Source organism: Vulpes lagopus, chromosome 6 (assembly GCF_018345385.1).
Source record: "Vulpes lagopus strain Blue_001 chromosome 6, ASM1834538v1, whole genome shotgun sequence".
Lineage (NCBI taxonomy): Eukaryota > Metazoa > Chordata > Mammalia > Carnivora > Canidae > Vulpes > Vulpes lagopus.
The window spans coordinates 18,549,800-18,838,157 of record NC_054829.1 but is presented as its reverse complement, the minus strand read 5'-3'; the positions used below and the strand labels follow the sequence as shown (position 1 = coordinate 18,838,157).

General features: G+C 35.4%; 1 pseudogene; it reads right to left on the bottom strand.

The window, feature by feature from the left end:
• Positions 1-217,667: 217,667 nt before the first annotated feature.
• On the bottom strand, positions 217,668-218,419 carry LOC121492445 (annotated as a pseudogene).
• Positions 218,420-288,358: the final 69,939 nt, after the last annotated feature.

Sequence of the window (288,358 nt, the reverse complement as noted above, 5' to 3'; positions counted from 1 at the left end):
CCCCATAGCCAGAAAACAAATCTGCAAATGAGAAATCTGCAATTTTAAGGAAGAGCCCAAACTGGGAACTACTTAGATATCTACCTACTAGCAGAATAGAGAAATAAGTTCTAAAAAAAATAATAAAAATAAAGAGAAATGTTTTATGGTACATTCTTAGAATACTATACAGCAATGAAAATAAATACTAAAACAATGTCTCATAATATATGTGGATTCTCACAGACATAATGTTGAATAGAAGCAGCTAGATCCAAAAGATATGTTAGATTACATTTGTGTAAAGCACAATAAGTAAACTGCTTTTGGAAGCTAGCATAGTGGTCATTCTAGAGGAGCAGCTTATAACTTGAAAGGGGAAGAATACAGTGAGGTTCTGTGGTACTGGTAATGCTCTGTTTCTTAATCTGAGTGTGTATTGCTCAGGTGTATGCAGTGTGTGTGACAATGTGTCAAGCTTTGTATTTATGTGATCTACCTTTTTTTTTCCTATAGAGTATAGTAGATTAAGAAATGGACACATGCTTTGTTACTTTGATTGAAGGTCAGTGTCTATTTCTACTCTTCTTGAGTGTGGGGTAGTGTTAGTCTATATTCTGTCATTAAATAAATCACTATGTGACATTCTGAGATTTAAGTCTGGTCATACAAAGCCTTAGCTTTCCCCAGGCCTGTTGGAAAACCATCTGTTGGAATCCTGAGCTGATCTATCCATCTGATGGCCACAAGGCATCCATGCTGTGAGCAAACCCAAACCACTAGAAGACAAGGGCAGGTAGTCTGGTTGATGGCTTTCCAGTCATCACCAGTAAGGTGGAAGACATATAGCTGAAGCTGTTTTTGGACACTTCAGAGCACTCTCTGTCAGCTGATTATTACCAAGTGACTGAGTTGATGTCACATAAAAAAAGAACCACTCAACTGATTCTTATGGAAAATCTTATCCTTCAAAATCATGATAGGTGATAAAACAGCTGCTGGTTTAAGCCAAGTTTTGGAGCATGAGGTGGTTTGATACACAGTAGTAGATAACTAAAATAGATACTTTTAATGAAAAGCTTTTTTCATCTCAAAGTATTTTATGATATTTTAAATACATAAGTTGTTCGTTGACAGAAGGCTGCTAGTTTAAAGGCATCTGAAAAGGCTTCCAACTGAAAGTACATGCAATTCACTGAAATGATTTGGAGCTATAGCTAGGTCTAAAGATTGGTCCCCCCCCACACACACACACACAATGTCACATTGTTGCTAATTGCAGAAACATGTTATGTGAAAATTATATTTGACAGCAATTATAACAAAAGCCTAAATTCAACGTAAGTCCGATCACATATGGCAAATATCACCAATCATTAAATTACCTTTTAACAATGGAATTTTTATACCATAATTTCAAGGCCACAGACTTTGGATGATTTAGCAACACTTGATACGATTTTCCTATTTGACATTGATATTTTTGTTACCTTAACAAAGGTAGGCATTACTTTATTTAGTCAAAATGATTCTATCAATTTGAAAATGTTGATTATAATCAGCCTTTTTTGTTTCTTAAACTTTTATTTTAAAATAGCAAATGTTAGAATTATTTTTTATAGTAAAGCTTTGTATTTTTTCCTATATGTAAGTGGAACAAATATTTTTGTCTTATCAATCAGGTAAATCTCAACAAATTTTATTTTAAAAGTGACTGGCTAAGAACAGAAAACCTCAAATTTAGCATGTTGTGAAGAGAATAAAAAGAGGAGTAGATTTATTATGAACTTTCAGTGCAAGTAATAATAGAGTATAAATGACTTTGAAGGGTTATACTAACTCTTTTATGGACTTGGAGGTAGAACGGAAAGTGACCTTAAGGGAAAAAATTAACTGCTGGCTGTTACACTGCTATTCGGTCTACATGTCCTATCCTTTTGGGTGAGTTGGAATTGGTACACTTGCTTCAACATTGCAACAGAATGAAACTCCAGATGCTCACAGATGGTAAGCCTACAAACTTAATTAAAACTCATGCTTTATTATCCCAAAACAGGAAAATTGAGAAAGCCTTGCCCAAAGAAAATGTTTGTTTTCCCCATCTCATCTCCAACCATCCAGAAAACTTTAGGGGTCATGGAAGTAGGAAAAAAAAAAAAAAACTTCCTTTTGCCAGGCAAGGGAGAAAATAATAGTTACAGGCTGCTAAACTAAATACTGCTTCAAATTCAAGGTTAGCAAACAATTATGAATTGTGTACTATGTATCTAGCACTATATTATTGATCATGGTATAAAGAGAATATTATTTAAAAGTACAATCATCCATCAACAAATATGTACCGAACAATTATATTCTGGACATGATGTATGCTTGATTATAAATTTTTCTTGTAATTGTTGCGGGCACAATTTTTTTGTTTTTAAATTGGACTTCAATTTGCCAACATATAGCATAACACTCAGTGCTCATCCTGTCAAGTGCCCTCCAAGGTAGGTACTGTACTCTCTTCAGGTACTGTAATGAGATTAATTGACTACCCTGTATGTATTTATATATACATTAGGCTCTTAGAGAGTTTTTCTCTTCTTATTGCAAACCCTTATTCTGTTTTTACAAAGACTGATACATAGATAAATAGTATTGAGGGTTAAAGATTGTATTCACTAGTAGATGTAGTTACTTGTTTCTCTGGATGTTCAGTATTGGCTTGATAGTATTGTAGCTAGAAGAATAGAAATATAGAAAGAATGGTCTCTCATAGGTCCACTTCTTTGAAGGGTTTTATAGCCTGCTAGATCTTTAAGAAACTGTTAGGATGAAAGGGGTAGGTCAATTAAAAATAATATTACCTTTTTTGAAAATAAATCACTACCCTCCCTATTAGCTCCACTAACTTTCCTTATAGAAATATGAAAATATCTAAATAATTTTCTGGTTGAAAAGTTACATTTCATGTACTATCTATAGAAAAAGGATTTTCCTAAAAACTAATACTTGTATTTGCATCAAGATAAGGGCAGGATTCATAATATTTTTTGCCAATTACTCAACACCTTAACCTTAACCTGAACAAATAGTTATTTATCTGAATATTTAGATTTTATGCTACCTATTAAATTATTTTAGCATATTTAAATGTATTGATTTTTTTAAAGATTAATTTTGAAGATAATCACTTATTTGAATCATCTGTTTTGATCATTCCTCTTGGTTAGCCTTTGGAAACTTTTTCTACTTTATAGTCTGTTATAGTTTTTCTACCTAGGATTGTTATTGTAATTTCTAAGCAGAATATTTTAGTGTTCCTTCATGTTTCCTTTTGTTTCATGTGGGGAATCTTAATAGTAATAATCATGATTTTTTTCTTCACTTTACCAATATTTCTATATTAATTTGTTTTCTTGTCTTATTATAGTGGCTAGCACTTCCAGAAAAATAGTAAATAGTGGTTCTTCTATAAATATTTTTTGTCTTTCCCATATTCATTGAGAATAAATACACTTGCACAATTAAAAATGCTCATTGGCAGACATATCATAAATATATCTGTATGAGACTGTGTATGGTGTATTCATAAATTTCTAACTGGAAATAATCAAAATGGCCATCAAGGATAAAATGGATTAAAAATTGTGGGATATTCATATGATAAACATGGGTAAAAATTATAACAAACTGCTGATATATGTAATTGCATGTTTAGATCTAAGAAAAATTCTATTAAGGAAGACCTAAAAGAGAGAAATTGCAGGATTCCATTTACATGAGATTCAAGGACAGTAAAATTGATTGATAAAACATAACTGTTAGTATAGTGATTTTCTGTTGTAGAGTGTAGGATATTATTAGAAACCAAAAGGTCCCTTGAGACCTTCTGGGATATAAGAAATATTCAATATTTTGATATTTTGATCTGGGAATAGTTACATAAGTATGTAATTACATAAAATTGTGTTTTTGCTGTGTAATGACAATTTATGCATTTTATTTTATTTATTTTACATTGAAAATGAGTAAACCCAATGAAAAAAGGAAAAGAATGAGGCAAAAGGACTTTTATTTTTAGCTAAAATGTAGTGGCTGTGGCACATAAATGAGCCTCTTAGAAACAAACAAACAAAACCAAAAATAAAAACTAGATAGGATATATAAAATCAAGAAAAAAAATTACTTGAAGGCTTCTAAGGCAACTAGAGCTTGAGTCAACATCCTATGAGTCTGTTTTCTTTTAGTGGCAGTTGCAAATACATGGAATATAAAAGGTTAAGAAATTCAGGCAGAGGGCCATGGCTAAGAGGTAGAGAGAAATTAGCAGAACTTTGAGAGGTGACATAAGTCAGAGGAAATCAAAATCAAAATTCACTGTAGTCAAGGCAGCTAGAACTTAAAGGACCAAGATCGTGGTCCATCTTAAAAAAAAAAAAAAAAAAAGATAAAATTGGCTTTTTTTTTTTTTTTTTTTTCCTTTTTCTGGTATTTGCAGATTAGTTGTTTCAAGGCAGGGAACTGAAGAGCTAAGCAGAAAGCCATTGAAAATAGAGCAATATTACCTGCAATCCTACACAGCTAAACAGAGGGGAAGAATGGAATACACAGACAACCAAATAAGAGTAGGCCTTGTTATCACTGGAGATTTGCAAATAGAATCTTTGGAGAGCTACTCCTGAGTAATGAAAATTGTTGGCAAAATTTGGCCTCTAAATCAGTACATCACTGGTTTATATTTTTCTCCAAGCCATCTATCAGAAGATAGAATGAACCTTTTCTGGATTTAAAAAAATAATAATTATATATATATATATATATATATATATATATATATATATATATATATATATATATAGCTTCTGGAACTTCCATAATTTTTCATACCTGGTGCCTGACATAAAAAAAAAAAATAACACCAAATACACCAAGAAAAATAACAAAAATTAAAAAAAAAAAAAGTAAAGAAATGGACTCACAGATGACTCCATTATTGAAGTTATTGGACATAGGTATTAAAACAACTATGATTAGTAGGTTGAGGAAAATAGATTATTAGTTGGATTACACCAGAGTCCTAGAAAATATAAAAGAAAACAATGAAATTCAAGAATTAGATGGAGTAATTTATCAATAATGGTTCATTAGTTGTGGTAAATGGATCATACTAAGGTAAGAAGTTAATAGTAGGGGTAACTGGTTGTGGGGTATATGGGAATTCTCTATTATTTTTGCAACTTTTCTGGAAATCTAACCATTCTAAAATTAAGTATTACAAGGAATATCTTCGGGATAATGAACAAGAATTTTTCAAAATTGAAGAAAGACATCAAGCCAAAGATTCAAAAAACCCTATGAAACAATCAGGATAAATATATAGAAAATCATATCTAGGTGCATTGACATATCACTCTTGAAAATAAAACACAAAGAAAATCTTAAAAGCATTCAGAAAATCAATAAAACTGATAGCAACTTCTCACAAAAATGAAGAAGAGTAGACAATAAAATAACACCTTTTAAAATGCTTTAAAGGATGCCTGGGGTCTTAGCGGTTGAGTCTGCCTTCCACTCAGGGTGTGGTCCCAGAGTCCCGGGATTGAGTCCCACATCGGGCTTCCTGCGTGGAGCCTGCTTCTCCCTCAGTCTATGTCTCTGCCTCTCTCCCTGTGCCTCTCATGAATAAATTAAAAATCTTTTAAAAAATGCTTTTAAAATCCTAGAATTCTCTACTCCATGAAAGGATTCTTCAAAAGTGAAGGCAAAAGAAGGACATTTGCAAACAAACCATGAGAGATCTTCACCAATAAATTTTCCCAACAAGTTTAAATAGGATTCTTTAGGCAGAAGAAAAATCATACTAGATGGAAAATTGGAAATAAAGAATGCTGGAAAAAGTTAATATGTAAATATTGATGATATAAAATACGAGTATTGATGGTATAAAGTAAGTTTAATATAGTGTTTAAATACAAACACATTTTATATATTTATATATATATTATGACAGCAATAATATAAACCCTGAAATATGTTTTTTTATGATTTTATTTTATTTTTATTTTTTATTTTTTAAATATTTTATTTATTTATTCATGAGAGACACAGACTGAGAGAGAGAGAGAGAGGCAGAGACACAGGCAGAGGGAGAAGCAGGCTCCATCCAGGGAGCCCAACGTGGGACTCGATCCCGAGATTCCAGGATTAGGCCCTGGGCCAAAGGCAGGCGCTAAACCACTGAGCCACCCAGGTGTCCCAAAAGCTGAAATTTGGATTGAGATTAAATGGAGTTAAAATATTCTAAAATCCGTGCCTGTGCACTAAATGGGAAAGAAACTAATTTGAAATATAATAAATAAAAGATAAAAAGAATAGGCTGGCCTCTTCTCATGCACAGGTGTGGAATCAAGCAGTATGGGGGTGAATTAGGACTAAGACAAGTCATTTGCCTGTTGTAAAGGTATAGAGAAAAACTCATGATACACAGTTCAGCAAACAAGTGCAGTATGATGCAGTGGTGCCAACACGATGATGCACAGGTTGCTAATGAGAGCATGAGAGTAAGTAGGATTGTCACTCAGTTCAAACTTGAAAGATCAAGATAAATGTCCTATAAGAGCAAGTCTGAAGAATGGATATGAGTTATGTAGAGGAAAATATGGATGAATATAGGGAAAGTGTAGGCAAGGAGAACATGTAAAAAGACCCAGAAATCCTAGTATTTTCAAGGGACTAAATATTATTCAGGATGGCTAAAGCACCATTGGAAAGAAAAGTTTTTCATCCATTTTAAATATTTAAAGTACGTGATATAATGTGATATACGTGTATGTTTAAGTTCTGATCTTTGAGTTAGTGGCAGGAGGGTAGTTAACATTTGAAGTAGCCTAATCAGGAACACATTTGAAAAATTTTAATCAGAAACAGCACTCCAAAGGCATGGAGTATTACATGTATTTCAATTAGCTTTATTTCTGATCAGTACTAAAAGGTTTGTTAATTAGCATAACTCATGACAGAAATAATTTTTCATTGGTGAAATTAGTGATGCTTCTGGTACTCCACCGCTATTACCTGCTTCTGCTTGAGTTCAGTGTAAGAATCTATCAAAAACAACAGCCTATGGGACCTCCAGAAGGACCAAGAGCTTCCATGAGGTCTGCTGAGGAAGGATTCACTCTGCTGAATACCCTAGAAGGTTATCTGAAGCTTGCTACTTGTTACATCTACCTCAATTAAATTTATCACACAAGCTTTTTAGAAAGCAGAGAATTTATCTTAGCTGTCAGAATGGCTGAATGATTTTTTTTGTACCTGTTTATTAATAAATGTTGATTTGATGGAGTTTGCTCTGAGACTTGCTTTCATTATACTATAGAGCCTGACTATGGGGTTACTGGGGAATTGACCTAAATAGACTTTGTTTACCTCTAACTATTGGAACCGGTCACTATCTGCCCCTCCTCCCCTGTGGTAACTGTGAATGATCAAGTTAGGTAGGTTAGGTGAGCTACCAACAGACAAGCATGCTGCATAAAACTTAGAGCACCTTGAAAGCCCGAACGATGGCTCATCCAGGGCACAGAGGTGCAAAGGGAGCACTGAAAAATGTTGTTCAGGATGGTAACATGACCAAATTGATGTTTTGGGGAGATTAATGCTCAGAATGGATGCAGTGTTTTAAAAAAAGTTTATAGAGAGGAAAAGATGAAACAAGTCAGGGTAGACACTGATGCCTCGGTGGGTTGTACCTGATTAAACTCTCAGGAGCTTAGGAGAGTTAGGAAAACTGCTACGAGAAGCACCTGTGCATCAAGTCTGAAATCATTGCTGAAAATATTCAGTTTATGGCCTATGGATGCCATAAACCGATTGATGATTGTCCTTGATTCCCATCATTGATTCAATTGTTGGAAATCTGATTGTTTCTTTTAAACTGAGACGTTTACTTTAAAAATCCTTCAGGGCATCTGAAGTATTTCTGTTCGCAAACCCAGCCTGGATATATCTCTTATTCTCAACAATCAGGTCTAGAACATAGACTTACCTGTGGGTTAGCACTAACCATACTAGACTTGCTGGTTTTATAGTATGACAAGGAACTTTGTCCTCATGTGCTCTGCTTAGCAATGTAGATGTATTCATTTCCCTGAAGTTAGAGCTCTTAAGAAAGTTAACGGAAAAGAGGGATATAAACTTGGTCAACATGAATTGACTGTCCAAAGAAAACTTCATTCAGGAATAACTAACTATATTACTTAAACCTCAAATTCCATTTAAGAAACATTTAATCCTTTCTTTTCATTGGGAAATGTCAATATTTTGAGGCCCAACAGAATCACTTCATGGGGAAGAGTGTGTCAATTGATGTCATTTGTTTTAATGAACATGGAGGAATAGGATTTCTTTTTTAATACATATAGTTCCAAGACGTTACTGCTTATTAGTATGATGTAAGATATACAGTCTCTATCCCTCTCCTTATTTGCAAAAATCTTTTCTCTTTGAGATTTATTCACGGATCTGATATTAGGTTTCAAATGGATTATAGATAAATCAACTGGAACATTTGTGAAGGATTCTGCTCAGTTCATAGTAGGGACCCTTAGTCAATAAACCCTCGGGTGATATGATATACCTTCCTTTGCTACTGATGCTGTATGTAATGTATGACCTAACTAAAGAATTCCAGTCTGTGGTGATCATTTGGCACCTTTCAAATGCACTGTATTCACTTGAAAGGACAAACATGGACCAATACAAGAAAGCTATATAGAAAAAAGTGATAACTCTAACTAGAAACAAAATAATATGTCAAACAGGTTTTTTGTCCCTCAATTTATGACATGAATTCCCACTCATATTTAGATATTTTTGCTAATTGGTGTATTTAAAGGTGGCAGTAGAATTGTAGTAATATGAAATCTGTAAGGATGTATAAAATAAAAGTAACAAGGTGGCAGTGACAGGGCAAAGAAATATCACAATTCTGAGAAGTCAGGATGATACATTATCTGCCGGGATGGTTCTGGATGGCCCAATTCTTAGAGTTACTGGTTTCCCCTCTAGCACAGAGCTCTCATTGCCTTACAGGGAATCTCTGATCTTGAAGAGAACATTGTAGTCAGGAGAATTGAGTCCATTCTTATGCTCTGTCTTTGCAATACTTTTAAAGGACATATGTCTTTCAATAATACTATTAGATTTGATGGTGGCAACAAGAGGTCAGTAAATATATTTATGATAGAAGGAAAATATAGAAATATATTAGGGGGAAAATCCCAAATCACAGCAATAAATTCTTCTTGCAGAGCTGAACATAAAAAGGAATACCTTCAGAGGAACTTAAATCAGCAACCCTTGGAAATGTGTAAAGTTTCAGTTTGCATAGTTTCTGTTTTATTTTGTATCTAACAAAAGAATCTTTTAAAGCTTGTCAGCAAACATCAGTTAACAAGGTTTCAGTTATAATCTGGTTCAATTCAAGGAGAGGTTTGGAGAGGCATGTATATCTGGGGGTTTTGGCATCCCTTATAGTTAGGGTCATCAATGACCCGTGAGAATCAATGAATCTTTATTGAGTTTGGTTACCCCTTGCTACCTCCAATGGCTCTCCCAGCACCTCATGGATACTTGGACCATGGAACTGACAATGCTTGATTCTACGGCCTTGTGAGCTCCTGAACAGCAGGGGTTCTTATTCAGCTCTGTATCTCTAGCATCTAGTAGAGTACTGGCTCTAAGTGGAGCTCAATAAAGGTTCTCTAAATAAAGAATTAAGGAGTCCTGGAATTTTAAGTTGAGGGTAGAATGTAGTATGATGTCTCATCTCTTCTAATGAGTCAAGAGTACCTGATTTCAATGTAGATTTCAGAAACTCATTTGCTTGGTGGATAAGATCAAGAAAAGTGAGGAGATGAGGTTGGGAGTGAGACACAGAGGCAGTGTTAGGAGATAAGCAGTCATTTGGAGATTAGACATTTATTCTTGATTAATATATATCACCAAATATTCTGGCTTTGGAAATTGGGATAGTAAAGGATGTTGACATAATAGGGTTAGGGTATTGAAGGCAATCAGTAAAGAACATACCTTCTAGAGGAGGAAGATAAACCGTGAACCTTTTGTCAATACATAAGGAAAGAAAATTAGATGCTGGTAAATGCTCTGAAAAGGCCAAAAAAGTGTGAGGTGGTGAAGAGACATCACAGCTAGTGTGGTCTGAGAAGTGCTCTCGGAGGAGGTGACATTTGATTGGAGGCCTGAATGATGAGAAGGAAGCACCCATATGAAGACATAGTGAAATATATTTTGAAACGGTCTGATACCAGAAGATTTTAAAATTTTCAAGAGAGAGGAAAAAATGTAATTTGATGAGTTTGTTGCACAAGAGTGGGTAGAAACCAAGTTGAAGAGGGAGATATAATGTGATAGGTTTTCAGAATTTTCACACATGGCGCTACTATTGACCTTGGGGTACCAGATCAAAACACTGAAATATTTCTGTACCACTTGATAAATAGGTCACTGTTTATGCTCAAAGTGCCTACTTTGGTACCTCAGCCTATGCCAGGGATTCCATGGTCCCCTGCATGATCCAACAGCTAGAGGGTAAATGAGATCACAATAGCAGCCTCCAGAGCCTTGCTCCATCACTTTCACTTGTGCACAGTCTGCTGGTTAGTGTTTCTGCTATGCTCGATGATAAATACCTTGGGTATCGCTTCTGATTTTCACTAGGGGAAAGATGTTAGAAAGATGTTTTTTATTCAAAGAGCAAGGACAACTATTAGAGGTTTTCAAATAAAAGAGAACAACGATCCAACTTAAACTTTACAAAAGATTACTCTGGCTACTATATGGAGGATATATCAATAAGGAGAACTATAAATGGGAGCCCCAGCAAGAATAGATTATTCATAGGTGAGAAGTGATGGCATCTTAGATTGGAGCTCAATCAATAGGGATACTAAACAGACTCAGGATAGAATTTAGAGATAGAGCTGTTTAGTTTTTAAATTAACATTTTAGATATGGGATTGGAAAGACAAGGAATCAAGAATAAGAGCAAGTGAGTAGTGTAGTGATGCATTGTACTGAGACTGGGGAGTCAGGAGAAGGTTTTTACAGGGGTGGGAATCCATAGTTAAATTTTCACCAAGTTACGTTTGAAATATTTTAGATATTCAGTTGGAGATGTTGAATTGGTGTTTGGTCATTTAGAGATAGGTCTGAGCAGTAGAGAAAGTACATAAAACTTATTTTTAAGAGAATACATATAGGGAAATTATGCATCAGAGACTAAGAAGCAAAATGGTGTTTGAAGCTGTGGAAATTCTTTTTCATCATAAAGTATATGTTGATATGAAGAAAGGAGGGCCAAAGACCTGTTCTTGGGAGAGTATGACATTTGAATGTAGAGGAAAATGTAGTAAAGAGAATTATGAGGAAAGACATACTTATTAGGCAGGTGCAGAATGAGATTAAGTGATGTCTTGAAAAATAAAAAGTAAATATCTAACATCTGAAAATACTGGGAGAACCTGAGTGGCCCTGTTGGTTGATCATCCAATGCTTAGTTTCGGCTCAGGTCATGATTTCAGGGTCCTGGGATTGAGCACCCATAGGGCTCATGCTCTGCGGGAAGTCTGCTTGAGGATTTTCTCCCTCTGCTCCCTCTGCCCTTGCTCCCACCACTTGCACTGGCGGATGTGCACTCTCTCTCTCTAAAATCTTTATGGATGCCTGGATGGCTCAGTGGCTGAATGTCTGCCTTTGGCTCAAGGCATGATCCCAGGTCTGGGGATCAAATCCTACAACGGGCTCCCTGCAGTTATAATCTGGTTCAATTTAAGGAGAGGTTTGGAGACGCATGTATATCTGGTATTTTTGGCATCCCTTATACTCTTTTCTCTCTCTCTCTCTCTCTCTCTCTTCTTCCTCTTTCATGAATAAATACAATCTTTAAAAATATAAATAAATAAACAAATCTTTAAAAAAAATCTTAAAATATGAGAATACCTTGACCTTCAGAGTTTAGTATTTTCCCCAGCGTTTATCCTTCTCAATTTCAGTTAATACACCATCTCCATGTAGCACTGGTGGGGAGTATAATACTTAGCTAGAAACCACATTACCCAGCCCCCTTCTATCTAAGTAAAGCCATAGAACTAAGTCGTGGCCAGTCACATGTGACCAGCATGAGATTGTGATGTATGCAGCGTCTGGGTCAAATACTTGGGGAAGGAAGTGCTTGTTCTGTTTCTCTCCCTCCCTTGACTTGCTAGGAGATAGAATTGGTATGTTGTACTCAGAAATGGAATCTTCATATTGAGGAGGGCTGTATTATACCACTGGCCCGGGACTGCCAACCTAGGGACTATTCTATAGAAGAAAAACAATTTCTGCTTTGTTTAAGTCTTTGTCCTTTTGACTCTCTTTAAAACAGCAGTTAACCTATGCACTAATACAGTAGGTAAGGTCGTTTTTAACAGTATCATGTAGGACTATTGCTAGGTAAGGCCTTACCTAGAAGGAGATCTTTGTTGTACAAATACTTAATGACCTACACCTGAGCTTGCAGCAATTGTTTTAATTACTTGGGATACAACAAGGAATAAACAGCCACAAACTTCAGCCCTTGTTGTGCCTACATTGTAAGCAGCGTTTTATTTCTTTTGTCTTTTTTTTTTAAGATTTTATTTATTTATTCATGAGAGACACACAGAGAGAGGCAGAGACATAGGCAGAGGGAGAAGCAGGCTCCCTGTGGGGAGCCTGATATGGCTCAGTGGTTGAGCTCCTGCCTTTGGCTTGAGTCCTGTGGTCCCAGGGTCCTGGGATCCTGTCCCATCAGACTCCCCACAGGGTTTTATTTCTGAGGGTTAACTCCTTTAGCCTAGTTTCTTTTTTTGAATTTTTCTAAATTTATTTTATTTTTTGTTTTTATTGAAGTTAGATTTGCCAACATATAGTATAACACCCCGTGCTCATCCCATCAAGTGCCCTCCTCCGTGGCTATGACCCAGTTACCCCAACCCCCCGCCCACCTTCCCTTACACAATCCTTTGTTTGCCTAGCTTCATTTTTTCCATTCTCCATTTGTGTTGGCTATTGCTGTTTGCTGACAATAGATGTCCAAGCTACTTTTTTAAAAAATTCCTTACAGACACTAATTAAATCTTTGTGAAGCAAACCTCTCCTGCATTCTATTAAGCCAGATAAGTCCTCCTCCAACCTTTGAGAATTAATAATACTTTCCACTTACAGCACATCTTTTCCACTCATTTCCACACTATAATTTTGTTTTGTCTTCCTGTACCGGTGTAAACTACTAGATTGTGCATATACTGAGAGTAGGGACTTGTCATTACTTCTTATATTCCATATGCACATGTAACAAGCTGAGTAAACATTGGTTGACTAAGTGATCCAAATTCTATTCACCATCTTTTATTTATTTAAGATTTTATTTATTTATTCATGAGAGATACAGAGAGACAGAAGGGCAGAGATAAAGGCAGAGGGAGAAGCAGGCTCCATGCAGGGAGCCTGACGCGGGACTCAAACCCCGGTCTCCAGGATCACACCCTGGGCCAAAGGTGGTGCTAAAATGCTGAGCCACCCGGGCTGCCCTCACCATCTTTTATTATTTATCATTAATTTATTCATCAAACAATTATTGTGACTGCTGTGAATATGTATAGGGTCTGGTATATCAGATTCACTCATCTAGAGGTCATACGGAGAAGCAAAGACAAGAAAAAGTTGAGTTCAAAACCTCATTAACTATTTAGTTCCTTTTATTGTTTTTAATATTTTAAATAACATAGTAGAGAATACTGCCACTGATGAATTTTCAACCTGCCAGCAACAGAGACCAATGTTGAGCCCCCACTATGACACCATTGCTTGAGAAGTACTGGTCACTGAATGGCACATTGATTGCATATGCAAAATTCTGGAAACAAAGGTCTCAGCCAGCACCACATCCAAGGAGTTATGATATATCTGATCGGTTGGTATGGGATCCTACATAACATCACACCAAAGAACTGAGAGTTCATGGCAAAAATGGTACACAAAAGGGCCCATACCCATCGTATCAATGGGGCATACCACATACTGCACTCCCAAGAAGCTACCTATCAAATAGTGTATGGAAACAGCCTACAGAAGGCAGAGCCAAAATGCCAGATTAGAGGACATACTTTTCAGGAAAATAATGTCATCCACCAGGATACAATGTGTACCTGGAATCAAAGAGCTTTACATATTGCTTTTTCCCCTCAGTAGGAGGAATACATGGGTTCAAGAAGCTCAAGTGTTTCCACTTACCATCACTGAAGCATAACCTTGAGCTCTAGCAGAGCATTTTGGGGGATCCCTGGGTGGCTCAGTGGTTTGGTGCCTGCCTTCATCCCAGGGCATGATCCTGGAGTCCTGGGATCGAGTCCCAGGATCGAGTCCTACATCGGGATCCCTGCATGGAGCCTGCTTCTCCCTCTGCCTGTGTCTCTGCCTCTCTCTCTCTGTCTCTCATGAATAAATAAATAAATTTTAAAAAATTGTCTAGCAGAGCATTTTGGGCTCCTTGTGTTTAAGGACTACCAGGCAAGAAGAGACATCACTGTCTTGGGAAGATTATCAAATATTGATCATTAAAAAAAAAGTAAAACTGTTGTTATATAGTGAAGAGAAGGAGAAATATGTTCATTATTCAATCGCTGCATGTGGGTGACTCTTTTCACTGCCTTGCCTGATTGTCATGGTAAAGAATCTTATTCAGTAATCCCAGCCTGCTATGGGAGAAATTGTGGCTCCTCCCAAGTTGATATGATGAAGCACTAACCCCATGTATGACTTTATTTATAGATAAGATCCTGTGAGGAGGTGATTTAAAAGTTAAATCAGTAAGAGTGAGGCCTTAATGGGACAGGAACAGATACCATGTATCTCTTTTACACTTTCTCCACATTCACACACAAACAAGAGGCCAGAGAAGGACAGAGAAAGTGGCTGTCTACAAGCCAGGAAGAGAGGCTCATCAGACAGTGATTGGCACCTTGATCTTGGACCTCCAGCCTCCAGATCTGCGAGACAATACATTTCTGTTGTTTAAATTGCTCACCCTATGGTATTCTGCTACAGTAGAGAGAGAAGATAAGTCTATAGCCTTCAAGGGGCATGATGACCAGAACCTCAGAGGGTCTGGGTAATATCACCTAACGCACTGCAGCAAGCAGAATAGGTCCCTGAGCTATGAACAATCTGTAATGGATAATGGAGGGAAATGATGAGTATTGTGATCATATCAGTTGAAACATTGGGAGCTGTAGCTTGTCTCACTAAGACTTCTCCAAGTTTTCTCTACTCATTGAGACCCACCAGAAAACTGGAAGAACTGCTTCCTAGACATATATGAGAAAATGAACATAAACAGCACAAGAGAGGGGTCATGCAAACATGGAGAGGCACTGTTCAGGTCTTGTGCTTCAGCTGCTGAGAGAGTGGTCAGCAGTCTTCAATGTTCAGCTCATTAGGGATGGCCAGGGCTACAGAGAATTGCCAAGGGCTACGCTGCACGTTTGTGGTAGAAGCCCATAGTTTATATCTGTTAGAGACAGAACTAAAAGGATTTGGCCAATTTGGCTCAATGCAAGACACTGGTGAAGGACAGTGTCCACTCCTAATCCTCCCTTAGGGTTGAGTGAGCCACTGGGTCTCAATCAAGTCTCCACTTCTCTCTTTACCCAATCTTACTTTTCCCCTTCTCTTTTTTCTCAGTGATTTCAGGTCACTTCCTAATAAGCTTCCTGAGCAGTAAACTGTCTGAGTTGGCTTCCTGGAGAACCCAGACTGTAACGTGCTATGAATGGCATCAGTGTTACAAATTGTCAGTTAGTCCAGAGACTTCAAAGTGATTTTTTTTTTTAAGATTCCATGGTAATGCTTCATATAAAATAGCCAGATTAAGCATTTTTTCTTAAAAAAATCAAAAGAAGCACTTTTTAAAAATATTTCTAATGTTATTACTAGAATTTATAATAAAGTTTACCTCTAATAATAAATTTTGTATCAAAAGAAGTACCTGTTAGATTGAGAAAAAAAAAACACAGAAATCCACTTAAGGGGAAAACATTCTAAAACAAATTCATTTTTGGAAAGAATTTAATTTTGAAATTTTGAGCAATCCCATATGAAATGTATAGGACTTCTATGTTTCACTTTTGAAACAGTCTTAATATTTAAAATGAAAGGTAACATTATATTAAAAATAGAAAAAGTAAGCCAATTTTCATATAAATTCAAATAAGACTCGATTTATGTTTTGGGCCAAAAATCATATTCATTCCTTCATCTCAAATCTTTACTTAATTGCATCTCAATAGTTGTAGCAAACAGCCCGTGTGGTGTTAACTACATAATGTGTTTATGAAGTGGAGATTTTCTGCATATGAGAAGTGTCAGTTTTCTAAGAACAGAGAAATTTCTTAATTACTATGGTTACTCCTAACTCTTATTTGCCACTTTAGAAACTTCCTTCTCAATTCAAAATCTGGTGAGGCAGTTTTGCCAGCAAGGCAACAGCTCTAAGTTTCTACACATATTTGCATATGCAAAGTGGAACTCATGTTTGTAGGCAATATTTTTTACAGTTAGTTTAGTATTCTCCTGCAAATCCAATCATAAAGCAAGTTTTCATGTACATTTGTGGAAATCACAGGTACATGGTAAGAGTCTCTTTTTCTTCAAAATATCTGTAAAGATTTGTAAGATCCTTGGCAAAAGTTACTATACAGAATGGGTCCATACAGAGTAAAGCATATGATTATGCTTCGATGTGTAAATAGAATAGTCCTTCTTGGGATTTCTCGTGTATTTTTTCTTTAACTAGGAAATACATTCTCAGCGAGTTTGAACTTGCTCAAATGGATCATGTAGACCTAGTAGGTTCTGAACTCAATTCTCTGGTTTCATACTTGGAAAGGAAAAAGATCAAGATATTAACAATCTGAATACAGATAGAAATAATAGCCATGGGATATTTGAGCTACAGTAAGGGCACAGAGTTTAGGTCTCTACAAGCTATATGCCTCCGAACTGCAGATAGACAGCAGTATCCAGGTGTTGGAAAACAAGATGTGATGGGCATTGTAGCAAATTGGAGAGAGTCTGTTTTTCTTCTAAAGGCATTCCAATATAATGAAAAACAAAAACACCCTAAGACTTATGCAAGTTTTAATCTCATTACTGATGAGATTCCTGAACACAGTGAGTGTGAGACTGTAATATTAAAAATGAATATTTTCACAGGGAATTTGAAGGGAATGTTCTTGAGATGGAATTTGAGTCTTCTGACACCAAATGTGAGGCTGTTTCTCTCCGAGACTGATGTCTTTGTGATTGAATAAAATTTTCTGTCTTCAACCAGACATTACAAAATTCCATTCAAGATTGTACAATCTTTTTCAAATGCAACAATAATACATTAGATTCACTACTATCTGAGCACTTAGAGCTACAAGAACCTAGATATTCTCTTCTGGGGTATCCAGATTGTGGGGCACACATGATACATGATGTCAAAAAATTATGTTTGCATATTTTATCAGTGAAAAATAATTTGTTTGAGCAATTCTTTAATTTTCCCATGTGGTGGTATTTTTCGTTTCTAAGTCAGGCATGTCGATGCACAAGAAAAAAAAAGCAATTTACAACTCTGCAAAGAAATACAGCCTCTTCCACTTCATTTGTGTTTCATCTTGATTATCAACACATTTGTCATCCCCCTGTAATTTATTCATTATTTTTACCAGAGGAATATGAAGGGAAAAAAGAAGATAAGTGCACTTGTCAAAATGTGAAACAGATGCTCTAACAATGATTGGAGACAATTAATGTTCTCAGGACGAAGCAACAGGCTGGATTTGTGTTTAGCTTCAGATTTTTAGAGCAAACAGACTAGGGGAAAATGCAAATGTGAAATAAAGGCTTTATTTTCCAAGCAAAGAAAAACAGTATTCTCTGACTACATTGTTGCGCATTTCTGTTATGATCTGACAGTTTAGAGCTTTTCAGTGAAATCATTAAGAACAATGGGACCAAAATGCAAATTGAGCATCTTTGAAGAGTGTGATTCAATGACTCTTTCCTCTGAATCACCAAATTGAAAGTGCCACGGAAATGGCTATGGGATGGTGGACTGACAAGCAGAATGGAGATAAATGTTTGTGTCTGATCACACTTTAGTTCCAATTGGGCACAAGGAAGTAAGAGTGCCTCCATTTACCTTTACAGTATATCCTTTGCAATATATTCTTTTACTGAAGCAAAGAGCTTTCAGTGCCATCACCTTCTGGTCTCCAACGGTATTTTCCTCCATTCCATCTAGCTGCCTACTCCTATGATCCCCCTATAGATCTTGTTATCAATATAATCTCATTCCTTGACCATCACCTCTATCCTAATAGTCCAGTTACTTAATCTATCCACTCACTCCAGTATTCCCCCATCTAACACTTTTCCAGCCCCATGGAATTCATTATTTCAGTAGTCAATATCCAGGTATCCTCTGCTTTAAGATTTGTGGGAAGATCATATACTCTATAGCCAGGTTTGGACTCATTTCAAAGTTATAGCCTCTCAAATATCAAATGTGCCTTCAGCACTGACAACCAATCCAACATGTTAGGGTTGGCTGTGGGAACATAGGTGCCAAACGTACAATGGCTCAACAGAAGTTTGCCTCTTATTGACATAGCAGTCCAAGGTAGCTCCTCTGATTGGGTCATGAGATGATTCTCCTCTACTAGTGGTCTAGAGGCAGAGATTTCCTCCATCTTCTGGCTTTATCATTGCCAGAGACTTAGCCATTGCCAGCATCCAGCTGGCAGAAAATAGTGGTGCATAGAGAGGACTTTTCTGTGTCTTGTTTGAAAATAACGTATGTCCCTTCTCACAGGCCATTAGATAGAGCATAGTTGTGGCTGTCAACTATGGGATTTTTAAAGTCCATCTGAAAACTGTAGTTCTGTGACCAAGAAGAAGTAAAAATTAGCACCTTTCTGAGTGAACTGAATGAAACCTCAAGTGAGAAAATGCATAGATGAACACAATCAACTCACAGGATCAAGAGAGAAATCATGTAATTGAGCCATTAGGTTTTTGGATGGTTTATTATGAAGTGATAGATAACCAGAAGGTTAGCCTAAGCACTAAGTATTACTTATGTATATTTTCTACACCTTAGAAGCCACAGTCTGGTCAAGGACTTTAATGAATTAAAATGGGAATATAAAGATATTATGGTGAGTGACATGAGAGGTAGGAATACATGCAGAAAGAGAAGAGGAAAAACCTGTTTAGAAAGAGTATCATTGGAGTTTTGAAATGGCTGTAGAAATTCTCTCATTTCTGTTTGATAAGGTGGATATGGTTAGGGAGTTCTATAAAGAGAAAACAGCTTGAGAAAAAATCTATGATGGCCAAAGCTAAATTGCTGCTAAGGTTTGGGATCTCTCTCTCTCTCTCTCTCTCTATATATATATATATATATGTGTGTGTGTGAGTGTGTGTGTGTGTGTGTGTGCGCACATGCGCATATATATACATGTAAAATATGGGTGTATATATAAATAAATCATTTATTTATAGGCATATATAAATATAAAATATTAAAAATATATATGCATATAAACTTCGTCAAAACCATCTAGCAAGGGAGGAGTTAATTAAATCAGGATTCAAATGTAGAACTGGAAACCTGGACTCTTTTCAGCATAGCACTATGCCTCAAGAAAAGGATAGGAAGAAGTGGGAAGCATCCTTTAGGAGATTGGGGGCACTTCAATAGAGAAAGATGAAGGCCCTGCAAGAGCTTGTGTTTAATCAGAATAGCAAAATGGACCCACTAAGTAGTTCTCGGCAGGGAAACCCATGTTCTTACTGCTACTGAAAATATTCACATGATTTCCTTTTTTAAACTGTTTTCTGATTTGACTGTAAATTTGCAATGTAGAGTCTTTTCCAATATTCATTTTACTATTGTAAATATTAAAACAAGCAACATTAAATTATGGAGAACAAGTAATTCAATGAGTTTTCTGGGTAGCAGGTTTAAATCTTTATACACCATCTTGACTTTAGAGCATTAAAAAGTTTGAGATTTTCTCTTTTATACTTTTTCAGCTTTTAGATAGAATAGTTAAGCTCAAAATCACTAGCGTTCACACAAATCAGTAGTAACAACGGTGATGGGGGGTGGGGGTGGGTGGGAAGACATTAACTAGCCAGGAAACAAAAGTATGATCCAGATATTTGACTTCCAAGTGAGTGTCCTGCTATGTTAAACTCACTTATTTTTAAAGAATTCATTTTTTAAAAATATTTTATTTATTCACGAGAGACACAGAGGCAGAGACATAGGTAGAGGGAGGAGAAGCAGCCTCCATGCAGGGAGCTGGATGTAGGAATAGATCCCGCCCTGAGCCGAAGGCAGCCCCTCAACCACTGAGCCACTCAGGCATCCCTAAAGACTTCTTTTGAAGATGTCATCTGTTTGTCTCTCCCTCAATAAATATAATGTTAGAAACATAAGTACCGTCTTTATTTGATTTTCAGAATAAATTTTAGAGGACTGGCAAAATGCTCTGTAATGATTATTTAAGATTGCAGATATATAAAAAACCTTTTGTAAATCTATATTGGCTTGAGGCCACATCTTGGAAGTAATTTTAGGTGTTTATTTAAAAGATTCCCTCGTATAATCTTTTTTCTCTCTCCTGTTCTTTAGTGCAGTAGTTTAATTTTATGGAAACCTATTTGCATTTTTTTTGTAAGAAAAAACATTTACTATATTACTGACTATAAAAGTAAGGCATGACTATAATAGAAAACATGGAAAATACAAAAGAGTATTTTAAAAATCACATTTAGCCTCTCTGCCTGGGCATAACAGTTTCAGTTTTCTTTATTCCCTACTATTATCAACAGAAATCTTATTCCTTGTGGATCCAGAATTTTATTATGTCTCCAAACACTACCTACAGCTTTATGAATATAGTAAGAGCTCAAAAAATATTTTTTTGGGGGGGGGTAGAAAATAATGTATTTCATTCCCTTGTTTCTTTCCTTATCTTTTACATGGTTGAGATTGTTCTATATTAATGAATCTATGCCTACCCTACAACTTTTGCTCAATATACTGATATTATGTCATAACGTATTTATAAATATTATACTTACTATCCACATACGATTCCTTCAGATGTATACTTTAAATATCCAATTATGCCCCTAGTTTTAATCATTCAGATGGGTGCAAAGTTTGCTAGTACAAATAATTTGCTTTCCAAACACCTTAGATGGAGACTATTTTTTATCTGCCTAAAACTGTTACCTATCTCCCACCACCCTCTATTTCCTTTGTAATGGAGTTGTAATAGTTGGTTGATGACTCAGGCACTGTGATTCCCAGCCCCTCCTAGCAGCGACTTGTTCCCATGTGATTTAGTTCTTACCAACAACATATAAGGGAATGTATGCTGTGCTTCTTTCGGGACAAGCCCTTATCCTGTAACTTATAAGAAACCTGTGTATCTAAATCTCTGTAATAGAGAACACTCACCCCTGATGAATACAAAAAAAAGTTGTTTTTTCTTTTTAAGACTTTATGAGAGAGAGAGAGAGAGAGAGAGAGAGAGAGAGACAGGTAGAGACATAGGGAGAGGGAGAAGCAGACTCCCTGTAGGGATCCCAAAGCAGGACCTTATCCCAGGACCCAGGATCACACCCTGAGCTGAAAGCAGATGCTCAACCACTGAGCCACCCAGGCATCTCATAAAAAAAGTTTTTGTTCTTGAACCAACATTGTTGCGTCTCTTGTAAGAGCAGTTAAGATATATTTGTAGTAATTAATGCAGTCACACACCCCATCACTAAATATGGTTCAGCTTGCACTAGGGTCTAGCTCATCTGTTGTGCTTTTGACTCACAAGGGTTCCTGTCTAAAGTAGGAAATGAGGTTTTCAAGAATCACTTTTCCTGTGCTTTAGTTCTGAGTTAGAGTTTATCAATAAATAGATTATGGATTGGAGGTTGATTTCCACCTGGAAATCTGTAGGGTGAAAGTAGACCTGCACACCTGCTTTGGTGGGTCAGTTGTACTCTTTAACAATAGTTCTAAGTTTCAGTGTGTTCTGGAATCACCTGGAGGGAGGTTGAATCACAGATTTCTCAACCCCGCCCCATCCCTGCCCCAGTCTCAGGTTCAGTAGATGTGGGGTAGGTTCTGAAAACATGTATCTCTAACATGTTTCCAGGTAATGCTAACGTTGCTGGTCCAGAAATCACAATTTAAGAACCACTGTTGTTAAAGAATGAGAGCTCAGTTCTTCCAGAATGACAAAGAAGTGGGGCAGTAAAGAAAATAATACTTTTTGAATTGATTTCTCTGACTAGGTTTTAAAGGGACTTTATAGAAGTTGGCATTTTCTCCATGCGGCAACAATTATTCAAGCCATTCCAATTGTCTTTATATCTCTAAATAGTTGGCAATTACTTTGAACCCATAATCTGATGGCTGCCTTTTTTTTTTTTTTTCTTCCCTGGGGCAGCTCTAGTGAATATGTGGAAAAGCTAACAGTGCTGAAACCAAATAATCTGCATATCTATTGGATCACTGGTCTGCAACAGAGAATATCTGCCCCCACTTGTTCCAGTCATCAGATGGTTTACCTTATCACTGATGCTTAACACTGTAAATGATCTACTTGTCATGTAGGACTATTAATCTTCATGGTTTATCAGAGGATTCTAGATGTCAGGTAAAAAAAAAAAAAAAAAAAAAAAGATGCCTGACCACTGAAACTCACCATACCATTCTTGTCATTCCTGCATTATGGCCACATCACTGGCTTATAAAACAGCACTAGTTTAGAGTGTGGGGAGGTAACATGTAAAGAGACTCATCTCAGGCCTGCAAGACAGTCATTTGCAAGAGCAGGTGTCTTTGAGGTAAGATGCTTCATAGGCTTTTTGATGTTTTTATTGCAAGACTCCTTATAAACCCTTTTGAATCCTGTCACTTTCCTGTTAAGGAGCCTACAATGTGACCCCTACTGTCCCTTGGAAGGCAAAACTTTTCTGTCATTCTATCAAATCAGGCATGATGACAGAGGGGAATATCTCAATCATTAATACCAGCTACCTCTACAATGACTCATGATACTTTTTAATGATATAAAACAGATCTTGGTACATATTTGTCATCCAATCTTTATTTTTTACAGGAGATAGGCCATAAATAAGACAAATGATCATTGTTATGTGAGACCACGTGCTCCAAAGATAGTTACTTATAAAAATGAACCAACAGTCTTTGTACTTTCTGATTAAACCCCACCTGTTTTAAGTTGTGACTCTGCCAAGAAAGTTATGTGCCCTTTTCAATATTATTTATAATTATGCGCTCCATGCTGTAGGAAGGCCAGTATACGGAAAGGCAAAGAATATTGGCAACTGTGAAACTTTGGCTGGACAAATATCGAAGGGGATAATGGTTTCTAATGCAGGTCTTTTAATTGCATAAATCTTACTTTCTGAATCTTCATGCTCTTTATTTTTAATTTAATACCACATCATGTATCTGCCCTGAAAATGAGACAAAGTCACAGCCATCCTGTATTTCCAGGTCTTAAGAGAATTACCACAGGTCACCATTATGACTAGGATTGAAAATCTTCACAGCTTTGCTTTTAAAAAATTTAAGCAGGTCACCGTAGCAGTGACAGTTACGGGCATTTGACACCTTCCCTGGAGGCACCGAAAGATTGTGTATAAATGGCTTGAGACACAGCTCCCAAATCAGAAATCTCTAAGACCAGCCTTAATGATACAGTAATCCTGTGTTTAGATTGTTGTGTAATGACAAGTCTCTTTGGGAGAGGGCACCATGCCTATTATCATACTATTGTTAAATATATGTACCAACTAAAACTAAAACGTTTATTTCAAGGGGAAGGAATGATAATTGAATCATACATTTGGTGCCAGGTATGTGAGCATAGTGAGGGCTTGGATCTGCTGACATGTAGATCATGTCCTTCTTCAAACTGGGGTTGGTTCATTCTTAGAATGTGTTAAGATTCCATCTGATGATTAAGAATGACCTATCTACTTCATCAGGCCAGCACTGCATGTGTCATCACAAGCCAGCCACAGCTGTAGAGCCAGATTTCTGGGGGTTGAGATCTCTGCTTGTCACTTACCAGCTCTCTGGCCTTGGACAAATGACTTAAAATCATGTAATAATGTCTTAAGTACACACTTTTTAGTGGACCAGATGAGATAATGAAGGAACCATACATAGCATAGTGATTAATGCAGATTAAATGCTGCATAAATTTAGCCATTGTTAATAGAACATGGCTAGTCTTTTTACTTTTTAAATGTGTGTATGGCTATCTGACAAAGAGTACAGAAAATGCCACTGATGAATATCTTTTCATGGAATATTTGTTTAGGCAACAAATTTTCTTTGCTTAGAGGGAGTATCGGATTAATTTGTAGATGCAACTGGGGTTAAGAAACTTTAGTTGATATCAGTTATTTATCTTTTTAAGATAAATTCCTTTATCATATAATTTCTGATAGAGTGAGGTTTGAACCAGTGATATTAAAAGGAGAGAAGTATTTTAAACTCTGTCTGTATGATCCTTTGCACATAGTTAAGTTAGCCCTTCTTGTTTAGTTATTTATTCAAAGTAACTGTTGAGTGACTGTTCTGTGCTAGCCAAATCGGCAACACAACTAGGATAAAACAATACACATTACCTTGCAATGTCTGTCCTCATGGAGTTTATATTCTATTTCAAGGTTTTTCCAAAGTACTGTCCCCAGTTGAACATTGTACACTAATTTCCACTAAAGCTGTAAATTTTTTGTTGTAGTGGTCAGAGAGTCTCTCTACCTGGGGCTTTTAAATTTTTTTTAAAGATTTATTTATTTTTAGAGATTTGGGGGAAGGGCAAAGGGAGAGGGGCAAAGGGAGACGGAGAGGGAGAGACTCAAGCAGATTCCCTGATAAACTTGAAGCCCAATGCAGGGCTCCATCCCAGGTCCCTGAGATCCTGAGCTGAAATCAAGAGTTGGCAGCTTAATCAATATAGCCACCCAGGCTCCCCAAAAGGAAATTGAATTAATACTCTCATTTATTTGATAAATGTTCATTATTACTTTCTCTCTGCTACTTACTGGTAATAGTTTTCTGTTTTATAAATGTATTATATGTTCATAGCAAACATATTAGATGTTATTATTTTCCCCATTTTATAGGCTTGATCCTAAAATACAGGTATTAAGTACCTTGCCAAAGTCACAAAGCTGGTAAATGGAAGGCCAAGATTCAAATAAATCCAAACAATCTGATTCCAGAGTTTGGGAGCTAAATCACTGAACATTTTCAGGCAATGTTATTCTGACTCCAGTGTGAACTAAAAATGTTGGTCTAAGAAGGGTGAAAATTTGTTGAATGTCATTAAGAATCCCACCTTCATTTCTAGGCTTTTCTCTTGTGTTGATTGAAATATATTCATTAATCTATGATAGCACAGGGTGCCACTGATGAGAACCATTCTTGTATCTGCCTTTCCTTTAATTCATTCTAAAACCAATTTCTTTAGGAAAAGATGAGATATGCTTGTGTGTTAATATTGCCTTCGATATTATTTTTGACCTCTGCCTCTTTATAATGTGTTGTAAACTTTCCATGGTTTTTCTCTCCTGCAGCCCAAATACAGCTATTTTTCACTTGTGTTAAATGAAAAGATAGCCTCATCTGTGTCACAAATACACATGAGCATTTTGTTTGTTTTAGCTTGTACTGGCACTGGAATAAGAGCTTGATGTAAATTATTTAATTCCCACAGCAATCCACTAAGTCTGGTACTGCTTTTATCTCCATTTAATAGGTTATAAAACAAACATTTATTTAATGATTCATTCATTCATTCATTCATGAGAAACATACAGAGAGAGGCAGAGACATAGGCAGAGGGAGAATCAGACTCCTTGTGGGGAGCCCGATGTGGGATTCAATCTCAGGATTCTGAGATCATTACCTGAGTTGAAGGCAGAGTACTTGAGCCACTCAGATACCCCTAAAATAGACCTTTAAACTCAAATAAGTAGGTCAAATCATTTTGTGAAGTTATTGGCATATAGGATGGGAAATGGACATGTCAGTATTTGAGTACTGGTCCATGAGGATGCCTAATCCCAAACTCCTAAACACTGGTGGTACTTGAAACCCAAGGACCTGATTTTATGTTTGCATCCTAGTGAGGCAGTATATTCTTGAATGAGTTACTCAGAGTCTCTATTTTTCAGTTTAGCTATTTAAGGCATTCCATCATTGATTGTACATTTATGCATGGTACCACTATCTGTCAAAACCTGTGCTATAAATAGAGGATACAGGGATGAATAAAATACCTTTTATTAAAGACCTTAGAGGTAATAACAGTATAGTATTTATATTACAGTTATGCGAATATTGAATCAACAGACAACCTCTACAGAATAAAATCCCCATTTTAGTGAAGCACGTACATAAGCACACACATTACTACCATATTGGTAAAGACTAAGAGTGATGAAAAGTCTGTGGAGGGGGGGCCTCATGTAGAGAAGAGCGTCTCTGTATCTGCCTTCCAAGTATGTGGCAGAAACCCGTGGCAAAAATAACATTTTGAATGATATAAAAGGTCAATTTTGAAAATTCTTTATTCCATGGACTCTGCCATAAAGTCGCACATCTACAAAGAAATGATACTTAGCATTTCCCAACTAAATTTCAGGGAGGGTATAGTAAGATAGGCAGAGATGCATGCCAGACTGCATGCATTTTATCATTAGTGTGCTAGTCACATATTATAGCTTACACAGGTAACTAGGATTCTTAATTAAGAGCCTTTTAAATATTTTTATAATTTCTACAATATTAAGGATTGATGAATGATTAACTATGCATTAATATAGCTATGATATGTTTGAGATGTTAACAGCTGAGGACCACTTACAAATATTATAGCATCATTAACAAAGAATACAAAACATTTGAGAAAGATATCTGTATTATTTCTTCAGAGGCTTGAAATGATTATCTTAAGTCTAGTACAGAAATCTAAGTAATTTCCATGAATGACTAATGAAATTACAGGCATTCTATGCAGACAGATATGAATATAAACATCATTTTCCTGTAGAAACACTTCACATAATTACATCACTTATAGTTAAATTTAGATAATTTTTGACCTGTACTTAATAGTTCTAAACTGACATTTCAAGACCGTTCTTAAAATGAATACTTCCTTATATTATGATGAGGCAGTGACATGTGAGAACTGGAAAAAAAAGGTATTTAAAAATTTCCATTACTTTGATTTTAAAAAAAGCAAAAATAGAGTGACATTTTCCTCTGTGGTCTGGCTTGTTTCATTTTGTTTGGTAGCTGATTCTGCTTCCTATCATGTACTTGGTTTTAACCTTTGGACTTCATTCCCTTTGAGTTCATCCTTTAATTACAGGGCAAGGAATCCTCTGGGCCTCATCCCCAGCTTCTGCAGGTCCTTCTTATTTGACCTCACCAGCAGACTGGGAGCTCCACTCTCTTATCTTAACCTTAAATTGGAGGGATTAGAGATAGAAACCCAACTCCCTTGGGCTCAGCATTTCTTCAATTATTCTATTGGTCCCCTCTTGCCTGCTGTCACCTCTTTTCTGATCTTTGTGATTCTGGTCCTGTCCAGTTGAGTCAGCCTCTTTATTATTTTCTCTGCACCTGGGTCCCTTGTTTTAAGTGATCTTAAGTCAGGCAATGCTTCTCAAACTTTATTTTGATGACACTCTAATGATTTTTGCTATTTGAGTTCTGTTTATATTGTTACTTACATAGTGCATTATATTTTAATTAAACTCACGTGATTTATGTTTTTAAATTCACATTGTGGGGTGATTGGGCAGCTCAGTCCTTTAAGTATCTGCCTTTGGTTCAGGTCATGATCCCAGGTCCCTGCTTAGCAGGGAATCTACTTCTCCCTCTCCTTCTGCTGCTCCCCTTGCTTGTGTTAGGCGCTCTCTCTCTCTCTCTCTCTCTCTCAATTTGTCAAATAAAATCTTTAGAAAAAAAAAATCTAAACTCACCTTGGTTTGAAAAGCAAAGCTAGTATTCCTCTGCTATATGGAAAAGGAGCATCATGTTTTACCTTAAAGTAACTACAGAATGAAATTTAGTATGAAAAATGTATGTGATCAAAGTCTCTTCAGATATTGTTGTGGACCTGAGGACTGTTCTCTGATGATAATGGAGGTTTGTGATGTTACTGAACATAGTTACAATAGGCTGAGGTTTTCTTCTTTCTACAATCAGAATGGCTAAAAAATAACCAAGACCTTAGGTGACAAATTGGGGCAGCAATGCAGAATTTCTGCACTTTCAAATTCTTAACAATTTTTAAAATCAGCAACAAATAGTAAATATAAAACCCACTAGCAACTAAATAAGGAAAGGAACATGACAATGCAATCAACTTGCCAAACCAGTGATGGGGTGGGTAGGCACAGAAGATTCTGCAAAAGAGTGAAAGGGTGCAAAAGCTCCTTACCTCCTAACCCTGCTTCCCAGGATCCTTAGTGATGAGATGATACTACTACTTCCTTGCATGAGTAGAAATGAAGAAATAGACATTTTAAAAATTGTTCCATTTTAAGAGAGAAGAGATTCCTAGTTTAACTATGTATAATTTTTATATAGGGTCTTCCGATTAGCTTTCAGCCTTTTATTTTTTTTGCAATGATACTTCATAAAACACGAATATAAAAATTATTAAGGCAGGTCCTGGTCATAAGTAAGGTTATATACTGACCATTTCTGTGATTAATGGAAAAGTCTTTATACTACAAAATGCTTGCCTCTGAAGTTCATTTTAATTTATATACCCTAAACTATGCTCAGTTTCAGTTACAAAATCCTTTAATAAAAAGAGTTGCCAAAACTTTACACGATTCAAAAGGAAGTCCTTCCAAGCTGAAATTTTACAAAGCACATCTTATAGGTGATGATATATTAAATAAAAGGTTACTTTAATAATTTTTTTTGCCAGCACAGCTTCAATGCCATATAAATGTTTCCTATTCAATTACCTGCTCACATTTTTCATCTTCACTGATTTTGCAATGATCAGAATATTTCTCTTAAACCTCACTACATTAATCCATCAAAGTGCTTTTTTCATTAGGTGATGAAGTTTTCCACCCAGAATATTGCCAGGGAGGATGATGACATTTCCTATTGTTCCACCACTAGACTGTTACTTGTTGGGGATATATTTTTTTTATTCCCCTAACATCCCATTATTCAAAAAACATAAGGGGTTCACTGTTCAGAAGGAAAATTGGAAACCAACCAGAATCAGAGTCCTCAGATCCTTCAAAGAATCCTCCTCTGCCATCCTCAGCCCTTTTCAGATTTACTTAATTAATCAACCTTTCATTGATTAATTACTCAATGCATTTTGTCACTGGAATGTTCATTTAATAGAGTTAATCTCAAACACAAACAGTCCACATTGTAGCAGGCATCAGAACATCAAGCAAGAGAGAGATCAAAGACTCCTCTTAGGAGGCTGATAAAGCTAAAAAGGATAAGCAAAATCCCTTGAAAGACAAAATTGAGCAAGATTCCACCTTAGAGCAAAATGTGGGCAGAGAATATTCATTCCTCTGATTCAACTTGCATGTTGTTGATTTCTTCTTTTGTTTATTAGGTTACCTTAATATTTTGATGACATAGAGCTAACCAATTTGCCAAGGGTATTCTACAAGGTTCCATCCATCAAAAGAGGAAGTCAAAGAATTGCAGCAAAATGTTACTCTGTGTTGGTAGAGACCAGTAGCCTCTGCAATGAATTAAAGGGATATAAAAAATATCTGTCTTTAAAAATCTTTTCTTTTTGCCTCATAAAATTCCTGTATTTTCATCATTGAAATATCTTTACTACCTCATGGAAGGTTTACATACCTTGACAAAGTGTGAGAATACCTGATGGGGGAGCTAGATCAGGTTTGTCTGATCCGTTATTTTGAGATAGCAAGTAGTGTGGAAAGAGTGGGGTTATAGGACCTGAAGTATTGCATCTTCTATTACACAATGTAGCTTAGACTAGTTCTGCTGATCAAACAATCCCTCAAGTACCAGGTGTTTACTGAGCCCTGCATTGAGAGGTAGATCACTATACACAAGAATTTTGTTTTTCTCTAGAGATACATGTTGGCTAAGAAAATGCATTAACAAATTGGGATGTGCCTCCTAGTGAGAGAGGGACTGTGGTGCAGAGGAGGTTTTGTAAAGGTCAGGTTTAACATGAGCTCAAATAGGCAGAGACATTTCCTTGGGAAATTAACAATTAATCAGGTTGCAAAAGTTTTTTAGGCAGGGATAGTGTTTGGGATGTTTTGGGGTCTGGGGAAGAGAATAGGATCACAAAGCAAAAGAGTCAGGGCATCCATTGTTTACAACTGGGCAGAGGAATTCTGGCTTTCTCAACTCTGGTTTCAACTCCTAAAGCCCTTCCTGAAGTATAGAGGGAATGGAACAAAATTTGGGCTTTAGACAGTTAACGAAAATGGCCATAGATATTGTCAATTTTACTTATTAGATACACATTCATTTAGTGAATGAAATAGAGGTAGGTATTCATGACTTGATGAATGAAAAGAGCTCAGGAAGGTCCCCAAACTGTATTCTTGAGACATAGTGAGCGGGTGGTCCACTGGGATGTGATACGTTTGTTGCTCTGAACCTCAAACTCTCCTATGACCTGGTAGATTTTCTGACAAATTCTACAAATTCTTTATTTCTATCTTCTGGGTTTCATTTTTTCCTTTTGGGGCTGCTTTCAATATCAGAAGCCGTTGTGTTGAGTCCTGGCTCAAGAAATTGATAAGGAACTGGATAAAAATGCAAGTATCTGATATCAGAGATTAAACAAACCCAAATCAAATATAAGACTAGATATACGTGCACCAAGAGGAGAACAATCAGGTCTCATAAAGCATATGAAAAGTGCTGAGTTTGTTATACAATATACATAAGTATGAGTGCTTTTGTGTTTAATATTGTAGATTATTAAAAGTGTAAAGTTAGGGAATAGTTCCTCCTTTCCAAATTTAACTTTGTTTAGGGATTTAGGAAGCTTCCTCTGATCCCTAATATGAAGTGTTAACCCTTAACCCCCCTCTAAACTCCCTCTACCTTCCTCCCTAGCACATTTCTCTGAGACCATTTTATGTGGCAATACCACTATGCAATAGTTTCACTTATTGTTTTTCTTTCACAGTAGAATAAAACATCAGGAAGGTAGAAACTTCAATTACCTTGGTTATTGTGTTTAGAGTAGTTCTGACACATCGTAGGTGTTCAATAAATATTTGTTGAATTAATGATCCTATGTATTTTCTAGTTCCCCTTTTTTTAGAAATAATTGGCAGAAAAAATTGACTTAGTAGAAACATCTTCTTGATAGTTCTTTGCCATGAAAACAACATGGAAAATAAGCACGGGAGAATTCAATCTCTGTTTATAAAAAAGGAAGCTGAATGATGATAGACACAAAGGGATTGGGCAGTATCATAAAAGCGAAGCTGAAAACTAGAACTGACTCAAAGTAAGAGCTCATTAAATGCATAAGGACTTTACCATCTCTAATTTTAAGTGTTGCAGAGTACCTTACAATTATTAATTGGTAGTACAACTTATTTGACTGTTCTGACCTTAAAAAAAAAAAGCCCTTAAAATGTGAGAATATAGTCCAATGCTTCCCCTAATCTAGAGAATTTATACCATCTTATCTGGATCCCAATTATTTTTAAATAAGATTTATTCATCAGAGACACAGAGAGAGAGGCAGAGACATAGGCAGAGGGAGAAGCAGGCTCTCCGCAGGGAGCCGGATGTGGGACTCCATCCCGGGATTTAAGGATCACACCCTGGATCCCAATTCTTCTGTGAAGGAACTTGACCAGTCTCCTTTGCTACTGTTTCACGAGTGCTTAGAAGATTATTCCACATATTGGAGGATATTGGTCAATTTAATAAAAATGTTAGTCTGTATACTTTGATAAATCTGATCTTGGGAAGAAACTTTCTGGTAGTTTAGAAGAGGCCCAATGAATGAATCATATAATATTCTGTACATACAAAAGCTATGTGATTTTTGGGCTTTTAAAACAACATTATTATAATTATGAAGACCTTGAGAGCATGATGTAGTTAAGGTGGAAATAAGTTTAGCTAGGTCTGACCAGACTTTTAATCACTGACCTTGAGACAGATTATTTCCAGGTAAAAAAAAAAAAAAAAAAAAAAACGAAAACAAAACAAAACAAAAAAAACTGTTTGCTTGAACAACTTTTGGGTGACTGAATATTTTAGACTATTGTTGTTTTCCTCACATTTAACGGCCAATTTTAGGCTCTGGGCAAAATCTCAAAATTTACAACTGTAATTTTACAGGAAGACCTAATATTACAAGGTTTATCGTTCAGTTTGTGAGATTTAAGAGTTGTGGACAGTTTGAATTAGGTTTTGCTAGAAAAGCATCAGTGAAAAAAAATAAAATGAAATGATTTTTTTAAAAGAAAAAGTGACTTTCCTTCTTCCAATAAAACTTCTAAAAGTCAATACATATGACTTTGTTTTCAAAAACACACATTAAAAATGGCAGATATAGGGCTGTTCAGACAAAGACAGAAAACAGAAGATAAAGGAAATTGGCTGAAATAGGAACACTACTCCTGTAGAATTGGCAATGAAAGTGTCGTAGGTCAGGTTCAGGGAAAAATCCAAGCATCTAAGATTTGTACTGGCTGGGGGGGGGGGGGGGGGGGAGAGAGAGTTATTGGGAGGTTCTTAGGAAACCAAGGGCTAAGTAAAGCAGAATTTGGCAGGGGGATTGAAGGGCAAAACTGTAGAAAGAAAGGCCTCCAAAAATGCCATGGGGAGTTTGGGATCTGGCCCAGCCTTTCAGAAGTGACCCCAGTTTGAGGCCAAGGGGCCAGGCTCTTATGCTGCTGCATGGAGTCAAGAGGTTAGGATTGGCCTCTGGCAGGGTTTGGCTAGATAAAACAGGAGGCGGGACTCAGCTGACAGGCATCAGCCCAAGCTGCCACAACCTAAGGGAAGAGACAACTCAGTCTGGGCAGAGAATCTGGGCTGCACATCACAGACCCACAGCAGAGAATTTTATGTTACTGGAAAATGATAATATTCACAAAATCCTTTTGATTTTATTCAGGAAGCTCTAGTACACAAAAAGCATATGATAAGAAAGGGGCAATGTTGCCTCCTTTAAAAAAAAAAAAAAGATAAGGAAAGAGAAGAAAAAGCACAGCATAGTGAAAAGGAATCGCCACAAATGTAAGCTCCTTGAGATAAAGTCCTCTGCCTGTCTAGCCTGACGCACGCAACTGCTCAAGACATATTGGTTGACACAATGAACGTGTTAGTTATTCCCTGACTCTTTTAAAATCAACAGAAGCCATTTTATATTAAAACAATAGGCCCATATTCTCCTTTGATCATTTGCTTGAAGCTTTTCTAGTCTCCTTTCTGTAATGAACTACTTTTTTTTCTTCCCCCATTACAAGCAGCTCCTTGCCAATGTTGGACGTCGGCAGCCTTCTCAGAAGGGAAAGGAAAAAAAAATCACGTAAAGGGATAATTGTGAGTTTTCTTTAGGCTCATAATAAAACATCCCCAGTGCTCTGAGTCAGAGTTTGCTTTCAAACTGGGACTCAGTAACTTAATAGTTCTGGGACCAAAAAAGCAAGTTTCTCAACCTTTCTCTGTATCTTGACTGCAAAAGTGGAATGTTAACGCAAACCTTACAGGCTTGTTGTGAGTCTTTAATTAAACTCCTCTGCAGAACTAAAAAAGAAACACTTCAAAATTTCACTAATAATTATTTTGAAGTGGGAAATTCCGTTTTACACAAAGCACAGAAACCTAGAAATCATGAAGGGACAGTTTGTGGTATTTTTTTAAACTTTGCAGAGAGTTTTAATTTATAAAACAAACAAATAAATACTTGCAGCATTTAAAAGAAGGCTAATTTTAAATCTACCAAAGCATTTTGTGAAATACTGAGGATAAGGCCAAAAACCCAATTTAAAAATGAGAAAAAAAAAACCATGCAAAATAAAAATAAACCAAAAAACAAAATACAAATGATATATGACCACATGGAAACATGTGCATAATTAGAAATTAAAAATTGAAATAACAATATGAAACAACTTTCTGAATTTCAAAAAGCAAAACCTAAAAAAAGGAAAAAGAAGTTATAGAATATACTGTCAGTGAAGGTCCAGAGGTTCTGGTTCATGGTTATCGTTAAGTGTGAATTAGTGTGATCTCCTTGGAGAATAATTTGGAAATTGGTCTTAAATTAAAAATAAACATACCTTTTGACCCAGCAATTTAATTTCTAGGAATGTGTATTACTGATTAATTTATGCCTGCATAAATATTTGGTGCAGCACTATTGTTGTAGTAGGAAATGATCAAAACAACCCATCTTTACCTAGTAATGGATTAGCTCAATCATAAATTAATAATCATTTAATAGATTAATTTATGTTTTAAGAACAATAAGAGAGATAATGTATGTGCTGCTGTGGAGAGCCCAAGATAAACTGTTAAATGAAAATTAAAAGCAAGAAATGGAAGACTGTAAAATATACTCCCAGTTATGTAAACAACTTTATAAGACTACATGATTATATTTATATACAAACTGTATAGGGAAAAAAATGGAAGATTATCCACAAATATTTGCCTCAGGAAGTGGAGACTAGAGATTTGGAATGAGAAAGAGATCAACTTTTTCATTGCATATAGTTGATACAGCTTGATTTGTAAACTATATGGATTGGTTTTAAATTTAAAATACTGTTAAAATGAAAATTTTACAGCAGGCACTTAGTCTAGTTACCTCATTTAATGTTGTATCAGTATTACCTGGAGCTCTAATTGGCACATAGAAGGCATTAGGTATTATTGAATGAATCTAATGTAAATATCACACAGGGAATTTAGGATTTCTGCTGTATATCTCCAGCCCAGGTTCTTCTCCGGAGTTCTCAAAAAGCATTTGTTTCTGGAGCCTCTACCCAAGTGTATGATAGATGCTTCCTACTCAGCACATTCAAAACTTGGGTCCATAGTCACTACTTTCTAATATCTCCTGAATTCTCTTAACGGTATTACTGTCCATTGAAAACACAATCCAAGATTTGATCCTTTTCACTTTACCACTGATGTTATTGACATCAATCTAGTTCACTTGACCTACTGTAATAGAACCTTGCCCCTCTGCTTTGTAATATTGATTTATACAGCTAGAGGAAGATTTCTGAACTGTGATGATCAACATAACACCTGAGTTTAAAACTCTTTACTCTTCTCCCTCTACCTGGAAGATAAACTCCCAACTGTTGCATAGGGCCTGTCATGGTGCTCCACGTTTGATGATCTCCCTTACTGTGCAGCCTTATCTGTAGGTTCTCTTGGAACTGAACTACTTTTATTCCATTGGTGACATGTTATTTCATGCCTCTATGCTTTCAGATGCTCTTCCCTCTGATTAAATTGCCCTCTCCTCCCTTTTCTCCCCAGAAAACACCCTTTTATCTCTTTGGGTAAAGCATAGGAATCATGTCCTTTGAGAAGCCATTAGACCAGAAATTCTCATATCCCCAAATGGTCTTCTATTACCACACATACAAAACAATGAGATAACTCTCTTGCAATTAGACTCCCTGCACTAGATTACCATTCAGAGTTTTGACTAACAAAACAGCACCAAGCTGAAAGAAAATAAGGAGATGGCTCTAGGTGAACATCAGGTGAGCAAAATTAGAACTGATAGCTTAAGAAACATGATTTCATTTAAGGAAAGGAAACAAAATTTATTTATTTATTTATTTATTTATTTATTTATTTATTTATTTATTTTAAGATTTTATTTATTTATTCATAGAGATGCAGAGAGAGAGAGAGAGAGGCAGAGACACAGGCAGAGGGAGAAGCAGGCTCCACGCAGAGAGCCGGACGTGGGACTCGATCCATGGTCTCCAGATCATGCCCTGGGCTGCAGGCAGCGCCAAACCGCTGCGCCACCGGGGCTACCCTGAAACAAAATTTATTACCTGATCTATGCAAGTCATGATTTTCCTAAACCTTTCCCAAATTTTTAATAGTTTCTTTTATTAAACTCTCCTGAAATTACCCATTAGATAGAGCTATCTGTTTTCTGCCAGGACCCTGACTGATGTGCAGTCTCATTCCAAATTACTGATTGAGTTCATATTCCTAGTAACTGCTAAACTATGTTAAGTTACTAGTGTGTCTTTACCAACAATTCTTTGTTCAGAATTGTGTACCCTCAATTATTTTGTGTGAGAGACTTTGTAAGAACTATTTTATAAGATAATCCACACTTTTCTGAAGACAATTTTGTGAAATGTTGTTGCTCTCAAATTCTGGCATTTAGGGTAAATCTTATAGAGAAAACACCACCTTTTTCCTCCTGTTTTGTGGTCCCTGCCTTTTGTTCTTATCCTTTTCTCTGCTCCCTCAAGAAACTCTCATTTTTATGTGTCTATAAACATACAATTAGTTATCCATCTATTTATTTATTTAAAAGCCATTTTTCCTGGGTGCACCTGGGTGGCTCAGTGGTTGAGCTTCTGCCTTTGGCTCTAGTCTTGATCCCGGGGTCCTCGGATCAAGTCCTGAATCAGGCTCTTCCAGTGGAGCCTGCTGCTCCCACTGCCTATGTCTCTGCCTCTCTCTGTGTGTCTCTGATGAATGAATAAATAAAATCTTAAAAAAAAAAAAAAGCCATTTTCCCTAACTTACATTATGTGCTATACAGATTGAAATCCCTTCTTTATCAGAATTCTGAATTGCAGTTGTATAAGACTAATATCAAGAAACTTCTGAAAAGAATTCATTCAAGTATAACATTTCTGTTAATGATCAAAAACTGCTAATATTTGATGAGAATTATTGACATAGAAGAGGAGAAGGAAATTTTTCACTAGTCAGACTATAATTACACAACCAACTTTAACCTTTAAAGAGCTTTCTTTGGTTCTGGCAGTTGTAGGTAAGAATAACTGTGATTTTGTGATTTATTTGGTTGATAATGTGGAAATGTGCAAAAATGCTGAAATAACATTTTAAGTTAGCAAAAATAGAATTAAGAAAGAGGAAGAATTCTATGAAATAAAAAACTAATTAGATTGTTTCTTTAATAGTAGGAAATATCAATTGAGCACCTTTATACCAGATATTGTTCAGTATTTTCAAGCAGTATTTCACTTCATAACATTTTTAAAAAATGTTACTATTTTTCTTGTTGAAGAAATTATGGCTGTGAGAGATTTTCAGCAGGTCAGCACTCAAATCTCAGACTCTAAGTGTATTCATTATAACCACATTATCAGCAGCTCTAACAATATGAAATCCTAATGGTCTTTGTTTCTTTTTTAAAGAATGGTATATTTCTTTTAAGCTTTCTATCTATTTAAACTAGCTAGTTATCCTTATACTTGTAGATACATATAGAATCGTGTCTGAAATGATGTTTACTTATTTGTTAATCATGGATAGTTCAGATAGTGGGATTCAATTGACTTTTAAAATACTGTATTTTAGTCAGTGTTGATTCTTAAAGAAATGAGTATGTGTTATTTTTTGCAGTTGCTATTCCAAAATAATTAAAGAACATACTGCCTCCGTAAGTGTTTAGGAGATCCCATGACTCCTTTAATGTCACACCATAGATTTATCTATTCTTTTGTTTTGTTTTATTGAGATATAATTTGACATATAAGATTGTATTTTCCAAGGTGTACATCATAGTAATTTATGACATGTATATATTACAAACTAATTACCACATTATATCCAAGCCTCACAGAGAGGTGAGAACTTTCAAAATTTACTTTCCTAGCTACTTGAGAATATACAAGACAATATTGTTAAATCACCATGCTGTACATTGCATCACCAGAGCATATTTATCTTAGAACTACAAGTTCTTACCCTTGATCATCTCTACCCATTTCCCCTATTTGACCCCCTACCCCTGGCAACCATCAGTCTGTTTTCTGTGAATTTGTTTGTTTAGACTTTACATATAAATGAGATCATATAGTATTTGTCTTTATCTGATTTTTTTCACTTGTGTAATATCCTCAAGGTCCATTCATGTTGTCACAAATGACCAGATTTTCTTTTTTTATGATTGAATAACATTCAAGAGAGAGAGTTTGTCTGTATCTACCACATTTTCTTTATCTATTCATCCACTGATGGACACTTACACGTTTCCATATCTTGGCTACCATAAATAATGTTGCACTGAACATGGAGATGCCAATATCTTTATGAGAGTGTTTTTTCCCCTTTGGCTATATACTCAGAAGATAAATTGCTGGATCATATGGTATTTCTATTTTTAATATTTTGAGGAACTTTACTGTTTTCCATAGTGGGTGCACCAGTTTTCATCTTCACCATTGGTACATAAGAGTTTACTTCACTCCATATTTTTGCCAACAATTGTTATATCTTATATTTTTTATAATAGTCATTCAGATAGTTGTAAGATGTTATCTTGTTTTGATTTGCACTTCCATGATTAATGATGTCGAGCACCTTTTCATGTACCTTTTGACCATTTATGTGTTGTCTTTAGAAAAATGTGTATTCAGTTTCTCTACCCATTTTGTAATCAAGTTTTTTGTTGTTTTCATTGTTATTGAGTTATATGAGTTCTTTCTATATCGTGGGTATTAACCCCTTATCAGATAAATGATTTACAAATAGTTTCTCCCTTTCAGTAGCTTTCCGTTTATTGATGGTTTCTTTGGCAGGTTTTTAGTTTGATGCAGTCTTATTGTTAATTTGTTGCCTTTGTTCTTGGCATCAAATAAAAAAAAAAAAAAGTCCGATGTCAAGGAGTTTTTTTCCTGTTTTCTTCCTCTAGTTTTATGGTTTTAGGACTTACATTCAAGTCTTTAATCTGTCTTGAGTTGATTTTTGTGTTGGTGTAATATGGTAATCTAGTTTCCTTCTTTTGCATGTGGCTGTCAAATCCTGATAGTGTGACACTAATATATAACATAATATATATATATATATATATATATATATATATATATATATATTTCTTACTCATACTGTAAGTGCAGTTGGGGTGGGTTGAGAAAAGAGAACCACCATCCCGTTTCATGCATTCCTACAAGATTCTAGAATGGGGCCTATTCTGTATCAAATACATGACAACAAGGTCACCCAGGATATTAACATTAGCTTGCAAAAGGACGCAAGAGAGAAAGAAGGATCACATGAGAAATTTTATGGCCCAGTCCTGAAGGTGTTGCATGTCAAACACAAACACATTCTCATGGCCTGAATTCAGTCATATTTCACATCTAAATAAAAGAAGGCCTAATCCATGAGTCTAAGTGTGTGCCCAATAGAAAAGGGAAATGAACAGCTAACTAGCCCTAGTCATAAAGTGGGAGCCCTTTACTAAAATTAAATCATAATAGCCTCTCATCAATCACGAAGTTTCCCAGTAAACCATCAATTACATTAATGTGTAATCCTAATACTTCATAGCACTGGACTAAATTCGTAGAACTATACCTGAATTTAAATCTTTGAGATTCTCCACTGCTGCTTTGTTTTTTTAGGGGACAGCCTAATTTATGAGTCTGATGCTTATCATGTTAACTTCTTGTAAAGACGCAGTGATTACTAGCATCGTCGTCAGGTTTGTCTATTACTTTCCAATTAAATTTATGAGAAAATCTAGCTAGGAAAACTTGACCTATTTCTACCCCTTGACCTTAAGCCCAAGAATATAATTCTGGTTAAGTATTAGGAATCTGATCATTCCCCTCACCTAATTCGGCAACTTACTAGAATGAATATATTGGATAAAAACATCTTAATTGCTGCCTTTTTTCTATAGATCAGTGTCCATCATGAAAATAGGATTACTATTTTTTTAAAAAACATACTTGGGGAAAAAAAACATACTTGAGAAACATCTGTTTCAGTGAAAACAACAATAACCCAGCTTCATTAAATACACTTTTCATTGCATTTGTAACATATACTTTTTTTTTATCACATAGGGAAACTATAAGATATGAAAATAATTTATTTATTGCAATTCTTGATCCTAATAGATTTAATATTTTTTAGAATTGTTTGTTTTCCATATAAAGTGCAAAATTATGATTTAGGTTTTTTGACAAATTAAATTTTCAAATATGCCCAGAAAAGGAAATGACTAATTAACAAATATCTTAGCATTCAGATTCATGATTTGGGCTTAGGATCTTAAAATGGATCAAGAATTAAAGAGGATTTAAGGAATCTGATCCAAAATTCCTGAGATAAGCTTCTACAGCATCTGCGGTCTTGATTTTTTTCCAGCGTGTAATAACTGGTCTGGGTAGATAAGGTTTGACCAAACATCTTGGTTAACCCCAGAATTAAATGAGTTTCCTTTTACAGTCATATTTTTTCCAGTAGAAGATAATAATGAATCCACAATGAGAAAGCTACCCATTGTGTTTAATTCTCTAATCCTCAGAGAAAGCAAATTCATAATTATTTTCATGCTTCTCTTAAATGAATTTATGGTAAGAGAATTTATGGTAAGAGTTACGCTGTGGTCTATGTAAGTAGAAATATTTATTTCAAAGTACATTTCAGGGAAAGTAAAATATAAAAAAGACAATGTTCAGATCTTTAACCTCTGAAAATCTGCTTTCAAAAATAAAAAATACAATAGGCAAGTTACAACAACTACAGGAATATCAGTTATCACACGTCAAATATATGTGCAAATTTTACATGGTTTATTTCATCCTAGAGGAGCAGAAAATGCTTCATTATGGACAGAAATTATTTCATAATAGAACATTCATCACTTATATAATACAAGTCCTTTCAAAGCAGACCAAGAACACTGTTACTGACAACTCAAAGGCAACTTTTGAAAGGACAAACACTGAAGGTTACTTTTGCCTTTCTCATTTTCTAAGATTTTGCAAAAGCAAAGAAAAGTTCTAGTCATTATTTTTCCCTATTGTGTATAGAAATTGAGTAAGAAAGCTAATGATTTCATCTGTCATACGAATTTAACATTCTTTAAATAATGTTAATAATATGGCATCTTATTGTGCTTTTTGCAGTGACCAAGAAGTAGTAGAAGACTTGGCTCATCTTGAATGGACCTAAAAGATAATTGAACAGTTTTAATAACTATCTGAAATAGAGGTCAGCCCATAGAGGTCTATGGGCCTAATTTTGTATATATCTACCTATTTTTTTAAAAACTTATTTATTCATAAGAGACACAGAGAAAGGCAGAGACATAGGCAGAGGGAGAAGCAGGCTTCCTGCAAGGAGCCTGATGGGGACTTGATTCCAGACCCTGGGATCACATCCTGAACCAAAGATTGATGCTCAACTGTTGAGCCACCCAGGTGTCCCTATATCTACCTATTTTTGTGTGTACCACAAACTAATACTATTTTTTTTACATTTTTATCTTTTTTAAAAAATAAGACTATTTCATGATATATAAGAAGTATATGAAATTCAAATTCTGGTGGCCATAAATAAAACTTTATCAAAATATAGCTATACCCATTCATTTACATATTGTCCATGACTGCTTTTGCCCATGAATGGCAGAGTTGAGTAGTTCTGTAAGAGATTATTTTGCCCACAAAGTCTAAAATATTTACTATTTGATCCTTCCTAAAAGAAGTTCGCTGATTTCTCATCTAAAGCAAAATGGAAGTTAGAGCATTTCTCACTCAGAAAAATAGGGTTCAGTAGGGTAATGGAAATCCATGCTCTAGGACCAGTATAATGTGTATGGCACTGTGTTCCCCAGGTGAGATGATTGAGTCTGCATTTTACATCAACCTTCCTGTCTGAGTAACAACAACATTAACCTGATAATTAATTCCTCACATCAACTTCTGAATGCCCAAGGAAGAGTAAAGGGAATGTGGAAGGAAATAAAATCATGTAGATTCAATCTGAAATGATTTATAGAAAAAAATCAAACATATTATCTAATAATATAAAAAAGTCAACACATTTCAGGGGGCTGTCTTTTGCTTTAGTTTATAAAAAATGCTGATTTGGCACAAAAAAATATCTTCTGACAACAATTTGAAACCCTTTCTTAGGGGAATGTGCAGCACATTGCGTATGAGAAATGTATATAGATTTTACAACTTTGTGTCTATGGTTAAGCAAATTAAATGAGATAACACAAATATATAGGTATCTGAACAAACTACAAATAACATTATTTCTGTGGTTCTATGACATGGCTTAAGTATCTTCATCCATCATTGAAACCTATAGAGTTCCAGTATTAATTTAGACTCGCTGTCAGTTGTGTGGGAGGAATGGTGTCAAAAATACAGCCATACACTTTGCACCCCTTAGTTAAATGTCAGTCACAGTTTCCAACACGAGCTTTTTATTGACTGGGATTTCACCTCCGAGGTGAAGATTGGCAGCTCAGAATGCCTGGCTGTTCTTGATTGGTTATTTGTTTGATGCAGAGTCAAATAAATGCTTAAGTCAATCAAGAGATTTCCAAATGCTTTTGAATTTGCAGGGTGCAAATAAAGCTTTGTGTTTGAAAGGACGGCAGATTTAACTTTGTATTACAGGACCCACATCTATGTCATTAGAAGCACCATTTTCCAAATAGTTCCTATGTAAATTTAAAAAAACAGAAAGAAAGAAAGTGAGTGAGTCCTGGCTGACATTCTGACATTCTTCTCCCCACTCGTCAGGGATTTAGAACAAAATTGTTGCCATTAGTTCATAATATGAATTGATGCCTCAGGATGTTTATAGGGAAGAAAAAATTTAAAACAAGTAAAATATTATATCTATCCAAAAAAACCTACAGGCGAAAGGTGTTATACTTTGTGACAAACTGGGATGTGACTTTTAAATAAGTGACTTTGAATTTTCAGTTCTAACACTTTTCACTTTTTATCACATATTGTTGGAATTATAGGTAAGTTGTCTCTAAGGACATTGTTTATCACATGAATACCTATGGTGACTGCAAACAAATGACTCATCCTTACATTTTAAACATAAACTATTTAAAAAATGTACATGTTAAAGTCCAAAAATAAGGTTCTGAAAAAAATGGGTAATATTTTTTATCTTGTCACCATCAAATGGTGATATGGAAACAGTGGGGACCTACTATAAAAATATCTTTTGAATAATGCATTCAGAACTGATATGTTCAGAAATATAACATTATTTAATAACAATTTATTATTTTACTGAATTATGAACTGCTCCATAGACTTTTTTTTTAACACTTGGTAAATGATCCCAGCCAAAGTGTGAAAACCCAGATTTAACTTCTCTGTTACTTAACCAGGCAGGCAGAGCTATGTTGAGATGGTTGATGAGAACTATGAGAAAGAAGCTACTGGGATTAATAAAAGCATCAGCTAACTCATTACCAAGGGCTTGCTTTGTGCTTCATCCTATTCTACAGAAATGCTGTTAACATCACTAACATAAGTACTATGAATAACCTCATTTTATAGAAGCAGACACAGATATTTAGAAAAGCTAAGGAATATTGTCAAAATTACACACTTGTAAATGGCGTGAAAACGAAGAATGATGTGATCTGGCTACTCCAACATCTTAAATAAAATAGTTTTAATAACACAAACATCATAGATTTTAATATTCAAATATTTGGATTTATCATAAAAGCACTCAACATGCTAAAATTAGATTTATAGTAATACATTTACTGACAGAAGATCTATAAGAAAAAACAAGTCTCTGAATTGTTATATTAGTCATTAACATTTTGAATTTCCACATTGTGACTAGGTTAGGATGTTGGAACCAGAGGGGATGGAGGTGTTAACAGACGGGATGAGAGTCCCTGCTCTACCTCTTACTAGCTTTGGGATGTTAATTTCTCTGAATCAGTTTCTCCTCTATCAAGCGTCATGAAAACATGCACATCACATTTTTATGAGAATTAAAGAAGAAATGTAATTAAAATGATCTTTATAAGATATAAAGTGCATATAGTTACAAGTTACTGTTACAAAAATATCACACACATAATGCTATATAATAGGGAAACATTAAACTATGAACAAAAGCATGGTTTTATTTATGTACATATCCATTTTTACTTTATTTTGCTATCAGTATTTCTTTTTATAGAATCAGGTCCTAGAAACTGAAAGGGGAAAAAATGTTTTAGTTTCACTAGTATAGGTGTTGAAAACCACTTAATTAGTATTACTTGGCAGCATTCTGTGTTTGTTCTTTTCAAGTTCTATCACAAACTCCTTGTATTGTTGAGAATTCCAGAGGCCATTTCTGTGGGTGATGGTTTCAACTGGAGTTTTAAATACACAAGATGATTTATTTAAATGCATGTTCTGTGAACAACCAGAGCATTTGGAAGTATCAGTTGTTTACACAGTGAGAAAGGAAAATACTATTTAGTCCACAAATGGAAGCTAGGTGTTTTGTTTTGTTTTGTTTTGTTTTGTTTTAGTCAGATGCTATAATTGATAGAAGACTTGGGTGGAATCCTTGCTAGTGGTTGGTGCTATTCTTTTTACTTTCTCCACAATTATGAAGACTTTGTTATAAGCTATAATTTGGCAATCCATAACATGTTTACTGAAGGCAAAATAAGTTCGAATGGCTCCTCACTGCTAGTTTAGCTAATGGTACAAACAAATACAGAAACAATAATTAGCATCATTCGTTCACAGCTAAAATATCTGCTTTTGTACAAAAGTTCTAAATCACTTAGGGAATAGGTTGAGGAAGATGAAGAGTGATAAAAGGAGGATAAAATAATGATTCATTTTCACATATACTTGGTCATCTGGATACATATGCCTTCCTTAGCTCTCCATTTAGTCCTCTAAGTGTGGACCTATGTGTTCTCTTATAAACAATATATCTTGCTGGTAAGTTTTTGTTTATTTTTATTTTTTCTCAAATATTTTATTTATTTATTCATGAGAAACTCAGAGAGAGAGAGGCAGAGACACAGGCAGAGGGAGAAGCAGGCTCCATGCAGGGAACCTGATGTGGGGACTCCAGTATCACACCTGGGCTAAAGGTGGCACTAAACCGCTGAGGCACCTGGGCTGCCCATGTTTATTTTTATTTTTAAAAAGATTTTATTTATTTATTCCTGAGAGACAGAGGGAGGGGAAGCAGGAGAAGCAGGCTCCTCGCCAGCAGGGAGCCCAACGCAGGACTTCATCGCAGGATCTTGGAATCATGACTTGAGCTTAAGATAGATGTTTAACCAACTGAGCCACCCAACCACGTGCTAGTAAGTTTTTAAAATCAACCTTGGTGAAATAGAAGAAGTGAGGGAAGGCACAAACTTATGAAGGTTTTTTTTTTTAAGTGATCTCTACACCCAAAGAGGGGCTTAAACTTACAACTCTGAAATCAAGAGTTGTATGCTTCATGAACTGAGCCAGTCAGGCACCCTACGATAGGGCATATTTAAAAAAAAATTAAAAATGTGTCCTTGGAAAGAGTCAAGGCAGCTGACAATGGTCTGTGGGGAGGGGACTGATGGGTACCTGCTGCTTGGGGTGAGGAATGCAAAGTACATTTCCGGGAAGAGCTGTTAAGTTCTTCTCTTACTTACCTGTCTTTCATATTGCCTTGGATAATCATTTCTTGGCCTCAAGTACTCAGTATGCCTTTTATCTTAAGAGAAACTTTAAATGCAGAAGATTAGTATCTACCTAATTTTGATTATTGGATAGGAACAAAAGATGAACATATAATGTTATAGCCAAATTGTCATTTAAATAAGGGAGCATGAACTCATAGAAATAGCATTATGGTAGTTTCCAAGGGCTGAGAGTAAGTAGGGGAAATGGGCAGAGGTTAATCAAATGGTACAGACTCCCAGCTATAATGAATAAGTTGTAGACAGCTAGTATACATCATCTAATATACTATAATTAATGATACTGTATTATTTACTTGAAAACTGTTGAGAGAGTAAATCTTAAATGTCATTGCCACACACAAACAAAAGGTAATTATGTGAGGAGATGGAGGTATTAATTAATTTACCGTACTAATCATTTTGCAACATGTATACATCACCATACTGTATATCTTAAACTTATATGTCAATAATATCAATAAAGTAACAAAAATAAAAGGTAAAATAAACATGAGAGAAATAACCTGATGGAAATATCCTAGGTCACATGCCCACTCATGAGAGGCAAGGATGACAGTATACTGCAAAATGAAAAATATGGCATGAGTATATAATCTTCCAGACCATATGTAAACCGCAAATATAGCATTACATGGATAGCAGCCAGAATTCAACAGAAATACTCAATAATTGGGGGCCAGAAACTTTAGATCCTTCCCCTCTAAGGAAGTAATGGATTAAGCAGAAAAATAGAGTTAAACAAAATCTGATAAAAGTATTAACCTGATAAAGATTATACCTTTATGAAGATATTTAAAGCAATGCAAATAAAATTCATTGTATGGAATCCTTTGTGTTTGGTTAGGGGTGCATATTCAGCTTCCTCTGGTTGCCCGTAAGGTAGAAGTGGGGACAAAAATCTGCTGTTATTAATCCAGTCCTTGCTGTTTGGGGCTGATTGTTAGAGGAGTTATTGTTTGGTTTCTTTGATTGTTTACTAGTGATAGAGGTCTGACTGCCCACAAGTCTAGCCCGTACATAATAGGCTGACTTTTTGAGTCAATTGGTATAGATGATGAGTTGGTTTCCTGAGCTGCATACTGCAAATTGTGGGTCAGATTTTATTTTTATGTATATTGTGTATTCAGTCTTTCATAGTCAAAATCAATGACTGATGAGTTTTAGGAAGGTCTTAACAAAATTATTTAAAAATCTGTATTGAAGAAAAACAAAGATAACCTAACTTCAAAAATGATTTTAAAAATGAATAAAGAGGAAAGATTTATGGTAAGATACAAACTTAAAGTTATGTTAATAAAAATATTTTAAAAATAAAAAAATAAAAATATTAATGGCATAGTATGACTTAAAATTACATATGGAATAGAATAGTTATTTCAAAAAGATTTCCATGTTTGGGAAATACTCCATGATTAAAATGGTACCCTAAAGAATTGGTAAAGGACAAACTATTTACCAGATGGCATCAGGAAAATACCTTCACTAAAGAGAAGATAAAACTGAAGCCTAACCATGAGCATAGAAGTGTCAAAGATAAAAATCTACAAATTTAACAGATAACTAAAGAGAAAATATCCCTTTAACTAAAACTGTAAGAGGAGAAACTATAAAGATAATCCCCAAATTAATTCTTCTTAGTGAAGGAAAAAAAGAACAACTTAAATATTAAATATAAGAGAAGGTACTTGCATTCCTTAAAAAAAAAAAAAGAACATTAATGGATAAAATCTAAAAATTTCCCGGTTGTCAAAAAAGATGACCAAGACTCCAATTAGAAAATGAGCAAGGAATGTGCAGAGGCAATTTATTGATGAGAAAAGCCCAAAGACAAGGAAGCATGTTAATAGATGCTCAGTTTCTTCAAACAAATACAAAAATAACAAGATATTCCTCTCACCTAGCAAGTTGGCAAAGATTAGAGTCTGTCTGGTAGGGTATGTTGGCACCTGCAAATACTACTGATATGAGTGTAGACTGGTGCAGCCATTCTGAAGAGCCATCTGGCAGTGCTTAGTCAAAAGGTGGATAGGTAAATACTCCTTGATGCACCAATCTCCAATGTGGGAATGTACCCCAAAGAAATAGTTGCATAACAACATAGTCAAATGAGGATGTTGCTCACAGTCTTGTCTACATAGCCAGGAACTGGAGACAATTTAGATCAGTCAGGGAATGACAAAACATAGTAGATTTTCACTCTGGAATACGACATAGCAGTAGAAAGAACACAATAAATACATACACAGCAATGTGGAAAAAGTGTAATGCTAAGTTAAATAAAAACAGAATGAATTTATAGAAAACACATAATTATAAAATGCATTTTATAAGAACATAGATACGTCAAGCACACTGACCACATAAGAACAGTTGGATATGGGAGAGGATAAGAGTAGGGATGAGTTAGAAAGAAATGAATCAGTGGAATAAGAGGAACCTAGTGCAAGCCAATGATTAGTGTTTTATTTATAAGAATCTGTAGTAACTCAGATTTATATACTTGAAGACCATAAGTAAGTGCATATAAACTAAAAGGAGTTATTCTGTCTTGTCCTAGCAAATAGCAAATTACCCATAGTCTGCTTCTCCCTCTCCCTCTGCCCTTGTCGCCCTGTTCATGCTCTCACTCTCTCTCTCTTTCTCTCTCTCTCCCTGTCTCAAAATCTTTAGAAAAAAGAGAAAGAACAGTAGGGACTTATTAACATACATAATGCTGTAGGGATGTGATGGGAAGGCACATCTTTTTCTGAAAGCAAAGGTAAAGACAAATCAGTAAAAAGGAGCCACAGATCATTTTACATGATCATCCTCAGCCATCATCCAAACTGATAATCTATGGATGGATGAGCACCGGGGTCCCAACGTATTCAAATGTTCCCTCTGATATCCTTCCAGGTTGTGAATCGTCTTGGTTAATCTCGTGACACTCAGCAGTATTGTCAGTAACAGCCCATAGATTTAGACCTTTGAAGAAAGTGACATATTTTTATACAGGGTAAATTATTAAGTTTTCTGAAAACTTAGGAAATATAACATTCACTTCTAAGAATTTTAAAAATGAAATGTAGATTTTGCACAATTGCACCTGCTTCATTTTAGTATTGTCTGTCAACAAATGCATGCATCATTTACTCTCCAATTCCATCAGCATCTATTAATTCTTTGGGCCTGACACTTTGCTGGGTGCTAAGAATAGGACTTTGAAAAATGTGTGGTTGCTTTCCTTGAGGAACTCACAGTTGTAAATATTTTAAGCACAAAAATTAGAGCCAAAATTGTAAATAGAAAAAAAAAAGAGATCTCAGTAGCAGGTGAGATGAGGACTAGGCAGATAGAATAGCATGTGTAAAAACAGAAGTTTGAAGGAGTTTGACTTGTTTATGGAATGTTGAGAAAATTTTTTAGCAAGAGGGATTTGTACTTATGATGGAGTCTGAAAAGGGTTATAGTTAGTGCAGTTAAGATGGTTATAAATGGTTTTTGTTTGATGGATGCCATCATCATGGATCTAAACCTCACTAGAAGAAAATAGAAGAAATATCTTGGGTTTTAAGCTGAGAGTGACACAATCTGCTTTATATTTTGAGCAGTAATTCTGGCAATGAACTCTTTCTAGGCTAAGAATTAAGGCATAGTATAAATATGGGCAGAGAGCCAAATAATAAGTGCATTTCATCTCTAGAGAAAAAGAATATGCTCTTATTCCCCTGCTTCCTCCTAGTACTCATTAACACAATCCTTTAAAAATGTGTATTTTGAAGTCAACTCAAATCTCATGGATATATTCCAAATCCTAAGTGTTTACTAAACCACTCTAGCTCCATAGGAGGTTTTTTTCTGTGCTCATCTATTGTATCTATTTTAGGGCTTGTTTCTGCTACAACTCACTTATTTTATATTTTTGTATTGGTTTTTAAAAAGGTTTAATCAATAATTAGGTTCCTGTGTTTGTTGTACAGAACCATTTTACCCTGAGTATGGCAAGGAGAGGCTTGGAGAGGCAAGTTAGAGGCTTATGTCAGTCTGGCAAATGGTTTTATTCTTTCTTTAATTTCTGTACTTTTGCATGAAAACTAAACAGACCCAAAAGATAAAAAATAAACAGATCCAGGAAGAGGAAGAGGGTACTCAAAGAGAATAATGGCTCATCTTGGACCTGTGAAATCAAAGTGCACTGAAGTAGAAAAATTGAGATAATGTTATTTACTATGCAGGTTAATACTGTGGTATGCTTGAAAGTCCTGAAAGCTTTTCTTTGTTATACAGAAGTTCACCAAGACTTTAGGTTTTTTTTTTCTCTTTTTAAGAAGAATGAAAATTGTTTTTACTTCTGTGTCCACAAACTCACCCAGTTCTAGCTAGCTAGCTTATTATTTAGATGTAGACTTCGATTTTTTTTTTCCACAAGTCTGCCACATTTTTTTAAGAATAATTTGAAAGGTGAAAAAACGTCACCAATAAGAAAAAAATATATACTTTATAGGCCCTGTTCCAAGAACCTCTGGTGCTATTTATTTGGCTGTTTAATGTGTCAGTATCATTAGATGATAATGACACAATAGAATAGATTATGTTACAAAATATTGTTTATGCCACATTATTTTTAATCAAGTAAATTTATTTTAGAAATGTTGGAAAATTAGGGTGCCTGGGTGGCTCAGTTGGTTAAGCATCTAACTCTTGATTTCAACTTATGTCATGATCTCTGGGTCCTAAAGTGGAACCTGGTGTTGGGCTCTGCATTCAGTGGGGAGCATGTTTTTTTTTTTTCTCTCTCTCAAATAAATAAATCTTAAAAAAAGGAAATGTTTGGAAATTCATAATATAAAAACCTTATCAATCTATTCATTCCTTCTTCTTTGGCAACATTTTTTGTATAAATCATGCCTGTCTGGTTTTATGTATTCATGTATCTTGCAAAGTAGAATTTTATTTCACTCACCAATATTGTAGTCATTTTCTCCTATTGTAAAAAAAATATCTTGAAAGGATATTTTTGGGGATAAAAATTATTCTATAATAATGGATGCTCTCATTTGAAAAAAATTATGCCATAGAGGTTATGAAACTGAGCTCCAGACAGAGACCTGAGCTTTCATCACCACTTCACCACTATTGACATGTGAACTTGAACCTCTCTCACTGTCTCAGTTTCCACATATGAAAACTACAGATAAAAACAATACCTACTCCATAGACTTGTTCTTATAATTATATGGTTTTACAAATGTAGAGCAATTTAAGCATTGCCTAGAGACGATACATACCATATAAATACAACACATCATTATTTTTTAAATCCTATATTAGCCATTTGGATTATTTCCAACTTTATGGACTTTTGAATAACAATATGCTTAACAAATTTGAATATAAATCTCTCAAAGAATATCACAGCCAAATGATACGTCATTCTGATATATACTGCAAATATCCTTGCAGAATAGTTACAAAATTTACACTGCCATCTGTCAGCTTGGAGTAGACTTCTTGCTAAGCATTAAGAGGCCTCATAGTTACGTAGAATATGCTTTTTGGTCAAAAAATTATTTGTTTTATTCACAATCTGTATTTTCATTTTAAAAATTGTCTAGTTATATCTTTCCTTTTTGAATTTTTCTTTTAGACATAGTTTAATAGAGAAAGGGAATATAAGGGAAGGGAGGAGAAATGTGTGGGAAATATCAGAAAGGGAGACAGAACATAAAGACTCCTAACTCTGGAAAACGAACTAGGGGTCGTGGAAGGGGAGGAGAGGGGGGAGATGGGAGTGAGAGGGTGATGGGCACTGAGGGGGACACTTGACGGGATGAGCACTGGTTGTTATTCTGTATGTTGGTAAATTGAACACCAATAAAAAATTAATTTATTAAAAAAATAAAAATAAATAAAAATCATCCAGGTTTTATGGTTGTTTATATTTGAATGTCATGAGTGGAAATTATCTGCCTCATTTATGCTTTTAGCTTATGAACACTTTATTTATTTATTTATTTATTTATTTATTTATTTTTAATAAATTTATTTTTTATTGGTGTTCAATTTGCCAACATACAGAATAACACCGAGTGCTCATCCCGTCAAGTGTCCCCCTCAGTGCCCATCACCCATTCCCCTCCAACACCCGCCCTCCTCCCCTTCCACCACCCCTAGTTCGTTTCCCAGAGTTAGGAGTCTTTATGTTCTGTCTCCCTTCCTGATATTTCCCACACATTTTTTCTCCTTTCCCCTCTATTCCCTTTCACTATTGTTTATATTCCCCAAATGAATGAGGACATACACTATTTGTCCTTCTCCGATTGACTTACTTCACTCAGCATAATACCCTCCAGTTCCATCCACGTTGAAGCAAATGGTAGGGTATTTGTCGTTTCTAATGGCTGAGTAATATTCCATTGTATACATAAACCACATCTTCTTTATCCATTCATCTTTCGACGGACACCGAGGCTCCTTCCACAGTTTGGCTATTGTGGCCATTGCTGCTAGAAACATTGGGGTGCAGGTGTCCCGGCGTTTCATTGCATCTGTATCTTTGGGGTAAATCCCCAACAGTGCAATTGCTGGGTCATAGGGCACGTCTATTTTTAACTCTTTGAGGAACCTCCACACAGTTTTCCAGAGTGGCTGCACCAGTTCACATTTCCACCAACAGTGCAAGAGGGTTCCCCTTTCTCCACATCCTCTCCAACATTTGTGGTTTCCTGCCTTGTTAATTTTCCCCATTCTCACTGGTGTGAGGTGGTATCTCATTGTGGTTTTGATTTGTATTTCCATGATGGCAAGTGATGCAGAGCATTTTCTCATGTGCTTGTTGGTCCTGTCTATGTCTTCCTCTGTGAGATGTGAACACTTTTTAATATTGTCTTACTGATTTTATATGTTTTCCTGACATGTCTGTGATCATCATCGTATTTTCCTATCTTCATGCCTTTTTAGACCATGTCTTGAAAGTACCATACATTTGGATTTTATATACCGACCTTCCCTCCTTCTTCTCTGTAAGAAAATATACTCATTAGTATAATGGTTATTATTAGTTATATCTATTTTTATCTCATTTCAAAGTCTATAATAAAACCTTATCAAGTCTTCAGGTTCAAAATAGTTTTTGGCTAAAGCCTTTAGTGGAATTTCTTTAATTTCTCACTAAAATATGGATAAAAACCAGAAACAGTCCTTGCCAGACAAAAGGATTCTAGAATATTTAAAGAGTGTCCACATAAGGATCCCTGGGTGGCGCAGTGGTTTGGCGCCTGCCTTTGGCCCAGGGCGCGATCCTGGAGACCCGGGATCGAATCTCACGTCAGGCTCCCGGTGCATGGAGCCTGCTTCTCCCTCTGCCTATGTCTCTGCCTCTCTCTCTCTCTCTATCTCTGTGTGACTATCATAAATTAAAAAAAAAAAAAAGAGTGTCCACTACCTGTAGGTATGATCTTCTTGCCACAGGTGTAAGTGAGAAATCAGATTCCTAAAGAGGAGAGGAGCTAGAAAGTTTTGAATCTCCTTCTGTGTCTGACTGACACAAAAACTCAGACCCTGGGCCACTGGGAAAATTAGATACAACTGCCCATAGAAAATGGAGGAAAAAAAAATTAAAAAAAAAAAAGAAAATGGAGGAAAATATTATAGACTTATGTAGCTAATCCCCAGGGTTTTTCCTTAATGATAATCATCTTTAAATCTTCCCACATTGTTTCACTAAAATATGAATCTTGTAAGGAAAAATGGACAATGGTGACTATGATGAGGGTGGTAATAAAGCCCACCATTTAATGAGATATGTATGTACCCAGTGTTATGATAACTTATATATACTGCCAATTAAGCCTCACAACAATACTATGAATATTTCCATTTCATAGGTAAAGAAAATGCTTGTGAGAGACTGTAATTCCCAATGACATGGTTATAAAGAAGTATAATTAGGAGTAAACATAACTACTTGATACCAAACATCAGGATCTCTACCTTTTAGCTATAATGACCTTTGGTACTATGCATATCATGTAGTCAGTTGGTGCCACCTGTTTCCTCTCTGTAAGGTTTGATTATATTCCTAGAGAGAAGAGTGATTGCTAGTGGAAGTGCACCACCTCCAATCCTCCAGGAAGATATTTTAATTAAGTTATATCTCTAGTCTATTGTTATTATGAGTTGGGTCTTTCACAAAAAAATGTAGAGTTCCTTCCATTGTGTTTTCAGATACAAAGTATAATTGTATTTCACTTTTATGTCACTGAATCATAGCCCATGCTTTTTTAAATCCTTTAAGGAAGATTGGAATGTTTCTAATGACAAGTTAATAGGAAAAATTAGTTTCTATCAATGAGATCTCATTTGAATATAAATACTAGGAATCAGATCAATTACCACAGTGTGAATCTGATTTGCCAATTTTTTCCCCTCCCCATCTTCTTTATTATATTAGTGTGGTCTTAACACTAATATCAATGACACTGCCCTCCTTGTATATTTTACTTTTTAATGAAACATGATGACTGGAACACATGAGTTAAAAATAAAACTATTTAGGGGCACCTGTGTGGCTCCATCCAACTCTTAGTTTTGGCTCAGGTCACAATCTCATGGGTTGTGAGAGAGAGCCCCAGGTGGGTCTTCATGCCCAGTGGGGAGAGTCTGCTTGAGATTCTCTCTCTCTGCTCCTCCCCCACTTGCAAGTGCTTATTGCTCCTCTCTCTTTCACTCTCTCAAATCTTTAACAAAATAAAAAAAAAATAAAACTAGACTGAATTATTTGTATTTTAGTAGGAAGCCTGAAAAATTGTTCTGTAATTCAAGAAACTATAGCTAAAGTATTTTGTGCCCAAAGAGAGTCAGCAAAAGGGGCAATTTGAAGCAAAAAAAAAAAAAATCTCTATTTACATGTGTGTCTTAAATTCTACCACCTTATAAGATTTATAACTCCATATGCTTTTTATCTATTTAAAGATTAGTAGAGAAATGTCAAAAATAAGTCTGTGCACAAACGACCTTTTGTTCAATTTTGGCCATTAGAAACAATATCATGATCCCTTCTGGTTTTTCTGAAAACATCTCTGGCAAAGACTTACAGGATATTGCCTCTTATGGTAATCATACTAAGGTCTAGGGCTTTAATTGTGCTGTGGTATCTTAAATTGATTAGTATCTTTGAGTTGAGCCAAGCTAACCAAACTCATAAGAGATTACAAAGTAAACTAGAATTCCATTATATTAATAGATCTGTCAAAAAGTGCTGTAATATTTTACTGGCTGACCAATACATTTTATTTCCTCTGAGAAAACTACTTAATTAACTAGTACATAATTAAATCATTGTTTATTGAGCATGATTTCAGATAAGAGAGTTAGTTAAATAATCTTGATGACTAAAATCCTGAAAAGCTGATGCATCTATCTCTACCATTAAGTACGATATTCTTTTCCTAGGATTGTTATGAAAATATTACCACAAAGTGAATAGCTTAAATAATACAAATGCATTCCCTAATAGCTCTGGAGGCCAGAAGTCTGAAATCAAGGTGTTCGCAGGGCCAGGAGCCCTTTCTTGTCTCTTCCAGCTTCTGAAGGCTGTAGGCATTGAATGGCTTCCTTGGCTTGTGGCCACATCACTCCCATCTTTGCTTCTGTATTCACATCACAATCTCCCATGTTTCTGACTTCTCCTCTTCTATGTCTTATAAGGACACTTGCTATTGAATTTAGGTCCTAGTGAGTAATTGAGGATAATCTCAAGATTCTTTATTAAATCTGCAAAGACCTTTTATTCCAAAGTCATATTCACAGTTTTCAGGGTCATGAGTATTTTTTTTTAAATACAGAATACTTCATGCATTTTCATGTCATCTTTGCCCCAGAGGCCAACAAATCTATCATTCCAGTTTTAATATATGTGCTATCAAAGTGAGCACCATAAACATTATGTTTTGAGGTCACTATTCATCCCACTACAGGCATCATCTACTTGAAAACTAGAGTACTAAAGGCCATTCAGCAAGATGCTCTCTGCCTCTGCAGTTCACAGCATTGGGGGTACATAGACCATGGGCATCTTATTTTTCTTTGATTTCTTTATTTCTTGATTTTAAGTAGAACCTCCCTCTTTTATTAACTCACTTGATATATTTTAGAAATTGACAGAGACATAGTACGAAATAAAGTAGTTGTTGTGAGGTAATTTTTTAGAGATAAGTAGAGACTAGGCAATGTAGGATCTTGGAGGCCATAGGAGGGAAAAATGTGAATTTTTTCAAAGTGCCATGGTGTACTTATAATTAGTGAAAGCTATCTATATTTTTACCCACATTGAATTATGGGTGTCTTCATACATATCTCCATACATATAAATGTCCAGGTTCAAGAACACTATTTCTTGTTTAGAGGCAATACTGGAACTTTTAATAATACTAGACAAGTTGAAAATACTTTCCGTGTGGGGCCAATGCAGATGAAAATAAGATACATTTATATTGTTATTCCCATGTCTTAGAATTCAGTTTTTCTATTCATCTCACTCAGGTGCTAACTGAGGTTACTTAAAGGATGAATAAATTGTCCCTTTCACAGAGACAGAGTGAGGAAACTGTGTTAGCATTTCCAGTTTTGATACCATTCTTTTTACTTCTGAACCTCACATAGTCTGCATTTTACGTTGTGGCCCCCAGAAGGTGCTAAAATACCTTTTCCCTTCCTCCTCCTAATTCCTACTCATTTATACACATATTTGTTGTTGTTTTGTTAAACCATCATTTTTCCTCCTTTGTTAAGTCTTCTCCCAAACCGTACTTCTCCCCCTCTACTTAAGCAGCTTCTAGAATTCTATTCCATCCCCCCACTAGTCAATGATAAATTAAAATAGAACAATGTCCTACATATGTAACAGCCCTTTTTATCTCTGCCTAAATACCTAGATATTCATATTATTGAACTTCTCTTTCACTCACCACTTCGCAAAATATACTGACTTCAGTGTTCATATATAATGTTGAGTTTATTTTATGTTACTGTTAAATGTTTGCACAGTTGTCTGAATTGAGCCCTCCATCTGTCCACACAAATGAACAGACATTCCACATTATGTCAATGGGTTGTTTCTAATGACATATGCATTTGGATGGAATGTGAAAATGAGGCTGCAGAAAGTTTGACCCATATGTGCAAAGAGAAAGAACATTTATGTTAATACTCATGATCTTACCATTAGAAGCATATATTGATCAATCCACTGTAAGGTGTCAGGAACTTTATAGGAGAAGATGCAACCTCTGACATTTGGGAATTTACAGAATAAATAAACGCACAGCAACAGAAATAAGAAACCATACAGAAGAAATTGGAGAATTCTGAACATTTGTTGAGATCAAGATGCATGAATCATCCACTGCAAGAGGGATCTGAAGAGTCCTGGGATGTCCCTAAGTGTGTGTGATGATGGTTGGGGGGAGAACCCAACCATTTTGCTTGCAGAAACTTGGCTTCAATGCTAACAACTGTCTATCCCTTAGTTTCCTATTTTTTAACTGTTAAATGGAGGTACTGATGGCTTCTCTTTCCAGTACTACTATTAATGTTAAATGAATTTGTATATGCAAAATATCTGGCATATGGTTGCTTATATGTTAATTCTGTGCCATCTGCCCACCCTCAAACAGGAAGTAGACTTGGTGTCCATATTACAAATTCAGCATCATAAGGTACTTATCTTGAAGATGACTATACTGAGGTGGCTATAGAAGCCATAGTTAAAAGAATGAAAGACATCTAACAATGTAGGGAGATGTCCATGCATATAGAAATTTCATTAGTTCATTTTTTTAATTTATTGAAATAAATAGAACAATACACCCAAGTAAATTTATTTGAATTTAACTTTGTAATATCCTCAGAAATAAACTTTTTGGAAATATTTCAGTTTTTATTGTTTTTAGGGGATGGTGCCATTAAAGTGGTTCTTTCTTTTGTTAATATTTCTTTAGCAAAATTTAAACCACTGACATTTTTTGCATATAATAATTATCAAGTTAAACACAGATATCAGGAAAATATATGGCATGCTGGTGACTAGATATTGTTTGATGAAATTTATATCCTTTGTGGATATGTGGTTATATAAAAATATGATTTCATGCATTTATATCAGATTTATTAAGCTTGCTGATCACCTAATAATACTGAAATTATAAGGCCATGATACCTGAGGCATATTATATCTTTTCCTAAGTTAAAGAATACAATATTCTGGGAAATAAGGATATGAGATTGTATGGAGGGAACGAGAGGTATAAAAGAGCATTGTGTGAGTAAAGACAAAAAAAAATGGTGATTTTCTTTATGAGATAACAAAAGGAAATAGAAATGCATTTGTATTGCATTTAGTTGTGATGAAGGTAAACTGTGCTATTACAATGCATACCAACCCATTAGTAGCCTATACTGAGATGTCAGAAAATTTTGTTGTTCTAAAAAATGAAATCCTACTCTATCATCATATTCTCAGTTATTGTTACAGTCTCTAAACCAAACCCTGAAAGAGTGAAGCCATAGCCTTTGTGATCAGCAAGGCATCTGCCATAAAATGGCTAGTAAAGTGAGTTTCAGAGTCAGAAGGCATGAATCCAGATTTCTGGTCTATCATGTAACTACTACCATCTCAAGCAATCATTTGTCTATTTTAAGCCACAGATTCTTCAACTTAAAATCAGGGTGATATATTAGAATTGTATCTCAAAGCATGAGGATCAAATGGCATCATAGTTTGGTATTAAACCTAGCTATTCATTTATTCAAAACAAATAACTTTTCTCCTCCCTGTATCAAATCTAATCTGAACTCGACAAAAATGAGCTCAGGCTCAAACACTTATGCATATAGTAAGTGATGTATTCTTACATAGATGGCCCATATGGCACCTTCGATATGAAATAAACCATGGAAATACTCCAAATATATCATACTGGAATTTCACCAATACCACTGCCCATGCTTGGAATGATATTTATCTCGATCATTGCCTACCTGTATTGTGATAAACTGTGCAGAAATCTCATAATTTTGAATTTCTCCAATAGAGGAAATTATTTCATGTATTTTAGATTAACATAAAGGAATTGATTAGAACAAAGGCAGGGGCTAATAATATTTACCTGGCAGTGATTCAGAGGAACAACTGATGCGGAGAACACTTTTCCAAATTTGAAATGTCTTGCATGTGTCTCACAGCATTAGAAGTCACTTTCCAAGGCATCATGGGCCCAAATGCATCTCTTTCCTTAGAATTAGTACACTATGAATGATGATAGTGTGTTATACCCCTTTGCTGTGTTGGGGTAGAAAATACTTAAACAACCATCGATTTAAAAAGCATTATTTTTTTTTTCATAAAACATAGATTATCACTTATTCCGTAGCTTCCTTTAGCATGGCTTCTCCATTCCTTGATTTTTATTTTATATCAGTGATATCACCCACTCACAAGGATTCTATTCTAAGTTGCACCAGACCTGCAACGCCTACAAAAATCTGTTTCACTCTTTTGGTATTTTCTCTTACTCCTCCAGCTCACTTACTGCCTACTTGGATGCTAACTTCATCAAGACTTCAATCCATTAACTCTAAGACTTTTCTCTATCATGTATTTTCTCCCCAAGATTCCATATCCTTACTCAGACTCAAATATATTTTAATATTAGATAAACTTGAATGTACTCACTTTGAATACAAATAAATAAATTAAAATTTTATTTAACCTTTTCTCTCTCCTCTTCCAAGAAGTTCTTGCTTGACAAATTTATGTTGCAACCACATAAAGTGCAGAACTTTGCTGGAGAGTTGTTTTCCACCCTCTAGAATTCCTATTTTGTATCTGTACTGCATGGTGCTAGCATTGTGTGTCATGACTCCTTTGTGATTTCTTTTAAGGCTCCCTGTGAAGTAAATATCTCTAGTTTTTTCATGATTGAATATAACTTTCTTTTGCTTGTTTTTAAAATATCTTAGCAAAATTCATTCACCTTTTTCTATTATTTTTGGGAAGGATGCATAAATATCTCTGTTATTGAAGATCAGTAGCTTAATTAGTATAAATTTGATATTGGTGTTGAAGACTTTTGCCTCATTTTTTTTTCAAGATTTTATTTATTTATTCATGAGAGACACAGAGAGGGGAGGCAGAGACACAGACAGAGGGAGAAGCGGACTCCCCACAGGGAGCCTGATGCAGAACTCAATCCCAGATCCCAGGATCATGCCCTGAGCTGAAGGCAGACTCTCAACCACTAAGCCACCCAGGCATCCTTGCATCAAATATTTTTAAAACATGAGATGTTCTTTGATATGATGATTAAAATGTTCCTTCAAGAAAATCCCATATCTTATCTATTCCAATTCAGTTTTCTATTTCATGACCCCAATTATTCTTATATTGGATCACTTTGGATATTTTTCTATTTCTACTAGGCTGAATTCACATACTTGAATCTACTTATAAGTGTAATCTGCTTTCACTGCTTTTAAGAGTTATTAATAAACTGATTTTTAGACCCATTTATTCTGTTTCTTAATATTTCTACTTACATATGAGAATTATGTCTTTTTTTTCAAATCTCTCTTTTAATCTCATTGTTTTCTTAACTACAGTTTAAGCTCTTGTTTTATGAAATGTATATTCTTGTTAGTTATAAAGCATGAAATGATCAAGGGGATTTACCTTCTGTTCCTTGTGTTATCTTTTTTTCTAGGATGATTGTTTTTGTTTTTTCGTTCTTCAATCCAATATATCAGGATCTCATGCTACAGTTCACAGAGAAGAAGAGAACTGGCCTCTCACCAGTGGAAATAGTCATAATTAGTCAATCAATGGAACTATGTCAGAAAAGGGAGGTTTGAACAAAGATGTAAAATGAGAGTCTGCTATTTTTTGTGTTATGGCCGCTCTGTGACCAGGGAAAGGGAGGATTCAGCAGGAAAATTAAAAACAATAGTCTCCTGAAAGCTTTTTTTTTTTTTTTTCTTAATTTCTCTCTACCTGAAAGGTGATAATATATTATTTTTCTGGGAAGATTGGTGAGGCTAAGGATCATTTCTCCAATTCCATGTTTAACTGTTTGGCTTTCATTTAGTCTTGTTAGCAAGGCATATTATGAGAATTGTCAGAATTTTGTCAAATCTTAAGTAAGACTTCTGTGAAATTACTCTTTGTTGTATTTGTATGTATTGTTATCTTTCTGGTCATAATCTTTATATTGCAGGAGACTGAGCCCCTTTTCTCAGTTTATTACTGATATTGCTTTTTTTTTCCCCATTCACAGGCATCAGGGTAGGACATGATCTGTGGAATTTTCTATCTTCCAATTCAATGGTGAAACCCGTCTGAATGATGTTTATTTCCCCAATATAAGTGAGTATTCATATTCTATGTCACTTTGTAGGTTGGCTGGCTCCATATGTTAAGAAGGATTGCTTATTTATCTATTTCCCCAGCCCTGACCTCTTACCTCATTAAATCAGTCCCAGCAGGTTTTGAGCACAAAGTGCTGAAAGGAAGAATGTGCCCTGAAACTACCTTTCTTGACTTTATAGTTTAATACTATTTCCAGCATAGGCCCAGGGGCATTGCAAGAATGTGAAAGCCTAGAAACCTCATTTGATTTAAAAATCCCCTTGAATTAAAGCCTCCACCACTGCTTGACATTGTTAAATACTTTTCCCTAGATCTATGTAGAGATTTAATGGATAATAATGAAACATGAGAGCATAATTTAAGGTTTTCTATTGTCCATAGTTTGGTTTGTACAGGAAATTTTATAGACAGAGGTTTGTTATCACAGGACACCTTTACATACCTTGACTTAATGAACAAATTCAATTTTTCTCTAAAAATCCTGGGCATGGTAGGCAATATGATGTATGGCTTGCATGATAAATGGAAGTCAAATATGGAAATGCTAGCAGCTTCAGTTACTATATACATTTACACACTTCTTTAATAGATAATCAGATTATGTGTATCATGATCTATCTGTAAATTGATAAATACTAAATCAGATTCAAGCCATTGAACATATTCTTCTGAAAGGACCATTTTATGACCTACCGTCGAAAATTCCTTAAAATATGGATATTTGAGAAAACAGTTCTTGACTGCCTTGTGGAGTTTTTAGAGTAAAAAAAAATCACAATATTTACTATTAATATCTATAGGTTCTAACTAATTTATTGAGCACTTAGTATACAAAGACAATAGAGGTATATTTGATGAGATATAATGAAACTTTGTTCTGCTCATAATTATATACACTATTGAGAAAATATCGTACCAATCATGACCTTCAAAAATGTAAGAGAACCTCATAAGGAGTACTATATAAAAATGTTATTCCTCTTGAAGTAATTACACCATATTTTTTTCTGAGGTCATTGAAAATCTGACTCTTTTCTCTGCCTCCATCTTGCCCTAACTTCTGGAAACTATCTTTTATCATACCCTTTATATTTATTAAAAACTACATAAGTGTTTGCCTTTTAATATTAAGACAACATAAATTCAAAGTATAGTTTTCTCCTCTCACTACATGCCCAATTAGGCTCTCTCCCTTGCTCTCTTTCCCTCCCTTCCTGTTAATTAAGATTTAAGGCCAACTGACAGAACAAATAAAGAACCCCTTTGATATCAATCAGCACTTTTTTTAAAATTTTGGCAAATTTTAAATAATTTTAGTAGCAAAATTATTATTCAATGGGGAGTAAAGACTATAAATGCTTCAAATTTTATAGACCTGCTCCAGGTTTAAAATTGATTGCTCTTTGTTGAAAAATATTTACAAAATTAAAATGGACTGAAAGGCTTAAAAATCCATTTAGCTTTCCTTACCTACTCTTACAAGATACCAATGCAACTGAATTGATGTTGGTTACAAAACAATAATTACATACTTTTTTTTTTTTTTTTTTTTTTGTGAGAAGTCATTGCACTTGTAGAGTTTGAAAGCCCATGGAATAATATAATTACAGGGAGCTTTTTGGATTAGGTTTCTAGAAAGAAGTTAGGTAAAAGAATAGGACAAGGCTTTCCTAAATTGATGGAATGTTACATCTAAATTCAGAATTTGCTATAGTAATGTAATGGAAATAATTTTTTTTAAGTAAGAGTTCAGAAAATATATTTAGGACTGTCACCATTTAGTAATATCTAAGAATTATGTACTTTGGCTATTCTGATGAATAAACCTCCTTTAATTGGACTTATGGAAATTTCTGATGTATATTTTTAAAATATTTTATTTATTTATTCATGAGAGACACACAGAGAGAGAGAGAGAGAGAGAGAGAGAGAGAGGCAGAGACACAGGTAGAGGGAGAGGCAGGCTCCATGCAGGAAGCCTGATGTGGGACTCCATCCTGGGTCTCCAGGATCATGCCCTGGGCCAAAGGTGGCGCTAAGCCACTAAGCCACCTGGGCTGCCCATGATGTTATATTTTATTCTCAGGGGACACTGGTTTGGTAAAACTCCATCTTACTGATTATTAATTGATCTGTAGCGTTCTGGGCCTGCTCCTCCCTCTTTCTTCTGATCCCTTGGAAAGGCAATGCATGCATTTCAGCCCTATCTCTAACCACATGGACAGCAACTAAAATAAGCTCTATGTGTTTGGTTTTTTGTGCTTTTCATGTTCACAGTCAAATGTTTTTTGATAATAAAGAAGGTACTTTACTTCATAGTTTACTGAAGGTCTTTATATAGGCTTAATCTCTTTGTCCTATTTTTCTAATATCATAAAAATTAATATGCATACAAATCCTCCATATTTCACTTATTCTCTGTGTATTTTGGAGAAGTGCTTTTGGAAGATCAATTGCAATAAACTAAAATGGTATCACAAAAGTTCCAGGCCCTGAAAGGTGGTCTGATTTAATTTAATTAGTTGAATTATTTAAGAAAAACATCATTTGATGTACTAATATTAGCTGCTTCTGGAAATTCCTGTGCTAAATCTGGCAGCAGAAATATCTTTATAACTTCTAAATTAAAAAAAAAAAAAAAAACCAAGAGAGAAAGAAAAGAAACTTACACAATATCAAACATCATAACATTCCTTGGAGTAAATATTAAATCTATGCGTTTGCATAATTAGATTGACTAAAAGAAGACAAAATATACAGTTGCTCTGGCTTCAACAAAAAATAATTATTATAATAACAATGACACGTTTATTTTATTCTTTATGTTTTGCCAAATCTTTTTTTTTAATATTTTATTTATCCATTCATGAGAGACATAGAGAGAGAGAGAGAGGCAGAGGCACAGGCAGAGGGAGAAGCAGACTCCATGCAGGGAACCTGACATGGGACTCGATCCCGGGTCTCCAGGATCACACCCTGGGCTGAAGGCAGGGGTAAACAGCTGAGCCAGCGGGGCTACCCACAAAATCTTTTTTTTTTTCTTTGTTTTTTTATTTATTTATGATAGTCACACAGAGAGGGGGGGTGGTGGCAGAGACATAGGCAGAGGGAGAAGCAGGCTCCATGCACCGGGAGCCCGATGTGGGATTCAATCCCGGGTCTTCAGGATCGCGCCCTGGGCCAAATGCAGGCGCCAAACCGCTGCGCCACCCAGGGATCCCCCCACAAAATCTTTTAAAGAAGATCTTGTGTTTGATGTTGGGAAAACTCTGTGAGATTGACATTATTAAATCCCAAATTGACAAATGAGGGTACCGAGCCTAAGGAAGAGCAAGCAATGGAAGTTCATAGAGAGAAGCCTGATAAGCTGGTCTAAATGGCAATAGTCAGTGTTTCCAGAAACTAAACGTTGCTACTTAATTTATTGATGCTTTCCATAAATACAAGGTATTAATTCTAGCAAGTGATGCCACTTTTGAAAATATTATTATATCTTCATTTAACCATTCCTTTTATTATCCTGATCATTATAATAGGAAGAATGCTTAGATGTTCCCCATGATTTTGCCTCCCCTGGTGTGTGCAGCCTGGGAACCTTCTTCAGTGAGGGCAGAATCTGTAAAGAGAGAGCACTTTTATGTGATGTTATATGGTAGAGGGAAGATCATCCTGGCTCAGCCTAACCTAATCAAGTGAATCCTTTAAGTAGAGAGCTTTCTCTGGCTGGTTGGCAGAGGAAGAAGTCAGAAATACACTCCTGCTTGCCTGATAGAAAGTAAACATCCACATTGTGAACTGTCCATGGAACCCATATGTAAGGAATCGTGGGCAGCCTGTAGGAGATGAGAGTGGTCTCTGACTATAGCTAGCAAGAAAACCGTGACCTCAGTCATACAGGGGCAAGACGATGAATTCCACCAGCTAACCCATACCCAGACTCCTGATGCAGAAAAAAATGAATTAATTTGTGTTGATTTAAGTTTCTCAATCTGTGGCAATTTATTAGGCAGCTATAGAAAACGAATACAGTCATCTTTCTTGATGACATTTGTATGTACATCAAGAGTGGTCTTGTTTCCACGTGACTACAAGGTTCAATAGAGAGCTAAAAAGTCAGAATCAAGAAAATATTAAACTGAACAGAGATTGAATTTATTCTTTTTTTCAGTTTTACTGCCATGGGCCACTTTTTTAAGGACAAATTTCCTGAAACTAAACAAATATTTCTAAAGTAGCTTAGTCTAACAATGACTTCAACATTGATATAGAGCATCACCTACACTTACTGTTACAAATTCCTTAAAGTATTTCCTTCCTCTTAATTTTTTTGTCTCTATATATTCCTGTCATGCTTCTCTCTTAATGATGATTGGACAGCTTTACCTTCTATATTAGGTGGAATGATCCCCTCCTCCTTCTGGCATACACATTACTTTGGTTTTCTTGTTATGTGTAGTAATCATTCAGCATTTCCATAATGTGCAAACAAATGGAAACATAAATGGTATCAGCCTGCAGCACCTCTGAGAACAAGAGTCACAGGATCAACGCTTTCTCAAAGTCATGTTGTGAATTTCAATACTGAGGTTATTCAGGATGTTGAACTCATGGGAAACATCCTGAGCCTCAGAGCATTGGAACTCAGGAGAGCTGCAAGGCTTTTGTAGAGATTTTATTCATATAGAAGAATTCTAGCTTCTGCTATCTTCTCCTAGACTTGATAAATTATAGAATGGATTGGTAGTTTGGTTTCACCAACGGAGCCAACTTTACTTAAGTGGTAATGGTAGCTAATTGCTGTCTGATGGGAAGAATTCTGAGGCTAAAATCTGCTTCTGTGTGAATGAATGCAGTGATTGACTAATAATGTCTGCAATGGTTATGACATAGAAAAATGTTCTCACCCACATGAATTACACACATAATAACCCTGAAATAACTATTCATCCATAAAATTAATTGAAAATATGAATCATATTAAAGATTTTAAGAGGCAAAAACATGTAATTGAGGGAAAAATTCTCATGCTTCAAGTTTATGTTCTTTATTATCTAAATATATCTGAGTCATTGGATACTTATTCTTCCTTAGGCAAGTATAAACAGCCATGCAGTTTCCTCATTATATGTCATCCTAAGATTTATTCAGACATTTGAGAAAATTATAAATTCTAAAATAGCTTCCCACCTTAAAATTGATATTTTATTTTTCCCAGTTTGGTAACCCTTTGTATCTTGTAATGTCTTAGTCAGATACTGTATAAACTCTTCATTTATCTTTAAATACTTTATTTATATGACAATGTCTGGGAGTCTACATCTGAAGATTGGTGTCTAGGGAATCAAAACATAATTGTTTTCCATCATCATGTGCAGCTCTTCACTTCTCTGTGTGGTTAGAAATTGTATAGAAACTTCTAAATGACAGCATTTACTTTACTTTTCTACATTACAGAATAAGACTAATTTCAAAGCTATTTACTTTTCTTCTATTCATAGAATGGGAGTGGGAGTTTGGTGCTAATTTAATAGGTATCTGGGCTGTGAAATTCTTCTAACATCCTCATGTTTCCTGAAGAAAGTTAAAAAAAAAAAAAAAAAAGGAAGTTAATTATGCTACTTTCACAAAAGGCAGTCGATAAAACCTGTAGGCAGTTGATAGTCTACCTGGGGCTAGGAAACAACCACCTCTTAGCCCGCCCTGCCCAGCATCATTAGCATCAGAATAGCACTGGGGAGGCAGAGTCTGGGATTTCAGTGAGGGATTTTCCTTTTACCCATTATAGTTTTGACCAAGAACAACAAATTTAACAGAGAGCCTAGTAGCAGGAAATACTTAATCTGACACCTACACTTTGGGACTTCATGTCCTCTTCTTCTGGTCTCAATGGCATGTCATGAAAGTAAAAAGAAAAAAAAATAGCCATGGTTCTAAACTACAGTATGAGGTTCTGCTATAAGATTTCAGCCCAAATACATCTATGGTTCTCAGAAGCAGAGATAAGATCATTATACCACAGAGACAGACACAGAGAGCCTCAAGTATTAACAGAGAGAAACAGCTACTTATATTCTATGATTTGGCAGAGCACAGGAAGATCCTCTTCTAGAAGATACCCAACTTTACTGATTACCAATCCATCATTACAGTGTTTGGAGCAAAAAAACAATCTAAAATTCAATGTATTTTTGTGCTTAGTTTTATATCTAAACAGAATTCTATCCATTGTAATTTTATAAATACCTCTATAATTAATCTGGCCCCATTCTCTAAGCACTCAGCATCTCTGGAATGGATTGTTTTCACAAATTTCCTAACTGATCTATTCATATTAATAATAATAGCATTTATTCAGTATTTATTACTTGCCAGCCTCCAGGCTAAGTCATTTACATGCACTATGCCATTTAATTCTGAGAGCAACCCCATGAAGTAGGTAATATTTTTATCCCCATCTAGAAATGGGAAAACTGAAGGTCTCACAGCCAGTCAAGTAGAGAAGCTGAGATAGATACTAATCTCCACCCACTCTAGTTCACTTTCTGTTAAGAGTCACAACTCAGAAGTAGGTAGGGGCCAGCAAGAAATAGAAGTGCCTGATAGAAGCAGCTCAAAGATGTCTGTGTTATACTTCTCTATATTTACTGCCTAGTTATATTATCTTTTAAAATATAGCATTGACCAAACAATACCCTCAGGGATAAAGGTCACTACTTATCATTTTCTGGCATTTTCTCTAGGTAATAATCTAGCATTGACCAAACACTACCCTCAGGGATAAAGGCCACTACTTATCAATTCCTGGCAATTTCTCTAGGTAATCAAATTTAGCCATTTATTTCTTCTGAAACCCTCACTGGGCTTTGCACCATGTTTGAAATTAACTATGTAGGCAGTTTCCCTTCACAAAAGTCCCTCCCAGTGTGATCTTGAATTATTTCATACCTCCTACCCACTCAGCAAGACAGCCTGTCATCCAACCACAATAAGCATCTTGAATTTTGTCTCTCCAGTTTCTGTTCCCTCTACCTAAAATATACTTCCTTTATCCCCACCTGGATGATGCCTCTTCAACCTTTAAAATGCAAGTCACGCATCACCTGAACTTTATAACTATTTTCAACTCATATTAAAAAAAAAAAAACTGTGCACAGTTAATGCTATCCCATTATGATGAGCGTCATTCTAGCAGTATAGACAATATTGTTAGGTTAAGTATGGACCCTCTGTCTGTCTTGAGAGGGAGCATTGTTTTTAGCAGTTATATCTAAGGAATTTTATCTGAAGAAGTATTTGAAAAATAAATAATTGTGACTCACAATCAACCCATCTTAGTTTATCTATTTGAAAAAAAGAGCCTTTGGTTTCCCTGGAAATTCAGTAGATTAATCTATCAGTAGTAAAATGAACATCTTCATTTATGCATCTCTACAAAATGGCTTTTGCGGCTTTGAGAACTACTATGTATATTTTTTCTTTAACTTATATATAAGTTGAGTTGAAAATGAAACTGTCTAAAAATGTGAAAAAACAGTATGATCTCTCTTTTGTGCTCTATTTTCTCATCAGTTTGTTGAAAAAAATGACATACTACATTTTTTCCCTTATAGTTAGAATAAAGTAGTGACCTTTTGTATATGGCTTAGAAGAATCCTGCTGTACAAATGCAAATAGCCATTGGTCTAATGTAAATCACAGTATATGGCATACATTAGAAAATCAATTATTTTTGGAAAAACTCAGGAATCCTGATTATATTAAGACATACCTACCAACTTAGAGAAAATTCATCTACTAGTCATGCATACATATTAAAATGGATTTGTAACAATAGGGATTTGAAGCTAAACTTATACATCAGTCAATATTTACTGTGACGATTTGTTTCATTCTTGTGTGCATTTCTGCCCCACTGGGAGAAGAAGGCATAGGGATGAAGGGATAAACAGAGAGAGGAAAAAGATAAGGTGATAGATATTAGTATATTGTCTGTCATTTGTCTGTATGAGCTATCTTGTTGAACAAACATATTTCAAGAGATTTAATCATAGACCCATCATATTTTTTTCTCTCATGATCCTTAAATCTACTTGGAGTGAGATTTTTTTCCTCTGCCCCATGAGTAAAAATACAGATGGTCATATAACTTTCCTTTTTACTTTCTTATTTATTATTTTCTAATTTTCCATTTTGTAGTTTGTAAAATCTTGTCAATACTTTATAAAACGTGAATATTTCTCAGGTCATTTTAGAGGAGTTTGGGTTTAGTAACCTTTAAATGGGTTTAGTAACCTTTAAAATGACCAATTTGGGGGGCACCAGGATAGCTCAGTCAGTTAAGCATCTGCCTTCAGCTCAGGTCATGATCCCAGAGTTCTGGGATCAAGCACCGAGTCGGGCTCCCTGCTCAGCCGGAAGTCTGGTTCTCCCTTTCCACCACTTGTTCTCTCTCTCTCTCTCTCTCTCTGTGTCTCTCTCTGTTAAGTAAATAAATAAAAGTATTTTTTAAAAAATTAATGATCAATTTTGTAATTATGAAAACATGAACTTTGATTTAGGTTAAAATGATCCTCCTAAGCTCAGACACAGTATAATTGGAAGTCTGTAGGTTCAAAGAGGACTCTTCTCTTCCTCCACCTCCATTAAGTATCTCTAATCCTCTGGCCCTATCTTATTTTTTTAAATATTTTTTATTATTATTATTTTTATTTATTAGACACATAGAGAGAGACAGACAGACAGACAGAGACAGAGACACAGGCAGAGGGAGAAGCAGACTCCATGCAGGGAGCCTGATGTGGGACTCGATCCCGGATCTCCAGGATGATGCCCGGGGCTGAAGGTGGCACTAAACTGCTAAGCCACGAGGGCTGCCCTAGCCCTATCTTATTAACTATGGTTTCTGATTCTTCAGTCTTGGATTATAGGAGAGGAAGGTTCTTATTTGTCTGGCTGACCCATGAAGGTTCGATTTTGGTGCTCTCTGATCTTGACAGGTGTCTCAGATTTAAAGTTTACCTTGCTCTAAGCATCTTCATGGATTTTCCAGAGAGCCAATTATTTCTCTCCAATATTATTGTAAGCCCTGGCCTTATAGATGCTTGCTTGATAAGGGAGGTCAGTTCTCAGGAAATTTTACCCATGGGTCAGTCAGTCCATAGACATCCAACAATGTTTTCAGTGTCATTCTATCAAATCTGTTCAACCCTCTCAGAGCCCTTTTGGACAGGCTCTAGAACCACCTCTCACAAATGACTCTCCTTTTGTCCAAGTAGGACTCACATAGAAAATACAGGATAATCTGTTAAATTTGAACTTCAGAAAAGCAATACATACTTTTATGAGTAGGTCCCAAATGTCATATGTGACATATTAAACATAAAGATTCTTTATATGAAATGCAAATTATACTTGCCACTATAAATTTGTTTGCTAAGTCTGACAACCCTTAGTCTAAGATACACATTCACACAATCTTTGCCCTAACAAGCTTGCAGCATAGGCCTGAGACAAATACCTTTCTATTTGTTTCAACATCAGCATATAACTCACCTATTTTTCAACATTAGATTTCCTAGACAGAAGTCAGACACCGTGGGGGAAAATTCACATAAAAATCTCCAAGGGAACTCTCAAAAACTTCTCTCTTTGACTTGAGGTCAAAATAGAGGGAAAGGAAAGAAAAAGAGCTGTCTCAGCACTCAGAGCATACCAGGAGCTCTCTCTAATGATCTGTAATACAGAGAACAAACTGGTGGTTGCCAGAGGGGAGGTGGGTTGGGAGATGTGTGTAAGAGATAAAGGGGATTAAGAGGTACAAACTTCCAGTTATAAAATAAATAATGGAGATGACAAGTACAGCATAGGGAATACAGTCAATAATATTGTAATAATGTTGTTTGGTGACAGATGGTGACTACATTTATCATCATGAGCACTGAGTAATGTATGGAATTGTTGAATCAATATGTTGTACACCTGAAACTAATGTAACACTGTAGGTTGATTATATGTCATTACAATATGTAATCTCAACAATCTAATAATGCTAATCTTCAGCCTCTGCACCTTATTTACTTTTGATGTTAGTGAAGGTTAAGAAACACATAACTGGATTTTGAACATCTCCTTTGCAAATCCAGCATCACAATCCTTCACTTCACTGAGGAATGTTGCCTCGTATCTCGGCCCTTCAGATGAAACTTACATTTTAATATCCCATCTCACATACACACACATTATTAACAGTTTTACTTACTGGTATAAAAATATATATGTGTTATTTTCTGCTATATTTGAATGACTTTCACAGTGATTGCATATTACTTTATTTTTAAAATAGTATAAGATAAAATAAATTCTAAAAATGATTAATTTATGATAAAGTAAAGGAAAAAAGATTCAAACTTTGAAAAAGTTCTATTACAACATTTAACAATGTAATGTTAAGTAACAGTAGTCTTCATAACCATATAATCCTTGAATATATGTATATATATATATATATATATATATAATTCTTAAATCTTTCAAATGGTTATGTATTAGTGGGATAGTGAATTCATTTTGTTTTTCTTACATTTGTTTTATTTTGTAATCTTAAAAATAAGTATACATTGTTTTTATATTTGGAAAAAAAGTCTAAATGTTTAATTTAGACATATATATATATATATATTTATTATATAGAGTGAATTAAACCTAAAAATAACCAAGAATCTACTATAAATTATAGCTACATATGACTGACAATGGTGATTTGCTTTACTTAACATTCAATACACATTACTCTTCTAAAGGGAAGAATCTTGCATCCCTTCTTCACAAAGTTTCTTTGGAAAAAAATGTGGAAAAGTCTCAATCCTAGAACAAATCTATATTTTGGGTTTCATTTTTCTTAATTTCATTTTCTTTCCCATAGTCCGTGAGCTTTTTCTTTTATATAATACAAAAGTTAATCTTTTTTCATTGCAATCTGTAATACCTTTACTTTTTCACAAATCAAACCCATACATCCTGCTTTTGAATTGGAGAAACATTACTATAGGCAGTGCAGTTAGCTGCCTTTAATGACTCTGCAGTCATGGCAGTGATTAAAATGAGTTAAAATAGCCACAGAAAGAAGCCATTGGCCTATAATAGCTCCATATGCACAAAATAGCCTCATTATACCTTGTAAAACAAGTGGTTCCATTCTAGCCATTCAAATAAGAAATGAAGATATGTACATCTATTAGTGATACTCTCTAAAAATGAAGCATACTGTCACTGACAATAAAACATTGACCCAAGTTCTGGGCACAGAAAGTAAGATTTTAAAAATATCCTAAATTCCACATCATAAATAATTATTTATCCTATTATCAAAGATAGCAAAATGACCCTGGGACCTTGTTTACTTTGTATACAACCCTTTTATGAAATGTGGAAAAGATATAGTTTTGTTTAAAATTTAACTCTTGAATCTCCCAAGATTTTTAGTCTGGAATTTTACATATACACCAAGCTAAATTATTTAACTTTGACTCAATCCCCCTGACATTGGTCATTCAATAGTTCAGATGTAATAATTTTGAATGCATTTTACAATGATCTCTTTGCCATCTTAGGTAGAAATTAAATCAGAACAAATCCTTATAACCATGAAAGAACGTGAATGTGCTGATGGTTTCAGAGCATCAAAAGCAAAAGAAACAAGGGCAATATTTTCTTCATTTTTAATTTTAGTTGTAGGGAAAAGATGGGTAGCATTAAGAAGTGTCCTAGTCAGAAAGAACCAGAAATGGAATAATAAGATCTGGCTGTATTGCTCACCACATGCACACCTGGGCCTGTTCCTTTACCATCGTAATTTTGGTTGTTTGTTTGCTTATTTTCTCTAAAAAATGAAGAAAAAATAAGAACACCAACCTGACTATTGTGTTACAAATCTTAAAATGTCTTGAAAAGACTTGGTAAATTATAAAACACTACATAAAACATCATATTTTTCCCAAAAAAGAAACCTCCTGTCTCATGTAGGCAAAATCACACTGATATTCTTCAATAATTGAAATTGCTTGTTCAATATATGTTGAGGAGTCATCAGCAATACCTTTTCACAAATTGGAATAACCTCTTTGAAGGCATATTACTAAAATCATAAGTTCTACTAAAAGCTATTTCTCTAGTATCTATTTGGGCCAACTATTAAAACCTCCTTTTCCTATAAGGGCACGTATGATTAGTTGGCAGCTGTTTACCACTCACTGAAATAAAGCCTAACAGAACTTTAATCCAGATAATTTTTAAAAATAGGGAATCATGGGAATAGCATGAGGACCCTAGATGTCTGGTATTAGTAGGACAAAGGAAGACTATAAAAAAGGGACAAGAAAGCAACATGATGTCCAAAAAGGACACTGATTTGGCATCACTAATTGGATGTATAAATTGGAGTAAGTCATCAAATCTCTTTGAATTTTAAATTTCCCATTTTTACAATAGAGATATGAATGTATGTTTTCAAATAAAAGGGGGGGAAACTACTAAATAAAGTTTCTAGAAAGTGCTTACAAAATTTTTTTTATTATTTTTTTTTTTTTTTATGATAGGCACACAGTGAGAGAGAGAGAGAGAGGCAGAGACATAGGCAGAGGGAGAAGCAGGCCCCATGCACCGGGAGCCCAACGTGGGACTCGATCCCGGGTCCCCAGGACAGCGCCCTGGGTCAAAGGCAGGCGCTAAACCGCTGCGCCACCCAGGGATCCCCAAAAATTGTTTTCTGTAACATGGAACACAATGCATACTTAATAAAGTTTGATTCTCCTTTCTTCAATAAAAAAGTGTGGGTATGATTATTTAAGATTGACCTCTTTTTCTTGATTTTACTTGGAAACCATCCAGAAGTTTCAATTATATGAAAGCAACTTTTTTCTTGCCATGGGTTTTCATAGCTAAAGTTTCCTATAACTAAGTTTCTTCTATTTTAATCTATCATAAATGTATGTATGTATGATAAATTATATTGACATCATATGGATATTATTTGGAAAATGTAATTAGCATTTACAACATGGTCAAAGATGAGGGTTGATGTCTTATAGACTTTGAAAGGTATTGTATCATGTAAACCCCAAATAATATTTATCATCTATGCAATGTAAAGTGATATCCATAGCAAAAAAAAAAAAAAAAGTAGAGTTATAAAGGCCTGGACTCATTGTGTCTCTTGGAAGACAGAAGCTTTCTTTCCCTTACATTACTGGACATTGTTATTATGGGTCGTATATACTTGTCAAGTCTTGAAAAGTTTGGGTAATTATCTATGGCTCTTAATAGGTGCCATTTTTTTTTTCATTTTATTCTAAGTGGAGGTCATTTCATTAATTTTTTAGTGACTTTCCTAACTCCATTGGCAGCTTTTTCACTACATATTTTTGGAATAAGTTCTGAAGAAGAGTATTTGAATTAAGTCTGCGGTTTTCTCATTTGATGGAACTACCTCAATCTCCTAGACCTTTTTTCACCTGTGTATTTCTTTATTGTGCCCATACTTGATTAGCCCAAGAGGATTTTTGATCATTTATTTTCCCCAGCTAAATACTTCGTACATACAATGACCCCTGTTTGTGGGAGAATTTGTAATAACTGAAAAAACCATATGGATGAAGTGCTACTTCCAGCTTGAAATTGGCAGTTATGAGAAGACTCCTAGATAACTTTCCAGATCAGGCAATTGTGCAAGGATACACTCAATGTTCTATATTTTCCTGGGCTTTAAAAAGAGCTGGAATAATTCAGTTAACCTAAGGGGGAAAAAGAAACTCAACCCCATTTTCAAATCACACACACACACACAGAAAACACACACAATGCACTAAAAAATTTCAATAGCATAAAACCCACAGTCCAAACTTTTAGCTTCTGGGATTTCAGACCCAGATTTCCTTGTAATGTTGGCACTCTCTTGTTCTCCTAACAGCAGCTGCATCCTGCCCTGACAAATTTGCTTGCTCACTGTTCTTTCACTTGTGAGCGATAAATGAGGTAATGCCTAAGTAAAATGCTTTCAAACCAATAACACATTATATAGCTTATGAGTTATTATTATTATTTATTGCTCATTTTTTTATGATCTGGGTCAAGTCTGATTTCCTCCACAAAGCCTTTCCTCACTAGCTGAGGTCACCACGATCAATCTTTTTTCTAATATCCCATAGGAGATATGGTACTTCTTTTTTGAATCTTAGTATGACTCATGGCCCAAAGCAGAGTGCAGGTTCAGCAAGAGGAGAGGCCAAATGTCATTTGTCTCTAAGTCCCGCACAAAATCTGGCATAAGGTCTCACATAGAGAAAGATGAATGTTATTTGTTGATAACTGTGTACAATACCCAGATGCCAATTAAAGCCTTTCAATAAACAAGTTACTCATCTGCACAGTTTATTGTTCTAACTCAAAACGGCCCCCCTACCCCCCCTTTTTTTTTAACTTTCAGGAAGTTTCTCATGGAAAACCAATACACAAATACCAAGAATAATATGCACCTGCTATCTGTGTGATGTGCTAGACATGAACGCAATTTTAAAGTTCTCTTGCACCATTGTTTCAACATCTGTCCTTGTTCTAGTTACAAATTCTACCAAATATCATGCAGTTTGTAACCTCATGTTTTTCTGCTCAACCCATGCTTTCCAGTGCCCGTGTGTGGATTAAATTGATCAGATAACAAACTAGCTCGAATGGAGTTTCTTAACTTCATTTTATTTCAAAAAACTTTCTAACTTTTATGAGTGAGCACTATTTTCAAAAAAAAAAGAAAGAAAATCAATCCAGTCTATTTCATTCTTGCTGTTATGTTTTTCTTTTAATGAGGAACTTATGAAACCAGAAATTGTATTTCATGTTCAAGCATCCCAGAAGCATTCTACTCTATATTATATCCCCTCTCCTATAGGCTTTCCAATCCATTTCATGCTGTCACCCCCTCCCATTGCCAAACCAATAACCATTCCTCTTAAAATGCAAATATTGATATTTAAAATAATGAAATATCTTTTGTAAACAGAATTGTGAGATTTATAGGCAAGTGAAAAAAGCTAGTCTTTGGAAACTGCTCCAATAACTGATCTTTTTGAAACAGGGTCACAGGAGTAGGAGGGATAGTCCTATTCTTACATGAACACAGCAGGTGGCTTTTTCACTTCTCTCTCCAGATAATATTCCATCCTAGTGTGGACAAGTACAGGCTATACTTTTCTAAGCAGAATAGTTACAGGAATATCACCAGATTAAAAACAAAGCCTTCAAACCATCTTCAAATTTGCCAAGTAATTGGAGATCTTTTGTTATGAATAATCTAAAAATTAATACCATAAGTTCTTGACGAGTTTTTAAATAAAAAATTCCAATATCTAATTAAAATTGCCTTTAAAGCTTCAGGAGTGATATTAAATCAGCTATGTGTAACTCCCTTTCATGTTCTTCATCTACCCTTTATTTTTTTTTAAGATTTTATTTATTTATTCATAAGAGACGCACACAGAAAGAAGCAGAGAGAAAAGCAAGCTCCATGCAGGGAGCCCGACTTGGGACTCGATCCGCTGAGCCACCCAGGCTGCCCAATTCATCTACCCTGTTAAAAAAAAAAAAAAAAAAAAAAAGAACTATTGGAAAAGTAGAGATTGGGAAGTCTCTCCTGATACTACTATAGCTTTAAGACAAGACATTTCTATGACATCAATGCAGAAAAGATTTTAGGACAATTAAATTTTACCAGACTAGTTTCTGAACAGGGAACAGTCTTACCTCTTTTGCCAACAATGGATTTCTTGAGGTTAATTTTGTTTTTGTGACGTTGTCACCAGAAGTAGCACCGGGACTGTAAATTTAATTTCATGTTATTATGTTGGATGGATTACAAAGACATTGTAAAGGATGTAAACATCTCAGCATTAAGAAATCAAACTCAGATGTTTATTGCAGAAGATGTGTGGTATGTCTAGACAAAACAAACCAATAAAAAGATGCAGAGAATAAAAATTAACCCTACTCAAAATCTAATTGCAAAAATTATGCATTAAATTGGAACAATTATACTTAAAACTGAATTAAAGTGACAGCTAAATCTTGAAGCTATTTGCTTATCATACATTTGAAATTGTTAAGATAGATGTAAAGAGTAAGTGGATAAAAAAATTAGCTACTTAAATCATCCCCCCAACCCCAGTGCATTGCAATATTACTCATACTACCAAAAATTTGTCTGGTGTGTGGTTTGGTCTAGAATTTCCTTTGAATAAGAGTGATAATTTCACTTTTGTTTCTGATTTTGGTGAGGCAGAGTTGTTCAAAATAAATCTCTGTGGGGCTTATTTAAGTAGCTAATAATTCTTAGAAAACGATCCTTTGCTTTAAACATTAGATTCCTCTGTATAGATACACCTCCTGATTTGTTTCTATCCAAACCATAGGAGTTAGCCTTGCCATCATACCGACCTCAGTATAAAAAGTAGTATTGCTTATCAACTATACTTCCTAAAGCAAGTTTTAAATCTCCTGTCATTTAAACTCAATTGAAATTTAAATAAATATAACAATAAACTACCATTACAGTAAAATCCCTTTCCCATATACCAACACTGGGAAGATAAAATCTTTGTGAAAGTAAAAAGTAATTCAAAACCTCAATGAAATGCTGGCTTGCTTTAAGTCATATTCAGTGAAGGATGAGTTCAGTCAAATAACAGGCAGCCACTTGGAAAACATTGCAATGGTACTGTGTTCTCAGGATACCCCACAAGAGGTACCAGGCTTATCTCGTTTTGCAAATGTAATCAACACAGATAGAACTGTTAGCTTGAAGTTAAACAGGAATTCCTTGGGAAATACAGTCTTGATCAAATCCAACTGCAGACAATTACATAAGGCAAATCAATCTCTGGCGATTTTAGGTGTGTGCAGGTGTCATTAGTATGGTGGTTAAAAGCCAGACTTCTGGGTTTAAGGTCTGGCCCTGCCGCTTACTAGTTCTGTTCCCTTAAATAAATAGTATCACCTGTTTGTGCTTCAAATTTCCTTATGCACCTTCACCATTACAATATGACCTTTGCCATCTGTAACACTTTTTCTTTATGCATCCTACTCTTGGGATCAAACTGTTGTCACTTCTTTCAACCACAGAACAAAGAAAATGATTTTTTATCTACTACCCCATATAGTTACAATTTTTTTCTTGTTATGAGAAATTTTAAGAACTAATCTCAGCAACTTTTAAATGTATAATACAGTACTGTCACCATACTGTACATTACATCCCCAGGACTTATTTCTTTTATAATTAGAAGTTTGTACCTTTTTTTTTTTTTTAAGAGATTGAGTGCACACAAGCTGGGGCAGAGGAGGAGAGGCAGAGGGAGAAGAAGAGAATCTCAAGCAAGCTCAATCTCATGGCCTTGAGATCATGACCTGAACCCAAATCAAGAGTCTGACACTTAACCAACTGAGCCACTCATGCTCCTCAGCAGTTTGTGTGTGTGTGTGTGTGTGTGTATTTGTTTATTTATTTATTTATTTATTTGTGAGAGTGTGTATATTTGTTTGTTTGTTTATTTGTTTATTTATTTATTTATTTATTTATTTATTTATTTATGAGAGAGAGATAGCAAGAGAGAGCATGAGCAGGAGGGAGAGAGAGAAGCAGGCTCTCTGCTGAGCAGGGATCCTGATATGGGGCTTGGTCCCTGGACCCTGGGATCATGACTTGAGCCAAAGGCAGATGCTTAACTGACTGAGCCATCCAGGTGCCTCAAGTTTGTACCTTGTGACCACCTTTAGTCATGATTTGAATGTCTGTGTTCTTAATGCTCCCAGGGAAGGTAAAAACTAGGGCTATTCCAGATGCCTAGAATTATGATTAATTTGTTACATACAATGGATGTTGTAGTAGGTTAAAAAATTCTCCACACACCCCCCCAAAAAATCTACATTCTTGTTATGGGCTAAATTGTACCCCACCCCCATTCATAGGTTGAATACTTCTGAGTGTGACCTATTTGGAAATGGGATCCTTGAAAAGATAATTAATGTAAAATGAGGTCATTAAGATGAGTCCTCATCCAATGTGCCTGGTACCTTTTTAAGAGATTAGGACATCCACACAGGAAAGACCATGCAAAATCACAGGGAGAAGACAGCATGGCAGGCCAAGGAGAAAGACCTCAGAAGAAATCAACCCTGCTGGCATCTCAGTCTTTGGCTTCCTTCCTCCATAATGTGTGAAAATTAATTTATGATGTCTAAGCCATCTGCTCTATGGTCTTGGTTATGGCAATCCTAGAAAACTAGATTTGATTTAATGAATGCATTACAATTTATGATTCATTCTACTCTTGATGGATATTTGAGTACTTTCAAATGTTGCTGCTGTCAGCCTTTTTATAAATGACCTTACATGAGCATACATAAATATTTTTGTTGAGCATCTACCTAGAAATAGAAGTTTGAGGGTATGGGGTATGCATGTGTTTAGGCTGAGCAAATAGTATGACATATTTCCCAAGTATCAATTTACACTCCTGCCAGTAGTTTGAGAGTGCTATTTTTCATACATCTAACCTTTCTGATTGCTTGGTAATAAAATATTAGCATAAAATAAGTTGTATCTATTTTAAGTACAGTATTTGATTAATTTTTAAATTATTTTTTTAATTTAAATTCAATTTGCCAACATACAGTATAACACCCAGTGCTCATACCATCAAGTGCCTCCTTAGTGCTCATCACCCAGTTACCCCATCCCCTGCCCACCTCCTCTTCCGCAACCCTTCATTTGTTTCCCAGAGTTAGGGGTCTCTCATAGTTTGTCTCCCTGATTTTTTCCACTCAGCTCCCCTCCTTTTCCTTATAATCCCTTTCACTATTTCTTATATTCCACGTATGAGTGAAACCATATGATGATTGTCCTTCTCCAATCAACTTATTTCCCTCAGCATAGAAACATGTCCCCCTGTAACTACAACCATAATCAAGACATAGAACATCTCCATAATTTCTCAAATTCCCCCATGCCCTTTGTCGTCACCTCTTCCTTAGCGCAGATCACTACACCATTTTCCATAATTATAGATGAGCTTTGTCTTTACTAAAGTTTTATATAAAATAAAATTATGAAGTATGTAATTTTGCATTCCTTTTCTTCATCAAATTTCTGATATCCATCCCTTGTGTATGTATAAATAGTTTATTTGTATTCCTGAGTGGTATTCCATTGTAAAGATATGCTACATATTATGCTTAGTTCTTCAATTGTCAATGAATATTTGGGTTGTATGATAAAAATTTATGCATCCTTTAACACAATGCCAAAAGTGCCAAATTCTTTTCCAAGGTTAGTTGTATTATTTTACATTACCAACAACGGTGTACAGTAAGTATTTGAAACTTAATGGTTGAATAGATTTGATATAATTTTGACTTAATTGGTTTAATATTTAAATATTCTCATCATAGTCCCTCATGATGAAAACTATTGACCATCTTATCATTTGCATATTTTCTTGTATTAAGTGAATTTTTAAATTATTTTATGAAATGATCTTTTATTATATTATTAATTATATTAATCATTTGTTATATGTAATATTAATAAATATCTATATATTCTTTACTATTTTATGAAGTAACTTATTATTAAATATTCTTTAAAAAATATTTTATTTATTTATTCATGAGAGGCAGAGAGAGGCAGAGGGAGAAGCAGGCTCCATGCAAGGAGCCTGATGCGGGACTTGATCCTGGGACTGCAGGATCACTCCCTGAGTGAAAAGCAGATGCTCAACCACTAAGCCACCCAGGCATCCCATTAAATATTTATTTATTTAACGAAATTTCTATATTTTCTTTTATGAAGTAACTTTTCAAACGTTTGCCTATTTTCTATGGGCAACAGCCTTTCTAATTCCTCTAATACCGTTCTAAATACTGAACAGTAAGATTTCTTTATACATTCTGGACATAACATCCTTAGTCAGATAAATGAATTGAAAATCCTTAGGTCTGTGCCTTTGCTCTTCATTGACTTAGCAGTATTTTTCAAAGAGAACTTTTTAATTTTGATGAATTTTAATTTTTTTTCCTCTGATGAAATATGTATTTTGTGTCTGTTTAAGAAATCTTCACCTACCTACAAATTGTGAGGATGTCTATTCTATATTTTCTTCTAGAAATTTTATAGTTTTAGCCCTTTTAAAACTGTGATGCATTTCAATGTATTTTATTGTTTTGTTTTGTTTGTTTTGTTTTAATATTGAATGGTTTTAGCACCATTTTGTGTGGAACTCTCATTCCTTTCCCTAATCAATTGCTTTGGCACCTTGATCAAGAATTAAATGAACAGAGCACCTGGGTGGCTCAGTGGTTAAGTGTCTGTTTTCAGCTTAGGTCATGATCGTGCCCACATTGGGGTTCCCAGCTCAGCAGGGAGTCTGCTTCTCTTTCTCTTTCTATCCTGCCCTCTCCCACTCATGATCATTCCCTCTCTCTCTCTCAAATAAATAAAATCTTTAAAAAAACAAAAGAAAAAAGCATAACAATTAAATGAACATAATGAAGATAATAAAAGTTTAAATTTGGAAAAAATACCCAGACAATGCAATCTCATATTTCCAAAATAAAACACATTTCTAGTTTTTAAATAAATAAACAGATGTGTAGATTGTATGAATCTATTTCTGGGCTCCCTTTTCTTTTGTACTGATACATGTATCTTTACATCCATACTACACCACATTGGTTACTGCATTGGTCAGATATTGCAAGTCCTTTAATTTTCTTTTAAATTTTGTCCATTATAAATGCTTTGCAATTCCATAAAATTAAGATTCACCTTACAACTAAAAAAAGTAAAAATAAAAATAAAAACCTTATAATTTGAATCAGAATTATGCAGGATAAATGGAATGGTTTGGAGAAAAATTGTCATCTTAATAGGATTGAATTTTTCAGCCTTATAAATAAGTTATATTATTCTATTTGTTTAGTCTTTTAAAATTTATCTTTAAATTTGTGCTTTTATGATATAGGTCTTGTAGAAATGTTATTAAATTTTGCCCTGTTTCATATTTTTCATGCTATTGTAAATGGAACTTTTATACATTTTTTGTTTCACTATATTTTGTTGATAGTATAAAGAAATATATTTATTCAGTATCTAGATATGTTCATTTTGGATATTGATCTTATATTCCAAGACCATGCTATATTAAATAATTAGTTCTAATATCTCTTATCTAAATATATTAGAAGATCCACCTACTTGACCATGGTATTTACAAATAAACATATATTTTTTAATATTTTATTTATTAGAGCTAGAGTTTGAATGAGCACAAGAGAGCATGAATGGAGGAGGGGGCAGAGGCAGAGGGAGAAGCAGACTCCATGCTGAGCAGGGAGCCCTACATGGGGTTAGATCCCAGGACCCTGGGATCATGACCTGAGCTGAAGGCAGACTCTTAACCAACTGAGCTACCCAGGCACTCCTCCAGTCTATTTTTCACTTATTACTTTTCCTTACCATATTGCATTACCTAAGGCTTTCAGAATAATATTAGATAGATGTAGTGAGTGTGGACAATCTTGCCATATTTCCTACCTTATGGGGTAAACACTGATTTTTTTCTTTTCATTTTTAACTGTTAAGTTAGCTATAGGGTTTGTAGAATTTTTTTTATCCATTCATACTCTTTATCATGAATGGGTATTGAATTTTATAAAATGTTTTCTCTATATTTATTAAAATGGTCATATGATTTTTTTCTCCCCTGTTTATACTGTGATATTCATGGATTGTCTTATTGTGGTAAATTCTAGTGGGCTATTCTGTATCAACATTTTACAGATTAAAGTATTTGCTTTGTTAATTTTTTTAAAGGATTGTTGCCTATAAGTACATGAGGAAAATTGGTCAGGAGTCATTTTTTTTTTTTTTCTGATGATGTCCTTATCCAATTTACTATCACATGTTCTCTCTCTCTCCTGTTGTATAAAAGCACTTATCAGGATTGACTTTTTTTTTCTTAAATGCTCAATAGAATGCTCCAGAAATAGACATTCTGGGACTGGTACTTTCTTTGTGAGAAAGTTTTACTTAATAGATAAAGGACTATTAAGTTTTTCCATTTCTTCTTGATTCAGTTTTGGTATTTTGTGCCTATTAAGGATTTTTCCATTTGTCTTAGTTGTCAAACTTTTTTAGAAAAAGCCATTCATAATATTTTCCTTCTATCCTTTTCATGTCCATTGGCGTATAATGATATCTCTTCTTTTATTACTGATATTGTTAAACAATATCTCTCTTTTATCCCTTTCTTCCTCTCTTTCTGTCTTTCATTGGCCTGGACTAAATATTTTAGATGGAACTTCAGATTTAGTGTGAGATTTTTTTCTCTTTTTATAAAGTTATCAACTTATCCCTGAGCACTGCCATAGCTGATATTGTGGTTTAATTTTAATTGTGTCACAATATCTCATATACTTTATAAAGTAATATGTAGAAATGTTTCATCTCCATGTATTTACAAATATATTTATATTACTGATTTAATATAATTCCATTGTAGTTCAGAATAACTACTTTAAAGGGTACAATATATGTACTGTGTATATTAATACTCTGCATTGAGAAGTATTTTCTTTGGACTAGCATGCAGAGTTTATTGATGAATGTTTCATATGGTTTGAAAAACCAGGGGATCCCTGGGTGGCGCAGTGGTTTGGCGCTTGCCTTTGGCCCAGGGTGCGATCCTGGAGACCCGGGATCGAATCCCACATCAGGCTCCCGCTGCATGGAGCCTGTTTCTCCCTCTGCCTGTGTCTCTGCCTCTCTCTCTGTCTCTCTGTGACTATCATAAATAAATTAAAAAAAAAAAATTAAAAAAAAATAAAAAAAAAATAAAAAAAACCCAAAGTGTTGGGATTTCTGGGTGGCGCAGTGGTTTGGCGCCTGCCTTTGGCCCAGGGCGTGGTCCTGGAGACCGGGGATCGAGTCCCACGTCGGGCTCCCGGTGCATGGAGCCTGCTTCTCCCTCTGCCTGTGTCTCTGCCTCTCTCTCTCTCTGTGTGACTATCATAAATAAATATATATATATATATATATATATATATATATATATATATTAAAAAAAAAAAAAAAAGAAAAACCAAAGTGTTGAAAAATAATTTCTGCAAATTTTGGAATCAAGGTTTGGAAGGTTTTCATTTTTTAATTTTGACAGTTTTGTACAGGTTTTATATATCCCAGTGATATTTTCTTTTTACTTTGTCAGTTACTGAGATAGCAGTTTGAAATTTCTACCTATAACTAGATTTGTCCATTTCTTCTTTCAGTTCTGTCAGTTTCTGATTTATGTAAGTAGAAACTTTTTTAATAAGCTAGACACAAAATTACAAATATTGTGGATTTTACTTATATGAAGTACCTGGTCAGATTCACAGAGACAGGGGTACCTAGGTGGCTCAGTCAGTGGGTGCCTGCCTTTGGCTCAGGTCCTGAACACTGGGGTCTTGGGATCAAGCCCTTCATGGGCCTCCCTGTTCAATGGGGAGCCTGCTTCTCCCTCTCCTTGCTGCTCTTGTTTTCTCTTGCTATCTCTGTATCTCTAAAATAAATTAATAAAATCCCTAAAAAAAAAAAATAAAAGATTCACAGAGACAGAAAGAAGGATGGTGGTTGACAAGGGCTGGGAGTATGATGGGTTGGGTAGTTAATGTTTATGGCACAGTTTCAGTTCGGGAGGATGAAAAAGTTCTGGAGATGGATGGAGGTGATGACTGTAGTGCAATCTGCATATTCTAAATGCCTCTAAACTGAATACCTAAAAATCATTAGAATGCTAGTTTTCATGTTATATGTAGTTTACCACTATTTTTAAAGTTATAATAGTTGATTTCTTAAAGGTAACTATGATTTTTGGCTTTGTTTCTGTTGACTCCTGTTTCCTCTGGCAACTGGTCAACATTTCTTGCTTCTTCACATTTTTAGTAATTCTGGACAGAATGCTAGATCCTATGAATGTTACATTGTCACTTGACATATGTTATTTTTTTAATTTTGTTTTAATGGCAAGTAGTTTCTGGTAGTTGAGCTTGATCTTTTTGGGTCATGGCATAAAATTTTATTTTTTAGGTCTAAGGTAACCTTTACTCTAGGACAGCAGTTCTCAACCAGTCGTGATTCTGCTTTTATAAAGTACATTTGAAAACGTCCAGAGACATTCCTGGTTGTGAAAACTGAGGAATATTACTGCTGTAACAGTGGTAGAAGACAGTGGTAGAAGACAGTGATGATACTAAGCACCGTACAATACACTGGAAGTCCCCAATAACAAAGGAATTCTCTGGGCCAATATGTTAATAGTGACAAGGCTGAAGAATTACTCCAAGGCTAGATTAGCTATGACATTTCTATAACCTGTACTGAAGACCCCAGGTATTCAATGAGGTCTCTCCAGTTTGGCTACTTAGGATCTTTCCCAAGCTTGTGTCAGGTCTTGGGATAGTTCAGCTTTCTGTTTAGCCTCATTCAGTTTTACACTAAACACACAAAATTTAGTGTTCAGCTACAGAGACAAGGGAAGCTTATGGAGATTTTCGGAGTTCTTTCTCTGTGGAGTTTCTTTCTGGTACTCTGCCCACAAATTACAGATACTTCACCTCCTCTCAGGTGTCTTTTTTTTTTTAAAGCTTTTTTAAAAAATTTTTTTTATTTATGATAGTCACAGAGAGAGAGAGGCAGAGAACAGGCAGAGGGAGAAGCAGGCTCCATGCACCAGGAGAACGATGTGGCACTCGATCCCGGGTCTCCAGGATCACGCCCTGGGCCAAAGGCAGGTGCTAAACCGCTGCGCCACCCAGGGATCCCCTCTCAGGTGTCTTTATGTCGTCTTGTTTGAGTATCCCCTGCCTTGTGCTGTGGACTAGAAATTGCCTTCCAACAGAAAGCAAAGATCATAGTGTGTACTTTTAATGTTCTCAGCCTTTCAGGAATCACATCCCTGTGCTGTGTGTTGTACAACAGTTGAAAATAATCACTTCATATATTTTTTCAGATTTCTGGTCATTTCTAGTAGGAAGGCAAAGCTACTTCAATGACTTCATCCTAGCTGGAATTTAAAGTAACTTCTTTTGGTTTGAATTTCCTTTTGATGATTATTTTAGGAACTTCTTTTTTTAATGTGCCCATTGGCTATTTATATATCCTATTTTTTATGAATTACCTATTAAGTTGTTCCTGTTTTATCCATTGGTTAGTCTGCTTTTTAAATACTGATTCTCAGGATTTCTTTTTATATTCTAAACACAAGTTTTCTCTCAACTGTGTGATGTACTAATATATTCCTCCAATTTATGATTTACTTTCTATTTTTTTTAATGTTGTCTTTTGATGTTGTTAGTTTTAATAAGCTTCCATTGATCTTTTGTTGTTTTTTCCTCTGTTAGCATTCATGTTCTTTGCAAGGAGTCTTTGATAACCTGAGGTCATAGAAATATTTTCTTATGTTTTAGCCTAAAAGCTTTATTGTTTAACCTTGCACATTTATGTTTATAATCCACCTGAAATAGACTTTTATGTAAGATGTGCAGTCGAGGTAGAAATTCAATTTTCCCAGCATCATTTTATAAAAAGGCCATTCATTCTTTCCTGTACCTCAGTTTATTATATACATGTGGAACAGTGTCTATTAAATGTTCACTTTGCTGTATTTCTACTGCTTTAATTTACATCATTTAAAATAAAGACTATATCTAATATGTAGTTATTTGACATTTATTCTCCTTCAAGATTTTTTGGATATCTGGACCTTGCCTATTTTCATACAAGTTTTACAATTGTCTAATTTTCACATGCGAAAAAGAGAAAAATAAAAGCTGTGACTTTTTAGAAGCTTTTATTTATTTATTTGACAGAGAGAAAGAGTGCACACAAGTAGGCGGTGCGGCAGGCAGAGGGAGGGGGAGAAACAGGCTCCCCACTGAATAGAGAGCACCATGCATGGCTTGATCCCAAGACCCTGGGACCATGATCCAAGCCTAAGACAGACATTTAACCAGCTGAGCCACCCAGGCTCCCCAAAGCTGTGATTTTTTTTTTTTTAAATGGGAGTAGATTGGCTCCATCACTCATGAGTGGAGATTTGATTTCTTAGCAAAACTGAGTATTCCATTACCTGATCATGCTGTATTTCTTTAATTACTTAGATATTTAAAATCTGTAATAGAGAGCTGATCGTTTATATAGAGGATTTATAATCTTTTATTGGATTCATTGGCAAATATTTGACATCCTTTGATGATGTTATAAATTATATATATTTCTTAAAATTTTAAATTCCCTTTGTGAGTAATATATAAAAACAAAGCTGAGCTGTCCATATTTACACTGTAATTTTAAATCTTTATAAATTACTTATTTAAAAAATTACTTATTAAAGGGATGCCTGGATGGCTCAGTGTTTGAGTGTCTGTCTTTGTCTCTGGGCCTGATCCCAGGGTCCTGGGATCAGTCCCACATCAGGCTCCTTGCAGGCAGCCTGCTTCTTCCTCTGCCTGTCTCTGCCTCTCTCTGTGTGTCTATCAGACAATAAATAAAATCTTTTTAAAAAATTACTTATTAAATGTCATCTTTTCTTTAAAATTTTCCTTGTACACATTATATTAAGTGAAAATTGTGACAGATTTATTTCTACTTTTCTAGTAATTGAACTCTTTATTTCTTTCTCATTGATTACAGTAGCTCACCATTAAGTCATATGTTTATTAAAAGTCAATGTAGATGCTTTTTATAAATTAAGAAAGTTCATTTCTAATTATAGTATGTTAAGAAGTTTGTTAATTTTTATTCTTTCATGGATATTGAATTCTTTCAAATACTCTTATTGTCTCTTTTTCTACAAAATGGTGAAATACAGTGGTTTGATTTATTTTATAAATTAAGATACCATTTACATACAATAGATTCCATCCTGTTTCATGCACACTCATTACCCATATCTCCTAATAAATAATAAAATCTCTATAAATATCCACATACTTGTTTTTGTATGAACATACAATTTCTATTTACTTAAGTAACTACCTAGTAGTGGGATTGCTAGGTGTGATAAGAATAGGTTTAACTTTTTTTTTTTTTTTTAAGATTTCTTTATTGTAGAGAGAGAGGGCTTATGAGCGGCAGGAGAGGAAGAAAGGGAGGGGGAGAATCTCAAGCAGACTTCCCAATGTGCTTGAAGCTCTACACAGGCTGGATCTCACTACCCCAGATTATGACCTAAGTAGAAATCAAGAGTCAGACGTTTAACCAACATAGCCACCCAGGTACCTCTAGGTTTTACTTTATTAAGATATTACCAAATGTTTACCCAAAGTAGTTTTACCTACTTTGCATTCATTCCAGAAATATAAGAGTGTTCCATTTGTTTTGCAAATTTGCCAACAATTGGTGTAGTCAGCATGTGTTGTTTTTCTTCTTGGTTTTAGCCGTTCTAATAGGTATGTATTGGTATCATGTTGGATTTAATTTGCATTTCCCTAATGGCTAATAATATTGAGAAACTTTTTTGTAATTGTTCACTGTATACAGTGAACAATTGTATATATATATACACTGTTCTTAAATTGTAAACCAATTGTTTTAGTGGATTATTTATTTTCTAATTATTGAGTTTTAGAACTTCTTTATATATTCTGTATACCATCATTTATCAGATATGTGATTTGCAAATATTTTCTCTTTGGATTGTTTTAATTTTCTTAATGGTGTCTTTCAACCAACAGAAGTTCTTATTTTTTTTTTTTTTTAATTTTTATTCATTCATGATAGTCACACAGAGAGAGAGAGAGAGAGAGAGGCAGAGACACAGGCAGAGGGAGAAGCAGGCTCCATGCACCGGGAGCCCGACGTGGGACCCGATCCCGGGTCTCCAGGATCGCGCCCTGGGCCAAAGGCAGGCGCCAAACCGCTGCGCCACCCAGGGATCCCTAGAAGTTCTTATTTTTGATGAATTTTAATTTAACATTTTTTATTGTGTATATGCCAAGATTTTGGTATTCTTTTTTTTAATAAATTAATTTTTATTGGTGTTCAATTTACCAACATACAGAATAACACCCAGTGCTCATCCCGTCAAGTGTCCCCCTCAGTGCCTGTCACCCATTCACCCCCACCCCCCGCCCTGTTCCCCTTCCACCACCCCTAGTTCATTTCCCAGAGTTAGGAGTCTTTATGTTCTGTCTCCCTTTCTGATATTTCCCACACATTTCTTCTCCCTTCCTTTATATTCCCTTTCACTATTATTTATATTCCCCAAATGAATGAGGACATACACTGTTTGTCCTTCTCCGATTGACTTACTGCACTCAGTATAATACCCCCCAGTTCCATCCACGTTGAACAAATGGTGGGTATTTGTCGTTTCTAATGGCTGAGTAATATTCCATTGTATACCCAATCTTCTTTATCCATTCCTCTTTCGATGGACACCGAGGCTCCTTCCACAGTTTGGCTATTGTGGACATTGTTGCTAGAAACATCGGGGTGCAGGTCTCCCGGCGTTTTATTGCATCTGAATCTTTGGGGTAAATCCCCAGCAGTGCAATTGCTGGTCGTAGGGCAGGTCTATTTTTAACTCTTTGAGGAACCTCCACACAGTTTTCCACAGTGGCTACACCAGTTCACATTCCCACCAACAGTGTAAGAGGGTTCCCTTTTCTCCGCATCCTCTCCAACATTTGTTGTTTCCTGCCTTGTTAATTTTCCCCATTCTCACTGGTGTGAGGTGGTATCTCATTGTGGCTTTGATTTGTATTTCCCTGATGGCAAGTGATGCAGAGCATTTTCTCATGCGCATGTTGGCCATGTCCATGCCTTCCTCTGTGAGATTTCTCTTCATGTCTTTTGCCCATTTCATGATTGGATTGTTTGTTTCTTTAGTATTGAGTTTAATAAGTTCTTTATAGATTTTGGAAACTAGCCCTTTATCTGATATGTCATTTGCAAATATCTTCTCCCATTCTGTAGGTTTTTAGTTTTGTTGACTGTATCCTTTGCTGTGCAAAAGCTTCTTATCTTGATGAAGTCCCAATAGTTCATTTTTGCTTTTGTTTCTTTTGCCTTCGTGGATGTATCTTGCAAGAAGTTACTGTGGCCAAGTTCAAAAAGGGTGTTGCCTGTGTTCTCTTCTATGATTTCGATGGACTCTTGTCTCACATTTAGATCTCTCATCCATTTTGAGTTTATCTTTGTGTATGGTGAAAGAGAGTGGTCCAGTTTCATTCTTCTGCATGTGGATGTCCAATTTTCCCAACACCATTTATTGAAGAGACTGTCTTTCTTCCAATGGATAGTCTTTCCTCCTTTACCGAATATTAGTTGACCATAAAGTTCAGGGTCCACTTCTGGGTTCTCTATTCTGTTCCATTGATCTATGTGTCTGTTTTTGTGCCAGTACCACACTGTCTTGATGACCACAGCTTTGTAGTACAACCTGAAATCTGGCATTGGGATGCCCCCAGCTATGGTTTTCTTTTTTAAAATTCCCCTGGCTATTCGGGGTCTTTTCTGATTCCACACAAATCTTAAAATAATTTGTTCTAACTCTCTGAAGAAAGTCCATGGTATTTTGATAGGGATTGCATTAAACGTGTAAATTGCCCTGGGTAACATTGACATTTTCACAATATTAATTCTGCCAATCCATGAGAATGGAATATTTTTCCATCTCTTTGTGTCTTCCTCAATTTCTTTCAGAAGTGATCTATAGTTTTTAGGGTATAGATCCTTTACCTCTTTGGTTAAGTTTATTCCTAGGTATCTTATGCTTTTGGGTGCAATTGTAAATGGGATTGACTCCTTAATTTCTCTTTCTTCAGTCTCATTGTTAGTGTATAGAAATGCCATTGATTTCTGGGCATTGATTTTGTATCCTGCCACGCTACCAAATTACTGTATGAGTTCTGGCAATCTTGGGGTGGAGGCTTTTGGGTTTTCTATGTAGAGTATCATGTCATCGGCGAAGAGGGAGAGTTTGACTTCTTCTTTGCCAATTTGAATGCCTTTAATGTCTTTTTGTTGTCTGATTGCTGAGGCTAGGACTTCCACTACTATGTTGAATAGCAGTGGTGAGAGTGGGCATCCCTGTCTTGTTCCTGATCTTAGGGGAAAGGCTCCCAGTGCTTCCCCATTGAGAATGATATTTGCTGTGAGCTTTTCATAGATGGCTTCTAAGATGTCAAGGAAAGTTCCCTCTATCCCAACACTCTAAAGTGTTTTGATCAGGAATGGATGCTGTATTTTGTCAAATGCTTTCTCTGCATCTAATGAGAGGATCATATGGTTCTTGGGTTTTCTCTTGCTGATATGATGAATCACATTGATTGTTTACGAGTGTTGAACCAGCCTTGTGCCCCGGGGATAAATCCTACTTGGTCATGGTGAATAATTTTCTTAATGTGTTGTTGGATCCTATTGGCTAGTATCTTGTTGAGAATTTTGCATCCATGTTCATCAGGGATATTGGTCTGTAATTCTCCTTTCTGGTGGGGTCTTTGGTTTCGGAATTAAGGTGATGCTGGCCTCATAGAACGAATTTTAAAGTACTCCATCTCTGTCTATCTTTCCAAACAGCTTTAGTAGAATAGGTATGATTTCTTCTTTAAACGTTTGATAGAATTACCCTGGGAAGCCATCTGGCCCTGGACTCTTGTGTCTTGGGAGGTTTTTGATGACTGCTTCAATTTCCTCCCTGGTTATTGGTCTGTTCAGGTTTTCTATTTCTTCCTGCTCCAGTTTTGGTAGTTTGTGGCTTTCCAGGAATGTGTCCATTTCTTCTAGATTGCCTAATTTATTGGCATAGAGCTGGTCATAATATGTTTTTAAAATCATTTGTATTTCCTTGGTGTTGGTAGTGATCTCTCCTTTCTCATTCATGATTTTATTAATTTGAGTCTTCTCTCTCTTCTTTTTAATAAGGCTGGCTAATGGTTTATCTATCTTATTAATTCTTTCAAAGAACCAACTCCTGGTTCTGTTGATCTGTCCCACAGTTCTTTTGGTCTCGATTTCATTGAGTTCTGCTCGAATTTTTATTAACTCTCTTCTTCTGCTGGGCGTGGGGTCCATTTGCTGTTTTTTCTCTAGCTCCTTTATGGGTAAGGTTAGCTTTTGTATTTGAGTTCTTTCCAGTTTTTGAATGGATGCTTGTATTGCGATGCATTTCCCCCTCAGGACTGCTTTTGCTGCATCTCAAAGATTTTGAACGGTTGTATCTTCATTCTCATTAGTTTCCATGAATCTTTTTAATTCTTCCTTAATTTCCTGGTTGACCCTTTCATCTTTTAGCAGGATGGTCCTTAACCTCCACGTATTTGAAGTCCCTCTAAACTTCTTGTTGTGATTTAGTTCTAATTTCAAGGCATTATGGACTGAGAATATGCAGGGGACGATCCCAATCTTTTGGTATTGGTTCAGACCCGATTTGTGACCCAGTATGTGGTCTATTCTGGAGAAAGTTTCATGTGCACTTGAGAAGAATGTGTATTCAGTTGAGTTTGGATGTAAAGTTCTGTAGATATCTGTGAAATCCATCTGGTCCAGTGTATCATTTAAAGCTCTCGTTTCTTTGGAGATGTTGTGCTTAGAAGACCTATCGAGGGTAGAAAGAGCTAGATTGAAGTCACCAAGTACAAGTGTATTATTATCAAAGTATTTCTTCAGTTTGGTTATTAATTGGTTTAAATATTTGGCAGCTCCCACATTCGGGGCATATATATTGAGGATTGTTAAGTCCTCTTGTTGGATAGATCCTTTGAGTATGATATAGTGTCCCTCTTCATCTCTCACTATAGTCTTCGGGGTAAATTTTAGTTTATCTGATATAAGGATGGCTACCCCTGCTTTCTTTTGAGAACCATTTGAATGGTAAATGGCTCTCCAACCTTTTATTTTCAGGCTGTAGGTGTCCTTCTGTCTAAAATGAGTCTCTTGTAGACAGCAAATAGATGGGTCCTGCTTTTTTATCCAGTCTGAAACCCTGCGCCTTTTGATGGGGTCATTAAGCCCGTTCACGTTCAGAGTTACTATTGACAGATATGAGTTTAATGTCATCATGATATCTATTCAGTCCTTGTTTTTGTGGATTGTTCCACTGAACTTCTTCTTAAAGGGGAATTTTAAGAGTCCCCCTTAAAATTCTTGCAGAGCTGGTTTGGAGGTCACATATTCTTTAGTTCCTGCCTGTCTTGGAAGCTCTTTATCTCTCCTTCCATTTTGAATGAGAGCCTTGCTGGATAAAGTATTCTTGGTTGCATGTTCTTCTCATTTAGGACCCTGAATATATCCTGCCAGCCCTTTCTGGCCTGCCAGGTCTCTGTGGAGAGGTCTGCTGTTACCCTAATACTCCTCCCCATAAAAGTCAGGGACTTTTTGTCTCTTGCTGCTTTAAGGATCTTCTCTTTATCCTTGGAATCTGCAAGCTTAACTATTAAATATCCAGGTGTTGAATGGTTTTTATTGATTTTAGGGGGGGGGGATCTCTCTATTTCCTGGATCTGAATGCCTGTTTCCCTTCCCAGATTAGGAAAGTTTTCAGCTAGGATTTGTTCAAATACATATTCTGGCCCTCTGTCCCTTCCGGCGCCCTCGGGAACCCCAATTAAACATAGGTTTTTCTTCCTCAAGCTGTTGTTTATTTCCCTTAATCTGTCTTCATGGTCTCTTAATTGTCTGTCTCTTTTTTCCTCAGTTTCCCTCTTTGCCATCAACTTGTCTTCTATGTCACTCACTCGTTCTTCCACGTCGTTAACCCTTGTCGTTAGGACTTCTAGTTTGGATTGCATCTCATTCAATTGATTTTTAATGTCTGCCTGATTGGATCTAAATTCTGCAGTCATGAAGTCTCTTGAGTCCTTTATGCTTTTTTCTAGAGCCACCAGTAGCTGGATAATAGTGCTTCTGAATTGGATTTCTGACATTGAATTGTAATCCAGATTTTGTAACTCTGTGGGAGAGAGGACTGTTTCTGATTCTTTCTTTTGAGGTGAGGTTTTCCTTCTAGTCATTTTGCTCAGTGCAGAGTGGCCAAAAACAAGTTGTATTGGGAAAAGGAGAAAAAGAGAGAGAGAGAAAGAAGGAAAGAAAATAGAAAAAAAAAAAAGAAAAAAAGAAAAAAGAAGAAGAAGAGAAAGAAAAAGAAAGAAAGGGAAAAAAAGGGGTGGGGGAAGCAATCAGAAATCAAAAATAAAGAAAAAAAAAAACCAAAAAAACAAAAACCACGGGAGAGTATCTTCTGATTCTGTATACTTTAAGTCCCTTGACTTCCCCTGGAACTGGTCCGTCTCGCTGGTCTTCTGGGGGAGGGGCCTGCTGTGCTGATTTTCACGTGTCAGCACTTGGGGGAGCTGCTCTGCCCCTGCCTGGTGCAGGGCTCAGTGGGGGTGTTTACCCCGTGAGGCCCCAGGAGGAACAGCCACAGTGGCGGGCCAGCTCTGCAGCCCTGGAGTCAGCCCCCGCAGTAACTCCGGGGCTCTCTGTCGGCAGGGCCTGGAGGCTCGGGTTGGGGCCGTTGATCTGCTCAGCTCAGGGCAGGAGCGTCCTCGCTGTCCTGGGCCCTCCCGGCCTCTGCCTGTCCCAGGGGAGGCCGGATCCCGGGCTGTGTCCCGGCGCCCTGTGCTCCGGGGCCTGCGCTGTTGGATTCGCGCTCCCGCCCCGCAGCCCCCTCCGCGGAGCCGCCGCCCGAGCCTCTCCGAGCTGTTCCCGGAGCCGCGCAGCCCCCTCCGCGGAGCTTCTTCCTCCGCCCGAGCCCCTCCGAGCTGCTCCAGGTCCCGTCGTGCGCGCTGCAGCCCTTAGGGAGCTCGGTGCACTCCCCCGAGGCGCAGGTGCCTGTTAGTGTCCCCGGGAGCCCGAGGGCATCCCCGCCCTCCTGGTTCCTGCTACAACTTCCTGCGAGCCCCTTCCCGCTCGGGAAGGTTGGTGCAGCTCCTGCTTCTCCGGGACGGGGCTCTCCTGCCCTGGGGACACAAGCCCCGGCCTCAGCCCGGCTCCAGATTACGGTATTCTAAGAAATATACACACATCTGATCTAATATTATTTCTAGCAGTTAAACTTTTTGTACCTTCTTTTATTGATTAAAATATTTCACCATTCTCTTAAGTTATCTTTACACAGTTTTATAAATTTTTGGTCTTATATATTAATTAGTCTTATATATTAATATAGTGTAATACAATATATGGTCTTACAGTCACTTTATACTGAGTCTTAAATTAGGTATAGTGAGTCCTTCAAGTTTCATATTTTTTTTCAAGACTGTTCTTGGTATTTCAGCTTATTGCCTTCTCATATAAAACTCAGTATTAACTATTTTTAATATAAAAATTTTGGGTGAGCTTTCATCGAGATTGCATTAAATCTATAGGTTAAGTTGGAAAAAAATAACATTCTAATAATCTTGAGCCTCTCTATGAGAAACAAGATATATCTCTCTTTTACATAGATCTTTAATTTTATCAAAGATGTTTATCACAAATGTTTTGTAGTTATATAATAGAAATCCCACACGCATTGTGTTAGATCTCCTGTATGTATTTTATGGTCTTTTTTGGAGCTATTGTAAATGCTACTTTTAATAATTCTCCATTTGGTCATTACTAATATATATACATATATACTATGTATACATAAATACATATTATACATATATACATATATATTCATGAACAAATAGAGAATTATAGGTATATATATATATATATATATATATATATATATAATTGATTTTTGGATAAATAATTTATAGCCTATGACCAAGCAAAATCATTTGTTCTAGTACCTTTTGTGTAGATTCTCTAGAATTTTTTATATAGGTATGGAATGGAGAAACTTTTGTTGTTTTCCTAATCTGTCTACATGTTTTATTTTTCATGGCTTATAACATTGCACAAGACTTTTGTATAATGTTTTATAGAAGTGTTGAGAGGATCTATCATTATCCAATTACATTCATATATGATGTTAGCTGTAAGTTCTTATAGATTCCCTTGTTCAAGTTTATTCTTATTTTTCTGAGAATTTTTATCAATAGATACTGAATAATAATGCCAAATGCTTTTTCTGCATATTTTTTTGAAACAGAGAGATAGCAAAAAAATGTATGAGCAGGGGGAGTGTGTAGGGAGAGGGAGGGAAAAAATCTTAAGCAGACTCTGTGCTGAGTGTGGAGCCCAATGCAGGGCTCAATCAAAACCCTGAGGTCATGACCTGAGCTGAATTCAAGAGTCGAACATTTAACTAAGCTACCCAGGTGCCCCTTTTTCTGCATCTTTGGGGGTGATCTCTATTCTTTTTAGTGTGTTGATATGCTGAATTATATTAATTTTAAAATATTGGAATATTTCCATTCTAAAATTCCCATTTGATTATTTCAAAGATTGCAATTACCTAGTTAAATTCTCTTTTCATCTTTTTCTTCAAGCTTTTTTTCCCCATATTCTTTAACATCTTAATCATAATTATACTATCTTTCATGATTAAATGTAATATCTGGAGTTTTGTGAATCTGCTTCTATTGTCTGATATTTATCTTAGAGTTTAGACATGTTGCCTGTGTTGTGACAAGTGAGGTAATTTCTAATTAAATCTGAAATCATTTATTAAAAAAAAAACATGTAGGCAAGGTGATCTTCTAGAGAGGAGATAGCCTTCCATTTACATACTCATACATTGGTGACTGCTTCCATTAATCCAGCCAAAGACTGTGTCACATAGTGACTAACTTGTTCTATTGATAAGGCTTAGTACCCTTGTTATCACTCAGACATCCGGATTTTCCATAGTCTGTTTTCCTTAGGGTTTTTAAAGCTCAATAAGTATGAAATTATAGTCTTTATCTCAGAAAACCATTGAAATCTCCATTCATCTTTTTAGTCTTTCTTTTAAGAATTTTAGCCTTCCAACCCATGCTACTTCAGAGTATGACCAGTGGACCAATAGGGCAACAACCTGCTATGTTCTTGAGCTCACCCTTCCAAGTCTCTGTCCAAAGTTTTGCTCTTTTATTTGAAATAACAGCAGCAACTCTCAGTGGATACATTTTCAGCTTTCTATCTGTTCTCATAATCAGAAAATGCCTGAAGGACAAAAGGTCATCATTTTTGAGGTTCTTCCCTTTCTGGAATCTCAGGCCAACCTATTCCTTGTTCTGGTTATATCTGTAGCCTTCTGCTCTTCAAACAGTTATTTTTGTATTCCATGTAGTATTTTGTTTTATTTTATTTGGGTTTTTTATTGTGGTTGCTCTCAATAGGAACATTGGTCTGTCACTAGGTACTACATATCATCCACAGGAAGTTTTCCCTCAATATATATTTTTTTCATATAAGATCAAGGATTTTATTGGTTGTCTTAACACTTTCTCTGATTCTCAGCTTATAAACAGTGGTTCACACATAGTGGACCCTCACTGACTATTTGCTAAGTGAATGAATAGCCAATATATTTCCATCAAAACAGACAGGTCCATTAAAATATGTCATCTTTATTTTGAATGTGTCAACTTAACTCTAGATAACTATATATTATGTCACTAGTATGTCCTAACGTTTTTTGGTAATATGGGTTTAGTTTCTTTACAATGCTGACTTTTTTGTTATGATAAGGAGATATTCCATCACTATCCTATCTCAACCTATTACTAATATTAAAAAAAAAGCTGCTATGGAGTTAGATGATTTTCTGAAATTACCAGAGATTTTCTGAAATTATAAATTTCTCTGTATGTGTGTGTGTGTATGCATATAATACAGAATGACTGGTGATATTCTTACCAAATCTGAGTTTGAGTAAATTATAGATGAGAAGATAAAATTAAAATACCAGTAAATACATTCTGTCAGATAACACATATATAATACAGAAGTAGTTTAGTTTCTGATTTCTATTAAAATATCTTGATAGATTTTTACCTTGCATAAACTGCAGCAGAAAACAGAAGAGAAAATTACCTCCTGAAATGCTTTTATTTGAAAAGTATCAGTTAAATTGATTCCCCTTGAGGTGACTGAAATCAAGGATAGAGATCGACTAGGAACATTATTCACTAAAAGAATAAAAAAATCTAATGCCATGTTTATTACCAGGTCCTGACACAAATCCAAAGAACTTGAGCTTCATTTTGAGTCTCTGGGGGTAAGCACGTGCTTTAGTATTGCTTATATTACCTTTTATTTGAGAATATAGGTCAAAAATTAATAATTATCATAAAACAGTGAATTTCCACTATCAGACAGGGGATAGGAATCATATTACAGTGAGCCCTAAACTTTTACTATAGTGTTAGGATTTGATAATTTCACATATTCTGAGTTCCTGGAAGGCAAATGCTCACAAGTGAGTGAGTGGTATCTATTTTTTCTTTTTTACATAAATCTTTACATAACATCTGGCAGAGATTACCAATCATTGCTTTTATTTTCCTATAATGTGTCTATTCTCACCTTACTCTCACCATTGATGTCATTGGCTTATTACTAAATCTAAGAGAAAAAAAATAAAAATAAGGGACCTTTTCCTTGGCTTAGCGAGTCATAAAAATCCATCAGAAATGAGCTCTCAAAAAGTAGCCTGCAAATTTTGCATTACATTTCACAGCATGAGATAAGTGATTTAATCTCTCAATCTGAAATATCCAAATGGCCCTGGTGCACTCAGTTTAGAAGAAAACACTTAGGGTAACATTGTCTATTGCAGCACAGCTCTGTTCTTCACTTTGGTGAACCACCAGCCTTAAAGGGACCAGTGATCTTTTTTTTTTTTTTTTTTTTAAGGGCATTTCAAAAAGAAAGCTGACACTACCAAATAAACACATTTAATGAAGTGAGATTACTAGTCAGTAGGCGCTAATGAACTATAAGATAGCTGCAGCAAACAAAATTTCTCCTGCATCCCCTCCTGCCAATATCCAGGTCTCCAGCTGGAGAGATAAGATGTAGAATTCATCCAATGTTCGATACTCAGACAGCAGAGACAGATTCTTTCCCTGCAGCCCTCTGCTGTCAAATGGCAGCTGAAACCTGGATCAAAATGAATATGAAGTAAGAGATATGCAAACTTGATTTTTTTTGTTGTTGCACTTTTACCAAGGAGAGCTCTTCCTTAGAGTCTTTGAAATATATAATTTATGTTTCTGTATTACTAAAACATTCATTTTGCCGAATGTCTTTGCTAACAGGATTCTGCATAAAGATGTAATTGTATTGATCTACATAGAAGAAGTACTGCAAAATTGTCCAGGCCCACGTTGGGCAAAATATAATTCAGCCAGTGACTTGGAATTTGCCAAAAAAAAAAAAAAAAAAACAAATTTACAGACTACATCTTCCCTTAACATGATCCCCCACAACTTTGTACACACACTGCCAGCCCCAAGACTGCCTAAGGAAACATTCCCCTTTGTCCCAGTGCGCTTGAAGCAAATGATTTGTCTGTCTTGTTGGTGCATTGTTTGCCAACTGCCTGTCTCACAGCATGATATTAAACCAACAAATGTAGCACTTAGAAGTGTTGAATGTGTGCATGCATCCATGCACAGGGGAATGTAAGGAATGAGAAAAAAAGGAAAACCTGAGTAACTAAGCAAGTGCAAGGGAGGCAAAGAGATGCAAAGAGGAAGGAAAACAATACACAGGACTGCAAGCGATTTACCAAAGATATCAGCATGGTGTACTGATCAATTTAACATATTAAGTGGCCATTATGCATATATTTGAAAAAAAAAATACACCTTGTAGTCTGTTAAGTTTGGTTGTCTACAGAACTATTGCATAATACAATTTGGCTGCAGTAGGCAGTTTATTGGTCAGAAAACAGATTGGCTGTACGGGGACCAGGTTTATTTGCTCACTATAAGCGGTACCTGTTTAAAACTGAAAGAAGTACCAGTTTAAACCTGGAAGTGTTTTTAGTCCATTAAAACAAAAACAAAGTAGCTTATACAGTTCCATGAACTACTCTGCACCAAATTGATATTATCAGAGAGTTCCAATGATAAATATACTGTTGAGTGATACAAGATAACTCACCAATGTTATGAATGAGATGCATGTCCTCTACTTGCTTCCTCTTAACCTCACCATTCACGCCTGCTCCACTGGAGCTACTCTAGGGGAGCATCACTATGCACCTGCCTAAAATCACAATGTCAATACATTCTGGTGAAGGAGGTTCAGAGAGAACAAACTCAACTTACTCTCCCTGTGGGATCAGATAGGCTTTGCAAGATTTTAGTGGTTCCGTTATTTTCAGCCTCCTGAAGGAAATTGAAAGTCAAAAGCACTTTTTAAAAAAATTTTCTTGGGATATAGTTTGCTTGCTTCCCACTCTTTGTTCTGCAAGCCTCCTGTCTTAGTACTTTCTGCATCTGCTTTTATTTCATCTCTAACTGGTCATGGATTCCAGCTTCTTGTTCCAAAGGGAAAAAAAAAAAAGTAAAAGTTCCCTCTGTGAATCCTTCCTACATCACATCCAGAAGGGAATGGCAAATAAAGCGCTTCTGGAGTTGGAACTAAAGAGGCAAAATATGCAGCAAAGGAGAGCTACAGATTTGTGCCTGGTATCAAGGAATCCTTGTGTTTTTTTCTTGGTGGCATAAGCAACAATAACAAGCATTTGTCTTTTTTTTTTTTTTTTACTTTTTGTCTTGTACTATATGTATTTCATAAATAATCTCATACCACGGATCCTTTCTAGGAAAAGGCAGAGTATAAATATATAACGAGAACGCTCTGAGAGTTTGTGCTTTGACAAAAGACCTTTATGTTTAATTCTGCCAACTGCCTCCACTTGGAAACCAAGTTAGTGAAATCAGAGACTACGGAACTTGCCCAGTATCCTATTGGGCAGTGTAGATACTCAAAATCTTCTAGAAATTAAAGTCTTTTGGAGAAACCTTCATGGTGTCAATTGTCCGGCTATGTTCATTCTCTGTGGAAAAGCCCAACAGCTTTGGAGTGATGGGGAAGGCTCCTCCATCATCAGTACCGTCTCTTCTGATTCCCAGCAGCCCTCACTCTTCTGCATGTGCTCCAGGCACAACAAATTAACATTAGTTCTTACACCTGCCAGATGGCTCATAGGCCATTACTTGTTTCTTTCTGTCTCTTCCCTGATCTACTAGGACTCCCCTCTTGGCCTAGACCAGGAGGTTTCTTTAAGTCATGGTGACCATATGACCTGGGGTTGCTGGTGGAGGTAAAAACTTTGCTACTTTCAACTGCTAAGTTTCTTAAACTTACTGTGTTTCAGTGCCCTCATAACGCAAGGATGGTGGTAGTGCTTTCTTCACAGAGTTGCTTGTGGGTAAAAAGATTCAATCCATAGAAAACACTAAGACAGCTGCTAGTTAATCAGAGCCCAGAGTAACCTAGTTTTGTACTACACGTATCTTGTACTGTATATAAGTGGGGTGGTGGTGGTGATGGGGGGTGTCCTGTGATGTTTTCTCCACTTTGCAGACTTTGTAACTTATTTTTCTCCTAAATTTCCTCTGCCAATACTCTGATCCAGGCCCCGACCACTCACTGGTGGAAATTCTGTCATTTTCTCTTACATGATCTTCCTAACCATGGTTTCTCCCCATCAAAGGTATCCCCCACAGTTTTGCCAGTGTAGTCTTCTTTCTAAACTACAAATCTGATTGATTCCCTCACTTGCTTAGAACTCTTCAATAGCATCCTACAGCTTTTAGCTCCCATAAAACCTCCATGCTTCAATCTCTGCTTTACCCTTTCCTCCTATCGTGCAGAAAGTGCTAAATAATAGTGAATGAATGAAAAAATATTTAGCTGCACGTCGAGTCACGCTATGAGCATATCCACTGGGTGCTGTATAATTACGTCCTTTCTAGCTCTGGTGTCTGGGACAAAGACTAACCCATATCCTAGGCAGGATTGAAGGAGGAAGCTGTATCATGGAAATGTACTGGCTGCAAAATAATCAAATGCTTTTATCACCTTTTAAGGATCAGGGATCGCAAGGATCATTGGACAGGGATTCTATAGACCCTGAACGCTGTTTCATTTGCTTGTAGACATGCTGCTTTGGGGAGTTTCATTTGCTTGTAGACGTGCAGCTTTGGGGAGGTATAGACCTCTATGTCATTCCTTCTGAATATAAGCATTCTCATAGGTTTTCCTACTTTTAAAAATTGAAATTTCTGCAAAAAGTACAAAAAATGAACTCAAATGTACACTTGGTGAGTTTCTTTATTATTATTATTTTTAAAAGATTTTATTCATTCATTCATGAGAGACACATACAGAGAGAGGCATAGACACAGGCAGAGGGAGAAGCAGACTCCCTGCAGGGAGCCCGATGTGGGACTCGATCCCGGGACCCTGAGATCATGACCTGAGCTGAAGACAGATGCTCAACCACTGAGCCACCCATGTGCCCCTTGGTGGGTTTCTTGTTTGTCTGCACCCACGTATAATCACCATCAAGATTAAGGGAAGCATTTTGAGCACTCACAACTATCCCCTCAGGCTCCTAACTTCCCAGTCAATACCCAGCCACAGGCCGAGGTAACCTTGTTACTCTGACTCCTAACATTAGTTAATTTTTACTTCTTCCAGTATTTATTCTTTGTGCCTGGCTTCTTTGATGCCACAAAGTACATATGAGACATATCCAAGATGTTTTGTGTGTTGGTAGCTTTTCCTTTATATGCCTGCAACCTATCCCATTGTATAAATATACCACAATTTGTTTTCTTGAGTCTCCTGTTGATAGACATTTGGGGTGTTCCTAGTCTGAGGCTACAATGTATAAACATTCTTGTAGGTATCTTTGGGTGGACATATCTATTCATTTATCACAAGAGAAATGTCTATGTATATACCTAGAGTGGTATTGTTGAGTAATGGGATCCTACAGCTTTTGACATTTTGATTTTTTCATAGTTTCTATTTACTCTCTTCCTGCCTCGGTTAGCCCTTGAAAAGACTTGTTGGCTCTTATGTCCATATCACCACATTATATTATTTTTCATGATTCTTCTTATGTCCACTCTCCATTTTCTTTAACTAGACACCTAATCTTGAACAATTAAAAATGTAAGAATATAGAAAGAGATGCACTTTTCCTTGGTCAATAGTTAGATTTTCTTTTTCTACTTTATAAGAATGTTTTGAAGTATTATAAATCACTGACATATGCCACTAAAAAATTCAATATTTCTTCAGAATTTTATTTATTTATTTATTTGAGAGAGAGAGAACATGAGCAGGAGGGAAGAGAGAGAAGCCGACTCCCCATAGAACTGTGAGCTCGACCTGGGACATGACCTGAGCTGATGGCAGACACTTAACTGACTGAGCCACCCAGGTGCCTCCCCAAAATTCAATAATTGTTTGGAAATTTCTTATTTTGAAATTTTACCTATGGACACTTTCACTGTTTATTTTTGACCTCTTTACCGAAGTACCTATGAGTATAACTTATCTGAGTGTTTTAGGTTGATTAGCTTGACCCTTTAATAGTTACATGCTCCTTATAAACATTGTATGCCTGACAGTCTTTTCAAGTATTCATCTTATTTTCGGTATTTATTCCCCCGGAGGTAGGGGGAATTAATCAAAATTAATGCTTGCTATTATATCCTAAAGCACATCTCTTTGATTTTAGCCCCAATCCTTTGAGTCTAATTCCAAGCAGATAGGCAAAATATTCAGACTTCTCAGTGACCTTTGCTTCCTTCATGGTTTCAAAATAACAGGATTTATGTCTTTGCAGTGTTCTGATTTGCTGTAGAAACTGCTTTAGTGACTTCTGCAATGAAGTCTCATGTTTCACTTTAACTGTAACATTTTTGGAAAGAAAACATGAGAACTGAAGAATGTTTCAGCAAGATTTGAAAGAAAAAAAGCTGGGCTTTTAGCACTAAGATGCCAGATAATGGTGTTTCTTTGTTCTTTCTGGGAAATGCAAGTGATAAATATCAGAGACAGAATGAAGCATATGATAAACACGAACAAAGTCTGAAGCAGGAAAGTAATCTTTGATGCTGCTGATAGTGGCAATAAAATCCCACCATCTTACATATAAAATGAGAACTCCTTACTAAAATATATGGAATATTAGAAATCACTCAGGATTTAAGCTTTATTCGGATATAATGAAACTTTTCACACTGAACCAGAGATTATCTCATAAAAATAATTCATTCCTTCTGATTTGCCCAAGACAAGATAAGATCATACTTTCCTAGTTATCAGTCTAGTGAGAGCTTTGTCCAATCTCTAATTTCCATAAGGGACAAAGTAGTACTTCATGCAAATATTTACAATGCTAAGGTTCTCAAAAGAGCTTCTAAATGTCCTTCCTTTTTTCAGTCTGTCTCCAACCCATAACTTCACTACCCTTTGGGAAATTCTGAACCCACTCAGCACAAAATTCTTCTCATTTCAAAGAAGCTTAGAGTTTAACACAGATCTGACAACTTCTTATTTTAGCAATGGTACTTAGTTTTTCTCTGTTATAGCAATTCACTCCAGACAGTGCAAATACTATTAGAAGTGTACCTAATGGACAGGATGTCATCATTCCTGTATGTTTTGTAGATTCCTTATCTCCTTGTGAAGCAGCATGAGCCTGGAAGTCAGGCAGATCAACAATTCTCTTCTGAGTTCACTCTGGTGGGTATGTGACCTTGGTTAGAATAAATACAGTATACAATCTTTGGTTTCCCCTATGACACAGAAAAAAGTATGTCCCTCTTCTTACAGAATTTTAGTGAGAATTAATAATGAATATGGAAACCCCGACATCCTATCAGCTCCCTTACAAAAGTACTTTTCCCTTTTAACTTGACTTCATACATTTAAAATTCTTCTAGTAGATGCAGGGACGTATTGTAACTTTGGAGGGCAGTGTGCAATAGCTAAAAGGATAAAAAAAAAAAAAAATGCAGATTGGAGTCACACAAATTCAGATTGTGACCGAAGCTCCACACTGACTTTTGAAAGTTGACTAACTTCTTTGAATCTTAGTTCTTTCAACTATAAAATAGAGATAGTAGCTATTTGGTAGGGTGGTTTCAAGGATCAAAGAAAATGCACAAGAATGTTTCAGATACAATGCATATTATAATGGCTTAAAAATAATATAAATCTGAGCATCTGGGTGGCTCAGTCAGTTAAGCATCTGACTTTGGCTCAGGTCATGAGGCTCAGGTCATGATCTTGGAGTCCTGGGATTGAGTCTGGCAGCAGGTTCCTTGCTCAATGGGGAGTCTGCTTATCCCTCTCCCTCTCCCTCTCCTTCTGCTCCTCCCCTCACCATGCTCTCTCTTCCAAATAAATATGTTAAATCTCTGGGAAAAATGATATAAATCTCTTCTATAATAGGATTTTTAGAAAATCTTGGGATATATACATGCATATTCCAGTCAAAAGTTTTTCCCATCACACTTAGAATGATGTTATACTCCTCTCCCTTGACTAGCTCTACCTCTGAGTCTTCCTCTTCCAGTGTCTTTCAAGTTTATTTGCTTCAACCACCATGGCCATCCTGTTAGTCTTCAAATAAGCCAAACTCATTTCCTGAGAATTTCTGCAGTTCCCCTTTCTTTGTTGGAATGTTCTCCTCCTAGCATTTCAAGCAATTTTATTCTTCATGAATGCTTCTCCCAAATATCTACTCCAGCCTAATTAGAATAGCACCTCACTTCCCAAAACACTCTCTAGTATTTTACCATGTCTTGTGTGTTTTGATATACACATTGAAATTTGAAATTATAGCACGTATCCATTTGTTTACTTATTATCTCTCTTAGACCAGAGCAGAGTCCTTACTGTTTTATGCCTTGATATCTGGAGCTGTAAAACAGAGTTTGATATCATAATCAATCAAAACACACATGCAGAATGATGGAATCCATCCATTGATCAAAGCATACCTAAGTATATGTAGCATTCTTTTCTGCCTGTTGTGTCTCTGAACACATGTACAAAGAAACAATGACCATTTAATATAGCGACTTATCTTATAAGACAAATGTCTGTAATGTTCACATCAGTTACAGAGTTCCAATTATGTTTCTTTTGTGTTTTTTTTTTAAGATTTTATTTATTCATGAGAGACACACAGAGAGAGAGAGAGACACAGGCAGAAGAGAAGCCAGTTCCATGCCGGGAACCTGAGGTGGGACTCGATCCCGGGACTGCAGGATCATGCCCTGGGTGGAAGGCAGGCACCAAACCGCTGAGCCACCCAGGGATTCCCTTTTTTGTGTTTACACTAGTGTTAATAGTGAACTAGAAAGAATTAATTGTCCTGGTAAATAAATTTTGACAACATAAATGCATTTTAGTTAAATACCACCATGTTTTCCTAATACTAGTGATGATGTTGATCACACCCTTGCCATGTGATGGTTTCTATGAATTATCATAGTTTTTTAAAAATTTTCAACAAGCAGGAAAAAATAATTTCTTTCTTTAAATATAATGCCTGCTTTTTTCTTTAGTTTTGTCTATTATAATCAATTTATTCAACGAAATGACTCGTTTCCTAATCAAATGTCTCAGCTTTTAAACTTTCACCATTTAATCATCCACAAAAGTAATTGATTGCCTTCTCTGCTCCTCTGTCATAAATGCTAAACTTTAATTAGTTTGGCAATTCCTTACACTTGAAGCCAGGATTTCTGCACAAATATTCTTTTATGTATATTCCAGTGAGTGAGTGAACACTATCCTAATTAATTTGGGAAATTGGCAGGGGGAAAAAAATCTTTGTGGAACAAGGACAGCAAAAATGCAGTCAAGTACAAATTGAATGCTTATAAAAAAAAAAACAACAACAGTATTTTGGCAGACTATAATGTATATATTAAAGAGTAGTAGTAGACATGTGGCTGCTTTCAGGAAAAACTGCAGAAGTAGATCACATTCATGTGATACTGATGACTGGCCATGTGAAAGCTTGTTTGTGCAAATTATTACACATTTACTGAACATGTGCCACATGTGCTATTCTAGGTACTTTGCCTATATTTGTATCCAATCCCCCCTCAAAATTTGACATTCTATTATCTCTATTTTATGCAAAAAGAAAACTGAGACTCAAATAAGAATAAAGGTATTAAGTTGTAGATCCTAGATCTGAACCCACCACTCACCAAAATCGAAGATGCAAACCTGCTGTAAAGGAACTTAAAATCTAGACTGGGAAACATGACCAAAAAAAAACTCAACCATATTTGTCTAAGAAGACAGTGAGTGAATGTGGGATGATTTCATGAAGGAAATGAGACTCATGCCAGGCCTTGAAGGATGGGGTAAATTTGTTTAATAATACCAGGTAATGGTTCTGAAACTAAAATTATATGTAAATTAATTGAATTTAAATTAGAAAATTAAAAAAAAGTTTTTTTTAATACTAGGTAATAGCTACTGAATGCTTACCCTCTATCAGGTACTTTGCATTCATCTTTATCTACTTATTAACTTAACCCCATAAAATTAAACTATTATATTCCCCATTTTGCATTTGAGGAAATTAGGCACACTCACAGTTGATTCTACTCCTGACAAATTATCTAATGACAATAAAATATTACTTATTTCTAATTGACCATCACTGCCCTACGGTTGTACTTCAGAATATCTTAAATTCTAAATATATCAGCTAGAAATGTCTATTAAGTTCAATCTGTAGGACTGAGAAGATCTAAGGCATTATCAGGAATATTTCTGTTTGAAATACTTGGCTAAGACATTAATTCATTCCACAAATAGGTAGCAAGTAAATTGTATATGCTAGGTTTTTTGCTTAGGAGAAACATTGTTGTGCATGAATTTTTTCATTTGATGGAATTTGCCTTAAAAAGTATTATTTTTGCTTGGTGCTTGCCAATAGAGAGATTTCAAGCTTTTTCTTTCCTTTTTAGTTTTTTTTCCCTTTCTTCTTTTTCTTTGACACTATAGAGAACAACAAAGAATTACTTTATGGCTGAAATGCATTAACCTTGGAAAAAGCTGTGATAGCTCTTTTATATGATTATTTTAATGGTGTGACTTCCATTAGCAAGAAGAAAATTCTATTGCCCTTAACATTTTTAGAAAAGCAATGACAGAGTAAAATGAAATCTACTTTCCACTTGTGAAATAATTTTTATATATGGGATTCTGAGGGGTGTTTACAACTGGTTCTATAGAACATAGGGATTAGACAAAATGTTTGCATAATTTAGCCAAAGACAGTAGAATCCTGCAACTAGGACCAAAAGTTCTTAGAGAAAATATTTCAACAAATTCACTACTTGGTAATTCTTAAGTGAATTTGGTGTTAATTTAATGATATGCAAATGGTAAGTGCATTATGGATTTTCAAGAAACTTTCAACTTATCAGGAATGCAGGAATACAAACTGTATAGACTTCATAATAGTTTCTGAATGGAACAACAACAACAGAAAAAAAAAAAACAACTCTCAGAACAGTGCTGTCCAATAGAAATATAACAGAAGCTGTATATGTAATTTAAAATTTTCTTATAAGACACATTAAAAATAAAACAAAAGAGTGAATTTAATTTTAATAATTTATTTAACACAAACTATTTGACATACTGTTTTAACATGTAGTAAGTATAAAATTATAGATTACATTTTTTTATCCAGTCTTTTAAATTTGATATTCCTTTTATAATTATAGCACATTTCCAATTCAGATGCTAAATTTTTATTGAAAATACTTTATCTTTATTTAGATTTCTTAAAATTATGATTGGAAAAATTAGATTCACCTATTTAGGCTGTTCTAAACACTTCTATAAGTATTCCAGGAACTGAAATTTGCTCAAAAAATAATTTTCCTGGGGCACCTGGGTGGGTGGTTCAGTGGTTGACATCTGCCTTTGGCTCAAGTTGTGATCCTGGGGTGCTGGGATCAAGTCCTTCTTCTGGGCTCTCCCTTCTCCCCACTGTCACGCCTGTTACACACAAACTGTTACATATAAACTGAAAATCTTTAAAATAATAATAAAATTTTACTTTATTGCTTCTTTTTTTTTTAAGATTTTATGTATTTATTTATGAGAGACACAGAGAGAGAGAGGCAGAGACATAGGCAGAGAGAGAAGCAGGCTCCCTGCAGGGAGCCTGATGTGGAACTGTATCCTGGGACTCCAGGGTCACTCCCTGGGCAGAAGGCAGGCACTCAACCACTGAGCCCACCCAGATGTCTCTACGCTATTGCTTCTATCCACATTGACAAAACCGGTTCACCTTTTTTCCTTGATTTAGTTTTGAATCAACAACCTATTATTTTCAAACTTTCATCTGTCTATAATACATAAATGTACTAACTCTTGTGTCAGTTCAATAACACTAATACTGATAGACTATTATTGCACAAATTAGAAAATAAGTCTAAAACTATTAATATCAATGAATTTTTTATAGTTCTTCAGACAATTTGCATAACAATGTTGATTAAAATGAAAATCTGCATATTGATTCTTATTAGAAAATATGTAAATTAATTCACTTACCTGTTCAGCTGACTCATAAGGAAGATTTTCCTTTTCTTGGAGCTTCAAGTTTAGTTCACTTAATATGTCACCTAAAATCAATGAGAAAATATAACTCACACTGCCATTTTGTGCAATATTATTGAATATTGAGAAAATATTTTTGTTTCAAGAAAGATTTGAAATTTAGTTAACAGTAATTTTGTAAAACACTTCTATGATTCACTGAATAAGCATTCTCTCAGAGCACAAAATCCTTAATTCATTTTATTTCTATCAATAATTCCACAGCATTCATAGCATTTTCACCTATATTATTAACAGCTTAACAATTATCTCCATTACAGTTTTCTTAGAATTTGTTGCAGAAAACTGAAAAGAAAAATATTTTCAGTATGCATGATGCAGTGAAATAGGCAATAAGACAGACTTCAGTCTATTGTGATAAAACTATTTTTATTTTTGAGAGATGTAAAAGATTCAGAAATATCTAGAAATTTGAGAACTTTGGTTTTAAAAATTTTTGTGAAATTTTAAGATTTTGTACATATAATCTGTAAACAGAAGTAATTTTTTTTCTCTGTTTCCAATTTGGATGCATTTTATTTCTTTTTCTTGACTAATTGTCCTGGCTAGAACTTCTATATTGAATAGAAATGACACAAGTTGGCATCCTTGCCTTGTTCCTGGTCTCAGAGGGAAAGTTTTCAATCTTGCACGTTGAGTAGAATGTTTGCTCTCTGCTTTCCATATGGTTTTTATTATGTTGAAATAATTTACTGCTATTTCTAATTCATTATGTTTTTATCATGAAAGGGTGTTGAATTTTTTGAAAATACTTTTCCTGCATCAATTGAGGTGATTATGTTTGTTTTTATTTTGTGCATTTGTTCTTATTTTTACTTCATTTTCCTAATGTAGTGTGATGCATTGATTGATTTTTGTATGTTGAACCATTCTTATATTCTGAGATTAAACTCTACTTGGCCATAGTGTATAACTCTTTTTAATATGCTACTGAATTTTGTTTGCCAGTAATTTGTTTAGATTTTTGCATCAGTGTTGTCCAGGGATATTGGTCTGTAGTTTTCTTGATTTGGCTTTAGTATTAGAGTAATATTGGCCTCAATGAATGAGTTAGGAATTGTTCCCTCATCTTTAATATTTTGGAAAAGTTTGAGAAGGACTGGTATTAGTTCTTTTTAAAAATGTTTGTTGGAATTCATTAGTGGAGCCATTAGGTCCAAAGCTTTTCCTTGTTGGGATATATTTAATTACTGATTCAGTCTCCTCATTAATTCACGTTTCCTATTTCTTTTTGCCTATTCTTGGTAAGTTTTGTTTTCTAGGAATATGTCCATTTCATTTAAGTTACAAATTTGTTGGCAAACAATTATTCTTAAAATTCTCTGATAGTACTTCTGAATCTGTACGATTGGTAGAAATGTTCATTCCTGATTTTAGCAGTTGCAGTCATTTTTTTTTCTTAGTTCATCTAGCTAGAGTGGTCAATTTTACTGATCTTTTCAAAGAATCAACTTTTAACTTCATTGACCTTTTCGATTATTTTTCTATTCTCTATTCTACTTATCTCCACTGTGATATTTATTATTTCCTCCCTTTTAGCTTTGGCTTTAGCTTGTCCTTTCTTTAGTGCCTTAAGTTATAAAGTTAAATTGTTGATTTGAGATCTTTCTAGTTTTGTACTATAAGCAACTTATAGCTACAAATCTCCCCTTTAACACTGCATTTGCTGTGTCCCATAAGTTTTGATATGTTTTATTTTTGTTTTCATTCCTATTCAAGTGTTTTCCAATTTCCCTTGTTACTTCTTCTTGGATCCATTAGTTGTTTAGGAGTGTGTTTTTAATTTCCACAATTCTGTGATATATTCCAGTTTTCCTCTGTTATCAATTTCTAATCAATTTCTAACTTCATCTCAATGTGGTCAGAGAAGATATTTTGTATGATATCCATCTTTTTAAAGATATTGAGACTTAATTTGTAGCCTAATATATGTTTTTTTTTCCTGAAAAATGGACTATGTATGCTTGAGAAGGATGTGTATCCTGTTGTTACACAGAGCACTCTGTATATGTCTGTTGATTGGTTTAATGTGTTATTTAAGTCCTGTTCTGTTTTGTTTTGTTTTGTTTTATCTTCTGTCTGGTTCTTTTAACCATTATTAAGAGTAGAGTATTAATATTTCCAATTATTATTGTAGAACTGCCTATTTCTCCCTTCAATCTGTCAGTTTTGCTTCATATATTTTGATGGTCTATTACTAAACACATTCTATAGTTGTTTTTTAAATTAGAAAAATAATTATAATTAAAAACTAATGTTATAACTTAAATGTGAATTAAAAATTACATAACTTAATTACAACTCAAAATCTCTGTATAAATTATACAAATAAATAGTTTACAGTACTATATCAGTATACAGGAAAATTTATTTGATGGAATCAACCCGGAAACACTGGCTCGATCAATGATGTGTTTTTTTGCAAACTATATATGATGCAAGTGCCTAACTTACACAGCAGTACCACATGATGTCCTTGGTGATGTCATGGTTAAAGTGAAATGTATACCTACCAAAACAATAAAATTGTATTTAATATAAAATGCATTTTCCAATGTTTTAAGTTTTAAAGTAAAATTTATGATTTGAAATAAAATAAATTAAAAATTTAGTTGCTTGATTACACAAGCTAATTTTTGTTCTCAAGAGACATACTTCTAGTGGCTGCCATACTGGGCCATATAGTTTAGATCATTTAAAATTAAAGGGCACTTAAAATTTTAGACAGTGGAGTTGAGGTGGGGAAAACTTCTCAATTGAAAGTTTAGTCACTAGATCATAAAGAGGTTCACAGAGAAGGGACATAATTACATCTGTGATGATCCTTGATGGCCATTCTAGAAATCTTCATGATTGCATTTGTATTGGAGGTTAAGATTAAAGGTTCTGAAGGCTCTTGGTGTGGCTCTGAATCACAAGCATTACAGTATCTCAGGGCAGGGATTAAGTATATCTATCTTTTGGTAAGGACTCAATGAAAGATAAACATTGTCACAAATATTATTGTCAATACTACTTAAAAGACATCTTGGTGAGGGGTGCCTTGCTGGCCCATTCAGTAGAGCATGTGACTCTTGATCTCGGGCATGAGTTCGAGCCCCCTATTGGGAGTAGAGTTTACTTAAAAGAGAAAGAGACATCTTGGGGAAACACCTATAAGGGTCATTTTAATGGAAATTTTAATATCTCGGGTTAAAGGCAAAGCATCATAAAGATGCATTAATTTTATCTCTGTTTCACCACAAACCTGTATTTCTAACTTTTCTTATTTTTGTTAAACTTAAATTGTTATGATTTTTGCTGTTAAAAACTTTTAAGGTGCTTAAATAAATACAAGTGTATTCATTCTGATTCCTTCATGAATAATTGTTTTTGAAATGTTTAACTTGGGAAAACTAAGCAAATGAAACTTTGGATTGATAAACATAAACTGAGATTTAAAAAAAGGTTTAAATTGCTCTTTGGAAAAACAATGCTCTTTGGGAACGTTTTACTGGAAGAGACAAATTCTGGAGCTTGCATGATTAATAGATATAATTAGTTTACAAAGGCTGAAAATCAAGGTTATCTAATGGCCAATTCACTCTGTAGTGCAACCCTGGCCAGAATCAATATGATAATGATCATGCTTTCTTCAGTTGCGGGAGGTGTGAAATATAGTGTATGGGTGTATGTGTGTGATGGTGAGAGCAGTGGTGAGCTGGGATGGGTCCCCAGTAGAACACAAACATCACTTCTCAGCTGCCATCTGTTACATTTCTAAGGCAATACTGGATGGAAGATATTGGGTTTATCTACTTTGAGTCTAATTGCAGCAGAGCCTAGTTAAAGATTAACAAAAGATACTGGGGTGCCTGGGTGGCTCAGTCACCTAAGGGTCTGACTCTTGATTTCAGCTCACATCGTGATCTTAGGGTGGTGAGATGAACCTTATGCTGGACTCCATGCTGGGTGTGGAGCCTGCTTAAGATTTTCTCCATCTCTCTCTTCCCCTGTCTCTCCCCTGTCTAAAAAAAAAAAAAAAAAGGTAATGAAAGCACATATCCATTGGGAAATAGCATATGTATTGCCAAACCAAGCATAGCCCCTTGGGAAACAGGAGGAAAAAATGAACATTGACTTTTTAATTGTCAGGCACACAAATATAACCTCTATAAATTTAAGAAAGGAGATCTATTAAGTAAAATAATTCGTCTTTACTATCTCTAGCAAAACTTCAAACCAAAAGGGAACATTTAGTATAATTGCTACAAAAAGATAGAAATTATATAAAATATGCTTTCATAAAATGTGAAGTGTTTTTAGAACCAGGGAATAAATATGTTATATCCTTTCTTACTGTCCTGGTGACCTTAGACAAATGACTTAAACTCTCGGTCCTTAGCATCCTATGTGTTGAACAGTACTTCATGGGATTTATTAGAAATGTTACATAAGTCATATAGCAAAGAAACTGACAGATAATAAAGAACTAAAGTATTTATTTCTGTAGTCCTTATCATTATTTTTAAGATATTTTAGTTAACTCAGGGATTCTAGGTGGCTCAGTTGGTTGAGCATCTGGCTCTTGATTTTAGCTGAGGTCATGATCTCAAGGTCCTGAGATGGAGCCTATGTTGGGCTCCAAGCTAAGCAGAGAGTCTGCTAGAGATTCTCTCTCTCTCTTTCTCTCTCCTTCTGCCCCTCCCAACTTCAAATAAATAGTTAAATCTTTAAAAGAAAAAAAGCGTATTCTAGTTAACTCAAATATAGAATGATAGTAAATCAGTGTAGAACACTATATATAAATATGTAGAGATAGATGTGGTATATGGTATACTCTAGTATATTTATTAGAGAGATATCATTAAAGTACAGTTAAGGAAAAAAATAATATCTCCAGAGAGTAGAATATGGTGGCTGGATTACTACTCATTCATCTGAAGTCTTGATTTGCACTTTAGTTTTGTTGTTGATTTTTTATATGTAGGTAAGTGACTCGCCTTTGGTAAACCTGAGTTTCTTTTTTAGAAATATACAAAAATAATACTCTTTCTGGTCTTTCAAAAAGGATAGTTTAAATATTCAAATAAAGATACAGGTAAGGGGGGCACCTAGGTGGCTGAGTTGGTTGAGTGTCAGACTCTTGGCTTCTGCTCAGATCACAGTCTCAGGGTGGTGAGATAGAGCCACACATGGGACTCCATGCTCAGTGTGAAATCTACTTGGGATTATTTCCTTCTTCTTCTCCCTCCCCCTTTATTCCTCAGCTTGCTAGTGCAAATGCTCTCTCTCTCTCTCTCTCTCTCTCTCTCCTCTCTCTCTCTCTCTCTCAAATAAATAAATAAATAAATAACATCTTACATAGGTGGGAAAGTATTTTATATTTATGTAAAACTTTCTAATTTTCAAATATTGTTATTAAAAATATCCTTTAGGTATGAGAGAAGAGGCAAAATAAGTGACTAAGACAAGAGAATTAATGTAGAACTTAAAGAAGTTTAAAAGAAAGTATCTAGCTTGCAAGAATGGAGGTATTATCAGGATTAATTTTAAAAATTAAAAAAAGTGTTTTTTAAGGCAGTTAATATAGTAGCTGGCACATGGCTCTCAATAATTGTAACTAGTAAAAATTAATTATGGAGTAATACCCCATATACATTAAAAAATAAATCTAAGAATTTACCATGCTTTGGTCAATAAAAAGGCAGAGTTTCAGATATGCGGATCATATGGCAATATCTGTCCCAATGATTCAGTATGGCAATACAGTCAATGTTACTATAATAAATTAAAACCAGATTCATCGTACCTATAAAAGCAAATACAACAACCAGCAATAATGACAAATATGAATCACACTTTTAGAGTCTGCCTCTGAGTTGAAATTGCTTGGCCAGGTATCACCTCATTAATTCTCTTACCCTCAAGATAAATGAACCAATTTTATAATCTTAAGAACACTGAATTATATTTCAGAGAATAATCAGAATTACTGATAGAAAAGAACATACTTGAAATCTCCCTGATTCTATAAGGCTTTACATTTCAAGGCAAAGCCAAGGCTTTTTAGAGGTTGAATTTTATTTATGGCGAATTTTTTTTTTAATTTCTCGATTAAAGGAGAAGGATTGAAATGCCTCATAAAAGGGCACTTGGACATCAAATAGCTCTCACTTGACTGTATTTTGATGACTTTAGTATGAATTAATCACAGACATAGAGGTAAAACTTCCCTTGAAATACATATTTGGTTTTTAAATTAATAGGATAATGTACTTGGGACAGATTGCCTTTGCAGAAGGCAACTATAAAATTCAAAGTATTTTCAAATAGTTCTTTCACCAAATATAACGAAAAAATAGAACACATTCTCCAGCAGCAAACCCCAATACTATTGAGATTTGTCTCTTACTAATGTTCTTTTGGATTGGTTCCTGGAATTTAATGATTAAAATTGGCCTGTGAAGAAGAGATAGCAGGGTTATAGGAAACCTGGATTAAATGTGAAGATGTACAAATTTTAGATAGAGTTCCAGGATCTCTGAGGAGGTAGGCAATGGGAGATCTGGGACAGCTGAGGAAAACTAGGAAGAGAGCCCTACACCCATGCAACATGGCAGCATCACACATCCCCCTGATAAGTAGTGACTGTTGTGGGAGATTCATGCATGAAATCCATGCTTGACTTAAAAAAACAAACAAGATGAATGATTTTTCCCTTAAGTTTCCTGGAAATAATGAGCATGAGGATGAGGAGGAGGTTGCAGGAGGAGGGGAAGGAGGATGGAGAAGACTCTGGTGGTAGTAGTGGTTGTGGCAGTCGCAGTGGCTCTGGTGGTGGCAGCTATGGCAGTGTTGTTGATGATGATGATGATAACAAGAGTCCTGTTCTTGTACGGCTAGCCCATAGTAAGTCTTTTCACCTCAATACTTTAAAAAAGATTCACAGCTTTTCTTCCACAGATAAATTGTCTTTGTTGCCTAATTACTTGTTAGGTGTTTTGCGAATGCTCCAACTGCAGAATGATCATTGAAAGCTCCCTGTGTCTTCTCTCAAATATATTTTTATTTAGGTTCAACTACTGTTTAATATCTCATTCACTGAGAAGAATGTGTCATCCCTTTCCCCACCCAAACTATAATTTTATTTCCATAGCACAAATAATTTGTATTTGTTGGTCAACATTAGGTTCAGTGCAACAGTTATATCTGTATTTTGAGAAACAATTGCTGGTTAGTCACACAAAGAATTTGGATAGTATGGACCATGGAACATGTGGAAAATAAGGCATTAAGAAGATTCAGGACACATTGGGTTTCTCTGTCTGTAGGAATCCTACTCTACTGAAAGCATAGGATGGGATTTTCCTAGACTTATTACCAATACATATCTTTTCCATGCCCTCCTATCAAAATCTGTTGTTTACTTCTTCTTCTCCTCCATAGTCCCCCTTAGGAAAGAATAGCTAAGAGTTTAAAAGATCATCATTTTCAGTGATAACTTTATTTCAGCGTTTCATCAGGGAATGAAGCCTGTATTAAAATGATCAAGGAAATATCAGCAGTGGGGTATGATGTTTGGTGGGGAAGGGCAAGAGCTAAGATGTCCTCAGGGTCAGAATTTATGCAGATCTGGCTTCGATCCCTGCCTCCTAAGTTAATATTCATACAAATATAGGAAGTTACTTAACTCAACGACGCAGGGGGGCTTGCTGTAATGAATATGCAATGCATGTGAAAATGCCTACCCAAGTTCTGGAAGATCCTGGAAGATGGTAGGTGCTCAGTAACTAGAATGATCAATTCTTCCTAATTCATTTTATCTGAGAGGCAGTTATAAGCACCTGATTGTTGTTCAGTTGAATAGGCAGAGTGACCTCAAACATTTCTTTTTGTCCTGACAGATAGATAATATGTTGGTTGGAAAGAGCCTAGTGAGAGATTATTTTGACATAAATAATTTGTAGATATAAATTCTGTCTTCTTATTTCCAATATTGTAATCTAATTCATTTCTCCGCTTGAAACTGTTTCTTTTTCTCCTTAGAGTTAAAAAAGTTGCCAGGACTCCGGAGCTTTCTAAACCTTTTTTTAAAAAAGATTTTATTTATTTATTCAGGAGAGACACACAGAGAGAGGCAGAGGCATAGGCAGAAGCAGGCTCCCTGAGGAGAGCATGATGCAGGCTCGATCCCAGGACTCCAGGGTCATGACCTGAGCCAAAGGCAGATGCTCAACCTCTGAGCCATCCAGGTGTCCCACTTCCTAAATCCTTTTAATGCCTATTAGAGATGCTAGGCATATCCAAGATACCTTACTTTCTTCATGATGTTTATCTCTTTGTGTTCAGGTTAACCATATTCCTTTCTAACCATCCAATAAAATGCTCTAAAAATGAATAAGGTTTTAAACTCTATCTAGAAAAGGTATTTTTACAGAGGACAAGGGGAAGCTATATTTATGATACATTAATATAGATATAATTAATATAAATATTACATATTTATAAAACAAAATATATAATCATCTTATCAGTGTTCCTTCTTTCCTTGCCATGGAGTGTAGCACATAGAACGCACATAATTTTAAACCACTAAATTAATGTTAGCTTATATATCCAAATTGTAATTAATACAAGAGTAATATATAGAATCATTATCCCAGAAGCCTCCACTGAGTAACTTTATCTAATTTTTAAAATTTCCTATAAATAGAAGAGTAGAGTGAGTACTTCTTTTTCTGTCTGGCTTTTAGTATTATGTTTGCAGGATTTGTCCATGTTGTTCTTCATTGCAATAATTTATCACTTCTGTATATTATTCTATTGCATTAATAAAACATACATCAATAAAACATTTACTTATTTTAATATTTATGGACACACATGTTGCTTCAAGTTTTGGGCTATTATGAGTAAAGATGAAAATTTTGTATATATTTTGTGGAACACATATGTGCTATTGGAATTCTCAAGTAAAATTGCCAGACCATTGAGGATGGGCACTTTTACTTTCAGAAGATATCACCAAACAGTTTTCTAAAGTGGTTTACCAATTTTCATTCCTACCAGTGTATATAAAAATGATACTACTAAATATTCTTATTAGTTTTAATTCAATTTTAATTCCTGTTCTTTTTTTTTAAGATTTTACTTATTCATGAGAGACACAGAGAGAGAGAGAGAAAGAGAGGCAGAAACATAGGCAGAGGGAGAAGCAGGCTCCACACAGGGAGCCCAATGTGGGACTCGATTCTGGGTCTCCAGGATCTCACCCTGAGCTGAAAGCAGATGCTTAACCGCTGATCCACTCAGGCATCCCTATTCTCATTCCTTCTCAACGTCCTTGCGAATCTGATGTATTTTTTGCCATTTCTGACTAATTTTTTCTCTTGCTGTTGAGGCTCTTTAATGGATTGTTATTATTTTTGGTCCACGTAGTAGGACTCAGGCATTAATTTGAAGTTTTCTCAGTGGCCACATTGTAAGAGGAAGTAGAAAAGGAAGTGTTCTTTTGAACTGTCCACAAGTGACTGTCACACACTGCTCATCCCACTTAGCTCTTATAAAACATTTATTTCTCTTAGGGTATTATGTCATTCCATGTTTCAGGAAGCCAGTTACCTGGCCAACCTTTTCCCTCTCTCTAACACAATTTTTGTTCTGTATTTCTTTCAAATGGCCTGAAGATTTCATTGTTCTCTTCTCATGCGATGCTGAGGGGAAAACATAGCATTTCATATGTTTGTTAATTCATTCCAGTTCCCATTTGAATAGGTTGCTCTTTTCAGAGGCAAATAATGAACTGGTGAGTTATTGAAAGAAGAGATATTCTAAGCTATGCCTTGTACCTGTTTAACTTCCCATACAATGGCAAATAGAAATATTTATAAGATCAAGTATATTTGAACAGCCAGAGAAAGATGTCAGTTAAGTGCAAATGGTAATATTTGCTTCATCTCAGCCTAGGCTGTCTTACTAGTGGCTGACTTTTTACTACTGTATTGTAAACAAAATATAGTCAAATGTTGATCTCTGGAGCCACTTGAGGTTTTTACAGCTTTCTGAAACCTATCATAAAATGTAGACTTGCATATTTCCCTTGATATATTTTTGTAGCTCAGTTTATGGATGGTTTACAAATCATCATATATATGAGTAGAAATATGGATGAATTATAAGCACATATATTCCTTTTTCCACTGTATAATTCTAAAAATAATTTAACCTAGACTCTTTACATGAGTTTGAGATTATTTTTACTTGCAATCATCTTTGGTCTAGAATATTAATTCAAGATGTTCTCTATTCTAGCCTTCTGCCAAGAGTAAGAAGTTCTAAATCATAAGCACATAAACCTGAAGCTATTCCAAACAATAATTTATTGATCCATGCTTGAAAAAATCTCTCTATTGCAGAGCTTTGGAAGTAGGAAATAAATATGTAGAACAATAGATTCTCAAGATAGACTAAAACTCTGGAGGTCACCTAAAATAAACCACCATTTCATTGCTTAAATGTCCTCTATAATTTTCAGTTGAGTTTGAACACTTCCAGAGTGCTCAGTAAAAGTATAACTATGTAGAAGTAAAACCCTATGCTAAATGGTTGTCCTAATGCTAGATGTGGCTTTATGTCCAAAGGGTACAGATTTAAACTTTCTTTTAGTGACAACTCCATCAGCATTTATGGGCTACCCTGTAGTTTCCCTGTAACTTACCCTTCTGGTTTAAAGCTCTGGTTCCTCCACCTATTCCTCATACATTGGGTTTTGATTTCCTTCTCAACTGTCATCACTTTATTCTGTGTGCATTATAGGTTGTGGCAAAGAGAAATGTCTGTTCATGGAGACAGAATGCCTTCATTCTTTGAAGTAGTCTGTTTGCATTAACAATTTTAGTATATAAATGTAAATTATTTAAATGTATCTTGTTTATATATTTCATATAATTGTATATATAAATATATAAATATTTAAAATACATACAAATATCTAATTTTCACTCATGTGAAGCCATTTATAAGTCTTTTTCACATAGTTCTAAGCCATAGTTCTACCATATTGAATTGGAAATTTGATTGTGGAATGTCAAAGGCAGCACTACCAGATGATAGTGAAGGGTGGATCAGGGATGGGCTAAAAAATATTCTCATTAATGCTATTTATCTTTAAAGTTTAACTCATAATTTTACTTGATAAAGGTCTTATTGGACTCTGGTAAGTCCTTCTACCTTTATATCATTCAAAAATTTGGTCAGTATTTTAGCAGTTCTTACCTAAATCTATAATTTAAAATTATTTCAAGAGATCATAGTTTTATATGAAATCATATACAATTTAATCCACAATTTATATTCTTTGGATAAAACCCTTTATTCAGATATAAATCCATCCAGATGGCACCAGTTCTTCATCTTATCAGCATTGAGAACAGGACATTCTTAAAATGTTCCACCACTCTAAAGAACTCTCATGTCAATATGGCATGTCACTGTTCATTGGTATGTGTTTGATGGAACTGGCTACTTAGGAGAAAGCTTCTCTTATAGCTTTCCATCTGTTCCTTCTAGTGCTTTGTATTTTGCTGAATAAAACTTCCCATGTAAAAGTGGACCACCAATGCCAAGTTTTCCATAGAGAACATTCAAAAAATTATAAAATCTAATTCAATAACATGTATATTTTATATTAGTTATCAGGAAAAAAATAAGTGGTATTAATTTGATATGACCCAATCTTATTTCTAAGTGTTTGCAACTCCTGGAATGTAAATCCCATGCCAATCAGAAATTGAGATTATCTTTAATTTAATAATAGATAACTTCTTTATTACCTAGCCTATGCTGTAGTTAGAAATTTATTACTTTAAAACACAGGATACTACCTCTGTCCTCAAGAAATTTACCGTCTTGCATAAGAAATTAGAAGTCATAAGTGACTAATTAAATACATGTTTTTGAAGGTACTATGAAAGTTAGTGGCTCTGATCAAGGAGTTTGGAGAAGTGAGTTGATTTTGATTTTTAAAGGGTATCATATAAGTCAACTTCCTTGAGGTACAGAATTTGGGAAAGAAAAGTATATATCCAAAAAAGAATTTTAAAACTTTTCTTTTAAAAAAAAATTGCTCTAACTGCTGTAACTCCTTTAGGTCGGTATTCACTAAAGAATTACATTACTTTTAAATGACTTTTTGTTTTTTGGTATGGATTTTTTGATGTCTCGGTGTGCAGAAATTACTCTCAAATGAATAGCTTGATCTATTTAAATGGAAATCTTATCTTGATCATATTCAGAATAAATTCTCTTTTATTTTGGGCTATCTGTGCATGCCTGTATCTATATTGCTTCCCAAATACCAATAATCCGATAAAGGAAGTACATCAGTCCAGGTTCCCAGTTTAGATTTCATAGTTTATAAAGACAACTTGAGCTCTGGGAAGTGGCAACACAAAGCTTAATGGCAGTAAAGTTGTTTAGGCAGGGTCTTTGTGATGTTCTGGCCATAGTATCCAAAAAGGTATCCTCTCTTTCTTTTTAAATTTACTTTTATTTTATTTTGTTTAATCTTAGTAATCTTTACCTCCAACATGGGGCTCACATTCACAACCCTGAGATCAAGAGTCACCAAATGCCAGCCAAATGCCCCAAGGCATTCTCTTTTGAGTTAGCCATGTCAGGTCTAGCTTCATAAATCTTTGCAGTAGACTAACCACTAGTGTGGCTCACATCTTTTCATGTTGGTATCTTCTAATAATTAAATAATCTTAGTTACTCCATTGAACATGGAGAAGACATGTTGTACTAAAATATGTCAGTGCCTATATATTATTATATATTATTATATAATATATTATGTATTATATATATATATATATATATATATATATATTTCCTTTGATCAAGGAAATTTCTCATCTTTTCTGTGTTACTTAAAGTACGTTTGAATGGGTCATTGCCTATAAAAATGAGAGAAAGGTGTGTCCCATTGGTTGGATGGCTACTATTCATAAATGCTTATAGCCTTCTCATTGTTTCATACCTCTCCTGGTCTTTGGTTAATGCTATTCTCAGGGACTGATCAATTGGTATAGTTAGTTTCTCCCTCTCAAAGGAAAACAGAAATCTTCTTCTCCTCAAAACTCCTCAACTATAAGGTTGGAGTGGGTTGGAACTGGAAAATCAAAGGTTGGGAGTGAAACCTACAGATCTAATAGGGGAGAGCTGTAGGTTATACTCATTTTTCTCCATACTATTCTCAGAGAGAAAGTAGACAGCAGGAAAATGTGGGCAGCTGGTGTATCACTCAGAGATTGCTTCTCTTATATAATGGGTTGGTTGGTGTTACCTATGCTGTTTATTATTCATAGTACTGTTATTATTTTTTAATGTTATTAGATTGGTTCTAAAGTAAGTTATCACATTTTAGTCAGATGCTGACACAAAGCAAAAATCTTATTATTTTTTTCTCTCTCTCTTTCCCTTATAGGAATTTGGAATCATATGTAAAAAGATTTAGGAAATGTGCAGACTGCTCATCTCTGCTAGTTCTGTTCACTTTCTGTATTTTAAATATCAGTATAAATAGAAAAATTATTTATGTATATATAACAAATGTTTCATCAGCATTATCATTTATCTCTTGTGATACACATGCACAAATACTGGTTTTTCACAAGCGATTTCTTTTTGTCCTTAGATTCTGTTATACAGATTTTACCCTTACCAGCTATCTTAATCTAGTTTCTTCAGAAAGCAGAGTCTTGTTTGTGTCTCTCTCTTATTTTTTTCCCCTTTGCCTGTTTCTTAAGTTCCACATATGAGTGAAATCATATGGTATTTGTCTTTCTCTGACTTATTTCACTTAGCATTATACTCTAACTCTATCCATGCTGTTGCAATTGGCAAGATTTCATTCATTTTATGGCTGAATAATATTCATATATATATGAATATATATATATATCTTCTTTATCCATTCACCAATCTATGAATGCTTGGGCTGCTTACATAGTTTAGCTATTGTAAATAGTGCTGGTATAAATATGGGGGAGGTATATTTTCCTGTGAATTATTGTTCTTGTATTTTTGGGGTCAATACCCAGTAGTGTGATTGCTGGATCATAAGGTAGTTCTATTTTTAACTTTTTGAGGAATTTATGTACTTTTTTTCACAGTGTCTGTGCCAGTTTCCATTCTCACCCAACAATGCATGAGAGTTCTTCTTTCTCTAAATCCTTGCCAACACCTGTTGTTTCTTGGGTTTTGGATTTTAGCCATTCAGAGGGTATAAGGTGATATCCCATTGCAGTTTTGAGTTGCATTTCCCTAATGGTAAATGATGATGAGTGTTTTACATGTGTCAGTTGACTGTCAGTATGTCTTCTTTGGAGAAATGTCTGTTCATGTCTTCTGTCCATTTTTAAATTTGATTATTTGTTTTTGGGGTATTGAGTCATATCGATTCTTTATATATTTTGGATACTAACACTTTATCAGGTGTTATTTGCATATCTCCGCCCATTCTGTAGTTTGCCTTTTAGTTTTGTTGATTGCTTTCTTAGTTGTGTAGAAGGGGAGAGATTATTTTAAAACACATTTCTATTTGGAGAGAAAGTTCATCAATGTGGTGGCATATTTTAAGACTGATTATCTGATGATTTGTACTTAGGTTAAGCTAAAGTAGATAAGTCAAATACACCCAAGTGTACAAATTCCTGGCAAACCATAAGATGTCATTAATATTTAATAAGCACCCTGGCTTCCAAGCATTTTTGAATATAATTATTAATACCATGGTGATATTTACATGTTATTCAAAGTCCCCGTTAAAGGAATATAAGAAACTAGACAGACATGTTATTATGAGGTTCCAGACATGGGCAAATATGTTATTATGTAAAAAGAAATTACGATACCTACCCTCCTATATAACATCATTGTTTACTAAGAAGAGATTGTTTTTAATGCATCTAGTTGACTATTAAACAGCTTTTATCTTCTGAAGACTATTTAAAGAATATCTATAAAATAAGTCATTGAGACATTAAAAATTGTCTCTGAGCTATTTACGTGATATATGCAGATATAGCTATTAAAAATAGTAGTTAAAAAACCCACATATATACAAAGTAGCGTTAAGTGAATGAAGATAAAAAGACGGAAAGAAAAGTACCTGGTGACAAATGAAGGAAATGGATAGTGTTTTACAACAAGGATAGAAGGAGTACAGATGAAACAAATGATTTCTAAATCAAAAAGGTAAAGTTTTCCAAGATTCTTATACTAAATTCAGATTCTTAAAAAATGGAATCTGGAGACAAAGAGCTTCTTGAATATACAAAAGAAAAAGTAGAGGTGTTTTGATAAACCTTAAAATAAAACTAGTTGTTTTGAAGGAATATTCATTAGGGTAGAGAAAATTCATAGCAATTAGAGTGGTGTTATCTTAAAAAGACTTGGTTGTCACAACACTTATCTGGAGATGAATACTGTGGAAAGGCTATGAGGATCGCTTTTATGACATGTCCATCATTTTACATGGAAGATGATCAGACATTTTGATTAGGAACATCTATTAAAAACTGGAAATCTAAAACACAATTTCCAGGGTGCCTGTGTGGCTTGATCAGTTAAGTGTCCAATTCTTGATTTTGACTCAGATCATGAATTCAGGGTTGTGAGATGGAGTCCCATATTGGCCTCTGTGTTCAACAAGGAGTCTGGTTGAGAGTCTCTCTCTCTCTCTTCCTCTCCCCCACTCGTGTTTTCTTTCTTTCTTTCTGTCTGTCTAAATAAATAAATCTTTTAAAAAATAAAAATAAAATTAAAAAACAATTTCCATTTCCTTTTATTTAATTTTGCCCTATTCATTTTCTTTAAACCATATATGCCATTAAGTTATTTTACCTTCATTATTAAAAGTAGAGTTCTGTTGTTACAGGTCCACTTTAAAATCCCCCAAACTATCCCTTGAAATTTATTTTTACATTTTTATTCTATTTTATGCCTCTTCATGTACCACAGATAAATGAAATGACAAATGTATTTATATAAATTATAGCCCCACTTCCATGGCCATCATTAAAGTCAAAATTTCTAAAACCACCTTATTGATGATTCTTGATAGAATAAACTTAGAGGTGGGTGGTAATTAACTTCTCTAGAGAGAAATTCAAACTGACTATTGACTTAATTATATATAGTTGAATTATCATTCATAACCAGATCATATATGATTAACATTTTATGATTCTTCATGAAATGAACTCTTCTTCATAGCATTACACAATATTTTAAATATTTCCTTATTCTTTTGAAAACTTTATTATTTTCTAATCACCTGAAATTATGCAAAATGGTATAGAAGAAAATATTCATTGTATATTATATTTGGAAGCTTTATGTTCATTATCTCATTTTATTCTCATTTAATAACTATTAACAGCCCCATTTTCCAGATGCAGAAACCAGGCTAAGTAGCTTGTTAGTATAGCCTTACAATATATTATGTTGAAAAAGATAACCTTTATGCATGTTTAATTGTGTCTCTTGGTTTTATTTCTGCTACCACTGAAGTGTATTTATTAATAGATATTTTATGTTAATCTGGCTTCAAACAAATAAGGAAGATAGATGATAGATAGATAGATAGATAGATAGATAATGTCTGTCCCTAATTTACCTCAAGAAGTTTATTGCACAAACTATCCAGTATCAGTTGTTCTAAAGCCTAGGATTAAATGTAGAATTTCAAGGCGCCACATTAGCCAAATCAATGTTCCTCCTTTAGTTACATATATTTCTTAGATCTGTCTGTTTAGATCTAATTTAAAGAATATACCCCAAGAGATAAAAAAAATGACAAAAGAAAATGGGTAGGTTTTAAACATTGTGCTCTACACTCAGCAATAAACAACAAAAACGAACATTTACAATCCCATGAGAAAAATCAATGGCTTCTCTCTTTTTCCCAAAATGCTTATTCACTAATTGGCACAACAGACTCCCACCAGGGGACTTCATCAGGAAGTGTGTAAATATAAACTCAACAGGGTTAAGTTGAGGAGTAAAAAGAAATATAATTTGAGATAAAAATACATTTTCTTCAAGACACTTTATAAATCTTTGAGAATTCCCTGAGTGCCTATTTATCAATCCCACTTGGCCAGATAAATATGGAATTCCTTAATTGTTCTCTGTAAACTTGAGATCAAAATCAATGTTTCCCCAGATTAGGGGCTTCAGGTTCATCCTTCCACTATATATGGTTTTTAGTAACTGCATATTCAGATAATGAAATTAGGTTTTAGCTTATGACCTATTAACAATAGGGAGAGAAGAAAAGAGGAAAGGGGCAAGTGACTTTATCATTAAATGTAAAGAAATGAATTCATAGTGTCCAAAATTTGAAATCAAATACTGTAGAAGTTCAAGGATGGGGATTTTTAAAAATTTTACACAGCTTGGATCACAGAAACTGAAGGCTGGAGTTTTCTTAAGTAGAATTAACACCTGGAATCAAGCCCTGCTCGACTCCCTGCTCAATGAGGGTCTGCTTCTCTCTCTGCCCCTCCCCTGGCTCATACTCACTCTCAAGCTGTTTTTCTCTCAACTAAATAAATAAAATCTTAAAAAAAAAAAAACAGAATTAACACCTTTATCCATAACACATTCTCTTCATTAAGCCTTTTTGAATGCTTGCTTGCATCATCATAATGGCTATAAAAACTTGAGGCAACTCAAGATGTATTTCTAATTCCAAAAATCCCCCATCCAACTGTTAGATTTTTGAAGGCAAAGATTGCACTTTATTCATTTCAGAACTACTGTGCCTTTAATTGAGATGCCTGAGTGGCTCAGTGGTTGGGTGTCTGCCTTTGGTTCAGGACGTGATCCCAGAGTCCCAGGATCGAGTGCCACATCGGGGTCCCTGCGAGGAGTCTGCTTCTTCCTCTGCCTATCTCTGCCTCTCTGTGTCTCTCACGAATAAATAAATAAAATCTTAAAAAAAAAAAAAACTACTGTGCCTTTAATGGATGGTAACTTATAAAGCAGGACAGCAGCAAATGCTTGTTAAATTTCAACCTTGCTTTGCATAATTCAGAGATGCAGTACCTAAAGCAGAGGGTAAGTTTTTTTATTAAGACAAATTTTTAAGAGATTTAGGTTCACATAAAAATTCAAAGGGCAAGTACAGAGGTATCCTCTATCTTCCTGCCCCCAAACATGCATAGCCTCCCCTATTATCAACATCCCCCAGAATGGTATTTGTTACAACTGATGAACTACATTGACCTATCACAATCACCCAAAGTCAATAGTCTGTGTTAGGGTTCATCTTGGTTTTGTATATCCTATGGGTTTGGATAAATGTGAAATGATATATACCTATTATTATAATATCGTGCAGAGTATTTTCCTACAAATATTTTTGTGTTCCTCCTCTTTGTCTCCCCTCTTCCCATTAACCCCTAACAACCACTGATTTTTTAAAATTGTCTCCATAGTTTTGCCTTTTCTAAAATGTCATATAGTTGAAATCACACAGTATGGTACCCTTTTCAAATTAGCTTCTTTCTCTTAGTAAGATGCATTTAAGTATTTTTCAGGTCTTTTCATCGTTTGATATAGCTCATTTCTTTTTAATGCTGAATAATATTTCATCATCTGGGTGTACCACAGTTATTCATCTACCAAAGGACATCTTGGTTGCTTCCAAGTTTGGGCAATAATGAAAAAAGTCACTATAAATATCACGTGCAGGTTTCCAGGTTTCTTTGTGGACATGTTTTCAGTTCTTTTAGGTAAATACCAAGGAGTGTGGTTGCTGTATCACATGGGAAGAGCATATTTAGTTTTGTAAAAACCACCAAACTATCTTTCAAAATGGCTGTACCATGTTGCATTCCCACTAGCAGTGAATGAGTGTTGCTGCTTGTTGCTTCACATCCTCATCAGCATTTGGTATTGTCAATGTTCTGGATTTGGGGCATTCTACTGGGTGTGTAGTAGTATCTTATTGTTTTTTTTTTTTTCAATTTGCATTTCCCCGATGGCATAGTATGTGGAATGCCTTTCCATATACTTCTTTGTCACCTGTATTACCTGGATAATTTTTTGGTGAGGTGTCTATTAAAATCTCTGGCCCATGTTCTAATCAGGTTGTTAAATGATGTAGTTTTTACAACACTGTTAACCCATTATTATCCCCATTTGAATCACAAACACAAAGACTTGGGAAAGTTACATATCTTGCTTGAGGTCCCACGTTACTGACTTGATGGAAGTAATACAAATTCAGTTCCATCTGATCCCAAAGCCCGTGCTACAGTTTCTCTGCTTAAATTACTTCTGTTAGAGTGTAATCCAGAAATGACACAGGTATCTAAGTCTGACTAAACCTAACATATGTAGGCATATTTTCTAAAATTAAAATATAAACATTCCTTTGAATTAAGAAACATAAGCTTCAGAGCTGACTAGTACATTTTTGTTTCATATGGTTATGTAGCCAGTCTGAACCTAACTGAAAGCTAATCAGTGGTTTTCTAAGGATAGGACTGGAGTGCAGTGCAGTGTGGAAGGCCAGGAGAGAGAGGATAACATCTGAACATGAGGAAAATTTTGGGGATGATGAATGGTTCATTATCTTAAGAGTAGTTATGGTTTCACAGATGTATATATATGCCAAAACTTATCAAATTGTCTGAATATGTACAGTTTACTGTGTAAAAATTATAATTCAGTAAATCTAGTATTAAAAAAAAAGATACTGCTAAAAGAATGAAAAAACATTCCATTGACTGGAAGAAAATATTGGTAAAGTGTCTGAAAAAGAGTTTGCATTCAAATAAGATTTTTTTAAATTTTTAAATCATTAGAAATGATCTAAATACTTGAATAGACGCTTCACTGGAAAAGAAATATGATGGCAAATAAACACAATAAGATGCCCAACATCAGTAGTGATTAGATAAATGCAACTTAGTGTGATGGCTGAGATTCTTGTATCCTAATTGTGTATAACAAATTTTAAATTGATCAGGGATGTGAACAAGAAAGCTAGGCTCAGCATCCAGATGAAGCAGCTGGGGCACATTTGGCAAAAGATAAAATCTTCTATGCAGAAATTGCAAGAATATTTCAAATAATGCTAGTCCTTTTCATGAAAATATCAGAGGGCCATTTTATATTTGGTCAGAATTCCTGTGTAGCTTTTGTCTAGAAGCAATAACTCCAGTAGTGCTGGTTCAAATGGTTTCATCTGCCAATTTCCCAAAATCCCATCTGGTTCTAGTACTTGGCCAAATCCATACAAGAAAAATAATTATGGTTACATAACCCATCCCTGAGTTAGACAGATAAACTTACCTTTTGATAAGAATATCAACATTTCCTTTTATTCACCAAATAGTCACACATTCATTTTGCCTAACAATTTTGCCCTAATTCTTGACCTTTCCCCAATAGCATGAAGTAGAAGTGATAGTGAATTCCAAGCTTAGGTTTCAAACAGTTACGTGCTTCCCTTCTTTGTCTCCTGGAATCCAGCCTAAATAAATTGGGGCGAGCCTGATGTACAAAGAGAAACATACTGCCTATTTACCCCATCATTTTCATTGACAAGCACTTCCCAGATATGTTAGTAAGGCCATCCTTGTCCAGCAGATGCCTGCCAAGCTGACCCTGAGAATATGAATAAGTTCAGCCAAGAACACCCAAGCCTGGCCCAGATCAGCAGAACTGTCCTACTTACCCAAAGAACATGTAAGCAAAAACGAATGTGTTAAGGCACAGTAATTACAGTGATTTGTTGGTAGTGATTCATATTGATACAATTGGTTTAAGAAATATCTATAAGAATATAGAAGAATATTTGATGAATTCCTGCTAGGTCAATGTTAATATGCATCCATATTTTATTTTAATAGAAGAGATATACTGGGGGTCATTAACATTTAATTAATCAAATCAAAATTTTCATAATTAATTATTTTCTAACCTGGTATACCCAGTAATCAGGCATTTGCTTTTTCATTGTATGCCTGTCATTTGATTTTTATTAAATTGAGATTCTGGAAAGTATTTAAGTTAAAAACATAGTATTATTTTTGTTTTCTACTTTATTGTGCATTTTCTTTTACTGTTCAAAATATGACCACACAGAAAAGACTGAGTGTTCACTCTGACAATATCTACCTGAAACATGCAATGAAGGCCATCAAAATATTTCATTCAGTTTATGGAATGAAAAGGTTGTCATGAGTGATAAAGCCTACTATATTTCATTAAATCAGTTGTGTCTCTGATTTTCTTTTCTCTCTAATCATCTAAAGTGTTTGGCTAATTCTCTTTGCCTTTCAATCTCCATCTGTAATCTCTCTAGTCAAAGAATCTTATTGTGGTTGTACTTATTTTCAAGCAATTTGTTTGCACCTTCAAGTTCATGTCAAAATTGTAACATCTAAATTGTTTTCTATGAACCTTAATTCTAAAGGATTTTTTTTTGCCACAAATTATGCCTTCCACCTACTTTCCTGAACAAAGCAGAACACAAAATTCACCAGTAGTTTGAAGAAAAAATCATACATTTCGTTGCAATTGTTAAGTCATTTCATGGTAATGATTCTGGGAATAAAGTATAACCACTCTAGGCCAGCATGTGAAATTCTTTCCCCTGGGGATCTGACCTTCTTTGCAGAATGGCATTTCATGATTATTATTTATTAACAGAGTCTTTTCACATATAAAATAAAGATTCACAACAATGACAGATTGCTGATAGAGATACTATGGAGTCATACTAGGTGTTTTTTTTAATGCAGGAAATATGGAGGTTTCTGAGAAAATGAGATTGACATTGATATTCGAAGCCTTCACCCTGTGTTAGTAGTTCAAATCAAAGCCGCACAATGCTTAAAGGTCAATTGCTGTTTGGCAATTATGGCTTGACAAATAAACTGACTTGTTCTGATTCCAGAAGTCCATGTATCTCTCTACTATTTGACATTAATTGGCCCTTCGGTGGCTTTACAGAGGCCAGTAGTTGAATAAAGTTTGGAGAATGAGCTTCTGCTCTACCGCAGATATTGCACTTTGTTTTATGAGTAGACACAACTCAAACATGTGGTCCCTTATTACTGTCGGGAAAGCATAAAAAGAATGAAACCTTCTGAGGTAAAGTAATGAAAATGGAGGACAACAACAATAAGAAAACCTCATTTTCAATCATGATCCTTCTAAGGTTATATCTGTCACCTGCCTCAATTCTCCATAAAATTTATGGGAATACTTTTGAACTCTATTCATTCTTCCCAAGATTGAGATCTTCTATTACAGGTTCAGTGTAAATTCCGACACCTTTATTCCAATCTTTTACAAAAAATTAAATAATCCAAGTATATCCTCTATCCATTTTAATTTTTGTGTGTGTGTTTCTGTGAGAGACAGAAAAAAAGCTTTCTGTGGAAAGCTAATATCTCTAGTGATTTTAATTCTGCCATTATAGTCCAGAATATGACCCCAGAAATACACATTCATTTAAGAGACTGGAAATGGATATGTGGGACAAAATTCATCCTTTATGGATAGTAGTTCTAGGAAGGGAACTTAAAATATCCTCAAGGGTCGGTCTCAGTCCAGTTTTCCTACCCACAAGGTGTGTCACCTTTGCTTGATCCGATATGCTTGGTGTCGGAGTGTAATAGGTTGTGGTAAGGCCCACTTACAAAGCTACATTATCCTAATTACATGTTTCAGGCTACTGCCCTTTAGAAAAGAAATGATACCTACAACTTGGGATATCTTTGGTCATTTCCCTTTCTTTCTCTAAAATCTACCTGGTTATTTCTTGTCATGCACTTATTTTCCTTTTTCCCCTTCTGACTATTGTGTGTTTGCTTTTTTTTCCTTCAGCATCATGCCCTTATAAAAAGAATGTTTTGTTTTTTTTTTTTAATTAATTTTTATTGGTGTTCAATTTACCAACATACAGAAAAACACCCAGTGCTCATCCCGTCAAGTGTCCACCTCAGTGCCCGTCACCCCTTCCCCTCCAACACCCGCCCTCCTCCCCTTCCACCACCCCTAGTTCGTTTCCCCGAGTTAGGAGTCTTTATGTTCTGTCTCCCTTCCTGATATTTCCCAACATTTCTTCTCCCTTCCTTTATATTCCCTTTCACCATTATTCATATTCCCCAAATGAATGAGAACATACACTGTTTGTCCCTCTCCGATTGACTTATTTCACTCAGCATAATACCCTCCAGTTCCATCCACGTTGAAGCAAATGGTGGGTATTTGTCGTTTCTAATTGCTGAGTAATATTCCATTGTATACATAAACCACATCTTCTTGATCCATTCATCTTTCGATGGACACCGAGGCTCCTTCCACAGTTTGGCTATTGTGGCCATTGCTGATAGAAACATCGGGGTGCAGGTGTCCCGACGTTTCATTGCATCTGAATCTTTGGGGTAAATCCCCAACAGTGCAATTGCTGGGTCGTAGGGCAGGTCTATTTTTAACTCTTTGAGGAACCTCCACACAGTTTTCCAGAGTGGCTGCACCAGACAATGCAATCATGAAATGGGCAAAAGACATGAAGAGAAATCTCACAGAGGAAGACATGGACATGGCCAACATGCACATGAGAAAATGCTCCGCATCACTGGCCATCAGGGAAATACAAATCAAAACCACAATGAGATACCACCTCACACCAGTGAGAATGGGGAAAATTAACAAGGCAGGAAACCACAAATGTTGGAGAGGATGCGGAGAAAAGGGAACCCTCCTACACTGTTGGTGGGAATGTGAACTGGTGCAGCCACTCTGGAAAAAGAATGTTTTTTAAAGCTTTGTATCTTAAATGATTTTTCCTGAAAGTATTCTCTTTTAATTTTGAGTGTTTATCTTATATAGGATGCTATAAACATTCAAGAAACAAAAAAACAAATGAAATGATAATTTAGGATGTTACTCTAAGGTGGAACAGTTAATGAAGAAGAGAGTGAAATTTAGACTGTTTGAGAAAGCGGCAGGATAAATTTAATGATTAACAATCCTGGGTTATGATCAGGTGAAGTTCTAGTAATTAAGTACAGATGGAACAGAATATGCTTACAATAACAGGATATATGAAGTTCAGGATATAGTTCCTGAGAGTTACTCAGCAAGCCTGATGGCAAATGGGGAATTCAGCAAGCCGAGAAATAGAGGAATATAAAAGCTAATGTTTTCATTACATCTGATCCATGTCAGTCTTTATTGAGAAGATCTCCAACAGAAAGGGTAGAATTGGCTAATATTCAACAGAAAACTAGGAATAAAAATAGGGGAGTAAACTAGAAGTAAAGATACAGCTGTTAATTCCCAGATCAATCACTTATTCTTTGTCCTGAAAAACTTTCATGTAAAAAAAAATGCTGAAAAGATGATGGCTCTGGGTCTCTGTTGAATATCATTGTAATGTTTGAATGAAAGTCTCCCAGAATATGAACATATCAATCAAAGGAAGTCAGAGACATACTATATAAATTCACACACATACATTTATGTACATTTTATGTAAAAATATATAACATATATAAATATATTTAAATATATATATTTAGAGGGAGTAGGAGAGAGGAAGTAAAGGGGATAATAAATTCCTGTTGTCCTTTTTTTAAACAAATATGTGCAATGATACAAACATTTGTGACATTAGAACCCATTAGAGATATGCCACTTGAGGGAGCATAAATTACTCGTGTGCTTTAGCATGTGTTTTGGAACTATAGACACAAAATGTTTTCTCTAAATTGCACACTTGTTACACAAAATAGTAATTCATTTAAAAGTAGTATCTTAGCTTTCTTGATTCTACCTGCTACTCTTAAAAAGGCAGCCATGTAAACCTAAGGTGCACCTAAAAGTGGAGATTTAGGTCTTAGCTGAAAGGTATTCCTCTTTGTGTAACTCAATTAACAACTTAGAGCCAAATCCATGAAAGATTATAGCAAAACTGTACAAATTCACCTTGTGGAGCTGGGTCAGAAGTCCCAAATTTAATATGATTCCTGTTTGTACTGCAGTTTGTGGTAAGGTGTATCATAAATCAGGTCAATCTTTAGTTCAAGTGAGTTACGAATCTTAATTCTGCATCTTTCACCTATAATCTGTAAGCACTTTGCAGAAAGGCAGTTTATAGGCCACTCAACGCAATCAAAGGAAACTGTATTTTGATACACAAATTAAAATTCATCTAATTTCACATAAAACAATGATATTAAGCTTTTCAAATTCTCTCAAATGGAATGTATCAGGTAATTTGTTTTTATTTTTTATTATTTTAGCACAGAAAAAATTTTAAAAGTAAGGTCTTTCAGTTACTGGTGCTGCTATGGGTAGGAACTTACCCAAAGACCAATGCTAGCTTTGTATTCAAGAATTCACAATGTTTTTCAAATATTTACATTAGTAGACATGAAAAATACTCTTACTTAGTTGCCACTTTAAAGGTGTCATCAGAGGAACAGGATTGTTTCAATATACTGGTAGAATGTAGAGCCTTAACCTAACCCACTTAGCCAGTCATATTTAGTAAGTGTTTAAATAGTACTGTATCAAAAACACAGAATTGGATTCTGAGGGTACTCAGAGAAGATGAAGACACCATGTGTCTTTTATCCTTGCTTACATAAAGCAACACAAGTTAATATGTAAAAGCACAATTTAACAATACCTATTTGTGATGGAAAAAATCACACCCCTTCCAATATCAGCACAGCTACTAGTTAGCTGTAAAGCTTGAACAAGAAACTTATTTTCTTTGTTTCTTCAATTACAATTCATTTGTCTTATAAACATTTCTTCAATATATAAAGCTTACAGTACAATCAGAAAGTTTCTCAATTCCATTAAATTGAAACACTTGAAGAGATTCTATAGACCTTAACAAAAAATAATATATGTATATTTACATCAGTTCCTAAAAGGGATGTAATTAGAGTCCAATGGTGTCACTCCTGGGTGAACACTTCTCTCTTGCCTGGATTCCTTTTTGTCTGATCCTCCCCATATGTAACTTAGAGTATGTCTACTTTGCTATGAGAGCACTATGTTCATTTTTATGTGAATACCCTCAACAAAAGAGAGGCTATATTCTTGAATAGAGAATTGCTACTGTGCACTACATAGTGATGGAAATAGTTAATATAAAATTTATAATTGAGTTAATTTTGTTTTCCTTTCTAAATAAAACAAACTTTTCATTGCCTAATTTACAAATCATGAGATGAATTCAATCATAACTAAAATATGAAGGAAATGAGAATTATGGAAAATAAATGAATTCTAGTAGACTATTTGAAATTAAACAGAAATTAAGAGTATCAAGAAACAAAGTCTACCATCAAAAATCATTGCAAATGCCATCAGTTGAAACCCAGAGACAAACCAATAGCTCTTCTCAGATAACAGCACAAATGGCTTTATGTCATTAAACTGTCCAGATATAACCCCAAACATCAACTTAATAAAATATGTTGGAAGAGAATCAAGCTATTCAAGTAACTTTTCCAAGTACAGCTGTACTTCAGGGGATAATCAATCACATCCAGCTGTGGTATTCTTCATTCTGACAAAAGTCTGTGACAGAGAAGCATGATGGACAAATTAGCCTCTCATTTTATGGAAGAACGGACCGGATATGGAATAGGTGACAAGTGCATGGGCTGTGTGTGCATGTGCACGTGTGCATGTCTGTAGGTGTGATGTGTTTGAATTTTCCCTACAAACTTCTATTAACAAGCTAGCCTTCTGCTGATATCTTCAATGTATTTTTTTCTTCTTAGTCATAAAAAACATAGCTTTATCATAAATCCATTGAGCTTTACATCCAATTTCAACCGAGTACAAACCTTAAAAAAGACAAACATTAACATCACGTATGTTTTTTTTTTTTAACATCACGTATGTTAAAGCCAAATCTTGTCAGGAGGTGAGGGGTCCTCCAAGAGACAGAATAAAACCTGGTAATTCTCATCCAGAGATAGAACTGCTCAGTGACCTTAATACTAAAAGAGGTCTCCGGGTGGAGGAAAGAATTAGAACTCATCTTTGCAATTTCACTTGACTGACACATCTGTCAGTGTCTTTTATGATCCAGCTAACCCACCTTGACAGAAGCCCAGCTGTACTTCCAGAATCTAATGAATGGCTGTTATGCTGTACTTCTAAAGTTAGCAGCTCTCTTATCTTTAATATTGTGGGTTAAACAGGACAGAAGCAAGTGTTGGATGAGGCTGTGGTTTTTGTTTTGTCACCAACGGTGATCTTATTACTTGCCTTTCAGCTGCTGGAAGAAAAACTTAAAAATGATTTTAAACTTTTCATAGTTTGCCTGTAACTTTGACCCTGCAAGATGAGAAAAGGCTGCAATATTGTTCAAGATTATTGTCATTTGACAATTTCTGCCAAAAGAGCAAAGATTCCAAATGCTTCTGTCTGCCCTTGATGTGGATAAATCTGCAGGCTTTTATTCCCACAGGAAACAATTCCAACGAAATTTGGTCATATTTAATATTCTAAGACTAATTAATTACAGTAGGATTTAGGTTACAGCTGGTAGTTAGAATGATTGATACTAAAGTTCATTTTCTACCAAGGGGTGGATAAGTTTTTTGCTGTGCAAACGGAAGATAGGATAAAATAATTCTACTGCATGTACATTTTTATTTCTCTTGAGATAGCTATTGTAACAGATGAAGCTCACATCGTGACCAACCCTTTGGCTAAAGATAAAACTCTTTTTAGTAGACATGCTACGTGGGTATTATTTAGCTCTTTTTTTCCCCTCTTCTATCACTTTCCATTTCAAAGATTGTCCTTAACTCCCAGAAAACTGGATATCACTGTCTTCTCTACTACAGTGGTTCTCCAACTGAGCTGTGGGGAAGTCATTTGATTCTTTTCTCTTGAAACGAACTTGAAAAATCAGCTCAAATGGACTGAGATAAACTAGTCACTTGGATTAGGAGAGGATATAGAAGGTGTTGAGGAGATTTTTACCCTAGAGTCAACACACTAGGAATATTCAGAAAAGGACAATTACATTGAACTTTCCTAAATTTCCCCTGCAGAATCTCTATCCAATATTTGATCTCCATGAGCTATTGCCTTAAGTTGGTTACTACACTTCCAGGTTATTTTTGAAGGGGATTTACCTTATTAGGGGCCCTTGGAGGTTCCAGTGTACTTGGGTAAAGTTCTCTGATGACAGAGGCAAATAATTGGACTTTCTTAGTACTTAGGGTCTGATTCTCTCGGTGGTCAAAAGTACTCCTTTTAAATAAGATGCTACTCTAAGACACACATCTTTACTCAACTTAGTGAAATGTATGGAAAACAAATTGTGCTGAAATTCTAGATTTATTTTAAAACCATTTCCTCTCAGAATAAATGTAGAACCAGTTTCATATCTTTCTGGAAATCATGAGAAATGAAGAGGGTAAAGGGGATTAGTTTATATTTTATCCATAATTATGTTGTTTAATAAATCACAAGGTTGGTCTCTGCAAAATAAATATCATAGGTGACTTAAAAATATAACTACTATCTTGAAGAGGAGATCATAGCAAAACAAATCTGTTGCATTCATGCCATTTGGAGAGTGGCTTACTTTTCAGATAAGCATGAAATTAAACAAATACATTCTTTTTATGTTTGCATTTATTTAGGATAGTAATGATAATAATAATGCCAAACATCTTAATTGCCAAGCGTTATATTTGAAATTTCTAAGCATCAACATGTAGTACCTGCCAATTTCATTATTAAGTAAATGATCCTTATATTAAGGTTGATAAAATTGAGACCTCTACTGTTTGGGGTAAGAAATCTGCAGTCACTAAAATTTTTGTTCCCCTGCATGTAAGATACTAGTTTTCTGTAGTTGTCCAAGGATTTTTCTTTATCTTTGATTTTGGGCATATTGACTATAGTATAAATGGATGAAGGTTTTTCGGGCTCCTTCACCATGTCCACTTATGTTTTCACCATATTTGCAAGTTATTATTATTTTTTAAAGATTTTATGTATTCATTCATGAGAGAGAGAGAGAGGCAGAAACACAGGCAGAGGGAGAAGCGGGTTCCCTGCAGGGAGCCTGATGTGGGACTCAATCGCAGGACCCTGGGATCATGACCTGAGCCAAAGGCAGATGCTCAACCGCTGAGCCACCCAGGTGCCCTGCAAGTTCATTATTTACCCCAAAGTTTTTCTGCATCAATTTTTCTTTTTTCTTTTTGGAGACTCCACTGACATGACTAGTACACTATTTGAAGTTGTTTCACAAGTCTCTAAGGTTCTGTTCTTTTTATTTTAAATCATATTTTTTGTCATTCCTGTCTTCTCTATTCTACTGTTGAGACCATTCTTGTGGGGTTTTGTTGTCATTATTGTTTTATCTCAAATATAATTATTCTTTCTAATACATCCAATGGTTACTTTTTAATAGCTTCCATTTCTCTGCCAAGAAACTCTTTCTGTTCATTTGTTTCAAGAACATTTATCTTTACCTCATGTAGCATGGTTATCTTAGCTATGAGAGTCTTTGACTAATAATTTCAATATCTGCATCATCTCAGGGTTGGCTTAGCACCCGATCATTATCTTTCTCCTCGAGAATTTGTCATGGTTTCCTTTTTCTTTGTATATTTAGCAACTTTATATTGTGCCCTAGATGTGTTTAATTTTGTGTTTGAATCTCTAGATCCTTTCAGAGTGTTGACTTTATCTTTATTCCAGAAGCCTATCATGCCCATTGGATTTAGACAGTTTTGCCTCCTGTGAGTGGCCATTTCAAGGTCAGTTCAATTTTCCAAGCCTTTGTTCTGCTGCATTAGGCCTTCCCCCCATATCTGAAGCTCAGTCAGAAACCCAGGACTTAGACTCAGTATCAGGGAACCCCATTTCCAGGTCTCTTTGCTTCAGTATTCTTTCCAAAATCTCTGCCTTCAGGGCTAACTTTTCCTAGGCCTCTGCTTCTAATGGCAGGGGGTTTTATTTGTGTGGTTTTTGTTTGTTTCTTTCCCTCAGAGTTTTATCCCTAAGCACTGTCTCACAGTTTTTGTGACTGTCATTTGGACAATGCAGTGTAACGGACAAGGAACAAAATAATAGACATCCCGCACTCTTTTGGTCACGTGTTTTTTTTTTGTTTGTTTGTTTGTTTGTTTGTTTTTGTGTTTGTTTTAGTTCTCTGTACAGGAAGATGTTTTGTTTTGTTTTGCTTCATCTTCTGGGTTTTATACCACAGCTTACTGCCCCTGCAAAAGCAGCTCTGCAACTAAGGACACCAGGGTAGGCCTGAAAGAAAAAGCAGAAATAATAAATTGAATTACACTGAAAATAAAACAAAATGGAATGGAATTGAAAGGAAACAAAAAAGGAAAGGGAAAGTCCTCTACTCCTTGCTTACAGAATCCTTTTCCAGGTTCTCTAGCCAGAATACATGGATATGGTTGCTGTCCAAATTCACTGTAGAGTACTACAGAAGAACTACTTTTAGGTAAAATCTGGGCAAGAAGAGCAAGTAATTTCATCTGTTAAGGCCATCAAGTTTAGCATCTATGTCCATTCTGACTACTATTATTTACTCTTCAGATTCCAAGATAATTGCTTTTTGTTCAGAGATTTTAGATCAGTGACACTGAGAGGCTGTAGTGGGACTTTCCCAGCTTGGGTGGCACCAAAAGTCTTATCTAGAAATTTTTGATATAAATACTTCTTTTATGGATGTGTGGCAATAATAAACACATTGATCTTTGTAAAGTTTATATCTTTCCTATTCTTGGACACTCAGATTGTATAATTTTCTTCATTATAAAAAATGATTTTATGAATATTTTTTGCAAATATATGTGATAGGCAGTCTCCATATTTGTTCACCTTCTTGATTACTTGCTTAAGAGAAATTTTGAAACTGAAGCTATTAAAGCAAGGTTTCAATTGCATTGTTTTGTTTTGTTTTGTTTCAATTTTGATGCTTGCTGCTATCTTTCCCTCTAAAATAACATTTCTGGCCCCAATATGGAGAGCATTCCTCCATGACCTACTCCCAAAAACACAGACATGATCACTTTTAAAAATAATTTCTAGTCTGATCAGTGGAAAAGAATTTCATTTTAAATTTGTGTTTCTTGGTACTGATAAGCTATATTTGAAAATTACAGCTTTTGGCTTTTCTTTTTTTTTGTGATTTTCCTATTCTGTTGATATCATTCTGCTTGATTTATAAAAATTCTTTATGTTGTGTTATCTTAACATTTTGTCATTTTCCACTTACCTGTGATTGTTTGCCTTTTAATTTTATTCACAGACCTTTTTTTGTCAAATAATCCTTTTGTAAAATACAATCTATTAATGATTTTTCACTGTTTCTACCTTTGGTGTCACCTTTATTTTTTAATATCTTTTAAAGACTTTATTTATTTAATCATGAGAGCCACAGAGATATAGAGAGATGCAGAGACACAGGCAGAGGGAGAAGCAGGCTCCATGCAGGGAGCCTGACGTGGGAATCCATCCTGGGTCTCCAGGACCAGGCCCTAGCCTGAAGGCAGCACTAAACCACTGAGCCACCCTGGCTGCCTTGGTGTCACCTTTAGAAAATTTTTTACATCCTCATGTTTCTATAAGACTCACATATAGATTCCTCTAGTATTTATAGTACCTAAATTGATTTTAGTGTACTGTGTAAAGTAAAGATGTAATTTTTGTTTCTGTTTACTGAAATGTTTTGGAAAGCTTTCTTTCCTTATGAGCAACAGCCATTTGTTAGGATAGCCACTTTAGTCAAAGCATATACATAAATAGTTATTAGGTAGTAGCTATTTGACTTGATGGTATATGAGCTTAAAGTTAAGAATTTTTTATAGGCAATCTTATGTTGGGTTCTATTCTTGATGTTTTGTAAAACTTTTTGGAATATTGAAAATACTACTCAAGCTCTGATTTGTACATTACAGAGTTCTTAAGAGTCCTGTTTTGTTTCTTTAGCTATAGGAATTTGGAAAATATTGACAGAAAATAGTATCCCTCATTTTTGGAAACAATAATTGGCTTTCTAAGAAGAGAAATTAAAAGGCAGAGAATATATTGAGGTTTTTTTGTTTTTATTTTTTAAGATTTTATTTATTCATAAAAGACACACAGAGAGAGAGAGAGAGAGAGAGGCAGAAACATAGGCAAAGGGAGAAGCAGGCTCCATGCGGGGAGCCTGATGCTGGACTCCATCCCAGGACCCCGGGATTGAGACCTGATCCAAAGACAGACTCTGAACCACTGAGCCACCCAGGTGCCCCAAGGATATTTTGTTTTAAAAGAGAAATATATATATATATATATAAATTATTAATGACCAGGATATTATAATATTTGAAGACCACATTCATTTGAGAACATTTTTTTTCTTTTTTTTTTTTTTAAATTTTTTTTTTTTTAATTTATTTATGAGAGTCATACAGAGAGAGAGAGAGAGAGAGGCAGAGCATTTTTTTTCGAGGCTTACTTTTTGGTTTTTAATTGCAAACCATAAAATGAAAAAGGCCAACAGCAATTTTATGAGCATTTAATGGAAGACAAAATTCATACTACGGAATCATGATCACAGTTTTCTAACTTAAAAAACTCAATGAAAAATATTGAACTCCCTTTCTCCTTAAATATTAACCAGTTGTGCTAAAGCATTCTTTCATCTGATTATTGACTTCTCTGAGCAACAGGCCCATGATATATTGTATCCAAACTTTACTTGGAAAGGCAGTTTGTCAGACAATAAGCAAGGAATCTCTTCTGAGCTTGGAGGGGCAAAACAGTGTTAGTATTCAACAGGATGAGCTCTAGTATATTGCCTTTTGTTTTCTAGTACAATCTAGGCTTCCAGTTCCTATCCGTGGCAGTGGCTCTGGGCACTTGGTCAGGCCTTGGCAGGTGAGGATAACAAAGCAAAAGGGAGGCGGGTGAAGTGAATTGAGCCACAGGTGGAAATTAACATCGAGTTCTGGCAGACATAATGCAATGGGGGATGTAGCTGCTGAGCGCTGAAACATCCCATTAAAAGTTACTGTTTGGATGATCTCATTCCATTATTGTAATGGGACAGATTATTAGATGGATGGTTTTCTTTTTATTGCTGGTCTGGTTTCACATGATGCTCGAGATTTTAATATTGTATTCACATTGCAGTAGATTCAGAGTGGGAAGAAAATGAGGAAATAACTAGCTCAGAGGATAACTGACCTAATCCTGGGTTATACTCATATATATCTTTACCTGGAATTCCACTGAGCAACGTGCCAAAGAATGACTTATATACGGGAAGGAGAACAATTGAACAAATGCTGCAGTGTAGCCTGAGGTTTAAATTAAATCTGGACGGAGGCAAGATTGACGGAGGCAATTGAAGCTGCATAAAGTGCCTATGTGCAGTGGGTCAGGAGAGCTGGGAATTAGAGAATTCTCAAGTGGTCTGTGAAAGACAAGTGCAGGAAGCCCAAATCAGAAAAATAAAGTTTCTGCCCTTGCTTGGCAGGTCAGAAAGCTGCTTTAGGGTAGCCAAGTTTAGCAAATTAAATTATGGCACCTTGTATGTAAATCTCAGATAAATGGTAATGTTTTGGTATAAGTATGTTCTATATATTGCATGGGACATACTTACATACTTACATACTTACTTGTGGTCAATGGGTATTAAGAAGGACACTTGTGAATACCCGGGGTGTTATATCTAAGTGATGAATCACTAAATTCTACTTCTGAAACTAATATTATACTATATGTTAACTAACTAGAATTCAAGTAAAAACTTGAAACATAAAAAAGAAGTTTCTCTTAAAAAAATATTTCATTTATTTATTCATGAGGGACACACAGAAAGAGGCAAAGACATAGACAAAAGGAGAAGCAGGCTCCCTGCAGGGAGCGGGATACTGGACTCAATCCCAGGACCTTGGGATTGCGACCTGAACCAAAGGCAGCTGCTCAACCACTGAGCCACCCAGGTGCCCAAAGAAGTTGCTCTTTATCTGAAATTCAAAATTAACTATGAGTCCTATGTTATATTTGTTGGCAACTCTACTTTCAACCAATCCCTTCCTTCCTGTTAATTCATGATTACAGGGGTTAGTAATCTGGGATTTAATCTGCATTAAATCTCTTGAGATTTTCTTACTGCCTAGAGAAGTAAACCTGGTGATGCTGGCTAGAATTAGTCAAATAAAATATTCAGCAGAGTTATAGAACTTAATACAGACTTCTCTCTGGAAACAAATTTGTCTGAATCCTCTGATTATGGAAAAAGTTCCTTACCAATATATCAACGAACCTGAATTACCTACCTCTGTTTTATAAAATAATTTCTTAATAATGATGGTAGAAAATGCTGTGTTGACATGTGTTTCCTCCCTAGATATCTCTTCAATATGTTCAGCTACATAACACAATAGAAAGGTCATCTACAAATATATGTATATTACATAATTGAAAATATTTGATATGGTCTCCTTTTATCCTATAATTAGAATCATTTGAGATCTCAAAGAAATAACATGTCTAGATCATAGTGATCTTGACTTCACACAACCTATATGAACCTTTCTTCAGTTATTGCTGATCTTACTTTTATCCTTTGATGCACAGAAAGACATGCATAGTCACGTGTGAAATAATTTTGTGTGTCTTGACAATGAGATATTGTCATCATCATTCACTGATAGGTTAATGATTTCTGACAAGTCCATGTAAGTTATAATAGATTGCAAAGGGATTGCATTTTAACCCAGCTTGTGCTCTTGGGTAAAAACTTCTTAAAAAATAATTAATCTTGAGCAAATAAAATTATCATTGCTTTGGCAGTACACTAGAGAGAGTGACATGACATGATGCTACACCCACAGGCAACACTTCTTCCTCCCAGCCCTCATTGCAGCATGGAGTCGAGAAATCCTTGGTTCAAAGTATATGTTCTATTCTCCTTTCTCTGAACAAGCATTGTCCACAGAGCATAGGGAAAGAGTTTACACACCCTTCCTAGGATGAGACACAGAGCTGCATCTGCCACCCATTCTGACTTTCCTGATTGAAGGGACATGAATTCTCCCAGGTGGCTCAATCTCTACTTATTGACGATGATATCACTTATCAGGTTTGGCTGTAATAAGCTGCCTTATTGACTTCTTCCTTGTCACTCCTCCAGCTAGCTCCTTGTCACAGGCACCACTGCTTTGCATCAGTCTGCCTTTGCTTTATTGGCTTATTGATAGTTCCATCCATCTTCTTCAAGGAGGTTGACAGGCTGGCATTTGACTCTTCTGTCTTCCTGTGATTTTACAGCCAGCAGGATGGCTGCCTGAAGTCCCTGGAGTTTTGCCCAAATGGCTGGTGTGCAAACCACTCCTCCTCCCTACACCAGAGGATGCTACAGATTCTGTATTGCAAAATATGGAATTGTTGATAAATTCTTGTCTATGTGTGTTTTGGTACAAGAGGGAGCTAATATTTGACCTAGTGACAATGACAAAACAGCTTCAGACTGTTTTTCCAGGTGCTCCCTATGAGAGCTCTCTAATTGTTGCACTAACAGAGCCATGATTTTCCCCAGGTATCCAAGCAGAGCCAAATAGCCGCAGGGGTGTGAACTGATTCCCTTCTGCTTTGTACAACATCAAAACCATGTTAGAAGAGCTCTGACAAGATTCTTTGGTACTGGTGGTAAGGAAAAACTAATTCCTAATACTAAACTCATTGATTTTCAAAGACAGAATAATAACAACTTGATTTTTTGTTTTAATTTAAGGTCAGTGTTTATGCCTCTGGCATGTGAGGAAATTATTTGACTTGTAAACTGAGTATGTTTGATTTGGAACGACTCAAAGAATGAGACAGCATGATGTAATGAGAGCCTTTCATGGGAAAAGAAAACAGGGATTATATAATGGAAAAGCTTTCAGGGGTCCACACGGCTAGATATCATTATACATGCATTTTCATCCCATCCTTACTAGATTTTATGCACAAAAAATAATCTAGGCTGTATCTATAGAAAATGAATTAAGGAGTTATATCAGGTGCAACCAAAGTTCTAGTATGAAAGTATTTCTTTAACTTTAATCAGTCTCTTTAGGAATTTGCAATACCCTATGGATGAGCTTCACACCAAAGTTTTAAACTTTTTTTTTTTTTTTGGTTTTGTTTTGGAGAAATATAAGTGCCTCTTAGGGGAAAAAAAAAAGAATAGAAAATGAAAAAAAAAGAGCTATCACGAATTATGTGATAATAAGTATTATTACATGATTATTACATGATTTAATTATTATCAGTAAAATCTGGAAGAATAAACATGGAAGTGAAATGACATTGACATTTGATAATGATAAGGAAACAAGGCCCATAAAAAGTAATTATGAGAAACTGGTTAAATATTAATTTAAAAACATAAAGGTAAATCTTTATGTTTTAATAAAAAAGATGGAAACATTAATTTACATTAATTCACTTCCAAGCCCTTGCTTTATATTTTTACACAAACAACTAGAGGATCCTTACTGCCACCCTGACATCTTTTGGAATTCTCTCCATTAAATCTTTTGGGGAGATGAAATTCAATATTCCACACTCGTATTGACTTATGAAACAAGTGTTTATAACTTATTTGACATTTTGTTTTGCATTTCTTCTAATGTGGCAGATTAGGAAATTCTAATGACTGAATGACAGGACACAGTGGCTGAACGTCCACAGCAACATAAACACAGTATTCTATATTCAAGCTGCCTCTTGAAGTCAAGAATAGTATCTTGATATCAGAAACCAAATACAGTTACCTAATAGCACACCGATGCTTCTACAAAGCATTGGGAAATTGTACCAAAGGGAGACAAATCCTTGTTCTACAAAGCTCATAATAGAGATCACTGAGAAACAACTGGAAAGCCATGAGCTGGAGAGAAAGATGTGTGCAGCTACTTAAAAAATATCTACTTCAGCCTTGAGAGCTTTGTGGATCCCAGTATCTAAGAGTATCCTCATTTCTCTCATCCACTCATATGGTGTAAAGAGAGCATTAAATTAGAGCGTAGTATTCTTTCCTACTTTGCTGGGGCTGCCATGACTTAAACAATACCTGCATGACTTGAAACAACAGAAATTTATTCTCTCATGGTTCTGGAAGTAGAAATCCAAAACCAGGGCAGCCCGGGTGGCTCACCGGTTTAGCACAGCCTTCGACCCAGGGATCAAGTCCCATGTCAGGCTCCCTGCATGGAGCCTCTCTCTCTCTCTCTCTCTCTCATGAATAAATAAATAAGATATTAAAAAAAGAAAATCAAAAAATCTAAAACCATTGGGCCAGCACATACATAATCCCTCTGCAACTCTGAGTAGACTCCTGCCTTGCCTCTTGCTCCCATATGATGACAACCATAAGTCCTTGGCATTTCTTGACTTGCAGCTGCCTCATTCCAATTCCTGCCTCTGTCATCACAGGCTGTCAACATTGTCTCCCCTCTGTGTGTCTGTCTCTGTGTCCACTTTGATCCTTTCATGACAACACTAGAGTTATTGAATTAGGATCCACCTTCATGACCTCACTTTGATTGCCTCTGTAGAGACCCTATTTATATATTATGTGATATTGGGAATTAAGTCTTCAACACATCTTTTTTTTTGGGGGGGGGGTCAAAATTCAACCCATAATAGGGCAGAGCAAATACACTATGCCACCATAAGAGTTATTAAATTATATTTTGGTCAGAGAAGGAGGTAGAGGAGGATGGGACATCAGAGTAGGCCTACTTTTTCTATTTTTGCTAGTCTTAGAAACTCCTTGTCAAGCACCTGGGTGGCTCAGGGATTGAGCATCTGCTTTTGGTTCAGGTTGTGGTCCTGAAGTCCTGGGATTGAGTCCTGTATCAGGCTCCCCATGGAGAGCCTGCTTTTCCCTCTACCTATGTCTCTACCTCTCTGTGTGTGTCTCTCATGAATAAATAAATAAAATCTTTAAAAAAACACCTCTTTTTCATCAATGATCATGATGCCTCTTTCTTACATACTCTCTACTCTTCCAGCTGGTCAGAGATGTCCCTCAATATATGTTTGAAAAAGAGTTCCTACCTTCATATATCAAATATCTGCCACATTGTCCGTCTTCCTTTGATAAGAAATTCAACAGTCTTTGTTTCTGCCTGGAGCACAGGAATTTAGGGATGGATGGTGGAGTGATACTTTAGAAAACCACCAGCTGCTAATACTCAATTGCTTCTTAGCCAAGTTAGGGTAACAGTTCTCATTTGTATTACTGAGAAATAATCAGTCCTTGAAGTTAGATGGTGTCTGGATCATTTAACATGAAGAAATAATGGAAAAAGAAGTTACTCTACTTAATCTGAACCATGCTAAAAGGGACTTAGTTTGACCTCCAAAAAATGGAGTGGTGATGCCCCATCGCTTTTCAAATTGTGGACATGATAAGCATTTTTACAGCAAGAAGCAATAGAGAGCCCAGGGACCTACATAATCTCCATTTGTCTTTCACATCAGGATAGACCAGACGAGGATCAAATTATGAATAACTAGGAGACATTCTGTTGCCAGGAGAACATTCTTATTTACTAAAATTGAATAAAGTAGAAAATTGTTCATTTTTGATACTGGATTATTTCATTTGGGGGGAAATGGCATCATTTAAAAAAGAGTTAAGTAATCCATTCCTTTTTCTTTTTTATGTTTAAAACAGTGTATATATTCAGTATCTGAAATAATATTTGCTACAAGGTAAACGAACATATATTTATTAAGTGCCTATTGTGTTTGAATTAATGTATTTGGCTCTGTAACATCAAAATCTAAAGGCCTTGGCTCAAGGTGGTTTTGTATAATGCTTTTTTTTTTGGTGCTGTCCACTATTGATATTAAACAGTTCATCACAACCAACATAGACAACTGCTTTAAAGGCAAGGGGAAACAAATATGGCCAAATGCTGCATCTCTTAAATTAGAGACAGACCATGTAGACATATAATTTCTCCTGTTAACTGGAGTTATAGAAAAAAATTAAATCAGTCTACAGAAACTTTTAGCTGTTGTAAATAAAGTGACAATTTTCTTTAAATGCCATTCTTCCTCTCCAAATTGCCTATCAGTTTGCAAGTACTTCTAAAGCCTGAGAGGTGAATATTTAAATTGAATTTAAAAACAATTTTTCTGGCAGCCTGCGTGACTCAGTGGGTTAAGCATCTGCCTTCAGCTCAGGTCATGATCCCAGAGTCCTGGGATCAAGTCTCACATCCAACTTTCTGCTTGGTGGGAGCCTGTTTCTCTCTCTCTGCCTGCCACTTTGCCAGCTTGTGTTCTTTCTCTGTCAAGTAAAGGCATAAAATCTTTTAATAAAAAAAAATTTTTCTGACTCTTGGCAAAAATTAGTCAATTAGTAAGACAACACCATTACTGTGTAATTTTTTTTTATTACCTGTACTATTGGGTGATAAAAACATTTTAAATCAAGAGCCTGAGGACATTAAACATAAACAAATCATCACAGTATTGTATGCTCTCTTCTGTATTAATAAGAGTGACATGCGCTCCAGAAAGTCAAAGCAGGAAAAAATATCACATCAATAAGCTAAGGAGACTGAAGAATATCCTCTCTGGGGTTAGAAGAAATGTATATATGTTGTGACTCAGTAATTTTTCCCCTCATTGCACTTTCACCCACACCCCGCAGGCCCCCTGAATCTTTGGGAAGAAAACAAAGATATTTATAAGCACAGTTCTCTATATACCATTCTTCTCAGTGGGTCTGAACATTTAACTTCGAAAAACACTTGTGAGTTTTAACAGAATAATTCATATATTCATTATTTTTATCAATTCTTTCTTGCATATGCCTCTTAAAATATACTTAAAAATCTCAGTTTCACTGAACTTTGGTTTTGATTTGACTAAACCAAAAACTCACCAGTAAGAGATTACCTCCATGTCTCTCTTTTATATTCCAGACCGCTAATAGAAAAAGCAATAAAAGCATTTAGCAATAGAGTGTACATTGATCAAGCAGTTTGTTGACTCACCTTTCCATTGTGCAGTTGCCATAAAGGACTTTTGGGAAATAGATACCAGATTTGGTAGACTCTTTAATCTTTTCAGTAAAGTTAAACAATACAAATGCTAAAAAAAAAAAAAAAAAAATCAATCTGAGAATTTTGCCACTGTATTTCTTCTAGTTTTACTAGTGACATGATCCTGGCTGCTTTTGAGATATTTAAAGATGAGAAAACTTCTTACTCATGAACCTTTGCTTTCTTTGCTAGGACTGCCTTTCTGGAACCCTTGCTGTGATTTCCTCCATTAATCACATTCTCAAAATTTGAAGACCACATAAAGAGCCACACTTTTCTTCCAGCTGAATTATTTGCTCTCCAAAAACCTCATGGATTAATATAAAAGACCATTTTGGATTTGTGCAAGGCAATAGCCTTTAGTTTTTCATCCTGCCATAACTCTCTTTTCTCAATTTTTCTCATTAGCCAACATGTCACCAGCTCTCTCCTTTAGGGATTCTTATTATAACCAGTCTTCCAAGGATTCTCTTGTCAAGGGTACTATAGTCAGGGTTCTTGGCTGCAAACAGCAGAAGCCAGTTCTATGAAGTTAAGTAGAAAATGAATTTAAGAGAGAAAAATGAAGACCTCACAGGGGTTCAGGGAGGTCTGGAGTATCAAGCTGTGAAAGGACTCAGTGGTGCCTGAGATAGTGAGCACCACACACCCACCACTTGCAGAAACAGTCAGGTTGGGACATTATTGTCTCAGCCACTGGATCCCCAGTCCATGACAGTCACTACCGCATTGCTACTCTAGACCCTATCTGCTGCAGGCACCACTGTTCCTTGCACAGAAGTGAATTTTTATTCCTCCATGGGTCACTTAGTCCAAAATTAAAATCATGGATATAAGTATCCAACCAGTCAAGCTCTGTTTATTCCTTCACTGCCAAGAGTTAAGGAGACTGAATAATGGGCATTTGTAGTTTTTAAAATGAGAAATGAGGTTCTGCCTTGAACCAAGATTCATACGATGATTGATCAATGGTTGATTCTCCAGGAGCAGAAGAGTATCACATCCCAGGCAGCCAAAACAAAAATCAACCAAAAAAAAAAAAAAAATGGCAGCTATCAACTACTAGAAACAGTCTATAACATGGACACATTATTCAGAAATCACTAAAATATGCCCCTGTTTTAGAAATTAATATTCATTTAGACATACACACCAACAAATCAAAATGTACTATTGTATAGATCATAGGAACTTTCACAGATTACTTTGGAGTCGAAGAGGTTGAAGGAAAGAATTCTGCATATAATAATCTAGAGAGACTTCACCATAGAGGTGATATTTATTCCAAGAATAATACTTGTGCCTATTTAATAAATGCTATTGTTCTTAAGTTACTAATATATGTAAATCCCTGACATATATTACTATTTTCAAACCTCCTACCAGGAATCAAGAGACAGATGTCACTATGGCCATGACAAATGATCAACGAAACTTCCACACAAGTTTAAACAGTTAGTGAATGGCTGAGTCAGAATATAAACTCAAGATTTCACAAATATTCTTCATCTCCTAACCACTATATATAGAGAAGGAAGATAAGACCAAATCAAGCATAGAGTTCTCAAGGGGTAAAGGAAAAATTGCAAAATGTCTGCAAAATTTGGAGAACTAGGAAAAGCCAGTAAAGAACAAATATTTAATTGAGGATTACTACATGCTAGAAATAGATCCAAGGGCTTTCCATGTCTTGCTCATTTAATGCTCACACCAATTCAGTGAATCAAGTATTATTATTAGAAATCCGATTTTACTAATGAAAAGATCAATAAGGTCAAGCAATTCCCAGGGTTTCACAGTCGGCATGTCTTTCAATAATCTCCTGCTATCAAACAAAACTGAGACTCAGAGGCTTAAAATAAAAAAAAAAAAAAAAAAAAAAAAGGCATTTTATTTTCTTTCATGATTCTGTGGCATGACTGGGCTCAGCAGGAGAGTCCATTTAGTGTGAGTGGGCTAGAATGTTCAAGGTGGCCCACTGACATATTTGGTGTCTTTGTGGGCATGGCTGCAAGGTGGGGCCTCCTTCTCAGGGCTTCTTCAGCTCCAAGTGGCCTCTCCCTACAGTTGATGTCTCCACATGGTCTCTCAAGCAGAGGAACCAGATCTTTCACATGGTTAACTCGGGACTCCCAAAAGCACAACAGCAGAAGCTATCAAATTTTCTTAAGGCTTAATCCTGGAACTTTAATAGTTCCAATTGTGAAAGGCTCAGACAAGATCCAGTGTGCAAGAGGGTTATACAAGAATATGAGCCTGGGAAAGAAATGTGTATGGGGACCACCTTTGGAAAACTAATTATGCAATATGTTGTGTAGCTAGAGTTGACAACCAAGTGCCTTGACCTGGAGCCTCTACTTTTTAACATAAAATCCGTGGAAGTCAGGAAAGAAGGAAGGTGGGAAAGAGAAGGAGAATGACTAGAGACCGGTTGTAGAGTCACACTCTGAGGATAGGAGGCTAAGAATCTGTACACAAAGCTAAGGACATTTTTTTTTCTTGCTGTTTACTTGATCACCAGCAATCCATGCTTAAATTTGTTCTTCATAACTATATTATTTATTGGAAAAGAGGGAGAAATCTTCAGGTTCTCAACAATGGTCATCTTCCTTTCAAATTAGGAATGCTGCCCTTTATACAGTTCATATTAATGGCAAATGTGTTGGCATGAGAGGTAGGAAAAGATCGTTCACTGATCAATTTATTTAAGAAGCAGCTTCTAAAGTTAATAAACATCTTTCATTTTCTTCTCTTCATAATCTTTAATTTTAAAAGTGACAAAAATGTGTATCATCATGTGTTTTCACATGTAAGCCCATTATTCCCTCACTCTTACTGACATGCCTATAGATTCCAAACTGAGGATTCCACTGGGGTTAAAAGATAAAGTGTGACCAATGAGCAATGGAAGGGGAAGTGTTGAGCGTGTGTTTGGTGTGACTCCTGTTAGAAAGAACAACAATACAGAGAAGGCACAGGTACACAATTAAGTGCAGCTGCCACAAAGTTTAGAAAAAATATCTGATGGTGGTCAAGTGGGTGCAAAACTCTGTTAGACATTTTCAGGAGTCTAAAACGTTTTTATCTGAAAATGTATTATATTCAATTAACATCACCTGCTAACTCTATGATACCATCTGCATTCTTTAGGACTGAACTCTAAATTCTCACAAATTAAAAATGAATAATGTCTCTATTAATGAGCAGCCATGTTCCAAAACATTGCTTATGAATGTAATGCTGCTGTCTTAGTTCATTTAAATATAGCAAAATTTTCATTCTTTAACAAGATGTGTGATTATTTACCAATATCTCCTCCTTAGAGCAAAATAGCTTAGAAGTCCTTGAAAACACTACATTTACCAGGCAGCAAATCCATTTCTGTTTAGGAAAAAAATAAAGAAAGTTCCAAACAGAAGAGAAGCATTTTGGGAAGGTCAAACCAATGATCTATACAGGAAATAAATGGAATCTGAAAGAAAAAGCCAGTACACCACCTTTATGAGTTTCCTGTTAATGGACAAAATATTTGGAAAAGTTACAGTAGTTCTGTCAAAGAGGTCACTCTATATTTGCTAGTCCCATCAGTCTTTAGCAATTCTATAATAATTTCTCTTATACCCTCCACTAAAAATTTATGAATATCAGAGAAAAAGTTCTAAATAGTCCATTTTTTTTATTAGAAAAGGTATACAAATTGGACTACTTTGTAGTCTACATTTGGACTGTGTTTATCTCCTTTCCCCCCATATGCGTATATTGAAATCCTAACTCTCAAAGTGATAATATTAGGAGATGGGGCCTCTGGGAGATAATTAGGTCAGGCGGCTGAAGCCCTCAGGAATGAGATTAGTGACCAGAGATTTCCGTCACCTCTAACATCAGGGGAAGACACAGTGAGAAGATGGCTGTCTATGACCCAGTAGTAGGCTCTCACAGCTACCAAATCTGCCAGCACCTAAACCACCAAAACAATCACAGCACCCCATCTTGGGATTTCTCAACCTCAGAACTGAAATAAATATTTGTTAATTAAGACACCCCATCTATGATATTTTTTAGGAGCCCAAACTGACTAATGCAAATATCAAACATGTTTTTCAACTAGTGAACGTTTCTAGTCCCTGAGAGGGATGACAGAGCATTTTCTCACTCTAGAATCAACATCGTATTTCTCCATTAAATCTCTGAATCTCTGAATATTTGTCTTTAGGAAAGTTTCAGGCCTTTTAAGCCTATTAGGTTAAGCCTCCTCACCCAGGAGAATCTCCCCATCAACTGATTTGGGACCTTAAATTTTATCTGCAAAATCTCTTTTGTCATAGATGTGACACACATGGGAATATATCAGCATATTCACAGGTTCTATCCACATTAAAATCTAGGAATCACAAAAGGTCAGAGGTCAAGTATCATTGAATATCATCCTATATTTCTGCTTATCACAGATATATTCAGAGAACATTATAAACACACCCATTCGTTTAAGAGGAAATCTGCATATTTGTACCATTGCTTCTGTCTTAACCCTATGTCACAAAATTACTGAAGATATACAAAGAAACTCAGAGGACAGAAATGTAATGAGCTTTATATTGGCTGTTATATGACTAACAATATCAGTTAAAGAGTTAATCATGAAATCCATCAACCACAGAAGCACTTTTAGGTGTCAGCGTAAGTCCTTCTAATGCAACATACATCAACTAAATCCTCAATAATATCAAAGGAAGTGACAAACAACTAATTATAAACCACTAAAACAATCACAAGAAGTGGAGAGCCATTGTTTTTTAAAAAGGAAAAATTCTCCTAAAATACTTCTCAAAATCACTAATATTTAAATGACATTGGAAGTTCTTTTCTGGAACTTCCTCTTGCCACTATACCTCCCCTCCCAGGGGGGGCATTTGGCTCCACTGAAGATCAGAGGATTGACATTTTGAGAAGAATTGCCCTAAGTCTAAAAACTGAGTAGCTGAAGAAGAGTTAACAAAAATAATAATTTGATCAACTATGCTAGCAGGAAGACTGAATTATCTTTTTTATTTAATAAATAAAATTTTAATAGAAATATTTTTAATAGAAATATTATGAAATCATTGTAAGAAGGGGCAAAAACATAGTAGCCAAAAAATATAGGAAAATATAGAGGTGTGTACCAAGCATTTAACTGACAATGACAATTATAATAAGATTTAATGTCATATTTCTGGATTTTGGATGTTTATGATATTTATCAAGTTTTAAATGTGAAACTAACTGTTATTTTTTATTTCATTTAAAATATTTACTTTTGTTTGTGTCTGTATTTTCAATTTAAAAAGTCCTTCACCCAAAATGTCTGTTCCTATTTCTACAGTACCTAGAACTACACATGAGTGTTAAATATATATTGCTTTTCCTTTTTAATTGAAGTATAATGAATATACAGTGTTACATTAGTTTCAATATAATGATTCAACAACTGTATACATTTCTCAACACTCATCATGCTAAGTGTACTCTTCATCCTTTTTACCTATTTCACCCATCCCCCTCAGCACCCCCCCTCTGGCAACCACTAGACTGTTCCCTGTATTTAAGTCTGTGGTTTTGCTTATCTCTCTTTTTTTCCCTTGTTTGTTAATGTTTGCTACTTAAATTCCAAATATGAGTGATATCATATGCAATTGTAATTCTCTGACTTATTTCACTTAGGATTATATCCTCTAGGTTCATATGTATTTCACATGGCAAAATCTCCTTTTTTACAGCTGAGTAATAGTTTTCTGTGTGTGTGTTTGTGTGTGTGTGTGTGTGTGTGTGTGTATACACACCACAACTTCTTTGTCCATTTATCTATTAATGGATACTTGGGTTGTTTCCACATATATCTTGGCTATTATAAATAATGCTGCAGTAAACATCAGAATGCATATATTTTTGAATTAGTGTTTTCATTTTCTATGAGTAAATATCCAGTGGTAGAATTACTAGATCATAGGGTAGTTCTATTTTTAATTTTTGGGGAAATCTTGAAACTGTCTTCCAAAGTGGCTATACCAAAAAAAAAAAAAAAAAAAAAAAAAAAAAACCAAAGTGGCTATACCACTTTGCATTCTACCAATGGTGCACCAGCATTTTTTCCAACACATCCTTTTCAGCACTTGTTATTTCTTATCTTTTTCATTTTAGCCATTCTGACAAGTGTAAATACTTTATCATGGTTTTCATTTGCATTTTCCTGATACTAGTAATAGTGAATATCTTTTCATGAGTCTGTTGGTCATCTGTATGTCTTCTTCGGAAAAATGTCTATACAGGTCCTGTATGCATTTTATTCAGTTTAGGTTGGTGTGTGTGTGTGTGTGTGTGTGTGTGTGTGTGTGTGTGTGTTGAGTTGTAAATGTTCTTTATATTTTTTTGTATATTGACCCCTTATCAGATATATCATTTGCAAATATCTTCTCCCACTAAGCAGGTTGTCTTTCTCTTTTGTTGATGGTTTCCTTCAAAGTGGAAAAGCTTTTTATTTTGATCCAGTTCCAGTAGCTTAATTTTGCTTTTGTTCTCCTTGACTAAGAAGGTGTATGTATAGAAAAAATGTTTCTATAGCAGATGTCAAAGAAATTACTGTGTATGTGTTCTAGGAGTCTTATGGTTTGGAATCTCACATTTAGATCTTTATTTTGAGTTTATTTTTGTGTATGGTGTAAGAAAGTGATCTAGTTTTATTTTTTTTCAGGTAGCTCTCCAGTTTTCCCAGCACCGTTTGTTGAAGAAACTGTCTTTTCCATATTATATGTTCTTTCCTCCTTTGCCATAGATTAATTAACCCTATAAGCATGAATTTATTTCCGGGCTCTCTTATTCTATGCTATTGATCTGCATGTCTGTTCTTGTGCCGTTACTGTGCATCTTGAAATCTAGGATTATGATACCCTCAGCTTTGTTCTTTCTCAAGATTGCTTTGGCTATTCAGGGTCTTTAGTCATTCTATATTTTAGTATTATTTGTTCTAATTCTGTGAAAACTACTGTTGGTATTTTTTCCTTTCTTTAAAGATTATTTATTAATTTATTCATGAGAGACAGAGAGAGAGAGGCAGAGACATAGGCAGAGGGAGAAGCCGGCTCCCTGAGGGAAGCCTGATGTGGGACTCTCTATGCCAGGACCACAGGATCACCACCTGAGCCAAAGGCAGACACTCACTCAACTGCTGAGCCACCCAGGCATCCCTACTGTTGATATTTTTATAGGAATGGCATTAAATCTATGGCTTGGTTTGGGTGGTAGTATGGACATTTTAACATTATTGGTTCTTCTAATAGTTTTCCATTTGTGTATGTCATCTTCAATTTCTTTAATTAATGTTTTGTAGTTTTTGAGGTGTGAATTTTTTACCACCTTGGTTAAGTTTATTCCTAGGTATTTTATTATTTTTGGTGCAATTGTAAATGGGATTGCTTTCTTAATTTCTCTTTCTGCTACTTCATTATTAGTGCATAGAAATGCAACAGGCTTCCATGCATTAGTTTTGTATCCTGCCATTTTACTGATTTTATTTATTAATTCTAGTAATTTTTTTGGTAGAGTCTTTAGGGATCTCTATATATAGTATAATGTCATCTGCAAATAATGAAAGTTTTACTTCTTTCCTTACCAATTTGAATGTCTTCTCTTTCCTGTTTTGTTTATTTGTTTGTTTGTTTTTTGTCTGCCTGATGTGGCTAGGACTTCTAGTACTATGTTGAATATAAGTGGTGAGTGGACATCTTTATCTTGTTCCTGATCTTAGAGGAAAAGCTCTCAGTTTTTCACCATTGAGTAGGAGGTTGGCTGTGAGCTTTTCATATATGGCCTTTATTATGTTGAGGTATGTTTCCTATAAACCTACTTTGTTGAGAGTTTTTATCCTGATAGGTGAGTATCTGTTGCTTCTTATCCAGTCATGTTATGAAAAAAATATTCCCAATAGGCCTTTTTAAGCCTCCAAGAGAATTAACAAATTTCATGTAAGGATTTATGAGAATTTACTTGTTTGAGCTTAGTCATGGTAGATCTGAAACTTTGTTTTAATATCTTGGTTAGCAATAGAATGGGCTAACACCATGATTTGGGGAAATATAAATTTTGTATTTTTAAGAATTCATTAAAAATTATAGGAGTAACATCCACGTGCTGAACTTACCTGATTTCTCATATCCAAATTTCTTCAGAGGTGCTTTTGTCATTTTTGCTTTTTTAATTCTTCTAAAGCTGTTGTAGAAATATTGTCTTATATAATTCTATAAGCATATCTGTTCCTTTTATGTAATTTTTATGGACATGTATTCCTTTTTATTGTTATTTTTTAAATAAATGTTGGCATGCCATAAAGACCATAGCAAGACTTGGATTTTAGTCCATATAAGTATATAAACAGCATAAACTCAATGACTACATAATATTCCATCTATGGTTTTACCATAGTTTTTTTTTTTTTAAGCATTGATCCATTGACTATAACCTAAATGTCTAAAGCTTTTGATATTACATCCAGTGTCCCAATGGGGGTCATTACATATATGCAATTTTTCAACTAAGTTAATGAACCATAGATGGGCACTAAATGTGAAATTCTTTAAAGAGTATGTAACTTGTAAATGTTGAAATTGTCAAGTTCCTCATAAAAATGTGTAAGTGTGCCTATTCTCTCATATGCTCTCTAGTACTGTTTTTACTTTTTCTCTATTGTTTTTCCAATTAATAGCTGAAAAACAAGTACTGCATATTTTATTCTAACATTCTATTATGAAAATCTCTTTAAGATACAGAGCAGTTGGGATCCCTGGGTGGCGCAGCGGTTTGGCGCCTGCCTTTGGCCCAGGGCGCGATCCTGGAGACCCGGGATCGAATCCCACGTCGGGCTCCCGGTGCATGGAGCCTGCTTCTCCCTCTGCCTATGTCTCTGCCTCTCTCTCTCTCTCTCTCTGTGACTATCATAAATAAATAAAAATTTAAAAAAAAAAAAAAAAAAAAAAAAAAAAAAGATACAGAGCAGTTAAAATAATTTTACAATGAATATCCATATAACTACTACCTAGATCCTAACATTAACATGTTTTTATACCTGTTTCTTGATCTAGCCTGCTTACTAACATGGTATATGGCTTTATTTTGCTTTTCTTTCATTATAAGCAAAATTGTGTGTTGTATGAACCATTGTTTCATACCCTTTGACTGTTATTTCTATTAAGTTGTCTCTAGAATTTGTGTAACTCTTTATAATAGAATTTACTCCTTTTCCTCTGCAATGATTTACACATATACATTAACTTTTACATTGTTCCATGCAAAATTGCATGTTTTACTTTTGTGCAGCCTTATCTATTAACCTATTAGTTACTGCTTTCGCATTGTATTCACTACATAGGAAAAATTTCCGCTTTCTGAGACTGTAAGCTTCCTATAGTTTGCTCTTAAATTTCATGTTTTATTTTGTTGTGATTTAAATATATGATCTATAAATATTTATTTTGCTGCAAGGTTAGACATATGACTAAATTTTATATTTTTTGTGATGTTTACCCACTTGTCCCCATAGATTATTTTTCAGAAATCTTTTAACCTCTCCTATTATGAAACTGATTTTTGTGCTTTATTTCCATATCGATTTGGGTGTCTTTAGATCTGTTTTTCTCTGCCATTGACATGACATTATTTTAATCATTGAAAATTTAGAATTCATACTAATATTCCTTTTCAGATCAAGTCCCCATCTATCTCCTCTCCATTGCCCTTCATTTGTAAGCAGTTTCTGGGCTGTTTTTACATGTTATTTTTTTCCCATATCATCTTTAGGATCCTTTGAACAAGTTTGAAATCTTCTTGGTAGTTTTTGGAAGGAAGTTGCTAGATTTATGGATTTATGAGAAATAATTGTGTTTATTCTGTTTATTTTCTTCTATTGAATCATGGTCTTTTATTTGATCATGTTATCTTTTGTCCTTCAGTATAATCTTAGTCGTAAGAGATTTTGCATGGTTTTTAAAATTTCTCCAGCTCTTCCTAAGTCGCTATAGAAAATGCAATCTTTTACTTCAGTATATTTTCTCCCTGCTCAACATTTGACTATATGAAAACTCTTTCTTTGTGTATATCAGAAATTTTACCCTGCCATTTCTCAAACTTATTTATTATTTTCCCGGATTAGCAGTTGTCTGTTTCCATCAAACAATTTTTTTCAGCCAAAAGTATATTTCTTTCATCTTTCTCTTACATTTACCCTCTCGTTGTTGTTTCTAAGTTTTTTAGCAGATACTTCCAGAATAACTAAGTAATAATAGCATAAAAATCCTCTTTGCTCTATGACTGTATCTGGAATGCTTCTGGCAGTTCCCCTCTCACACATCATACTTGCTTTGAGTTGATATGTCTATATCTTGATTGAGTGGTTGATAGAATTTAATAGATCAGTATTTTTATAAATAATATATTATATTATAAATAATATGATATACATTATAAATAATATAATATAAATAATATAATATATTATAAATAATATATATGTATGTACCCATGGCGTGTGTATATTATACTACATATACTACATATAATAAACTACATATAAACTGCATATGAGTATACATAGAAAATATTCATATAATCAAGAGTCAAAAATATTTTTAAAAATTAAGATATATTACTGAATTTTATCAAGTACCATTTCTATAGTAACACAGATGAAGATGTTCAAATTCTTCTATTACATGTATATTATTGCAATAGATACCTTTCATTTCGGAAACAAGTTTGACTGAGGGCAAGTCATTTATTTGATGTATGTCAAGACTATGTATTGGGACATCTGGGTGGCTCCACGGTTAAGCATCTGCCTTTGGCTCAGGGCATGATCCGGAATTGAGTCCCACACGGGTTCCCCATAGGGAGCCTGCTTCTCCCTCTGCCTATGTCTCTGCTTCTCTCTGTGTGTCTCTCAGGAATAAATAAATAAAATCTGTAAAAAACAAACAAACAAACAAACAAACAAAAACTATGTCTTAATGTTTATTAAGGATTTCTATGTCAGTGTTATTTTACTTTTGTAGGATTTTGGTATGATTGTTATGCTACTTTTTTTTTAGAAAGCACATTTTCCTACATTTTTACTCATTGAAATAATTACACTTCAAGATATTTGTTCTGAAAATGTTTGAAAAATAACTCCATAAGACTTATGACCATATTTCTTTTCCATTCCTCCTTTGGTAATGGTTGGTTTTTGGAATTTTGTTTATCATACGGTAAATTTTGGTAATTTCTATTTCCTGGAAAATCATATATTTCATCCAGATTTTGAAATGGATTTACATAAAGCTGGGAATATTGTCCTTGGTGATCTTTTAAATTCCTCTGTAGTCTTTAGAATTTCAATGTTATAGTATCATATATTGTACATTTATGCTTTCTTCCCCTGTTCCTTTTATTATTTCAGAATTCTTGTATTTTTCCCCTTCAGTGAATCAGATCTTAGAAATTTGTTAGCGTTAAAGATTTTTTTAAAGTCTTTATTTGTATTGCTTTTTCCACTAGCTTTCTTGAGTTTTTTGCTGTTCTGTACTCCTTGAAGTCTGATATTTACTATTTATGTTCTTTCAAGCTCTTTAGTACATACATTTAAGACTCAAATTTCCTTTTGTCCTTATTTATTCTTCTCATATAATCTGATTTATAGTGTCTTAACTATTATCACTTTATTCATATTAGGCAATTATGGTTTTCAGTTTTATTTGAACCCAGTGGTGATGCTGCTTAGGATTACTTTTTATTTTTAAATTACTGAGTGATAACATTTTAGATTTTTAAAAATTATTTTCATTTTATTTCCAGTTCTGTTAATAATAATTTATGACTTTGGGCAACTTGGTGGCCTCCAACTCTTGGTACTGGCTCAGGTTGTGATTCAGGGTCAAGATATCAGGCTCCATGTCAAGCTCTATGCTCAGCAGAGTCTGCTTGAGATTCTCTAGACCTATCCCTTTGCTTCTCCTGCTTGTGATTGCTTTCTTTCTCTCTAAAATAAATAAATAAATAAATAAATAAATAAATAAATAAATAAATAAATAATAAATCTTTTAAAATAATAACTTCTAACTTTATTCCTTTGCGAATAAAGGCTACTGGCCGTGCAACTACTCCATTTTTTGTGTAACTTATTAAATATTTTTTTCTAACTGTGGTAGTATTCCTTGCAGAGCTTCATCTCAAAGAAAAATAATATTAAAATTAAGCATGTCAATCTAAGATAAAGACCTGAATGCCTAAGGGAAGATTTTTGACTGAAACACTGTCAAGGAAGGCATTTTCAAGGAAATTCTCCACCAGCTACTTCTGTCAAACCAGCTGCCACCAATTGTGCACAGAGAAACTGCTCTTACCCAATAGTTACAAGGTGTCATTTAAAGAACATCAAATTCACAACCACATAAAGACCTTCCTGGAAGTGAAGGTCATCATCTATCTAGAGATGTGACTTGACTTTGATTTCCAGATCTTTTTTTTTTCCACTTCAGAAGGAACACTTCACTTTTCAAGCATGACATTGCAGGGCTTGATTTCCCAACATCAGAAAATATTTATTGTCCCCTGTCATTTTATCAATGACATCTCCATTCCTTGTCTTAGTTTGAAGAGAAAGATAGAAAGAAGTAAGAATCATGTGGCAATACCTGAAAGTGTAATTCTTTTTTTTCTATCATCTGCTGAGAGCCATAATGGGCTAATATAATGTTTTCATCACATATTTAATCTTAACTAAATTCTGGAATCATGCTCTGATGCTTGAAGTATTCCTTTCAGAGCTTCATCTCAAAGAAAAATAATATTAAAATTAAGCATGTCAATCTAAGATAAAGATCTGAATACATATCTCTGCATCGCAACATAGTGTAGTTCCCAAACAAGGGTGATAACATAAAATGTGAAAAAGTCAAAATTTGACATGCTGATCCTTACATGTGTCGTTTTAAATTATACACACACACACACGCACACACACACACACACACTTATACACACACACATAAGGAACATTCACTTGGAATCACTCCCAGAGCATGCTAGGGTTATCAGTTACAAGAATCCTCGAACATGCTGGGAAAACTAGCATTGGATCTTACTTCCTGCAGAAGACCTGAGTTTTAATTTTGCTACTGAGAAATGAGGTTAACTTCTTCAAAATAGGATTCAGTGACATACTCTTTAGTTGGCATCTTTTTCATTTTCATGTTAAAGAGGAGCAGCCAACTCCCTATATGTATGACTAAAACTCATTCTAATGAAGAGAGAAAAAAATATCAATGATTTGGAATCTGGAAAAAAATCCAAAGATTGAAGACTGTTTTCTAAATTTAAGACTAGTTTATATACAAGTCTGTCCTCCCTCTACTTCACTCTCTGGTGAAATGAGTCCCGTTTCCATGACCCCTTGGATGCACCAATCCACCCTTTACTCCCCCATGGGAACCGAGTATATTGTGTGACCATAGGGCCAAAGAAAATCCAAAATCTGCTGTCTTCTTCTGACCAAAACAAAAGGCCCTTGTGACTTACATAAATACAATAAACATTTATTGGGGAAATTTTCATCCTAGAGTTTTAAAATTTCTCATGTAAGATTTTATTGGTCTCATCATTCACATATTGTAATGAAGCAAGATGATTTCTCTCAGAAATTTGTTCCCAGTGAGAACACAATTATTAAATATCATCATCACTGATAATAATTAAACTTTATTACCTCAATTTCAGCCCTGTCAGATCAGGCTTCCCAGAGGGGAGCCTGTGTGTGAGAGGCTTTTAAAAAGAGTGTTGTGAAAAGTACAACTAATGGAACACCTGGTCAGAGACAGAACCTAAGAGCCCCAAAATGGTGCAAAAGCCCCCTTTGGATAGGCTTGCAGCACAATTCTGTTCTGGTTTTGCTGCCTTTAACTAATATTTGAAAAAGGAAATGCCTTCCCAACAAGAAATAAGAATGCTAGCAATCAAAGTTAAAGCAGACTAGAATGAAGGTGACAAAGGAGGGGTCATCAGAGATTGAATTATAGACATTGTTTTTAAACATTACCTCAGTGCTGGATACTTTTTCTCTTTTGAAACATTTAGCAGGAGCTATGTAGTGAGTTACAGATATTAGGTGATTTACCAGGAATCCATTTAATTAGTAATTGCTGAAAGCAATTCAAAACCAGAGCACCCTGCTTCGAGGTACATACATAAATTTTTAGTTTTCAACTATACCATGCTGTTTTCTATTGGTGAGAGAAAGAAAAAAAATACATGGGGAGAAAAAAGAACAAGAATCTGTTTGGTTGGCATTGGTAAATATTTGGCTGCAGTTAATTTTAACTCAGCTGCTTAAAGTGCACAATAATTAGCCTAGTTGCCTTGAGGATAGTGTTAAATGAGGATGCCAGGACGAAGATTGTTATGATGAACGGAAGTAATCAAACTTGCAAAGTTGGCGAAGAAGACACTAAGTGAACAGGGCAGAGAAATTACATTTTTGCGTGCTGAAGACTTAAAAGTAAAACTCACCAACCTCACAGGTCTGGACTCTAGCCTTATATGGAATGTGACTCTAGCCTGGTAGAGCTTCTTACACGACCTCTACCTCTGGATGCATAGGAACTCACATGATTGTATCAAGTCAGAGTCACAGTAACCATATATATACAATTCTTGTAGGCTCAAAATTTAAAAAGCCCATTGGATGCTGGGCTTAGCCCTCATTTATTTTCTTTATCTGATTTGAACTCTCTAGAGTACTGTTTTAATTTCCATAAAATTTGAGAAATGAATGGCTCTAAGTGTCACCCAGACACATCTTTGGAACCAGTCAGGAGAATGAACCAGCCAACAAGCCAAGAATGAGAAAGCTTCAACAAATGGAAACATTTTTCAAGACCATGAACTTCATCTTTTTACGACCACTCTAATTGGTTAAAGTGGAAGTACAGATAGGGAGGTACAGTTTCTGAAGTTCGAAGAAGGAAGCCAAATACCAAAGAATGAAAAGGAGAAAGAAATATGTTAAGATTTATGATCCCCCATATGCTAATTTAAACATCTTCAAGAGGGACGCCTGGGTGGCTCAGCAGTTGAGCATCTGCCTTTGACTCAGGGCATGATCCTGGAGTTTCAGGATCGAGTCCCACATTGGGCTCCCTGCATGGAGCGAGCCTGCCTCTGCCTATGTCTCTGCTTCTCTCTCTCTTTCTCTCTCTGTCTCTCATGAATAAATAAACAAAACCATTTTAAAAAATTAAAAACATCTCGAAGAACTTGGGGTGCTTGGGTGGCTCAGTTGTTTAAGTAACTGCCTTCTGCTCAGGTCATGATCCTGGTATCCTGGAATTAAGCCCCGGCATCACATCAGGCTCCCTGCTCAGTGGAGAGTCTGCTTCTCCCTCTCCCTGGGCCCCAACCCTACTCATGCTCGCTCTCTCTCTCTCAAATAAATAAATAAAATCTTTAAAAAATAAAAAAATAAAAAAAAAAATAAAATAAAAAATAAAAAAAAAAATAAAAAAAAAATAAAAATAAAAAAAAAAATAAAATAAAAAAATAAACATCTTGAAGAACTGAAATAGGACTGACTCTTAAACCACTACTTGTTTTTTGTTTTCAATAACTAATCTGACATTCCAGTTAAAGATAAAGCATTTTCAATAGATTGATTTATGTTTTTGATGCTAAGACTTCAGCTCATCTTCTCAAGTTATTTTAAAAAATAAGAATGAGGAAGTAAAAGGAGGACAACAGGATAAGAGTTCCTTGGAAGAAAATTGAAGTTTTTACTCTATAACATGGACATTGAATTTCAGATAAGTAAGTAGTTCCTTGTCGTGAGCCTGATGTACAGTCCCATGAAGATGTTCTCACACAGTTACCTCTTTCCTTTCTTCCTTGAGCTCAAATAGGCTCCCAGATTTTAAACAATTTTTAAATACACACACACACACACACACACACACACAAACTACACATGCATACATACACAAACCTCCACTGTTTTAGTAATCTATATTCACACCAGTATTAAACATGTAGAACATAGGTTATTAGGAAGTCTCTCAGTTGTGAACTGTGTAGTAGCTAAGGAAGCAAGATTTAATACTAGGGAGGTTTAATATAGCCCCAAGAGGAGGGCTTAAACCCAAGAGGGGAGGAGACCCTTCTCCCACAGGTCACTCTGGAAATGTAAGTTCTTTAGACTGGGCCTAGGAAGCATCCTCTTTATCCCCCATGCTTTTCTTCCATCCTAGTCTTGCTTCCTATCCTCTGCTGCTGTTACCTCTCTGGAGGATATTTGGGTTGCTGTTTCCAGAAGACTGAGATTTTTACTTTTGACAGAAATCCTTTTGCAAAGTTAATACTTGCTTCTATATCCCCTTACATAGAATATATCTTTTGAAATTCCCTAGTACAAACTTTTTGTTCGTAGTTCCCAGTATTTGAGAACTTGGTATAAACCAATGAGATCACAGTTTGGCTCTGCTCTCTAGATGGCATCTATTTTATGAAACTAATTGACTTTTAAGGAGGTCTGTCCTCCTGATGATGTGGCACATAGTTTCCATTAATTTACTGGAGTTAAGTGGTCATCAAAGAGATAATGGACCTGATGGTGAGAACAGCTGAACTTAATTTACAATGTGTCAAGACAAAGTCTCCTAAAGATAATTCTAAAATTGACATTTTAAGGCTTCTTAGAAATTTTTGTCAATGGTACCAGAAAGAAGTGGTAAAGCTGCTTTTATCTGCTTTCCACAATTTCCATCTGGAGTAAAGAAGTGCACCTGTTGTCCTACAGACAAGCAGATATTCCATGAAGCTAATAAAGCTTAACCTGATATAGTTTTGAGATCCTCATTTGAATGGATCCATTCCTGGGCTATATAACAAATTTTCAATTTTTCATTTTTTATAAACTGGATCTATGCTATGGTCTGAATGTTTGCCCCTTCTCATTCAAATGATAAAATATGAACCCTAAAGGATGATGGTGGAGTCTTTGGAAAGTGGTTAAGTCATGAGAGTGACTCGTAAATGGGATTAGTGCCTTATAAAAGAGGCTCCAAAGAGACCTCTAGTCCCTACCACCATGTGAGGACACAGAGAGAAGATGCAAGCTATGCACTCAGAAGAGGGCTTCCACTAGAACACAGCTATGCCGGCATGTAGGTCATGGACTTCCCACCCTCCAGACTATGGGAAATAATTTTCATTGCTTATACGCTACCTAGTTCATGCTATTTTTTTTATAGCAGCCTATATGAGATAAGGCAGTCTCCATAATTGTATAAATTGCAAGTAGGGTTAACAGATTAAGCAAAATCCAAATCAACCAATCAAGCAGAAGACAAATATCCAGGACACTCCAGTGAATTTGAATTTCGAGTAAATGATTTTTCTTTTACTGTTAAGTAATATCCATTAAACATTTGTCATGTAATATTTGGAAATTAAAAAAAAATTCAATTGTTAATCTGACAACATTCAAGACCCTGAGGAATCAGTAGTGAGCAAAATAAGCAAATACTCTTTTCTGATGGAAATTATGTACAATAAGCCAATAACTAAAATATATAATGTGTCTGATATTGATTTTATTTTTATTGATATAGGCCAATAAATGTTTTCATATAGTCATAAGATAGAAAGGAGAAAAGGAAGAAGATGAGGGGATTAGTTTGGGAAGAAATATGGAGGCAATATAAAAAGCAGAATTTTTTCTAATTTATTCTTATTTTTTAGAATAATTATTTTTTTAGATTTACAGAAAATTTGAGAAGATAGTACAGAGGATTTCACATATACCATACCTGCTTTCCTCATTTACATACACATATCCATAGATATTCCTATATGCAACCATATGCATCTATATTAAACTAAACTTGAATGCATACTGGTGTCTCCAACTCTAATTTATTATTTCATGGGTGATGTAGCCTCCCTCTTTTGCTTACCTGTAAATTCTCCAACAGTGAGAAACCTGACTCCAACTCTCCACCATTCATTTATCTAATTTTTCAGTTCTGTATACATTTGTAGTAGTTCTAGAATTGTTAACTGGTGTCCCCAGGACATAATTTTATTAATTAGGATGTAGTGCTTTTGAGCAGTTCCTTTTGCCTTTAGTCTTACAGATTTCACTCATTTACAAAGTTACTTAGGTCAATATCTCTTCCCCACTCCAATTTCAGTGAGGTTATTTCATACATTTGTCATACAGTTAGATTCTTTTATCATAACTGCACACCTTCCTGTGATCTACTGACCTCCTAAAGGATTTTTTTAAAATCTGCATACATTAATGATTTACTCTTTGTGCTATAAAGTTCTATGGTTTTGACAAATCTATAATGCCATATGTCCACCATCACAGGATTATACAGAATAGTTTTACTGACCTAAATATCCCCTGTGTTTCACCTATTCATGCCTCCCTCCTGCCCTCATCCCCTGGTAGCCACAAATCATTTTACTCTCTTCATAGTTTTGCCGTTTCTGGAATGTCATATATTTGGAATTACATACTGTATAGCCTTTTTGTTTACTTAGAAATAGGCATTCAAGTTTCCTCCATGTCTTGATAGCTCATTTCTTTTTTTATCACTGAATCATATTCCATTGCCTGGATGTATCCAAGTTGGTCATTCACATTTCTGTCGAAAGTTATGTTGGTTGGTTCCAGTTTTTGTGATCATGAGAAAAGCTACGGTAAACATTCTCAAGCAGCTTTTTCATGTGTGTGGACATAAATTTTCAATTGAGCTGAGTAAATACCTAGGACACAATTACTGGTTGTATGGTACACCTATGTTTATTTTTGTATGAAACTGCCAAACTATCTTCCAAAAGGGTGTACCATTTTGGAAAGCAATTATGTTCACCACTATACCACCAGTGCTGCCTAAGATTGTGCCATTTTGAATTCCTAACAGCAGTGAAATATAGCTCCTACTGCTCCATAGTCTCTTCAGTTTTTGGATTTCAGTTATTCTGATATATCTGGTACCTCATTGTTATCTTAATTTGAATTGCCTGATGACCAATGATATTGTGCATCTTTTAATATGCTTAGAAAAGTGGAGTTTTAATAAATATTTTGCAGAAACTATTTCTAAAAATAGAGGGTAATCAAAGCCCAAAAACTCCACACCTCAGAATTATTCTCTACCTTCAATTAAGGTAGAGAGGTAAGTGACAGATAATTCAACTCAATGACATTTTGTACATTTCAACCTGTGCCAGGGGGATAGTCCTCAGAGCAGGAGAGAAAGGGAAATTCACTCTTATTTTTATAATGATGGATGGCTTAGCTAATGCCTTTTGTTAGATTAGGGATGGTTACCCAAGTTTTATTTGGATGATTAAGAAGGACTTTCTCCTAAAAGAGGACTCTATATTAGTCCTTGTACTAGATTAACCTTAAAAAAGCATGAATTTATGTGAAACACTTACTATGTGCCAAGGGCTCTGGTGAACTCTTTACATGTACTGAAACAGGCAAAACACTGAGAGATCCTGAAAGGCAGGCCCTAAGATTATCCCCATTTTTTTTCTACTAAAACTAAGTAAGCAAACAGCTAAGTATCTCCCCTAAAGTTCACAGCTATGTGTGGCAAAACTTGAATATGAAATCAGGCAATTTGACTACAGAATCTGATTTCTTAATCACTTCAGTGTTTCACCTACCTCACACAGCATGTCCTATTACAAATCAAGAAGAAAAGCTGAGAAAGAAAATGAAAGGTGGGACCTTTCTTGAGATTGGGATGGCATTCATCTCTTGAAAGCAGACAACTTCTACACTCTGAGTTAAAGGATTCAGCAAGAACTCATCTCTTTGTGATTATAGAAGTTGAGAATTTTAGATTTAGGCATCATCTTGAATTTTTCCAATTTATAAGTGAGGACTCTGAAGCCAAAAATATTCATTGTCCCAATATCTGAATGGATAGTTTGGGTTGATGGCTATAATAAGTCTTCAGAGCTAGTGCCATTTCCACTACATCATTATTTTTTCTATTTGAACATTACAAAGAAATTGTAAATTAATGACTTTCTTTTTTAAATTCTGGTCAACCTGTCATTTTGTGGCCAAAGCTTCAAAGCACATTAATGGGAAGGTAGAGTCTAGGACTCTCCACCTTCATTTCTCATCTCTGCTGTGTGAAATGCAAACAAAAAAAAACTTCTGTGTGCCTGGCTGCCATCATAGCCCTCTAGGCTAATGTTCACTTCACTTAAAAAGAAATTATTCTCTTCCTTCTAAAGGAAATCATGTAAATCTAACTAGCAGAGAGTATTTCTGTTTTCTTTCCCAAGTGAAACAAGCAGCAGTGCCACAGTAATTTGGTCATGATTATTAAGTATCAAAAGAAAACCTTGAGTGAGGTTTTTTTATTTTGGGGAGTTTGAAGAAACCAGGAGGGAGATGATAGTTAGCTCTGTGCTTTTAATTCACTGGGTTGCATACTAGTCTCAATATGAACAAAAAATGAAAGAGAGGCCACTGTAAATAATGCATGAAATTATTTCATTATTAATATTCTATTGGTGGAGTAGGAAGGTGGAAAGAAACTAAGAAAACAAAGATCAAGTTAATTCTGATCCACAGCTTTCATAACATTTGATAAATCTTCCTGGAAGATAAATAGCAAGAGATAGCGAGCTGGGGAATACTTTCAGTTTGTTTTGTAAATGGAAGAAGTATATTGGAACCTAATTAAAAGCTTTAATATAATTAATGAAATTTTGTATGTGTCTATCACTAGATATTAATTATCTTGTAGCCACTAGAATGGATAATGATGGTATCATTCTTTGTGATTGGTGTGGGGTACATCTTCCCAGTATGAATGCCTTTGACTGGGATAAAGGTTATCAAGCTAAATATTTTTCCAAAAAAAGAAAAAAAAGGCATCTTCATTAGTACTAGCTTAAAGTGTTGGAGGGTGATGGAATCTGGCAATGAACATGTTTTTCTGGACAAAAATCAAGTTAACAAAGAATCTAAGGGGGAATAATGAATAGACTCAACAGAAAAAGAATATGATAGAAATGAATTAATGCCATGGGAGAAAAAAGTAGAGGAGAAGGATATGCTTGTTAAATTAATTAAACAAAGAGACCATTAGACTGAGGTGGTTCTAATGCCTTGAGAGCCTATGTAAGCAGATCAAAAATCTAAGCTTGTAAATGCCTCAAGGTTAAGAAATTGAAACCTAAGGATAACCAGTCACGGCCAATTATGCTTTCCCAAATAAGAGAGCCACTTAAGCCAATGAAATAATTTCCTTGCTTTGCTTCCACCTCTTCTCTATAAAAGTCTTTCCTCCGTGTCCTGTGGTAGAATGTTCCTAACCAATTCCTCTTTGATGCTGCCTTTATTGGATGGATTTTTGCTCAAACTCAACATTTTTAATATACCTAACTAATTCAGTGTTTATCTTTTAACACACTGAATTAGAACAATTTTTTCAGTTACTCTGTCATATTTATTCTAGCCATCTTGAGCTTTCATAATTCATATGATTTTCATTTAGACAGGAAACTCATAATCTTTGAATCTCATGGTAAAAAACATCATGCGAAATTCTCATGTTTTGAAGTCTTGTAAAGTCCATCTTCGATTTTAAGTAAATAGTAAATTATTAAATCTAGAAGATTAAATATTTTAACAAGATAATTCTAGAAATAGTGCTAAACAGTATGCTAAGCTTTTTTTTATATCTTTATATATTTCATAACCCTGTGAGGTGGTTTCAGAAAACTTTTTACAGCTGATAGAACTGATGATTTATAGGTTAACTGATTGACCCAAGCTGTCAATATAGAAAATTATAGATCTGGGATTTGAATTGCAGCTTGCCTGATGCTAAATGCCATGATACTTCCTTACATATTAAACATTAACCAAATATTTTGCCAAATTAGAAAGCAACTCAAATTCAAATTATAATTTGTCATGAGATACTTTCATAAACCCAAATTAACATTACGGGGAGCACAGATCATTTTAACATGTTAAATTTTTACATAGTAAAACTCTTGATTTAAAAAAAATCATGAAGAAATGTGACTTTTCTCCGCACTGTCAAAGACCAAAATTATGTGAGTCATGGCTCTCATGGCTTATGTCATGAACTATTTAACAATCCATTCACATTTGTTAGCCATCTGTCCCCTCACCACTGGTCCCGTGGCAGCATTCTCTTGGCTTCTGGGTGGGAAAAATGTGGCTGGTGCCAAACAAGGTGATATTTGTTATTTCTGGATTTCAGTTCTCCTGGAGTAGACTATCAGCTCATCCCATTTCAGAAAGGAGTAAAATGGTGTTATGGCTTTTATCAACCACATTGTTACCATTCTTTGGGAAGGACCAGCTTCTCTCTGGCTTCTTTTCTACAAAGCTGTTTTATCAGAAGCAGGTGCTTAGCTTTCATTGGCTCACTTCCCATGACTCTAAGAGATCAAAAAGTCTACATGTTCAATTGTTTCATTACTTCAAACATTGATATTTAAGAATTAAACATTCATGGCTGACTTTGGCGGTAGGTCTGAATCCCAATAGAACATAAATCCTGGCAAGAGTAATAGAAATAAAAGCAGCAGGTGATAAAGAGGTGTTCTCATGCCTATATTCTGTTATAATTAAGCTCATTCAAAAAAAATGGTCTGTGGGTTGGCTGGGCCCTCTAAAAACTCAGTGTATTCAGTTCCAATGTAGAACACAAGTACTGGGAAGCAGATTTATTTCATTCTTGACACTGTACAGTTTCCAAGTTTGGCTGTTATTTTTAAGGTGGAAGACATGACTGACTCACCTCTCTGTGAATCTGAGCCACAGAGTACCATTAGCTATGAAAAATAATAATGCTTTATTAGGTATACTGGGATGTTAATCTGCTTAGCAAAGTACTGGAAATCTCAGTGATATATATATCAATAAAAATTGATTTCTCACACATCTGCAGCTTTCAGTATGAGATTGTCTTATTTAGGCTGTGTACAACTAGGCAGTTCTGGTTCATATATCCCTTATTCTCTCCCTAGCAGGCTAGTCCAAGTATGACCATCTCTTAGTCATGACAAAAATACAAGAGTGAGTCTAATTGTACAATTATTTTCTATGGAAGTTCTTTTCTAGTAACATTATGCCAACCGACATGCTCTTGACCAAAAGTCATATGATTGAGTTTCATCTAAGGAGCAGAGAAATGGCACTTCAGTGGGAAGTGTTACCAACTTACATGGCAAAGGTCAACTTCATCGGGAGGGCTGAAGAATTGAGGCCTTCGTGCAATCTATTAACAAGAAATAAAAAATATAAGAAGCCACAATGAATGTTAAGGGTCAAGAGTAACATTAAAATTATTCCCTAAAATTCTGTTTTTAAATCACTCTGTAATCACAAAGATCAGTTATTGTCATATGCATGTCACATAACTGTCCATCGTAACTGTGTTGAGGCTGCAAATTATGCAGATACACAAAGAAAATGTAAGTACTGTGCATTGACTTTACCTTTGATCTTGCCTTATTTTTTCTACCTTTTCCTTGTTCAACCCTTACTTAAAAATGTGATTTGGGTTTTTACCTTCACAAGGCACAGCAAATCTTTCAGGATTGAGGTAGAATATAGATATATTATCAGTAGGAAATCTTAGGACCTAGTGGAAAATAAAATTAACGTAGTCTTTGGCTTCTTCCATATTTTACAGATGATGTAACTGAAATACAAAGAAGCTATATGACTCGTAATGATTTAAGTGAGATAATATGGAAGAAAAATCCCTTGGTTTGTGATCTAATATCACTTTATATTTGTTTTATTGACCAAATTGAGGAAAAAGAATCCAGTTTGCTTCACCTTTTTTTTCTTATACTACATCATACATAACTATTCATCTTTATGTAAATGCCTACAAAAAATATGAGCTGAAAATGTTGATTATATTTTATTACTTTTTATCAAGGCAATTATCCATTTTTTTTCTGTAAAGAATTTTCGAGCTCTAAGCTTCTAAATGCTAGAGCCTGCTTTTTCTCAATTTAACTCTATTTTTTTAACTGTGGGTGAGAGTTTAGTCAAAAACTAAACTCTGGCAACATGAGACAAATACTTTTGCTTGTACATACACTCCCCAAAACTAAAACCAAGATAACTGAAAGTGAATTAATTCTGTGGATAGAAATATTTCCCTGGGACTGTTACTGCTTCCCAAGGTCATTGGAACTCCACTATTACAAGAACCCATAAATAAGGGCTGAGATGTGTAGTGGTTTCACCTGGAGAGGGGCACAGGGATTCTAAAATAACCAGATGTACATAGGTAGCTCCAATTATTCGCCTCTCAGACAAACAAAAGCAGGGGCTGCTGAAATAATGGTAAGAAAAATGGTCCTGGGGTTTTCCCCCATGACTCAAGACAAGCATTTACATTATTTAGACACTCGATGTCTCTTCTAACTTATGATTGCCTTACAATCTATGGAATATATTTAGTGTCCCCATGGAAGTAATTACACTTGAAACATCAACATATATTTATTTAGTAGACAGTGTTTTCATAGTTCCCTGCAGTGTATTTTAACAGTTGTGGAAACTAAAATTTGGGTGTAATGTGTTTGTATCTATCATTCAGATCAAAGAAAATCAGTACTTGTAAATTTTAGAAAGCAATTGAAAGTTTCATAAAGTTGTATAAAGTGGTAAAGTAGTAGAAATTAATTAAAAGCAGTAGGATATAGAAGTAGTAAGTAGAACTCTGTGTTTATGTGGTAACATACTTATAGCATTACGTTTACTATCTTAATAATTTTTAAGTGTACAGTTCAGTGGCATTAAGTTTAGTCACAATATTATGTAACCTTCACCATCATCTATCCTGATAACTCTTTTCATCTTATAAAACTAAAACTCTGTATCCATTAAACAATAATAACTCCCCATTCTCCCCTCCCCCTGGCTTCTGACAACTACCATTATACTTTCTGTCTTAATGATTTTGTTTGACTACTCGAACTACCTCATATAAATGGAATCATATAGTGTCTGGGTTTTTTTTTTTAGGATTGGTCTGTTAAATCAGCATACTGTCCTCAAGGTCTATTCATGTTGTAGCATATTGTAGAATCTCCCTTTTTAAGGCTGAATAATATTCCATTATATGTAAATGCCATATTCTGCTTATCTAGTCATCTTTCGATAGCCCCTTGATTTGATTTCATGATTTAGTTATTGTGAATAATAAAGCTGCTATGAACATAAATGTACAAATGCTTCTCAGGGATCCTACTTTCAATTCTTTCTGATATATGTCTAGAAGTGAAATTGCTGAGTTATATGGGAATTCTGTCTTTAATTTTTTGTGGGACTACCATACTATTTTCCACAACGACTGCATCATTTCATAATCCCACCCACTAATAGTGGGCACAAGAATTCCAGTTTCTTTACATCCTTCTAGTAGTCATTGCTTTCTGTTTGTTTGTTTTTTATAGTAGTCACCCTAATGAGTGTGAGGTGGTATATCACTTTGGTTTTGATTTGCATTTCTCTAATGATTAGTGAAGTTGAGCATCTTTTCATGTGCTTGATGACCATTCATATATCTTCTTCAGAGAAATGTCTATTTAAATCCTTTTTCCATTTTTGTATTGGGTTGTTTTTTGTTGTTCAGTTTTAAAAGTTCTCCATATATTCTGGTTATTAATACTCTATTGGATATACAATTTGCAAATATTTTCTCACAGTCTATGAGTCACTATTTACTCTGTGGATAGTGTCTTTAGATGACCAAAATTTTTAAATTTGTCTATGTTTTTCTTTTGCTACCTGTGTCTTTGTTGTTGTATCCAAGAAATCATTACCAAATCCAATGTTGTTAAATTTTGTCCTATGTTTTCTTCTCAGAGTTCTATTGTTTTAGGCCTTAAATTTAAATCCTTTATTCATTTTGAGTTAATCTTTGTATATGATGTTAGATAGGGACCAAATTTCTTTTGTATGTGGATATCTTAGTTTCTGAGCATCATTTGTTGAAAAGACTGTCCTTTCCCTACAGCATACTTTTGGCACTTTGCCACTCTTGTTTCTTATAAAAACTCATTTGACAATATATGTGAAGGTTATTTTTATACTCTCTGTTTTCAATCTACTCCATTGGGATTATATATATATATATATTTGATTACTATAGTTTTGTAGCAAGTTTTATAATCAGGAATTTTGAGTACTCCGGTTTTGTTCTTCTTTTCCAAGATGATTTCATCTATTAAAATTTTACTGGGATTCCATGTGAATTTTACGATACATTTTACTATTTTTGCAAAAAATATTATTGGGATTTTAATAGTGCATTGAATCTGTAGGTCAATTTTTGCAGTATTGGTATTTTAACAAGATTAAGTCTTCCAAGCTACAAATATGAGGAATGTTGCCATTTATTTATGTGTTCTTTAATTTCCTTCAGCAGTGTTTTGTAGTTTACATTGTACCTCCTTGGTTAAGTTAATAACAAAGTATTTTATTCCTTTTGATGCTATTGTGAATGAAATTGTTTTTTATAATTTCCTTTTCATATGTTCATTTTTCATAGAAATGCAATTGTTTTTTTGTGTGTTGACTTTATATCCTGCTACTTAAATGTTGTTTTGTGTGTGTGCGTGTGTGTGTGTGGAATATTTGGGGTTTTCTATATATAAGGTGATATCTCCTGCAGAGGTAATTTTATTCCTTCCCCTGGAAGTGGTAAGCCTTCAGCAGATTCCAGAGTTCTAAAACAGTTACACCAGACAGATAATTCTAGTGCAGTTGCTTCTGGATGGAAGACAAATTCTTAGTGCTTCCTCTTCTGCCATCTTCCCAGAATCCTCCCAGTTGACTTAGTTTTAATATTTAGTTTCCAAAACATTTTTTTATTTTAATATAATCCCAAAATATGTAAGTAGGCAATAGAGCAGATTTATAGGAAATTAATGCTTAAAACAATATTTATTACCCAACTGCCTAAGTGATTAAGTTGAAATACTTTATTAGTTATTCACTTAATAATAGAAGACTCTCCTAGAATTCTGCACATTCAGAATAAAATAATACACCTAAAGGTGGAATTATCTCAAAATAATTAACATCTCTATATTGAAAATATCCATTTTCTCTTATAATGTAGTAATTTTTTATTGTTAAAACAATAAAGCATAAAAGCAATAGAATACTTGGCACTAAGGTCTTCTATAGATGTGCTCCTCAAGGAGAAAGCAAATGCTGATCTGACCTTCAGCCTGTATTTTACCTGGAATGTTTCTCCATTCTCAGATTTTCTCACTCCCGCAACGTATTCTATAAAGTTAGGCATTTGGGTGTTTGTCTCCCCATGTGCCAGGGAAAAGGTGTTAATTCCTATGCGACAAACTTGCATGATATACTCAAATTCACGTTAATAAATCAATAAAAAGATCACTGTTGGAAGATACATTAAATGTTTCAGGTTCAGGATAAATTTTATTGCAAGAAATTAAACCATAGTAACACAAAAGGCAATATGAAGTAATTTGCTAGTCTCTAACAATGCAATATTAAAAATGTTTTATTTATAAAAGTTTAGAGACAATAGCAGTAATCAAACAATCCAAAAAAATATCTTGTATATGAAATTCTCGAGAAACAATTATTTACAGAATTACTCCAACTGGTGAAAAACAGGACACTATAGTAATTCAGCTGCTTACCTTCCACGAATTAGATATATCTTAGAGTTCTTTCAGCAATAAATATTCTTTATGAATAAAGAAAGTTGAATAAAGAACAGTCATGTTTATACTTGAATAAAGAACAGTCATGTTTATACCCTTTGTTCCAGTAATTCTAAGAATAAAATCTGAAGAGGATAACTATTTTTTCAAAGATTTATACACAGATAAAACTACTTTCACCCAATATAAATGCTCATTTCTACAGGAAACATTTAAGTATTGCAGCATACTCGTATCATGGAATACTATGCAGCTATTAAAATTATGCTTGTAATTTTTATTTTCAAATTTTTAAAGATATAGTTACTTGAGAGACAGAGAAAGAGAATGGGTGAGGGAAGGGCAGGTGGAGAAGGAGAGAGAGAATCCTCAAGCAGACTTGGAGAATCCTCTACTTGAGGATTCATTCTCTCTCTCCCTCTGAGCATGGAGCTCAATGTAGGTTGAATCTTAGTACCTTGAGATCATGACCTGAGCCAAAGTCAAGAGTCAAAGGCTCAGTTGCCTGAGCCCCCAGGCACCCCAATGCTTATAAGTTTTAAATAAATAGATAAAAATCTTATAGTGAAAAAAGGCTATACAGTTTTATAAACAGTATAATATCAATTATGAAAAGATGCATAATATTCTATAGAGCAGGAGGAAATAGAAATGTCTTTGATGGTGATTGTATTGTAAATTATTGGGTTTTTAAAAATATTTTTCTATACTTTTTCATGGAGCCTATATAGTATAATTATTTTTTCAGTCTTTTAAAATGTTTTTAAAAACTTTATCATTGAATCTACTAAATATAATGAACTGACTATGTGCTGAAAACCTAATAACATTTTTGTCACCCATAGCTCTGGATTCCTATTTTGTTCAGAAAACTTGGTTACTATGAATAATTAGAGGATACAGGGATTATTTTATTTAATATTTACCCATACTGCCCAGTAATGATTTTGGAACTATCATTTTTAAAGAACCTAGTTTATTCTGTACCTAAAGAAATCTTTAAGGTCCTTACTCCTTTGCAGTTACATACATAGGCCTCATAAAACTAAAGATTCACTATAATTTCCCTTTGGCTGTTCCTTTCAATGAACCACAAATGATTACTTATCAAAGTAGTTTTCTGTGGTCTCTTGGGTACTGCAATAGCTGCTTTAGGTAATACTCGTTCAGAATTCATATTGTACTAAGGTTTTAAAAATGCATTTTAAACAACAGTTTCTGTCTTCTGAGTTGATATTCCCATGACACTAGAGAGCTGTAAAGTTTCTTTCCTTATTTTTAATTGAATCTGTCTACTTGTTACAAAGTGGTTGCATTTTAGACCCATGCCTTTCTTAGGCATGTTGATTGTGGTGTTTTCATGACAGAGGTGAACTTCTGTTTGAACCAAAATACAATTGAAAACTTTATACTGAAGTTAGTCCCAAAAATGATCCAGCCCCTTCTCTCTCTCCTAAAACTAGATTCTCACTGATTTCCTGAAGTGAAGCAATAAAGTTTTCTGAAATCATTAGGACAGTACCAGTTTTACCAGATTCAAACAACTCAAAGACCCTTGTCATTTTTTCATGCTTGAGCCTAAAACAACAGTCTATAATGTTTGCAGTGTGATGATTGAGGAAAATGGAGTGGGATACATTGAATGGAACCAAAACTGGGAAAGCCTACTCCGCAAGTGAGTGGATGGAAGGAATAGGAGGAGATGCTCCTATAAAGTATCATTCTACAAGGGCATTATTTTCATTTTTATAGAACAGAATTTTCTGTAACATATCCTATGTTTCTAATGTGCTCCTAAGACTACATAGCTCTTGAAATCCTATCAGTCAGCACTCAGGGAGAAAAATGACTTCTGCTGAACTACCTTCTTACGACCATTCTGTAGATTCAGAATGCTTGAAGAATTGCCCTACAAGCAAGGGGAATTTTATTAGAAAGAACTTATTCCCTTGGAATGAAAATAGTGCACTAGAGGCTAACACCACCAATCATAGAAAAAAGGATTGTAGAGTCAGAACTGGGAAGAAATGTAATTTATCTAGATCCTTCTTTAAGCTCCGGAGAGGATGGTAATTAATTCAAAGACTGTGAACTAAATATTTCTCTTAAGTGTAAAGTAGGCCAGAGTTAGTTTGTTCTCCTGTGGGTCTAATGCCATGGATTTTGTAGACATTCAATACATATTGATTATTAGCAATGATTCTATTTTCAATGAAATACCATTCTACTCTATAATCCTTTCAGTGTCTAATGTAAAACTTTCCTGTGACAGCAAATTCTAATCTATTTTATACTTATTGTAAATGGAACTTATAAATTGAGAATGACTAATGGCCCCTTTAGACAGTGGCTTTTATATACAAGGTCTCATCATGGTCACTATTTTCTCTGGATTTTAAACATTTACTATTAGTCTACATTTTTAGTCCATTTTTCTATCTTCTGTGAAATCAATGTTAGTAAAACATCTTTGAAACCTATTTGCTACAAAATATTCCCCTGCGCTATTGTCAGGGCATAAAAAGAAAGCTGTTATTTATATTTTTATTAATAAAATTTAAGGAAGCCCCTTCTTTACATTTTAACTGTGTACCTAGCATTTAAATTCATTGTTCAACCATTATTTATTGCTGTTTATGCATAAAGAAGGACACGTTGAGTTTTAGACTAGGCAAAACCATTCCTTCTCAAATCATAAACTTACCTGTCAACATATATGTATTTGGTCTTCTCAGATGTTTCCTATGTTCTGAATCACCAAGTCTGGTCTTTTGCATTTTCTGTAGTTTGTGATGTTATTGGGGAGCAAGGACATTTGGCGGCAGATTATAATAAAATAAGTAAAATCTACTTCAGTGTCTTGTAGATACTTCAAGGGGAAGGAAAACTCATTCAATTGTAATGCATTTTAAAAACAATGCTCTGATTATACCTTCAAGAAATAATCCTATCCTAATTTATCTTTAGCTCATTAAAACTGTTAACAAATGGAGATATGACCTTATCTTTATCTTGATAAGTGATAGCGATAAGTGAAGGGTGATAGTGAAAGTGATAGTTTTGAAAGTGATCGTGAAAGATGATTTCCACTCATGCAAGGTTTTGAGCTCTGTAAGCCTCTTTGAAAACCTAGTACTTCTTTACATAGATTTATACAATTAGTCTAATTAGGGTTGAAAAGTGACCAGGACTGGCTTAATGTCATATAGAATCATGCAATTTTGGAGCTATATACTGTAGTCTCTGCCTTAGAGAGCCATACTGCATAGTAGGTCTTATAGTAAATATGAGTCTTTAGCTTTATTTTTTTTTTGACAGTTAATACACAGTGTAGTTTCAGTAAGTTAAGCATAAGGCTATTCCCGTATGCTTCTACCCATAAATTTACATATGGTTCTCTCTTTCTTTTTTAGTTTTTCTTCTAATTCTAATCAGTTGACTTGCAGCATTATATTAGTTTCAGGTATACAATATAGTGATTTAACAATTTCATACAACACCTAGTGCTCATCACAAGTGCACTCCTTAATCCCCATCACATATTTCACCCATCCCCCCGACCCCCTCCCCTCTAGTAAATTTTTTTAATCTACAGTTAAGAGTTTGCTTCTTGGTTTGTCTCTTTTTTCCCCTTTGTTCTTTTGTTTTGTTTCTTTAATTATACTCATGAGTGAAATCATATGCCATTGGTCTTATTTCACTTAGTATTATACTTTCTGGCTCCATCCATGTCATTGCAAATGGCAAGATTTCATTCCTTTTTTGGCTGAGTAATATTCCATTCGTCCATCAATGGACGTGCAGCCTGAATCCATAATTTGGCTATTGTAAATAATGCTACTATAAACATGCATGTGTCCCTTCGAACTAGTATTTTTATATTTTGAAGTAAATACCAAATATGTGTGATTGCTGGAACATATGGTAGTTCTATTTTTAACTTTTTTGGGAAGCTCCATCCTGTTTTCCACAGTGACTACACCAGTTTGCATTCCCACCAATAGCACAAGAGTTTTCCTTTTTCTCAACATTCTTGCCAACACCTGTTGTTTCTTGTATTTTGATTTTAGCCATTCTGACATGTGTATGGCAATATCACATTATTGTTTTGATTTGCGTTTCCCTGATGGTAAATGATGATGAGCATTTTTTTCATGTGTCTGTTGGCCATCTGTATGTCTTCTTTAGAGAAATATCTCTTCATGTCTTCTGTCCATTTTCTAATTGGATTATTTGTTTTGGGGTGTTGAGTTTTATCAGTTCTTTATATATTTTGGATACTAACCCTTTATCAGATATGTCACTTGCAAATATCTTCTCCCATTTTGTAGCTTGACTTTTATTTTTATTTTTTAAATTTTTAATAAAGATTTTATTTATTTATTTATTTATTTGGATAGAGAAAGAGAGCAAGCATGAGCAGGGGGCAGGGGCAGAGATAGAGTGAGAATCAGGCTCTTCACTGAGCAGGGAACCTGATGGGCTTGATCCCAGGTCCCTGTGGTCATGACCTGAGCCAAAGGCAGATGCTTAACCCACTGAGCCACCCAGGTGTCCTGCCTTTTAGCTTTATTAATTATTTCCTTTGCTGTGTGGAAAATCTTTATTTTGATGTAGGCCCAATAGTTTATTTTTGCTTTTTATTTATTTTATTTATTTATTTTTTTTTTACCTTGCCTTAGGAGACATATCTAGAAAAAAGTTGCTACAGCTGATGTCAAAGAAGTTACTGCCTGTGTTCTTTTCTAGGATTTTTATGGCTTCAGGTCTCATATGTAGGTCTTTAGTCCATTTTGAATTTATTTTTGTGTATAGTATAAGAAAATTATCTAGTTTCATTATTTTGCCTGTTGCTCTCCAGCTTTCCCAGCACAATTTATTGGAGAGACTGTCTTTATCCCATTGTGTATTCTTTGCTGTTTTGTCAATGATTAGTTGTGAGTTCATTTCTAGGTTTTCTGATCTATGTATCTATTTTTGTGCCAGTACCATACCGTTTGATTACTACAGCTTTGTAATATAACTTGAAATCTAGAATTGTGATGCCTCCAGCTTTACTTTTTGTTTGTTTGTTTTTCAAGATTGCTTTGGCTTTTTTAGGGGTCTTTGGTGCTTCCATACAAGTTTTAGGATTGCTTGTTCTAATTCTGTGAAAAATGATGATATTTTAATAGGGAATGCGTTAAATCTATAGATTGCTTTGGGTACTATAGACATACTAACAATACTTGTTCTTCCAATTAATGAGCATAGAATGTCTTTCCATTTTTTTGCATCTTCAATTTCTTTCCTCAGTGTTTTATAGTTCTCAGAGTACAGGTCTTTCACCTCTTTGGTTAGGTTTATTTCTAGGTATCTTAATATTTTTGGTGCAATTGTTAATGGGGTTGTTTTCTTAATTTCTCTTTCTGCTGCTTCATTACTAGTGTATAGAAATGCAACAGATTTATGTACATTTATTTTGTATCCTGTGACTTTACTGAATTTCGATGGAGTCTTTCAAGTTTTCTCTATATAGTATCATGTCATCCACAAAGAGTGAAATTTTACTTCTTCTTTACCAACTGAGATGCCTTTTATTTCTTTTTGTTGTGTGATTGCTGTAACTAGGACTTCCAGTAATATGCTGAAAAACAATAGTGAGAGTAGACATCCTTGTCTTGTTCCTGACCCAAGGGGTAAAAGTTCTCAGTTTTTCCACATTGAATATGATGTTTGCTGTGGGTTTTTCATATAAAATCTCTATTGTGTTGAGGTATGTTTCCCCTCAACCTACTTTGTTGAGGGTTTTTTCATGAATGGATGTTGTGTTTTGTCAAATGCTTTTTCTGAGTCTACTGAAATGATCATATGGTTTCTATGCTTTCTTTTATTAATGTGATGTATCACAACTGATTTGTGAATATTGAACCACCCTTGCAACCCAGGAATAAATCCCACTTGATCATGGTGAATGAATTTTTAAATGTATTGTTGGATTTGGTTTGCTAGTGTTTTATTTAGGATTTTGCATCTACATATATCAGGCTGGCCTGATAGAATGAATTTGGAAGTTTTCCTTCCTTTTCTGTTTTTTGAAATGGTTTGAGAAGAAAAGATATAACCTCTTCTTTAAATGTTTGGTAGAATTCACCTGTGAAGCCAATTGGTCCTGCACTTTTGTTTGTTGAGAGTTTTTTGATTACTAATTTAATTTCTTTGCAGGTCATCAATCTGTTCAAAGTTTTTATTTATTCCTGTTTGAGTTTTGGTAGTTGATATGTTTTATAGGAATTTATCCATTTCTTTTAGGTTGTCCAATTTTGGGCACTTAATTGTTCATAGTATTCCTTTATAATTGTTTGTATTTCTGTGGTGTGAGTTATTTCTCCTCTCTCATTTGTGATTTTATTTATTTGTGTCCTTTATATTTTTTTCTTAATAAGTATGGCTATCAGGGTGCCTGGGTGGCTCAGTTGGTTAAGCATCTGCGTTCATCTTAGGTCATGATCACAGGGGTCCTGGGATCAAGCCCAGCATTGGCTCCCTGCTCCATGGGGAGCCTTCTTCTCCATCTCCCTCTGCCTGCCCCTGCCCCTACTTGTGCACTTGATCCATCTCTCTCTCTCTCAGCCTGTCAAATAAATAAATAAAATCTTTAAAAGAAAAATAAGTCTGGCTAGAAGTTTATCAATTTTATTGATTTCCGCCCCCCAAAGAACCAGTTTCTTGTTTCTTTTATCTGTTGTATTGTTGTTTTTTTAGTTTCTATATCATTTATTTCTACTCTAATCTTTATTTTTCCTTTCCTCCTGCTAGTTTTAGTTTTAGTTTTGTTTTCTAGCTCCTTTAGATATAAGGTTAAGTTGTTAATTTGAGATTTTTCTTGCTTCTTGAGGTAGGTCAATTTTGCTATAAGCTTCCCTCCTAGAACTGCTTTTGTCATATCCCAAAGGTTTTGGACTGTTGTGTTTCATTTTCATTTGTTTTCATGTAATTTTTAATTTCTTCTTTAATTTCCTGTTTGGCCCATTTATTGCTTAGTAGCATATTACTTAATCTCCATGTATTTGTGGTTTTTCCAGATTTTTTTCCTGTGGTTGACTTCTAGTTTCATAGCATGTGGTCAGGAAAAATGCACGGCATGACTTCAATCTTGAATTGTTGGGGCATATTTTGTTGATTAATATGTGATCTATTCTGGAGAATGTTATTCCTTTCCTCCCCACATTTTATTAAATTTTTTTCTCCCCATGTCTTAGGTAGATACTGTCATATTTTACACCCTTTTATTTTGTGTGTTCCTTAACTAATTTTTTTAAGGAAATATTTATTTTTACTGCTTTGGGCTTCCTACCTTCATACTGTCATTCTTGGTCTCTCCTTTCCACTCAGAGTCCCCTTTAATATTTCTTGCAGGGCTGGTTTAGTGGTCATGAACTCCTTTAGTTTTAAACTTTTTATTTTTTTTTCCTTTTTTTTTTTTTTTTTGAGATTTTATTTAGTTATTCATGAGAAACACAAACACAGAGAGAGAGGCAGAGACACAGGCAGAGAGAGAAGCAGGCTCCATGCAGGGACCCAGATGTGAGACTTGTTCCCGGGACCCCAGGATTACAACCTGAACCAAAATAGATGCTCAACTGCTGAGCCACCCAGGTGTTCCTATCTCTTTTTCTATTTTGAATGATAGCCTTGTTGGATAGAGTATTCTTGGCTGCAGATTTTCCCCACACAGCACTCTAAATATATCTTGCCGCTCCCTTCTGGCTTGGAAAGTTTCTGCTGAAAAATGCCCTGCCAACCTTATGGGGGTTTCCTTTGTTACTGTCTTCTTTTGTCTTGCTGCTTTTAAAGTTTTTCTTTATCACTATATTTTGCAAATGTTAATTACATTATGTCTTGGTGTGGATCTGCCTTTGTTGAATTTGTTGGCGATTCTCTGTGCCTCCTGGATCTGAATATTTTCCTTTTCTAGATTAGGGAAATTTTCTGCTATAATTTCTTTAAACAAATATTCTTCCCTCTTTCTTCTCATCTTCTTCTAGGACCCCTATAATATGAATGTTATTACATTTAATGGAAACACTACATTCCCTAAGTCTATTTTCATTTTGCAGATGGTTTTTCCCCCCTTTTTTTGTATTCAGCTTGATTACGTTCCATTGCTCTGTCTTCTAGGTCACTAATTCATTCCTCTGCTTCTTCAGCCTGCTGTTGATTACATCGAGCATGTTTTTCATTTCATTTATTGAGCTCTTTATCTCTCTATGTTATTCTTTATCTCTGTGTTAGGAATCTCTCTTTTGTCTTCCATTCCTTTCTCAAGTCCAGTGAGTATCTTTATGATCATTGCTTTAAATACTCCATCAGGCATGTTACTGTTTCACTTAGATTTCTGGATGTGGCCTTGTCCTGTTCTTTCATTTCATAGAAATTTCTCTTTCTTCGTTCACTCTTCATTTTGTCTAAGTCTCTCTTTCTTTGTTTTAGGAAGTCTCTGTTTCCTTGTTTAGGAAGGTCAGCTATATCTCCTGTTCTTAAGGGTAATGGCCTTATGAAGAAGAGGTCCTGTACTGCTCTGCTATGGATTGTCCCCTGTTCCCCAGAATCTGGTGCTTCCTAAAGTGTCTCTAATGTGTACTGCATGCCTTCTGTTGTTTCGTCCTGGCCACTTTATCCTTCAGGCCAGTCATCTGCAAGGTTCTCTTTGCCTGTTATAGGCAGTGTTTTGGTTCCTGCCCTGAATGTGATGCATTTTAACTAGGTCTATTCTCATCAGCTTGGGAAATGAGACCTGTCACCACACCCCCAGAATGGAGACTCCATAAAACTCCTGATTTGAGAGACACAGTGTGAGCAGGGATTTGAGCCAGTCTTCTCGGGTTGGGGCCTGCCAAGCTGGGACTGAGACAAGCGAGACTGAGAAGGGCTATTCTAACAAAGGCAGGGAGGGGTGGAGGTGGGGTGGGGAGGGGAAGTGGGGCTTGGTTTAAGTAAGTTAAGTAGCAAGTGTGGGTACTATGCTGGTTACTGTAGGTGGCCCTGTGCTTGTGCTGAGGATTGAGGGAGGGAATGGAGCCAGCCAGTTCCTTTTTTCCCATGGGGATCTCTCCCTGAATGCTGCCCCTTGGGACATGCTCTGAGATGTGCAAATAACCTCCCTCCTTTGTGTCTCAGTCACTCTTCAGGTCAGTTTCCCCACTGTAGGACCTCAGGTTACTTGTCTTCTCTCTTTCCAAGAGCAGCAGAATGACCTCTGGGCTCCATCCCAACAGAGCCCGCTAACCTTTAAAACTCTAGGCTTTAAGACACACTGCTTGCCAGATGTCACAAAATTCAGCCATTTTCACTCTTTAAATCAAATTCAATGGAGATTCATTTATCCTGTGTGCTCCCTTGAGTGCTAGTCTATCACCTCTGATGATCATGGCTCCCACCCCACCTCAGCGGCCATAATCCATTTCTCTTCTAAACTGTGTCTTTGCACTTCCTACCTTATTATATGTGGCATCTTCTCTATCTTTATTTGTGGAGTTTGTTTTGCCAGTCTTCAAGCCAATTTCTAGAGTTTTTAGGATGATTTGATAGTTATCCAGTTGTATTCATGGAACAAGACAAGCCTAGGATCTTACTCTACTGCTATCTTCCAATCTCCAAATGTTTCACTTTCTTAAGCAGAGAATTCACATTGTACTAAATCTTTTCAAATTTTGTCATAACTATATTTTTCAAAAAGCCATTTATAAAAACTTATCCAAATCATTCTCTTTTTAAAAAAAATAAAGATAATGAAGAAATGGTTGGCTATATTTTCTACACAAGATCACAGATTGTTAATGGCAGAAAATTATGTCAACTCAAATATTCAGACATAGATAGGTACATATGCTTATTCATTACTTTCGTCAGCCCTTCTTCATTAGTCATTATTCTGTAACTGTAAATTAAGTCACCTTTTCAAATACTTTAGCAATTATCATAAAATATCTTTGGGTTGCATTCATAGCTACAATCACAGAGAGGGTTTTTACCTTTTAATGACAATATTTTTTTGGTACATTAGTAACTACATCATGTTGAGTGAGATTGATTGTCCTCCATAACAAATAATGATATAGTGCTTTTTAAATGAATTTTTCATAAAGTGCACAACTCAAATATTTGTCTCAGTTCTTACATCTTGAATTAAAGAAACAATTTCACCCATATAGTCAAATGTCATGTCCAACCTCTGGGTTTATTTTATTTTATTTATTTTATTTTAAGGATTTTTATTTATTGGGGGGAGGGGGGGTCCACAGTGGGGACGGGCAAAAGGATAGGGAGAGAGTCTTAAGCAGACTCCATGCTAAGCAAGGAACCAGACATGGGGCTTCATCTCATGACTGTGAGATCACCACCTGAGCTGAAACCAGGAGTCAGACATTTAACTGACTGCACCACCCAGGCACCCCTGGGTTTATTTTAAATTTCTGTATTACCCGTTTGCACAGAACCCTGCAAAGAATCGAACAAAAAATTTAATCTTAGAATTCCTTTCTTTACAAAGTCAATTAAGACAGAGACATCGGGTTTTGTTGTTGTTGTTTTATTTTTTTTGTTGTTGTTTTGTTGTTTTGGTCTTATTTCTACTTATATCTCAGACAATGGAGTCAAAGTTTCTTTTCCTAAATAAGCCAAGTGAAATATAATGAAACCATCCTTATTTCTTCATATTGTGTTGGAATAAATTATTCGGTGAAGAAACCATCCTCATTTCTGAGTGAGGGCTATCTTAGGTGAAGCCATTCATATACCTTCAAAATATTCCTTTTTTATGTAATTCTACCAGACTTTTCTTGAATGTCTACTGTGTAGAAGTCACCGTGCTTCTGGAGATAAAATGTACAGGCCAGCTTTCAAAAAATCTCATAGTTTTAGATGGGAAGTAGATAAATAAATAGGATGCGATAGCATAACAGAACTGTGCACAGGGTGCCAGGAAAGAGAGAAATTCTAGAAGACTTAATGCCAGATTTGTGACAAAGAACTGCAGTCCCATTTTCCATTGTTTCAACTTTCTTTCTTTTTGTGTTAAATGGAGTGAGAGGAAAAGGTGATTAGCAAATGTGTGCCAGACAGGAATAGGGATGAGTGAGTGCATGTATGTATAAGTAAACTTAACTCCAGTCTGAAACATACTTGTTAGGAGTAAAAATCAAAAAATTTTAAGTCAAAATTATAACTGCCTTCCAGGAAAGGTCATTGTTATTCACTCACAGTCATTCACTTGCATGAGAAAAGACAACCCCACCCCTTGAGCTCCAGCCCCCCTTAGCACCTCTGTAACCCCTATCTGGAGAGATTGACATGGAATGCCTTTTACTCATCAGAAACTTCATTTAACTTTCCCACAGACAACATGAAATAGAGAAGAAATATAAGCAAAGGCTCTAACCCTCTCTTTTACAAATTTAATGAACACTCAAAGCAGTCATTCATGTAGCTGATAACTTTTCCTCCACTGGATTGACTTACTGCTAAAATTCAGACAGGACCCTAGACAAACTCAAGCAAACTGACTAGGTCATTTAGTTCTACTGGGGCCCCATGAGCAAGAATTGCTTCACAGATTTTAAACCATAAGATTCCTAATATTATAGAGAGATGGCATTCTTTTGAGTAGCTGACTACCAGGAAAAATCAAGAAGTCTCAACCTAAGCCATGCAAAATCTTTAAACAAATAATAATCCTTATGGAAACAGACCATATAATGAAATAGACCTAAGATAGGATCATTTTTTCTAATCCTCCTAATAGTTACCTAATAACGATTTTTTTTTTTGTCTTCAGGGGCTTTTGATGATTTGTTTGGTTCATATTTACCTTCATTTTTATAGGGAAATATATATGAGTACAACAATCCCCTGTATTACCGTTCTCATCTAGCTATTTCCATTTTTTGCCCACTACTGTCCATATCCATGCATATTTTTACTTGATGAGTCACATTCTGGTGTTTTACTTTCTCTTAATATTAGATCATATTTTCTATATTCCCGTGTGATCTTTGTACTTACTTTTGACAGCTGCTTCTATTTCATGGGGGAGATAATCCCATAGTAAATTTAAACCCTATGTTGATGTTGATCCTTTTAAGATATTTGCTTGCCTATGGCTACCATCAGATGGGGCCAAGCTGAATGTTTTAGGTTGTGTCTTTTTTTGCCTCTCTCAAATTATTCCCGTCAGATGGATTTCCAGAAGTGAGATGAATTACTGGGTCAGAGGGATAATTATCTCCGTGGCTAGCTCCTTGCGATGCCTGTTTGCAACCAGCAGTGGTTTCTTCCATAATGAATATGGTGGGCCCAGCTCTTGGGGGTGGGGGGGGGGGGACTTCAATCCCTCCTGTTCTCCTCTGCCTGTTTGACATTGTATCATCTTTCCAGTCAGGATTAAGGTGGCAGCGGCAGCCCTGAGTTACGAAGGCTCTTCATGTAGGGCTCTAGAGGGTTCTTCCTTCAGATGGCATTTTACAGAAGCAGCAACTGAAGCACAAGGGTTGAAGTGACTAGGTCACTCAAGAGGAAGAGCACACACTCTGTCGTGGGGCTCCCAGGCTTCCCATCCAATCGGCCGTGCACGCTATGAGGCAACTGGAAAGTACTGTGGTAAAATGATTTAACTGCTACTATTGAAACCAAATACACCATTCATAACTCTGCTTATCAGAGATTGGTAGTAAACTTGCATGTCTATTCTGAAATTCTGTACTCTCCTTCATCTTCCAATCCATAATTAAATTATCTGGCATTAAACTTAGCAATTAACCCAAAACAGAGCCATACCTACCACACACTACTTCTTTAAGCCAACAAAATGTGTTCTACTTCACTGGAGGATGCATGATCTGGATTTCATGTGTTTTCTCCTATAGGAGAAAGGACAGAAAAATGAATTTTAGTGCCCTATTTCAACACAGTAAGGTTGGTGGGTAGTATCTGGGAAGGATAAGCTTTATCATGGAATTTCCATTTTTCATGCCACACTGTACCCTTTTGCACATTTCCAACTCTCCATCATAATTTGTAAAGCCCATGATCACTTTATATCATCACATTTCCTCCAGGGCTCCTTTTATATTCTGTACTATATTATTGGTATTTCACTTGGATAATAAGAAGTATGCTATAGTTATCTGAACTTTAATATGGACATCTAGAACATCTGCATTCAAATTTACTCTTGATGTTTGAAGCTAAAAGTAAGGTATGAGTCAAGTTACTTTTAGCATCAAATAACATGAAAGAAGGAAGGAAGGAAGGAAGGAAGGAAGGAAGGAAGGAAGGAAGGAAAAAGGAAAGAAAGAAGAAAGAAAGAAAGAAAGAAAGAAAGAAAGAAGAAAGAAAGAAAGAAAGAAAGAAAGAAAGAAAGAAAGAAAGAAAAAGAAGAAAGAAAGAGAAGAAAGAAAGAAAGAAAAGGTTGGTTAAGCAATACAGGAAAAATATTGTTATAGGACATTGAGGTCCTAGATTTTCTTCTATCTTCCATTTGGTTATCCTCAGCATATTGATGTTGTAGTAGATTGGTCTTCATGCTTCCAAAAGAGCTGCCATAGTGGTATACATCCAGAGCCAGAAAAAACTGGCTTCATAAATGTCTTTGCTATATGGAGGAAACAATTTCATAAGAGTCCCACCCCAGTAGACTTCCCTCTTGTTTTGTGATATTATATTTCATGGCCATGCCTAACTAATTACTGGTTGAAACAGATTTCCATATTTGACTAAGAATAATCATAATTTGTCTTTTCAACTGAATAGGACTCCCTGCCACAACCTTCCTAAGTACATACCCATGCAAAAGAAACAGATAAGCAAAATCAGGGTACATAAGCAAGAAATAAGTGGGGGATTTGCTATAAGGAAGATAGAAAAAATAATTTTCCCTCTGCTTCCTCACATGATGTCAAAATACTTTTTTATCAAAGCACAGCATTCTGCATATCTTGAGCCCACTGCTGTACAGGCATCAGGTATTTAGTAGGAGAGTAAAATAGTGTATTTCTGGAGAACAATCAGGAAGATGTATCAAAATCCTTGAGGGTATATGGATTTTTTTTCAAGATTTTACTTTATTTATTTGAGAGACAGAGAGTATAAAGAGAGAAAGAGAGAGAGAGAGCATGAGCAAGGGGAGGGGTACAGAGAGAGGAAAAAGCAGACTCCCTACTGAACAGAAAGCTCAATCTCAGGATCCCAGGATCATGACCTGAGCTGAAAGCAGATGCTTAATGATTAAGCCACCCAGGCGCCCCTACAGATGATTTATTTGAGCCAGCAATTCTATATCTAAAACCTTATACTAAGAAAATAACTAATTTTATGAACAAAGGTACATGAATAAGCTAATTAAATGGCACTATTAGTATTATTTTTGCCACTAGTGTTAGTAAATAGCATTAATATTTGATGTGCACTAGAATTTAAAAAATAACCTAGTGTGTTTGTTATGCTGGAATTGAGACTGAGAATTGAGTAGTATTTCTAATTACTTATAATAGTACTCATCTGGGGCAGCCCCGGTGGCTCAGCGGTTTAGCACCACTTTCAGTCCAGGGCCTGATCCTGCGGACCCAGGATGGAATCCCACCTGATCCTGCGGACCCAGGATGGAATCCCACATCAGGATCCCTGCATGGAGCCTGCTTCTCCCTCTGCCTGTGTCTCTGCCTCTCTCTCTCTCTCTCTGTCTCTCATGAATAAATAAATAAAATCTTAAAAAAAATAGTACTCATCTGTTGTCAACACTGGATGTCTGTTCACATGATTCCCACTATCTTTGTACTACTATAGTGATGACCTTATGATGTCAGTGGGGATTAGAGTTGGGTGAATGGATCAATAGTAGATATGTTCTAGGTTGAGTAGTTGACTACACATAAGGTTACTCAGAAAAGTAAAGAATTTATTTGTTGCCTATACAGCAAAGGCCCATACACTACCATGACATTGCCTCTATCTACTAGTGTCTTCAGAATAAAACAAAACAAAAAAAAAACTAAGAAGGGCTCTTTATCATCAGGGATGGATATATATATATATATATATATATATATATATATATTTTTTTTTTTTTTTTTTTTTCTGTCCTGGACATGGATAGACTCTATTTAATCTTAACTTTAGTGACTTAGGGAAAATTTGTGGATTTGTTGAGTTTATAAATAACTGTTTACCTTAAGGGGGTTGTTTTTTAAAATTATTTTCAACTTTAGTATTTTTAGTTCCTGAGAGCCCCTGACATGATAGCTTCTGTATTCACAGCAAAGTATAAATTTCATTTTGCTTTACCATATGCTCAAGATTTCTGTATTGTTATTTCAAATGACAGGGGTAGGTATGTGAACTCACAGCCCAAGACCATGATAGCCCTAAACTAAAGTAACCTCTTAATTTTTATATAACCCAGAGAGTCCACAATTTGTGTTTCTGTTTTATAGAACTTCTATAGTTTATTGGGTCACCATAAATAATATTAGTCTCCAAATATTAGGATCACATCACTTCAACTAGTGATCTCACTTTTCTATCAAGTAATTTATTTAAATAGAACTTGGCACAAACTTAGCAGATAAAGGTCAAGAATATATAACAAGAACATATTTACCAACGATAAGATCAAGGGTTAAATTTCCATGAGCTGAGTTATGAGGAGATATAGGCAGAAAGAAATTGAGTATGATTTCTAAAAATCAATTAAAATTTCAATGAAAATCTGAAGTTAGAGTCAGCTGCCATATGTGGCTCTGGATCTCTACTGTATCATTCTTAACCAAAAAAATATCAAATATTAAAAATTCCAACTCAACATTATTTAAAATATGTGGATAATGTGACCATCCCATTTTGAAGTAAATCACCTTATCACGGGGGCATGGACCTGAAGCAAATTATAAATAATATGCCAATGGGCAAAAACAGATAATTTAAATGTCATGGCACATTAAATTGCATACAAAACCTAGATAAGTCCAATTGAAGAGAAGCATGATCATGCAGAATTATCACTTTCTGATTATTCACAAACAAGCAAAAAAATGGCCATGAAAGAAGTAGAAGAAATAGTTACTCAAGAAATAGAGACAAGATAGAAGAAAATGTGAAACAAGGTTCTGCCAGTGAATTATTCTAATTAATACCTCGTGAGCCTCATTAAGCTTTTTCTCTGAGGAAAGATGATATAATTATTTAGATCGTGAGATTTATTTATTTTCTTCCATTCAATTTTGGCTATTACTAATCCAAGAAATCTGGAAAAGTTTTTATAGATCCGAGAGTTACTTACACATATGACTAGCTTAACAATAGGAGATCTCAGATTGCTTAAGGACACATTTTGTTTCAGATAAAGCAACATTTTCACAGAATGCTATCGTTAGATGCTTGGCAATTCCCCTGCCTTCTAAATAAGAGCCTTCCTCAGCATATGTGGGAATTGAGAGATTGCACACACTAGTTAAACTAGAATCAAATAGTCAGCCAACATGTGGAAGACATCAGCAAAAGTTATTCCAGTGATCTCACATTGGCAAATATGGTGCTATGACTGTTTCCAGAATAAACAGATCATTCTGCTTGAGTGTGCACACCCATGTGTGAACATATGTAGATACACAGGGATTTGAAGAAACAAAGTAATGACAGCAGAGCAGAACCCCAAGAAAGAACGAAGATGTGCACCACTGGATGCTAGCATCATGAAAGATAACCCACACCATTGCTCAAATTGTTGAGTCATTAGGGTGGGCACTCAGTCAAAGGAAAAATTTTGGAGGAGAGGAGAGAGAAGGTAGAGGAAGGATCCATTTTCCACTTTACCAAAATCCATATGCATGGTGAGCCAGAATAAAAATTTAAGAACTTTTAAACTTGGAATCTAAGTGACATTTTCTTAAGATTAAACTTGGAAAATGTGATTGGGGTTGCAGGTGTGAGAAGGGCCAGAATAAAATACATTGACTGTTTAGATAGCAAATATTGGATTGTTACTTCCTGAAGGAATTTGGCTGCCCCCTTTTATCGACAAGTTCCCTTATAAATAATATTAATGTAAGAAGAAAGGTACTTGTTTATTGAAGGTCGCTGACCAAAGAAAATGGGAAATGCCTTGGGCATAGCCAGGCTTTAGATAGTCTTTAAGCTCTTTAAGGACTCCTGAGAGTCAAGACAGAGGTTTGGCTTCAGGCAAGTTCTTGCATTTTTAAAACATTACTTTTGATTGAGAAAGAGTTAGTAGCATTCCCAAGACTAAGAGAAAGATATATACCAGCCTTGCTCCCATTCTCCTTTTTTAAATATCCAGGTGATATTTTACTTACCTTTTAGGAAGGAATCAAAGATTAAGACTGCATTTTGAGGATTTTCCTGACTTGTGGAAAACAACATGGTACTAAGAAAAGGATAACACTAGCATGAGTCACTCCGCTATGTACCACCAGCTATAGCCCTCACATAAAGTCATTCCTTTCATGATTTTATATTTCATTCAATCAATACTGTGTCAAGAGTTACATGACTTCATCAACAAAATGAAGGTGATAAGATTATCATAAATTTTTATAGTAGGGGTTTGGGCCAAAGTGTTTGTTTGATCTCAGTAAAGTAATTCTCAAACAGGGCACAGTCTACCAATGAATTACATATTTAAAGAAATGCAAATTCTAGTTCTAGGAAATTGGGTGTGGGTGAGAGGACAGAATATTTACTTTGAGTTTTATTATTTTCATTTTTCTTTTTTCCATTAATTTTGCATGAAAATATAGTGTAGGAAATAGTAAGTGCAAATTAACTTGGCTCCTCTGCTAAACATCTAAATTAGGTAAATTAGTTAATATTCTATTTAGTTGGGTATAAGAGAAACCCAAAATTATAGCCTAAACCCGAGTATGTTTATTGCCTACATCAATAAAGGTAAGTAATCTATTACTGCATTTAAAAGAGGACTCTGAAGTCCAGAGGGACCCAATTTCCTTTCAGTTGACTATTTCACAATACATTAGATATGACCCTTATCATCTTATGGTCCAAGATTGTGTCCTAGACAGCTCAATGATGACAGATATGAAGGGGATGGGGGGATGGGGGAATTAGTGGAGGACAAGCAACAGTAGAACCTTAAAGGCAATCTAAGAAGATAATATAAGAAACCCAGTTATATCCTATTGGCAATTGGTCATATATCTGTCTTGCTACAAGGAAAACTGATACTTTTTTTCATTACTGTAGGTGTCTTAAATTCTATTATTATAGAGGAAAGGCACATTGAAGAACAACTAATTGTTATCAGTCTATCCCATAATATGTAGTTTGGAAGCCTATAACAAGCTGGCCATAAGAACACAACTGATTCTGTGTTTCCTCCCTTACCATAATTTCTAGATTTCCCCCAGCTTTTGTTCATTCCTTTGTTGATCTGTGTGATTTACATAGTTGGGCTGACACAGACCTTCCTTAACAAGAATCCAAGCTCTATTCACCATGCTTTTCATAGGCCATGCCTGCAACATTTGTTTATTTGCCATCAAAACAGGGGAAAAGAAGGACAAAAAGCCCTCAGGTGGATCAACTGAGAGCCAGAAACTTTCCTTCTTTATCTTTTATTCTTTATTATGTAACAGAAGCCTTATCAGACCGTATTCTAGCTCTTGCATAGAGAACAAATTATAGGCAGGCACAGATGAAAGCAGAAAAGCCATTCATCCACTCTAAATAATTACAGAATAAGAAACAGAATGGGGGGGGGGCACGGTGGTGATGATGCAAATGGTGAAAGGCATCAAATTCTGGATATATTATGAAGGGAGAGATAGGAAGATTTGTTGTTAGGGTGGATGTAAGGTATGAGATCAAGATCACAGTCAAGAATGATTACTTTCTAAAATGAGAAATTCTTGAGGACTCCTTTTTTGGGGGGTGGGAGGGTGGGGACAAAACCTGTTCTTAGATACCAAAAGATTCATTTTAGAAGCAAGACCATACTCTGTAGCAATATGTTTCTAACAAAAATTCTGATATTTTCTAGAAATACAGTAGTAAAATCTAGTTGACTAATGTCAGTTACCCTCATAGACTGGGGTCTATTGGCTAAATGAGTTTCAAGGAAATTTTATAGAATAACATAGAACAAAAAATTTCGAAAGAGACCCCAGTAGGCTTCTTCAGCTTTATCTGTTATCTCTTTCTCTTCCTTATCTCTTGTTTCTACTTATACCTTCTTTTCCAGTAATAAAGAACAAATTGTAGTATCAGAAAATACCATGACCTCTCACCACTAATGCAAAACTCCCCATCTCTTAGAACCTTTTTTTAAGACCAGGAAGTGATATTAATTTCTTCATATTATGTTTCCTAATATTCCTATACCTCGTCTTCCCTGAATTTCTCATGTGTCCTGGCATATCTCTTGGTATTTTCCTAATTGTATTATAATTTCCTTATCTCTCTAGATCTAGAGCTCTCTGAAAACAGGAAATCAATCTAATACTCCCAAGGTGTATTCCCAACACCTTGAGCATTTTCTAGCATAAGGAAAGTACCAAATAAGTAGTTATAAAATACAGAAATTATTTTTATTTTAAAAGAGATACTATCTTTTACCAAATCAAAGATATGTCAAACAAATTATTAGGCATCAAATCTAGAGCAGGTATCTGAACTTTATTGTTTAAAATAGTCACCTAAATAATTTATTAAAAATAAAGATCAAAAGTCACAAATTTGGAGATGCTGATTTTGTATGTTTGAAGCAGAAGCTTCAAATGTGATGATTTCAATACAGATTTTGACCACCCAAACTTATAGATACACTGGCCTAAAGGTCTCTGGAAAAATAATTAAAAGGCAACAACAACAAAAACAAAAAAACTCTCCCATTCAACCAGGTAAAATAGAATAATTGGCAGTTGGAATTATGAGGGAAAAAATAAGATCTAAATCCTGAATCATTTTTTATTACAGAAGGTCAAAGTCTACTTAAAACAAAAATACTTAGAACAAGTTAGAGCTATAATTGAATTTCATTGTGAGTAATACATAAAAGGTAAGCCAACTTCTCATTCTTATACTTTTGAATTTAAGGACCTTTATTTTTGAGAAGCTGATTTAGTGAAAGTTTATTGAAAATCTCCATTGTTGTTTGTTATGTTTCAGGCACTGAAGAGTTCATAATTATATAGTGTGTTTTAATTGTTAGGCTGCTGCTCAATATATTACAGATGAGATTTTATTTTCTGTTAATTGTGCATTGAGACAAATTTTTAAAATGACATACATTTTCAAACTCTAAAACATAATGTTTTTGCATAGGAATCAGGTACATTTCAATCAATTCCTCTTTTTTTTTTTTTTTTTATGGTGAGGTATATAAAAAGCAGCATTCTCCAGATAAACTTATAACTTGATTTCTGTTAAGCTTGAATTCTTTCCCTATTGCCTTTCTAAGAAAGAAAATAATAGTTTTTTCCTAGGGGAAAACATGCCTAAAAATGGGGTGCTTTTCAAATCTATCTTTGAACAGGAGAAGTACTGACAAGCATAACCATCTAGAATGAAAATACTTTGAAATCTATGAGCTTCCTCATTTTTCAGCAACTGGAGTAGACACAGAACTCACTTATTTCCAAGGAAAACTGAAATGCTGTTATGTGTTAATATTTCGATTTCTTTACTATCAGTGAGTTCCAAGTAAATGGCCATCAGGCTTTAAGTTAACTTTAGCACACAAAGTGCCACCTCCAAATATAATGTTTTCGGGAGTTAAAAAAATATATCCCAAGGAAGTTTTTTTCTGAGAAGAACAGATCTCACTTTCTACCTTGAGTTATTCAAACTACCTTGAGTTGCCAATAAATTAAAATAAACCTGTAGATATGTGGACAATTGGCTGGAGCCACTCAGATATCAGTGTCATCCTAATTCTTTTTCGGATGCATTTTATTCTCCTGCCATATACTGGCAGGTCCCAAGCATCTGTCCCTAGGCAAGCAATCATTTAGCATACTGCATGTTCATACATTGCTGTAAACCAAGTAAATAAATGAGAAATAGGGGTAGAATTTATGATGAATCTTCAAGTTCCTTATTTCATTACTTTTGCTTTATCATGGCAGGCTTCAAATGACTTTCCTGCATCTAGTTTCTCCCCAATTTATTTCCTCTTTCAGCGATAGGCAGATTAATCTTCCTAAAACTTCACTTTGATCATGTCATTTCATATTCAAGAATCCACATGACTACCCATTGCTTATAAGCTAAAGAATTTGCTATATTATTTCTTGGCTATGCCTTTAATCACATCATTTATTTGTTCAGATAATGCATTCCTATCAAACCTCCACTGCGGTTGATTTAAAAACATGGCTACAATATTTTGCAGCCCTTTCCATTAAAAAGTAGAGATGGTTTACCCATCCCTTGAATCTGGGCTTGTGACATAACCTGCTTTGATCAATTCTCGCAGCAGAAGTGATACTGCACAACTTCTAAGGCTGTGCTTTAGGAGCTTCACAGATTCTTTTATCACCATCTTGGAGTGTGGCCCAGAGAACACATAAAGAAACCAGTCTAACTCACTGGAGGATGAGAGGCCATGTGGAGGATGTATGCAGCATCTTAGCTGACAGTTCAGTACCAATTGCCATGCATGAGTGAGGTCATTTTGGACTTGCAACTCGGGCAACTTTCCTCCTAAGCACAGCCATGGGAGTAAGCCTGTGCGAAGCCAGCAGAATAACTGCCCATTCCACCCCCTAAATCATATGATCTTAATAATATAATACTATGTTAAACCACTTATTATTTGTTGGTAAGTATTAGTTTGTTATGTAGAAAAACAGTTGATACTTTAAACATGTGATAGATAGATCTATCTTTAGGTACCAGGTGTTCATTAATCCAAAAGATAAGAACATTGATTTCACTGCATTTAAAGCCTAGCAAGTAGAAAATGGCAAAACTAAATAAATATATGCACAAGAAAATACCACGTCAAAGCATATCAAGTAGTGGTAGATTTTGCGTAGGGAATTTGAACAGGATGATGTAAAAGATACAGATCAGAGATAAGGAAAGCCCATTCCATTTGGAGGTGATGTAACAAGTCAGAAAACCAGCGTGACATGAAGCCTGTAAGAGTTTTAGTTAAGTGACATTTGTTTCTCTTGTTTTTTTTGTTTTTGTTTGTTTTGCTCTGCTTTTTAAAAAATAAATCTGAATAATTTTAAGTGAAACATCCCCTCTTAGATCACAAGCTCCCTCAGTCCCTGGTATCTTATATCTAGACTCTTCATGTATTTCTTATCCATCTTACCCTGAGTATGCCTTGTGCTTTACATTCTTTGGTTGGTACAATTCTCTCTACTTAGGCCAGGATGTTTCTTTCTCTCTGCCTCCAACAGCTCTGTTCATCTTTTAAAACTCAGTTCAAATCATATTTCTTTTCAATAAAGCTACCTTCTACTTTCCCATGCCTTCTTTCAAAAGTGCATTCTCTCTTCATAATTGTGAAATGGAGATTTCATCTCTCAGTGGAGGACCTAATACCTATCCTGGTAGTTCTGGTGAAGATCAGAAATAATTTAGATGAAATGCTTTATTCAGTTCCTGGCACAGGGCACAACTAAATTATAGAAAATGTCGTCGTCATCATCATCATCATCAGTGCTTTCATCATTGTATTTGTTTATTCATTTACATATGATTTATGTAGTGCCATTAAGGCACAAGTTATAGTACTTGTTGCTGAGAAGACAGAAATGAGTTTTGCTGTATCATGTTACCCATGATAGGTTAATGATCATAAAATGTGCAGCCCTTATGCCTGGGTGTCTGGGGCCCTATCATGGGCCACTGCTTTTTTTTTTTTTTTTAAGATTTTGTTTATTTACTCATGAAAGACACACACACACACAGAGGCAGAGACACAGGCAGAGGGAGAAGTAGGCTCCATGCAGGAAGCCTGATGTGGGACTCGATCCCAAGACTCCAGGATCAGGCCCTGAGCTGAAGGCAGGAGCTTAACCGCTGAGTTACCCAGGCGTCCCAAGGGCCCACTGCTTTAGAGGATACTTATCTAGTCCTCTCCCAGTCATGATCCTTCCAATGAGGCCAGAAGTCCACAGGGCCAGAAAACTTTGCTTACCCAATATACTCCTTTAGGCCAGTGCTTCTCAAACTATCTGTGGTGAAGAACCCATTTTTGTTGTGTCCTCTAATTTCCAATCTGCCATGTACACACACTTTGTAAAATATAATAAAAATGAATTACTAGGGGAAATTAAATCTGAAAAGCTAACATATAAAATGTCACCCCCCATTTTTTTTACTATTCAACAGAAATTAAATTAGTTCACCAAATTGCTACAAAAGTGTATAAACTCTTTTTTTTAAGTGTCTAAACTCTTACATCAATTTATGCCGTTATCTTGTCACAGACCAGTGTAACAAACTTTTTTCAAACTGACAGTAGTCTGCAGAATGTATGTTCAGTAGTCTTGTAATAAAAACTATGTTCCTAGGACCCCAGAATCCCATCCCCATATGAGCAAAAAGTAATGTGTTTGAGTTAAATAACCATGGTGGAAAGGCAAAAAGTGAAATGAATTTATGAATTATTATCAAGGTGGAAATGGCAGGATACATTGATAGCCTCTAACATTTATTTGACTCTTATTACTTACCTTTATTAACATAAATATTTTTTATGCCTCCGAAACGTGGCAAGAATTGACACGTATTTGTGCTTAGAGCAGCACTAGTATAATTAAGAGCCTCACTGCAAATTTAGGACTTACTTCCAAGCTTCTGCTCCTTATCATGCACCATTCCCATCATTTTCCCATTTTTATTATGTCTATGTGTCAGACACACTCTTAGCTTCCTGTATAATCTGAAAGTAAGAACTATGTGTTTAGTCCTTGGGATCCCTGATATTCAATACTCTGTTCTTTGCAGAGAGCACTTTACATGAGGCTATAAAACAATGTAAGATTGTGGTTCCCAAACTATGCTCTAATGCATCCTCGGGGGCTGTGGTGAATTCACAGATCACCGTGGGATATTTTAAAATTCCCAGAGAAACACAGCAATATCTTCTGGACACACAAGCACTGTTAGCTCCAGGTTGTTACAATTTCAAGATCATATCAAACTACTTTCTTTCTTGTGAAACTATAACTTTGTGAACTTTTTTGAGGTTGCTGAGATAAAAATTAAGCACTCTCTGAAAACCAATGTAGAGCAGAAATTAGCGTTGCAGTATCCTACCAGATTCTCAGGGGAATTCTCTTCGGGAAGCTAGGTAATGCTCAACAGGAGTACACCACCTATTAGTAGGTAATTGTAATTATGTAAGAATGGAGTAATTTTTTCAATTTATGTTTATTATTTCTTAAGTAGCTACTAAATTCATAGGATATACTTAGTAAAAATCTTGTACATGGCTACTTAACAAAACTGTGTATTCCATTTCTTCTGACCAAGGACACTATGAAAAAATTAATTGAACACCAAGGGCTCTAGGAACAAAGAAAGTTTGAGAGCCTCTGGTATAAGATGTTTAATTCCCAGCTTTGTTACTGAGTGATTGTATAGTCCTGGGCATGTTTCTTTATATTTATCTTTAATGTGGGTAACTACAGTGTGGTTTTTTTTTATATGTATTAACTGAGATAACACTTAGATAATTACTTGGAATATTCTAATTGCTCTATAATGTTAGCTATTATTTATTTTTTCTGAGTTTGCAACTCGCATTCACAACCTTTCAAAGCACTGAGATATTTTGTAAGTCCAGTATTACTATTAATGATCTGTGGCTTAAACAATGATTCCAAGATAATTTTTTATTAAAAAAATAATAATATGGTGTATTACAACAGAAACTACAGATACTCACCTTACCTGTTATAGAATGAGGTAATTAGGTGAATAGGTGTACTGGAATACACTTTTATTGTTTTGCTATTTTTTAATTTCTTTGAAAAAGGTACCTTTAGAGATATTGGCATGGATATTATTACTAAGAACACAATTGGATAGAACATTATCATAAACAAAGTTATAAAAAGAAAACTTCTCTATTTGTTTGAATCTCTCAGCTACATGAATAGTGATGCTTAACAAAGAAGAGTTAAAAGTGCATGTCTAGGCAGCTTTATGGAATCAAAGCAAATGTCAGCACACTCTTTCTGTTAAGGGTCAGAGATTAACTGTTTTAGGCTTTGCTGGCCACACTATCTCTATTGTAACTGCTCAACTCTGCAAGAATAGTGCAAAAGAAGCCATAAACAATACATAAGCCAGTAAGCATGGCTGTCCTCTGATAAAGCTGTATTTGCAAAAACAAGTAGTTGGTCAGATTCGGCACTTGGGCAACAGTTTGTCATCTCTGTTCTAAGTTATGAGAGAGTACAAATCAATATGGACTGGGATGATTGTACAACTGGACTTAGGGTTTGAGGATGTCAAAAAGACTTTGAAAATGAGTAAAAATTGAAAACCAGAAAGCCAAAAATTGATTTTCATGGATTCAGTAATCATGCAAGTTATATTACTGACAAACTATGAACAAAATACTGATTTGGGTAAAATCTAGTGATTCATTGGTGAGTGTTGATACGGAATATTGATTCTCTACTCATGATATTTACTTCCACATTAAGGGAGGTCCTTCCTCTCTTAATGATTCTTTTCAAAAGAAGAGCAGTAAGTTAATCTGATTAGTGATTCTGGAATGAAAAAATGAGTATGTATAGTTTAGACTCTTCCTCTTCCATTATACCTGGGAGTGACTTGCTCCATGAAGTTTTGTTTCTTTTTGTTTGTGTGTATGTGTGTGTGTTGGGAGGGAGGGCGAGAGATCCACCATGATTGGGTGAGGTTGCCTTGTTTTGGGGGTAGGTTTTAAAGGGCTCATATGCCTATAGATATATGCCATGTCCTTCAATTCAATCTTTACCAATGATATGGGTGATATTTTCCTCTGTAAGGCTTGGTCCTTTGTTTTTTTTCTCAGTCAGTTTATAACTCAAATGACAAAGAGAAATGCTGTATATCAGGCTAACTGGAGACTTCAGAGTTGAATACAAGACACATGGACAGTGCTCCCATAGAACCACAGGAAATGATAAACATTTCTTGAGAAAAGTAGGTAATTTTAAATTGTTGAGGACTAAAGGTAAAAAAAAAAAAAATAACCAACGAGGAGGGACACCTGGGTGGCTCAGTGGTTGAACATCTGCCTTTGGTTCAAGTTATGATCCTGGGATCCTGGGATCCTTGGGGTAACTGGGATCAAGTCCCGCATTGGGCTCCCCAAAGGGAGCCTGCTTCTCCCTCTTCCTATGTCTTTGCCTCTTTCACTCTGTGTCTCTCATGAATAAATAAATAAAATCTTTTTTTTTTTTAATAGCCAACAAGGAATAAAACAGATGGATCTAATCTAGTCTTGGAAGTGGGAAGGTAGTGGTGGTGCTCAGAACTTCCCAAGTTCTGAACTTCCCAACTGAACTTCCCAAGAAAGTAACATTTGTATTGAGCTAAAGAGGATAAGTACATTCATTAGGCACAATTGAGACTAAAGAGCTTCCTAAGCTTAAGCAGTAGCATTTGCAAAGGCCTTGGTAAAAAGTAGTGCATCATATTCCAGAATCAGTCTATCTTGAAACCTAAGCAGGGATAATAAGTAGAAGATGTCTCTGGACAGGGGAATGAAGCCAATTCATGAGGGGGCTTGTAAAAAAAAAAAAAAATCATGAGGGGGCTTGTAGGCAATTAAATACTGTAGGTGTATTTAAAGAACAAAGGGGAGTTCTTTTAGGTTTTTAAGCTACCTAGTACCATTATCAGAGTGATTTTTTTTAATTGGAAGAAAAGACTTTAATGAGGAACAAGAGTGGACACGGATTGAGGATTTAAAAACCCAATAAGTAATTCTTAAACCTCCATCACCCCCTTGTTCCTTTTCATGTACCCTGATGACCATGATTTATATTTCACTGAGAAGATTTTTTAAAAAGAAAAGAAAAAATAAACATGTACTCACTTCCATCATCACCTTTTAAATTACATGAGTCAATAGCAGTATTCTTTGCCTCCTCCTACTCAAGGCTAATTCCTTTATCTGTTCTTTAAATCTCCTTTCCACACCCTCCATTAGCCATCAGTCCTTCCATTTATGGGATCCCTTCATTAGCAAAGCTTTAGAAGAAGTCTGCTTACTATCCATCTTCAGTTTTCTCTTCAGCTACTTTAATTCCCACCGATATATATTCTGATAGCTATCAAAGTCACCAGTAGTTTTCACGCTAAAAATAATCCATTCTTATTTGACCTATCAGCATTTGGAAAAATTGAATGAAATTTCCCAAAATACTACTTTTTCTTGGTTTCTGCAATTCATTTTGTCTTGTTTTCTGTTATTGGCTGATCTTTTGACTCCTTTTCCAAACCTTTAAATATTAGATTACCTCAAGGATCAATCCTTAGATCTTTTTCTTTTTTCCCTTTCCCTTTTCTTCTGTTCCCTTTCCTATTCTTTCCTTCTCTGCCTAACAACACTTTCTCATGCTTCTTGGTCATTATCAAGACTTCAAATACCACCTGTTTTGTTGTTGTTGTTATTGTTGTTGACGACTTCCAGAAAATCACTTTCCTGAATACTACGTCCATGTGCCCAATCATCAATGCAAAACCTACTCTCAATTGATCACTTATCTCCCCCATTGCCTATAAAATTGCCCTTTCATAGAGTTATTCAGTAAATAGAAACTTCATTCTCCTAACTTTTGGTCAAATTTTCTTGGTGTCCTTTACTTCTCTGTGTATCTCTCATCCATATCCAATCCATTAGCAAATCTTTCTTGTCGATGTTTTAAACATGTGACTAGAATCAAATGGCTTCTTAATTTTTGTATAAATACCATTATCTAAAGTTCATACTTACAGAATAAAACCAATGACTCACTGAAGTGTTAATTAGTAAAATTTTATTGTGCATACATCAAAAAGACCAGTGTATACACCATTGTTTTATTTAACCAAAACAGAGTGATGCTCAGGGGTGTATTATTATAAAACATCTTATATAGTAAGAAAGCAGTGACTACTCTTCACAATGATTGTTATAATATTAGTATTATATTAAATGATAAAAATTGGTCAATGCCTACCTCATATCAACCTTTGAGAACAGTTAAGTTTTACTTATGATTTTCTGAGACATAAGCAAGAAATGACCCAAGTCAAGTAAGCCTTGCAGAATAAGCTAAATTAAGCTTCATTTGTGTAACTAAACTGGTTTTGTCTTTTCAGGGAATTTTCAAGGTTGGTCTTTGTTTTTATTTTAATATAATCATGTCTCAAGCCAGTTCTCAGGAAAAAAACATCCAATGGAAAAAAGACAGTCTCTTCTACATCTATTCCCCATATGTAAGTCAGAATATTATGTCACAGAGTAAGACTGTGACATTCTTTTGTTCAAAACCTTTAATGACTTTCAACTTACTTGGAGTAAAATCTTAAGACCTTCCTCTGGCCTCAAGGCCTTCATGATCTATCTCCTGCTTGTCTCTCCAACCACATATCCTCTCATCTCTTCATCCTCTCTCTATGCACTAGAGCTCTGTCAAGATCTTGAATGTTCCAAGGACACACTTCTTGCCTCAGTATCTTTACACAAAATTGTTCCATTTTCCTGATGTTCTTCTCCCACATGTTGGCATTTTTCACTCATTACTGTTCAATATAGCCCTTTTCTTTTCAATTTTTGGTTTTGTTCTACTGATTCCTCATGGAAGGAATTATATATTTTTTAAAAAAATGATTCAGAACACAATTGCAAATTAAACACAAAACACATGCCTGTACACATATATTAATATACTATCCTTGACCCGCTAAATTGATTTCATTTCCTTCTAATTTACAGGTTGAAGACTACTGCTATATGAGCCTATGTAGTGGTCATTCTTTATCATATGTATTATACTTTAGTTTTTCACTAGCACTTTTCTTCGGTTTATATATGTTTATATTTGCTTACTATCCTGACTTCTGCTTCACTAAAATGGACACTCATGATTGCAGAAACTCTGTTTGGGTTAGAACTGTATATTCTGACCATTCTCAATGGGGAAATATTGAGAGCCTTTCCCATAAGGTCAGGAACACAGAAAGGATGTCTCCTCTCACCACTGCTTTTCAACATAGTACTAGCAGTCTTAGCCTCAGCAATCAGACAACAACAAGAAATAAAAGGCATCTATCAGCAAAGAAGAAGTCAAACCCTCACTCTTTGCAAATGACATGATACTCTATGTGGAAAACCTAAAAACTCAACCCTTAAGTTGCTAGTATCATACAGGAATTCAGTGAAATGGCAGGATATAAAACCAATGCACAGAAATCAGTTGCATTTCTATACACTAATAATGAGACATAAGAATGAGATTTTAAGGAGTCAATCCCATTTATAGTCACACCCAAAATCATAAGATACCTAAGAATAAACTTAGCCAAAGAGACAAAAGATCTGTACTCAGGAAACTATAGAACATTCATTCATGAAAGAAATTGAGGAAGACACAAATAAATAGAAAAATGTTCCATGTTCATGGATTGGAAAAACAAATATTATTAAAATGTCTGTGCTACCTAGAGCAATCTATACATTCATTGCAATCCCTATCAAAATACCATCAACTTATTTTGCAGAGTTGGAACACATAATCCTAAAATTTGTATGCAACCAAAAAAAAAAACCCTGAAGAGCCAAAGGATTGTTGAAAAAGAAAACCAAAACTGATGGCATCACAATTCCAGACTTCAAGGTCTAATACAAAGCTATAATCATTAAAATAGTATGATACTGGCACATAAAGAGACATATAAACCAAAGCATAGAGAACCCAGAAATCGACCCTCAACTCTATGGTCAACTAATCTTTGACAAAGCAGGAAAAAACATCCAATGGAAAAAAGACAGTCTCTTCAAAAAATGGTGTTGGGAAAACTGGACAGTCACTTGCAGAAGAATGAAACTGCACCATTTCCTTATACCATACACAAAAAGTAGACTCAAATATGGCAAAACCTAAATGGAGACAGTAAACTATAAAATCCTAGAGGAACAAAAGGCCACAACCTCTTGACCCCCCTGTAGCAACTTCTTACTGGAGTCCAAAGCAAGGAAAAACAATAAAAAATGATTGCATCAAGATAAAGGTTAGATTTATTAAGAAACTGTAACAGTAACAAGATTCAAAGAGAAACTCTTTTTATACAACACAAAAGTGGCTGCACTATTTATGCATATTTTTCAATAGTTGAAAAACCGTTTTCACTACACTGTTTCGGTTATAATGTTTATATTTGCTTACTATCCTAGATCTGCTCACTAAAATGGACACTCGATTGCAAACACTCTGTTTGGTTGAACTGTATATTCTACCTTCTCATGGGAATATGAGAGCCTTCCATAAGGTCAGAAACAGAAAGAGTTCTCTCACCACTGCTTTTCAACATAGTACTAGCAGTCTTAGCCTCAGCAATCAGACAACAACAAGAAATAAAAACAGTTAACAAAGAAACAGTTAACAAAACCAAAGGCCACCTACAGAATGGGAGAAAGTATTTGCAAATGACACATCAGATAAAGGGTTAGTATCCAAAATCTATAAAGAACTCATCAAACGCAACACCCCAAAAATAATCTAATCACGAAATGGGCTGAAGATATGAACAGACATTTCTCCAAAGAAGACATGCAAATGGCCAACAGACACATGAAAAATGTTCAACATTATTCGGCCTCAGGAAAATACAAATCAAAACCACAATGAGAAATCACACCAGTCAGAATGGCTAAAATTAACAAGTCAGGAAATGACAGGGACACCTGGGTGGCTCAGCAGTTGAGCATCTGCCTTTGGCTCAGGGTGTGATCCCGGGGTCTGGAGATCAAGTCCCACATCGAGCACCCTGTGAGGAGCCTGCTTCTCCCTCTGCCTTTGTCTCTGCCTCTCTCTCTGTGTCTCTCATGAATAAATAAATAAAATCTAAAAAAAAAAAGGAAATGACAAATATTGGTGAGAATGTGGAGAAAGGGGAACCCTCCTGCACTGTTGGTGGGAATGCAAGCTAGTGCAGCCACTCTGGTAAAACAGCGTGGAGGTTCCTCAAAAAGTAGAAAATAGAGCTAACCCTATGACCCAGCAATTGCACTACTCAGTATTTACCCCTAAGATACAAACATCTTAGATCCAAAGGGGCATCTGCACCCAAATGTTTATGCAGCAATGTCTACAATAGCTAAACTATGGCAAGAACCCAGATGTCCATCAACAGATGAGTGGATAAAGATGATGTGCTATATATATACAATGGAATACTACAGCCATCAAAAAAAAAAAAAAAAAAAGAAACAAACAAAAGGAAAGGAAAAGAAATCTTGTCATTTGCAGCAACGTGGATGGAACTAGAGGATATAATGCGAAGTGAAATAAGTCAATCAGAGAAAGATAATTATCATATGATCTCACATATGGAATTTAAAAAACAAAACAGGTACACAGGGGAAAAGAGGAAAAAATAAAACAAGACAAAATCAGAAAGAGAGACAAACCATAAGAGACTCTTAATCATAAAAAATAAACTGAGGGTCACTGGATGGGAGTAGGGTGGGGGGACAGGGTAACTGGGTGATGAATACTGGGGAGGTCATGTGATGTAATGAGCATTGGGTATTATATAAGACTGATGAGTCACTGACCTCTACCTCTGAAACCAAGAATTACATTATATGTTAATTAATTTAATTTAAATAAAATTTTTAAAAAAGATTTGTATATTCTGCACCTATTACAATGGCAGACACTTTGTAGTCACTCAAAAGACATGTGTTAATAAATACTTCAGGCATGGATATATTTATGAGATACATAGTAGGCTATAGTCACAAATTTTGTGTTGGACTAGATGTGAGGCATGAACATGAAGAAGAAAGTTTTAAGGATCTGCTTTATGGTTCTGGCATATTCAGTTAGCTAAATCATGGTATTATTTCCTAAGAAATGAAACTCTGTTTGAAACAAAGTATTTACAGGAAAAATACAAGTTCAGTTTTGGACTGGTTGAGATTGAGCTCTTTAGAACACCTAAGTGAAGACATCAAGCCCTGAATTCCCTGAATAAAATCTGCACAGGTCCCATTCAAGATATTCAAATTCAAAAATTTAGGTTCAGTATGTCATTTTTATCTTATATTTTTTCTTTCCCATATCTTTTTCCTATACAACTTTTTTCTTGAGTCACAAATCTAAGAATATAGATTATCCTCTCTTCCACATATCCTGAAATAGGAGATTATACTTTCTCATTATAGAAGCCACATAAGATCATATTTTTAAAAATTTAGGAAGAGGTTAAATTTTCCACAAGTTCCCTGACAACACATATTGGAATCTACAATATTACTGTCAGAGAGATATTTGACTTTTTTTTTAAACTCAGAAATTAGATGGGGGCAGATATGGGATAATTCAGAGTCAGAAACTTCTCAATCTATTGATATGAATATCACTGAGTGAAGTCAGTGTTGTGACAGAGACTGAAGTCCTCAGCTTCCTGGCCAGAGGGGTCCTGCAGGGGGATTGTGAATGAGTCAAGCAGTGGCAGCCTTGAGTATAATAAGCCAAGAGTCCTTCAAGCCCAACCAATGCCTCTCAAGCTATAAGTCCCTCTTGCTCTCAGCTTCCTTTTAATTAAACACTAAACACAACAAAACAATACAAAGAAATGGTTTTACTGAGAAGGACTTGAGGCAACATTCCGTGAATGTCCAATAATAGTAGTTACACATTATAGGAAAATATAATTTTGGTTAAAAGGATTTAAAATTGTAGAGTTAAATAGAGGTTGACTTCTCTAAGATCTTTCAGTATTTGATAATGTGCATTTTATGTCTCTAAGAAAATTATCTAGCATTCAGATGATCCAAAGCCTTTCTGACAATAATTTTTTTTTAACCAGGAAACATCTCAGAAAATGATTCTTGAGACCTATTGAGACATGCTGGCATGGATTGTTTTCTGATGGCTGTTACATTAGAAATCACATTTTTGAAAATAGATATATCACTAAGAAAGACCCAGATTGTGGCAGGAAAAGAATCAAGATCTATTTCTCATTCTCATAAGTTTCAGTCATCATAGGTTAGAGAATTAAAAAGAATATTATATTCTGCAGCATCAGAGTTGTTTTTTTTTTTTTAAGATTTTATTTATTTATTCATGAGAGACACACAGAGAGAAAAGCAGAGACACAGACAGAGGGAGAAGCAGGCTCCATGCAGGGAACCTGACATGGGACTTGATTCTGATTCTCCAGGATCACACCCTGGGCCCAAGGCAGCTGACCACCGGGCCTGCGCCATCACAGAGCTTTTATGGGTCTGAGAACATCTGAATTTTAAGGATCTTCCTTTTCACTTAAATTTTATTCCATGTCCTCTTATTCACCTCTTTTTCTAACATTTAAACACTGCAGAGTGACTGCTTTTCTTGCTTAGTGCAGGAATTATTACTAATGGACTCCTTCAGTTCTCACAATTGAAATAGAAATCAAAGACTTTCTGTATTGTTTTTAAGCTTCAAACATGGCTTCTAAGATCAAGGTTCAAGTCTTGAGTTTCTATGTTTTGCTAGAAGTTTAATGGCTTTGCTGAGGGAAAATTTTCTTTGTTTCAATCAAGGTAGACTCTTGCCACCAAAGCCATACATTCAGAGGAGATATATATAAATATATCACCTGCATATTTGCACATGTTGGATGGCTAGGTCCAAAAGTGTATACAATGGAATATTACTCAGCCATTAGAAATGACAAATACCCACCATTTGCTTCAACATGGATGGAACTGGAGGGTATTATGCTGAGTGAAGTAAGTCAATCGGAGAAGGACAAACAGTGTATGTTCTCATTCATTTGGGGAATATAAATAATAGTGAAAGGGCATATAAGGGAAGGGAGAAGAAATGTGTGGGAAATATCAGAAAGGGAGACAGAACATAAAGACTCCTAACTCTGGGAAATGAACTAGGGGTGGTGGAAGGGGAGGAGGGCGGGGGGTGGAGGTGAATGGGTGACGGGCACAGAGGGGGACACTTGACGGGGTGAGCACTCGGTGTTATTCTGTATGTTGGTAAATTGAACACCAATAAAAAATTAATTTATTAAAAAAAAGTGCTTTTTAGAGACAGAAAGGATCTGGTTGCAGAAGAAAGGTGACATCATAGGATTCTGAAGGATTTTGTTGTTGTTATAGATACAACTTAACAGTGTAAGGATAACAGACTAAATATATCCATTATAAGAGTACTTGGTTTATTTTAGCCTGGGGAGGTTGAGGGTAGAGAAATACATTTTATACCACTTGTCACTTGTCACAAGAGGCATGTTTGCATTTATAATTGAAGAAAAAAAAAAGAAGGAATATTAATACATTTTCCCTTTTTTAACCCAAATTATAAAATCCCTGAAATGTAGGTGTCTGATGGCAGCTTCTTAATTTTGTATTGCTAATTTTAAAGCAACTGACAGCTTTTCAAAATAAATTTTTTAAGTAAACCTGAACAAAGAGGATAAAGGGGAAATTCAGTGTCTTTTTTATTTTTTTTAAGTTGTGTTATGTTGGTGGCTGATGAGATGTGCAGCTTATGGAGCAAGTAAGCAGATATCATTGTTGCAATATTTTAAGAGCTACGATGATGGTTTATGTGCTGTAAATACTATAGCATATTAAAAATAGTCATTTTTTAGCATACTAAATCCTAAGTTAGTTGCTCTGTAGGAATTACCCTACTGAGAAAAAAGAATCTTTGACAATTGATGTATGTATATCCAACCATACCACACAATGCTAAACAGAGACAGAAGTCTGGAAATAGGCAACATTCCACTTGAGTTTTCAGCTGATACTGATCAATACTTGCATGTGAGAAAATTACACCAGGCTGAGAAAAGAGCCACCTGGAAGCCTTAGCAGGAAAAAAAATGCCTAGCTTTCACATAATTCCTGGAATACTATTGATTTCACCAGATGGACTAGAAGACCTCATGATTCATGGGGCACTGGATAGAACACACATATTCTTTTTGTCTCAGTTCTGGGGGAAAATAGTCTTAGGGTGACCATAACTCTAGTCCCTCATAACAAACGTTAAGAGTAAGACCATCTTTTCTAGCCAGATCAAACTATTTCCATGTAACATAATTATACCTCAGAACAAAACTCAAGTATACTAATAAGAATTTTAAAAAATCTAGTTCCTAAGAGGATAAGATATAAAATGTCTAATATCAAATTAAAAGTAACAGAGGGGTGGTCCAAGATGGTGGTGTAGGAAATCCTAAAGTCAATTCATTCCATGGACACATCACATCTATAGCTACATATGAAAGATTAATTCCCTCTAAAAAATGACTTGAAAATGAGCTAAACAGCTCATTCAAAACAAACAGAAAAAAAAGAGCCACATTGAGATGGTAGGAGAGGCAGAGGTTCAGTCTCACTACAAAGCCCACTCTGGCATGACAACCTACGATCAGTAAGGATCTCAAAAATCCACAGCTTCTCTCTGAGGAGCAAGGAGTCTGTGCTCCACATCATGCACCCCAACTCTTTGAGGGCTGCAATGAGAAATAAGTCCCAAAATGTCTGGTTTTAAAAAACAATGGAACTCATGTCTAGGCAAAACAAAGGGCTGTAGGGAACCTAGATACTTTTCCTTAAAGAAGCCTCGCACAAACTCACTCACCACGGGGACCAATACAAAGATAGGACTTTGAAAAGCACCTGTAGAGTATATGGAGATACATCTGATAACCTCAAAGCATCTGCTGGAGGAATAGGGACCTGTTGAAACTCTAAGGATGCAGATGCTGGTAGACAACATTTTTGTGTTCTCCCTCAACCTTGATAGTACCAGCAAATGCACCCTGGTCTTGCACACTCCAATGACTCTGCTAAAGATGGCAAGTGTGCCCTAGCCCTGTGCTCTCCCACTATCTCCCTAAAGCAGCAGGCACATAAAGTCCACACAGAGGATGCTTCTTGATCACTGGCTCTGGTGGCTAAGAGGACTTGCATTCATGGGTCCCAGGGGGACTGTAACAATCAGAGAGATAATTCTTGGCAGTCTACCACCTACTGGGCATGACACAGTAGACTGACACACATCCCAAGTCTTTCTGTGTAAAAGGACAATTAGTTTTTCCTGGAACTGTAACGTGGGAGGCAGACTTCAGATTTTCCACATAGCTAAAGATTAAAGAGTTGTTCTCTGGGATTGTAAGCTGGAAAATACCATCTTTGTTCTCTCCCTTAGCTTCAGTACAACTCACCAGTACCTCCTAGTAAACAGTTCATACATTTGTCTGAAGCCCCAACTATTGCTACTGCTGCCCAGGAGACATCTTCTGACCACCTGGTCTCAAGGCGAGCAGGGTTTTAAATTGCTGTTCCATGGGACTGCATTTATTTGCATAATTTAAAAAGACTGCCTGAGAGTCTTGACTTCATATCACCCTGAAACTAGGTGCTGACTGAGACTCCTTTGGAATCCTGGCAATCTTGGCATACCCTCAATACCTGCAACCTATCAAAAAATCAACCTGCTTAAATAACATAAAGGTACAAGAGACAACCATGAGCTAGGGCAAAGTTTATCTCCTACATAAGGTCACTCCTTCAGGACTCAGAGAAGTGATTATTTCATCTAACAGAAAGAAACATACAGAGAGTCAAGCAAAATGAGAAGACAGTGGAATATATTCCAAATGAAAGAAAAAATATAAACTTTCAAGAAAAAAAAATCTTAATGAACTAGAAATAAGTAATTTACCTAATAAATAGTTCAAAGTAATAGTCATAAACATGCTCACCAAACTTAAGAAAAGAAAGGATGAACACCATGAGAACATCAACAAAAAGAAAATATAAGAAAATACCAAACAGAAGTCATGGAGCTGAAGAATACAATAACTGCACCAAAAAATACATTAGAGGTGTTCAAATGCATACTAGATGAAACAGAAGAAAGGATCAGTGAGTTACAAGATAGGGCAGTGAAACTCACCCAACAGACCAGAAAAATTTAAAAATATATATTTTTTAAAGTGAAGATAGCTTAAGGATCTATCAGATAACATCAAGCAGAATGACATTCCTGTTATAGGGGTCCCAGAAAGAGCAGAGAGAGAGAAAGTTAAAAAAAATACATATTTGAAGAAATAAAATATCACTAACCTGGAGGAGGAAACAGGCATCCAAAGCCAGGAATCCCAGGGAGTTTCAAATAAAGAACCCCAAAAGATTCACATCAACACACATTATAATTAAAATGTCAAAAGTTAAAGATAGTACCTGAAAAACAAGAGAAAAATAAATTGTTACATACAGAAGAATCCCCATAAAACTATCTGCATATTTTTCTGTGAAAAATTGGTAAGCTGTAAGGGAGTAGCCCAATACAGCCAAAGTACTGAAAATAAAGAAAAAACTCCCAATCAAGTATATTCTATCCAGACAGATTATCATTCACAACTGAACAGTTATGTAATTTTCCAGTTAAGAAAAAACTAAAGAAGGAGATCCCTCAGTTTAGCACCTGCCTTCAGCCCAGGGCATGATCCTGGAGACTGGGGATCAAGTCCCACATCAGGCTCCCTGCATGGAGCCTGCTTCTCCCTCTGCCTGTATCTCTGCCTCTCTCTGTGTGTGTGTCTCTCATGAATAAATAAATAAAATCTTTTAAAAAATAAAACCAAAAAACTAAAGGAGTTCATCTTCTCTAAATTGGCCTTATGAGAAATGTTAAAGTTTTACGATGAAAAGAAAGGGCATTAATTAATAACAAGAAATTATATAATAATATAAATCTCACCGATAAAAGTAAATACACAGTAAAAGTGGATAAATTACTTATAAAGCTAATACAAAGGTTAAAAAACAAAAGTAGTAAAAATAACTAATTGTAATAATCAATTAAGGAACACACAAAAAGAGGTAAATGGTGACATCAAAAACAATAAAACATGAGAGGAGATTAAAATGTAGTTTTAGGGGTGCCTGGGTGGCTCAGTCAATTAAGTATCTGCCTTCAGCTCAGCTCATGATCTCCAAGTCCTGGGATCAAGCCCTGAATCGGGCTTCCTGCTCCCCTGCTCCTGCTCATGTTTTCTCTCATACTGTATCACTTGCTCTCTCTCTCTCTCTCTCTCTCTCTCAAATAAAGAAATAAATCTAAAAAAAAAATAATAAAATTAAATAAATACTTTGGAATTGGGATGCCCAGTTGCAAACTCGGACCTTCACCTTCATATGAGTTGAATATTTTTTTAAATGAATAAATCTTCTTTGAATTTTATTTTTAGCAAATCAAAAATACTAAGGTCTTATAATAATTACCAGTCCTGATGAACATTAAAGTTTATATCCCCATTTTCTAAAAAGAGTCACTGGCATCTCATAAATAGTATTCTAGACCAGGAAGTCAAGAGTGTTTAACTTCTTCACAATTCTGTTTTTAAGAGTTGAACTTTAAATAAGGGTCTGCCAATATATTTACCATTGGACATTATCTGACTCTTTTATTTTTTTTCCTTTTAGTAGAATTTTACTTTAATACAGAGTGGAAAAAAACAACAAAAAAATGAAACCCTAATAGGTTAAAACAAACCAACCACTCGACACAAATAAAACCTTCACAAAAGTCAACTGAATTAATCCAGAGCTAAAGCTGAATTGTGCAGATTTTTGATGAAGTCTCCAGTCATGTAACACAAACAAAAGTCAACTATTTACACACTAGGCAAGCCCTCTAAGAAATGTGCCCCAAGAAGCATTAACTTTTATTTCTTTGTATGACATCCTGAAGACTTGCACATTTTTTTTCAGATAATTTAAACTTTTTAATAGAACGTGATCTCTACCATGTGGTAACTGCTCATCCTAAAACTTGACATTTCCCCAGAGGAGCTTGGATTCTTCTTTAGAAGTTTCAATATAGATTAAAAGCTTTTATCAAATATCAATGTGGAGAGAGGTGACATGGGATGCAACAAATATATAGTCAGGTTACCTCTCTGTATATTTAGAGACTACCCCTTCAAGGTATTTGCACCAGAGTTTAGTCCGTCCTGCCTTGTATTCAGTAGTATATAGTATATAGGTTTGAATCATCAGAACTTTGGCAAGACCTTATTTTTTCAGAATTATTAACAACTACCTCTAGGGGCAAGTCCATGTTACTGAGTCATGACAAATTTATTATCATGAAGGAAAACAAGTATACCCAGCCACCTTTAAAAAAATGCCCCAACCACTGCTTCTCACTATAGAAAGACTAAAACTACATATGTTTATCATACAACAAATCCCATCTCTGTTCCCTGAAATTCCCCTAGTTTCATTCATTAGAGGGGGTTTAGAAAAAGAAAAAAAAAGACTTCTAAAGCATATTAGAGCAGCATTCAGCTTTCCTGTGAAACATTCAGCATCTTAAATATTATGTACACTTCTTTTTTTCTTCTAGTAAGTTAGACACTGGCTTCAGAGTGTGGAACTGGAGGAGAAAAAAACCCATTCAAAACTCTTCTAGAAATTGTCTTTTGGCAGAATAGCAGGTATGCAAGTTAAAAATAGGAGGGTTTTGTTGCTTTGGGTTTTTTCCAAAATTTAAATCATTTTTGTGCCCTTTCTACCTAAACTTCAGTCACCACTCCTGAGTGGAGATGGGCAAAGGCTCTGGCCCCTGCTCTTCCCGCTTCTCAGCAGCTGCTTTCTCTTATTGCTGCAGCCAAACTTGAATAGATGTGTGTCAATGAGGACTTTCCCCAGATGGCCTTTATAGATAATCCCACAACACATTTTCTGTCTGTTCTAGTATGTGAGATCTAAAAAGGGAAAAACTGGCATTGTTTTAGAGCCAGAGGCCATCTGTGTCTGAGCCATCATCTCACTGGTTACTCCAACAAGGAGATTGAGCTGAGGAGGCCCTTGAGGTGGTACTATGAGCATCAGCATTGTGACACTTAAATTCCTTCTGTAGTTTACTGATCTGGTGAGTTTTTATTCTGTTTCCAGATAGAGTTTTCACTTTCTTTGGTTTCAGTGTAGTCTTCAGACTGGGTCCTGCCCTTGCATCTACCACGTGATCCCAGTTTTCTCTTTCTTTTTCTTTCTTTCTTTCTTTCTTTCTTTCTTTCTTTCTTTCTTTCTTTCTTTCTTTCCTTCTTTCTTTCTTTCTTTCTATCCTGCTGGCAATTTCTTCCATCTTTTCACAAGCAGGACATGGGCATTACAAGTGCCTCCTGAATGAATCTCATGCAACTCAAAACAGCTCTGGAAGTTCTTTTCATAGCATTTACTGTCAGTGAATCAAGAACTGGAAGACTTAGCTCTGCAAATACAGCAGCCCTCTATACTCCGGTACATCTTTGGCTTATGAAAACCAAACATCTTTTCTTCTGGGCAATAGTTTTCCACAGGAAGCCGTTCCATGCACAACAGCATTCCCAAAGTGCACCGTGCATGCCAAACCAACCCCCCTTCCAATCACTCCCTTCTTCTCAACTGCCTTGTCTAGAAAGATTGTCTCCTGCATTTCTGCAGTAGCATGCTACCACTGGCCGGGAAGGCTGTAGATTCTGCTTTCCTATCTGACTTGTTTGTAGCAAAAAGGGGAGGAGGAGGTGGAGGGGGGAAGGAGGAGAAGGAGGAGAAAAAAAAAACTTTATTCCAGCTAGATATTTTCTCCATTCCTTCAGTTTTCTTTAGGCACCAGAAGTCTGTTGAGATAAGACTCATGGAGTTATCGCTACAATTTTGGTCATTTTAAGCTAACATTAAAATTATTAAAATGTTGGACTTCCCTTCATTAATGAATAATTTATTGGCTGTATTTCAACCAAGCAGAGGTAAAAGAGATGACTTCTTTGTGTAATTACTTGTAGGATGCATTGGGGGAAATATTTTATGATAACTAAATGGGTCTCCACTGACAGTTACACATTAAGATTTAATACCAACATCAAGAACAACTGATAAGCACTTCTCTCATTTCTAATATAAATAGTCTGAGGAGTCCATATCTCTTCAGATGTCAGGGAAATAGTTTTAAATTTTTGTTAATTAGAGAGTGTGTGGTTTATTTGAATTTAGTTGCTCTTTGATGGAACAAGCACCATATTTTGACTTGGAATTAACATTTAGTCCTGTTGCCTAAATTTTTGCCCTAGAGGAATTTTTATAAGGATTTGGAAACTCTCAACTCCTCTCCAGGTGCCATATGAATAAGTGCTTTTTTTAAGGAAGTGAAATAATGGCTTAGAAATCTACAAAAGACACTATTCAAAAGACTATTCAACTAATCCTTTATTATATGACTAAAATAACAGTCAATAATTAGTTATTACCTATAATTGTTTTTCACAAATCTTTAAATGGGTTACCTTTCCTTGAACTATTTCAAAGACCTGAGCAGAACCAGAATTCCCTTGACCATTTTATCTACCCATCATCTTTGAGCAGGTGGACTAAGAGAGGACCATTCATCATTTAACCCTATGGATACAATCTCATCACTATCCTTCTTTTTTTTTCTTTTTTAGAAAAAAGGATTATATATATATATATAACCGAAATCATATCATGCTTTCCCTCCTCCTCTTTTGTAAATGATAAACAATATCTCACAGTAAAATAGATTAAGCCTTACGGTATCATGCTCTCCTAGTGACAGTATATCAAATCTGATTTCTCATAAATGAAGCAAACATTGCCAAAAGGAAAATACCTAAGGGCTATCACTATAGGCTGATACAGCACTGCTCGAGGTCCCCTGGCATATTCCATCATCTGAAACAAAACTAATGGTGTTTTAAATATTAGATGAGTTTACTTATGCCAGGCTTTCAGAATAGAACCTGACATATAGAATACATGTCATATAATTCAATATCTTAGTTGCTGGTATTGGAAATCTTCACATTTGTGCATTATCCAAGACAACATGAAAGAAAGAGGTCTTTGTCCTTCCGCCTTTTCAACAGTGCAGGATCAGTAAAATAATGTCACTGGTACAACATCAACACGAGTTCAAAAATGGCTGGTATGGATTATTTTTACCCCTAGCAGATTCAGAGCATTTTAAATTCTTATTAATTTGGGTAATATGCTTGCTTTGGAATTCATTTTATGAGTTTAATTTCCAACTTTATGGACTCTTCATTTTGTATTAGCTTCCCAAATAATGCAGATAAATATATTTCATTTAGATTCAACCAGATTAAGATGATTTACAAACTAGGATTGTTTCCAATTCTCCAGGGCACCACTATATTAAACCTGGCCCATATTCAGTGATACAAATACTGTGTACTCCTGAGCTGTCCGTTTCTCCCCATTTAAAGAGAAAGCCTGGTGATTATAGATTTCCAACCTTTGTAGGCTCAGGTCTTTATGCAGACTTTGAAGCTAATCTTAATCTTATTAATTACATCCTAATTCCCTAGTCCAGTGTTGGATTATCTGTTCTTTTCCTAACATTAAAAATAAATCCACTATGTAAAATATGTTTCCTTAATATTTATTTCAGTCCAGTGCCTGATTTCTTTAGTACAACAGTTTGATCCTTCCTACAGTTGAGTGAACTCTTTTTTTCTTTTTAAGATTTTATTTATTTATTCATGAGAGACACACAGAGAGGCAGAGACATAGGCAGAGAGAGAAGCAGGCTCCCTATTTAGGAGCCTGATGCGGTACTCCATCTCAGGACCCTGGGATCACAGCCTGAGCCAAAGGCAGATACCCAAACACTAAGCCACTCAGGTGCCCCTGACCTTGTCTTACATAGTCTCATTTTAACCTTCAGAAACTTCTCAAATTTATGAATGGATATTGTTCACAATAATTGAGTTTAGCTGTAGAAGAGGTGTAACAGTCAATGCTTGGCAAATAGGAAGTAGTAAGGAACAATTGGTTGTTAAAATTGCTAAGGATTGCGATTTGGGGCTAGCCCCTTACTCTGGCATGGGCTGCTGTTATAGGTCCAGTTCTCACAAGCAGATACACCGGAGGGATCTTGTGTGTTGCTTCCCACTAGAAGAAGCAGTCACTTATTCCAGACTTTGTGTAGGGGACCACATATTGGGAAAATCAAATATGTCAACTAAAGACTTTTTTTTAATTTAATATGATTATAAAGTCTTAAATTATATCTTTTATGCCCTCATTAAGCTATATAATCAGTATTTCCTGGATTCTCAGCTGCTACATTCACTTCTGTGGTTTGATTCCCTGGTTGTTAATCCTAACAATTTGCATTTGGCTAAAGGGAGTGTTAGTTTTATTTTATTGGCCAAAGAGTGTACCACGTTTATGCAAGCCAGATTGTTGTAAGGTCCCTGACACAAGTGGTAAGAATAACAAAGTTGCAATTGTAGCAATGTTTTCCTTACCTGAATATGAGTTTACTTTAGAACAAGGACTGTTATAAGTAAGCTTCCTAGCTTGCAACTCATAAAAATGTGGCTTTCCAGACTTTATAGAAAAAGAAAATTGAGTTAGTACTTAATAGGGTATGGACTGATGCTTCCTTCGCCCAGTATGACTTAAAGAAGTCACATAGTCTGGAAGCTACCTTAGGCGGGAACAGGAGGGCCTAACATTTATCAATAAGCTGTAAAAGGCAAGGTCTATAGCACTGAAAATCACAGAGCTGAAAGCTGAAGCAACAACTGTGTTCATGTTCACACACGTGGGAGAGTTACCCTGACTCTCCCGTATATAAACCCATGACTAGCTGCTAGCAGGACATATGTGTGCCACACCCCCAGTTAGTGCTCACCTCTCTGTGAGGATGGAGGGAAGCTCTGGCTAGAGCTCCTTAGGTAGGTATCTATGTGGATATCGCTAAGAGTAAGTCAGGGAGATCCACACAGGAAGCAGCTCAGTGTGTTCCCTATGGTTGGATGCACCAGAATAAGGCAAGGCCTGGGGATTTTTTTTCTTTTTTTCATTCTTATCAACAGAAGAAAAGGAAAAAAATTCTGATTTGAGACTGTTCTGGCCTAGGAAAGTGTGGCTATGTGACAATGTATGGTATACAAAAATACTCTAAGACCTAATCAAATCATGTGTCTTTCTAAATATTACTGATTGCTCCCTTCTTCAAACTCTTTCCAAATATCCTATCTCTATTTCTTATGTAAGCACTTAAAAATGAGTCTTTATGAATCTCCTTTGTATCTTTTTCTTAGGGGTTGAGTCCAGAAGCTCCTTAGGGGTTCAGAAAAAAACATGGTTGCTACTCATTTCTTCCAATATTCAGCTCAACGCAAAGTTGGTGACTCATTTAGTTTTTGCAATAGTTTGAATTGTTTCCTCTGAAAGGCCTGGATTTTGGTTCCTCCTTCTTATTTTCCCACAGTAAACTAGGGGCAATTTCTTCTTCATCAATCCTGTTTAATATCCTCTCACTGTTCCTAGGTCAAATGGAGCAGACAAATGCACCTACTTTAGATTTGTGTTTAAGAAATTAACATGCTATGACACAAGTCAGCTGTAGAATCCAGGGATGAAATTTGAAAGGCTGAAGAGGTAGTGATGAGCAGCCAGGCTAGAAGTTTTTAGGTCAGTGAGGAGCAGTATGGGAAAATGGATTTGTACTCTACTCCCATTCTTCCTGTCAGCAATTATGCTATTTAGGGCAAGCATTAAAAATAAAGGAAACAATATAATACTTTGAAAAATCATAAATTGCAAACAAAAAGATAATACTGGCAAGGAGATACACAAATTACAGGAACACCATGTTACGGCTCCTAATTTTGTATCCAAGTAAACCACATTATTGCAGCATTATTTCTAAAGGCACAATTAGTATTCCCAAGTGTGGATAGCACTAAGAGATACTTTGTATATAAATTTTACCATTACAACATTCTCTCCCAATACAATATATCATCTAAAAGTCAGGCTTCATTCCATCTGCATATGATATAACTACTCAGAAATATATATGGTTATAGACAAAAATCCACATAGTTTCATGGTAACCAAGCAATTATAATGTATACATCTATAAGAAGGTTATTAAATTTGATGTAAGAAAACAAATTAGTCTAATTGTGTATATATATATATATATATATATATATATATATATATAGTATTCATTTTTATTGTAGTATTAAGTCCACAAATATAAGTTGTATTTTACTTTTTAATGTAATTCTAACCAAAAAAAAAAAAAGGAATTTGAAGTAAATGTGACGTATCTAGAGCAGTACTGAACATAAAAGGTAAAAACATAAAACTTAAAATATGGAGGTTCAGACTTAAGTCTATTTTTTTAAAGGTTTTATTTATTTATTCACTAGAGACACACACACAGAGAGGCAGGGACCTAGGAAGAGGGAGAAACAGGCTCCTATGGGACCTAATCCCAGGACCCCAAGATCATGACCTGAGCCACAGACAGAAACCACTGAGCCACCCAGGTGCCCTCCAGACTCAAGTTTTATTTCTGCAATTTATTCACAGTGTAACATAGAGAAAACCATTTAACTTTGTGAACCTGAGTATTTTCATCCATAAAAGAGAAGGAATATTTTGCAGTGTAAGGCAAGTGGCTACTCAGCACTTAGGAAGACTGATATCAATGTTGTACAGATGGGTGGACACAAAATCTAAAAGAGCCATGACATTCTTCCTTCAAGCCCAGCATTCGGCAGATATACTGAGGACCTCCTGTGCTGAACACAAGCAGTAAAAGGGTGACTATGCCATACATCATAGTACATACTTATTTTGATTTGTATAAAAATATATACACAAATACACAAACACTCACACACAGGTGAAACACCTCAAAATGTTAATAGTTGTTAACTGTAGATTATGATGTTAAATTCCTTGGTTAAGGTGTTTTCTATTTCCTAAATTATATATAGAATACATTTTTTAAGCCTTGGAGTCACACAGCAAAATCATTATGATTTATTAATCACTTTATAGGACAATTTTGTTATTCAGAAATTTGCATGTTTCATTCAGAAGTGAGCTTGTTTGGGCTCATTTTATAACAGCAATTTCTTTTTTTTTTTTTTCTTATAACAGCAATTTCTAAGAAGACCCTTCCTTCCTTCCTCCCTTCCTTCCTCCCTCCCTCCCCCCTTCCTTCCTTCCTTCCTTCCTTCCTTCCTTCCTTCCTTCCTTCCTTCCTTCCTTCCTTCCTTCCTTCCTTCCTTCGACAAGCAAGTCTTAATATCCCCATTTCCTCATCTCTACAATTAAAATAATGAAAATACCTCCTAGGGTCACTTAAGCATGGAATATGTAATTTTAGAAAGGTCTGTGCAAGTATTCTTGCATTTTCACTGTTACAATCTTTGGGAGAATGACTTCACTGCTTCTAGGAGAAAAGGAGCAAAATATTTTTAGAAATGAGATTAGTAGCCCCCACACCCATGCCTTCACCAGAAGTCTTAATCTTAGTTTACACAGCAGCTATGGCACACACCTGAAGGCAGAGATGACCCACTTTAAGGACAGGTTAATTCAATGTTGAGCAACTTCTATTGTTAAAAGCCAAATTTACTTGTATTAGCAAAATGTAAATAAATAATTTGGAACTCAAATTGGCTCAGATTTTCTGATAGACAGTTTGAAAAAAATTATACATAGATACATTCATCTTCTTAAAATCTTCAAATAACTGAACTTGGACCTAGTATTTTTACTTCTAGTTAATTTCCACTAAGAAAATCATTAGTTGCTTGTGTAAAATTATTATCACATTTTACATTACTCATAATATTCAAAAAGTAACCACCTATACTGATGATTCTCAACAGGGTAATATTGGCATTTGTGAATACATTTTATTTATGTGCCTGGCTTGTGCATTGCAGGAGATTTAACACTGATTTCCTTCATCCATTAAATGTCAGAAATGCCCCCACACTAACCCCACAGAAAGATACACACACAGTCATATATACACACATATACATATATATACATATATAAATACATACATTATATATACATATAATGTATATTTAATACATATATAAAGAGAGATTTTATATATGTAAAATCTCCCAGGTGAATAACATTGCTGCTCTTTGAGAAGTGGAAGTCTAAACATTTGCCAGAGAGCACTGGTTAAATAAATGTTGGTATATCCATTTATGAATCTTTGTGCTACGTTTTAAAAAATTATTCCTTGACTTGGGAGTTTGCATTATAATTTATTATGCACACACAGGCACATATCTCCACATACACAAACATATTCAGTTTATATTTATATACCTCTAATACTCAGTGGCATACACAATGGGGTGGTGGTATTTTTCTCATGTGTCAAAAGGTTTGTGGTTAGCAGTCCAGGTAGTTTTTCTTAACCAACAATATCCTATGATTTCTTTCTCAACATCACAAGATAATTTTTCTGAATCCTATGAATCATGTCCTTAACGCAGGGAAGAAAAAATGAGAATGGTAAAAGGTAAAGTGTCAAAGGGGTTTGCCTTTGTTAACATCCCATTGGTCAGAACTGAGGCCTATGTCTACCATAGCTTCAGGGAAGTCTCAGAAGTTGAATCCTTGTGAAGGACCCATTGCTCAAACAAAATTGTTATTTCATTATATCAGAAGAAAAGGATCCTTGAAGGCAGATAACCTACCATCATTCTTCCACTTAAAGAAACACACAAAGATGTTTCCTCTTATCATCAATTGTCTTTTTCTATCTTTTTCATTTTTTTTTCATGATTATACAAGCATATTATGCATTGTAGTTCCTCTGTAATATCTATTCTTCCTCTTCCAATCGGGTACACAGAGCAAGGGTCTTGGACCAAAAGAAGTCATTTGCTTCATTAATAGGAAATTGAATTCAAGCGGGAAGAAAGATGGGAGAACATGGAAAAATCATGATCTTAAGAAAGAAAGCAGCCCATCTCAACTAATACTAAGAAGCAAGTACACTGGGGGTAGGAGTGAGAATTGAGAAGGTGCGGGAACACTTCTCAGGCAAGGATCAATTGCTAACATCCAAGGTGGAGAAATACTGAAAGCTTCAAAAAGGAAGAAGAAGCTGATAAGATGTCACCAAGTCCTTGGGCTTCCTATGCAACACCATTTCAATAGTAGGAGAGCTGGGTGCAAAAGCAAAGCCTGAGAGAGCAGTGTTGGGGAGGCTGATGACCTTGGACTTTCTGAAACACATTTCCTAATTATAATTTAATCTTGTTAGCCAAATTCAGTTCTCATTTGTTCCCCTTTTCCCCTCAAGAGGCTTCTTCATAAGCAGTACTTACAGAGATGTGAAGAGACAAATTTCTGTTTTGAGAATTTGGGGAAAGAAGAAAAATATTTGCCTTTGATAACTTCTCAAAATCATCTCAGAGATATTTTCAGGTTGGAAAGTACAAGCCAATGAATTAATGCATTTTAAGGAATTTTTAAAAAAATGCATGTCTTCCTGTCCTTTCAAAAAAGCCACAGTGTACATGAAGACTGAATGATAAGAAAATAAACTTAACCTCTTTGATTAAGCTCATTTGCAAAGAGCCTTAATTAAGCTCTTTACATTCTTATTCTTTTTTCCCCCACTAATCTCCAAAGAGGCAAAGAAAGGTTAAACCTATACAAAAGAATGGAAAATTATGAGAAATTGAGGTATTAAGCATATTGTTCTTGATTAGAAAGTCCTTTCGTAAAAGACTTCCTTTGGTTACTTACCCTTTTTTTTTGTTTGTTTTCTTTTATTGGAGCAGCCATTTGCCTTGTTCCTTCTTGAACCAAACTCTTCAAAAGAGCCTTATAAAGATCATTCTAGCAATTTGCCTTGTGAATTCCAGGATCATTTATTTCACTCTAACATTGCTATTTCTTCCAGTGTATTTTTGAAATTGTGTTTCATATTTTTTGTTTTTAATTCAAGATGATCTAGGAATTCTTCCCCCTACTCTCTCTTTTCCTCTTTTACTCTCTCTTCTGGGAGTCACAGTTGCACATTCAGTAATATATTTATAGGACTCTTTTGATTGCAAGTGACAGGAAACCCAACCGAGACTAGCTTAACCAGATTCAAACACAGAACCTGTTCTTGTTATTTTGCCTCTGTTTCTCTCTGTGTTGGCATAATCCTCACTCAGGTTCTCTACCATTTCATAATGGTAAAAGAATGAATAACTCCAAGCTGACTTCCATTAGGATTTTAAGTCCATTGGGTAAGAAAAGGTACCATTATTGTTCACTCTAGCTACCAAAATCATGGACCAATTGCTCAATTGGGAATGCATAACAATAATTTAGCAAGATCGAGGTCACATCTATACCTTTGCAATAGGGTGAGGTCAGCCTTTCCCAAAACAATGTGGTTCAAGTCCAGTAGTGGTAATAAAAGGTGATTTCAGATACTGGTATATGGTAAAGGATCTATATTCTGACAAGATGAAAACTATCAGGAACATATACAGTGGAATTACTTAAAGGTCTAGTTTGAAGGACTAAGGAAGTCTCTTACATCTGTTTAAAGCAAGATTAGGTTACAAAATATTCTCCTGTCACTATCTATGGAACTTGAACTAGTGTTTATATCATAATAAATCAGGAACCTAACTGCATATATGGGAAAAGAAGAAATGGGGAGTTCCACGCTTTCTCTAGTAGATCCTGGCAGTTTCACAGTGATTGCAGTCCCACAAATGGCAGAATTGACCATTTAGAGTCTGAATGTACACATAGCTTATATGTAAGCAATTGCCTTTCTACGTTCAAGTTCCTGTATATAGGCTGAATCTGATTGAAGACTTATATGAAGGCAACCTATGTTTCCCTCAGGAGACTTAAGAACTTTCATGGAATACTAGTATCATTCTGTGCCACATACAGGAAATCTAGAAATACAAAATTTGTATTACGTTGTAGTGTTCCTCTGATATTCCTTTCTACCCTCCCTCAATTTTTCTTCTTAAATGTAAGTCATGTTTATTATAATGTGTTCTTCTGAAGGTAAATCTGGATGAAGTCAGACTTAGGAGCCAAGAGATCTTGGTTTTAGGACTGACTTGGACACTTGCTGTTTGGACAATTCTGGTCAAGTTATCTTTCTCATCTTCTTGCTTATCTTCAAATGTAGCACTTTGGAGTAAATAGTCAAAAATCTTCCTTGAAAATTATGTGTTTATTCTAGATTTTATTAGAACCTATATCTTCCTCTTTACTATAAGTAAACTGATTAGAATTTTTCACCAAAATTTTATTTCATCATACAGTTCTAAAAATCAAACTTAATGCTTCTCTAGAAAGGAAAAATTAAAAAAAAAAAAAACTATGGATTTAATTTATCTCGACTTGCTGTTTTTCCTTTCTGGTTATCCTGGTACTCACTTATTTTCTTCCTAGACACCTTTCATTTTTTCTTCTCATATAGAGGACCCCAGCTTCCAACATGTGGCTACTGACCTGAGCCAGCTAAAAACTAATAGCTAAAATCCTGGATCTTTGCCCAGCTGGACCAGAGAAGCCGACACAATATGTTTCTGTCTTGGGAAAGGCTCTGGAAACAAAATTAATACAACTTAAAAAGATAAATTCTTTTTAAAACTCTTCAAGTTTGTTTCAAATCGCATAGTAAAATTTGTGGGACATAATATTAAAACTAGTAATTTATTTCATTCAAAAGAACAAGATGGAAATCACTAAGGCAGCTACCAATGCATAGGAAGAAACATCCACAACACTTGATCATTCCACCCTTTCAACACTTTAAAGCATAAATATTGTCAGTAAAGTTATCCAATTAAGAAACATACTTTTGACACCTAAAAACGAACAGAATTGAGGACACATGCTTCCCAATTTTGAAACTTACTGTAAAATATAATCAAGACAGTGTGGTGCTAACATAAGGATAGATATATAGATCGATGGAACAGACTGGGGGGGGGGATGTCCAGAAATAAATCCCTACATTTATAGTCTATTATTTTCAGCACTGATACCATAAGAATTAACTTGGAGAAATTTTTTTTTCAACAAATCGTGCTAAACAACATACAAAGGAATGGAGTTGGATGACTTCTTTACATTATATCCAAAAATTAACTCAGAATGGATCACAGACCTAAATGTAAGAGCTGAAACTAAAAACAAACAAAAAAAACACTCTTAAAACTAAACAAACAAACAACATCCTAAAAAATATAGAAGTAGGAGCACCTGGCTGGCTCAACCAGTAAAGCATAAGACTCTTCATCTTTGGATTGTGTGTTCAAGCACCACATTGGGTATGGAGCCTATTTAAAAACATATATAGAAAGAAGTAAATCTTTGTGACATTGGTTTAGATAATATCCTCTATACACCAAAAGTAAAAGAAACAAAAGAAAATTAGATAATTTGGACTTCATCAAAACTGAAATCTTTTTTGTTGCAAATCATACCAAGAAAGTAAAAAGATAAACTAACAGAATGGGAGAAAATATTTGCAAATTATATAACTGGTAAAGAATTAGTATCTAGAATATATATAAACTACTCTTAAAATTCAATAATTAAGAGATATATAGCCCAATTAAACATTTGGCAAAGGATCTGAATAGTCATTCTCCAAAAAAGATACACAAATGGCCAGTAACCATATGAAAAGATGTTAAGTAGCATTAGCCAAGAGGGAAATGCAAGTTAAAACTATGAGATACCACTTCATATCCACTAGGAAAGTAATAATAAAAGAGATAGATAATGGCAATGTTGGAAATGATGTGGAGAAATTGGAACTCTCAAACATTACTGGAAGGAATATAAAATGGTGGAGCTGCTTTAGAAAACAGTTGGCATTTCCTTAAAAAGTTAAACATAGTTACCATATGACCAAGCAATTTTACTCCCAAGTATATACTCAAGAGAAATATAAAACTTGTACATGAATGCTCATAGCAGCATTGTTCATAATAGCCAAAAAATGAAACAACCCAAATGTCCATTATCTATTGATGAATAAATAAAATAGTATATAAATACAATGAAATATTATTCATCCATAAAAAATAGTCAAGTACTGATATGCTACAACATGAGTTAACCTCAAAAATATTGTGCTAAAGTAAAACAAGCCAGGCACAAAGACCACATATGGTATGATTCCATGTATATGAAATGTCCGGAAAAGGCAAATACATGGAAACAGATAGTAGATTATTAATTCCCTCAGCTGGGAATAGGGGAGCAGAAGAGGAGAAGGTAGGGAGGTGATTGCTAATTTGAATGAGATTTCTCTTTGGATGACAAAATGTTTCCAAAATTAGATTTTGCTGATAGTTGCACAACTCCATGAAATACTAAAATTAATTGAATTCTATAAGTTTAGCAAGTGAAATATATAGTATATGAAATATACAGGAATATATGAAATATATCTCAATAAAGCTGTTTAAAAAAAAGAATAAATGACTAAGGCAACCATCAATGCACAGAAAGACACAGACATGATTCATTTGAAACATTTGAAACAATGAAATATTTTCAGAGAAGTTGTCAAACTAAGAATTATACATGCAATACTTGAAAGCTGGATAATAACTATTTTTTTCACCTGTAGAATAGAAATTTAGCTTTCTTTTAATCATTTCTGTCATAAACTTAACAGATGTTTTTAAAGCAGGAGAGACTTAATATACCTTGGTCATTTCCAACTTCTCTAACCTGTTGAATACTATGAGATTCAAAATGGACATATCTATAACCTAATTATTAGACAGATGATGGATTACAGATAGGTGACTAGACCAAAATGATAATAAGAATACTTGTAAAATAAACTATAAAGATTTATTTTTGAGATATCTTTGAGTTCTGATTTTATTAACAAGTTGTATTTTGAATGTTTGTGGGGGGATATCTTTGTAGTCACATGGACTCATTTGTATCAGTCTAGAAATACAAGGATTTGTGTAAAATTTTGTGAAAAAAAAAATAGAATCCTGGCATCCATCTAACTAGCACATTTAAATAACCTTGTTGAGGAAAATAGTCTTTCTCCCGAATAAGTCAAGCATTACTTTTGGTTTCTGATACATTTTTCAAGTCTGAGTTTTGCCACATGGCAAGAGGCCAGATGTAAGAATATTTACTTTTCTTTCACTATGTGTTGAAAACTGGTTGAACCCAGCATTAGAGGAATACACACAGCTGGTGGAAAAATGTTCACTGCCTCAATACATATGCAGCTCCTACAAATTTTTGAGGCACATTAATAACCTAGAAACTGCTGAGACCCTGGTTATGATGACAGAGATATCCTCTCTTCCCTGCCAAATTCATGCTCATAGCTTTTCTGGTGTATGATTCCATATGCTATAAATATAGATAAAAACCCCTACTCCCCTCCAGCTTAACATTAATGGAAAGCAGGAGAGAGCACATTTGACTATTCATGAGCCACTATTTCAAAAGGAAGGCAACTGACATACCCAACCAGTTAGAAAATATAAAGTCTTTAATATTTCAAGCCAAAATAGATCACATTAACTACATATGAAGTATAAAGTCTGGGACTGAGAACCAGCTCTACTTGAAACAAACCAGTGAGTATTTCAGAGAACTTTCCACCCTTAGTTGTGGAAGAGCAACTGGCATAATTTAACCGGTCTTTTGCTTTAATTTCTGTTCCTAGAAACTTAAACCTTGATGTCTCCCCTACACACACACACACACACACACACACACATACACACCTTTCCATCCCAGTTTTGCAGAGCATATGGTAGAGTCAGCACAGAAAACGGTGAAAGTCACTTACCAAATTTAATTCCTTTACTTGAATGTCCTGGAGCAGGAAGGATCAAAACTTTGCCTATAACTTACCCTTTAAGAGGTAAATGTGGTCTAAACACAGCACAAAGATAGTCCCACCAGCAGAGGGCAGTGGCGTACTGCACACAAAACTTGGGGAATAGCTTCCAAAGGGCCTTGCAACCTGTGCTTAATAAAGAACTGGGCAGGAGAGCAAAATAACTGGGTTTAGAAGAGATTTATTTCAACTCCATGAGCTAGAAAGTTATACAGCTCCCTGAGAAAACTCCATCGGTGGAATTCACAGCAGGCCAAAGTGTGCCAGTGATCAAAGGCTACAGTGAAGCTCTAAATCATTGCTGCTCCATCCAGAGCCATTTTATCAGTGCTGCTAGCCTCTACCCATGTGGTGAAACCCCTGAAGATCAGCCTCTGAGCTATTGTGATTTTAACAACACCAACAGGATTGACTTCGTGATCTCCGATTTGGAGAAGTGGGTAGTTTATAAATAAATCTGAATCAAGAAGCTATGGGCTCCCTCCAGGCAAAATTAAGAAATGTGAGTTATTGTACCTGCTTTGCAATTAAACACCTGAATCTCTTAACCTCTCTGAAACTCAGTTTAGTAAAGAGTGAATTGAATTAGACAATTCTAAAGGCAACTCCGGGTGTCATGTCTTTTGGCTAGACAGTGTCCTTCAGCCTTCCTCTGAGCATGCTCTGATGAGAGATAGGATTGTGTATGCAAGATGTTTTGCACAGGCACTGTAAGCAGTACACAGTACACAGTGAAGTGTTAATGGTTTAGGATCATTCCATGTTGGGGGAAGGGTGGCTGAAAGTCCTTGGTGTTCCTCAGTGATTTAGATTGAAGAGATTCCTTCTCCTTACCCCATCACCTTCCTTTTCCTCCCCTAGTCAGCGTTGCTTCCATGTAACATGCCTGAAAACTGAATTCAGAGGTGCCTGCCTGACAACACTCGGGGCAAAGTTACTGCAAATGTATACATTTCATTAGGTATAAACTATGGTATTGATTTTTAATCATTTAATAATTTCCAACATTTAAAAATTAGGATGGGGAGCCTGGGTGGCTCAGTTAAGTGTCTGCCTTCATCTCAGGTAATGATCCCCAGGGTCCTGGAATGGAGCCCCGCATTGGGGCTCCCTGCTCATTCAGGAGTCTGTTTCTCTCTCTCCCTCTCCTTCTGTCTGCTTCTCCCTCTCCCTCTGGCTCCCACTCCCCCTGTTTGTGCTCTCTCTTTCTGCGTCAAATAAATAAATAAAAATCTTCAAAATAGATAAATATTTGGAAACTTCTCATAAGTATCCTGATTTCCAACTTCTTTTAGAAACCACCAAACCAACAAATATCAGGTAGCACTGGGAACTCATTGAAAAATTATCAGAAATGAAAGCTACAATACAGTTCCCTTTAGATCTACCTCCTTGAATCTCCTAGATCTTCATATTATGGATTTCTCTCCCTTAAGTGATCATTCCTGGCCACCATAGGCATTGGAGTATGTGACCCTTGGATTAACACCAATAGCAAAGTCGGTTATGGGTTGTTGTTTTGTTGTCTGTGAGAAATTTTGCTCCTATTTTTCTCACCTTACTGACCAAGTTAAAGTTTCCAAGTCTCCTACACACACACCTCTTTTTTTTTTTTTTTTTTTTACTAGCTCTAACAAGAAGCTTTGGTTTATTTTCCCCACTTAATGACAACTGATAACAGAGATACTAGTTTTCAGGTTCAAGGTGTCACTATTCCTATCAACCAAAAGCACATAGCATCATCTCACTAGCATTGTAGTGGTAAGTCCTTAAAATCTTGAGTTTTGGTGATTCCAAAGAAACACATATAATACAATAAGAACAACAGAATTTATGGAGGCCAAGAAACCCTGCACCTAGTCCCTTAAATCTTACCAGCAAGTCTAGTCATACAATGCATAAAATTACAAAGATATCCACCACTTACTGATTACCTATGATATGCCAACCCTGTGCTAGGTAATTAAAATTCCATTTTATGAATGGAGAAATACAGCCTCTGGAAGGTGTATTGATTTGCAAAGACATGAGAACTTGAGGTGTGAGAGGGAATCTAGACACCATTGGGTTCTTTCCACATGAGAAAATCAAACCCAAAGGTGCTAAGATTTTAGAGTGGATTCTATATTGTATAGCCTCAGTGATCCAATTTGGAATATAGAAGTGGATTGCTTCCACTTGCCTGTACTATCCTGGGGCATTCTATTCTACTGAATCCTCTCTTGTTATTTACATTTCTGTCCATCTTTCCTAATGGAAGGTTAGAGACTTGTGGGGCATGGCCTATATGTTATTTATCTTTGTAGCTTACCTCAATATTTCTCATGCAACTTGCACCATGATACTTGGTGATACTAAATCTTAGAGACTACACGAGGGCAGATATCCAAAGACTGTGGCAGACAGCTAAGTGGCTGTATGACAAATGCTGCAAAACCAAATGGAGCATCTGAAAAGGGCAAGGCAGGGGCACTAGGGATGACAGCTATACACACAGCTTCAGCTGAAACTCTCCAAGCACTTTTGGGGAAATGGAAAGAGAACAAAGTGACAACATTTGCAAATAAAATGCCCTGTGGGCATATTCTGTACATCCAAGCTGCCATGCCTGGTACAAAGCAGAGTCCATTAAGAGAGAAATCTCCACCAGTCACCCTTTCAAGCCTCATTGATTTTTATGCACAAAATAATGACATATGGGAGGATGATAAAGTGATGGAGCCTATAAGTAAGGACGAGAATAACAAAGCCACCAGAGGGGTTACAATTAGTGTAAGACTTTTAAAAACAAAATCAAGGTTCCATCCAAGTATGTGCTTCTCCTATTATGAACATATTGCCACCAACATCCTGTCCAAAAAAAGTAATAGTCTTGAATGACTTCAAGGACAATAATAGCAAGGTAAACTTAGCACAGAGAAGAGATATTAGCAATAGACTAAATAGTTATGTCTTCCCATGTTTTACACATTGAAATCCTACCACCAGAGATGTTACCCAAGATGGTGACTTAGGAAGCTTCTGGATTTGCCTCCTCCTACAGATGCATTGACTATACAGCTACCCAGATCAATTTCCTTTGAAAGAAATCCAGGAACTAGATGGGTGACTCCTATGCATTGGGTTTTAAGAAAATGACCACATCATTAGCCTTAGGAAAGGCTAAGACACACTCTTGACATAAGCTGAGCCTTGGGCACAGTGCCATACAATGGAGAGAGAGCCCTAATCCTCAGCACTTCCCTGAAGAGTGGAGTGTTGGATCACAATGCAGAGCCCCAGTGTTTAAAGCTGCCACCCAAGAAACAGGACCCCAAATCACCTAGATCTGAGAGCCAATTGGAGCTTGTATTTATGAATCCCACAGGACTATAGCAGACAAAGGAGCAATTGTTATGCAGGCCTGGGTAGCACACCCAGCCACTATCCCCTCAGCCAATCTATGCTGGTTTAGCACAGAGGAAGCAGAAAAATATGCCCATCTCCTAAGTTTTTCCCCATCAGGATTTTGACTGCATACTTTACTGGCTGCTCCTCTAGAGTCCAGCTTCTAATTAGTATGCATCTAGGTCTGACTGGGATCATCCTAGAATCTGAAAGATCTAGATACTTCCCCTGCCTTCTCCCTCTGGCTCTCTCTAACTTATAAGTCTCCAGCTTTTCCCTAGAAGATGCACATCCAGGCATGTAGAACCGCAGCTGTTAAGGCTGCCCCCACCAGCCCCAGGGGACCGGCTCCCAAATCACAAAGCTCTGGGAGAGTAACCTATGGAATGGGAGAAAATAAAGGCAAATCATATATCTGATAAGGGATTAACATCCAAAATATGCAAGTGATTTACATAATGCAATAGCTAAACAAACAAAAGCCAACAAATAACCCAATCTTAAAAGTTGGCAAAGCATCTGATTAGATATTTCTCTAAGGAAGGCATACAGATGGCCAACAGATACATGAAAAGGTGCTTAATATCACTAATCATCAGGGAAATCCAAAGCAAAACCACAATGAGGTATTACTTCATACCTGTTAAGATATCTATTATCGAAAAGACAAGAGATAATAAACGTTGGCTACACTGTGGAGAAAAGGGAACCCATGTACCCTGTTGATGGGGATGTAAACTGGTACAACCACTATGGACAACAATGAGGTGGTTCCCCAAGAAATTAAAAATATAACTACCACACGATCCAGTTTTCTCACTTCTATATGTCCAAAGCAAACAAAATTATTATATTGAAGAGAGATCTTTTCTTCCATGTTCACTGAAGCATTATTCAAAATGATCAAAATGTGGAAACAACCTAAATGTCTGTTGATAGATATATGATTAAGAAAATGTGATATATACTATATATTATATATAATATTTATATTTGTATTAATTCAGCCTTAAAAAAGAAGGAAATCCTGCCATTTGCAACAACATGGATAAACATGCAAGACCTTATGCTAAGTGAAATAAGCCAGAGAAAGACAAATACTGCATGATATTACTTATATGTGGAATCTACTAAAAAATAATAAGTTGATAATACTGTTTTGTATAATTAAGATTTATGAGGTAATGGGTGTGTTAATTAATACATGGGGAAATCCTTTTACAATGCATACTTATATCAAATCATCAGGTTGTACACTTTAAATATATTAACTTTTTATTAATTATACCTCAATAAAACTGGAAAAAAAAGAAGGAAATCCTAACCCCCAATGTAATGGTACTAGGAGATGGGGCCTTTAGGAGAGTGGAGTCCTCATGAACAGACATCCCAGTTCCTGACAGAGATCTCAGAGAGCCCTCTTGCTCTTTCCCACCATGTGAGGACACAACAAGAAGACTTGTCCATGAATCAGGAAGAAAGCCCTCAGCAGACACTTAGTCTGCTAGCACCAGGATCTAGGACTTCCACCTTAACATTCTGCTTGACACGCAGTGAAGGCTTTAGTCTATCAGTCCTTCAATGGCACACATATTGCATTTGTCAGAATGAGAGGTATGAAAATATAAAGAAAATAGACCTGAGGTACTTAACTACTTAAAACACTTTGCTTCCAGAAGAAAAATGTGGCCATTTATTTTGAATACATTATAAATCCAACACAATTTTCCCCAGATTATCCCCAAACCAAAATTTTAAAGGCCTTACACTTCTTTTCTATTTCCTATTTAAAAGGGATTTTAGAGAAATGTCCAGCAGTGCAGACCCTAGAGTTAGGTTACAAATTACTTGACCTTGAGCAATTTATTAACCTTTCTGTGCCTTATTTCCTAAGCTATAAAATCATGATAATAATTACTACTTCATAAGGTTAGTGTAAGGATTAAAACATATATATATACAACTTATATATAAATATATGATTTATATGAATATAATTTATATAGTATTTTATACATAATTTGTATAGTTTATATATGCATTTATATTATATATAATTTATACATGTAACATAACAGTTACTACTGTATTAAATTCACATAACTATTATTGTATTAAGAAATATTTTGCATACATATTTTTAAGAAGTTGCTATCCACAGTTCATCAGATTGAGTTAGCTTCTAAAGGTCTTTTAGGGCTCTGCTATTATACCAGTCATCATGATGAATCATCAAATAGCTTATTTCTGCCCATTCTTTTCTTTTCTTTTTTTTTCTGCCCATTATTTTCAATTGCATTATATATTTCTGTGGAAACGTGCACCACTCAGAGACAGAGAAATTCGCTCTATCATAAGAGCATACTGAATTTCCTCCGCGACGTGGGACTTGCCTTTACCTGAGATGATCAAAGTTTTACCTTAGATAATCAAAGTCACAGAGAACATTCCAGGGACTGAAACATGTGGCTTTAATAGGACAGAGAAGAATGGGTCTTTCCGGAGGTGTGAATATTTTTGGACATTCTAAAATTGCACTGGTGTCCAAGGAATGTTTTCGCTTTACTCTGCAAACATGGCAACACCTTTTCCCAATAAAGTTGCATTTCTGAGTGGCATTAAGGATGCCACAATAAGGCTATATTGGGAAGTAAGAAACAGAAGCTGAGTGCCCTAAAACTGGCCCCACTTCCCATCCTGTTGTTCCCCATTGCCTGGCAGAGCCCTGAATGTCTGAGGCAGAGATGAAGGATCTCAAGGTGATGTCAGCCTATTAACCAGGAAAAGTCATGAGAAAATTAGACTCGATTGGTGAAAAGGAGGAAAAAAAATTCTTAACGGGAATTTTGTTGAGTCCTTCCCTCTTTTCTGGAAATAGCAATTTTCCAGGACATATGGCTATGACTGATTTGACAGAAATACCAGGTGTGGCCACACTACCACATGGTAGATAAGAAGACAGGTTTCCCCCATTCTTCTTTACTACCCAGTCTCTCTGTCTCTCTCTGTCTCTCTCTCATATTCTGCTATCATAAGAAAAATGTTTTCAAGAGATGTGAAGAGACATGAGCATTAAAAAAAAAAAAAAAAGACTTGTTCCTTTCTGTCTCTGACCATAAGTAACTTTGCTGCTTCAGGCAACTCTCTGACACCATCTCCACCCTCTTGCACACATACACCACATACATCACACACACACACACACACACACACACACACACACACACACTCAGCTTCCGGGTTCTGTGTCAAGGGAGGAGGCTGGCTCTAGGTTTCCTTCCAGTTTGACATTCTATGACCTTTATTAGTTCTAATAAAGTTGCTTCTCATCTGAAAGAACTTGTAAATGGATATTGTTGATCCGGAGAATAGATGAGTAATGTGCTGAAGACTATCAAGGAGAAAAAGATGATAGGAATGGATAGGATATTAAAAAATTCAATCACAACATCTTGGGGTTGACTTAAGGGTAGATTTATAAAATCTACATATGGGGGAGTTGAATAATGGTTTATCCATTTGTTTTAAAATATTAATGCCCATTATCATGCAAGTGAATTACAGAGGTAAGAGAAAATTAATATTCATTATCCCCATCCAAATGTGAATAATGTTTGCACTACCATCTGTAAATGCATTTGTATGTCTAAACATTTACCTCTAGTGTGTGTGTATGGGCATATTTACATATATTTATAAGTGATATACATGAATCACTTATAAATCATGTGCATAATAAACATACAATAAAAATTTTTTTTAACCTGAGAAATCCAATAGTAAAATGGGAAAATAGGGGATCCCTGGGTGGCTTAGTGGTTTAGCATTTGCCTTTGGCTCAGGGCATGATCCTGGAGTCCCAGGATCGAGTCCCACATCAGGCTCCCTACATGGAGCCTGCTTTTCCTTCTGCCTGTGTCTCTGCCTTTCTCTCTCTCTCTCTCTCTCTGTCTCTCATGAATAAATAAATAAAATATATTTTTTAAAATGGGCAAATAACTTGTTTGGGCACTTCAAAAAAGAAGTAAAGAAACACAATAAGCATATGAAGGGTGTTCAACTCATTGCAACCAAGGAATGCCTAATAATAAAGTTACAAAGAGTCATAATTTCACACCTATCATATTAATGAAACTACAAAGTCTAACACTCTAAGTATTACTTAGAATATGGAGCAAAGGAGCTAGATGTGTGTTATGGAGAATGGGAATTCTTCTATACTGCAAATAAAGTGTAAATTTTTGAAACAATCTACTTCAATTGACAATACCCATAGCCTGTGATCCAACATGTCTACTTCTGGGTATACACCTTTGAGTATATTTTGCATGAGGCATGTTCAGGGATATTAACATCTCTTTAAAATAGTCTGTCTGAAGCCATTTGGTCCACAAAGTTGTTTTTTCTTGTTTGCTTCTTTTTATTCTTTATGAATCAAAAGAACACTGTCTGGCTCTTTAACAAAGAAAGTTTGCTGACCCCCGGTAAGACTAAGGGAAAGAATGAGAAACCCTGGATCCTGAGCAGCAAACAGAATATTAAAAATGGGTTTCCATTTTGCATGGTTTCCATGCAACCATGCCTACTTCAAGAATTCCCCAAAGGTTGCTACAGATGTATGTGACATTCTGCTTTAGCAGCATTTATCAGAACTGTATCAGTTAGGCTAAGTGCACTGGCACCTCTGAAGTCAGGGCTTGTCTTCTAGGCTTTAGCACAGGAAGTCCCCCACCTGAAGATCTGTGTCTGCCTTGAGGACAACCATTTATTGGAAAACAAATGATGAAATTATTCTCATGATGTCTTTGACAAGTATTGCCTGTGATTTTTCAGGTTAAACTGTTTCCCTTCTTTGTCTCTTTTTCTTCTATATCAGAAATGTGTTAATGTGTTGTGTTTATTATTCCATCTTTAACGGGGTTAAAAAGAAAAACTTACATATGAAGTTTGCAAAAGACAGTAATTCAAGCTCAATCACAGACATTGAGATAATTCTTGCAATTAGCATGTACCATATTTCTGCTTTAACTAACTTTAGGAAATATTTATTGAATTACTACTATACGCAAGAGACTAGTCATTGAGCACCTAGTCCATTTGTTAAGTTCAATTGCATTTTAATCTAATTATTGACTGAATCAAAGGAAGTAATTCTAAATATTGTAAGAAAGGAAAAAAGGTATGGATTGTCTGCTACTCTAATTTAGACCTCTCATTACATATCCTTAGTATATATGTCTTACTGTCTTATAATAATCATGGATAATCTGTTTATTTACATACTTATTTTTTGGACATGGAGACATCTTTGAATGGAGATGGGGGAACTGTCAGGTGTCTCATTGTATACAAAGCCCATTTCCATAAAATATATTCATAAGTTAAAAATGTGTATGGTCAATTTTAATGTGACTATGTGCTAAACTTTTATGTAAAAAAATTTATAATTCGTACTGAATAGCATGAATAAACAAGCAAACTTCTCTAAACATATCTCAGCCACTTATACTGAGATTCATTCTTCACTAGTGCACAGCACTTGCTCTTCAACTCAACAAGCATCTACTGACTGCCTCTCATGTTGGAGTATGTGGGCTAGTATTGCTGGGATCAAAATACAGGCAGTGTGAGTCCTAACTTCAAGAAACAGGGTATTAAGGCTCCTGGGTGGTTCAATTAAGCCACCCAGGTTAAGCATCTGACTCTTGGTTTCGGCTCAGACCATGATCTCAGCATCCTGAGATGGAACCTACCTTGAGCTCTGCATTCAACAAGGAGTCTGCTTGAGATTCTCTCTCTCCCTCTTCCTCTGCCTCCACCCCATGTCCACAAAAGCACGCACATGCACTTGCACTCTCTCTTTCTAAAATAAATAAATAAATCGGATAGAGAGAGAGAGGCACCTAAGTGGCTTAGTGAGTTAAGTGTCTGCCTTTGGCTCAGGTCATGATCCCGGGGTCCTGGGATGAAGCCCCACATGCAGTTCCACAGCTCACTGCTCAATGGGGTGTCTGCTTCTCCCTCTCCCTCTGCCCTGCCACCTGCTCCTACTTTCTTTTTCTCTCTTTCTCTGTTTCTCTCTCAAATAAATAAAATCTTTATAAAGGAAATTTTAAAATTAGAAAAAGAGAGAGAGAGAGAGAGAGAGAAGGGGAGCCCGGGTGGCTCAGCGGTTTAGCGCTGCCTTCAGTCCAGGGCGTGATCCTGGAGACCAGGGATGGAGTTCCACGTCGGGCTCCCTACATGGGGCCTGCTTCTCCCTCTGCCTGTGTTTCTGCCTCTCTCTCTTTCTCTGTGTCTCTCATGAATAAATAAATAAAATCCTTAAAAAATAAAATAAAAATAGAAAAAAAAAGAAGCATAGCATTAACTGTATGGTATTAACTAACCAGAATTTAAATAAAAACTTTTTTAAAAAGCATGACATTCATTTGAAATCCCAATTTGATAGCTAATATGCAAAATATTTAAATGCTGAATTCAGGAAATGTAAATCCCTTAGTTAAATTGATTGATTGATTGTACCATAGTTAAATTGATTGATTGATTGATTGATTGATTGAAGGGGAAGAGAAAGGGAGAGGAGGGGAGGGGCAGACAGAGAGAGAGAGAGAGACTTAAGCAGGCTCCTATGCCCATTGTGGATCCCTGACACAGGGCTTGATTTCACAACCCTGAGTTCATGACCTAAGCCAAAATCAAGTGGCCATCTCTTAACTAACGGAGAACCTAGGCACCCTTCTTTTTCTTCTTTTTAATATTACTTGAGTAGCATGGAGAAAGCACCTATAGTTCTGGATAACAGAAGGAAGATAAAATTTGGAAATTACATTTGTTATGGACGTTTAAAGGCAAATGCCAGGTAAGAAATTTGGACTTGGCTAAGTGAGAAACACCATGAGAATGGGGACATGGAAAGGGAAGTCTGAGCTGATACTTGTATTTCTGAATTACAGTACTGCCACCATTCCTGTCAAATCATATGATGCATGTGGAACTGGAAAGAACACACTTTGAAAATAGTGTTTCACACTAAATTCATATGAGATACTTTGATTATTTTACTCTTTTTCAGTGAGATATTTTGTTTTGTTATTTTAATACTAAAACTTATAAAAAATTTATAAGATACAGAAAAATATAATATTCAATGATAGTCTCCATAATTACCCATAAATATTTTAATATTTTCCAAAGATTCTCTTTTTTTCAACTAGAGAAATACCTTTGAAAAATCTCACAATATCTTACAGAATTAAAACAATGTTATCCATGGAATTTGTTGCTTTCTTTCATTTTTTCTTTTATAAATCTATAGCCAGTGAAATAGTCTTTGAAAATATGCTTTTTAGTATCTAAATAATATTCCATTTTATGTGTCACAATTCATGTATATTAGCAGCAAACCAGTTACAAACTAAACCTCAGAACACTTTTTAAACATTAAATAACTGCAAAACACTCTTGAAGTAGTTCAAAGATAATCAAGCCACTCTCAAGTGCTCTATTTGCCTCAAATATTTCCATTTTTAAGGAAAAAAGAATGGAATCTAAGAACACTGCTTTTTTACGGCAGCACGACTTGTTTAGCAAGACCCATTAATTTATTTTGTTCTTTGGTTTCAAGGACACATTATTTTAAAATACAGGTGGTTCTATGTTGATGAAATGTATTCAGATCCATTATCTCATGAGCTTCACAATCATTTGGCTTTGTCATGGATATTATCTCTTTGGGACCATTAGGATCCATTTCCTCTTCCTCTTAGTAAGGATACTTCCATTTTTGTACTGAATTTCTTTTCTCACATTAAGCCAAGATGATTTTATGGAAGCTGATCCTAACACCAACACCATATGTCACTAAAAATCTTCATCCATGTGGTCCCACTTAACTGATTCAGGCACTGGATTCATTTGGGCACAAGGACTTCTGTGTAGATTTTTCAAAGGACTCTGGAGAAAAAGCTTGTTTTCTCTTCTCCTGAACTACTGAATAAATGCTTTTCTGGGTTGGATATTGTCAAGCAGGGAGATCTAGCAACTAATCCCAAGTAAGGATTCCCACCCCATGAAGGATGGCAAAGATCATAACAATGTCAACCCCCAGATATAGTTGCTCACAGACCTCTACCCAATACTGTACATGGATCGGGAGTCACCAAAGAGGACTCAACACTTAGGAACAGGTTGGGACAACAGTTTACTCAGAGAGAAGAGAAGAGATGCAGCAAGATCAGTATCTATAGTGTCTGGTGGTTTCTCATGGTCGATGGCTCCCTCCAGATAGTGAATGCAGGGTGATAGACTATACCTATCCCTCTCTTACTACTATGAAGACAGGACTCCCTTCCTGCAATTGAGGAAAGCAGAGCATGCAAATATAATGGTAGAACTGACCAGTTGCCATATGAATCACATACTTAAGCAATACAAAGAAGTTCATTGTATACCTAGAACTTGCTTCTAAGAAGGAAGCAGAATCAGAGGCCAAGAAACAGTCTGACATCCCCTTATCAATGAATATTTCAAGCCGAAGTTGCTCCTGGGCAAATCTGAAGAGGGATGGCAGGTCCCACAATGTCTGCTTCCCTGGAAGATATGATTAAAATAATGGAGAAAAGCAGGAGGGCATCATGTCTGGTATTGCATTTACTATGTTTGATCCTAGATTTCCCTATTGTGTCATTACCATGATGCTCACCGTTGTTATTGTCACCATTTTCTTTTCTTTCATTCCTTTTTTGAAAACTATGTTGGACCAAGATAGCAAAAGTTTGCTGAGAAAGAAGCCAAAACCAAGAAGAAGAGGCATGAAACAGAGTAAAATAATGTCCTCTTCCTATGATTTGAGTCGTTGGCTAAGGCCCTGAATGTGGACTTTTCAATATTAAGAGTTAATAAATTCCTTTTGCGTGTAAGCCAATTTTTTTAAAGATTTTATTTATTTATTCTTGAGAGACACAGATAAAGAGAGAGAGAAAAAAAGACAGGCAGAAGGAGAAGCAGGCTCCATGCAGAAAGCCCAACATGGGACTCAATCCCAGGACTTTGGGATCACGCTCTGAGCCGAAGGCATACTCTCAACCACTGAGCCATCCAGGCATCCCATGTGTAAGCCAGTTTAAGTTGAACTACTTGCAAATTTAATATCCCAAATTAGACAGACATTATATTTTCAAAATAAGGCTTAAAAACAAAAACCTGACTTCACTACAAATAACCTGCCTAAGGTAACAAAACTGAGCCAGGATGTAAATTTGGGATTTTGGAGTTTGAATCCAAAGGTTTATTAACCTTCCTTTATATCTGATTGCTTGATTAGGCATTCTTGGAGTTCTTAAAAAAAAGTCAACTTGAAAATTGGTTATAACTCTGAGAGAAGATTTTGTTTGTTTATTTTGCAAATACTTCTGCAAATGTTCATGAGCCATTTTCTATTATGTGATTAAAGAATTGTGCTAAAGATTATATGTTTCTCTCCACCTCTTCTCCACCAGGAACAGTTGAATGCAGAAACCAGATAAGGGTGTTTTTCTCCTTTTTCCTTTGTGAGAAAAGGAATGGGATTTGGAAACAGGTGGTTGTTCCCAACTTCAATAGCTAAAGTCTTAGACCTAATACAGGCCCCTCACAAGTCCTACAATCTCAGTCTCTGCACAACCAACATATACCAAAGGGAGCAGGGTTTCAGAGAGCAGGAAGTCTCCCCAGATGATTAGTATTTCACACAGGCTCTTCCTTCTTAGAAAGTAGTTATTTGTCTTTCTTTTACTCTTTCTCTATAGGTAGTAGCAGCGAGCTTCCAATTCAAAGGCAGAAGAATCTTTCACTTCAGACAGGAGCCTTCAAGCCACAGGACTGCCCTTCCTATACCACAGCAAATTCTCCTAGGCAGGGCTGAAGACAAGCCTAATAGGGCAGAGATGTATTTTTCTTGCAGCTAGAATTATTTTCACTTAGAATTCAGCTAAAGCAAAGCCATCTATTATTGTCTGCTGGTTTTGAGTGCTAGCTGAAGGAGATGGATAGATAGCCCTAGTTCTAACAAAGAAGATTTTTAAGTCAGGCAATGTGGTTGTTTCGTCCCAAACCCTACCACCAAAGCTTTGGGCTAAATAGTGTTTGTCTTGGGTTCTAGTCCAGCCTGAGGCTTTTCAACAATAAAGTCTGATTCCCTACATTAGACTTATATCACTGTACTTATGACTTTTTGAATATTATATTTAGTTTTATTTTGCCAATCCAAGTTGTTTTTTAAGTTATAATTTGATTCACTCATTTTTAGTTCTTTTATATTTTATGGAGTTTTCACTAACATCTTATTATAAAAATGCTTAAATCTACAGAATTGACCATGAAGACCCATATACATACTTTCCACTTTCAACAATTTACATTCATTCTATTTGTATTATCATGTATCTATTCATCCATTTACCTTCCTAATAATATTAACTGATGAAATTTAAATTTCAGATGTCACTAATCTATTCATGTAAATGCATAATCGGTATTTATAGTTTGTAGTTCATAGTTCATTTTTCCTGGTGTAAAATTTATATACAATGAAATACATAAGTTATATCATTGAGCTTTGACAGAAGCATACACCTGTGTAAACCAATTCCCTCTTGAAATCCAGAAAGTTTCCTTATATCCCTCTCCAGAAATTCCCACACCCATATCCTCAAAGGAAGCAGTGGATTTGATTTATGTCAACATAGTTTAACCTATTCTAGAACTTTGTACAGATGGTATCATAACGAAGGACTCTTTTGCTTAAGAATTCTTTTATTTTATTTTATTTTATTTTATTTTATTTTATTTTATTTTATTTTTTAAGAGTTATTTTAATCAAAATAATATTCTTGAGATACATCTATGTTGTGTGGGTCAATAATTCATTTCTTTGCATTGCTGAGTAATGAGTTTTATTAAATGAATGTATTGCAATTTGTTTATCATTCTTATTGATAGAAACCTATTCTATTTATGTTTTGACTGTATTAATAAAGTTTCTATGGATACTTCTATACAAGTATTTTGTGGAAATATATTCCCTCTTGGGTAGGTAGAGGCAGGGATGATAAATACATAAGAGTGAAATTGTTGGATCACAGGATGGGCATATATTTAGTTTTATAAGAAACAGCCAGACCTTTTTACAAAATGGTTTTTAACATTTCACACTCTCACCAAGAAGAGAGCATTCTGAATGCTGTAGATTCTTGCCAACATTTGTTGTTGTCCATCTTTTTAAACTTTAACTTTCTGGTAGGTAATTACTGGTATCTTGTGATTTTAATTTACATTTTCCTAGTGACTAATGCTATTGAGCACTTGTTCCTGGATTTACTCGCCATTTATACATTTTCCTTGTTCAAGTGTCTGTCCATATCTTTTGTTCACTTTCATTTTTCTTTTTGATTTAATAAATATTTATTGATTGCCAATCATGAGCATAACACTCTGCTGGACTCTAGGAAAACAATAGGATGCTAGTCAGTGTTCTTAAGAAAAACAAAATAAGATATATAGAGGTATATAGGAAGAGATTACCAAGGATAGGGTCATGCAATTATAGAAGTTGAGAAGCCCCATGATCTGCTTTCTGCAAACTGGAAGCCCAGGAAAGCAAGTGGTATAGTTCCAGTCCAAACCTGAGAACTAGAGGAGGCAATGGAGTAAGTCCCAATCTGGTCTGAAGGCCCAAGAACTAGGGGATGGATGACATAAATTCTGGTTCAAGACCAAAAGCCCAGGAACCAGGAGCATCCATGTCCCAGGGCAAGAAAAGATGAATGTCTCGGCTCAGGCAGAAAGCAAACTCACCTTTCCTCCACCTTTTTGTTCTATGTGTGCCTGCTCCTGGAATGGATTGGACAATGCCTGCTCATGATGGTGAGGGCAATCTTCTTTATTCAGTACCAATTCAAATGCAAACTCTTCCAGAAACACCCTCCCAGACACACCCAGAAAAAATATTGTACCAGCTATCTGGACATCTTTTAGCTTAGTGAAGTTGATACATAAAATTAACCATCGCAAATGATAAAAACAAACAAATCATTATCCTTGCTCTCATAGCAGATGAGCTGATTGGATACTCAGAAATAAACAGAAAAATCACAGTTGAGTAATTACTGGAAGTGCATGCATCAGTGGAGCATTTGATTCTGTCTTGTTGGCAGGACACAGTGGAGGAAATTGGGATAATCTTTCACTGAATATGATTGGTTAGATTTGCCTATTACTGATGGACAGTGTGTTCACTTATTAGGGTGGCTGTAACAAATTACTATAGACTGGGTGGCTTCAAACAGCATAAATTTATTCTTACACAGTTCTGGAAGCTTGAAGTCTGAAATGATGGTACTGGCAGGGCCAAGATTCCTATAAAGGCTGTAAGGGGAAAAGCTTCCTTGCCAATTTCTTGCTTCTGGTGGTTGTCAGCGAACCTCAGTAGTCCTTGGTTTGTAGACACATCACTCCAACCTCAGTTTCCTTCATCACTTGGCCTTCTTTCTTCTGTTTCTCCCCTGAGTCTTTATGTAAATCTCCTTCCTTTCTCTTACAAAGATACCAGTCATCAGATTGAGTGCCTACCCTAACCTGGGATGACCTCATTTTAACTACTTCTGCAAAGATGCTATTTTCAAATAAGGTCACATTCACAGGTACCATGGATTTAAACATATCTTTTAAGGGGACATACTACAGCCTGTAACAGAAACAATGGAAGTGTTAATTCATGGTAAATAGGGAGAGTTTTATTTTTATTTTTTTTTAAGATTTTATTTTTTTATTCATGAGAGGTAGAGAGAGAGAGACAGAGAGACAGAGACACAGGCAGTGGCAGAAGCAGGCGCCATGCAGGGAGCCCAACGTGGGACTCCATCCGGGGTCTCCAGGACCACACCCTGGGCTGAAGGTGGCACCAAACCGCCAAGCCACCCAGACTGCCTGAGAGTTTTAAATTAGGCACCTGGGATATCAAGCCCTCTTCCAACTTCTGTTTCTGTCAAGCTCTAAGAAATTGAATAATTCAAAAAAATTCAAAAAATTTTTTTAAAAAAAGAAATTGAGTAATTCATTCCACCTATTTAGACTTCATATGCCTCATATGAGAAAAGATTGACATTAGATTTGATCTTTCTAAGGTTCTTTCCTTAGAACCTAGACTACAGAACATAATCTTATCTTCTGATGGCTCCTGCTTTCTTCTTATTACACTTGTGTCTCCTTCCTGTATAGTCCTCTATGGACCCTAGGCATATTGATATTATAGCACCTAATACTATCTTATAATTGCCAAAATGTAATAATGCAAGCTTTCTTTTACGAGAAAAACACTGATGTCATTTTATTCTAGCTCACTGATGTTGCCTTTTATTTTGGATCAATTTCATTGCCTCTCTCATTTTGTATATGGGAAATGTATTCTAGATTACTTGAATTCAGGAAATGCTCTTTGTTTACCCTACTTCTTGTGGTTTTATATCTTCCAGTTATCTCTCTGTGCCAGTTTTAACCCCCTGAGGTTAATATTCTGACTGCTCAAGTGAAGGGAATATCTAATCTCAACTGTCAACTCTCATCACACTTGGTTCTTTTATTTTGACAAGTGTGGTTTAGTTTGTATTTATAAAAATGCCTCCCAGTAACCTGTAAATGTACTGCAATATATTGCCTGAAAATAATGGCATCTGAGTAATATGAGCCAATGCAATTTCCTGAAAATAATCTGATGTACATACTAGTCAGGAAGATTAATGCAGTTTGCCTAATAATGCAAAATTACGTCACATATTTAAATTAGTCATGAAAATACCCCTTTATTGTATTCCTGAAAGAAATAAGGAGAATAATTAGAAATTGAGGGAAGTGCTAAAGAGGAACTAAGCAAAGGTTTAAAGTAGGAATTATGGATGGATGAAATATTCAGAACAAGTGGTCACAAAAGATTTTGCTGAACAGGTGACACTGAAGTTGAGTCATGAAAGACAAGCAAGCTCTAGTCATGTGCAAAGTGCATGTGTGTGGGTTGTGTGTCTGTACTATGTGTGTATATATTCATGTACTTGTTGGAAGAGTGTTCCAGAGTGGGAACACAATATGCAAAGGCTTTGTGTCAGGAAAGAGCTTGGCATAATAATGATGTAATTAGACTAAGTGAGTAAAAGGGCACATTGTACAAAATGAGGTTTGCAATAAGCGAAAGCTAGATCATGTAGGATTTTTTATATTATGTGATAATTTGGATTTTCTTCTAAGTGTTCTGGGAAGCCAATGAAGGGTTCTCAAGTGAGACATCTGATTTGATTTTCTAGAGACATGATGGTGGATTAAATTGGATCAAAGAGACATATGGAAAGCTATTAGGGTAGGTAGATTGAAAGATGATTTACAACACAAATGCCACAAATGTTCAAAAATCAAAGGTAAGGTACTTCTGAAAATGGAAATATAGATTGTGCTGTAGATAAAAGTACTGTTTGAAAATTTGTATAAGAAAGATTTGGACTCCTAAATCCCTTTCCTCATTAACCTCAGACTAGTAATTGAATGTCCTTCACCATCACAGAACATTAGGGATTTACTCTCTAAAGAGATTGGTTAACCTAAGAAATTATCAACTCAGGACCCCAGAGAAGTGGGAGGAAACCATACTCATAAACGAAGATAATGTGAAAGTCTACATATGAAATAGTGACAGCCCTGAGTTTCTTTTACTCAGCTCCAAGAACGTGGCATCAAGGCTTACACTGTCCAGGAAGGAGTTGAAAAATTCTTCTGGGGAAACCAATAACTTCAACAGAAAGAACCTTCAGATAACTGACAATTGGAAGTCCCCAAGAAGAGTCCAAATAATCTTCACTGAACCAGCCCATGTACCTTCTTAAGAGAATTTTAGTATATCAGTTTTAGATATGACAGACATTGAATGATTACCAAATATGTAATGTAAATGTCAAATATTAAGTACTCAGAATAAAGTAGAATTATGTCAAAGGCAGTAGAAAATCTATACAGACAGAAGAGAAAATAACATTTATTAAACAGGGATAGATTGTTATAGAAAATGCAAATATTCAGAAAGAATAAAGCTTGTGAAATAAAAGTAAAATAGCAGACATAAAAATTAAATACAAAAGTGGGAGTAGAAAACTTATGGAAGAAAGGAAAATATGGTAACTAGAAGAGATATAATTAACCATCTTCTCAGTCCAGAGACTGAGCATCTAAAAAATGTTGAATCTGAAAAAAATTAAAAGAAAAAAGGAGATAATCATTAAGTAGCTTAAGAAAACTTCCCATGACTGAAATTCATGATGTTGTAAATTGAGAGGCCTCATCAGTAAAGTGACCCAAAGTCCTGGTTAGCCTAAAACCAGGGAGTCCTTAGGGTGAGGGACCTTAGTTTTAACCAATAATAGTGCCAGGCACACTGGAAAGAGTTGGTCACCCTATACACCAATTGCCAGTGTAATGGATTAAAAGACCCATCCCAAATCATATGCTATCATGAAGCTTATGGGACAACATGATGATCCTATGTAATCTCAGGAAAAGGAAAAGACTTGTATACAAAGGACACAGAATCATAAAAGTATCAAACTGCTCAATAGCACCACAAGGAAGTTGGAAAATGAAACAAGGCTATCAAAAGTCTGGGGATAAATACTTTTCAACCAGAATTCTATACCTAAAGATGCTGTACAATGTGCAAGATCTCAAAAAACTTTCCTCATATGCACCATTTTCCAGAATTCTACTGGGGAATATACTTCACTAAGATAAAGGAGAAAATTAAGAAAGTGGAAATCACATCTAGAAAGTACTAAAAATGGAAATGGTATCTAGATAATTGAAGATCTCACATATGGGAAAGGGGAAAAGAATTTCCAGGATGATGGCAAAGAAATATCTCAAGATGATGTCCTTTGAGCAACCATACTGAAAGAGAATGAGAATCTCTAGAAAGAAAACCACCAAGAAAAAAAAGTGCTTAAAATTAATGAGAGGAAATTTTATTTATTATAGTACATTAAGAATGAATCCAGAAAAAAACAAAAGCAAATAAAAAATGTGACAAAAATATTTTAAAAATACACTGCATGAATCATTTATATTTACTTAGCCATAATCATTAGAGAGGGGCATAGTGATTCAAATAACAATTATAGTATAACTTTATTAAGCAGAAAGGAAAAAAGCAATTCATGTGTGTAAGTGTGTGGGAGTGATGTAAGAAATTATGGTAGTAGCGTCTTCAACAGGAAGTTGATTATTCTAAAACAAAAAATGTCAAGCAAAAATATTTTAAACATATTTAGAAATTAGGAGAAAATACTAGGCTATGGCTTGGGGAAAGGTAGTTTGAAAAGAGTTGAAAGACATTGTTTCTAGAAAAATGGGAATTGGGAAAGGGGAAAGGTAATGCAAGAGTCTACTATTATATGTAAAACATAAAATTATATAATACATGTCATTTTGGTAACAGTAACAATTCAGAAAAATCTGCAGGAGAGAAGAACAATCAAGAAAGAGTGGTGGTGAGTATGTCTGCTGAGTTGAGTCAGATGAGGACTAAGAACTGCCCATTGGCAACAAAGAGGTCATTGGACACCTTGACATTGCCAGAGTCACTGGAGAAGTGCAGGCAAAGCCAAACTGTACTGGATTGATGAGGAGTTACAAAATATGGGCAAGAAAGTGAACTTCACAAGGCCTAAAATTAAAGATTTTTGATCCAAGGTGTCTTGGCAATGAGTAGCTACAAATCCACTCTGTTAAGACCAGTTTCAGCAGGATTCAGGATAGAAAGAGATGACATATTTAAAAATTTTGGTTAAGAAGGATTTTTTTGAAGGCAATATTAACACAAATGTGAAGAGGTTAAGAAAAACTGACGGAGGATGGTGACACAGCATGGGGTTAGAAAGAGAAGGAAGCCATGGCCACCCTTAGGCCTAAAGGAGCAAAGGGAGGGAGTGACTACTAAAGTCCAGCAAGATCTGTGGCTTAGCAATGTGCTTTCCATCTGAGCCATCGTCCTTTGTAGCACTGCTCCCCCTGCAGCTTTGCCAAGGGGAAGTTGAGGGAATATAACCCCCTGTATCTCTCTTTATCTCCATTCAATCTCCCACCCACACTTGCCATGATGATGCTCAATCAGAAGCCAAAGGCAAAGCAGCCTGGGTGGTGCCAGCCACAGATAGATAATGTCCCTGGGAACAACGTAGGCCAGTAAAATTTGAAATGTATGTTTGAAAAAGCAAATAGAACCAACCCAGCACAAAACCTTGAACTTAAAGGAACTACTATCTTGATGCATTTTTTCTAAGTTTTCTCATTTTTAGTTGCCTTTATCATATCCTTCTTTATAGCATCTAATTATAACTTTGGTTTTCTAATTTTTTGGAAAAATAATTTTTCCATTAATTTTTTCACTAATGGTAAATGGTGGACTCTTTGGTATATGTTTACTTCATGATTATTTTGCTTCCTGTCCTGCCATAAACTGCCTGATTTTCACAGTTTCCCACTTCAACTTCTGAAGAAGAATCTCTTAGGACCAGATGTTTACTGTTTAGATAGAGATTTATCAGCCTTCAAAGCCTGTCCTTCAAAAAATACTGAAGGGTATCGAGATTGCCCCAGAAAGCACTGTGGAGGAGATGATTCAGAATTGGCATTTATAAGACTATAAATTTACATTTGTAAAGAGCTTTCATATGCATCAAGTCTTCAATGTGAAAGAGACACATGAAAACACATATATTTAGATGGCTTGTCTAAAGTCACTTAGCAAAATTACAGCAGTACCAGGACAGCTAGGAAATCAAGTTCTGCTTAGCAAAATTTACAGTTATACAACTTAGAGGAGTAAATTTGAAAAATTATTGTGTTATAGTATGCGAAGACAGGGCTACACATACAGAGATAAATACATATGGAGATAATTCCTATTTACACAGAAATAATGGTCTGTGATGAGAAGAATGGAACCTATCTGAAATAATCCAGAAGAAAAGAGGAAAAGTAGCAGAAACATATGATTTAATGGAATTAGGGAATTTAAGACTTGACTTCTTTTTTTAGTTTTTAAATTAAATTAAATTAAATTATTTATTTATTCATGAGAGACACACACACACACACAGAGAGAGAGAGAGAGAGAAACAGAGACATAGGCAGAGGGAGAAGCAGGCTCCTTGCAGGGAGCCAGATGCAGGACTCCATCCCCAGACTCCGGGATCATGCCCTGAGCCAGAGGCAGATGCTCAACAGCTGAGCCACCCAAGTGTCCCAGGAATTTAAGATTTTAAATGGCATATAGTAAAATATTTTTTTAAAGATAAGTCTCTTATCTCTATTACTTGTAAATATTAGAGAAATTTGGGCCAAATTTGGACAAATAACTTGAGGGTACAGTATAAAGTTGAACCCATTAAGAAATCGTATGCCTTTGTGATTAATGCCCCCCAGCACATGTTCAGCCTTATCAGTACAAAAGCCAATTGGTGCAGCATGACTAAAGAAAGATGGCAGTGATGTAGTTTAGGAGAGAATGGGAAACAGCAAAAGGGGAAGATCCAGAACTGTTCAATTCCTGTGCGTGGAGATGATAGGCCAAGTGCAAAATGAAAAGATTAGAACTGAGGGTCCCATGTGGCTCACGAAATGGGCATTGTGTGCTAAGACTGGGAGTTAAAAAATAAGAAGGCTGAACTGAAGGCAACGGGGCAGCAAAGACAGTGAGGGAGAAGAAAAACACATAGAGCATTGTGAGACTGAAAAAACTCAGATGGCGTGTGCTTTAAAAATAATAATTCTAGAAAATTCTATATATATTCTGTATACAGAGCTCAGTCCTATGCCTGGATTTAAAAGGTAATAATGAGTTAGGGACAAATGGGGCTAGGCTGGGCTAGGTAGGGGGCCATGGAAGCAGGCTCACAAAAATCCCCAAAATGCTGAGGTGTAAGGAAACCAGAGATAAGGGAACAAGCCAGAGCACCCCGCTCTAGGTGTGGGCAGGGAGGGCATCTTTTTAATGACAGTCATCTGTGACCAACAAAAAGTCATCAGACTCTAAAAAGGAATTAAGCCATTAGAGATGTTATTACTAATCCTTACTCAATGGTGATGTCAATAGATATTGTTAAAAAGGATTTAGGTTCCCTGATTAGGCTCTCAATAAAAGACCAACGCTACAAGCCCTCAGTGGCAACACTGTCAGGACCTCTCTCACTCCTGAGAGCTTTCTCGGATCTTTACTACTTAATAAACTTCTATCCCTTTACTCACTCTCCTGTGTCTGTGAGATTCATTTTTCGACTCCATGAGACAAGAGCCAAGCTCTCCCGTATCAATAACTAACCTTAGCAATGTAAGGTATTGCACTAGATTTTTTTTTTTAATTATTCTATGTTTACTGTAACTAATGCAAGAGAACTCAAATGAGTGACTTCTGTCTTAAGTGTTCCACTGGAGGTGAAAATGAGATAGGGTAATTCTTTCCTCCTCCTTCCTCTTCTCCTTTCCTTTCCCCTTCCTCTTCTTCCTCTTTTTCTCCTTTTCCTTCTCTATCTTCTCTTTCTGGCAAACCAGTTCATCATGATAGGATTGTAAGTGACATACTGTGAAGGAATCACTCATCTTGAGTCATTGCCTGACTGAAAAAAAAAAAAAAAAAGGAAAAAATGCTCAGTCAGTCCTCTTTTTCTCACCCCACACATTTCATATAATAAAGCCAATCAGTGGGAAGCCTGGGTGGCTCAGTGGTTGAGTATCTGCCTTCGTGTCAGTGCATGATCCCAGGGTCCTGGGATTGGGTCCCACAACGGGCTCCCTGTATGGAGCCTGCTTCTCCCTTTGCCTATGTCTCAGCCTCTCTCTGTCTCTCAAGAATAAATAAATAAAAATCCTTAAAAAATAAAAAAAATAAAACCAATCATCATTTGAAATGAGACATCTGTGGACTGAAAGCAATTGAGGAAATAGCTATCAAGAGAATAAGTTTATATATCCCCAAGCCAGTGGTTAGAATCTAGGTAGACCGGGAGAGTAGCTGTCATGTGGGCTTAGAAAGTACTGTAACCAGACACTTCTGTGGTCTGATCACAGATATATTTATCTAGAATCAGAATCAATAGAGATGGAAAAGTGAAAGATTCAAATAAATCTCTATATAATTACCCCTTGGAGTTCATCATTCCCTCATATCCCAATTGTTCCCCTTACTATACTTTTAGAAGCTGAATTTCAGGGATCCCTGGGTGGCGCAGCGGTTTGGCGCCTGCCTTTGGCCCAGGGCGCGATCCTGGAGACCCAGGATCGAATCCCACATCGGGCTCCCTGTGCATGGAGCCTGCTTCTTCCTCAGCCTGTGTCTCTGCCTCTCTCTCTCTCTCTCTCTGTGACTATCATAAATAAAATAAAAAAAAAAAATCTTTAAAAAAAAAAAAAAAAAAAAAAAAAAGAAGCTGAATTTCAATTGGGAAACAATGAATTGTGTCAACAATGGAAACAACTTTCTTTTTCTTTGTTCCAAATAACCTTTGTGGGCCAGGTTTAAGGTATTATGGGAAAATATATATATATATATATATGTAGTTCCATATTCTGGTAATTTAACATGCGAATATAATGAAAGCCAAAGGCTTTTAATATAGTCCACATGAGAATCCCTAACTGGTTATTTAAGCCAAACAAACAGATTACTTAATTTGACCTTGGTTTCCTCATCTATTAAAAGGGTAGCTATAAATCTCTTAATATTTTTATATTTTATTAATTCCATTTAAGCATAGGGCATTCCTGAGTTGTTGTTGAAGGCAGGGAAAATTATGGAGATTATGAATATACATTCATTTGTATTCTCCAAATATTCTCCAAATATTCTCTTGTATATTTGATGTGTATTTATTTAGTGTATTTTTTATTAATTGGCATTTTAGTCTTATTTCTACTTTGTTTCCAAGGGTACAACCCAGATCCCTGGTGGGCCTTTAAATTAAAAGCATTCACATAGTCCCTACTTAGTTGCTTACTTGTATTTGACTTAAAACTTGGCTATCGGGGCATCTGGGTGGCTCAGTGGCTCATCTGCCTTTGCCTCAGGTCATGATCCCTTGGTCCTGGGATCCAGTCCTGCTTCAGGCTCCTAAAAAGGGAGCCTGCTTATCCCTCTCCCTGTGTCTCTGTCTCTCTCTCTCTGTCTCTCATGCATAAACAAACAAACATACCTTATAAACATACCTTTATAACATACTATAAAAATACCATTATAAAAAAACTTGGCTATTAAGGCAAGAAAGTGCATGTCTCAGGATAGTATTTTTTAGTGCCTTACTCTTTTCCATGCAAATTAATGTGTTTAGATTCTTAACTTGTAAATTTAACATACATTTTAAAACATTTTAAAAATCAAAGCAAAGGATTAAGAAGGGTTATCTAGTGAGATGGACATTACTAAGCAAGAAAAATGATGGGCAATGAAATGATAAACCTATTTGGTCTCCCCTTAAGGCCCTCTCCTATCAGCTGATTTACAAGTTATTCTAAGATTCTAAAGATTTAGGGAATTCTTTTTTCCCCTACGAAGGGGATTGTTTGCTACCAGTGGTACTTCTCAGAGCACATCCATCCTGTTTCTGAGAAACACTATTTTTTTGTTTGTTTTATTCTCCCCTCTGGGATCCTATTCCATGAGAGGAAAAGCAGACCTGGTGGGAAATAATAGCAGGCATTTTATGGGCTGTAATTGATGAAAGAGTGAAATGCATTAACTAATTGAGAACAGAAAATTGGAGCCCAGGATCCCATTAGAAATCTCTTCTACTTCCTAGATCTTTTTAAAGATTTCCAAAATACTTTTGGTTGGTTGGCCCCCTCACTATTTCCCATCTGTTTTGTTTTTTTTACTAGCTTCCCATATACCCTGAAACAATGAATTTGAGCATAAAAACAAGCAGATAATGTTTTTTTTCAGATAGATTAGAAAAAATGAAGGGAATGCCTTCTTAATTAGGTAATCATCCATCACCTCACACGACCAAGGATTTACCATTAACTACTTCCAATACAAGCGCAGGGTGAAAAATGAAGCAAAATGCCAGTTTCCCTGCAGCAGAAATGTTTGCTCTGAGAAAATATTTACAGCTTTCAATCTACCCTGGAACAGTCAGTCATTGTACCTCAGATAAGAGTAGGAATATCGATACCAGTACAAAACTTTATAGTTTACAAAATATTTTGCATGCTTTATTGTAGTCAAACTTCATGCTGACCCTACAAAATAGCTGCTATCCATCCATTGTGAAGATAAAGGAATTATGACAGGAAGACTGAGAAGTGTCAGTTGGTTCACAAGTTCCTTGGGAGCTCACCAGATGTAACCTGAAACTAGCCCCTGAACTTAGAAGACAGGGAGAGGACCCAAGAAAGAGGCAAGCCACTCCAGATTGGTAGGTGGCAGGCTTAATGGGGAAGGGAAATTACATACAAAGTTTGTCTTGGGTCACTGAAAGACAAGTAGATCTCCACACCTGCCCACCAAATCTTAAAAGTTTATATAGAGGCCTTCACTAGATTTAATCATATGTACCGTCTATATAGTCTTAACACCACATCACTATCTCAAGGCCATGTCCTCGGGGCAGCTTCTGGGAATGGAGAAGGCAAGCAGAATGCACATTCCAAAGACAGGGAAGGGTGTGAGGAGCCTCAGATTACCTGGGTCACATCTTTGCTGTGGCTTCCCTGAACATTTGTCAAGTTTGCACTACCAGAAAGCATGAAAACCCAGCCAAGTTCTCCATCACAGAGGAAGATGATGTTTTGGCTCGCAGACTCTGGGGAGAAGAAAGACATGTTCTTCAGAGTTAAAAAACATGCCTAAGGCAACCATACTTGTTGCCTTCTCTCAGAGGGTATGTTTTATTAGTGTATATTTTAGTGTATATTTAATGTGTATTTATTTAGTGTATTTTTTTATTAATTGGCATTTCAGTCTTATTTCTACTTTGTACTCCCAATTCCTTGGAGCCTCATTACTTGAAGTTTCAACCAGGAGAGTTGGCACCACTTAGATGTCCTTGGTTTGTAAAAAATGTTTAGCCCAAATTGGGAAAGAGTGCTGTCTAGCTAGTAATTTTAATGTTAAGGGGAAGTTGGATGTAAGGAGATCTGTACCACATTCTGAGTGTTAAGCCTAAATAAACAAGAACATTGTGGAGAGAGGACTGAGTCTAATTAGAGCTCACCTCTAACACCATGAATATGTTGACTTTATATATGGGACTTAACTTCTCTAGTCTTAGTGTCTTCACTTAGGAAAATATGGAATATGTACCCTGCAGAATACCAATTCCTCCATTAAACTCAACTCATCTTGTACTTTCCTTCATAAAAACTTTTCTGAGTACTGCCAGCCAAATCGTAGTGACCACTCCCTCTTTGTATCACCAACATGCCACTCACATATGTATAATACTAATGAAGAATAATAGTCTTAAGAAAGGTCGTCAGGGTCAAGGGGCCCCTACCCTAAGAGAAAACCCCCTTAAAAGGATTTTACACCACCCTGGAAGGAGCCTTCCACCCTTTCCCACATGGACAACTCTGTGATAGGTAGATGAGTGTGTGGACAAAACCCTGGTTGGGTGACAAGTGCATGGAAGGTTAATCAGATTAAAGCAGCCCACCAACAAGCCCTTAAAAACCCTAGACTTAGAAACTAAAGTAGCAACTCTCTCTTTGGGAACTCTGTACTACTATCACTCAATAAACGTTGCTTTGCTGCCCACCACTCTTCATCTGGTCTACCTCTTAATTCGTCGAAGAGGCTTGATTGACCAAGAACCACAGTCACCGAAGGAAAAGAAATCCTTCAACAATAAATTCATAGGAGTTGATATTTATCACCATAGACAGCATGGTTACTATCCTCCTTATGGAAACTGATTCAGAAAAGTCAAGTGACTTGCCCAACACTATAAAACTCATGTGTGCAGGGGCAACACTTAAACTCAACACTGGCTGATCCCAAAGCCCCTCCTCTTAATCCCATGAATTATGTACATGTCTAGACTGAGATTTCCTACATACCTTTTAAATAATATTTATTAGCCCAAAACTCAACTAACTGCTTGCTACAGATTATAATTTTTAAAAGATCAATAAATTGTCTCAAAATTGTAGAAAAACTATATAATCTGAAAGTACCTAATGAAGTACTTAATAAAGGACATACTTGATGAAATAGATCTGAACATATTTATCACAAGCATGAAACAAATGGAGGGTATTGGTGTTTTATTAGCCCTCAGAAGAAGGCTGAGATATCTTAGAAAAGAGATGGCTTTTCCCTTTCCTACAATATAGCATCATTGCAGTGGGGACAGAGTCCCAAAATCCTACCTAATTTTAACTGCATGGGCAGCCAATCTTCAAATCAGGAATCAATCACATGTGACTAATTACTCATATGATCTGTATCATTTAACCTCAGGTTAGTCCTTAAGCTCTCTATACTTGCTTCGCTTTTGAGAAGAGCCAGTAAGCTAGATCTTTTCAGAGGCAGTGGTTCTCAAACAACACTGCATGTTCGAATGATCTCATAGGCTTTGAAAAAATCCTGATGCCTAGGCAGTACCCCATAACAAATAAATCAAACCTTCAGAGGATAGAATCCAGGTATTGGTATTTTTTAAAACTCCTGGGGCAATTTCAATATGCAGCCAAATTTGAGAACTAGTGTCCTAAAGTCTCCTTAAACCTAATAGTTTTAGTGTAAGCCCTGGCAGATGGTTTTTCTTTTATTGTAATGCAAGTGCCTAACTTAAGCTTTGATTGTTAAGGTGTCCATTTCAAAAAGGCTTCCACTTCAAAGATGGCTATCTCAAATAAACACATTGCCAGCCACAGGACTAGATAAAGAGCTAGCCAAACCCTCTCCACACCAGGCTCCTTTGTTTTAGAAATCTTGGCTGATTTTGGCAACTGTCTCTGGGCTTCTTGTTTTTCCTCTTCCCATGATCTAAATTTCTGCTGTTATGTTTTGAATTCACCAATAAAGAGTGAGCCCCTAAAATCCTAGGCCTCCGCCTTCTACCCAAATTAAAACAATTGCAGGCCCAAGCTTTCTCTCTCTTTCTCTACCCATGACCTCATTGTGTGGCAGCAGGTGTGCCATGTGCTTTCCAGGATCGGTGAATAATAAGCCTGCCCCCCCCCCCTTTTTTTTTCAAATTTTCCTGATGTTTATTGCTAAGGATATTTGGCAATCATAATAAGAACCACAAGGTCCAGTCGAACTACAGCATTGGTTATTGATAGGCTGAGATGAGCACAAAACAAGGTGCATGTGTATCAGTTCAAATGGGAAAAGTTGGTAGAGTACCATAATCATCCATATTATTTTGGTGATTCCGGTGATGAAAGATTTAATAAATATATGATGAAGTAAGAACAAGTATGCATGGAAATTTCTGACCCCTTATAACTAAAACTTACAAGGAAGTTAGTTAGGAGGCTAGACTTCTACACACCATGGGATGACTTTCAAGTAGTATGGCCCAATGAAGAGAGAGAGCAGAACTAGATTTGAGTTCTAATTTTGCAACTTACTGGTTTTGTTCTTAGGAAGCCACCTGCTCTCAAAAGTGCACAAAGAAAGAAAAATAAAGAGAAAATCAGAGTGCTTCTGGGTTTTAAGTGCTGCCTGCAATAGAGTTGCATGCCATGGAGGCTTTGTAGAGGAATCACTCAGGGAAGGCTTCAAGGTGGAAGAAATGGTAGAGCTGGATCTTGAAGGGTAAGTGGTATTTACTAATCCAGGGCAGAAATAGAGAAAAGATCACCTTGACCTAGGGAATAACAGATGTTCCCACTTAGAGGTGCCAAGAGCATGGTATGTTCAGTTGGGAATAGAATCTAGGGTGTGTTAAAGTGAGAGAGAGAGAACATTGCAAGTGGAAATAAATGAAGCTGATGAGGGAAGCAAGAGTCACATCGTGAAGGGCCTTGCATATGACACTGACCAGCTTTGAATCAATGGGGAACCTAGTCAGAATTTTCTGAAAACTTACAAGCAAAAACATGACCTGATAAGATATGCATGTCAGGAAGGCTCTTTTGACGTCAGTGTAGGAAATGAATCAGAGGCAGGGACTCCTGCTGGAGCAGCAGTACAAGGAAAGGACAATAGTGATCCAGAACAAGGAAGTGGCGATGGACTTGTGAAATATTTAGATAAGAATCAACAGGTCTTAGATTAATTGGCAGAAGGGCCTGATGGAGAGAGAGAGAAGTAAAAAATGGAGAAACCAGGTAGATTGCAGTAATGATAGGAATACAGGAGGAGGAAGGAGCTTTGGGATATATATAACAAATTAACTTTTGATGTTAAATCTTTGAGTTATATACTATGTAGAAATGTCTAGATCTCAGCTGATCTGATTTTAGGAGTTATTGGCATATTTGTGGAATTTGAACCCTAGAACTAGGCACTTCACCAGGGAAGTTAGAATGAGAGAGGACCGAAGAGGCCTCCTGTGGCATGGCAACACGTAAGGAGCCAGAAAAGAAGGTGAAGCTGTAAGGAAGAACAAAGAACAACTAGAAGCTCAAGGGAAGAACTCACATGAGGGATTATCATGGATATACTCCTGTTTGCTTAATTCCAAAAACGGAGTGGAAGCTACAGATCTCAAAAAGCCATTGAGAAGAATAAATGAATGAGGTAGTTTACAACTCAGAAGGTTGTAAAGGTTCTTACATCTGTCATCACAGATTTTTCATTTAATGTCTGGCCCTGTACTCCCTCAACTTTTTCAAAATAGAATATAGGCAATAAAAATGAAGTTCAGGCTTTGTGTTTAGCAGCCTGCCGTGTGGCTTCAAATATTATGGCACTAACAGCCTAAGCTGAGGCTAAAAAGTCATCCCAGATCCTGTCAGTCGTTAATGGCTATACATCTGTGTATCTGCCTAGGGAGCTGGTCATTAGGAAGATCATGATTTAACTTGTAAAATGGAACAAATTAAATCTGGACACCATCCATAGGTTCATATTCCCAGTCCCTTCTCTGCCTTCCAGTGCAGTTTATTTCTTGTTCCTGGAATACTAATCAGGTTTTTTGTTTTTTGGGTTTTTTTTCCAATTCTACTTTCTCTTGTGGCTGGTGATCATGTGGCCATCACTAAGGATAGAAGATTTTCAAAGTATCAGTTTCATTTTTTGGTCTCATCTAAGAGTACCCTGAAGCACTTAGAACAGTTACAGTAGGAAAAAAAAAAGATGGTGAAAGACTAAAAGATAGTTGTCATATTCAGATATTCTTTCCACTCCAGGCAAGCCCTGATTTCTAGTACCCTTGTATAGACATCCTATATCTTGTCAAGGGCACCAGGTCTGATAATTTAGCAAGGCATGACAAATAGGCATTATCACAGTTTGTGCATTATCGATGCTCTGAGAGGTAACAAGAATAAGATCCACTTAGTTTGTGAAAAGAATTCAGACTCCTGATTATGCAATAGTCATTTCAGTTTTTCATATGAAGGGTTCAAATATCCTTTTATGATTCATAATTTAGTAATTGATCCTTGCTCCATTAGGCCCTTTCTTTCTCTCTCTTTCTCTCCCTCTACTATCTTCCCCTCCTCTCTCCTCTTCTTGGATATCATATATCTATATTTATATCTATATCTATCTATCTATATGTATATATCTTCCATCATTTATAACATTTGTTTTTACCTAAAATTTATTGAATAGTTTCTTGCACATGGAATTTGTCTTTCCTTATCTCCCTATCACACCTTGCAATCTGGCCTTTATCTTCATAACAAAACTGTTCTCTTTGAGAGCATTATTACCACTGAATTCTCAAGTTCCATGGACCCGAGTCATTGTCTTTCTGGACCTGTATTGTGCCTTGGCCAATGTCCACCATTCCCTCTCTGCTATGACTTCTCTGACATCTCATAACACCACTCGGATCCCTGCTTATTTCTGAGCATCCTTTCCTCTCCTAATTTAGACAAGCATTCCACTCTGTTCTATTATCAGCTTAGTACTTTTCCTCCTGCTCCAGAGTTCTAATCTCTCAAATTGCAGCAATTATTAACAATGATATATAAAATCCCAAGTCTAAATACTATTGAGACATTTACCCTAGAATTTAGATCTCTATCATGCTATCTATGAGACATATGCACTTTATGAGAAAACAGTCACACGTCTTCACATTCTCAAATATGGCTTTATCCTTACGTGTGTTGGTTTTGATATTTAATTGAATGCTCCTCATTCCGCCTCACCAGTTGCACTGTGTTATTCAACTGTTGATGATCTACTTTATCTACTGCTTTTAATATCAGGAAATGTCTCTTAAAAATTAGTGATCAAGATGTTTTAGGGGCACCTAGGTGGCTCAGTCAGTTGAATATCCAACTCTTGCTTTCAGATCAGGTCATGATCTCATGATTCTGAGATCAAGTCCCTCATCTGGCTCCATACTCAGCACAGAGTCTGCTTGATATTCTCTCTATCCCTCACCTTCTACCCTTCCCCCATGGCTCTGTCTCTCTCAAATAAATAAATAAGTCTTTAAATATATTTCAAAGTGAGCTTTGCCCCTTCCTTTTCGTGACTCATTAGTTTCTTTCATACACCGAAGTTGCTTAATGTTAAATCTTTCCAAAAATCTTTAAGTCACCATTTTATTACTCTTTCACCATGAGTTTCCTCTGTGGTTATAGCTCATCAATGCCTTTCTTCACTTCCTAATATGGTGACATTATAGTCCCCATTAGCATACTGGCATTCCTAAAGGCAAAATGGTATGGAATGGAAGAACATGGAATTGGAAATAGTAAACTTTGAGTTTCAATCTGGGTATGCCACTACCAGAGACTTGACAAGTGATAAATTGCTTAGTATAAATTGAGGTTATAAATAGTGCCCATGTGAGGATGTCACAAAGAACATATAAGACATGTTTATAAAATATTTAATAGCATTCATGGATGGAAATATGATAATTACTGATTTTTTTCTTTTGGTTATTATTATATTTCAGGTCAGGTCCATGTCCTAGGTACTCCAAGTAGATTTTTACTGATTCATTATACTTTTGTATTGTCCTTATTTAAGAATTATGTGTGTATGTGTATGTGTGTAGAGAAGTTGGGGGTATCATGGTAAGATGGTGGCCTTTATCTGTGCAACAAGTAGAAGTTAATGCCAGGATTGGGGCTAAGTGTGGTCTTTTTCATTTTCCTTGTTCTAACAATGAGCAGATACCTGCATTGAAAGTCTTGTCATTATATTTCCACATCACCAAATACCCTGGATAACAGGTTAAATAGAGGGAGATATGCATTACTACCTGTCAAAATGTTTGTGGAAATATAAACTGGAATCTAATTACTTGTATCTTGCCCCTCTTTGGCTTCAAACAGGTGGTAAATGTTAGAAAGTCTTCTTTTCTCTATATGTAAGGTTCTGAGCAGATGTACCAACATGAAACAAAATGTGAATGAACCATTATTGGCAAAGAGACCAGAGCTACAGACATAAAAGTTATATGTCTCCAGGACTTAGGCTTACTTTTCAGTCAGAATATAAAATATTTAGGTTATAAATTTTAACAACGATAATTTATGGGCCATGTTTTCTGGGTGACTAGACTAGACACTTAAAGAAGAAGAATGATTTGGGAGCTGTGCTGCTCTATAAGCTCTCTGCTTGTGATACCATATGACAAAATAAAATTCTTTGTCAAAAGTAACAAATCCTCAGAACATGTCAACAACACTAACACTGGATTTTCCTGATTCGCTGTAGAGGAGTGAAGTCCTTTTGACAACCTCATTATTCTATAGACTTGCCTTTTATTTTCAAGGTACTGCAAAGTTATTTTTTTATTATTGAGCAGTAAAATATAGAAATAAGTTAAATATGTGGAAATAAGTTCAATGTCTTCCCAGATGTGTTCTATTCCAGAGTGAACATAGTTTGTAGCTAAATCCTCTCACTACACATGAGCAAAAGCATCTCCAGCCATTTGACATAGCTTTTCTGTCTTCTTCCTTGCCTGTCTTCTGTCTTTTCTGACATAGCTTTCTTGACTACTGAAGTTGTGAATTCATTTTTCATCTTCCACTCTGTTCTTTGTTCGCTTCATTTAATAACTTACTTGCTCTACTCGGTTGGTCTTTTGTATGAAAGAAAATGTGAAGTGTGGTGTTTTGCAATGTTTTACACTGGCATGACATTTATAGACAACACTAGTGGTTTATACCTGAAAGAGCTAAAATAATTGCATTTTTTTTTTCCTGAGCATGGTCTTTGGCAGCGAATTGACCAAAATTTAAACCTCAACTCTACCAGTGGTCAAAACCAGGGAACTAGTAAGTTGCATAGTCTCTATAAGTCTGAAATCCCTGAACAGTCAGGTGAATATGTGTATTTCCGGGATCATTTTAATAATTAAGTTAGATAATTATTATAAAATACTTAGCACAGAAACTTGGTAAAATATGCTCTAAATAAATGGATAATATTATTGAATCATATAGCTCTAATTCACTAAAATATATTTTGATTTTATTTAAAAAGAAGAAAGCACATTGGGAGACATTAACATCACCCTGATATCAGAATAGTGGCAGAGGAATAGCACAGAGCCAGTGATCAGATTATCTGGGTTCTACTTATGATTTTACCACTTACACTTTTGATGACATTATTTACTTAAACTCTTTGTCTATAACATTGTAACAGTAATGTTAAAATCCCTAAGGAGTCTGAAAAATATAGAAAACAAAGTGCTCAACTGTTTGTCTTCTACTCCAGAGAGGTACATATACAGGCTGATGCTCTACCCAGTAGGCCCCACATAGACAAACTACTAAGAATTCTCAACGTGGTCATCAGCAAGAACTCTTCAAAAGAAACTTAACTATACTCTTCTCATAAATAAATCCATCACAAATATCCCTCTCATCTGATAGCAACTGATCATTTAAGATCTTCTCAAGTCAGAGATTTATTTCTTTGTTCTGAACACCTATCATACTGTATAGCTGGTTATAGGAACTTCATAGACATTTCCAATTAATGAATAAATGGATAACTATTACTATCCTGCTAACTTGACAGGGACCTTCTAGATTTCTCTCTTTCTCTCTCTCTCACTCTCTCCACTCACTCACTCACTCACTCACTCACTCAATCCTTTCTGGTCCTTTGAGTGAAGTAAGTGAGGTTCTATGTAATAACAACAGACCATTGGTCTAGACCTCACTCTGTCCCTAATTAACTTAAGAATTGAGGCAAGTAACTTAACCTGTCTAGACTTCATGGAAAAATAAAAGAGGCTGTTTTAGCTCCTAAATGATGTCATAGTTAATATTTCTTGGCAAGAGTTCGAAGTTTACCCTGTGGTTCAAGAACAAAGTTAGGTGACCAACTTAGATGTCAATCTCTTAACCTCAGTATGCCAAGTTCTAAACTTCTGAGATAATTAGTCCCACTAAAGCAGGGACTTTTGACAGTGCATGTCAAAAGTCAATAAAAATTATCCATTCTTCTGGCTTCAGTTCTGTTTTCTACATACAATTCTAAGTTCTTTTCAGAGTTGCTTTCATTCTTTTCATTGAAATAAACAATAGGAGCAGACAAAATAATGAGTGCTTTCCTCTACAAACTCGTCTCTGCTATTTGTTTGGGGATCGTGGAATTTTTTTACTATCTATTCTTCTGAAAGTTGAGTGTAGAACATGAAAGGTTCGGTTTTATAGAAAAATCATCTGCCCTTGTCTGAGAAATCTGTGTATCATAGTGCTTTTCAACCAGCAGTAATGAGCCAATCAGTCTCTTGCTCCTCAGAGCCTTCCTTGTGTTATTAAAAAAGAGTAGTTTGTTATAAATGAAAGTAAAGGCTTAACAATAGAACATGCAATTAAAATAAAAAGATTCCCAGAATCCCAAAATGACCAAATTAATTTTTTAAAAAAGATGAAAAGGCCACAGAGCAAAGATAGTGACTTCGATAGTTTGGGATTAAGGCCTTATGAAGAAGAAAAAAAATAACTATGTTGAAATCTTTAAGACTATATGAAAATGTATTAATTATTATATTATTTTCATTTAAGAAAGGCCAAGAAATATCTCTCAACCATATTATTAAGTTGACTTCCAGCTATAAGTTTTCATTTAAAGTTTCCAAGTTAGGAAGAAAAAAAAATGGATCAAAAAAAATTATTCATGGCTTTCTTCTTTTACAGCACCATTAAGAATGAGAGAAGAATTTTTTTCCCTATTTCTGATCATCCTTTTCACTTGGCTCTACAATCTATGCATGTCTATGTGACAATTTGTATTTGTAAGAGATAGTGCCATTATTCTCTGAGATAAACCCATCTGGTAAACGCAGAGTATAGAAATATAGGGTTTAAGATAATGAAATGCTACAATATTGTGAAATAATTGGAACTATTTGCAGTATCTCTAATAATGGATATAATATAGAACTAGCAGATATTCCACACACAAAATTTCACTTAAATGGATATTCTCCTAACATAGCTAATTTTTTAAAAGAATATGTTAAAAATAGATAATAATCATCTATTTTTTTCCTGAGGAAGGGGAAAATAATTATTATTAGTTCATGATTTTGTTTTATGTTAAATTTGGCATTATGCTAATATTGCCTAAAGAAATGGCAAATTTAACCAGATAAATTATTTTAAAATATAGTTATTGTAAATAATTTTAAAAATCATAATAATTGCCTTGAATATTTTGCTTAAAGAGATCATGATATGCCTGTAACTAGAAGTATAATTTTCCTTTAAAATAAAATATTTACCCGGTGTTTCCAAAAGTGAATCACAAAGCCCTAGTAACGCCTTTTACAATTGTCTGTGTTCTGGTTGTAATTTCATCTTGTAAGTTTTTGACATACAATCTAATGTTTTAGAAGAACATAATCCTCTAATCACTAGACAATTTCTTTTTTAGCCAATAAATATATACTAATTTGTAGAAGAAATAGTTTAATGGTCATAATATTAAAAAGATTAAAAACAAACAAAAAAAGATAAAAGTAACATTTTATAATGTCATTCAGATTCTAACCAGTAGAACAGGAAAGTAAGAAGAAATGATTTTTAGATTCTAAAGACATAAAAGGATTTTTGTTTTGTTTTGTTTTACTTCAAGATCCTTCACTTTAACTCAAGACTGTTTTGTGAAGTATTTAATACTACTGTGATAGTCAGTATTCATTTTAGATTACAGATATCTAACCACACAAATAGGTAAATAATTTAGTTTAATTTAATATTAATTATTAAAATAATTTAGTTTCAAACTTAAAAATGATTATTAATAGGGGCACCTGAGTAGCTCAGTCAGTTAAGTGATTGACTGTTGATTTTGTCTCAGGTCATGATCTCAGGGTTGTAAGATTGAGCCTCTTGGTGGCTCCCCATCCCACTCTCTCTCTCTCCCTCTCCCCCTCTCCCTACCCTTCTCCCCTCTTGTGCTTATTCTCTCTCTCTCTCTCTCTGAAATAAATAAGTCTTTTTTAAAAAATCATTAATATACACACCTATAACCAATTCTGGATATCTCAATTTAGGATATTTTGAAATATAAAACTTGTTTTCTCAGAAATAATCATTCACATAAAAATGCACTAAAGGAAAGATGCCAAAGAAATATAGAGTCTGAGGACTTAGATCATCATGAACTGAATCTGTGTGAACATAGAAAACTTAAATGTCCCCAAGGGGCCTCAAAATGCCAAATAAAATATTCTAGCTTCATTCTTACATCTTATAACTCTAATAGTCAAGTCAATTGCATCTATATAAAATTAACCTGCACAATATTTTCATGTTCACTTTGCAATTAAAAGAATAATCAAAGCTCACCTTTAGCTGTAGTCTTCAGGGTTGTTCTTAAATCACATAAATCATCTTAATAGGAACTAAACACAAGCTGTCATACAGATGATGTTTTATTAATGTCATAACAATATGAATTAGTTTGAAATTAAAAGAATCAAATAGCACTCTGTTGCCAAATTAGTTTCTTAATATTTTAAGTTCAGTATCAATTTATTTTGGCCATTTTCTCTGATTTTATTGGGTATTACTTAACTCTTACAGTATGGAGGTTATAGTAAGGTATGGACTATTGCTCTCAACTTTTGAAATAATAAGGCATTCATGTTTTGAAATCTAGCATGGAAATAGCTCTTTTTACATCATTTTTTCATGGAATAAAAGACTCTTGTGTTTATACTATAATGAAGAAATTAGTTTGAACCTGATGTGATGATAATGATGATAATGATGGTTGTGATAGTGTAACTAATGATAGTTTTTACTAGTTGATTCCTACTATATATTGGTGCTGTGAAGTACATTTGAAATAAAAGATTTCTGATCATTAAAATAACCTTGCAAGGTAGAATTTTTCCTCCATGTTATGAATGAGGAAACTAACACTGAGAGATAATAAATGAATTCTCCAAGACAGGCAACAGGAGAAAAATATTTGGCTCCAAAGCCAGCCTTTAACTATGCCACGAATCAGTCAGATAGAAAACATGAGATAGCTAAAACAGTCAAGAGAAATAAAACTGGATTTAGATGAAGTTATCAACTTACTCAATGGCATTTGTTTGAACAGTGTTGAGCTCAGTAATAAAGCAAAAAACGAATCAATGACATATAAAGGCAAGAAAACCATCACAGGATAATTTTGCTTATTTACGGAAAATTTGAAACATGACCAAGATAAAAGTACTTAAAAAGGTATTTCCTAAGCATCAGCTATTTAAATAATACCCTATCTGTAATGATACCAAAGTTTTGAGGACATTTTTCCAACCAGATTATTACTAAAACTAGAGGTATACATGAAAGCCATTAAATAATACAGAAATATTTTACAGATATGGAACAAAGTGTTGGATTCCTCTTGTAAGCTTTACATGAACTCTTGGAGAAAAAAAAGATGTTCCAGTTCACTGCAGATGTTCTCAGTTGAAATAATACTCTCATGAAACATTGTTTCAGCTGTTTAACTGATATAACATAAAACCTGAGAGGAAATTAAATGTACTTGCTTTGGAGAATTTAAAAACTAAAAAAAAAAAGAAAAAAAATAAATCTATATGTGCTGTTGGTTGTGTGCTTTGAGATTATTCATTCTATCCCAAAAGAGATATAACCTTTGAGTTGGAAAATGCTACTTATTACTGATTAGTTTGTTTTTTTCACCTTGTCATATTTACACATACAAGTTGAGGAAAATATTGATCATAGAGGTATGCTAACCTTCAGTGGCATTTACTTAAATACTCATTACATGTCTCTCTGCTGTTAGGACAAGCAGATTCACAAAGAGTCCCTATATTGAGGAGAGTATAGCCTCAGTGTGAAAAGCAAATATTCCATAGCAAGACTGCCTAAGCTGGAAATCACTTCTTCCACTAGTACTATGACCTTGGGCAAAGTATTTCATCACTCTGTGCCTCAGTTCTCTTCTGTGAAATGAAAATATTTTAATTATTTCCTTATAGGTTTGTTGTGATGATTAAATGAATTGTATAAATAAAGTGCTTCGAACAGTGCTTGAAACAGAAATCTATTACTATTATGATCATCATGCTGGGTCTCATGACCTTTGACATACATTCCTGAATTGTGAAAATCCTGAGTAACACTGAATCCTTGTGAGTCTCAATCAATGTCTAACCTATAGAGTGATTACAGAATGGCTGAAGTATCTCAGAGTGAACAAAATGAGGAGGGCAATTGTTAGAATTGGCTGAATGAAAATAACAGGTGAAGAAGACAAAATTTTCAACAGAGGCTGAGTTATGGTCCTTTTCCAAAAGAGGAAGAGAGAATTACTGTCAGTAGTCATTTGCCCAAGGGTTCCCATGAAGAGTAAAAGCAGGAAGATCAGAGGAATATATTATACAGCACAGCTATTCTTCACCAAGCAAGTAGAGGGTGTAGATCTTAACAATAGCATAATTCTGAGACTCAAAGCATAGGAACTGTTAGAAAGGCTGCACATTTTTATTCATTTATTTTTATTTTAAAATACAATTGATGATGAAGATGATGATGTTTATAGTAACTGATGCTCAAGGTGCAAATATAGTGTAAAGTGTCCAAAATGGTATTTGAAAAAGTAAAGGGCACCTGGGTGACTCAATGGTTGAGCATCTGCCTTTGGCTCAGTTCGTGATCCTGGAGTCTTGGAATCGAGTTCTGCACCAGGCTCCACACGGAGCCTGCTTCTCTCTCTGTGTGTGTCTCTGCCTCTCTCTGTCTCTCATGAATAAATAAATAAAATATTTAAAATAAATAAGTAAGTAAATAAATAAATAAATAAATAAATAAATAAATATAAAATAAGTAAGTAAGTAAATGTTTTCTGTGGTGCTGCAGACTCTATGCAATGTTACTCAAGTAACCAGTATCAAGAATGTAACCACAAAGTTTTGTAGTGGAGTGTATATATGCTTAGATGTTTACCAGATGATACTAGTATTATATTATCTCTGCTTCATTTCTGATGAGTTGCTCACAAAATAGAGACCAAGATGTTAAACTTAATGTTGTAGAATCCCAAAGATCACAGTACATATATGAAATATATTACAGAACACAAGAAGAATAGTATATGACTTTTAAACCCCATAATTCACCTGAAGAATACACAAAGATGGAGAAAGTGGAAAGAATGTCAGGATATTAGAAGAGAGATTATTTTGGCAATGATGAACACATAAATGAGAGAATCACCTAGGGGGCCCTGAGGGTCTGATAAAATTAAGATTTTCTAAGACTCCAGGTGAATCCAGTGGTAAACATTGCAGGACATTACATGATGCTCAGGACTTAAGGAAGAACCACATTTAACCACCTCCCAGGCCCATTGTACTTTATAGCTCATTGTATTTCATCTATCCTTTCCCAACCTCCTTAGTGCATCTGGAAAAGAACAGACAGCTAAAGATAAGGAAACAAGTAAGCAAAGTGAGAGACAGATCCAGTAGGACCCCATCTTCCCTCTCCATTGCAGGCTTCCAGATTGAAGAAGGTCCTAAATGGGGTAGAGGAGAAAAGATTAAGACAGAAATAATCAATATCTTTGACTGTTTAAAAGTCATTGTCCACATGTCTGCATTACCTACCAATGAGCGGAGAAGGTACAGATTTTTTTTTAAGAATTATTTATTTATTTATTTATTTATTTATTTATTTATTTATTTATGAAAGAGAGAGTGAGGAAGCAGGGGGAGTGGCAGAAGGAGAGGAGAGGGAGAAAAAGAATCTTTTTTTTTTTTTTTTGGAGAAAAAGAATCTTAAGCAGACTTTATGCTGAGTATGAGACAGAAACAGAGCTCAGTGTCATGACCCTGTGATCATGGTCTGAGCTAAAATCAAAAGTCAGATATTTGACAAACTGAGGCACCCAGACACCCCGAGGTACAGATTTTCAGAGTGCTCAAAAAAGGAGCTAGAGAGTATAACCACTTCAAAATACATTTTTAAAGGGAGAGTTGGAAATATATATTAAAAATCTATTTATAACACAAATGGGATCATAACACATGCAATCCCATGCATCTTCTTCTGCAACCTATTTATTTCTTAGGAATATCTTTTTACATCAGTATATACAGATAACTTTACAACTTCTTTCAGAGGATAGAAGCAAATGGAATCTTTCCTAACTCATTCTATGAGGGAGGCTCTAATACTCCAATATCCAAACTAGACAAGGACATTAAAAGAAAAAAAGAAAAAAAAATACTACAGACCAACATTTCTCATGTACACAGATGCAAAAATCCTCAGTAAAATGTTAGCAAATTGAATCAAACAATGTATAAAACAATTGTATACCAAAGCCATGTGGGATTTACCATAGATATGTGAGGCTGGTTCAACATTTAAAAATCAATTAATGTAATCCATCAATAACACAGAAAAATTGTTTGTCAAAATCCAGTGCTTGTAAGCACTGTTTTTTTTAAAACTTTCAGTAAACCAAGAATAGAGGATAACATCCTCAACTTGATAAAGAATATCTACAAATAACCCACAGCTAACATTATACTTAAAGAAACCAAAACCTTCCCCACTAATCAGGTACAAGGCAAAGGTCTCCCCTTTCACTGCTCCTTTTCAACATCATACTGGCACTTCTAGCTAATGCAAGAAGACAAGAAGAGGAAATAAAAGTATGTGGATCGGGAATGAAGAAATAAAACGTTTTATTTATAGATGACATGGTTATCTATGTAGAAAATCTGAAAGAATCAACAAATATATGGAACTACAAGCTGTTATAGCAGGTTGCAGTTTACAAAGTTAATATACAAAGGTCAATTGCTTTCTATATACTAACAATGAACAAATGAAATTTGAAATTAAATACACAATACCATTTACATTAGCACCTCCTAGAAATGAAAAATTCAAGTATAAATCTAACAAAATATGTACAAGACCTATGTGAGGAAAATTATAAAACTGTGATAAGTGAAATCAAAGAAAAAGTAAATGGAGAGATATTTAATGTTCATAGATAGGAAGATTCAATATTGTCAAGATGTTGGTTATTCCCAACTTGATTTATAGATTCAACACAATCCCAATCAAAATCCCAAGAAATCAAGCAAATTATTTCATGAATTTGACAATCCATTTCTAAAGGTTATGTGGAGGAACAAAAGACTCAGGATAACCAACACAATACTTAAGGAAGAGAACAAAGTCACAGGACTAATGCTACCCAAAATCAAGGCTTACTATAAAGCGTTAGTAATCAGAATAGTAGAATATTGGTGAAATAATAGAGCAATGGAATAGAATATAGCTCCAGTAACAGATCCATGCAGATATAGTCAATTGACAAATAGTCCCTTAACAAAGGAATATAGGTAATACAATGGGTCAAAGATACTCTTTTCAACAAATAGTGCTAGAACAATTTGATAGCCACACACATACATACATATATACAGACAGACAGACACAGATATTATATCCTTCCCCCAAATTAACTCAAAATGAGTCATAGACCTAATTGTGAAATGCAAAATTATAAAATTGCCAGAGGATAACTTAGGAAAGACCTAGATGACCATGAGTGCAGTGATGACTTTTTGGGTACAACACTAACACCATAATCCAGGAAAGAAATAACTGATAAACTAGGCTTCATTCAAATTAAAAGTTCCTGCTCTGTCAAAGATACTTTCAAAAGAATATGAAGACAAACACAGACTGGGAGGAAATGTTTCAAAAACACGCATCTGATAAAGAACTATTATCCAAAAAATACAAACACCTCTTAAAACCCAATAGTAAGAAAACAAACAATCCAATAAAAGAATGGATCAAAGGCATTAACAGATACCTCAACAAGAAAATGGATAGATGGCAAATAAGCTCAGGAAAAGATGCTCAACAGGATATCTCATCAGGAAAATTCCAGTTAAAACATCAAGACAGCACGACAGACCTAATAAAATGGTCAAAATCTGGAACACTGACAATACCAGATGCTAGTGTGTATGTGGAACAACAGGAATTCTCATTCATTGCTAAAGGTGATGGAAAAGTGTACGGCCGATCTGAAAGAGAGTCTGGCAGTTTCTTATAAAAACTAAATATACTTGGGGGGCACCTGGGTGGCTCAGTGGTTGAGCATCTGCCTTTGGCTCATGGCTTGATCCAGGGGTTCTGGGATTGAGTCTAGCATCAGGCTCCCCACAGGGAGCCTGCTTCTCCCTCTGTGTATGTGTCTGCCTCTCTTTCTGTATCTCTCATGAATAAATAAATAAAATCCTTTAAAAAAAGCAATTAAATATACTCTAAATATACCAAATACTCCACTCACTCTCCTTGGTATTTATTCAAGAATTGAAAACATACCCAAGCAAAGTCCTGCACAAGGATGTTTATAGCAGCTTTATTTACAATTGCCAAAACTTAGAAGCAACCAAAATGTTCTTCAGTAGGTAAATGTCTAAATAAACTGTGTTACATCCAAGAATACTATCCAGTGCTAAAAGAAATTTCCTATCAAGTCATGAAAAGCCATGCAGGAAGCTTAAGTGCACATTATTACGTGAAATAAACTGATTTGAAAAGGCTACACACTGTGTGATTCGACCTATATGATATTCTGGAGGCAAAACTATAGAGATTGTAAAAAGATCAGTTGTTGCCAGGGGTTATAGAAGTAGAGGAACAAAAATATGGAACACAGGGCATTTTTAGGGCATTGAAAATACTCTCTATGATACTCTAATGATTGATTCATGTCAATATACATTTGTCCAATCCACAGAATGCACGACACCAAGAGTGAACCCTAAGGTGAACTACAGACTATGGATGATTATGATGTGCCAATGTAGATTCATCGGTTGCAACAGATGTACCACCCTAGTGGTGGATGTTGATAATTGGGAGAAGCTACACAAGTGTGGGGGCAAGAGATATGTGGAGAAATTTCTATACCTTCTCAATTTTGCCATGGGCCTAAAATTTCTCTAAAAAATTAATGCCTTAATACAAAAAGGAAAAATGCCCCCTTGAAACTAGCACTCAGATAAAGAAACAGAATGTTACCAGAACCCACAAGCTTTCCTCATGCTCCTTTCCATTAAATAATTCAAAGGTGGCTATTATCTTGACCTCTAATATTACCTATTTTGTCCTTCAGAGAAGTGGAATGACATTGCACATACTGTTTTGTCTGGTTTCTTTCTCACAACATTGTATTTGTGAAATACATTCATATTTTTGTGTGTAGTTGTAGATCAATTTTATGCTGCCTTGTATTCTACAATGTGAATATATCACATTTTAATTATTTTGCTTATGGGCATTTGTGTTTGCACTTGTACAAATATCGTGGCTCTAAATATTCTAGTAGATGCCACTTGAGGTGCATTTTATTTCAGCCTTTAAAATTAGGTAGGTGTCTTTGGTGAAAAGAAGGAAAATGTTGTATTTGAAAATATTATGTCTAATTAATGGATACTTAAAATAGCAGCCTTATGATGGCATATTTGAATATCATTTACATATTTGGCCTTAAACTCTTAAAAATTGTAATCTTACAATAAATGAATAAAATAATTAACATAGTAAGAATAAAATAACTCTAGGAAAAGGAAAAGATAATATCTACTCTTCAAATAACAAGCACATGTGCCAAAGTAATACAAAGAAGCTGATAACACTGGTCTTAAATTATGACTTCATCAAGTTTAGTTCTTTAAAATTAAACAAATTAGTGTAAATTATCTGTGCTCAGTTTCCCTATTCATAAAATGGGAGTAATAGTAGTACCTGCCCAATAGGGTTATGTGGAATTCAAATAACTTAATACATATTAAGTGCTTGGAACAGTACCTGGCATGCAGTACCAATAAATATTTATTTTATAGTACTGAATAAAGGCTCTACCTCAGGAAAGCATCCTAAAGTTGTAAATAGCATAAGGTAATGTATCCAGGAACTGTGAAACAATAATTCCTTATAGTAGAATAAAGCATAATAGTTTAAACACTCTTACACTTCCCTCAGTTGTTCCAAAGAGGATTTTTTTTATTCTCATTTTAAAGAGAATATTGTGTCTCAAGGAATTTATTTACTTAGAAATTGACTTTTTACCCCTGAGATAAAAAAAAAAAAAAGTGAGCTCCACTACAGAAATGCATGCAACACCAAAAGAAAAAGGTAGATAAGGAAATCAAGACAAATAGAATAAACAACAGCAGTACTGTAAGATAAAGTAAAAGGTAAAATTAGCTCATGAAATAGAGACCACATTAGTGCAGTTACTAGAAATGAAACAAAAATTTAATTCAGAGCACCTTAGTCACCAAATCCAAGAAAGGAGCGTAATTTGTTTTAAGATTGACTTAAGAACACAGAGTCACACACACATTCTCCAGTTCACATGCTCACACATTCTCACTCACTTTTACACATCCATATATATTCTCATTTACACATATATATTCTCATTACACCATCACAGACCCAGACAAATGCACACACATACACTGCCAGTTGCTGCTCCGGAAATGCACAGATTTTTTTTGTTTTGTTTTGAGGGTTCAAAAAAATGTTTCCCCTTTATAGGAGGAACGCAGTAAAATAAAGTGGGCTCCGTCCCTTGAATTATCCATGCAATACATGGAATACTTTTTCAAGTCACAGACATAACACAGCACCCCACTGGAGTGAAATCAACTCTGAAGGAATGATAGTCTGTCACAGACACATCCGTCAGCTCTGGAATGCTCTGGCTGGATGCAGCAACAACTTTGCCAGCAAACCTTCAGTCATGACCACCAATGTTTCACAGCGCCAGTGGAGGGATTGCAGTCCCTTACGCAGGAGACATCTACTTGTAAGAAGTGTAACTCCCTGATGTTGGATAAAATGAACTCCTTGATGTGATGTGTCCCACTCTGTCAAGTTGCTGGTTATAAAACAATTAAATGTCAAAGGAGTTTTTGTATAGGCTCTGGAAGTGGGGTGATGGAGCCCCATATCCATTTCCACCTCTTCCTAGATGAGAGACCATTCAACTGCCTCCAACTTATTTCCTCATCTGCAAAATAATAGTATTAATATCCATTTGACAGAGATGTTATGTGGATTAAGTGAGATCATTGATGTCTATTAGCCAAACATAGTGACTAGTTCATAATAAGTACTCAATGTCAACAGTTATCAATTTTATTATTTGCAAAAAAAGAAATCAATCAGAGAAAAAAATCTTGAGGTAGTCTTTCTGGTGATTATCAGCTTCACTGTTTTTTAGCGTTTGTTTCAAATTCATGGTAAAACTCAATACCATCTGCCTAAAAGAGAACACACTGTTCTCTGCATATAGGCTCATGCATTTCGCTCAGAAACAATGCATTTTTTTAAATGGTGATCTAAACACATTTGTGTTTTATGGAACTCAAGTGCCTGCTGCCCCTGCCTCTTAAGATTAAGGTATAAGTTCTGTCTCAGCAAATATACCTCATGTTGAATAAAATAACTATTTTTGACATGAATTAATTGACTTTATAATATTTTGATTACAATTAATTTCTTAATCAATATACTCTTACTTGTACTTAATCAATATACTCTTCAAATAATTTGATGCTTTTTTAAAGACTTTCCTCAGGAGGTAATAAAGTATATTACCAACTGTTAGTTGGTAAATAAGGTTAAAGCTATCTGTTTTTCTGTGACTGTGTATGTGTTTAATGTGAGAACACATGGAGCTTCAGAAATGCAGATTTACTTTGAACAAAGAAGAGACTGCCAAAGAAAACAGACAAAACGGCTACTAAAAATTTGAGCCCAGAACTGTAGGGGATAATCAAATTAGCCTTTAAAATTAGGAAAAATTGCATCCATAGCAAAGCAAGAATAAATTATTACAAAATTACCATGGGTAAATAGACACCCATTTTTAGATAGATTTGTTTAACTTTTTAGGTCACATAGCTGAGAAATTCCAAACCTGTGACTGCAGTATGGATCTTCTAAATCATAACTGAATTTTTTTTTTTATTTAAGTGGCTTTCAAGTTTTTAAGTAAATAGACACCCTTTTGGGATCAAATTGTTACTAAAAACTCCAAAATATAAAACTAACACTGAGCTACTTTGGTTGAGGGCTGGGGGCCCTGATTCCTGTCTCTTCATCTCTCCAATACCATCTAGAAGCCTCTGATAAATTTTAACAAAGCCCTAGGTTTAAGATTAACACTACTTGAAAATGCTGTGGTGTGCTCTACATATAAAGAGCAAACATTTATTTCTAATTTCTATTCATTAATTTTGCTTGACAAAATCCTTAAGTTACAGTATCATATTTTGTGCTCATAAGAAACATCATAAGTAAATATTATGTCGTTTATACAAAAATAACCTACATTGAGGTAAATTATGTGTTTTTCTCATAACCACACAACTAATTAGTAAGCAGCAAAGCAAAATAAAGACCCAGATCAATGACACTATGACACCACAATCAAAGTTCTATTTTTTTGTCCTGGGATTAATTCCAGTATAACTATCAAGGCAAAAACTAGTTTCTTAAACCAAAGATTTCTTCAAAGATCATATAAGTACCACTAATTCTCTTTCATTCTTTTAACTGTAAATTCTAAAGATTTCCTTTTTGGCTGCACATATAATTCTTCCCTCCTATAAACTCAACTGTTATAATCCCTCTTATGGAAACTTCTCAACTTTGTTCCACTTTTCTATCACCTTCTTACACTGCAATGAGGAGCATTGGTGTCTTTCAAGAACAATACAAAAGGCATCAAGCATAAGCTTTATTTATTTATTTTTTTAAGCATAAGCTTTAAACTGGGGAGTAGAGTTATCCATGACAGAAGCAAAAAACACACTTTCAGATTAATGTTAGTTACAATTTTTTAGCTAATTCCAGATTGAAATTAATGAGATGCTGGAGTATTCTACTGAAAAGCACTCACTATTATAGAGGCCCAAGGTTGGTAGGGGAGGGGCAATTGGACTTTAAGAAAAAAGGGCAGTGGATTAGGGTTATTATTACACTTTGGGGAAGAGAAGGTAAATGGTTACCTACTTTACAGATATTCTTTTCTACTTTTTATTTTTTTTCTTTTTTAGTTCCATTTTGGTAATATCGACATTTGATGTATCTTCTACTTGGGGCAGTTCTCAAGGTTTGGACATGTGCCAGAGCTTCTGTGAGACTTCTTTCTTCCACATACTCAGATGCTTTCTTATGTAGAGAGAGTAGTTCTATAGACAGACAGAAAGAGAAAAAAGAAAAGAAAAAGAAAAAGAAAGGAAAATAATTCTCTAGGGAAAAAAATTAATTAAATGGAAATAGAGCTTGCAAGACTTTTTTTATTTAAATTTTTTAGAGAGACATGCAAAATAGTGGGGCTCCCAAGTTCCTGGGGAAGAAGCAGCCTGATCCCACTGGAAAGCCCTGCCTTGATGGGCTGGGCCTAACCATGGCAGGGTATCCTGAACTTCTTAGACTCCAGTTCCATGTCTGAAGAACAACTTGCTAATTGTCCCGGCTCAAATCCAAAGGAGAGAGTGCTAATAAGGAGAAGTCACTATGTGCTAAAATTATAGTGAAAAATCCTGATTTTGTTTGGTTTCCATTTCAAAAGTGGTTAAAACACTTAAGATACATAATGCAGAACTGAAATTGTATTTCTATGGTATTATTGAAGGATTAGAGATATCTGAGTTTTACCTAAAATGCAATAGAGATGCTGAAAAGCACATAATAAAATTAAGAAGAAAATTGTAACATAAAACAAAATGAGGAGGTACTAAGAATAATCCTGGGGAGTAATTCTGGGAAGTGATGTCAACTTAATATGAGTCTTTCTTCAGTGTGGCTAAAGCATTCATGACAAGTCTAAAGAGAGATATTTTAACTCACTTAATCCAGAAGTATTATTTATGAGCCAATTTTTCATAGAGAAGTTCTCTGGAAATTGCTTTTTTTCACTTTCTAAAACAAGGATGAAAAAAAAAAAAAAGTAAAAATAAAACAAGGATGATCAAAACCATAGTCCATGAACCAAATCTTGTCCTTCACCTATTTCTGTGAATAGAGTTTTACTGGAACAGAATTACATTCATTCATTTATATATTGTCTATGGCTGCTTGCCTAGTACAATGACAGAGTTGAGTTCCCTCAAAGATCTCATGATTTCCAAAACCTAAAATATTTACTATACGGTTCTTTAAGAAAAGTTTTGTCGGTCTCTGTTCTGAAATATATCGTATACATGTCTCTAAACACAGCTAATATTTAATTAATAGCACAAGCACCATTTTTGCATATCAGAATAGGAATTAGCAAAGTATGGGATAAAAGTGTAAAATTATATCTAGTTTATTATGTTAAGGGATTAAATATTAGAGTCGTGGATTTTCACCTCTCAACTAGTTAGGCATTGTAAATTCCTTATGTCTTTAATTATATGAACAGAGACTATAAGTGTCTCCAATTATTTTATTTCTCTTGTAAACACAAATAAGATAGAACCTCCTGGAGACAGGCATCCTATATTAATTACCCATTCTCTGTTAATTCTTTCATTCAGCTATTATTCTTTTGAGCATCTACCATCTGCCAAGCAGTTTTCTTGATGTTAGGGATGGAAAAGTGAATCAAAGGGGGAAAAAAATTCTGCCTTTAACTAGTTCCCCTTTATTGTGTAGCCCAGGGTGTGCCACAGTGGCTACTGAATAAATTATGCTAGTTTGGTGAATTACTGAATGAATCACTGAGTGATATTAGGGCCTCAAAAGAGACAGCTTATTGGGAGAAGGTGGGAAAACCTCGTGGAGAATTATCATAATAAGGACTATCTCTAGACCATCTTGAGGCTTTTGAAAATTATGAGAAATCTAACATCTTTGTATGTTTTCCCACAAGAAAAGATAATAGGCTTGTGTAGGTATCTGTTAACTTAGGGAGAAATTCTGTATATCAAATGTACTTAATATATTGGGATTAGAATTCTCTGAAACACACACATATACACAGAATTTTAAGAACTGATACTATTGGTACTAGCAATACATGTATCTGAATTTAGGAGAAAAGTGTGCTCATTTACCTCAAAAAACTGTCCGGTTGAAGATGCTGGAATTTTTAAATACGTCTTTCCAATATGACTACTCCTACTTATCTTGATGCATTCTTTATGACATGTTTACATGTGTGTAAAACAAAATTAAATGCAGCTAAAGAGCAAAGTGCAACTGTCACAGCTCTACTTCTGCCTAAACATTCAAATTAGCACCGTTACTACACACCTCTTCTAATTATTTTGCTTGGATGGCTTGAATGTTAATTTACAACGCTATGTCAAAGTGGTTATTTGCTTTTCAGGTCCTTGTAAAGATCTCCAAATAAAAATTTCCTTTAAACTCAAGCTCTGGATATAAGGCCCACTAATGTGCATCACATTTAAAAAGTTATTTTTCATGGGCTGGGAATCATTTTGGGGGGCAAAAAAAAAGACTACTTACCTCTCACTTTGAAGAAAGTGGATTGAGTTTCTGAACAACTACACATTGTTAAAACTTTGGCTTTTGCCCTATTTTCCAAATGATGTTTATCCCTGTGGCCATTATAAAGGATTGCTTTGCCATTTTAATAATCAGATCCGCAAATTTCCACTTAGCATCATATCCAAACAATTCAATCTTAAGATGATTGACATCCCTGCTGGTGCATCAACATCTATTAAACCAGATGTTTTACCTCTTCCCCTGCCAAGAGTGAGCATCTTTTTATGATCAATTGTCAAGGCAAGCCTGTCAATCGCGACATCACTGATGTTTACATGGGAAAGCATAAGTCATTCAATGGCAGTCATGCTATACCATCCATCTAGATTGTTACCAGTTGGCAATTAGATGTTTTTCTCAAGACGAAAATCAGTTGGAGCTCTCCCTGAAAATATTTGCTAATGTCAAAAGTGCCTTCTGACCTTAATCAGAATATAATCTTCCAAATGCAATCAAAATGAAGCTCTTGTTTATGTGAGGGAGTAACTTGTGCACCAAGTTGCTGGTGACTCTGAAAGTTTCCTTAATCTTCTCTTAAATTTAGAAGCCCCAACAAGTTTCCTTTCTAAAAAGCATTCTTCCTTCTCTGATAGATTAGGGGGCAGAAAATGGGAAACACAGCTGCATAGCTAAAGATTTTTCCAAGGAGCCTATCTGCACTCCCCTTCCCAGCATAAAATAACTCACGGTTTAATGAATGCAAGGAGATGACATTTTAACATGGCATGGAATTACACTGGAAAGATCAACAAGAGAACTTTACCTCCTACTTTTAAAACAAACTGAAAATATGCTAGCCTTCTTCAAAGACTGTTGGCAAACAGTAAAGGTGGAGAGTTATTCCGTTGGGAGGAGATTTCATAGCCATCTGAAGGGGTCTTTGGAAGATATTTAATTGAAACCTTATTCTGAAATAAAATACAAATACAATAGTAAGAAATGATTAATTTTGGAATTTTTTTAGGGATAGTAATAGGATTTTCAATTTCAACAGTCATATTTCATTTCATTCCAGGTATCTCAAAATCCAAACAATTTCCTCTTGGAGGGTATGCTATGTGTATGTAGAGAGGTTGTAAAAACATTTGAGGAAGTACAAGAAAAAAGGGAAATTGATCGATATTTTTGAGACGACACTGAATGGAAATCCTTAAATACTGGAAAATAATCTCTTTGAAGTTCAAGAAATGCTAAGTTCAGAAACAATGACTGCCATGTGTATGTTACTTCATTAACACACTCATTCAATTATCAAGAATCAGTAGTGGCTGAACACATCTGTCAATTTTTAGTTGCATTAATGTAAGAAATACAAGACTGTACTCAGTTCTGAGATAAATTGAAAATGAGTAAGTTTACCTCTCTGGCAACGTTTCTCACAGAGACAGAGTCTGGGAAAAGATGAACCGAAGTTTGACACAAAATGATAACTCTTGCTTACCCTGTACACTTAGAGTAGCAGAGTAATAAAATATAGCAACCTGAAAGCTTTGTGATATTACTTTTCTCGGTCTTTACCTTTTACAGAGCCCTGTACTCTCTCTCACCTTTTCACTTTTTTTTCTTCTTCTTCTGCTTGTGGCCGATTGGCCAAAATCTTCGCCTAAAATTAAATTAAATCCAGATAAGAAAGTAGCTTGGGGCGCCTGGGTGGCGCCGTCAGTTAAGCGTGGGACTCTTGGTTTCTGCTCAGGTCATGATCTCCCGGGCATGAGATCGAGTCCCACGCCTGGCTCCATGCTCATTGCTGCTCACTCAGTCTCTCACAGAATAAATAAATAAAATATTTTTAAAAAGTACCTTGACAAAACATATCAACCTACATGCTCTGATTAATGACATGAAAAGTTTTAAAGGTTCTCTGGACATCCAGAATTCACATGTGAAGGGGTTCATGTAAATCCTTCCAAGGGACGTGCAGCTAGTAAAGTTTAGTGGAAGTGTGGGTAAACTGAGTTTTACTGGTAGCCAGGCATTAACTGTGTCCAAATGAGAAGCAACCTCTGCAGGGAGTTTCAATGCAAGTGTACAAGTGTTCTCTGTGTCTACCAGTGCATTTCCCTTAGCGAGGCACATCTCCCAGTGGAAAAGGTTGTAGCACGTGTGGCCTCCAGAGCAGCCTGACCGACAGGGTTAGAAAGAGAACATTTGCCAGCGCCCAGAACATTCACCCTCTGTCGTTAAAATGTATTGCTCCTTCTTGGGATAATTCTCCTTCCCGACCGATAAGTGCTGTTGAATTTGGGTTTTTTTAGGTGTAGCCTTAGAGGTGCTTGTACTGTAAGGGTTAGAGGAGTTAGCAGGAATATAATGAGGGGTTTAAGTGATAGTTTAGAAGGATTGTGACACTTAATGAACCTCTTCAAAACTGTGGGAAAGAAGTCCCTGTGGCTACTGGGAAAGAAGACGTAAATCTGGGCTGCACTGGTTGTGTTCTTGAGAACGTTTGCTATAGAGAACATTTTCTTAACCTCAGTTTTCTAGGAGAAGAACGACAATGGGTACTGTTGTTCGCTGGACCTAGCAAGGCGTCTTGTTCTATGTCACCTGCTCCGTAGTGGTATCCCATCCCTGTGAATTGTGGTAATGGAAGGAGGAAAGCGCACGGGGAAGGAAGACAAGCTTTTGTGATAAAATATGAATATATCATCCTCTTAAAAAATTAAAACTTGGTCATGAGTTGGGATGACTTTCTTTAATCCTTGGATGTGTCCCTGAACCCAGAAATGCTGAAATAGGCAGGGAAAATGGCAGATGAGTGAATCAGAAGGTAAGATGCCCAGCACTAAGAGGCCATGTTAGCAGAACTCATACCAATAGTTTATTTTTCTAAATTTTTTTTATTTATTAATGAGAGACCCAGAGAGAGAGAGGCAGAGACACAGGCAGAGAAAGAAGCAGGCTCCATGCAGGGAGTTCAATGTGAGACTCAATCCTGGGACTCCAGGATCACACCCTGGGCCCAAGGCAGGAGCCCAACTGCTGAACCACCCAAGAGTCCTCATATCAGTAGTTTAGGACAGAGAGGAAGTTGGAGCCCAAGTTAGTAAACCGGTTAGGCAAAGAGCATGAACGTCTTGAAACAGGCTCTGTTTTGTTGTTTTGTTTTGTTTTTTTTGGTTTGGTTTGCTTTTTAAATACTTCTACATCTTTTACTATTGCTGGTAGTCTTCATGTGGGCTAGAATAATGTCCTGTGACTAGACATGCTTTACTTTTGTTGTTGGCTAGTCCAGAAAAACAAAACAAAACAAAACAAAAAATATGTTTGAGGTTACAAATAATCTCACCCAGGAGTCCTTTCCTGGTTATTCCTAGTGGGGAGTGTTTTGTGACAGGGGGTTATTTACAGTTTGTCATCAGCAGCATGATCCTTAATAACTTGGTCTCAATTCATTTCCAGTCTAGAAACTAAAGATTTAATTTTGTGAGTGCCAACCATGCCATACTTAGGGACTAATTTTGAGTTACAATACCTCTATTGATTTTCTAAGTTTGAAATATCCTTTAGTGAGCAAGTGATAATTTCTCCATTGGGTTCTTTGTTTATGTGCAGTTCAGTGAGTCCAAAATACTTTTGTAGTAGAAAAAACACAAACAAGAAAACAAATGAAAACAGACAAAAGTAATCATGCCCTCAGCATAAATTAAAAAGAAAGGACACCTAACCTTCAAAATTACTGAAATAAAAAAGAAAGGAAATTCTAGGGATCTAATGTACAACATGGTGACAATGGTTACCAAGACTGTATCATATGATTGAAATTACTAAGAAGTTAAATCTTCAATGTTCTCATCACACACACGAGGTAACTATGTGAGGTCAAGGATGCATTAACTATGCTTATTGTGGTCATCATTTTGTAGTATATACATATACAAAATCATGACATTGAAGCCTTAGATTTACACAATGTTATTTGTCAATTATATATCTATAAGGCAGGGAAAAAAACTCACTGAAGAAAACTCAAGCAACATAACGCAGCTGGTATTTGTAGTTATAATTTAAGAAAACTTTCCAGAACTCATGATAGATATGAACTTTCATATTGTAAATTCCACTGGATACTTTGGGAAGCCAATCCAGAACAATCAATTCTGAGAAATATTATAATTGATCTATTGACTTCAGGGTTAAAGAATCTATTCAATATTAAAGAACCTCAAATTAAATGGCAATGAAATAACTTTTATACTGTCAGATTGGAAAAATTAGTCTGATAGCATAAGGCTTGCCAAATGTGTGATTGTGAGTATATAAATTTGTACAATGTTGGAGGGTATTGTGTCCATCTTCATTCAAATTAAATTCTACATATATTTCATTCAGTAATTGTAATATGAGTAATTGCATAATAAATTTTCAAACTCCTCTATATAAAAGTCATTGAAGTCTTCTGAAGAAGAAAATAAAAATAAATAAAAATAAAAACTATCCACACACAGAAAACTAAGAATAATAAAACATAGACCACTATTTAAAAGAATGTGACACATGCTATGTAGTTACATAGGAAGATTTTTAAGATATATTGCTAATTCGAATTAATAACAAAAGTATTAAATAGTACCCAAAGAACATATGTGTATGTGTATCTGTGTGTGTGTGTTTAAAATAAATGGAAAATTTCTGCAAGGATATCCAAGAAAAAAATGTTTCTGGATTTAGAGAGAAAATCTATCCTTGTATACACTTTAATTTCATTTGCTCATATGGGGTATATGCAGTATCTTTATGATAATAATAATTCAATCAGTAAAAAACTAGAATCACTGACACTGTGCAATGGGAGGAGAATTAAGAGAGAAGTCTAAGAAATTATTAGAAGTTTTTGGGACGAATAAAAGTTTTGAGGACTCAACTGTGAAAACTTTTGAATATAAAAAAATACAGCTAAATCAGCCCCTCTTCTGCAAAAGTTTGATCTTCTCCACTCACATCTAAGCAAATGGTTCTCTGAGCATGGAATTATGGAGTTCTGGTGTTGAAAGAGATCTATGGGATCATGTAATAGGACTTCTCATTTATAGATGAGGGAAGTAGAGGTACAGTAGTCCCTCCTTACCCACAGTTTCACATTTGTGGTTTCAATTACCTGCTGTCTGTTGCAGTTAGAAAGCAGATGACACGTCTTTTGACTCATGGTTAGAAGGTCAATAGTAGCCTAACACTACATCACAGTGTCTACATTATTCCCTTCACTTCATCTCATCACATAGGCATTATATCATCTCACATCATCACGAGAAGGATGACGATAACACAATAAGGTTCTGTGAGAGAGACATTTATTACAGTATGTCGTTATATTTGTTCGATTTTATTATTTTTTTTTTGTTCGATTTTATTATTTTTTTTTTGTTCGATTTTATTATTAATGGTTGTTGTTTATCTTTTACTGCACCTAACTTATTTATTTTTATTTTTTTAAAGATTTTATTTGGAACACCTGGGTGGCTTGGCGGTTGAGTGTCTGCCTTTAGCTCAGGGCATGATTCCGTGATTCCAGGATTTCAGGATCGAGTACAGCATCAGGCTCCCTGCAAGGAGCCTGCTTTTCCCTCAGCCTATGTCTCTGTCTTTCTCTGTGTTTCTCATTAATAAATAAATAAAATCTTTATTTACTTTATTTACTATTTTTACTTAGTCATGAGAGACACAGAGAGAGGCAGGGACATAAGCTGAGGGAGAAGCAGACTCCCCGTGGGGAACCTGATGTGGGAGTTGATCCCCAAATCACGACTTGAGCCAAAGGCAGATGCGCAACCACTGAGCCACCCAGCGTCTCTACTGTACCTAATTTATAAATTAAATTTTATCATAGGTATGCATTTAAAAGAAAAAAAAAACACATAGACATAGTGTTGGGTACTGCCTCATTTCAGGCATCCTCTGGTGGTCTTGGAACATATCCCCTGCAGATAAGTGGAGAAAGAGGGGAT